The sequence below is a fragment of the Haliotis rubra genome, unplaced genomic scaffold (assembly GCF_003918875.1).
Source record: "Haliotis rubra isolate DU_JTF1 unplaced genomic scaffold, ASM391887v1 Scf1042, whole genome shotgun sequence".
NCBI lineage: Eukaryota > Metazoa > Mollusca > Gastropoda > Lepetellida > Haliotidae > Haliotis > Haliotis rubra.
Genome location: NW_025764940.1, coordinates 33658 through 322015, shown reverse-complemented (window position 1 = coordinate 322015; position 288358 = coordinate 33658). Strand labels below are relative to the sequence as shown.

General features: G+C 40.3%; 14 protein-coding genes and 6 long non-coding RNA genes across 27 annotated transcripts; 7 read left to right on the top strand and 13 right to left on the bottom strand.

Annotated features, from left to right (window-relative positions):
* The first annotated feature begins 1053 nt into the window (after nt 1-1053).
* On the top strand, nt 1054-6352 carry LOC124275012. Its single transcript, XM_046710465.1, has 13 exons — nt 1054-1155; nt 2254-2310; nt 2477-2515; nt 2736-2768; nt 2948-2989; nt 3225-3278; nt 3703-3732; nt 3847-3888; nt 4561-4622; nt 5113-5215; nt 5392-5476; nt 5699-5768; nt 6296-6352. Exons 1-13 carry the CDS (start codon nt 1054-1056, stop codon nt 6306-6308), a joined length of 732 nt encoding a protein of 243 aa, XP_046566421.1. The 3' UTR covers nt 6309-6352.
* Nucleotides 6353-20169: 13817 nt separating this feature from the next.
* LOC124275007 lies at nt 20170-23291 on the top strand. The gene is made up of 5 exons (XM_046710437.1): nt 20170-20322; nt 21960-22107; nt 22220-22311; nt 22854-22970; nt 23121-23291. Exons 1-5 carry the CDS (start codon nt 20176-20178, stop codon nt 23289-23291), a joined length of 675 nt encoding a protein of 224 aa, XP_046566393.1. The 5' UTR covers nt 20170-20175.
* A 2395-nt stretch (nt 23292-25686) lies between these two features.
* Nucleotides 25687-26419, top strand: LOC124274992. The gene is made up of 3 exons (XR_006898114.1): nt 25687-25741; nt 26169-26198; nt 26309-26419. It is a non-coding gene; the product is annotated as an uncharacterized LOC124274992 (long non-coding RNA).
* Nucleotides 26420-43624: 17205 nt separating this feature from the next.
* LOC124274990 lies at nt 43625-47776 on the bottom strand. Its single transcript, XR_006898107.1, has 2 exons — nt 47708-47776; nt 43625-44085 (listed from the first exon to the last, which is right to left on the bottom strand). It is a non-coding gene; the product is annotated as an uncharacterized LOC124274990 (long non-coding RNA).
* A 4211-nt stretch (nt 47777-51987) lies between these two features.
* On the bottom strand, nt 51988-56334 carry LOC124274986. The gene is made up of 2 exons (XM_046710378.1): nt 55157-56334; nt 51988-54803 (listed from the first exon to the last, which is right to left on the bottom strand). Exon 2 carries the CDS (start codon nt 53317-53319, stop codon nt 52003-52005), a length of 1317 nt encoding a protein of 438 aa, XP_046566334.1. The 5' UTR covers nt 53320-54803; nt 55157-56334; the 3' UTR covers nt 51988-52002.
* Nucleotides 56335-57680: 1346 nt separating this feature from the next.
* Nucleotides 57681-82007, bottom strand: LOC124274983 (mucin-5AC-like). The gene is made up of 10 exons (XM_046710362.1): nt 81854-82007; nt 71642-71678; nt 71110-71262; nt 70471-70601; nt 70037-70169; nt 68181-68398; nt 67365-67445; nt 60246-60360; nt 58017-59558; nt 57681-57814 (listed from the first exon to the last, which is right to left on the bottom strand). The coding sequence occupies exons 1-10, from the start codon at nt 81986-81988 to the stop codon at nt 57729-57731; spliced, it is 2631 nt and encodes an 876-aa protein (XP_046566318.1). The 5' UTR covers nt 81989-82007; the 3' UTR covers nt 57681-57728.
* Nucleotides 82008-88981: 6974 nt separating this feature from the next.
* Nucleotides 88982-91749, bottom strand: LOC124274966. 2 transcript variants are annotated; one of them, XM_046710342.1, is made up of 5 exons: nt 91651-91749; nt 91020-91185; nt 90570-90630; nt 90341-90418; nt 88982-89833 (listed from the first exon to the last, which is right to left on the bottom strand). In XM_046710342.1, the coding sequence occupies exons 1-5, from the start codon at nt 91680-91682 to the stop codon at nt 89421-89423; spliced, it is 750 nt and encodes a 249-aa protein (XP_046566298.1). In that variant the 5' UTR covers nt 91683-91749; the 3' UTR covers nt 88982-89420. The 2 variants fall into 2 exon arrangements, with proteins under 2 accessions (XP_046566298.1, XP_046566306.1); XM_046710350.1 differs by lacking the exon at nt 91651-91749 and adding an exon at nt 91404-91596.
* A 1605-nt stretch (nt 91750-93354) lies between these two features.
* On the top strand, nt 93355-96900 carry LOC124275014. Of its 3 annotated transcripts, none has more exons than XM_046710496.1 (2): nt 93355-93583; nt 96267-96900. In XM_046710496.1, exons 1-2 carry the CDS (start codon nt 93558-93560, stop codon nt 96568-96570), a joined length of 330 nt encoding a protein of 109 aa, XP_046566452.1. In that variant the 5' UTR covers nt 93355-93557; the 3' UTR covers nt 96571-96900. The 3 variants fall into 3 exon arrangements, with proteins under 3 accessions (XP_046566452.1, XP_046566445.1, XP_046566435.1); XM_046710489.1 differs by lacking the exon at nt 93355-93583 and adding an exon at nt 95494-95569; XM_046710479.1 differs by lacking the exon at nt 93355-93583 and adding an exon at nt 95865-96021.
* Nucleotides 96901-100729: 3829 nt separating this feature from the next.
* On the bottom strand, nt 100730-109449 carry LOC124274928. 2 transcript variants are annotated; one of them, XM_046710298.1, is made up of 5 exons: nt 109426-109449; nt 103401-103575; nt 102687-102747; nt 102196-102285; nt 100730-101786 (listed from the first exon to the last, which is right to left on the bottom strand). In XM_046710298.1, the coding sequence occupies exons 1-5, from the start codon at nt 109428-109430 to the stop codon at nt 101362-101364; spliced, it is 756 nt and encodes a 251-aa protein (XP_046566254.1). In that variant the 5' UTR covers nt 109431-109449; the 3' UTR covers nt 100730-101361. The 2 variants fall into 2 exon arrangements, with proteins under 2 accessions (XP_046566254.1, XP_046566264.1); XM_046710308.1 differs by lacking the exon at nt 109426-109449 and adding an exon at nt 108527-108611.
* An 8073-nt stretch (nt 109450-117522) lies between these two features.
* Nucleotides 117523-134724, bottom strand: LOC124274939. 3 transcript variants are annotated; one of them, XM_046710329.1, is made up of 5 exons: nt 132318-132493; nt 129228-129416; nt 128686-128728; nt 128391-128480; nt 117523-118389 (listed from the first exon to the last, which is right to left on the bottom strand). In XM_046710329.1, the coding sequence occupies exons 2-5, from the start codon at nt 129381-129383 to the stop codon at nt 118328-118330; spliced, it is 351 nt and encodes a 116-aa protein (XP_046566285.1). In that variant the 5' UTR covers nt 129384-129416; nt 132318-132493; the 3' UTR covers nt 117523-118327. The 3 variants fall into 3 exon arrangements, with proteins under 3 accessions (XP_046566285.1, XP_046566280.1, XP_046566273.1); XM_046710324.1 differs by lacking the exons at nt 117523-118389; nt 132318-132493 and adding exons at nt 118541-127346; nt 134683-134724; XM_046710317.1 differs by lacking the exon at nt 117523-118389 and adding an exon at nt 118541-127346 and having other exon boundaries at nt 132318-132468.
* Nucleotides 128735-129189, top strand: LOC124274960. The gene is made up of 2 exons (XR_006898097.1): nt 128735-128941; nt 129109-129189. It is a non-coding gene; the product is annotated as an uncharacterized LOC124274960 (long non-coding RNA).
* A 1001-nt stretch (nt 134725-135725) lies between the features above and the next one.
* LOC124274908 lies at nt 135726-137071 on the bottom strand. The gene is made up of 3 exons (XM_046710276.1): nt 136849-137071; nt 136558-136650; nt 135726-136223 (listed from the first exon to the last, which is right to left on the bottom strand). Exons 2-3 carry the CDS (start codon nt 136637-136639, stop codon nt 135814-135816), a joined length of 492 nt encoding a protein of 163 aa, XP_046566232.1. The 5' UTR covers nt 136640-136650; nt 136849-137071; the 3' UTR covers nt 135726-135813.
* A 295-nt stretch (nt 137072-137366) lies between these two features.
* On the top strand, nt 137367-182014 carry LOC124274920. The gene is made up of 3 exons (XR_006898084.1): nt 137367-137842; nt 146883-146983; nt 181700-182014. It is a non-coding gene; the product is annotated as an uncharacterized LOC124274920 (long non-coding RNA).
* On the bottom strand, nt 143457-174165 carry LOC124274889 (NXPE family member 3-like). 2 transcript variants are annotated; one of them, XM_046710268.1, is made up of 5 exons: nt 174121-174165; nt 148083-148171; nt 146118-146804; nt 145120-145169; nt 143457-144553 (listed from the first exon to the last, which is right to left on the bottom strand). In XM_046710268.1, the coding sequence occupies exons 2-5, from the start codon at nt 148169-148171 to the stop codon at nt 144396-144398; spliced, it is 984 nt and encodes a 327-aa protein (XP_046566224.1). In that variant the 5' UTR covers nt 174121-174165; the 3' UTR covers nt 143457-144395. The 2 variants fall into 2 exon arrangements, with proteins under 2 accessions (XP_046566224.1, XP_046566217.1); XM_046710261.1 differs by lacking the exon at nt 174121-174165 and adding an exon at nt 160827-161005.
* On the top strand, nt 171359-173757 carry LOC124274912. Its single transcript, XR_006898081.1, has 3 exons — nt 171359-171399; nt 171768-171847; nt 172314-173757. It is a non-coding gene; the product is annotated as an uncharacterized LOC124274912 (long non-coding RNA).
* A 2565-nt stretch (nt 182015-184579) lies between the features above and the next one.
* LOC124275006 (tumor necrosis factor-like) lies at nt 184580-187892 on the bottom strand. Its single transcript, XM_046710422.1, has 4 exons — nt 187749-187892; nt 186282-186336; nt 185707-185799; nt 184580-185277 (listed from the first exon to the last, which is right to left on the bottom strand). The coding sequence occupies exons 1-4, from the start codon at nt 187890-187892 to the stop codon at nt 184853-184855; spliced, it is 717 nt and encodes a 238-aa protein (XP_046566378.1). The 3' UTR covers nt 184580-184852.
* A 380-nt stretch (nt 187893-188272) lies between these two features.
* LOC124274882 lies at nt 188273-204594 on the bottom strand. The gene is made up of 3 exons (XR_006898060.1): nt 204569-204594; nt 192096-192100; nt 188273-189010 (listed from the first exon to the last, which is right to left on the bottom strand). It is a non-coding gene; the product is annotated as an uncharacterized LOC124274882 (long non-coding RNA).
* Nucleotides 204595-209746: 5152 nt separating this feature from the next.
* Nucleotides 209747-214600, bottom strand: LOC124274857 (E3 ubiquitin-protein ligase TRIM33-like). The gene is made up of 4 exons (XM_046710226.1): nt 214578-214600; nt 210280-211321; nt 210005-210063; nt 209747-209801 (listed from the first exon to the last, which is right to left on the bottom strand). The coding sequence occupies exons 2-3, from the start codon at nt 211318-211320 to the stop codon at nt 210031-210033; spliced, it is 1074 nt and encodes a 357-aa protein (XP_046566182.1). The 5' UTR covers nt 211321; nt 214578-214600; the 3' UTR covers nt 209747-209801; nt 210005-210030.
* Nucleotides 214601-224948: 10348 nt separating this feature from the next.
* Nucleotides 224949-244149, bottom strand: LOC124274845. Its single transcript, XM_046710215.1, has 6 exons — nt 244126-244149; nt 238946-239988; nt 238673-238731; nt 238420-238468; nt 237900-237977; nt 224949-225776 (listed from the first exon to the last, which is right to left on the bottom strand). The coding sequence occupies exons 2-6, from the start codon at nt 239985-239987 to the stop codon at nt 225091-225093; spliced, it is 1914 nt and encodes a 637-aa protein (XP_046566171.1). The 5' UTR covers nt 239988; nt 244126-244149; the 3' UTR covers nt 224949-225090.
* A 26097-nt stretch (nt 244150-270246) lies between these two features.
* On the bottom strand, nt 270247-282519 carry LOC124274865. The gene is made up of 3 exons (XM_046710238.1): nt 282390-282519; nt 276155-276393; nt 270247-271042 (listed from the first exon to the last, which is right to left on the bottom strand). Exons 1-3 carry the CDS (start codon nt 282497-282499, stop codon nt 270621-270623), a joined length of 771 nt encoding a protein of 256 aa, XP_046566194.1. The 5' UTR covers nt 282500-282519; the 3' UTR covers nt 270247-270620.
* Between the last annotated feature and the right edge of the window lie 5839 nt (nt 282520-288358).

The following is a 288358-nucleotide window of genomic DNA, read 5'->3' as shown; positions in this document are numbered from 1 at the left end:
CACTACTGACCAAACATACTACCCTGCACTAATGCCCTAGTATGGTGATCTACCTTCAGTTGTTGGCGATCTGCCAGCCCGTGTTTTATATTACTGTCTTTTTTAGTAAAAATGTTTTAGATTTTATACAGTCTAGTTTTATATTCATATCAGATACTCTAGGACTTTAACTATCCATCATCGACAGATTTTTGCTCTTTCAAATGTTGTATAAATTGTTCTCGTCACGATATGGCTGAGATATTACCGATGTGACGTTAAAATGTTAACTCACTTACTCCTGCACTAATAAATGTACAGTGTCTAAAATGTTTCAATATTTATTTCATCAGGCTTTTCGCAACCTTCACCTAAGATCAGGTAAAGTGGGGCAACTTCCTCTTGGCAGTGCAGATAATAAATGGAAAAACAGTGCCAGGCGGCTTTGAAACCTACAGATCCATCACGTGTAAAGTGTTACTTAGATCTTGTCATGAAGCAGTTCACTTATAATTCATTGTTGTCCTTTTTCCCCCAGTTTGCTTCAACCTATTAATATAATGCATCCATTGTTTTTTACTGTGTGCTCTTTCTTTTCAATTTACTTAATTTTTCCCTTCCTTTATCCTTTGGTGGTCGTTTCAAAGTTCACCTTGTAGTGAAGGTAGCTTCTGCTTATCCCTGACGAATCAATTATCGCCTCATGCTTGAGATCATGATGGATTTATTCAGCCAGTAAGCAAGGCAGAAACATACTAAAGTGAACACATGTCTGTTTCTTGGAGACTGTTTCATTCAAAGATGAGGCAACCTCTTTGGCTACAGACTGTTGACAGTGAATTCAGAAACAGTGAAATCTCCAAGAAGAATTCAATCTTCAACTAGAAACAGATTAAACAAGCAAACAAGGTATAAAGAACAGATTCAGATCTAAACTTTGAATAAACAATAATTCCTTCAGTTAACTTCAACACGAGAACCATTTATATGGTTATCTTGGCGTTTGGCATTAGAATATATCAATATGCATATTCTATTTGAAGGAACTGAAATCAGTCAGAGGCAGCTATACCGATGTATTGGATATTAAAGGAACGACTGAAAGAAAAGGACAGACTGATTGAGGAGCTGAGGGACATAGAACCTATTACTGTAGGACAGGAACTGGATAAGATGGTATAGTTCACTCTGTGTAAAATGTACATTCATTTTTTCTGATTCTTTGTGGCAAATCATGCTTTCGGCAAATGTCCCCAGAAACCTCTGCTGGTCAGTTAGGGTATTCATAAACATTTGGGTGGTCAGACTCTCTCGACGTTGTTGGATGTGTGTCATTCTTGATGGTGTATCATTTGCAACACTAGTGGTGGTCCGATTAATTGAATTAATCAAAGATTGGTCATGAGTGACAAAATGATCAAGCAGTTGATCATATTTTCGCATAATCAAACACACAAACAGTTTTGGAACCCTTGTTTACATTAACAATATTTTTCACAAGGTTGGTTTTGTCTCTGTCCATTAAATTTACATTACATAAGCACTACGAGCTCGTTCAAAGTCATGACTGAATTTATCCTAAGACTCCAGAAATTTATTCCTAACATACTAGTCCTCCTTTTTAAGATGTGAAATTTACAAATGCATTTTGTGCAATTAAATAAACAACAACATGTTTTCCATGTTTGGTGTGCAATAACAAACATTACAGGTAATTTTGACAAATGACACTCACCATTTTCGATGATTGATAATGAACCAATCATCAATTATGAAGATTCAACCAATTCCCAACTTTTAAGATAACACCACACTCGGTCATATACAGAAGACACTTGAGTAAGGCATTGAAAGAAAAAAAGAAAAAAATACCTAGTCTGGAAATACCATTGTCTTTTTTCAGAGAAAAGAAGGAAATCACAGCAGCTACAAGAGCATCGGAATAAAGAAACTTTGCAGAGAGGCAGAGATTACCCTGAGCCTGATGTGAGGATAATTTTGTATTTGGACTGATTATTTTTAATAAAGTCAGTAATGAGTTTTCAATAATAATCATTCAAAACTGTCATGTCATGTCTTCCCAAGCATTCACAATATTGCATCTAGTCATGCACTTGTATCAGTTGTTGGTTGTTCAGTATGCACACCTGGCAATATTCAGGCACTTTGAAGAACACCTTGTAATTAATTTTTCTTCTTATTGATATCATATCTGCTTTAAAATTTAACATGCATGATAATGCCCACTGTAAATTATTCATTTCTAATTTATAGGTGTATACATTCAATGATAATGATGATGGCCGTGACTTTCAAATAACCCTAGTTCAGGTGAGTTACAGTAATTCCTTCTCAATGAAAACATGCCAACTAAAAATGAGTTAATGTCAATGAAGATCTGAAAAACGGAAATGGATTGGTAGGTTATTATTACTCATAAAAATAATATCATTTGTTAATAATCAGCATTTTCAACTGCATTTTTGCCATTTTGCAGAATATACTTCATGAGGAATCGGCACAGGAACATCTTGAGGTTGGTTAATAAGCCCACTTTTACAAAATTATTTTTCATATTGTTTACCCCATAATGACAATGTTCATCCTGGTGTTGTGTCTGAAATGATTTTGGAATCAACTCAGCAATTCCATACTACTACATATATTAGCATATATTTGATGTGAAGCTGGTAATTTTATTGTCAACTATGGTAAAATTCACTGATTAGAGAATAACAGTCTGCATCTTCTTTTAGAATATTCCTGGCGTGGAATGTCCAGAGCTTCCAGTAAGTATTTTATTTCAATTTCAGATTCTGTTGTATTTTGCATGTTAAATGTCAGGTATACACATGGTTTGTCAATTGAAACTGAATGTAAATGATACATATTATGATACACTTCATCCAATTTATGTTTCTTTCTGGCTTGAAAAAAGCAGTTCATGTAAGTTTGGCACTATTTTCAGGTGATATCTTACAAAGGAAGAGCATCAAGAAGGGGTAGAAAGGTAATTACACTTTAACATATTTAATATAAATTAAAATCCTTTAATAAAGATATACAAAAGGTAAAATATGAAACTAAACTGTTCTGATTACATGCACCTATGAATTTTTAATAACTAAACAAATCAGTATGAATGATTACCTCTATCACAAAGTTATGGTTTGGTAAATTATAGAGTGGTATTAAAGAACAATGATGTCATTCATATTCATAAGGTATCATACTTTCTTTATCAGACTCTTCAATCAAGTTCAAATATGAGAAGCTTGAAGAAAACAGCACCTGAAAAGGTAAGTTATAGAAACCTTAAACTGCCATCTGTGAATTGGATATATATGAAACGCTGAAGGTTGAATTAATGATGTTTTCAAACATATATTAATTTTAGATATTCCTAGCTTTTTGAGTGGCATTAATTATTTAGGTATTATTTCATATTACTTTAGATATTCCTATTTTAAGATAACAAATGGTTTTATACTGCTTCAGTTTGCTCTTGCCACAATGTTCCACAGTCTATCTGTACATGTCTGTCATTGTAATCATCTTCCCAATGCTAGGTCATGGAAAAGGAATATCAATGAAATGTCGATGTTCATATCACTCAGCCAATTGACTTATTTTCTTTTCTACTGGTCATGATGGCAAATAGAACCCTACTTGTACAAGCTTCTATAAGATGGACAAATAACATGCGGACAAATCTATTTTCAGGCATCAAGGATTGCAGAAAGTGAGGAAATGGTAAGTTAATAAATATCTCTACTGCTAATTAATGGCCTAATTTTTTGGTAATATGTGAATACTGGTATGTTGTAATTGATATAATTTTTATGTAAAAACAACATTTTCTTTCAGGCTGAGTCCTACTTGCAAAAAAGGAGACACATGAATAATGAGGTGAGCAATTATGAAAAGTGCTAGTCTGTACATGTATTAGGATTTTCTGGGGCCATTTCCAATGTTGCTGGGGCGGTGTAGGTAGCCTAGTGGTTAAAGTGTTTGCTCATCACCCTAAAGACCTGGGTTTGTTTCCCCAAATGGGTAAATTGTTTGAAGCCCATTTCTGGTGTTCCCCGCCATGATATTGCTGCAATATTGCTAAAAGCGGCGTAAAACCATACTCACTCAATCCAATGTTGCTGTACTGCAGGTATCAATTTTGTCGAATCTAGACTGCACCAGTGCAGGTAAAATATTGCCAGTGCAGGTAATGTGTTCCACCACAACTGCATGGCATCTAGTGACATTTCATGGAAGGGGTCACTGTGTCAGAGGAGAAATATTATTGTAATGGTGGACAAGTGGATTTTGCTGTGCAGAAATGGAATTAAACTTATGAATGAACATGTTAGTTCAATTACAAACATCTATCAAAACATCTGTCAGTGTTATTAGCTATGACTTATTGTATATATTATGGATCATCAGTATCAGTGTTTCAAGCAACTTGTGTGAAAGATATTACTTGGTAAATTTTTAATTAGAAAACTCTGAAAATAGACTACAAAAATAACAGTGAGCTGACTAGTTCATTTTACTAATCATGCATGTCATGGATTTTGTCCATAGATACCCCCCTGCAAATTCAAGGTTGGAATGATTGTGGAGGCTTTAGAGGATGACGGCTTTTGGTATGTTATTATTGTCATCATTGTTCAAAGAAACTTCACATTTGGAAATCACAAATTCATGAGTTACATCAATTCTTATGATTATTTTCAGATAGATTTGCTAAGGTACTGATCATCATTTGACGCAAAATCAATAGTCGGACCCTCTTTCATTCTGAAACTTCTTGAAGGATAACACTTTTTGTGTCGCTCAAAGAATTGCAGTGTTTATTTTTCATACCTGAAGCGATTCTGCATATTTGGCAAATCTACAACAACAAATTTGATAAGTTTGAATCTAGCAAAGATAATTCCATCTCTGGTTATTACTACAGTTACTTCATTTCTGCCCTAGTAGTTACTTGAGCAATAGTCTGTAGTGAAAGTTGTTGTTCAAGAAGGATATAGACATTTCAGTATTGAAATTAAAAAAACAACAGTGGAGATAAATATTTGTGTGAACCTTCTTGTTTCCATAAATCATAATTCTTTTTATCTTGATTAAAAACAGGTATAAAGCCAAAGTATTGTCACTACAGAAGGAAAGAGTTAAAATACATTGGACTGGTTACAACTTGGATGAGTGGCTTTCAACAAAGAAGGTCAGGTTTGAGGTATGTCTTCTTCTGTGAGTACAATGTACAATGTATATGTAAATGTTTATATCACATTAACCTCCAGAGCTGTGAAGAAGCTACATATTTATATTGTTTGAGATTTTCACTATGATGTTTTCCACTTTGTGAAAGCCTACGAGAATAAATACACATATTGTACATGTTTGATTTAGTTGAAGACTGGTGACAAGGTTGAGGCTCCATGGTTGGTGCACAGAGCAGCTCGATACCCTGGCCATGTTGAGCGTGTTGATGGAGGTATTTCTAACATTATACAAATAGCCTATATATTCAAATTATGATTCATATTTATTTTAAACCTTACATTGTTATTGTGTCTAATATATTTCTAGCTGGAATATTGCTTTGAGTGTGCTGGAACACTAAACTCACTCACTCACTCAATATATTTCTAAAGCATGTTGAATGTGTTTATACCTGAAATGAGAGAAGACTGAAAGTGTTTTTCATGTTTTTCAGAATATGTTCTAATTGAATTTAGCGACATGACAAAGAAAAGAATTCATTTCAAGTATATTGAGAAGAAAACGTAAGTAATCAAATTATTTCAACTCATACAATATGATCCATTCCCTCAACATGTTACATTACAAAGTAGCTTGTGTTTTTATTCAGAGGTTAGTTGGTTTTTTTTTGCGGTATCCAGGAATGCTCTTCTGTGTCAAAGTTTGCTTTATGTACCATGTAGAAGCGCAATCGCGCGCCAACTCAGAGTTGCTAAATCTAACAAACTGCAGGCTACCATAGTGTAAGTACTCAAGGCATTGTTCGTAAACTCATGGTAACATTTAGTCACATGACATGTAATATCTGTGAATTTTGTCATTTCTTTATAACTAAGACCTCACTGTCGCTGTCACATTTAGGTCAACATTTATGCAATTAGTCATGAAGTACATATCTCTGCCTGTTGTTTTCTGGCCGCCATTTACCATGTACAATTAACCTTCCTGGAATAAATGAAGCGTAGATGCCTTATGCTGAAGTTATTTTCATTGGGAGGGGCTCGGGGTAAAATACACTGCTGTCATATGTTTTTTTTGTTTTCTGTGACAGGAACCATCTCTGAAACCAAACTGGACTTTCAAGACAACCGGACACTGAGATAAGCCAAAGTTCATAAGTTTGAATTATCAAGTTGGAAGAAATCTTGTTTAAAGAAATCTCTATCTTTATTTCTATTTCTTCTTGATTTATGTTATGTTAGGTATTTTAATTCTTGAGCAGCATCCTACTTCTGGAAACCCTTTACCCTACAACTTTAAGTTGTTTTCAATGGGAAAACGTTATTTAATGAAATTTATACTAAACTCTCCATAATGTTTGCTGAAGTAAAACAATTCTGCTACATGTAACTAAAAAAATAAATCTGCCAGAGTTTACACAAGTTCAATTAGAAGTAGATCCCAAAGTGCAGATTTACAGATTTCTGTCATTTGTATTTTTTCTCGGTTTCCATGAAAACGATTTGGACTTAGTCTCAAAAAGAAGGGGTGGATTTTGTGTCCGAGTCACAAGTCGAAAACCTTTCAATATATTTCAACAGAACTTCAGCAGAGTATATTTATAGAAAATTATATTTTTCATCTCTGATTTCAATGGAAGGGATTTGGATGTAGTCTAAAAAAAATTAAGTTGGACTTTAAGTAACTGCCAGATTATTTGTTCTGGCCAGATGATTTGTTTAAATATGTGGGGCCGGGGGGATTTGTCATCTTCTGATGACTCTTGTTGGAACTGTTAAGTCTGAAATTGATTATTCTCCTTGTAAATATCCCTGTCTAGGTAACAATAAGTAAAAATCATAATGGTCCCCTGTCATGGTTAGAAAGGACCTTCTTTTCTTGGAATTATCATGTGTTTTGATGTACGTATTGACCCTACTTATTGATCAAATTGTGTTTGAGGTGTAAATTTAATTTGTCATTGATGTGATGGTTTGAATGCCACTCTAAAAAACTAATTATCACAAAAAGTTATTTAGTGTTAAGATATAAATGTCGCATATGTCTCTCTTGTAACACAGTATTGTCAAACTTGTCACATGATACAATTCTACTTTCATACATTTTACTTTCGATGACATTAAACATTTGCTATAATCTTTTCTTTGGATATTCAGATCGAAAATAATGATGAAATAACTGAAAAATTTGCGTTGGTTGAAACATATTTTGAAGATGTCACGATAATACCGACATCTGCACAAGAAATCTTTGTAGAGTTTTTATGTATATATGTCCCTCACCTATGATATATAAGTTTCATTATTATGTACATGTTATTCTTGTTATAGTTTGTCAAAGTTTTAAATTTTGTTCTTTTATTACAACCAACCTGCCATAAAGAAAAGCAAATAACCATAATGTATTTTTGTGTTTTGGAATATATATATATATATTTTTGTATATGTACAGCATGTGTAACTGTAATGTGGTCTATGGCATTTATGAAACAATACATACAGTTATGTTATATGACCTTGTTTGTGTTATTTTCCCACTGTCTGATGTTAACTCTGCTTTCTATGATAGTATATCTCATCTTGATTGAATTGTTGGATTTCACCAAGTACATGTACAATGTATTCTTATATTTGGCTGGCCTCATTAAAAGGCTGTTAATTGTTTTAAAGTCACATTTACTTGCACACTGCAAATTAGATAATTTCAAAGTAAAATCTGACAAAGAGCAATTCATTTAGACAATTTTAATGTGTGCAGGTGTACAATTAATGAAGACTCTGCTTAATATGGTTTCAAGGATTATGCATCTGCCATATACAATTCAGTGTTCCTCTGTCCAGTTAGGGTGATTATAGGAGCAACAGAGGCATATATACCATATTATAAATCTTTTCTGCCAGAAATTTCTGCAGAAAAAAAAAATTCTGCAGGAAAAAAAAATTCCTAAGGCCGGGCGGGACAACTTAGGAATGGTCAGACAGTCCTAACTTGACACCCAGAAGGAAGCATGCTACAAAAACATTTTTTATATCATTGGAAAGATCTCAAGGAGATGAATCCAAAAATATTATGTGCAAGTGTGTTCATGTTTTCATAAGCTCACAAATTGGCTCTGAAAATGCATTTCTGCAGAAATTTCTGGCAGAATTTTTTTTTCTACAGAAATTTCTGGCAGAATTTTTTTTTTTCCTGCAGAAATTTCTGGCAGAATTTTTTTTTCTGAAGAAATTTCTGGCAGAAAAAGATTTATAATATGGTATATATGCCTCTGTTGCTCCTATAATCACCCTAACTGGACAGAGGAACACTGAATTGTATATGGCAGATGCATAATCCTTGAAACCATATTAAGCAGAGTCTTCATTAATTGTACACCTGCACACATTAAAATAGTCTAAATGAATTGCTCTTTGTCAGATTTTACTTTGAAATTATCTAATTTGCAGTGTGCAAGTAAATGTGACTTTAAAACAATTAACAGCCTTTTAATGAGGCCAGCCAAATATAAGAATACATTGTACATGTACTTGGTGAAATCCAACAATTCAATCAAGATGAGATATACTATCATAGAAAGCAGAGTTAACATCAGACAGTGGGAAAATAACACAAACAAGGTCATATAACATAACTGTATGTATTGTTTCATAAATGCCATAGACCACATTACAGTTACACATGCTGTACATATACAAATATATATATATATATATTCCAAACACAAAAAATACATTATGGTTATTTGCTTTTCTTTATGGCAGGCTGGTTGTAACAAAGAACAAAATTTAAAACTTTGACAAACTATAACAAGAATAACATGTACATAATAATGAAACTTATATATCATAGGTGAGGGACATACATAAAACTACAAAGATTTCTTGTGCAGATGTCGGTATTATTGTGACATCTTCAAAATATGTTTCAACCAACGCAAATTTTCAGTTATTTCATCATCTATTTTCGATCTGAATATCCAAAGAATATGAAAGTAGAATTGTATCATGTGACAAGTTTGACAATACTGTGTTACAAGAGACATATGCGATATTTATATCTTAACACTAAATAACTTTTGTGATAATTAGTTTTTAAAGTGGCCTTCAAACCATCACATCAATGACAAATTAAATTTACACCTCAAACACAATTTGATCAATAAGTAGGGTCAATAAGTACATCAAAACACATGATAATTCCAAGAATAGAAGGAACTTTCTAACCATGACAGGGGACCATTGTGTTTTTACTTATTGTTACCTAGACAGGGATATTTACAAGGAGAATAATCAATTTCAGACTTAACAACAGCCCCAACAAGAACCATCAGAAGATGACAAATCCCCCGGGCCCCCACATATTTGAAAAAACAAATCATCTGGCAGTTACTTAAAAGTCCAACTTGAATTTTTTTTAGACTACGTCCAAATATTCCATGGAAATCATGAAAAATATAAGTGCCAAAATTGGCAAATAGCAAAAGGCACCACTTCAAGATCTGTTTGATATGTCTGCCAAGTCTTGTCGAAAGAAAATGAAAGGTTTTGAAGTTGAAACCCACCCCTCCCTTATGAAACTAAGTCTGAATTGTTTCCATGGAAACCAGGAAGATTAAAATGCCAAAAATTTGCAAATAGCTAAAAGGCACCCCTTTGGGATATGTCTCATATATCTGCTAAGTTCTGCAGAAAGATATTGAAAGGTTTTCGACTTGTGTGGAAACAAAACCCAACCCTTTTTGAGACCAAAGTCCAAATCATTTCGAAAATCTACTTCAATTTAACTTGACAGTGAGGCAAAAGCAAATTTAGCTTGTGATTATACAAAGAAAATGTTCAGTGTATATACATCGCATATACATATTTACATCAGTGTTACAATCAGGCCACCATCTCAGAGTTCCGCTGAGGCTTGTCTTCTGTGCTTTTGTAAGTGATACCTGAAAATGAAAATGAAAGGATAATAAGAATTGACATACAAAGACACGCTGCGAAAACAGTAAAAGCTTAAATCGGTATTCATCTTGATGTCTGGATGTTTTATACATTAAATGCTCTCTAACGCTGTATAACAGATGACAATATAATTTTTTATTAACAATTGGAACTCAATGAAAATACCTTTGATTGCTTCTGCATTTTTCATTGCTTCGCTCTATTGCCTCTTGTACATTTCTTGGGAGGGTGTTCTCTTCCTTGGGGCAGGCATGAAGGGCTTGAAGTCGGACAGCTTGATGGCGGTGTGTGAATGTCCCCCCATCTTTCTAATGTAGGACACCCACCACAAGCTCTTCCTCTTCAGACAGCCTGGTAGATGACACCCATTTGCCCAAGTCTCTCCCCTATGGCTTTACAGGTGTCATCTACCTTTTCCTTGTCCAGAGTGACAGGTGTGAGTGTTGACAGGTCAACCTTGAAATCCAATGACACCTTTCTGTAGGTTTCACTTTTCAGTGGCCAATCTTTATAAAAGCATGGAGACTGAGGACCCCTCCATTCTGAACACAAACACATGTGCCTCCTTGTGTCCTTTCGGTGAATCACAGTTGATAAACAACTGCCTCATGTCCCAAACACCATCCAGTATAGTAGCAGTGGGCTTTGGATCGTTACTGCTGGCAAGGACTTGCAGGAGAGCATCACGTGTTGCAGCAGGTTTCTGTCTCAGCTCCCTTGCAAACACGCTGAACAGCTGGTCCACATCTTCATGAGTGTGGCCCACCATGAGAAATGAAAGTTTCACCTGGAAAAGAGTATCACTATTAAATTACACATTCAATTATTGGATTATTTGAATATCCCGAGATTCTAATAAAGAGAATGTTAAAGATCCTCTTAATGACCTCTATTGCATGCATTCCCACACTGTATGTATGTAAATATGTTGCAAAAAGAACACATACCTTTTTGAAGATTTTCAATTTGACTAACAATGCCAAAAAATACAGTACGGTCTTGTTCTTGTTATCTTTTGGCGAATTGTCTGCTTGTAAATACAGCGTTTCTGGTAGATGCCCATGGTTCAGCTGAAATAGTAGTTTAGTAAATGAATTAAATACGATTTCATAGCATTTGTGCAGGAACAAATTTGAAACAAAATGTTTTGTGATTAATTAGGCAATGACTCATATTGAAAATATATAGTAGTGTTACCTGTGCAATTCTACTGAGGACATACAGAAGCACTGTACACGTTACATTTGCATCATACCTGGAATACATGTATTCCAGACAACAGCATGGGTTGCTTGGTTTCCATGATCCACAACACCTGTCACGTGGTGCTTGACATGTGCAAGGCTGCCATCAATCTGAAATGTTCGAAGATTATTGTATTTTAATTAATGCCTGTCAAAATTAGTATCTTTACTATCAACATTCATTACACACGATAAGTACATGAATAAGGACAAATTCATTATATTCAGCTTTTGAAATATGAGTGTCAACTGTTCAATCGTTTAAGGAGCCTGTAATTCAATATGTAATCATCACATGCATGTACCTTTGATTGTTCTGGAAATACAGGAAGGTTTGTCTTGTTTTGGTCCATGTTGTCAATGATGAGGGACACATGCTTAGATGGTGACCTCTTTGCCTTGTCCCCATGTTTGTAATATTTTTCTCGAAGTAGCCTGCAAACACAAAACATTTAAAATATGAAAACTACAGACATACATACAGACAGACAGACAGACAGACAGACTGAACCTGTAAACAACCACAAAGCAGTGAGTGGCCCTTTGTGAGTTACTTATATTATTTCCTTACATTTAATATCTTGTGATACAAAATCCATTTCTCAAACTACATTTTCATTAACTTCATTCATTATTACAGAAATAACGAACCTTTGCAAAGCTAGGTGTCCCTTTTTCTTCTTTCAAGGCCTTGACTTCTTCCTTTGCCAAGTTCTTTCTTTGTAGTGCATCTCTATACAAGATGCACAGAGAGCACTAATGTGAAATCCTTTGACTGGAACAAGAAGTAAACAATTTCAACATCATTATTTATTATTTATTCATAACACATGTCAATGGCATCTTTCAAGCTGTGAGAACACTGTACTTGTTAGGTACTGAAAACTAAGGAGTATCACAGTAGTTTATATAATTGTAGTAACATGAAATAGATACATGTTGACAACTTACCACTTGGTATATCCTGCTTACCTTCAGTATTTTCACAGATGAGAAGAACTCTCTCCAGAGCTCCTTAAAACGGCTATACCCAATCACCGGCTTGCCCTGATCATTGTTGTCTTCAACATAGGCATCAAAGATTTGCCTCTTGTAAGGCAAGATGGCAGCTGGATTTCTGTCTTGTGTGGCATGTGGTCTCCATGTCTGTAAACAAACATACAAAACATATTTGTCTGATTACACTGATCAGTGAGTGAGTTAATATTTAACGTCACACCGGCAATATCTCAGCCATATCGTGACGAACATTGATCAGTGATTGCACACTGTGATTTCAAGGACAGAGATAAGCAGCGGATTACTCAAGACCCTTGGAAATGGATGGGGGAAAGGAAGAACAAGAGCTGTCTTAGACAGTTTGCACTGATATGAAAACAAAGCTATCAACATAAGTATATTCAGACATTAGGTGCTGTATAATACAAAAGAATAACCACAAATAATAACAAAGATGATATTATGATGCTTTAGAAATGTACATGCAAACCAACCTTTTGAAATATTGATCCAGCCACACCTTTGCATCCAGGTACTTCAAGGAATCATACTTCTGATCAGATCTTTGATCAACCTTTTGTGGTAGGCAGTCCTTCACAGCTCTCCCATGATGAAAAATCTAAAAATATATTTCATTATATATCACAACATTGTACTTAACACAATCCTACATACAAAAATTACATGAAAAAGATTCTGTAAACCACTTCTGAAAAATTTACAATTTTCTTCACCTTTACAAGATAACCTCAACAATTATGCCTAACTTTACCTGCTTTACTGATCTTGAATACAGTACACCAACAAACACTGCAAACTTCATGGCCTTCAAGGGTGAAGAGAACATCTGACAGTCTTTGTTCCTGATATCTGAACACTGCTCTCAAATGACTGTTGATGAGGCGGCTCTGTTTGGTTTGGGTCTTCCTCCAAAACGACAATCTCAATTGGTGGATAACTTCAAAAGACAGTTTCTTCATACACTCTTTCACACAGCACTTGGTCTCCAAAGCTTCTTTATGTCTTGTGATATTAATGCCTTCTGTTCTCGTTGTCCACATCTCTTTGACCTCTCCCCTGCAAAACATTTTCAATCATAACTATATCTGAAGCAATATCTAGGTTGATGTCCTTGAACTTCCAGTGCATTATGTTTCCCTTCAAATATCATAAATGACCCTGACTCACCAACATTGCATATGTTACAGGCAATACCTCAAATCCGTGATTATGTGCATCCATTTTCATTGAATTTATACTGTCAAGAAATATACATATTCTTGTATTGCATATACATGATCGCCATATGTCAGACCAGAAACTGCTTCATTTGTGGCTGCTAGAAGAATTAATCTCTCTAGTTTTGACTGAGACAGAAAGAGGTTTTCAAGAAAACATATACATGTTTGTAGCCAGGTTGGTGGAACAGTTAGCAACAATGCAGTGTAAACACTCAAGATTTTTGAGGATTATGCATTCCTCATAACACATTCACAGATGAATTTCTTATTTTATGTGCTTCATCCTAACAATAGAACAATTGAATAACCATTAGAGGGATAAATTGTGCACTCACTTGGACCAGTTCTAATGGGCCGTCTGTCAGAATATGGTTCCTCATTGAAAATAGTGCCACTGAAATACAACATTAAACAGAAAATTATTGTTTGGTTTGTTTCCCCACGTTCCATAATATTCAAGCTATATGACACAGAACCAGAAACCTGAGTGATTGAGCATTATATTTGGCTGTCAAGTAGGTGAGCAAACCTGACTAAACGATCGCCTACTGACATGCATGGGTTTGTGAACACCAATCTTAAACCAGTTCGTCATGGGTCAGTGCATTTTGTAAACATTGCTATCACTTTACAGATTGAGTACAATCAGTGATGAAAATATTCCGTACATGATTTTGAAACTTTAAAATGCCTGTAGAGCAGCAGTGTCACATTGACAACATAAAGTTAATGCTGACATCTCTGTTGAATTTAATGAACACACCTGTCGAAAGTAATCCTGACCCACTTGACAAATCTTCAAATTTGACCAATCTTCTCATCACGGGTGTTTGGCCTCCTGTGTAAAGATTGAAAGAATGATTAGAAAAAAAAGTCAATTTGACTGCTTATTCACAACCTTTGTATAAACCAACACTTTTAAATACATGGATCTAAGGCTGATGCATGCTAACACATCAATATAAATAAAGGCTCAATTAGACACACATTAAAATGGTTGTGATATGGGCCTTAAATGACAGACTGAAACAACTTTACAAACAGGACCCTTATTGTTACAGATTGTTTTGACAACTGTGCAAGTGCTAGTGGCTAATTTGAAGAGAATATACTGTTAGTATTACTGAATGAAACATTTATTCCAATAATTTTGTGTCTCAACTTGTGGATTTACTGAGCCCTAAATATCATTACAATAAAATATAATAAGGCTTTGTTCATTCACTTTATCTGTGACATGTGGCATTATGAGCTTAAATGAAGTGAGTGATTGGGTTTGATATCAGTTTGAACAGCATTCCAGTTATACATGACATGCATTGTAACAGAAATGATGTTGAAACCTGCAAAACAGCAGTTTCACCAGATAATGTCACAGAGTTGAGAAAATAAAATATTAGCATCCATATAAATGTAATAAACAAACAAATTAATACAATCCCACTTGTTCCCTCTGATACCAAACAAAAACATTGTCATAAACCCACAATGCCTCCAAGGATTACCCCAAGGCCAGAAATCAAATTGCTCCACCTGTCTGTTAAAATTGATGAGGGTCAGTGTCACTGACAACATAGATACTGACATCTCTATTGAATTTAATGAACATACCTGTGGAAGGTAATCCCGCCCACTTGTCAAATCTTCAAATTTGACCTTCAGTCTTCTCTTCACAGGTGTTTGGCTTCCTATATGAAAAATAGAAATTATTATTGATTTCATGAATGTTTGTACATAAAGTTAATAGAAAAATCAATAAATGTCAGTATACAATTCTTTTCATTACATTTGTAGTACACATGAGGCAGATTTATTATGATTTGCACAGTAGACGATTATATTTATAATTACGAGATTCAGCTCAATAAACCAGCTTTGACAATCTTCATGTGTAGTGCATTAATCAATTCAACATGTTTACCCTGGATGCTGAATACATATACTTTTCACACTCACGTACTCATCCTATAATATGCAAGAAATAAGTTCTGTGACATCTTAAACTGCTCAAATCATAAAATATTTCATGCCGTTTCATGAAAATAAGCTGATGACTTTTGAAACCTCAAACCTCCCCAAACTCTTCAATCACCAAGGCACAGTATTAATATTTGTATCATGTAAAACATCTGACCATAACTAACATCAAGGGTTTTGATTGCAATATTATAATGATGGCTTTTGCATTGAGCCAGGAATATATTCCATATATATATATATTTCATGTAAAGCCATATTGTATTATGGAATATGTTTATTTCCGCAATACTGAATCAAGCTGTAAACATATTCTAATGCAGGTTGCAAACATGTACATTCAATCCTGTCTAAAGACTTTATTTTATTGATTTGGGCAGGTGTGTATTTCACCATATTTCCACCTGTATCAGCCTTGACACACTGCTTGTGTAGGCCGCTTCCTGTTTACTCCGGTAATAGCAATCACTGTGGTCAACGGATCTGAGTCTGAATTACTGGGCAGGGTACTGTACTTGGAATTACTGGGCTTAACCATAAAATTAATTGATCCATGAACAAGAAACTAAAACATACCTAAAGGCGAGAATTTATGGATGCCAACTTCAAAATGAAGTAGTATGTTCTTTGAAGCTGACATGCAAAATAATTATCTCCATGTATCGGATATGTCAATGTTCAAACACTCTACTCACGTAGTGTCGTAAGCTACATATCACCCAGAGTCAGATAAAGGTTTGCGGAATTTAAACGTCGTTATGACATTAGATATTTTTTGGTTACGTTCTCTAGTGTTATCCTATACTGTATAGTCGCACTTTGTCAGAGATATAGAGGGCTCCTGGGAGATTAGAAATAGCTGAGATGTATTACCACAACTGTACTCATACGACGCAAGCATATCGTAAGTTTACACCTCTACGCCACCGTCGCGTCCACGAGATGACCCTGTCGGCAGCTGAGACAGCGCCATCCTACCACAAGCCACAAATGACACTTACCTGGTACAGCACGTAGCGTAACGCTAATCAGGTGCAATGCCAACTCAGTATCTATGTTCGTATCTCTTGCATGCTCTCTAAACTTATTTTGAAAATGATGAAAAATTGGCGCCGTGCTAAGGTCCGAAACGAAATTTAATTGTTAAGACGAAGCAATGAGAATTGTTTATTCACACCAGGGATTCGTCTAAAATACCGCGTTAAACTGTTTGAAAATATTCCAGTCATAAGCATTCATTGATCCATTTCGTTTGAAACAATTTATTCCTTGAACATTCATCTTACCTCTTTCTGTGCCTTTCCTTTTGGTCAGATGTCTTGAAGAATGGTTTCTGTTATTGGTGATGACGTTAGTATGATCTATAAACGGTTGAAAACAATTCATGAATGACAATGTCAAATGAAACGTATTTTATATTTATAAAAAGAATTCAATACCAGCATAAAGCAAACGTTGTTTGAGACTTACACAGTATTTGGTATCAATGAAAAATGTGAAATCATTCTCACCCATTGCAACGACGTCGAAGCTGAGCTGATAGCTGATGAAGGTATCCAGTACTTCTCCCTGATACTTGTTTCAGTTATTTGCCGACTTGATAATTAGGTCTCTTTACCGTCGACCAAGAACGTTTTTTACCGTCTGACTGAACGCTCTCGAAGAATGAACGAAATGGAACACAACTGATGTGCTCACGCCACTATATACACACCAGTTAAAACAAAAGTACATTGAGAACCTTGTCGGGCGTCGATGATTGGTATTGCAAAACAAACATGAGGGTATATATCCGTGAAATGTCATGCCTGACTTACGTACGGTAAATCTCCAAATCATCTGACTCACATTCATATCGTTCTGCAAATTTGGGGAGAAGCTGTGTTCACGCTGTCTTTGCGAGCTCCAACGATGCGTCCTGTTTGTCGGCAACTTCACAGAACGGACATCTGCCTGCTGCACCAGGTATAATTACCCTCTCCATAATGCACTGTTGTAGCGTTTGTATTGAATGATGGTACCCCATAATCAGATTGGGCGGAGTAAACCTACATTTCTCAAACATCGTAATCTTCAGTGCCTCATTGAGTAGGCCTACAGTGATTGCCATGCCACTGGAATATATTCGGGTAGACTATGAACCGCCCCATCCTAACTCGTCATTCTATTCACCCCCTCCCCTAACCCAAACCCGCCAAACCCGCACGCCCTCCCCCCGCTCGCAAATCCAACCCCCCAAACCCGCCATAAACCCCAACCATCTAAACACCTCTCTTCCCCATCCCAACTGCCCCAAACCGCACCTCTCCATTCAAAACCGTTAACCCCACACCCCTCCCCTAACATAACTTCACTAAAGCATCCGACCCACCCGTTACCCACTCCCTCTCCACCTCCACTCACCCACAGCCATAGACATCACATTCACCCACCCCCCAAACTAACACAAGCTTGTACCTGGGAGGTACACAACGACACCTGGGGCAGCGACCACTGCCCCATCAAAATCACTATAACTTCACACATTCCCACCCCACCAACCGCCACTCCCCCACTCACACCCACAGAAACCAGTTACAACATTAATAAAGCAGACTCGGAAAAATTCACAGCACTATGCAAGCAAGTAAACACCTCATCCATCTACAGCCCTGACATAAACACATTTAACAGTAATCTTACAAACACAATCCTAAATATCACAGACAAATGCATTCCGACTTTTCGGTTTAACCCGCACAAAAACAGTCCGTGGTGGAGCCATGAAATTATAAATGCCAGAAAGGCTAGAAAAAGGCCCTAAATCGATCAAAAGGGACCGTTCAAAATTACATTTAGCTAAACAACTACGTAACAAAACTAAACAAATTATCAAGGCAGCAAAAATCACCCATTGCAGGAAATTCTGTTCTACCCTCAGGCAATCTCATCGAAATCCCAGGACTATGTGGGATAAATTTAAAGCCATAAAGGGCATTTCTAAAAGACCCATTTCACCCAACTTTCCAGACCTAACCACAAACAAAGATAAAGCAAATGCATTTGCTGCCCACTTCTCGGCTACAAGCAGCTCCACCAACTACACCACAATAAACACTGCTGAACTCACTGCTATTCTCACTGCACTACACCTAATACCCTCCCTTCCCCAAACAAACTTCCTCATCCTAACTCATTCACTCAATTCTATCAAACAACTTCACAACATGCACTCTAAATCGCGCCCAGACCTCAAACACAATATAGTAATCCAAACAGACTCACTCACTCGCTCAAACAAAAATATCACATTCACATGGATACCCAGCCACTCAAACATCACAGGAAACGTGTGAAGACCATTTCTGGTGTCCCCCGCCGTGATGTTGCTGGAATATTGCTAAAAGCGGCGTAAAACCAAACTCAGTCAGTCAGTCACAGGAAACGACACCGCTGACAACGCAGCCAAACTCGCCACATCCCATATATCACCAAATCTCAACTTCCACACATCTAAATCAGAATAAAAAAACTCATTAAAACAAACATATCAAATACAAGCTTTCAACACAACATCAACACAAACAAATCAACCTGGGTCACCTCCATTATAAAATCCCCAATAAGAAAAATCCCCACATATTCTAATATCAAAAACATAGACACAGCAATAACCAGACTAATCACAGGCATCACAAACTTAAATTCCACACTCTATAAACAAAACAGACACCAGGATGGACTATGCACACATTGCAACACCCACGAAGACATAAACCACATATTCACACATTGCCAGCTGCAATTCACACATTGCCAGCTGCAACAAACAAACATTAAGCAATTACACAGCAACTTTCCCACGAAATACCACAATAACATACACCTCCTTCTCAACCCACAATATCTTCCATGCCATAGCCACTTTCCTACAAAACTCTAACCTACTCCATAAAATTTAGAACCTCCCAAACAAATCCTCTCATTACCACTCACGTCTAGCTTACACATTTAGATCAGGCGTCAAAATTTCACTTATCCATACTATCATTCTATCACCCATACCCACAGCCTTCTTCGCTCCCTCCTCACCCCCCATCCCGACCCCCCACCAACTTAACCCATTTTTCTTTCTTTATTAAATCCTCTTATACTTATTATGCAGCTTACCTGCATTCACCAACATGCCCTACTATGCTATACTTCCTTATAAACTCCTTTCCCCACCCCGCCCCCTACCCCAACCATAGCCCCACCTTTCCATCATTACTATTTAGTTATAACTCTATCTCTTATAATTAATAAACTCAAGTGTAATGGTTTTTCTTTTCTTTCCCTTCATAATATCGGCTTTTTATTTATTTTCCTCTCATGTTTTTAAAGTTTTTCCTTTAAAATTCCACATGGGTTAATGCCCAAGCATTTACATTTTTTTGGGTATGGTGGTTTATTCCTCATTTTAAACTTATTTATTATTATCTTATCTCCCACCTACCCCGTCGGCGACATTGGCTACAGCTAAAAGCCGACGTTAAACCCTAAATCATCATCATCATCAACCGCCCCATCGCATTCATGATCAGTCAATGCACAATGGCACAGGCAACTTGGTCTCTTTCTGTAACAAATAGTACTTTGTATTTCAGCCACAGCAACAATCCCGAACCACGTGCAGACAGCAATGTTAAACCGTCTGCTCAACGTACTGCAGTCACTATACAGGTGAGGGGTAATGGTATATTATAATGTTTGATTTACAGAAAAGCCGACCAAAGAATGTGGTATTAAACTATTTTGTTCACATTGGCATTTTATGCAGAGCAAACTAAATAACAAGTAATCAAATGTTTTCACAAACACCTGTTCATCGATATGTAATTTGTTGAAAAGCATACATGTATCATGAATCGACCAGCCTTCCTAAATGCATGCATGTGTTGGGCGACCTTTGGTATTTCTGTTATTTCACTAGAGCCGAGGTTTTTTTTTAAAGAAAGATATTACGTAACAATATAAATACTTAAGTACCATATAAATGCTTCCTATTGATATTACTATGCGGGCAGTTTGTAAAAATTATTTGTAAGATATAATTAATTAGATATGAAACATAACTGTGCAGGACCAATGTATATTGCATTAAAAAGTAATCTTAAAATCTTCCTGAAGTCAAGAACAACAACAGCATCTGGTGTTGATCTGAACCAACAAAACATGTAATGGGTGTTACCCAAGACGCGTATTGTCTATGCGGTGCCAAGGCAATTAACGAGACAATTAAAATGCCTCCTCGGGTATTGTCACTTTGAACAGTAATATATTGTTCCCGATGTAGTTGGAGATGGGGGTGATTAGATAATGCATCTTTATGGGGGAGCTTGTACAATGTGAATGCACCCCCTAAGATATACGTTTAAAGTAAGTGACCCCCTTCACGTCATGTACAAAATCAATGAACTCCCTTCCCATAATTTCAAAGGATAGTTTTATTTATTTACAAAAATGATTACCACCTCCAACTCCCCAGAACACCCGCACCCCCGTCACTAACTCTGATAATACTCGGTTATATTTATCTTGTTTAATACTCTCTGTTTTACGCGTGGATCGTCACCTTCTAAATTTATTCAATAAAATCAACCCTCAGATCGACTTACATCGACGAGGTAGAGGCAGCCTGCAATTGTACAGTTAAGAGATCGTACATAATATATGGCCAGGGGGGTGATGATGATATTTATGGTGAACAATGCACAATGTGAATGCCCCACCCCCTATCCCAGACACTTAAATCTATATATAGTGGACTCCAACACCCCGACCCCCTCTCCCATGTCCTGTACGAAATCAATGACGACCCCCCTAAAACATGGGTGCAAAATTGATGAGTAGATATTTTCTTTTCGTCTTTCGATTCCTATTTTGAAACTCAAGGGGAACTACTCTAGATTATGCAGAACGAAAAACGCAGGAAGGTGTATTCATTCATAGTAAATATTCTTTGTCATGGTTTAATTCGGAACTTTTTACATCGGACACCGGATTATGTTGTCGGACTTAAAAGTCATTTCCTTATTTCCCTAGTAGACATGGGCCTCTCGGTAAATCGAATTTAACCAGCAACGCCAAAACATTCTAACATATTTCCTTGGCTGAGGTAGGCGTTTACAAATATTGATAAGTATTCGACATACCTTGATGTACAGACAGAGGGCAACATCGCGTTTTATCGGTCGCAGATTGTAGTGGTAGTGATGTTAACTTCATGTGTAGGTACAAGTATAAAACTTATCTTAAATGTATTAAGTGTTAAGATTTTAATTTCAGCAGAGACCATATAATATGGTCTCTGATTTCAGCTTCATGATGATGTCGACATTGAGTGCCCCATACACAAGTATGCAGTTACTGACAACTTATGGAGTGACCTGTACAAACGAGAGGATTCCGATGACTTTCTGGAGACACTTGACATGCTGATGGGTGTATATAAAGTTACATATCAAGGTAGATATGTATTTAATAAATTTTGAATGATAGATATGTATTTAATATATTTTGAATGATATTATAATTTAGTTCTTGACAGTGTTATCAGTTTTATCTCCTATTTCTTAAGGAGCTGACCTGGTTCAAAACCCCCTGGATACATCTCTGGCAGAAACCCCTCCTACAGATGTACAACCCCTAAATTTCAAAGCTACAATAATGGTAAGTTATTCATGTTTTTTTATTGGACAGGGGTTTTCTTACTGAGTACTCCTTTCTTGGTAAATTATACTAATACAATGTTGATCCATTCCACAGACCAACTGATGCAAAATTAAGCATGGGATCCTTGTCACATCCCCAGTTTATGATGGTTGAGATTAATCTTTTCGAAGTCAAAGTCCCTACCCTTTAATTCTATACACTACTGACCAAACATACTTCCTGCACAAATGCCCTAGTATGGTGATCTACCTTCAGTTGTTGGTGATCTGTAGCCGATGTTTTATATTGTACTGTCTTCTTCAATTAAAATGTTTTAGATTTACAGTCTAGTTTTATATTCATATCTGTGATACTTTAGGATATTTACTATCCATCATCGACAGATTTTACTCTTTCAAATGTTTTCATTTATATTGTATAAATTGTTTTCGTCACGATATGGCTGAGATATTGCCGATGTGACGCTAAATATTAACTCACTCACTCCTGCACTAATGAATGTAGAGTGTGTAAAATGTTTCGATATTTATTTCATCCAGGCTTTTCGCAACCTTCACCCAAGATCAGGTAAAAGTGAGACAACCCCTCCTGGCAGTGCAGATAATAAATGGAGAAAACAGTGCCAGGCGGCTTTGAAGCCTACAGATCCATCACGTGTAAGTGTTACTTAGATCTTGTCATGAAGCATTTTTAATTCATTGTTGTCCTTTTTTTTTTCCCCAGTGTACTTCAACCTATTAATATATGCATCTATTGTTTTTTACGTGTGCTCTTTCTTTTCAATTTACTTAATTTTCCCTTTCCAGCATCAATTTGGTGGTCGTTTCAAAGTTCGCCTTGCAGTAGCTGCAACATCTGACAGATGTTATCGCCTCATCCTTGAGATCATGGATTTATTCAGCCTTGGTAAACTAAAGGAGCAGAAACATACTAAAGTGAACACGTCTGTTCTTGGAGACTGTTTGATTCAAAGATGAGGCAACCCTTTACAGACTGTTGACAGAATTCAGAAACAGTGAAATCTCCAAGGAAGAATTCAATCTTCAACTGAAACAGATTAAACAAGCAAACAAGGTATGAGAACAGAATCAGATCTAAACTTTGAATAAACAATACTAGTAACTACTTCAGTTAACTTCAACACGAGAACCATTTATATGGTTATGTGGCGATTGGCATTAGAATAAATTAATATATATATTGTATTTGAAGGGAACTGAAATCAGTCAGGAGGCAGCTACCGATGTATTGGTATTAAAGGAACGACTGAAAGAAAAGGACAGACTGATTGAGGAGCTGAGGACGCAGAACCTCTTACCTATGCTGGTCAGTTAGGGTGACTGAACATGTGGGTGGTCAGACTCTGTGACTTTGTTGATTGTGTGTCATTCTTGATGGTGTATCATTGCTGATAACACTAGTGGCGGTCCGATTAATTGAATTAATCGAAGATTGGTCGCAGTGACAAAACAATCAAGCAGTTGATCATATTTTCTCATAATCAAACACAAACAATTTGGGAACCCTTGTTTACATTAACAATATTTTTCACAAGGTTGGTTTTGTCTCTGTCATTAAATTTACATTACATAAGCACTACGAGCTCGTTCAAAGTCATGACTGAATTTATCTTAAAGACTCCAGGAAATTTATTCCTAACATACTAGTCCTCCTTTTAAGTTGTGAAATTTGCAAATGCATTTTGTGCAATTTAAAAACCAAAAAACACCAAATGACTACTAGTACGTGTTTTTCCATTTTTTGTGTGCAATAACATTACAGGAAATTTTGGTAAATGACACTCACCAATCATTTTCGATGATTGATAATGAACCAATCATCAATTATGAGATTTCAACCAATTCCCAACACTAGATAACACCACACTCGGTCATATACAGGCACTTGAGTAAGGCATTAAGAAAGAAAATGAAAAAATACCTAGTCTGGAAATACCATTGTCACTTTTTCAGAGAAAAGAGAAATCACAGCAGCTACAAGAGCATCGGAATAAAGAATCTTTGCGAGAGGCAGAGAGATTGCCTGAGCCTGATGTGAGGATAATTTTGTATTTGGACTGATTATTTTTTTACTAAAGTCAATAATGAGTTTTCAATAATATAATCATTCAAAACTGTCATGTCATGTCTTCCCAAGCATTCACAATATTGCATCTAGTCATGCACTTGTATCAGTTGTTGGTTGTTCAATGCACACCTGGCAATACTGCAGGCACTTTGAAGACACCTTGTAACTAATTTTTCTTATTGATATCATATCTGCTTTAAAATATAACATACATGATAATGCCCACTGTAAATTGTTTATTTTTCTTATTTATAGGTGTATGCATTCAATGATAATGATGATGGTCGTGACTTTCAAATAACCCTAGTTCAGGTGAGTTACAGTAATTCCTTCTCAATGAAAATATGTCAACTACAATGAGTTAATGTCAATGAAGATCTGAAAAACGGAAATGGAATGGTGGGATTGTATTACTCATAAGAAATAATATCATTTGTTAATAATCAGCATTTCCAACTGAATTTTGCCATTTTGCAGAATATACTTCATGAGGAATCGGCACAGGAACATCTTGAGGTTAGTTAATAAGCCCACTTGTACAAAATTAAATTTTTCATATTGTTTACCCTTAATGACAATCTTCATCCTGCTGTTGTGTCAGAAATGATTTTGGAATCAACTCAGCAATTCCCTACTTACATATATTAGCATATATTTGATGTGAAGCTGGTAATTTTGTTGGCAACTATGGTAAAATTCACTGATTAGAGAATAACAGTCTGTATCTTCTTTTAAGAATATTCCTGGCATGGAATGTCCAGAGCTTCCAGTAAGTATTTTATTTCAATTTCAGATTCTGTTGTATTTTGCATGTTAAATGTCAGGTATACACATGGTTTGTCAGTTGAAACTGAATGTAAATGATGCATATTATGATATACTTCATCCAATTTATGTTTCTTTCTGGCTTGAAAAAAGCAGTTTATGTAAGTTTGGGCATCATTTTCAGGTGACATCTTACAAAGGAAGAGCATCAAGAATGGGTAGAAAGGTAATTACACTTAATATATTTAATATTAATTTAAATCCTTTAATAAAGATAGACAAAATGTAAAATGAAAACTAAACTAAACGAAAAAACAACAAGCATGGAGTTTCATTTTTTGGGATTTGTTCATTTTTTGCTTTGTTCTGATTAAATGCACCTGTGAATTTTTTAATAACTAAACAAATCAGTATGAATGATTACCGCTATCACAAAGTTTTTGGTTTGGTAAATTATAGAGTGGTATTAAAAGAACAAGGATGTCATTCATATTCATAAGGTATCATACTTTCTTTATCAGACTCTTCAATCAAGTTAGATATGAGAAGCTTGAAGAAGACAGCACCTGAAAAGGTAAGTTATAGAAACCTTAAACTGCCATCTGTGAATTGGATATATATGAAACGCTGAAGGTTGAATTAATGATGTTTTCAAACATATTATTATTTTTACTTTTAACCTAGATATTCCTAGCTTCTTTGAGTGGCATTATTTAGATATTATTTTATATTATTTTAGATATTCCTATTTAAAGATAACAAATGGTTTTCCACTGCTTCAGTTTGCTCTTGCCACAATGTTCCACAGTCTATCTGAACATGTCTCTCATTGTAATCATCTTCCCTATGCTAGGTCATGGAAAAGGAATATCAATGAAATGTCGATGTTCATATCACTCCGCCAACTGACTTCTTCCTACTGGTCATGATGGCAAATAGAACCCTACTTGTACGAGCTTCTATAAGATGGACAAATAACATGCGGACAAATCTATTTTCAGGCATCAAGGATTGCAGAAACTGAGGAAATGGTAAGTTAATAAATATCTCTACTGCTAAATGTCCTAATTTTTTTGTAATATGTGAATACTGGTATGTTGTCATTGATATAATTTTTATGTAAAACAACATTTTCTTTCAGGCTGAGTCCTACTTGCAAAAAAGGAGACACAATAATGAGGTGAGCAATTATGAAAAGTGCTAGTCTGTACATGTATTAGGATTTTCTGGGGCCATTTCCAATGTTGCTGGGGCGGTGTTGGTAGCCTAGTGGTTAAAGTGTTTGCTCGTCCCCCTGAAGACCTGGGTTCGTTTCCCCAAATGGGTAAATTGTGTGAAGCCCACTTCTGGTGTTCCCCGCCATGATATTGCTGGCATATTGCTAAAAGCGGCGTAAAACCATACTCACTCAATCCAATGTTGCTGTACTGCAGGTATCAATTTTGTCATATCTAGACTGCACCAGTGCAGATAAAATATTGCCAGTGCAGGTAACATGTTCCACCACAAATGCATGGCATCTAGTGACATTTCATGGAAGGTCAGGGGTCACTGTGTCAGAGGAGAAATATTCTTGTAATGGTGGACAAGTGGATTTTGCTGTGCAGAAATGGAATTAAACTTATGAATGAACATGTTAGTTCAATTGCAAACATCTATCAAAACATGCGTCAGACATCAAGTAATGTGAACTTTTATGGAGAGAGTGAAATTGCCCAAGAATATCCCTCACACACCTGTTCAAGAATCATCCATGTCAGTGATAACTATAGGATTGTTGATAACATGGTGCAGCCAGATGGCGGAGCCTGATAAATCATCCCCTGCTGTACATAGTTGCCAATATATAGATGACAAATAAACATTAGCAAAAAGAAATAGATGGTTCAATGACAAACAATGCTGTGTTATTGCTGTGTGGTGTATCAGTGTTATTGGCTATGACTTATTGTCACACAGCACCCAGTATATGTAACAGAGGTATTCGTATACACTGTATGTTGGTTCAATGAAGACGAACACTTGTGTGGGGTTTCAGGGATTTATTCGGCGCTGGTGATGTGGGATAAGGAGATCCCCAGTTGACTGAACAGTAACACAAAACGCCCTGAATAATAAAATATCTATCAATGTCTCTTGTAATGAAATACGTATCATGTTATACATTCAATATGGTTACCACTATACTATTAATACATCTGATAACTGTCAATCATCCATATTTAAGCAAAGACATGTACTCTGATTATCACTCACATATATAACAATTATAATTACTAATATTTACAATTACATTCTGAAAACAATACCTCACCTCGTCTCGGGGACGCAGGCAGAATAGTCCAACAGCTAATTAAACATCTGATTCTCAGTGAACCTAAATAAACAAAATATTGCCTAAGTATACTGCTAGTATATACAGATATACATCATAAATGACATTGCGTACACATAAATAGTTATTTACCCTAATACATACATAAATATGCATATAGAAACTAAACCTTATAATAAACATGCATGATACACATTACTGTATCATGCCAATCATGAAATAGCTATTACATTTACTTATACATACTACATATGCATGGTACAAATTACAGCATCATTGTGGTATAAAATACCCTACTGTTCAAATAAACTCACGCCAGTATACTAGTGTACTGGTACACAATACATCATATATTTGTCTAAAATACTAAGCATGCATATATTTATAGACAAACACCTTACATACACTAAATATGATAAAACACTATTCCTTAAAACATGTAATCTAATACACTAAATCCTAATAGCCCTACTATACATGTAATACTAAAAGATCCAACTTAACTTACCCCATAATGTGCTGGTGCTGTGCAGGTATTGTGGTCTCAAGGAGAAAAATGTATAGTGCCACAAATGAAAGGCAGTAGAAGGCTTTAAATATGACGAGAAGGTGAAATCTATGAAACAATAGGAACCTTGACAACAGGCCAATGCAGAGATTGAACCTGACACAGATCACTTACCATTAACAATAGACCCCAAGCTAGCTTACCAGTGAATTGATTAAACAGTGCAAGTGTAAGTGTTAACACATGCTAGTTTAGTAATGATAAAGTTTTATACCTAAGTTTAAAATAATGAAGTTTAACACATTAAAATGACATTTATTTACACACTGTTACATATATATTATGGATCATCAGTATCAGTGTTTCAAGCAACTTGTGTGAAAGATATTTCTTGGTGAATTTTTAATTGAAAAACTCTGAAAATAGACCACAAAAATAACAGTGAGCTAACTATTCCATTGTACTAACCATGCATATCATGGATTTTGTCCATAGATACCCCCTGCAGATTCAAGGTTGGAATGATTGTGGAGGCATTAGAGGATGACGGCTTTTGGTATGTTATTATTGTCATCATTGTTCAAGCTTCACATTTGGAAATCATCACAAATGCATGATTGAGTTACATCAATTCTTATGATTATTTTCAGATAGATTTGCTAAGGTACTGATCATCATTTGACTCAAAATCAATAGTCGGACCCTCTTTCATTCTTGTTGGAGTAAACTGTAGTTATATTGCTTTGTGAATATTGTACATACGCATCAGTCACTTTACTCATTTGTTTTTAGCGGTATGTAACATACAAAAACAATTAACTCCCTTTTATCTTCCGGAAGTACCTGTACATGTGTTCCCATGCTCAGTTCAAATGTAACCGCCGATGTGCGAAGAAGGTATATTAAACTTTTAACCCCAACTTAGATGCCTCTGTCGTTCATGAGTGAGAAGCATGATGTCAACAGGTTATGGGCCCAGCACGCTTCCACTGAAGAGAAATATGAACTATGGGAGGTGAAATTCCTCGGACATATGCGTTTGCAGAAATTATACGGCGTGATATTACCGACCGAAGAGTCGTCAGAGAGCCCCTCTGCTAGCAAAAATGCTGATGCTTTTGCTGAGTTGGTGCAATGCCTGGACGATAGAAGCTTAGCCCTCGTAATGAGGGATGCTAAGGATGATGGAAGAAGAGCACTGAAAATTTTACGAGAACATTATTTAGGGAGCGGAAAACCACGAGTAATCTCGTTATACACAGAACTCACATCGCTGAAGATGGGAACGGAGTGTACAACTGACTATGTAATCAAGGCGAGAGACTGCCGCCGAATTCTTTAAAATGGCAGGTGAGACAATTAGCGATAGCCTCTTGATAGCAACGGTACTTAAAGGTTTACCTTCTTCATAGAAAACCTTTGCTATAGTGGTAACACAAAAAAGATAAGACCATGACTTTTCTGAGTTTAAAACGGCTCTCTTGGTTATGAAGAGACTGACAAAATACAATATACACGTAAAGGTGAAGACAGTATTATGACCTTCAAGTGTTATTCATGGAAAGCCCGGACATAGAGCATCAGAGTGTAGAAGAAGGAATCAGCAACAGACACAAGGACCAAAGAAGTATTATCCAAATGGAAACAAGAAACAAGGCCGATGGTGTGACATATGCAAAAGTCCAACACATGACACAAGATTTTGCCGGAAGAGAGATACTGCCAAAAGTGTGAGTAATGAGAAAGAAAATTGTGAGCCAGAACATTCATATTTAGCATTCAAGGTTAGTGTTCAAAATGAAACTGGGGATCTTCTTAACAATCTTCTTGTGGACTGTGGAGCTACAACACATATCATAACTGACAAAGACAAGTTTGTTAATTTTGACGAGACTTTCCGCACATCTGAACACTACATCGAGTTTGCTGATGGAAGTAGAACTAACGGGATTGTCCAAGCTAAAGGTGAAGCATGTGTTTCTTTGTGTGATGTTGATGGTAAGCAACACAAAGTGATACTGGAGGATGCGTTATATGTTCCATCGTTCAACCAAGACATTTTGTCTGTGCAGGCAGCTACAAACAAGGGAGCAACCATCAATTTTAATCCTGACAGAGCATGTTTGAAGGCTCCAGACGGTACTACCTTCAACATACTAAAACATGGTAAACTTTATTACTTGAACAACACTGTTTCATCTAAATGTGTTACTCATTCAGCCCAAGACTGGCATAAGATTCTTGGACATTGTAACATGAAGGATGTCATGAAACTAGAAGAGGCAGTAAATGGTATGAAGATTGCTGGTAAGGCACAGAATGATGTATCTGACACTTGTGCTAAGGGAAAGATGTTCCAGTGGATAGATAGGAAACCTGACAAACGAGCAACTAAGACATTTGAGATGGTTCATTGTGACTTAGCGGGACCCATTGAGCCAACAGCTCGTGGTGGTTTTAGATATGTTCTATCATTTGTTGATGATTACTCAAGTACTGTTACCTTGTATCTCCTGAAACAGAAAAGTGACACACCAGCAGCTACAGAGAAATTCTTAGCAGATATGGCACCATTTGGAAAAGTGGTCACCTTGAGGACTGACAACGGACAGAATTCACCAGCCAGAAATTTAGGAACATTCTCATCAAGAACAAGATACGCCACCAGAGGTCAGCCCGTACTCACCCCATCAGAACGGAACAGTAGAAAGGGCATGGCGCTCCCTATTCGACATGGCGAGATGCCTCATCATTGAAGCCAAGTTACCCAAGACTCTGTGGTCATATGCTATCATGACTTCAGCGCATATTCGAACCGTGTTGCAACAAGAGACTGAACAAGACACCATTTGAGGTTATGACAGGTCAGAAGCCAAATCTGTCAAATATGCATGTTTTCGGCACAGCTTGTTTTGCTTATGTTCAAGGGACGAAGAAACTGGACAATCGCAGCAAAAAGGTGTTTTCGTTGGATATGATCGTGAAAGCCCAGCCTACCTGGTCTACTTCCCTCAACAGGATGAAGTCAGAAGAATAAGATGTGTGAAATTCACAGAAACATTTACAGAAACTGTTTATGAACCTGACTATGAGGAAGAACAGGAAATCTACAAGAGACCTGAGGCTGAAGAAACTAAAGAACAGGAGAAAGAAGAAACACAACATGAAGAGAATAAAGGTCCAACGACAGAAGGAAACCAAAAGCAACAAGAAGTCGAGCCAACGCGTAGATATCCCAAACGACAAACTACAAAACCCAAACGCATGGAGGACTATGCATGTGAATCAGACATATCTGAATCTGAGGATAGTGCAATGTACACTGTACACTACTGCTACAAAATGGCGAGCATTCCAACTACATATGATGAAGCAATGTCATCGCCTGACAAAGAGAATTGGTATCAAGCAATGGAGGAAGAAATGACAGCATTACGGGACAATGAGACATTCGAAATCACCAACCCACCAGCAGGCAAATCGACAGTGGGGAAGATGGGTATTTGACATAAAATCTGGTCACGGTGGTGAGAGATATAAAGCAAGGTATGTAGCCAAGGGGATATTCATAAGTTCCAGGCATCGACACCATGAGACTTTTGCTCCTACTGCCAACATGACCTCAATTCGACTCTATTACAGCTTGCGGTTCAGCGAGATATGGTAGTTCATGAGATGGACGCCAAGACAGCATACCTGAACGCCGCCATCGACCGACTGTGAGATATATGTTCACCAACCAGAAGGATTTGAGGTTCAAGGTGAAAATGGTGAAAAGCTTGTGTGGAAATTGAAGAAATCATTGTATGGTCTGAAGCAGAGTGGTAGAAATTGGAATTCATTGCTTCATACATTTCTCATAGAAAATCTGAAGTTTGAACAGTCACTTGCAGATCCCTGTGTGTATTGTCAGAGTATGGAGGGTTCTCCTGTGATTATGATAGTGTGGGTGGATGATATCATAGTTGCTGCTGAAAATGATACAAACCTTCAACATGTGAAAAATGTATTGTGTGAAAGATTCAATATGAAGGATCTAGGGAAACTGTCAAGTTTTCTTGGAATTGAATTCAGCTGGGAAGGAAACAGTGTGGAAATGAAGCAGACGAAACATATGGAGAAGATGCTGGAGAAGTTCGGTATGAAGGACTGCAAACCAAAGGCCATTCCTTGTGAACAGGGTGTCGATAAATCAGGTGACGAGCTGACGACACAACTTGATGATCCGAGACTGTACCGGAAATCGTAGGGAAGTTTGATTTATATCATGACTTCGACAAGACCAGACCTATGTTATGTCGTAACTAAACTCTCTCAATATATGGCCAAGCCAACATCAACTCATCTTGGTATGGCTAAACAAGCATTGAAATAGATCAGAGGCACCAGGGACAAAGGTTTGAAATATTTTAAATCATCTCTTCCACTTGAACTTGTGGGATATTCAGATGCAGACTGGGATCATCACCTGATAGGAAAAGCATTACTGGGTATGCATACCGTTGAGTGATAATGGAGCTCTGATTTCATGGAGAAGTAAGAAACAACCAACTGTGGCTGCTGTCAACCTGTGAGGGCTGAATATATGGCCATGGCAGCCTCAGTACAGGAGGGTAAATTCTCCAACAATTGTGGAAAGACATGAGTGGAGACTGTGACTCATTTACTGTAATGGTCGATAATCAGGGAGCAATTGCATTAGCTGAAACCCTGTGACCCAGCAGAGGTCCAAGCATATAGACATTAAATACCATTTCATTAGATCTGAAGTCCAGAGCGGTATGGTAGAACTTGCATACATTAACGTCAGAACTGAATGTGGCTGATGTCTTCACCAAGCCGGTGTCATCAATCAGACTGAGAAGACTTGTCAAACTCAGTAACCAGTAAGACATTGATCATGTGTATATAGTACATAACTACAGTTCAAGTGGGGGTGTTGGAGTAAACTGTAGTTATATTGCTTTGTGAATATTGTACATACGCATCAGTCACTTTACTCATTTGTTTTTAGCGGTATGTAAAATACAAAAACAATTAACTCCCTTTTATCTTCCGGAAGTACCTGTACATGTGTTCCCATGCTCAGTTCAAATGTAACCGCCGATGTGCGAAGAAGGTATATTAAACTTTTAACCCCAACTTGGATGCCTCTGTCGTTCATGAGTGAGAAGCACGATGTCAACAATTCTGAAACTTCATAAAGGATAATACCTTTTGTGTCGCTCAAAGAATTGCAGTAGTTTATTTTTCATACCTGACGCGATTCTGCATATTTGGCAAATCTACAACAACAAATTTGATAGGTTTGAATCTAGCAAAGATAATTCCCATCTCTCTGGTTATTACTACAGTTACTTCATTTCTGCCCTAGTAGTTACTTGAGCTATAATCTGTAGTGAAAGTTATTGTTCAAGGAGGATATAGACATTTCAGTATTGAAATTAAAAAGAGGTGTTAATTTTTCCAGGTAGAAAGTTTTTAATGGTTTAAGTTGATAGGACTTTAAGGTTAACTGTTTATTTTGGAAGAACATGCATACACTTTCTTTTCTGCTGTCATATCGACTAAATATGAAACCAGGAAAATGTCAGTGGAGCATTCGTAAGTTAAAACAAAACAGTGGAGATAAATATTTGTGTGAACCTTCTTGTTTCCATAAATCATAATTCTTTTTATCTTGATTAAAAACAGGTATAAAGCCAAAGTATTGTCACTACAGAAGGAAAGAGTTAAAATACATTGGACTGGTAATAATTTGGACGAGTGGCTTTCACACAAAGAATGTCAGGTTTGAGGTATGTCTTCTTCAGTGAGTACAATGTATTTCCTTTAGATGTATATGTAAATGTTTATATCACATTAACCTCAAGAGCTGTGAAGAAGCTACATATTTATATTGCTTGAGATTTTCACTATGACTTACACTTTGTGAAAGCCTACGAGAATACATACATATTGTACATGTTTGATTTAGTTGAAGACTGGTGACAAGGTTGAGGCTCCATGGTTGGTGCACAGAGCAGCTCGATACCCTGGCCATGTTGAGCGTGTTGATGAAGGTATTTCTAACATTATACAAATAGCCTATATATTCAAATTATGATTCATATTTATTATAAACCTTACATTGTTATTGTGTCTAATATATTTCTAAAGCATGTTGAATGTGTTTATACCTGAAATGAAAAAACTGAAATTGTTTTTCATGTTTTTCAGAATATGTGCTAATTGAATTTAGCGACATGACAAAGAAAAGAATTCATTTCAAGGATATTGAGAAGAAAACGTAAGTAATCAGATTATTTCAACTCATACAATATGAATCCATTTCCTCAACAAGTTACATTACAAAGTAACTTGTGTATTTATTCAGAGGTTAGTTGTTATTTTTTTTCGGTATCCAGGAATGCTCTTCTGTGCCAAAGTTTGCTTTATGTACCATGTAGAAGCGCAATCGCGAGCCACCGGGGTTTCACCCAACTCAGAGTTGCTAAATCTAACAAACTGCAGGCTACCATAGTGTAAGTACTCAAGGCATTGTAAACTCGTGGTAAAGTTTTAGTCACATGACATGTAATATCTGTGAATTTTGTCATTTCTTTATAACTAAGACCTCACTGTTGCTGTCACATTTAGGTCAACATTTATGCAAATAGTCATGAAGTATATATCTCTGCCTGTTGTTTCCTTGCCGCCATTTACCATGTACAATTAACCTTCCTGGAATAAATGAAGCGTGGATGCCTTATGCTGAAGTTATTTTCATTGGGAGGGCTCGAGGTAAAATACACCGCTGTCATATGTTTTTTGTTTTCTGTAACAGGAACCATCTCTGAAACCCAACTGGACTTTCAAGACAACCGGACACTGAGATAAGCCCAAGTTCATAAGTTTGAATTACCAAGTGGGAAGAAATCTTGTATAAAGAAATCTCTATCTTTATTTCTATTTCTTCTTGATTTATGTTATGTTAGGTATTTTAATTCTTGAGCAGCTATCCATAATGTTTGCTGAAGTAAAACAATTCTGCTACATGTAACTAAAAAAAAAAATCTGCCTGAGTTTACACAAGTTAAATTGAAGTAGATCCCAAAGTGCTGCCTTTTGATATTTACAGATTTCCGTCATTTGTATTTTTTCTCGGTTTCCATGAAAACGATTTGGACTTAGTTCTAAAAAGAAGGGGTGGATTTTGTGTCCGAGTCACAAGTCGAAGGCCTTTCAATATATTTCAACAGAACTTCAGCAGAGCATATTTATAGAAAATTATATATTTTTCCTTATCCTGACTCATGATTATTTGCTTTCTCATCCTCTCTTCCGAACAGTCAAGTGGAAACTTGAATCCTTTCAATACCCTTGAAGCGAACGTACAATCACTCACCTTTCATTACCTCCCTTGGTTTCTGCCAAAACCCGGCACGTGACCTCCCATGACTTTGGTCCTCACTCTCTCCTCTATCGCCCTAGCGGACGGTTGGGCGGTCACTTCAGGGTCTTTTCGCGGTGTATAACTTAAAAAGTTTTGGAATTATAACACAAATTCCGCCGTGAATGTGTTTATTAATATATTATTCATCATATTATAATTAAATTTTTATTGTTTTCATTAAAATTCTGGCAATCTGATTGGTTAACTGGGAACATTTCTTTTGATTTCATTTCCCAATGAATCTAAAAAAATAAGCCACGCCCACCGAACAGGACTACTTTCGGACCTGAGGAATGTCGGGGAATACCTTTACACAGCGAGGGAATTCCCTTGCACTCGGGTACCTTAATGAACTTTGGATAAACATTGAAGTGATACATTGTGGTTAACATAAACAAACAACTCAAAATTATCCGTGAACGTTAATAAAGTGTTTATTTAATAAAAAGTGTTTGTCATAATACATTATTTGACTGGTTACTGTGGTTACCACGTGCAGTCAGCTTAACAGTCGCCTGCAACTTGTCTTGTTTACATTCCAACAAGATGGCCGATTCCAAGTACGGAAGTTTTGATCTGGGGAATTTTGAGCCGATTTTCAAGATCAATCTACCGGAAACGTTGTAACTCTTAGCACGGATAACATTGATTTTCCGGATGATTTAGACCTGGAAGAAATTGAAAGTTTGTTGGGAGATAACAGCATCAACCAGATCTACAAAACATCGGCAAATCACTTAGATGACGTAGTGTACGTAAGTCGATGATAAACCATCCCAAACACATCGCTTCAAACGTTTATCAAATAATGATTTACTTGCTCAATGGATCTAACTACAGACAATCAACATCCACAAAAAGAAACACAAAATGGGGTGTTAAACTATTCCAAGGTAAATATACAATTCATATAAATATTATTTTCAAATTCCATCCCACGATATTTTCTCAAAACGAAAGACAGTTCATCAGCACAAAGTTGTATTTTTAAAAATGGAACAATTATCAGAATGAGATTAAATTATGTAGATCTAACCGACAAAAATGATTTGCTATAAAGTTACCTAGTTCAAAGTTTACATAGTTGGGTCTGGTCATAGTCAGGTTTCTAGATATTGTTTTCGCTCTATTTATTTAGATTGGTCGCTCGAGAGCCGAGGGAGGACTGTGGATTTTCAACAATTACACCAGAGGAACTTAACACAAAGTTGAGATTTTTCTACACTGAGGCACAGCCTAAAACCAGGAAACAAGATGTGAAAATATGCCGGCTGCACATGCTGCCGAGTATCACAAGAACACTTTAAAAAATGTTCGTTCTGCCCTGAAAAGACACTTAAATGATATCGGAGAGATATTGACATTGTAAGAGATAAGCAGTTTAAGTCTGCAAATGATATGCTTGATGCTAAATTAAAGTACAATGTACAACATGGCTTCTCTCGTCCCACACAACATAAATCAATCATTGAAACAAGTGATGTGATGAAAATTAGCACTTATCTGCATTCGCATCCAATCCTGTTATCCTCCGGTACAAAGTATGGTACGACTTGGCCATCCATTTTGTAAGTCGTGGTCTTGAATTTCACCAGCAGCTTACGCCCACATCCTTTGAATTTGGCGGTAGATGATAGCAATGTTGAATATGTCACACTGTCCCGCGAAACGAAACAAAAACATCCAGGGTGGTCTCAGCAGCGCATGAAGCCAGCAGCGACAAAACGAATGCACGCCGACGAATGATATAAACCAATGTCCCGTCAGTGCACTTCAGCCAGCTCCTCCCTGACAAAAGTGACCCAAATGCCGGATCACTTTGTTCGCGACTGTAATAAAGATGCACTTAGTTCCTCCAGACGCGCACACAACATTTGGTATACAGCAACCCCAGTCAAAAATACCAGTTCACTCGCTTCATGTTCTGACATATGTCGCAATGCCCAATGTAGTCAGTCATACACTGCTCATTGCCTTAGCAGCACACAGCAATCCAAGCCATGAGTGACGCTGGGCTTTGAACTTCCACATAATGTTTATGAGTGGCCATAGGAATGAAAGTTCCGGTATGTAGTTATAGTCAGCCACAACAACGACTACTCAAAACTAAGAATTAGCGCGACGCTTTTCCCGCCATTGTAACGCCGACAAGAGCATGCGCCGCGCTGGAACATCAGTTCATGGCATCGCAATCCCAGTCACATCACAGCCCCTTTCCACTTTCGCGCGAAATACTGCTGCCACTAACAATCTCAGTTCCACTAACTTCATGTCATCGGGCTTCATTTCCAATTCTCACTTTTCAAACTGTGTCTTTCAGTTCGGGCTGGTAATAATTCAAATGTTTGAACTTGAAACTTTGCCGCTATCGGCATGCCACGTTGTGTTGTTCGGCTTTCTGATTCAAGCAACCCCGATGTTAGCTTTGGTTGATTGACAGCTGTTTGGGGGTGCTCTATGCTGATTGGCTAATGGTTTGGTAGGCGTCATTTTATGTAAATGAGTCACCTGAGTCATGTCACGCCATTACCTATCAATTCTTACACCGAAAATGTTAATCCGTAGAATCGGTGTGTAACAAAGATATCTGTTTCGATGAATTTGATTGTGTTTAAATAAAAATATTGTTGAAAGCCTATAGTATTTGTTGTTGAATTTAATTATAAGGATTGATTGTTGATTAGATTGAGGTATGAACGAAAAACCAATGTGCAAACTTTTGTAAGAATCCGCTACGCGGATTCATACAGTTTGCACATTGGTTTTTAGTTTCATACCTCAATGCAACGAAAGAAATACACAGTCAATCCTTAAATTAAATGTACATTTCATGTCAAATAAATTCACGTTTTACTCTGTTTTCAGACGACTGTTTGCTTACAATTTGCAAGTGTAAACAGTGATCCATCATTGTCGCTACATACGTCTATGCAGCGTCTATCAACAGATATTCATGTGCCTGGCGCTGAAGCAGATGGTTCCAGCTTCGGCAGTCCTCCAGTGTTACAGACGGAGATTTTCCTTTTAGCGTCGCAGAGATCTTCCAGTCCTGAAATACTGTCAGCGCAGATTAGAAGCATGACATCACCGATGTCATCGTTGCAGTCTACCGAGAGCAGTGATGCAGTTAGACTATCGAAAGTTACTCGCTTTCACGCAAGCAGTCTATTGAAGCCGTTGCAGAACCAGAGACAGCAAAAGTCAGGCGGGAACCCGTTAGCGTTTGCGAACGCTAACCCGTCTACGAGGCCAACAGGCGAGACAGTTGCAGTAATCCGGCAGCAGGATCCGATGATCAACGCTGAAGGCTTTGCTGATACAATCACCCGTAGGGTGATGCAGGCGATGGAGATGAGGCTAGACCAGGAGAAGAAGCAGACAGCCCTTGAGAGCAGCGTTGCAGTAGACGAGATGATGGCAGACTGGTCCTTTACTATGTCGTCAGCAGTCAACGTAGACATTTCACATCACGGCCTGGCAGATGAAGTACAGCAAACTGAAGAAGATGATGCCATCTTCACTGAAGCTGAGGTACTGGCGTGGGTGGCTGATAGTCTCCCGTTATCGTTCCCGCTGATCCTGCTGAGACGTACTGTATGAAGGATGATGACTATGAATCAATTACTATCCTGCCAATGAAGCCCATTGCCCAGGTATCAGACAACCTGAAAGCAGCCTTCGAGAAAGCTTCGAAGACACAGGGGCAACATACTCCGCAGTTTAACCCTAGACCATTCCGACATCACAACACGAGTCAGTTCGACAAGGCGCCAGAAGTTGATGAAGATTTATATCTGGTCACTGACTCGAAGTCTCGCAGTTACAAGATAGAAGAGACTGGCGCAACTTGAAACGACAACCCGTAGAGCCTTTTAAGGGTTAGCAAGATCTAGAGCCATCAACGAGGCGTTGATGTACGCCTTCAAGAATCCTAAGACGGAAGAAGAAAAGATGATCAAGTCTACCTTAGTGGTCCAGCGCAAAGATCAGGAGTTTATCTCCGATCATTTGGCTTCTACATCGGCGGGCATCACCCTTTTACGTCGACAAGGGTTGCTGAGTTCCAGTACGTGGCCAGATGTCTACACCAAGCCTTTACTAAGGAAGCCTTGGGCAGTGCCTACCCTGTTTGACAGCGGCATCCGGCAGTTGTCACGTGAAGTATCTCAAGACTCCAAAGACTTGATGTTGATTAAGTCCGTACAGACGATGAACACCATGGTGCGTCAATCAACTCAGCGTAGTCAACTAAGATCCTGTTTCTCTGGTATTCAGAGAGCCAAAGAGAAGAATTTCTCGACTTCACATGGCGGCAACTCGGGGTCTTTTCGACGTCCCAGTAACGTCAGAAGTTACTCAGGCCGAGGAAGATCTCCGCCGCTCGCAGAAGATCCCGTTACTGAAGAGAAGGTTCGGAGCGACTGGTCGCTGCCACCCCCAGCCGTTCCGGTACATCCGTGGGTGGACGTCTGGGCCTATACTGGGAAAATTGGAGAATACTACAGGACGATTACGTCACAGAAGTCTTACGAGAGGGCTACAGCATCCAGTTGCAGTCGACACCACCGTTGACAGATCAACCGTTGGTCTTCAAGTACCCTCAACTACAGCGAGACAAGCTCACCGAAGCTATTGAGATGTTGGTGTTAAAAGATGCTGTAGAGGGAGTCGATCAACGCAGACAGACGCGCGGGTATTACTCTCCAATTTTCCTAGTACCAAAGAAGAACTCCCAAGAGAAGTTCCGTCTAATCTTCAATATGAAGAGCTTCAACAGGATTACCTGTTGAAACCAGAGAAGTTCAAGATGCTACATCTACCTCAGCTGAGACATCTTATCCGACCCAATGACTTCATGGCCAGCATAGATCTGCAAGATGCCTATCTACATATACCAATACATCCAGCATCATGGAAATACCTGAGATTCCTGTTCGAAGGTTATCATTACCAATGGAAGGTACTGCCGTTTGGAATTTCGTCAGCCCCGTGGTTATTTACGCGAATAACCAAACCGATTGTCGCTAATCTCCATCAGAGGGGCTTACGGAAGTGCCTTCTACCTAGACGACTGCATCCAGGCACATCAAGATGCAGATCAACTCAAACTACAACTGCAGTTTACGATCAACCTATTGACACAGTTGGGCTGGCTGGTGAATCATCAGAAGTCGGAGTTGGAACCGACCCAAGATCTACAATTCTTAGGCATCAGATTCCTGACGTCAGAAAATCGCATCCTGGTGCCAGACAACCGATGGCAGAGCATCCAGTCGTGCATACCAGACGCTCTCAACAATCCACTAGACTTGAGAACGTGGCAGCGAATCTTGGGTCTATTGACGTCAGCACAGGCTCTCACCCGCAGAGGAAGATTACAACTTCGTCCGCTACAAAGGGTTCCTGATAACGCGCATGTCCAGAAGTTTGCCATCCCACAACATCTAAAGCAAGCCTTGCTTTGGTGGAAAATAAAGTCGAATGTTTGCGGTGGAACTATTTGAGAGAGCCAAATTACAACAGACATCTCTACGTGGATGCGTCCCTCCAAGGTTGGGGGGCACATCTCAACGACGAAGTTATGGCAGGGCGGTGGTCACAAACAGAAGGGTCTGCACATCAATCAGCTAGAACTGAAAGCAGTAATAGAAGCAGTACTACATTGGGCGGCGCAATTAAAGAATCAGGTACTGATGATACACACAGACAACTCCACGGTGGCCTTTTACATAAATCTGCAAGGGTCCACAAGATCAGCGCCGCTGCTTCAACTGACGTTCCAGCTATTCGACATCGCAGACAAAATCAACCTGAAGATGAGGGCTTGCCACATCCCAGGGGCAAAGAACATCTTAGCAGACACTTTATCCAGACCAGTACGGCCATCTCCCACAGAGTTGAAGTTACATCCGAGTGGATAACAGCCCGACTAGGCTGTCCTCACATAGATCTGTTTAAGCACTCGCTTCAACAATCAGGTGACAACATTTGTCTCGCCAGTGCCAGACCAGCTGGCATGGGCTGTCAATGCCATATCATGGGAAGGGATGAAGGCTTATGCCTTCCCTCCACCGATCCTGTTACCACAAGTACTTCGCAAGATCAGCCGGACGAGGGTCCTACAACTGACTTTGGTAGCGCCTTACTGGCCAGCAAGACTATGGTTCCCAGACCTCATAGATCTTCACGGCGAACCTGTACTACGACTCCCAGACTGGCCGAATCTACTCGTCCATCCTCACACCAAGCAGCGATGACACGGCAACCCAAAAGCGTTCCAGCTACACGTATGGAACATATCACATACTGCTTGAAGAGTCGAGGATACTCCACTAGAGCAGCCAAGGCAGTAACCTTGGCTCTACGTAGATCTACACGTAATCTATATGATGACAAGTGGAGAAGTTTTGAACAGTATGCTGCTCAACATAAGTTCACGGCCAGAAGAGCGACTAATCCACAAGTAGCAGAGTACTTGTGTCATTTGAGGTCCACTAGACATCTGAAGGGTTCCACATTGTCTACTTATCTTGCAGCAATCAGTTCGGTCATCACCATGAAGACAGGGGTGAAATTGACCAAAGTGCCTGAACTTGTAGCCCTGCTGAGATCATTCAAGTTAGAAGATCACAACAGAAATTCAGGGCACCAGCTTGGGACCTCAATATAGTACTACAGCACCTCATACGTGAGGTATATGAGCCGCTGACACAGACGACATTTGAGTTATTAACTCAAAAAGACAATATTCCTCCTCGCCTTGACTACTGAAGCTTGGATGTCTGAGATACACGCCCTTGACTTCCGCCGTACGAGATTCGACACGGGAAGAAGGGAAGCAGTCCATCTAGGCCTTAGATGGGACTTTATTGCCAAGAACCAGCTACCGGGACAACCGGATCGTCAATTCTACATTCCAGCATTATCAACTATCTTGGGTCCACAGGACACTCAAGATCTATCATTATGTCTGGTAAGAGCGCTGAAAATCTACTTGCAGAAATCTGCTACGAGAAGGAGGAAGTTCAAGCGTCTATTTATCCTGCTATCACCCGCTACGACGGTAGAAGTCTCCCGTACTACGGTCTCCTTTTGGATCAGAGCGGTGATCTTAAGGGCCTACAAAGCAGCAGGGTTAGAACCTCCAAGAGCATCTAACCCACATGAAGTAAGAGCATTGGCCTCGACACTCGCCCTACATGGAAATTGCTCAATATCATCTATAATGGAAGGCTGCTTTTGGAAGTCAGACACTGTCTTCGCTAACCACTACCTGAGAGACATCTCCACGGAAGATGTATCTGGTATACATCAATTCGTCCCTCTAGTCGTAGCGCAGCAACTCACTATGCCGGCCAGACGATAAAGAATCTCACCCTTGTCACGCAGATTCGTTGACGCCAGGCAACTGTTCCATTGCCACCGGCTAAGAGTCCATATTCCCCTGTTTTACGAGATAAGACAGCGCATGAGTGATACATAGACTCAGTTATGATAATGTTCTTGCCTTAACAGATGGGTTGCGATACCAGTTTTGGTAATGTTCTTACCGTAAACATATTGGATCGTTGCAGAATATCTAGACAACACAACGTCTAGTATACTAAATCCACAAAACTTAAGAAGTTTACTTCTAATACGAATGTATAAGAAGGTGGTCCCCCAATTAACATCAAGATAATATTGAAGTTAGCCGCAGATGAAGAAAATTCCAAGGGGGTAAATCGAGCGAACGCTGACGTGAATACAATCATGCAGGGAATCCCGTAGGTGGCTGACCTACCGCCTATCCATCGGATTTAGAAAGCAAATAATCATGAGTCACAATAAGGAAAAATATTTAATTTTTATGATAAAATTAATATTTTATACTTATCCTGACTCATGAGATGAAGCCCTCCCAACCGTCCCCTCTCACCACACAGGTTTCCCTGTAGACCTGAGTGGGGCATATTTCGGAGAGAGTGAGGACCAAAGGCATGGGAGGTCACGTGGCGGGTTTTGGCGGGAAACCAAGGGAGGTAATGAAGGGTGAGTGATTGTACGTTTGCTTCAAGGGAATTGAAAGGATTCAAGTTTCCACTTGACCGTTTGGAAGAGAGGATGAGAAAGCAATTAATCCTGAGTCAGGGTAAGTATAAAATATTAATTTTATCATAAAAATTACATTTTTCATCTCTGATTTCCATGGAAGGGATTTGGATGTAGTCTAAAAAAATTCAAGTTGGACTTTAAGTAACTGCCAGATGATTTGTTCTTTCAAATATGTGGGGCCGGCGGGATTTGTCATCTTCTGATGACTCTTGTTGGAACTGTTGTTAAGTCTGGAATTGATTATTCTCCTTGTAAATATCCCTGTCTAGGTAACAATAGGTAAAAAACATAATGGTCCCCTGTCATGGTTAGAAAGTTCCTTCTTTCTTTTCTTGGAATTATCATGTGTTTTGATGTCCTTATTGACCCTACTCATTGATCAAATTGTGTTTGAGGTGTAAATTTAGATTGCAATTGATGTAATGGTTTGAATGCAACTCTAAAAAACTAATTATCACCAAAAGTTATTTAGTGTTAAGATATAAATATCTCATAGGTCTCTCTTGTAACACAGTATTGTCAAACTTGTCACATGATACAATTCTACTTTCATACATTTTACTTTCAACGACATTAAACATTTGCTATAATCTTTTCTTTGGATATTCAGATCTCAAATAATGATGAAATAACTCAGAAATTTGCGTTAGTTGAAACTTATTTGGAAGATGTCACAATGATACCGACATCTGCACAAGAAATCATTGTATTTTGTATGTATGTCCCTCACCTCACCTCACCAATAAGTTTCATTATTAACATGTTATACTTGTTATAGTTTGTCAAAGTTTTAAAATGTTGTTCTTTTGTTACAACCAGACTGCCATAAAGAAAAGCAAATAACCAAAGTGTATGTTTTTGTGTTGGGAATATATATATAGCAGTATGGTGACATTTTTGTTGTTGGCGACTTGAATTCAAGGACTGGAGAAAGACCCGACTACATTGAATATGAAACCCTTTCCGATGTGGAACATTTACCATTACCAGATGACTATATATTGGACGACATACAAGCAGAAAAATCCTTCATGAACTTTCATAATTGTGCTTTTAAACGTGTATCTGAAGATTGTGTTGTAAATGAAAACGGACTTAAATTACTTGAGTATTGCAAAATGTACCAGTTAAGAATTATTAATGGTCGGATTGGTGATGACAAAGGTGTTGGTAATTTTACATTTTGTAACAAAAGAGGAAACAGTGTAATTGATTATGCTTTGTCGACCATAGAATTTTTAACAACAGTATGTGATTTTAGTGTCAGTAACTGCACAGAATTCTCAGACCACAATTATGTCAGTATAACATTCAGAACGAATGTCTGTAAGCATTATGGTAACCAATCTGGGACCACCCGTAAATCATTTAAATGGAGACCGGATAGGAAACAGGATTTCATTGACACTTTGAATTCTCAACCTTTCTCTGACAAACTAGATAGTATTTGTAGTATTCTGGATCTGGTGAATGTAGATGCTATTGACATTGACAGTTGTGTCAGTTCATTCAACAGTCTGTTGGAGGAGGTGGGGAAGTCTCATTTGATTGGCCCTCAGGTCAGCGCCTCTGCAGAAGCGGGAAAGTGTTGGTTTGACACGGATTGTGATGTGCTTAGGTCAGAGTTCAAGGCAGCGGAGCCACACTACAGGAAAACTGGGTCAGATACAGATAGGATAACTATGGTAACTTGTAGAAACATTTATAGAAAGACATGTAAAATTAAAAGTAGAAATTCTGCCAAAGATTCCGCTAGGTTATTATCTACATTGTGTAAGGAAAACCCTACGCAATTTTGGAAAAGTGTTAGGCCGAAGTCGATTGATAGTACACATGGTGTGTGTAATTTTGCTGAGTATTTTAAAAAGTTGTTGAATCCTGATATTGTTCCAAAGTTAACTGATGAGGTGGTCGAGGTAACTAGGAAATCTGACAACGGTATGGTTCAGCACTGGGTTGACGAGTTAGACCGTGACATTACTGCGGTTGAAGTACATGTGGCAATTAGTAAATTGAAGTGTAATAAAGCAGCAGGTTACGATGGCATTATTAATGAATTCCTTAAGGCGGAGAAGATACCTTATCTCCAGTAATTACTATGTTATTTAATGCTATCTTGAAATCTGGTAAATTCCCCTCTGAATGGAGAAAGGGCGTTATTGTCCCCATTCATAAAAAAGGAAGTAAATTAGTTGCAGATAATTATCAAGGGATTACACTTCTCTCTTGTGTCAGCAAGTTGTTTCTCCCTCTTGACAGTGTTCTAAATAACAGAGTCAAACAGTGGTGTGTGTTAACTACTCCCTCTTGGTAGAAGAACAGTTTGGTTTTAGAAAACGGACTGTTATAGCATTATATTGGCTGATTGTATGTTTATTCCCTCCATTCGGACTGATAAATTTATATAGATGTGTCCTCCTGTGTTAAATACAAGTTCTCCACTACTCTCTTCGTTATTACTCACGAAGTGGCAGAGTAGGTATTCAGAGTTCCATCAATGTACAACTGGGCCGATGAGTAAAGGGGTGAAATTATATTGTGCTTTTGTGGATTTTCAGAGGTAAAACTATGTTGATAGGCAAGCCCTTTGGTTTAAACTCTATTCTTTGGGTATTAGATCCAAATTTCCATCATTAATTAAAAATATATATATAGATGTGTCCTCCTGTGTTATATTTGCTGATGATATGGTCTTGTTCAGTGAATCTGTCGAGGGATTTTGCAGCGTGGTCTTGGTTTCCTACAGAGATATTGTGACAAGTGGGCCATCACTGTTAATACAGATAAAACTAAGGTTGTTATTTTCAGAAAAGGGGTAGATTGTCAAGAGAGAAATCTGGTATTATGGTGATCAGGTACTAGAAAATGTTAATAGTTTCAAATATTTGGGTATTGTCTTCTCGGCAACAGGTAGTTTTTCCCAGGCACAAAAGACTCTATCGGAGCAGGCTATGAAATCCTTATTTTCGCTACAATGAATATTGTTGTCCAATCCATATATGTCCCCTGCGGCGCAGCAGTATCAATTATTTAAAAGCTTAGTACTGCCAATTTTATGCTATGGCTGTGAAGTTTGGGGATTTATGGAAGCCCAGCTATCGAAAGAGTCCACTTAAAGTTTATTAAGCAGGTTCTGCGTGTTAAAAGATCAACACCATCAGCTTTTGTCTATGGTGAAATGGGCGCACTGCCATTGATTACTATTAGATTGGTACGCATTGTGAAATATTGGATTAAGATTATCACCTGTGACAAACCGATATATATATATATAGGGCTCTAGCTGCCTCGCAGAATCCAACATATAGTCGACAATGCTCGGCAGAATCCAACATATACGACATGGGTTACTCTCATTAGAGACTTGTTGTTTCATTATGGATATGGTTTTATCTGGTTACAACAGAAATTGACTCTAAATTTTACAGCATTTATCAGTGCTTTTAGACAAAGGGTTATTGATATACATTCTCAAATGTGGAAATATAATCTAAGCTCACTTAGTGAAACAAGAATATATTTGCTTATCAAATCATCACTTACCATGGAAAAGTATTTATCTCATATTGATATTATAAACTATAGGGTAGCCTTGACACGACTACGATTATCTTCTCATTCACTTATGATTGAGAAAGGAAGATGGGCTCGACCAAAACTAGCTTTAGAAAACCGATTATGTCCTTTTGCAAAATGACATAGAGGATGAATATCATGTTATCATGGTTTGTCCTAAGTACTTGACATTTAGACGTCGCTACCTACCTCTGGACGTATACAAATCTCCAAACATGATGAAGTTTATAAGTCTTCTACAAACTAAAGTTGAAGTATTAACCTTCAACTTAGCCAAATTTGTTTATCATATATTTCAGGTAAAGCAAAACTATAATCTGAATTATCCATGAATGTTTATTTCCTTCTTAGTGCTATCTTCTGTCACGAAAGGTCTTTGCAAGTGGGTTGGGTTGGGTGAGGGGGGAGGCAAATGTTGGCAATGCGCTTTTGAAAGTATGTATGATGTATTTGTCATGTTGGCCATTGGCCTATTAAAGAAATAAACATATATTTGTATATCTACAGCATGTGTCACTGTAATGTGGTCTATGGCATTTATGAAACAATACATGCAGTTATGTTATATGACCTTGTTTGTGTATTTTCCCACTGTCTGATGTTAAATCTGCTTTCTATGATAGTATATCTCATCTTGATTGAATTGTTGGATTTCACCAAGTATTCTTATATTTGGCTAGCCTCATTAAAAGGCTGTTTTTAAAGTCACATTTACTTGCACACTGCAAATTAGATAATTTCAAAGTAAAATCTGACAAAGAGCAATTCATTTAGACAATTTTAATGTGTGCAGGTGTACAAATAATGAAGGCTCTGCTTTATATGGTTTCAAGGATTATGCATCTGCCATATACAATTCAGAAATTTCTGCAGGAAAAAAAATTCTGCCAGAAATTTCTGCAGAAATGCATTTTCAGAGCCAATTTGTGAGCTTATGAAAACATGAACACACTTGCACATTATATTTTTGGATTCATCTCCTTGAGATCTTTCCAATGATATCAAAAATGTTTTTGTAGCATGCTTCCTTCTGGGTGTCAAGTTAGGACTGGCTGGCCATTCCTAAGTTGTCCCGCCCGGCCTTTGTGGAAACAGTAGGATTTCCAGACGGTAGTACCATGTTACACTATGTGCAATAACATGATATGTCATGTGGTAACAGTAGGATTTCCAGACGGTAGTACCGTGTTACACTATGTGCAATAACATGATATGACATGTGGTAACAGTAGGATTTCCAGACGGTAGTACCGTGTTACACTATGTGTAATAACATGATATGACGTGTGACAACAGTAGGATTTCCAGACGGTAGTACCGTGTTACACTATGTGTAATGACATGTGGTAACAGTAGGATTTCCAGACGGTAGTACCGTGTTACACTATGTGCAATAACATGATATGTCATGTGGTAACAGTAGGATTTCCAGACGGTAGTACCGTGTTACACTATGTGCAATAACATGATATGTCATGTGGTAACAGTAGGATTTCCAGACGGTAGTACCGTGTTACACTATGTGCAATAACATGATATGTCATGTGGTAACAGTAGGATTTCCAGACGGTAGTACCGTGTTACACTATGTGCAATAACATGATATGTCATGTGGCAACAGTAGGATTTCCAGATGGTAGTACCGTGTTACACTATGTGCAATAACATGATATGGTGATAATATGATATGACATGCAGTAACAACATGATTACCAGAGTATAAAAACATGTTTCACTACACGTTAACATGGTGTCCTCCAAAAGTTAGACGTCCCAAAAGTTAGACGCGTTAAAACAACAAAGGTTATGGTTGTTTGCACTGAGGATCACTACACTGTTACCTTCGTTAATTAATGGACTAGTCCAAATGTACTTTATAGCAGGGTCAACGTGGGCATAGACTACCAACACTCTGCTGGGATGTGAGGTTGTTTATTTCGGTGAATGTGATCAATAAACGACACCCTGTAACAATAAATGTAATAATATTATATACATCTCACACAATTCATACAAGATGCATATAATTCCATACACGGGTTAATACATATGGACAATTACCAATAATACCGTAGTTACTCAAAGCATGAATACCATTATTTACAACACATATGGAATATGGGCATTATGAAATTACAGCATAGAAGATAGATAATAATACACCATTACGCATTAGTCGTAATGATAATGTACCCATGAGTCGTCACCACGCATTACGTGATGGTACTATATACAAATACATGGATATAAAAAGACATATACACATACCCTGTGGGTGGTACAAGGGTGCACAACAATCGGGCACAGCACCGGTCTTATGGACGGGAACTTATCTGCTGCAAATAATATTAGATGATAAATAATATACAATGTAATGTGGAGTAGATTTAGGGCTGCTACATTCATTAACATAAAATTACTTCCACACATTGATAATTACACTTATAGTTATCACAGTTAAAACATAGCAACTTATATAAAAACACATTCTCTCATCTCACACATTCAGTGAAAGGGATAGTAAAGATAGGAAACTATAAGTGATATTTCTTGATGTTATAGCTTAGGATTGGAAAGCTAGCATAAATACATATAGCACACTTACATGCTATACAATATAATACCTATTTAAATGATAGTAAATAGATATGCGTTTATTATATATATACTGCAAGGATTAAATGCAATATTACTTTAATTAATTGAATACTAACCTTAATGTCACACTGTGTGTCTGTCCAAGCTGTCTTTACGTGGCAATGAGTCAGTGCAGAATGAGTGAAATTGTGCATGGAGGGTGTCTTCTTATGAAGTCACTAGTAGGGTGAACACTATTCGCACTAAGTCACTGGCGATTTTGCTTTGAAGTTTCTAATCCAATCAGGATTAACGTATTAGGGATTAACGGATTAGTCAGTTATCCGAGAATGGGAGGGTTAGTAAGTCGTGTCTTGAGTTCCTGGAATGATCTCTCTTGCTCCGTCTCCCATTGCCATTCCTTCGTGCTTGGGGCACGCTTCTTGGATTTCTTATCCTTGGGCATGAGCTGAGATAGAGGCCTGGCAATCTTCGAAAAATCCTTAACAAATTTGCGGTAATAACTGGCAAATCCCAGGAATCGCCTTACTTCTTCCGGATTAGATGGAGGTGGCCAGTTAGCGATCTTCTTAATTTTGTCCGGATCCGCTTCTATGCCATTTTCTGATACAATGTAGCCGACATACTTGACTCGACGTTGGAAAAACTTGCATTTCTTGGGTGCCAATTTCAATCCACAATCCATCAGTGTTTGGAGAACAAGTTCCAAACGCTTGACATGCTCCTCGTGGGTCTTAGAGAAAATGATCACGTCGTCAAGGTATATTAGACAGATGTCGAGACGAAGTCCTTCAAGACACTGTTCCATTAGTCGTTGATATGTGGCTGGTGCGTTGGATAGTCCGAAAGGCATTCTGTTGATTTCATAGAATCCAAGAGGTCCTACAGTGAAGGCAGTCCGTTCCTTGTGGCTTTCCTCAATTTCGACCTGATGGTAACCGGATTTCTTATCCAACACAGAAAAGTACGGATTTCCCTCAAGACATTTTATCAGATCTTCTATCCTTGGAATGGCATATGCATCCTTAATAGTCCTTTGATTCAAGTCACGAAAATCAATGCATACGCGTAGTTTTCCGTCCTTGTTTCGTGCTAGTACAGTGTTGGATGCCCAGGGACTGGGAGTTCCGAATAACTCCAGCTGACAAGAGTTGATGAAGATGAGATCTAACTTCTTCAAACATGCCTGGTGGAATATGTCTGTAGCGCTGCTTGAAGGGTTGCTCATCATTTAGTTCAATCCTGTGTCTGACAGCTGTGGAATGTCCTAAGTCCTCATTATGCTTGGAAAATATGTCCTTGAACTTCATTATGACATCAAGTCCCTACTCCCTCTGTTCTGGCGTTAAGTCCTTGTCCTCAATCTCGATCTGGTCCAACAGTGACTGATCATTCATGGGTCTACCAGTGGGTGGGTCCTGCAGAGTGACTGGCTGAAGCTCACATAAGATGGCTCTTGGTGCAACAACAATGTTCCTCGTAGTGATGTTGAACACATGAACGTCAATGGAATCATGGTTGTCTCGTCATAGGTGATGATAGTCGGAGCTATATCAACCTCTGATGGGATAGTAGCTTGTGGAGTAGGATGGAGGAGTGCAGTATACCTTGGAGCTCTAAGTCCCTTGCTGAGCTGGCCCTTGATGGTGACTTTACTATTTGAAGGGATGATGATATTCTTGCCTTCGGCACTCTTGACAAGTCCTAGCCTGTTCTTATTCAGTTCAAGTTCCTTGGCCTCGATGACAATGGTTCTGAAGGTTAAGTCCCATGGCGTGTGTAGAGGAGCTTTCTGTAGATACTTCATTCCGTGGTTCTGTTTTCATTTATCCAAGAGGCAATTGTTCTGTTTTCATTTATCCAAGAGGCAATTCAAGATGTTGGTACCTAGTAGAACTGGAACGCGACCACTATACCTTGTAATGGGGACGACTAGGAATAGAGATGAGATGGTATCATTGTCGTTTCCTCCACCGACTAAAGAGAGTTCAGCTCTCACGATTCCCTTATATGGTAGTGCTTCACCTCCTGCACACTCAATATCCAGAATGTCTCCTAGTGGTTCCAGAGGAAGATGCTTGAGATGATCCTGATAATATCCTTCCGATATAATTGATACGGTGGCTCCAGTATCCAGAAGAGCTTGCACTGGTTTTCCATCAATGAGAACCTCTGCTTCATTGGCATGTCCTACAAGTCCTGGTATCCTGTTGGGGCCTTGTAAAGAGCCTTGTGGTAACCCCTTCCCATAGGCCCTTGCCAGTTTAACGGGCGTGGCAGGTGATCCACTCATACTTGACATCCTATTGCTATGTGTCCAGTGTAGCCACATCTGTAACACACAACATCATTCTGTCTTCTTTGAGGCGGAGTGGGGTAACTTGCCAGCTGCTCCTGTTCATATCCGTAGCCCTGTGGTCCTGAGTGAGTGAAGGTACCTTGTGACTCTTGAGGCAATGGTGTTTGAACTTGAGGTTGCTGAACCTGTGTCTGAGCTTGGGCATCCTGAGGTCCTTGTGGCACTGGATACGGATAAGCCCCTGAAGAACTGTATTTATGTGGCGGTCCATACCCATGAGGAGGCAGTTGTGGCTGGTTACATCCATAATCTTTTCCTCTTCCTCGACCTCTATGCTTGTGTCTTGGTCCATATCCCTGTGTCTGAGGAAGGAAACTAGCTTGATGCTGGAACACATGCGCTGGCTGTTGTTGCCTTTCCTTGATCTCAGTGACCTCGGTGCGTAGTTGGTGTATGGCTGTAGTGAGCGTGTCCAGGTCTGACTTGGTGATGGTCTCAGATGGAGTGGCCATCTTCGCTGAAGCCGACTGTTTCCGTGATGAGGGTGCTGGTTCTCTTCCTTGCCTCAAGTCATACACAATCTCCCTGAGTGCAATCCGTAGCTCGTCAAAGGAAGAAACAGAATCAAACTTGTGGCCTGATACAGACTTGAGCGATCTCCGTAGTCCACTCCACAACATATTCCTCAACATTTCGTCCTGTTCCAGTGGTGGAATATCATGATGCTCCGTGACCTTTGACAGCAAGTGTTCCAAGCGGCATCCCCATGAAGCAACATCCTCTTCATCTCTCTGAGCAGCACTATAAAACTGAGCCATGAGGGCTTCCTTCCTCTGCACAGTCCCATAAATGCTCTGTAACTTCCTCAGTAGGTCTTGGATAGTTGCCTTTGGTCCAAGGCACATGGCAACACGAGCGGCCTCTCCCTTCAAAGAATGTCTGATGGCTTGTTCCAGTACAGCAGCACTGTAGACAGACAACTGTTGAAGGCAATCCACTTCATAAGTCCACAGATCAAAGGTTGCATCCTTTCCGTGTAAGTCACCACTGAACGTAGGTAGCTTGGGATATGGAGGATTGGCTGAGGCTGTGGCTGAGGCTGTGACATGTGACTTGGCTGTAACTTGTGACTCATCGCCTAGTGGCTCAGGAGGAGCAGACAGTTTGCTAGGTTGGAGTGGTCCCTCTTGCTTTGCCATGTCCTGAATCCACGTCTTTAAGTCCTCCGGTTTTTCTGCCTTGGGTTGTAATCCCAACTTGTGGAATAACTCAACAATACCACTAAGTTCTTCCTGCTTAAACTCCATGGTTTAAGAGAACAAAATGATACCAAATATGACGATGCGATGAGTTTAAAAGTGAATTGATTTAACAAGGGGTACCTAATGTGAGTGGGGACAACCTTCAGTTGCTCTACACTTTCCTGACAATGTTTCGCTAATTGTCTGGTTTATACCACTTCAATCAAAACGAGCATTTCAGGAGACACAAGGGTAGAGCACCTTTGGCGTGTGTAATAAGATAATATAGTTACATGATTTGTGAAATGATATTGCAATAAGTAGAAGGAATGTGGCAGCGCTAGGGAAGTATGCCTTCCATATGTAAACAATTGATGACAGAATAAAACCCAAAAATTTAAGGTGAAATGGAGAATTGGGAATGTAAATTCAACTTACACAATAACACAGAAGTAAAACAATGATAATGTAGACGGGCAATACAAGGAGGTAAGGGTAAAGGGATGGGAAATGGTGCAGGGTGCAAAGTCTAAGTACAGTCTGTTGTCACACAGTCAGTATATTAACACAAGTTTAAGCTTTATTTATACCTACCCGATAGTAAATTACGCTATCATTTTATTTTGTTAGCAAGAGAGGAAGGATATAGAGTATGATATTAACCAAAACACACACTGACACCCAAACTGTAAGTTACATTATGAACTAAAGGGAATGTACACCTACCACTAATGAAAGGAATTTGAAATGCAAATGCAGTAACAAACACTAATGAATATTTACGTAAAACAAAGAGCAAAAGAACAACTAACTGCACTAAACACAAATAAACTTAGATAAACCCAAAACTATACCTATGAAAAAACCCTGAAATGCAACATGCTATTACATTGCACTATGCTAATCAAAATCTAAACCTTAACTAAACTAATCTAAATTGAAACAACTAAGTTAACTACAAATATAAACACACAAAAATAGTTACATGATAAATACTAAGTGTTGGTACCAACGATGAAGATAATACACTAAATATATAAGCCGGCAGTAATTATGTAACTTGAGTTACATAACTGAAAATTACATGAGAATATTAAGTAAAAAGATGAAAAGTTAAATTACACAATGAATTAACACAAACAATGAATATATATAACATGAAAATTACGCCAGGTATATAATACACAAAGGCTATAACTCACGTGAAGTGTCCATGATAATCCTCAATCCAAATACATGTACATGAAAACATGAATGAATGAATGAAAGTCACTATACACATTAAGTGTCACAAAAGAGTCACAGGCTCTCCAAAAAGGTCAAGGTCACAGCGTCATATCACTGGTCATCATCCAATGATGACGTTAACACAGATCACAATAGTCCAGTTGTCCAAGAGTATTTCTAGGTGCTGCCCAGTTCATCCATGCCCGAAACAATTCCTCACTGGGGGCTCCAAATATAGCAGGGTCAACGTGGGCATAGACTACCAACACTCTGCTGGGGTGTGAGGTTGTTTATTTCGGTGAATGTGATCGATAAACGACACCCTGTAACAATAAATATAATAATATTATACATTATATACATCTCACACAATTCATACAAGATGCATATAATTCCATACACGGGTTAATACATATGGACAATTACCAATAATACTGTAGTTACTCAAAGCATGAATACCATTATTTACAACACATATGGAATATGGGCATTATGAAATTACAGCATTACGAATAACGTAATGATAATACATGCATACAATGTAATACACAGAAGATAGATAATAATACACCATTACGCATTAGTCGTAATGATAATGTACCCATGAGTCGTCACCACGCATTACGTGATGGTACTATATACAAATACATGGATATAAAAAGACATATACACATACCCTGTGGGTGGTACAAGGGTGCACAACAATCGGGCACAGCACCGGTCTTATGGACGGGAACTTATCTGCTGCAAATAATATTAGATGATAAATAATATACAATGTAATGTGGAGTAGATTTAGGGCTGCTACATTCATTAACATAAAATTACTTCCACACATTGATAATTACACTTACAGTTATCACAGTTAAAACATAGCAACTTATACAAAAACACATTCTCTCATCTCACACATTCAGTGAAAGGGATAGTAAAGATAGGAAACTATTAGTGATACTTATTGATGTTTATAGCTTAGGATTGGAAAGCTAGCATAAATACATATAGCACACTTACATGCTATACAATATAATACCTATTTAAATGATAGCAAATAGATATGCGTTTATTATATATATACTGCAAGGATTAAATGCAATATTACTTTAATTAAATGAATACTAACCTTAATGTTACACTGTGTGTCTGTCCAAGCTGTCTTTACGTGGCAAAGAGTCAGTGCAGAATGAGTGAAATTGTGCATGGAGTTAGTGAGACCAATCAGCCGAGAAGCGTCATGGCTTGGGCAATTAGTGAGACAGGCCAAGCTCTAAAGCTTAAACCTTAAACTGCCTAGAAATAATATAGCTAAAAGGAGAGAATAATAATATGATTAAAATAATATATTTACACTAAAATACACCTGCCAGATACTAATCCAACCACAAAGAGAAGAGATTATGGATAATGACAATGACTTTATTTTATATTGTTTATGTTGGAAAAACAATGTTAGGAAGAAGGTAACTCCATTAGGTTAATGAAAACTCAAAAACATAAAAAATCTATAATCCTGTTTTCATCAAAGTGAACATCGTAAAAACAAGCAAGCAAAATCTCTGATCCTAGTAAGAATATTTCTGTGTTTCTTATTTGTTAGCATAGTGAAATATTTTTCTGGCTCTAAAAGGCTTTTCTCTACTGTTTATACCTTGAACTTTCTTCAATTGAATTATTCCATGACTGTATATACATGTCAACTGCAACTTGTTTAAACATTTGAAGAAACTGGGATGTATTGACAACACCTTGAAATAGCCAAACATAACCAAATCCATATGAAAACAATAAATTACGCACAGATGAAACATAGTTATCATAACCACAATAATCGAAATACATTAGCATATAATAAGCTATTTTATCCCTCAACGCCGCTTTATCCGTGGACCGTCCGTTCACATTTTGTCGCAGAACTCTAAAACTTTTCAATATTTATTCACCAAACTTGGCACATAGATAGATCTGGTGGTGTACTGGTGCCTTTTGGTAGTTTTGGAATTCTGAATAAAATATTTTTGGCGTTTCCATGGCAACAAGTTCGACTTATTATGAAATTAGTGGTAGTGCTCTTTTCCGGAGCAGAACTCTAAAACCGTTCACTATTTCTTCACCAAACATGGCACATAGATAGATCTGTTGGTGTACTGGTGCCTTTTGGTAGCTTTGGAATTCTGAATAAAATATTTTTGGCATTTCCGTGGCAACAAGTTTGACTTAGCCTAAATTGGTGGTAGTACACTTTTCCGGAGCTGAACTCTAAAACCGTTCACTATTTCTTTACCAAACTTGGCACATAGATTGGTCTTGTGCTGTACTGGTGCCTTTTGGTAGTTTTGGAATTCTGAATAAAATATTTTTGGCGTTTCCATGGCAACAAGTTTGACTTAGAATGAAATTAGTGGTTGTACACTTTTCCGAGCAGAACTCTAAAACCGTTCACTATTTCTTCACCAAACTTGGCACATAGATAGGTCTGGTGGTGTACTGGTGCCTTTTGGTAGTTTTGGAATTCTGAATAAAATATTTTTGGCGTTTCCATGGCAACAAGTTTTGACTTAGCCTGAAATTAGTGGTAGTGCTCTTTTCCGGAGCAGAACTCTAAAACCGTTCACTATTTCTTCACCAAACTTGGCACATAGATAGATCTGATGGTGTACTGGTGCCTTTTGGTAGTTTTGGAATTCTGAATAAAATATTTTGGGCGTTTCCGTGGCAACAAGTTTGACTTAGCCTGAAATTAGTGGTAGTGCTCTTTTCCGGAGCTGAACTCTAAAACCGTTCACTATTTCTTTACCAAACTTGACACATAGATTGGTCTGGTGGTTTACTGGTTCCTTTTTGGTAGTTTTGGAATTCTGAATAAAATATTTTTGGCGTTTCCATGGCAACAAGTTTGACATACACTGAAATTGGTGATAGTGCTCGTTTCTGGAGCATAACTTTAAAAACCTTTCAATACTCTCCTTCCACTTTTCTATATACACACCTAAATATTTCATAACTCGAGACATAATCATAACTCGTATTGATGACTTTGTCTTCTTGTTGGAATATGCATCAAGTTTAAGCCAGTATTTTATGAAACCGTATTTATAAACATTGGAGTAACCATTCACCATAAGCACCAAGTATTTGGATATTGATATACTTTGGTCTAACATCCTAATAATATTGTTAATTTCTCACCCGTCAAAAAAAATCATAAATAAATGCATAGTTTGGTGTTTTGGTTTATACCACCATTTATATCAACTGCATAATGTAAACCAGAGTGGAAAAAGCATGAGATGTATCGATCCTTGCATTTGTGTCCGTTTCCCGGCTGCGCTGGGAACTGGAACAAAATAGATAAGAACATTTGATTAGATCTAAACTAATAGCACTTTTATGTTACAGATTCCGATTCATAGATAGTGAATATGCAATAGGAAAGGAATGACAATGTGATTCATTCAATAAAAACAAACGATTACGCAACTACGATATCAGAACACCATGAAAGAAAGTATTTGCCGCATCCCTTCCTGGTTTCATACCGGGATCTATCGTAGTCGTAGTGGTTGCAGTCATCACGGACGTGGTGGTTGTAGCTAACGTGGGCGTGGTGGTTGTAGTTATCAGTGGAGCGCTGGTTGGATTCGTCACAGGAGTGGTGGTTGTATTTATGATTGGAGTGGTGGTTGTATTTATCGTTGGATGGGTGGTTATATTTATGATTGGAGCGGTGGTTGTATTTATCACTGGAGTGGCAGTTGTATTAGTCACAAAAGAGGTTGTTGTATTTATCACTGGAGTGGTTGTATTGACCACTGGAGAGGGAGTTGTATTGATCACAGAAGAGGTGGTTGTATTTATGATTGGAGTGGTGGTTGTATTTATCACTGAAGAAGTGGTTGTATTTATCACTGGAGAAGTGGTTGTATTTATCACTGGAGAGGTGGTTGTATTTATCACTGGAGTGGTGGTTGTATTGATCACTGGAGACATGGTTGTACTTATCACTGGAGTGCTGGTTGTATTAATCACATAAGAGGTGGTTGTATTTATCACTGGAGCGGTGGTTGTATTTATCACTGGAGTGGCGGTTGTATTAATCACAGAAGACATGGTTGTATTTATGATTGAAGTGGTGGTTGTATTTATCACTGGAGTGGTGGTTGTATTAATCACAGAAGAGGTGGTTGTATTTATGATTGGAGTGGTGGTTGTATTTATCACTGGAGAAGTGGTTGTATTTATCACTGGAGAGGTGGTTGTATTGATCACTGGAGTGGTGGTTGTATTTATGATTGGAGTGGTGGTTGTATTTATCACTGGAGAGGTGGTTGTATTTATCACTGGAGCGGTGGTTGTATTGATCACTGGAGACGTGGTTGTATTTATCACTGGAGCGGTGGTTGTATAGATCACTGGAGACGTGGTTGTACTTATCACTGGAGTGCTGGTTGTATTTATCTCAGGAGAGGTGGTTGCATTTATCACCGGAGAGGTGGTTGTATTTATCACTGGAGAAGTGGTGGTTGTATGTATCACTGGAGAAGTGGTTGTATTGATCACTGGAGAAGTGGTGGTTGTATTGATCACTGGAGAAGTGGTGGTTGTATTTATCACTGGAGATGTGGTTGTATTTATCACTGGAGAGGTGGTTGTATTTATCACTGGAGAGGTGGTTGTATTTATCACTGGAGAGGTGGTTGTATTTATCACTGGAGAGGTGGTTGTATAAGTGGTTGTATTGATCACTGGAGAAGTGGTTGTATTTATCACTGGAGAGGTGGTTGTATTTATCACTGGAGAGGTGGTTGTGTAAGTGGTTGTATTGATCACTGGAGAAGTGGTCGTATTTATCACTGGAGAGGTGGTTGTATTTATCTCAGGAGAGGTGGTTATATTTATCGCTGGAGACGTGGTTGTATTTATCACTGGAGAAGTGGTTGTATTTATCACTGAAGAAGTGGTTGTATTTAACATTGGAGTTGTTGTTGTAACTATCATGGGCGAGGTTGTGCTAGTAGTTGGCGTGATGCCTTTTGTTGTCATTGGCAAGGTTGTTGTAGTTGGCATATCTGAATTGGTAACTGAAATACGAAGAAATGTTTGGCCACTCAAAGCTGTTGGATACATACACTAGGTAAAGTAAGAAATATACAGAGCGACAGTAAACCAGTAAATGAGAATAGTATTCAAATTGCAGCAGTTGTAAAACAATTAGTGAAGTGGTCCTTGTAACCTAAGGCTATGAGCTTCGGTTATAGGGATTTACAACTGGATTAAACTGTGTGATATCCTGCAAATAGTGTTACCTGTGAGTTGGACACGGTCGTATGAACAATACCACCTATATAATCTATATCTCTCTCTCTATATATATATCTATGTGATGAACATACATGAACAGCTTACCACCAGTACGAATCGTTTAAGCATTAAAACAGGCACTTTGACCTGTTTTGGTACGTGGGTGCTAGAAGTGAGGCATTACATGAGTTGCTAATTTTAGAATACAAAAACTATTTTCTATTTCCTCCTATATGCACCTCATGCGCATGAATGTTTATAAAGTTGTGGCGCAAGGTCGTTGTAGGCCAGCAGGAGTAAAGAGGGAATCTATGAGATTAACTTTTCCTGTAACAATGTTCAGCTGGTGCTGATCCACTGCTCTTATATTCCACTACCACGTATTTCAAAACATGTGCATTACTTCTGTATAAAGTGTCATTTGAATATGATGTGTGAATTCTGGAAACAAACATGTAAACACTCACCTACTGTAAACACGGTGGAGGATGTATCAAGACACGGTTGGCATAGCCTCACTCCATGGGTGGAATAACACACGCACCTATCGTCATCCTGTCTGTAGGGGTCCACAGGCTGAATCTGACAAGGGTAAAGAGATGTACGAATGTTGCTGTTGCTGTTGTTGATGATGATGATGATGATGGTGGTGGTGATGATGATGATGATGATGATGATGATGATGATGGTGGTGATGATGATGATGATGATGATGATGATGGTGGTGGTGGTGGTGATGATGATGATGATCATCATCATCATCATCATCATCATCATCATCATCATCATCATCATCATCATCATCATCATGACAGCCCGGACAGCTGTATTAACTTTGACTAACAAAAAACGCAATATGTATTATAGCTTTCTACTTTGTTATTACTGTATAGCGTATACCAGCCGTAGGGCAGCATATGCTCACTTCTTCACCATAACTTGAGATTTTATAGTGACAAAAATACATGTCCCTGGCATAGTGGTATTGTACATTCGGCTCTCCTCTCGCAAGGGATTTCTTGTGGCTGTGGGAAGAGCTTTGTCACTTTTATTTATAAAGTATGTCTGTCGTACCTATTGTTATTACAGTGTGTACTGTGTCTGGGAGAGATATATGGATATATACTGGACAAAATAAGTTAGGGATATTGGTATTATTATGATTGATATTTTATCAATGTGTCAATGAATAAATAGATCATATTTTTAAACTTATCCTATCTCACGACTTGCACCTCTCTCTCTTCATTCGACCATGAGTGGAAACGAATTAAAACTTTGCTCCAGGCCTACCTTGCCCCTCTCCCGTGCTGTGCGTGCCTTCCTGTGTCAGTCATGCTCTCTAGTCCATGACAGCATGAGGCATGCGCAGTCCTCACCGACGTGATCACCTCACATACTCATTCTCTTTCTTATCGCTCCACTGAGTGGACGTGAAAATTTTTTCGTCTGAGATTTGCTCAAAATGGTTAAGCCTGTTCAGGCCAGTAAACGGATGTTTTGCGCCCGTTGTAATACAGTATTTTCAGCATGGGACCCACACACATCGTGTGTTGATTCTGTGGGTGTTTGTGACTGGGACACACGCTGTCCGAAGTGTTCAGGTCTGTCTAATGAGGCGTTTCAAATTTTACAAACGTGCTTGTGCCAGACGTTTGGCAGATAGGGCTAGGACGAATTCTGCGGGGTCTGCTTAGATCGCCCCACCCTCACTGCTCACCGCTCTCAATCGCCCGTCTCTCCTGACGAAGATTTTATGGACGCTTCGTTGGATTCCTATTTATCTGAGAACGTTACAAGGCTTTAGGGGATCTTCCCTCACCCAGTTTAAGTTCTCTTGAGCGTACCAGGGTGGTAATGACCGATATTTCTTCTACGCCAGACCTGCGATCTACATTATCTCGTATGTCTGCTTCTTCGGAACGATAACAGACTTCGAGAACTTCTAAGCATTCATCGTCGAAGCGGGGATCGGCGCGGTTGTAACGTACCGCTCTCCTATTTCCACGGCTGGGAGGAGTCGTTCTAGGTCTCATTCACTTTCCCGAGCCGGCTCACCCCGCCGAGCCGGCTCACCAGGCCGAACCGGCTCACCCTGCCAAACCGGCTCACCAGTACATCTTCGAATGGGTTCACCTGACCGAACTGATTCACGTAATCAATGGGTTCACCTGACCGAACTGATTCACGTGATCGAAGGGGTTCACCAGGACGAACAGGTTCACATTACCGACTCAGTTCACCTCAACATAGGTTTCAGTTCGGCACACCATCAGCGTTTTGATTCCCATAGTCGTTCAGTCTCGCTTGGTCGAGGTGGTTGGCCATTTCGGTCCGGTTTACCTAGACGTACAGTGTGTTTTTGTCAGGGTGATTCTCGTAGTCGAACCTGCCGAACTGGCTCACACGGCCGAGCCGGCTCACACAGCCGAACCGGCTCACACAGCCGAGCCGGCTCACCACAACATCTTCGAATGAGTTCAGTTGATCAAACTGATTCCCGTAGTCGAATGGGTTCCTCTTGCCGTACTGTTTCACGTACTCAAATAGGTTCACCAGGACAAACCGGTTCGCATTCCCGACTCAACTCACCTCAATATGTGTTTCCGTTCGACTCACCACAGCGTTTTTGATTTCCGTAGTCGTTCAGTCTCACCTAGTCGAAGTGGTAATTTTATGGACGCATCATTAGCTGTCTTCGCGTGGTTCCGCCTCATCAAAACGCTCTGTGTTGCCAGTTGACTCACACATCCGATCTACATCGTCAAATAGCCGAACCGATTCACCACACCGAATCGGTTCGCCATACCGAATGGATTCACCAGACCGAACCGTTTCGCCATACCGAATGGATTCACCACACCCAATCGGTTCGCCATACCGAATGGATTCACCACACCCAATCGGCTCGCCATACCGAATGGTTTCACCAGACCGTACCGTCAAATTGCCGAACCGATTCACCACACCGAATCTGTTTGCCATACCAAATGGATTCACCAGACCGAACAGTCCAATCGCCGAACCGATTCACCACACCGGTTGGTTACGCCATACACGAATGGATTCGCCAGACCGAACCGGGCATGCCACGCCATATATGTGAATCGACATTGACTCAGTTCGCCATAATATTAAAACTATTTCTTATCGCGGAAACAGTTCACATCATCGATTCAATTCACAGCACCGAAGCGATTCACCTCGGCGAACATTTCACTTAAGCCTCACTGGTTCATCTGAGCCGTTCTAGATCTCTCCATCAGCTGAGATCATTTAACCGTTTCGGATTACCGAACCGATCCAGATCAGTCACAATTCAGATCACATCGGACTGATTCAGATCACGTCAACTTTCCGGCTCACCACCCTGAACTGATTTACCAGCAGGCTCGTACCGTTTCACCAGGTCGAAGGCTCCCTATCGTCGAACCAGTTCACCTGGCCGTTTAAGATCAATGTACAGAGGTAGTAGCTATGTGCTTCACCATGCCGATTTGATTTACATGTGATGTTAGTAGCGCAGTCATCTAGAGATATCATGCTCGACGCGTGGCGGCCTGACGATCCCAGTTCTCAAGAGTCCTCCGTGACCGGGGCTCATCGCATTCCAGATTTAATCTATCATCCGATCTTCACTTTTGATGAATGATTCGGTTCAACGATTCTACCCTTCGGTGTAGATATCAGTTCTGCAACCACCCCATATGGCATAACTAGATACGCTTGCTAGCCAGGAATACTCTACGACGATCCGATGAGTCTTGTTACTACAGACCATTGGTAACAGCGTGTTTGTGTATCACTGGGTGCAATTGTTGTAGACGGCTCGTCATCTTCAGCTCCCTTTGTTTTACATGATAAGCAAGTTTCTGGACAGATAACAAATGGGTGAAGTTCTTGAGCATGGTACCAGCAATGATTTGTCAAATAGCCACCATAGCTCAGCCCGGAATTTACGGGTTGCGACTCGCCCGATTAACCAAAGACCATGTTGTCCGTATATTTTGTCACTCGTGTGTAACGTTTGCAAATGGCGGACTACTGTTTGTTTACCGGAATTTTGATGATTAGAGTGACTATGAAGTGCCCTTGCAGAATTCTCTTGGTCCCACGAATCGGATACCAAGTCCAGCCTTTAAATGCAAGTAACAACGAACGCTGTCATTCCCGCTAAGAATGACTGTGTCGGGATTTTGATAGCCAGTCGAGAGAGACTGCTTATTGAGGGTGACGGACAGAAACACCTGTGAACGGTTTGACTAGTCAAGCACTGAGTTCAGAGGTCACTGCATTATGCAAGGACTGTCACCAGGCAGCGATCTACTACCTTTATCACTCCACCTGGCGCACCATTATTTTGTTCTGCCCAAAAAAAACAAAAAAAACGTTCCTGAGGTCACCGATCCTACGAATTTCTACAATTTGTTTATAAGGTGAACGTTCCTGTAGATTGACTGACAATCTCCATGCGCCGAACATACTACATTGAGCACTCCGTCCGAACTGACGTAGTTGCTCGACTTATTGAACGTTCTTATATCAGGAGATATCTTTTTGTCAGAGGCAAGAGTGGTTAGACCTCTCATTCCCTCGACCTGCGATGGCCGTGGGGTAGCCTAGTGGTTAAAGCGTTGACTCGTCAAGCCCAAGACCCCGGTTCGATCCCCACATGGGCACAATGTGTTAAGCCCATTCTGGTGATAACAAGCTACCTGCATTGTCGCAGCGTGACAATTGACAACAATATCGACGACTGTGTTCAAGCCCAGCAGGATCCAGTCGTCCTTCCCTTCCACAGACAGTTCATCCTCAAGTTGCTCACGCAATTAGGATGGCTGCTAAATTCGGAGCAATCAGGGGTAACACCGACCCGCTGTTTCTTCTTATTGGGACAATATTCAACACGCCAGGTCATGATGTGTGTGCCCCAGGAGAAGTGGGACAAGATTCAGTGCAACGCACCACTAGTGTTGGTCCAACCCACACCTTTTCGCCAGTGGCAGAAGTTACTAGGGTGGTTGGCGTCAGCACAAGTGCTGACTTACAGGGGCCAGCTGCAGCTTGCCCTCTTCAGATGTTTCTGTGCCCATACATCGGGGGCGACAACCCCAGGGAGTTGATTCGCCTCTTCCCGCAACTTACATTCAGTCTTTTGTTGGTGGATCAATAAGTGGAATGTTTGTGTTGGAGTCTCTAGGGTGCCCTTCATACCGACTCAACACCTATTCGCTGGCACATCTTGCAAGTTGGAAGCTCACTTTCTCCATCAAGTGGCCTAGCAGTGGTCATCAGGAGAAAGGGCCCTTCATCTACAACGGTGGAATTCAGCACTGTCATATCGCCTGTTAGGCACTTTTCGGGACAACTATCAGCTTCAGCAGATGATCACCAGTTGCGATCGTTTCTGCTTTGTGTACAATCTGAATAAAATTCTGAATTTTATTTCTGATTTGTGTCTTCGATTCTTCTGGGACTTGTGAGTTTCGATTCAATTACCCTTTCACCCTCCACGGGGCGGTGTCTGTGGGGGTTGTGTCAAAGCAGGGGATGGCCTCGATACTGGTCGTCAGACCTTGGAAATCGTGGTAATCTCGACTGTTTACACTTTCGCTAAGCTCGTCCTTTCACTTGCATGAAGGTAGTGACTGAACACCCCATTGCTCGGGAATCCCGGTCCCTGGAGCACTTGTGTTTAGTACGTCAATGGGTTCGAACTGACCATCGCAGATCTCACTTTTGAGACGCTGGAGGGTCGCCACCTCACTTACTGTCCCCTGCTCCACGGAGTAATTACATCAGTGAAGTGAATCATTCCCGAAGTGTTACACTTCGTAGCGTTACCTAAAGCATCGCAAGAGCGCCGCCGTCTGCGTAAGAGACTGTTTATACCCTTGTCTACTGCTTCCAAGGCGGAAGTCTCTCGCACAACAATCTCATATTGGCTACGAGCTACAACACTACGAGCCTACACTTTGTCGGTTTTACCACCACCTACGGCAGTCAACCTTCATGAAACCAGGGCATTGACTTCTCATGGCGTTGCATAGCAACTGCTCGTTAACTGCCATAATGGAGGATTGTTTTGGGCGATCTGACACAGTTTTTTCGTCTTATTACCTCAGAGATGTGTCGGTGACGGATATTCAAGGCCTTCATCAGTTTGGACCACTCGTCCTTGCCCAGCAGTTATCAGCGGCACAACATCACAGATAATGAACTTCCTTGTGCTCCGATGCTCTATGGATCCCACTGTGCAGTTGATCCCAAGTCGCGATCGTGTCTGCTTGTGTACAATCTGAATGAATCTGAAAAACTTTTTCAGATTTCCGTCTTTATTTCTTCCGGGATTTAGATTTCTCCTCTCATTTGTTTGAGACTACAGAGAGTCGCCACCTCACTTACTGTCCTCTGCTCCACGGAGTAATTAAGTCAGTGAAGTGAGTCTTTCCCGAAGTGTTACACTTCGTAGCGTTCATGCTCCTAAGTGCCTATACACATCTATGTGATCTTACTGTGGTAAGTAGTGGAAGTCATAAGATGATGTTGTGGTACTGAACGTTAAAATTGTGAGTTTTACCCGATTCAATTTCTCTTTCACCCTCCTCGGACGTTGTCTGTGGGGGTTGTTTGAAGCAGGGCTAGCCCGATACTAGTCGTTGGACTTTTATTACGAGGGTACCTTGGAAATCGTGGGCGATGCGACTGATTACACTTTCGTTAAGCTCACGTCCTTTCACTTTGTGAAGGTAGTGACTGAACACCACATTGCTCGGGAATCTCGGTCCCTGGGAGCAATTGTGCTTAGTAAGTCAATGGGTTCGCCCAGTAACCCTGCATGCGTAGTAACTTGGTAGTTATTGGCCTACCTTGTAGTTGCTTCCCTCGGGTTGTTTGGGCATAACACTTAGCTGTTATCGGCTTGAATTTGGGGTAATCTATGACCCACCTTCCTACCGTGGGATAACTGCAAATTCGTGAGATAGGATAAGTTTAAAAATTTGAAAATTTTAACTATAAATTGTATATTTATATACTTATCCTATCTCACGAGATAAAGTCCCTCCCCACTACATAGATTACCACCGTTCCGGTTTTGTCCTTTTATGGCTCCAAGATCGAGAATGAGTATGTGAGGTGATCACGTGGGTGAGGACTGCGCATGCCTCGTGCTGTCATGGACTAGTGAGCACGACTGACACAGAAGGCACGCACAGCACGGGAGAGGGGCAAGGTAGGCCTGGAGCAAAGTTTTAATTCGTTTCCACTCATGGTCGAATGAAGAGAGAGGTGCAAGTCGTGAGATAGGATAAGTATATAAATATACAATTTATAGTTAAAATTTTCAATAGTCATAATTTCAAAATTTACATACATCCCTAACTATTTTTGTCCAGTATATATACTGAGGTGAACAAATAAGGCAACATCACATCATCGTAATGGTTCCTTTCCATTTTGCACCAATTTTGATTACCCGCAAAACACGGCTTGCGTACGAGCCTGAGCAGGGATATATAAAGTAACACTTGTATTTGTATGCATTCCTTTATTTGCTTCCCCCAGTATAGTTGCTGATAACATACATGGATGACGTATTGTCCAACTGCAATATCACTGAAGGATGCCAAAACTGTGGTATCATTCTGTGAAGGAGGATCGACTTTCTGGAAAGAAAACGTCACCATAATGATTCAGACGCCCACATTACAACAGAGGCAAAACATCTACTCTAATTCCATGTTAACCAGAAAGATGATCACTTAATGCAGTGCGTTAATGTCATCCGGTACCAAAATGTTGAGTATCATAAGGTCATGTCAAAATAATGTGACGGTGGGAAACATCAAGGATAAAGCTGGTATTTTTGAAAATACATGTCCTCCTGTCAGGTTCTAGGTTAAAAACGATCTTCGGCAACCCATGTTTGTCGTGGATCGAGTGGCCATCCTATGACTTGGTTGCTGTCATCGTACCCCAATTACGACGGACGATTATCATGACATCAACCACTGGTTTGTCGTGTCCCGACTCAGTTATTACAGATTATTATAGGCTGCATAGCTAAACTACAGAGCACGCTTGACCGACAAACAACCAAATTAAAGTGACTGAGTGAGTGAGTTAAACTTTAAAGTCACTTTGGCAATATTTCAGCCATATCGTGATTAAAACAAGTTATAGATTAACAATAAGTAAAGATAGATTACATAATCCTGTCATCAAAGGACAGTAAAACAACTAGAACATCACAGATATAAATGTAAACCTAGCAATTAAATCTAAAACATGTTTACTATAGAGGACAACACAATATAAAAATAGGGTATAGATCGCCAACAACTGAAATCAAATTAAATAAATCAAATAAATATAAATACGAGTATATGTATACAACTCACCGTGCCTTGGCAAAAGTAACTAGAATCGATCGACATAATGCATGTCTCTACAGCATTTAGACTGTCATTCTTCGATACCAGCATCACAGTGTATTGTCTGAAGCCATATGTCGGAAGTGCTAGGCTGAATCTGGCCTCGATAGTTGCAGGTGCAGTGAAGTTCACCTCGTCATAGGATAAAAACGGGATCCAGTTGCTTGCAGGTATTACCATTCCCTCTGAAACAAATCAGTGCATGTGCCACATTGTGTCTAATTCATCCCTCATTGGATATAAGGATACACAATTAGGGGGGGGGGGGATTTCTATTCCGCTGAAAGTCAGTCAAGTAAGATTAAATGTGTGGCTTAAATGAAAAGCTGAAGTAAGATAGTGATGAACTTTACTTGAATATACACCATAAGCAATTTTCAGTTGACGATTGTATCTCTCATATAATCCATCCCACCACGATGGTGTTGCATTTCGAGACCAATCTCATCGGTGCAACGTTAGCCTTACCTGCATACACGTGTTCGGTTACTCGACCATGAAAGACAATGTGTATAGTTAACGATTGGTTGATTGGTTTGTTGTTTAACACCGCACTTAGCAATATTCCAGCTATATGGCGACGGTGTGTAAAGAATCGAGTCTAGACCAAACAATCCAGTGTTGGTATAGTTATCGACACAGGCTATTTATAATAATAATAATAAATGCATATTTATAATGCGCCCCTTCCACCCCCTAAGGCATGCTCAAAGCGCTACAGAATATTTACACTGGAGTATTTACAGATGAAGTTATACATAATATACTGAGAAAAGGTGGGTTTTAAGTCTGGACTTAAAAATGTCAATTGTGGCAGAGCTTTTAAGGGCACATGGGAGAGAGTTCCAGAGCACAGGCGCGGAGTAAGAGAATGATCGGTGTCCGAAGGATTTCAGTTTGTAGGATGGGATGACCAGTCGGTTTTGTGTGTTTGAGCGCAAGTTGCGTGCGGGGACATACGGATGTAGGAGTTCAGACAAGTAGGAGGGGAGCCAAACCATGGAGGCACTTGTACGTCAGACAGAGGATCTTAAAGTCAATTCTGGCCCTAACTGGTAGCCAATGCAGTTCTTTCAACACTGGTGTTATATGGGAACGTTTAGAAGTCTTGCTGATGATGCGGGCGGAAGTATTTTGTATCTTCTGAAGCTTATCAAGGAGTTTAGAACTGAGGCCCGAAAGGATGCTGTTACAGTAATCAAGCCTAGATGTAACAAGAGCTCGAACAAGGGCTTGAGTTGCAGTAGTTGTCAGGTATTGCCGAATGTTACCAATGGATCTTAGGTGAAAGTAGCAGGTCCTGCTCAGACGGTTAACATGAGCATCCAGAGTCAAGGAAGAAATATTCTCAGATCATGCGTCTATGACATACTGTGTTGGGAATAGATATTTCTGTTAACGTGAAAACACGTTCAACGTGACCTTGAGCATAACACTAAACAGTGATAATAGCAATTCAATATTCTTACTGATAATCAGTTCAGAGACTCACTATGATGCTGTATGTTTCTACCAGACCAATAAGACACTCAAGAATGTAATTTGTTTCTTTCAGGAACTCTCTATACAGCACTGCTGTTATCATTTTCTATAAAGGCATGCTGTATGCAACACAGACAGTGACAGTACTTTAAGATCATTCGCCCATGACATCCTGCATGCTGTGCTACTCAATTCATTGTAACTTATACCGAAGGTTTTTTTCTGTTCAATTCTGACTCTCGCACTTTGGATAGGCTGCTCTCAAACACTGATAAAATTGTGTCACCATTTCTGTGTTAGTTCTAGCTTGATGATATGACCCAGGCAGGGTGATTACATACTTTGAAATGGCTGCAGCGTGAAGAACTTGGTCAGTCTGGCATCTGGTGGGTGACGTGGAAGGGATGTCAGATCCAACTGATACAGCAGGTGTGACCCGCCAGAGAATCCAACCAGTTTCTTCTGGAACTTCAGCTGTAAGACACGGCTCAGAGGAACTTGTTTCTGGGTGAAGTTTATATTTTTATACACAAATAAGACCTACAATGTCGGATAGCAATTAAGAACTTCTTAATCATGTTCTTCGTGTATATAAACTCACATAGAATATACCTAACATAATCTGGTCAGAGGTGGTGTGAGCTGCCAGAGAAGTTAACCAGCCTCTTCTGAAAAACCAGCTGAGACATTACGCACACATTTCATATGATTTGCGCCACTTTTGTTTTTGCATGAGCAATTTGCGACAAAAGGTTTAAAAAAACCCGGGCATTACCTTTGTACCGCTTACGTCGAACAGAGAATCAGAAAAGTCAAAAATCCTGCAAACTAGTTTAGAGCTGTTATTTGTGGAGTCATAGGTCCGTATTTCAAGAAGAAATGCCCGAATGTGCCCACGTCCAGACCCTGCAAAAGAACACACACATGCATATGTATAAGCATTGAATATATAGATAAATAGTTGTGCTGGGCACAAATATCTGGAGTCCATTATGTATTAATATACACACACACGCCCGCGAAGGCGCGCACACACATACCTGTAGTGCACTAAACAAATATCTGGATTTCATATATATGCATTTACCTACACACACAGACACAGGTATGTATGTATTGCGTGTGTGTGTGTACACATATGCCCATATAGATCATTATATTTCCACGAGCCCACTTCAGATCACAGACGGAAGTTACCTCACACTCAACGAGGAGACTAAAGACATTTGAATGCTACAACAGAATAGCAATGTCAACTCAAAAAAACCCATTTCTAACAATTGTGTCTTTGACACTTTTCTCAGGTTCTGTTGGTATGTTTGGGAGGTAGATCTTATCACATCCACACAAATACCAGTATCCCTACTCATTGGACAGCAAACGTTTAATAACTAACTTTGTAACGTATTACTACCTTCTGTAGTTTCTGATATTTCCCATTCTATGATCATCTGGGGGCTGCTATTGCTTTTTGGGTCTTTAATAAGCCCTCCATGTACCGACAAGGAAGCAGGAGCTGTAGCTGGTATGTCACCCTCTAGATGTGGTGGAAGGCTGCCATTACATCCTATGTGTATGTAAGCAAACAATGGTAAACTCGTAGAACGAGTAGGATAAGCATTGTGTCACAATGGTATCTCTACGTATGTAATAAATCGGGCAATCAGCAATCTCTGAATACAATTTCTAATTTAAAAGAAAGTGGACAGTTAGGGCTTGTAAAGAACATAATTAAGAATTTTTAGAGGCAATAAATTTGTTGAGTTTCCTAATGCAACTATGAAACTTTATCCTTACAAGTTAAATATTACATTCCATTCATATTTTAAAACATGCTGCATTATGTAAGCCCGTTACGAAGCAACAATATCGTTATGTATAAATGTTGAGTAAACTCGGTGGTTTTAATGTTCTAGAGGAAAGAATAATCCAAGCATATGACGCACGGTCTGTCCCATATAGTGCGCAGGTCAAAGGCTGACTCTGAAATTTAAGAAGACACAAATGAATACCCAATCACACATTGTCAACTGGACCAAGACGTGTAAGAATCTTGGCTGCGACACTTCCAGCTTATGCTGTGGAGTGTAAGGTGTGGATTCTACAATGTCTGTTATATGTGACACATGTTTATTACCATATGAAGTAAACTTAAAACAACTACATTGAATTTTGCTATGTCCGTTATGTCTGATACATGTTTACCGTCAAAAGAAGTAACCTTATATGACATGCATTCGGCTTCGTTATGTCTAAAAATGGGGTACATGTTAACCGCAAATGAAGTAAACTTTAGTAACTACAGCCAACATCGTTATGGTACATGATTATTATCAAATGAAGTAAACTTTAGTAACTACAGCCAACATCGTTATGGTACATGACTATTATCAATGAAGTAAACTTTAGTAACTACAGCCAACATCGTTATGGTACATGATTATTATCAATGAAGTAAACTTTAGTAACTACAGCCAACATCGTTATGGTACACGACTATTATCAATGAAGTAAACTTTAGTAACTACAGCCAACATCGTTATGGTACATGACTATTATCAATGAAGTAAACTTTAGTAACTACAGCCAACATCGTTATGGTACATGACTATTATCAATGAAGTAAACTTTAGTAACTACAGCCAACATCGTTATGGTACATGACTATTATCAATGAAGTAAACTTTAGTAACTACAGCCAACATCGTTATGGTACATGACTATTATCAATGAAGTAAACTTTAGTAACTACAGTCAACATCGTTATGGTACACGACTATTATCAATGAAGTAAACTTTAGTAACTACAGCCAACATCGTTATGGTACACGACTATTATCAATGAAGTAAACTTTAGTAACTACAGCCAACATCGTTATGGTACATGACTATTATCAATGAAGTAAACTTTAGTAACTACAGCCAACATCGTTATGGTACACGACTATTATCAATGAAGTAAACTTTAGTAACTACAGCCAACATCGTTATGGTACATGACTATTATCAATGAAGTAAACTTTAGTAACTACAGCCAACATCGTTATGGTTATGGTACATGACTATTATCAATGAAGTAAACTTTAGTAACTACAGTCAACATCGTTATGGTACACGACTATTATCAAATGAAGTAAACTTTAGTAACTACAGCCAACATCGTTATGGTACATGACTATTATCAATGAAGTAAACTTTAGTAACTACAGCCAACATCGTTATGGTACATGACTATTATCAATGAAGTAAACTTTAGTAACTACAGCCAACATCGTTATGGTACACGACTATTATCAATGAAGTAAACTTTAGTAACTACAGCCAACATCGTTATGGTACATGATTATTATCAATGAAGTGAAACTTTAGTAACTACAGCCAACATCGTTATGGTACATGACTATTATCAATGAAGTAAACTTTAGTAACTACAGCCAACATCGTTATGGTACATGACTATTATCAATGAAGTAAACTTTAGTAACTACAGCCAACATCGTTATGGTACATGACTATTATCAATGAAGTAAACTTTAGTAACTACAGCCAACATCGTTATGGTACACGACTATTATCAATGAAGTAAACTTTAGTAACTACAGTCAACATCGTTATGGTACATGACTATTATCAATGAAGTAAACTTTAGTAACTACAGCCAACATCGTTATGGTACATGACTATTATCAATGAAGTAAACTTTAGTAACTACAGCCAACATCGTTATGGTACGACTATTATCAATGAAGTAAACTTTAGTAACTACAGCCAACATCGTTATGGTACATGATTATTATCAATGAAGTAAACTTTAGTAACTACAGTCAACATCGTTATGGTACATGACTATTATCAATGAAGTAAACTTTAGTAACTACAGCCAACATCGTTATGGTACATGACTATTATCAATGAAGTAAACTTTAGTAACTACAGCCAACATCGTTATGGTACACGACTATTATCAATGAAGTAAACTTTAGTAACTACAGTCAACATCGTTATGGTACATGACTATTATCAATGAAGTAAACTTTAGTAACTACAGCCAACATCGTTATGGTACACGACTATTATCAATGAAGTAAACTTTAGTAACTACAGCCAACATCGTTATGGTACATGATTATTATCAATGAAGTAAACTTTAGTAACTACAGTCAACATCGTTATGGTACATGACTATTATCAATGAAGTAAACTTTAGTAACTACAGCCAACATCGTTATGGTACATGACTATTATCAATGAAGTAAACTTTAGTAACTACAGTCAACATCGTTATGGTACATGACTATTATCAATGAAGTAAACTTTAGTAACTACAGCCAACATCGTTATGGTACACGACTATTATCAATGAAGTAAACTTTAGTAACTACAGCCAACATCGTTATGGTACATGACTATTATCAATGAAGTAAACTTTAGTAACTACAGTCAACATCGTTATGGTACATGACTATTATCAATGAAGTAAACTTTAGTAACTACAGCCAACATCGTTATGGTACATGATTATTATCAATGAAGTAAACTTTAGTAACTACAGTCAACATCGTTATGGTACACGACTATTATCAATGAAGTAAACTTTAGTAACTACAGTCAACATCGTTATGGTACACGACTATTATCAATGAAGTAAACTTTAGTAACTACAGCCAACATCGTTATGGTACATGACTATTATCAATGAAGTAAACTTTAGTAACTACAGCCAACATCGTTATGGTACATGATTATTATCAATGAAGTAAACTTTAGTAACTACAGCCAACATCGTTATGGTACACGACTATTATCAATGAAGTAAACTTTAGTAACTACAGCCAACATCGTTATGGTACATGATTATTATCAATGAAGTAAACTTTAGTAACTACAGCCAACATCGTTATGGTACATGACTATTATCAATGAAGTAAACTTTAGTAACTACAGCCAACATCGTTATGGTACACGACTATTATCAATGAAGTAAACTTTAGTAACTACAGTCAACATCGTTATGTACAACTATTATCAATGAAGTAAACTTTAGTAACTACAGCCAACATCGTTATGGTACACGACTATTATCAATGAAGTAAACTTTAGTAACTACAGCCAACATCGTTATGGTACACGACTATTATCAATGAAGTAAACTTTAGTAACTACAGCCAACATCGTTATGGTACATGACTATTATCAATGAAGTAAACTTTAGTAACTACAGCCAACATCGTTATGGTACACGACTATTATCAATGAAGTAAACTTTAGTAACTACAGCCAACATCGTTATGGTACATGACTATTATCAATGAAGTAAACTTTAGTAACTACAGCCAACATCGTTATGGTACGACTATTATCAATGAAGTAAACTTTAGTAACTACAGCCAACATCGTTATGGTACATGACTATTATCAATGAAGTAAACTTTAGTAACTACAGTCAACATCGTTATGGTACATGACTATTATCAAATGAAGTAAACTTTAGTAACTACAGCCAACATCGTTATGGTACATGATTATTATCAATGAAGTAAACTTTAGTAACTACAGCCAACATCGTTATGGTACATGACTATTATCAATGAAGTAAACTTTAGTAACTACAGCCAACATCGTTATGGTACACGACTATTATCAATGAAGTAAACTTTAGTAACTACAGCCAACATCGTTATGGTACACGACTATTATCAATGAAGTAAACTTTAGTAACTACAGCCAACATCGTTATGGTACACGACTATTATCAATGAAGTAAACTTTAGTAACTACAGCCAACATCGTTATGGTACATGACTATTATCAATGAAGTAAACTTTAGTAACTACAGCCAACATCGTTATGGTACACGACTATTATCAATGAAGTAAACTTTAGTAACTACAGCCAACATCGTTATGGTACACGACTATTATCAATGAAGTAAACTTTAGTAACTACAGCCAACATCGTTATGGTACATGACTATTATCAATGAAGTAAACTTTAGTAACTACAGCCAACATCGTTATGGTACATGACTATTATCAATGAAGTAAACTTTAGTAACTACAGCCAACATCGTTATGGTACACGACTATTATCAAATGAAGTAAACTTTAGTAACTACAGCCAACATCGTTATGGTACATGACTATTATCAATGAAGTAAACTTTAGTAACTACAGCCAACATCGTTATGGTACACGACTATTATCAAATGAAGTAAACTTTAGTAACTACAGCCAACATCGTTATGGTACATGACTATTATCAATGAAGTAAACTTTAGTAACTACAGCCAACATCGTTATGGTACATGACTATTATCAATGAAGTAAACTTTAGTAACTACAGCCAACATCGTTATGGTACACGACTATTATCAATGAAGTAAACTTTAGTAACTACAGCCAACATCGTTATGGTACATTACTATTATCAATGACTATTATCAATGAAGTAAACTTTAGTAACTACAGCCAACATCGTTATGGTACACGACTATTATCAATGAAGTAAACTTTAGTAACTACAGCCAACATCGTTATGGTACACGACTATTATCAATGAAGTAAACTTTAGTAACTACAGCCAACATCGTTATGGTACATGATTATTATCAATGAAGTAAACTTTAGTAACTACAGCCAACATCGTTATGGTACATGACTATTATCAAATGAAGTAAACTTTAGTAACTACAGCCAACATCGTTATGGTACATGACTATTATCAAATGAAGTAAACTTTAGTAACTACAGCCAACATCGTTATGGTACACGACTATTATCAAATGAAGTAAACTTTAGTAACTACAGTCAACATCGTTATGGTACATGACTATTATCAATGAAGTAAACTTTAGTAACTACAGCCAACATCGTTATGGTACACGACTATTATCAATGAAGTAAACTTTAGTAACTACAGCCAACATCGTTATGGTACATGATTATTATCAATGAAGTAAACTTTAGTAACTACAGCCAACATCGTTATGGTACATGACTATTATCAATGAAGTAAACTTTAGTAACTACAGCCAACATCGTTATGGTACATGATTATTATCAATGAAGTAAACTTTAGTAACTACAGCCAACATCGTTATGGTACATGACTATTATCAATGAAGTAAACTTTAGTAACTACAGCCAACATCGTTATGGTACACGACTATTATCAATGAAGTAAACTTTAGTAACTACAGCCAACATCGTTATGGTACACGACTATTATCAATGAAGTAAACTTTAGTAACTACAGCCAACATCGTTATGGTACATGATTATTATCAAATGAAGTAAACTTTAGTAACTACAGCCAACATCGTTATGGTACACGACTATTATCAATGAAGTAAACTTTAGTAACTACAGTCAACATCGTTATGGTACACGACTATTATCAATGAAGTAAACTTTAGTAACTACAGCCAACATCGTTATGGTACATGATTATTATCAAATGAAGTAAACTTTAGTAACTACAGCCAACATCGTTATGGTACACGACTATTATCAATGAAGTAAACTTTAGTAACTACAGCCAACATCGTTATGGTACATGATTATTATCAAATGAAGTAAACTTTAGTAACTACAGCCAACATCGTTATGGTACACGACTATTATCAATGAAGTAAACTTTAGTAACTACAGCCAACATCGTTATGGTACATGATTATTATCAATGAAGTAAACTTTAGTAACTACAGCCAACATCGTTATGGTACATGACTATTATCAATGAAGTAAACTTTAGTAACTACAGCCAACATCGTTATGGTACATGACTATTATCAATGAAGTAAACTTTAGTAACTACAGCCAACATCGTTATGGTACATGACTATTATCAATGAAGTAAACTTTAGTAACTACAGTCAACATCGTTATGGTACACGACTATTATCAATGAAGTAAACTTTAGTAACTACAGCCAACATCGTTATGGTACATGACTATTATCAATGAAGTAAACTTTAGTAACTACAGCCAACATCGTTATGGTACATGACTATTATCAATGAAGTAAACTTTAGTAACTACAGCCAACATCGTTATGGTACATGACTATTATCAATGAAGTAAACTTTAGTAACTACAGCCAACATCGTTATGGTACACGACTATTATCAATGAAGTAAACTTTAGTAACTACAGTAAACTTTAGTAACATCGTTATGGTACACGACTATTATCAATGAAGTAAACTTTAGTAACTACAGTCAACATCGTTATGGTACACGACTATTATCAATGAAGTAAACTTTAGTAACTACAGCCAACATCGTTATGGTACACGACTATTATCAATGAAGTAAACTTTAGTAACTACAGCCAACATCGTTATGGTACACGACTATTATCAATGAAGTAAACTTTAGTAACTACAGCCAACATCGTTATGGTACATGATTATTATCAATGAAGTAAACTTTAGTAACTACAGCCAACATCGTTATGGTACACGACTATTATCAATGAAGTAAACTTTAGTAACTACAGCCAACATCGTTATGGTACATGATTATTATCAAATGAAGTAAACTTTAGTAACTACAGCCAACATCGTTATGGTACATCGTTATGGTACACGATTATTATCAATGAAGTAAACTTTAGTAACTACAGCCAACATCGTTATGGTACATGATTATTATCAATGAAGTAAACTTTAGTAACTACAGCCAACATCGTTATGGTACACGACTATTATCAATGAAGTAAACTTTAGTAACTACAGCCAACATCGTTATGGTACACGACTATTATCAATGAAGTAAACTTTAGTAACTACAGCCAACATCGTTATGGTACATGACTATTATCAATGAAGTAAACTTTAGTAACTACAGTCAACATCGTTATGGTACATGATTATCAATGAAGTAAACTTTAGTAACTACAGCCAACATCGTTATGGTACATGACTATTATCAATGAAGTAAACTTTAGTAACTACAGCCAACATCGTTATGGTACATGACTATTATCAATGAAGTAAACTTTAGTAACTACAGCCAACATCGTTATGGTACACGACTATTATCAATGAAGTAAACTTTAGTAACTACAGCCAACATCGTTATGGTACACGACTATTATCAAATGAAGTAAACTTTAGTAACTACAGCCAACATCGTTATGGTACATGACTATTATCAATGAAGTAAACTTTAGTAACTACAGCCAACATCGTTATGGTACACGACTATTATCAATGAAGTAAACTTTAGTAACTACAGCCAACATCGTTATGGTACACGACTATTATCAATGAAGTAAACTTTAGTAACTACAGCCAACATCGTTATGGTACATGATTATTATCAAATGAAGTAAACTTACATTAACTACATTTAACTTCGCTATGTATATAATCAGGGAGACTATATAACGGGGAGTGGTCACTCCTGGAAAAGCCCCTTAGCGTATGCCTCGGCTCGTCACGTGACCAGTGTAGCCAATATGGCGACAGCGTAGTTTTCAAGATTAAGCTTGTTTTATTTTCAACAGCTGATTACATTCGCTAAGTGTTGTGACAACTGAAAACTTACATGTAGAAGATAAGTTACCTATTCTGTCACTTCATTTTAAGTCAAATAATTGTTATTAGTGTCAGTATTAGTAGAGCAGATTTGTATTAAAGTTTCAAGTCGGCATGGTGTAGCCAGAGACCATATGGTCTCTGGTGTAGCTGACTGGCTTCAGTTCTCGGTACACAGCGAAGAAAGACTAAATTCTATCGCTAAAAACTTCTTTCACATATTCGTTTATGAGGGGGATATACCACCAGGTGAAAGGTGTTTGCAAGTAATAATGATAGTTTAATAATTTAAAAACAATTGTTAGGGTGTATTTGAGGTGTGTGAAAAATATGACATATCGCCGATCTGTTCTGATCCGCCATTGATGCTTGTGATGCTTGAGTGTTATAGTTCTACAACTTCTTTCTTTCTTGTTGATCTTAGTATTTGACAAAACTGGAATGGTGTTTACAACGCTTTGTGATAGTTCTAAACTTTCTGTTTTTGAGGGGTGTGTGACAGTGTCACTTAACATTCTATCAATGTCCATGCCATTCCACACATGCAATACGATATCTGAATTAATTACTAATGTAAAAAAAATGTTTTAAAGTAGATTTTTAAAAAAAGGACAGCTGATGTTAACACATGTGCTCTACCGATAGTTTTGCGTTCTTTCACATGTTTGGGGAGGGATGGCCGTGGTGTATCATTTATTTTTTCATTCATTCACATATGTGTTTCTTTGTTTTGTTCTTTTTCTTTATTTCTTTCGTTCATTCATTCACATATAACTCTTGATCTTCATTCATTCATTCATTAATCTAAAATTCCGACTGATACAATACACTGGCCAAAGTACTGTTAAACGCAACCGAAGTTGCACTGGGAACGAATCAAGTCAATGTGTGCTTTGGAGCATGACGAGGCACACGCTAGTCAGTACAAATGGGAAAGAATGCAAGCGAGTGACCTATCCCTGTTGTAGATTATCCCTGATATAATATATGGTACATGTTTGCTATGAAATGAAGTAAACCTACATTAACTACATTTACGTGCATTATATATATGATATGATGCCTGTTTATTCTCAAATGTAGTTACTGTAAACTTACATTATCCTAGACAGGAATACTTTGAGTTACCGTTCCCTGAATTGCATTATTGTACAGGGTGATACAAGAACATCATCGAAAGGAATTCAGCACGCCATCTGAAATTCCACGTCGGGACTGGCAGAATCCTGACTGCCTCAGGGCCAGAATCTACCGTTGTTTCGGTTATATATCGATTGATTTTATTTCAATTAATCATGCATGCGAACTTCTTTGAGAGGCATTTTAGAAGTTGAATAGGTGAAGGAAAACCAAGTTCTATGGGTCGTGAAGTTCTTTCTCTGTCTTCTTCTCTCATACTTATTAATTACCATCTCAGTATAACTCAACTATTGTATAAACTCATTCTTTCTGCATATTGTTTTAATCACTATCGCTCTGTACATCAACCTACTCTGCTCAAATCACTAATATAGCAATCCAAATTATACTATCCCCAAAAGAGAAACGCATAGGCTTTTTGTATTTTGAAAAATCTATTAATTACCAATTGTGTTCAAACAATCTTCAAAATATGTAACAAAGTGTCGATAACATGATTTTACACGATTGCACAAGAGAAAAATCGACTTTACCTAAAAAATGTTCATTTGATGAGATTTTATACAAGAATTAAAAAGGCATCGCCACAATGCCACAGAAATCACATTCCAGTTGAAATTGTGCAGCAAAGAGCACGCACTGTCTGGCTATAGAAATCCAGATTATTTCGGAAATTTGAATTCGTTTTGAAGGAGTTTCAAGGTCAAATCACTACGCCACGTCTTGACGCTGCGACACGGATCACCGCCGTTGACAGAATGCACGATGGAGATTACCAACGTTCAGTTGCCAGGCGTCAGAATGTTAGTCTGAGCACGATATCATTGCTTGCACCTCGTTACAACCAAACAGGTATAACAATTGACCGTCCCCGTACAGGCAGACCTCAGCCCAAGATCGGTAATCCGAGTACTACATTTGCGTGATCGTACTGCCATGGGTGAGAGCACAGCAGCCAGGGTGCCTAGACTTCGGAAGATATCCGTCAAACTGTACGGAACAGGTTGAGAGAGATTGGACTGTGTGCCAGGAGACCCGAAGTCGGGACCATGCTACGTGGTCACCATCGCTCTCAACGTCCCCTTTATCTAGAATCGTCAACTAGGCTGTATAGACATTACCTTCTTCTAAACTGAAAATCCATGTACTAAAGTCTATTTGTGGACGAGTTATACATGTTTGAAAATACAACATTTTCGCAGCAGATTTCTGGGTTGTGCGTTTCTTTTTTTGGAATAGTATACATCAACCTTGTCAATTGTATATATCCATTGAACCTGGTTTTCCTTCATGTATACGAACATTGAATTAAAGTAATCAAGAAAGTAAGTCACTGACTATTGTTATCCTGGATTTCGCATTTCCCTTTAAAAAAATGTCTTTGCGGAATGTTTCCAAAACATTTGCGTTTGACTATGACAACTCTATGTCGATACATACCTTTAAGAATAAATGATCCAAGACATATTTCTACTTACCGGCGTTCCCCATACAGCAAACCTCTCTTGCAGGAGAGTCCCTGAGCAGTTGCCATGCACAGTAAAATTCTCATATGAGAATGTAACAGGTACAAAGTAACCCACAATCAGTAACCAAGCAGAACAAACCAACATGATGTCTTCAGGAAGGACTGGCATGAAGTGACCAATGACATGACGTCATATTTATTTATGTCGACAGCTAATGTAAGACACAGTGTTCTCCCCGTGTTATTCATTGTCACCGTTCAAAGAATTCAATCAGGTGACTGAATTCCTGTGCAAACCTGCAATGCTAGGTCTCCAGTTGTCAAGCACCACAGTGTAAAGCACAATAGGGGAGTATGTAATACCTCTATCTGACGTCTCAGTATATACTGCCGTGTTTGCTATTTGTTGGAATGAACAGATCGTGCCAATGTCCACTGACAAAAGGCATAAACATGCGTGGCCACAGTGTTGCGTAACATTTGTACTTATTTTACCGACTTATCTTACCAACGATGATGTTATTTAAAGCATGCGTACAATGCGATCTTACTATGTTTTTGTTTTCAGCGTTGCTAATGGGTGGAAGAACCTCGAAACGACATTGATGAACGACCTGTTCAACAAGTGATTACCATTATTGAACTGTAGATGTCGCTTGTCACGACATATGAGCAGTAATAACTTAGTAACGTAAAATTACATGCATTACAGGCTTGTATATGCTAGTATGTATAAGTAATATAGTAACTGTAAGTTTTTTATTGCTATTGATTTTCGCATGCTGCGAACACTGCATAAATAGTTGTGTCTGGTTCATGTAAACCTGTGGTCAATAGTATGGCCAACGCTTCCCGCCATTTGTGTCCAGTAATCGCAGCATTATGGCCTTTCAGTCACCTGTGTCCTCGTCTATTAGGACACGGATGCTACCCTGGTAACCATTTGTTGTCAACGCACACAGTAATGTTTCAGGTTCATGACGGTAGTTTGTAAATATTCGAGTAAGGATCAGAAAGCTATCTCCGCAAGTGGGTCACAAAAACATGCATCCGTCAAGTCGAGCCTGGAAGCCCTCTCCCGTTCATCGCTTTTACGACATGCGTGGGTTCAAAACAGTATCTTTACAGTTTCAACCCTGGAAGTATGTGTTTGTTGTTAAAAGTCGCACTCAGCAATATTCGAGCTACATGACGGTAGTCTGTAAATATTCGATCAGAAAATTCAGTGACTGATATCATGAGCATCGAGTCTGACCATCATCTCCCATTCGTCGCTTTCCCGACGAGGATGGGTTGCTAGAGACCAATTGGAAACAGTATAGGTACAGGTTCAACTCTTGAAGTTAGGTTAATGACTGACTCAGTGAGTTTGGTTTTACGACGCTTTTAGCAATATTCCAGCAACATCATGGCGGGGGACACCAGAAGTGTGCTTCACACATTGTACCCATGATGGAATTCGAACCTGGGTCTTCGGCATGACGAGCCAACGCTTTAACCACTAGGCTACCCCGCCGCCCCTGAAGTTAGGCGAACACATTATAGCAATAATATACCATTCCAGGGGACCCCAAGTAACAAATATAAACGATATAGCAATATGATATTTTCAACGTTTTTCTCTGTAAATCGTCTTGAAAACAAGCTCTTAATAATTAACATTTTGCTCCATAAGCACGAACAAATTGCTTCTCGCGAAACACCTGATGTAAGGGAGATAACCCGTCTGTTCTATCTCACGTCGAACCAAGCGCATGTGTGTATTTGCTCGTTCCATGCCTTTTTAACACAATGACTAACAGTTGAGATGAGACAAGGGAGACAACTCCGTTCACCTTCCTGTCCATGTGTCATGTTCTAATGAATGTCGGTAGACTTGTTTAGCTCCGGATGGTGATGGTCATCACTATATGGGTTATTTTCTATGATTATGTTGTGTAGTGCTGATTTGAGTGTGAAAATTGTACAAAAATTTAACTACATAAACCTAGTATTGTGTACGAGTGAGAAACTTTGTCGATTTCTCCTCTGCTAATGTCACTTATGCATAGAATTGAAATATATACAAACACTGTTGTGTCGAACTTTGATAGGTGGAATGTACGGTTGTCTCGAAGAAAAGCTTATTCCCTGCATATTCTTAATTTTCTCATCATTTTGCGGTTGAGTCGAACTTCCGCTAACTCGAAGTATTTACGCAGATTCCCTCAGCTTCAAAACAACGTTTTTTCATTTCTTAATACAATCCTCTTAATCTGGGCATAATCCTTACAGGACAATATTGTCCGTGTTACGAAGTTTCCAGACAAACTGTAAATACGAGGTACTATATCTAAACAATGATAAAGAGTAAACTGCGTTCATGACCAAAAAAAACCACATAACGAATATATGTACTTGCTCTGATCTTGATAATATTGGATATTTCGAGGAATGAGCAAAGAGATGCAATCATAGTGCAGCTAGAATTTTATGAACTACAAAATTGAGTTGACATTCCAGTTCTACAAATATATCACCAGACAATCCAGTGATCAACAGCATGAGCATCGATCTGCGGAATTGGGAACCGATGACGTGTCAAACAAGTCAGCGAGTCTGACTACCCGATCCCGTTAGTCGCCTCTTACGACAAGCATGGGTTACTGAAGATCAACATTCTAACCCGGACCTTCATGGGTAATTATACAAATGAAAACACAGGTAGTGTATCATATCTTAGTTGCATTTATTAGACAATGTTTGACATCTATATCAACCACTCACTGAAGTTATTGCATACACCAAGAAACTAAAGAAGCGAAAACATACCCAGAATCGGAATTTTGTTTTTATTTCTTATCAGAATTTAAGTGCAACCATATCTTCTATAATAAGAAAGCAATTCATTCATAAGGCTGAATAAATATGATATAGCCCATGAAGGTCTGATCTTCAGCGACCCACGTTTGTTTTAAGTGGCAAATAACAAGATCGGGTAGTCATAACCGCTGACCTGGTTGACGCTGACCTCTGTGTATATCGATGCTAAGCGTCAATCACTGGATTGTCTGAACCTGACAAGGCTGTCATCTAGATGGAATATTGGTGAGTGCAACGAGCAGACAAACAAAACAACACATCTGAGTGAGCAAGTATGGTTTTAGGCCGCTTTTAGCAGTATTCCAGCAATATCACGACGGGGACACCAGACAATGGGCTTCACACAGAGTACCCAAGTGGGGAGTCGAACCCGGTCCTTCGGCATGACGAGTGAACGCTTTAACCTCTAGGTTACCCCACCGCCCCCATAACACATGTATCATCCAAAACTGTGTTCCACAGTAGATATCGCTTGTGTGAGATCAGACGATATCTCCTAGGAGATATTGTTTTGACAGTTGATTTTGTACAATGCCCTGACAATGCTATGACTTCATGAACGTGTTGACGTCACAATGTTAAGACATCGCTGCACTGCAAATCAAATGGCAGTACTGTGTTCAGAGATGTACATTTTTCATTGAAAACTAATGACGAGTGATTTTTGATGATAAATAGAATCTCACCCTCGTGTCTTCTCATATCAAATATATCAACACTCTTTGATAAAAGTAAAAATATCAACTCGTGGTGATATATTTGATATCAAAAGGCACTCGGGTGAGATTCTCTATGTATCATCCTACCCTGAATGCAACGCTGTGATACTGTAAACAAATATTGTGTTATACTGCAATTAGGACTAATACACATATTTACTCTTTGTTTCCTGTCACGACTTGTCAGTTTGAGGTGCAACAGTATCGCACAGCTGACAACATCGGGTATTGCACATGTAGACTCAATTACTGTAGGATGTAGGAGTCGCCAGTGACCTGAACAGTAGAAGAAAATGTCACAGTGCCCGTGTCACACTATGATATAAATAGCCACACGTCACAGATCATGAGTGACACACAGTATATAAATACATACAACTCAGATCACCGTGCGTGCGTGGCGAGGCATTGTTCAGGTTAGCCTGTCACCTAGACTAACAACTAGTCTCTGAAATGAACATATTTTACTGAAAAAAAGATCATTGTAAAAAAATATATAAGAAGCTGAGGAAATCTAGACTTGCCACATTTTCTAGACTTGTGTGGGCTTTCTTGGCTATATTTGCTTCAGGGTCTGTACGACAGACTACCTGTCAGTATTTTCCTCTATTTAACATCTCAATCAGGCCCTAACTTGTCAGTCCCACACTGCAGACAACTGTTATTTCAGTGTCCCATGCCGTTTTGACAATTTATGTCCTGACATAATACAAATATACTGGCAGACTCACAAAATGAAGCGAGGTGAAACTTTTTTTCTAAACTTGTTTCTAGAGCAAGGCAACTCGATCTACCGTTCATAATTTGTGGCTTGAGGTGTGTGTGTGTGTGTGTGTGTGTGTGTGTGTGTTTTGATGATGATGGTGATTTTCATGGTGAAGCATGTGAAATGTGAATGACACCCCCCCCCCAACATTTATGTACAAAGTAAGTGACCCCGCCCTGCATGTCATGTACAAAACCAATGCCCCCCCCCTTCCCATAATATTTAAGCATAATTTAAAAAATATTTCTGTGTACAAAATTGCCCCCAGTACTTGTGTACAAAACTGATGACCCCTGCCTCCCAAACAAATTGGGGAACCCCCCATTAAAATCATCATCCCCCCACACCCATAAATTATTAACGGTCCCTAATACATTAATAAATTGAATGTTCAGCAACAACGTTATAAAAGTAATATAAATAACAATGTGCTGATATGTGACAAATGTCATTGTAATGTTAAACTAGATGAATTTCATGTTTTACTTGTCTGTCCATTCTATTCTGTAGATAGAAAACTGTCTCTCCATCAAGATTCGGAAATTTAAACAACTTATAACAACAACGAATGGACATCTAATGAAGTTTATTGCAATATTTCTACAGCGTAACTTGCCTGTATATCTCTGCAAGTGGGTCACAAAAACATGCATCCGTCAAGTCGAGCCTGAAAGCCCTCTCCCGTTCACTGCTTTTAGGACATGCATGGGTTCTAAACAGTATCTTTACAGTTTCAACCCTGGAAGTATGTGTTTGTTGTTAAAAGTCGCACTCAGCAATATTCGAGCTACATGACGGTAGTCTGTAAATATTCGAGTCAGGATCAGAAAATTTAGGGACTGATATCATGAGCATCGAGCCTGACCACCCTCTCCCATTCGTCGCTTTCCCGACGAGGATGGGTTGCTAAAGACCAATTGGAAACAGTATCGGTACAGGTTCAACTCTTGAAGTTAGGTGAACACATTATAGCAATAATCTAACTATACCATTCCAGGGGATTACGGAATTCCCGGATAAACCATGAATGCGAGGTACTGTCTCAAAAACGATCAAGAGTAAAGTACGTTTATACAGAATACGTACTGTGAGTAGAGTGCATATCTCGATTAATGAACAGATCATGCTGAAAACTACTCCTTCACTCCCCAAGATACCCTATAGTGCAGCTGGAATACTACTACAATATAAAGTTGACATACATGATCAAGCTTTTTGTTCACCAATATATCTGTGAAAACACAGGCAATGTATCTTATCTGTTTTAATCTGTTACTAGACAATGTTTTGCATCTCTATGAGCCACACCCTCGCGCTATTGCATACACCAAGAGGAGTAACCAAACGAGCGAAAGCAAACACAGAATCAGAATTTTGTGTTTCTTTTCCATCACAATTTAAGGGCAGCCACATTTGCTATTATGATAAGCAATTAAGTTAGAACAACCTGTGAAGATCCGGGTTCTTCCAAAGAACCCACGCTTACCTTAAAAGGCAACTCATGGGATGGGGTGGTCAGACCCATTGACCTGGTTCATGCATATCATTGCATCCCACTTGCTTAGATATTCATGATGTCAATCATTGGCTTGTGTGGTATTCATGATGTCAATCATTAGCTTGTGTGGTATTCATGATGTCAATCATTAGCTTGTGTGGTATTCACGATGTCAATCATTAGCTTGTGTGGTATTCATGATGTCAATCATTAGCTTGTGTGGTATTTATGATGTCAATGATTAGCTTGTGTGGTATTCATGATGGCAATCATTAGCTTGTGTGGTATTCACGATGTCAATCATTAGCTTGTGTGGTATTCACGATGTCAATCATTAGCTTGTGTGGTATTCATGATGTCAATCACTAGCTTGTGTGGTATTCACGATGTCAATCACTAGCTTGTGTGGTATTCACGATGTCAATCACTAGCTTGTGTGGTATTCATGATGTCAATCATTAGCTTGTGTGGTATTCATGATGTCAATCACTAGCTTGTGTGGTATTCACGATGTCAATCATTAGCTTGTGTGGTATTCATGATGTCAATCATTAGCTTGTGTGGTGTTCATGATGTCAATCACTAGCTTGTGTGGTATTCATGATGTCAATCACTAGCTCGTGTGGACCTGAACATTGCTCACTAAGACGTTAAACAACAAACATACATACGAAGGTCAGCTTCTTTGTTGAGAGGATGTATATTCTTACGCGTAGATCAAGTAAATAGATACATCTCGATCAATATAATGTGCGATCCCGAATGTAATGAAGTGTCCTCTATACACATATTGTGCTATACTGTTATTAGACTAACAGGTTTATGAACTTATCCAATACTCTTGTCAGTTGGACATGTAACGGTATCTCAAATTACACACGCGGGATTTGTGGGGAATTAATCACAAACCCGCCCGTGATCTGAACAGTAGAAACTATAAATGTCACAGTGCTCATGTCACGCTAGGATATAAATAGCCACACGTCACAGATCATGAGTGACACAGAGTATATAAATACATACAACTCAGATCACAGTGCGTGAAGCGTCCTTGTTCAGGTTAGCGCCTGTCAGTATTTTCCTCTATTTACCATCTTCCGATCCCACAAGCCCTAACCTTTCGTTCCGAAACTATAGGCAGTCGTTATCTCAATTTTCCTGGCCGTTTTGACAATCTATGTCCTGATATAATACAATTACAATTGCACACGTTAGGTCACAAGCAGGTCCGTTAGTTGTACCGTTTTTGCAATTTCCGAATTTCCGAAAACAATGTACATAACAGGTGAAGAGTATTTTTAGAATATAAATTTATTTGTACTTATGTTTTCGGACAACACGCTTTCTTACTGGTTGCGGTTGGAGATTGGGAACACATAAAAAAGATACGGTTTTTACATTGTGCCCCTCAGTCTGGTCTAACTTGAGAAACCCTTTCCATAAACATATACATACAAACAGAATAGAGTGAAAAATAAACATTAAAACAAACAATGTGCATACAAAGTGCGACATAGCAACATAACTAATCAATACAAGCAATAAAACTAATGCTGTGATAGTTGATTTAATTAAATCGAATACTATCACTGATTTTCAGATGCCATACCATAAAAGCAGTATAAACTAATATTAAGTTTGTGTGACATGCCTATCACCTGCTTTCGGGTTATGGAAATCAATGCAACTTTTGACAGCCGACTAGACTGCCAGGTATTGATTCTTCATCTTTTTAAGTTAAACAAACTTGAAAGTAATGGTCGTCTCTGTGTGTCTTTAGAAGTGACAGATCTGATACAACGACAAATATCTGATCTCCAGGATTTAACTCTACAAGACCGACGAAATGACTGTGGTAGTCAGAAGCCCCGTCCTTGGTTTCAGGACACATCTCTTCATTCTCACGATATATGACTTCTTCTTTCTTTGTGTTTGCGTTATATCGGATGACGTCAAGTGAGAAGGTTTTACAATGTCCCCTTGTACCCTCATAGTGCATCATTGCACTAACAGTTACCCGGTAACAGCCGCTCTCAGGGACTATGACTCTGCCACGGGCGTACTTCATCCCATTAAGAAGCTCGGCCTTCTTCAGACCATCTGTTGTTATCCAATTTCGAACTGTAGTTCTTCCACCTTGAATGTCTGAAGTGATATTGACAGGTTTATAGAACTATATACCGGAGTGGGTAAGACATTTATAAGTTATAGTTTATCTATTTTGACTATACATACAACTGTCCATGAACAGATGTTGTTATAATTGCTGGATTGATTGATTGGTTGTTGTTTAACGCCACACACAGCAATATTCCAGCTATATTACCCCGGTCTGTAAATAATGGACCAGACAATCCGGTGGTCAACAGCATGAGCATCGATATACCACATTGGGGTGCGATGACATGTGTCAACCAACCTGACCACCCGATCCCGTTAGTCATCTCTTATGACAAGCATGGGTTGCTAAAGATCAACTCTAACCCAGATCTTCACGGATGATTACGCTGGACACATGGCAATTTGAATATCCCTAATCGTATTTTACAAATTATCACTAACTTTGAAATATGACAAACCAGCTGTCTATGCATCTACATGTACACATAGGTTATACATGTTTTAGCAGCTACACATGCCTCACATACATACCTGACTCGTCAAAGGGACCCACTCCATGAAGGAAAGCCATGGGTTTCAAGAGGTTCAGAAAAGTCAAATCCAGTGCATCTACAAAGCAAATTGAAATTGTCATCTGTGGAATCGAGTATATGCAGCTACCTATTTCTTTCAAATACCTGATTTTTCATTTTAAATCCCATGTATACCTGCGTCTCACGTGACATTTTCTTTGTGATTGTGTTGATAATGTTCATCATACCTTTAATTTCAGAACTGTTGTCCTTGAATGATTTCTCTGCCAGTTTCACTGCATCGGCTATCTGCAGATATAATTATCTCAAGTCATGAAAATGTTAACAGAATTACGGTTTATCATTTAGGTTGACTTTAATGAAAGCAGCATATCTTGTAGCAGAAAAGGGTAAATCTGATCATTGGGTCAAATATGAACTACATTCCTACACTCAAGCAAAGAGTTAAAGGGTCCCGATCCTCAAAGCGTTCGTAACATTAGGACCCGTCGTTACTCTATAGTTCATCATAAGCTTACGAATGTTCAGTTCAATAACATTGACGATGCAATAATAACGAACTCCTAGTTACACGTAAGGGTATAACCTCTATTTCAGTGGTCGGTACGAACACATATATGCCAGATTAAACCTATAAATGTTTCAAGTACACTATTAAGTAAACACGATCCACACACCTTGCTGTCTATGTAATCTTTGAATCTCTGGGCTTCAGCAGCGGGCTGTCGATCCGTCTGGCTCGTTGACGCCAAATACACAGCCACGCCGAAGACGACAATGTTCGCAATAACCATGGAAACAGTTACTGTAATCAATACCGTCCGTCCTCGTACACAACCCATGCTGAAAAATTAAAATATGTTTGGATCCCTCTCAAACATTTAAACACTAGCATACAAACCTTTGCCAAATTATGCATTTACTGCCTCTTAGTGATGTATGTTTCAGAGTAACATGGGCATCTCAAACATGCTGCTGTCGATATACATAGGATATAACATAGGATCACATATTCAAATTACTTGGCAATAACATGTTCCTAATCTAAAGCACATGCTAACCCGTCTATCCCAGTAACGGATCACTACAGGTTATAGTTGCATGGCCATCATGTACTGCGCAGTTGGAATTAGGCAAGGTGACCTTCACTGAGATACCCTCTTCTGGTGACTTTCGGACATATTTTCCCATGTAATCTGCTGACAGAATAGGTACAATTGTCATGTACACGACTGGTAAATGGTGAATACAAGAGTGTGGTCATACCACCCAGAATCAGTTATCGATGCAGAACGTACCCATGCATACCTTATGTCAGCCACCATGCAACAATATCCCATTCGCGAAGCTCTCTGCAGTGAATCGGTCGCTAGTCAAATGCTCCCAACAATGCTTGGCGGCCAACAACTATGCGTGGAGTTGAGCATTGACTCACCAAGCACCCCTTCATATCCGGTAACCTGCAAAGACCCACCCCTAATCGATAAAGGTGGATGATGCATGAATGTCGACATTTGACAATTGTATCAACTGCGTCGATTCTCCGTTCGACTTGTCATGTAATATGACGATTTGCTCACGAATGCGACTGCTATGCTTACAAAGAACTTGTGGTGATTTTCTTGATCCAGAATACCCGTTCTCCTGATGAAACCGAAAATTGAACAAAACATCTGATTAAGCAAACGTTGATTCAACTTTGAACTTTACCTTTTGAAATACCCATTGCACAACAGTGACACATCCACTAATCTCTCTCTGTCTCTCTCTCTCTGTCTCTCTCTCTCTCTCTCTAACGGACATTGACATACGGTGGGTAACGGAGACGATACGCGGTGGGTAACGGAGACGATACAGGATGGGTAATGGGGATGATGCACTGTGGATAACGGAGACGATACATGGTGGGTAACGGACATGATATACGGTGGGTAACGGAGACAATACAGGGTGGGTAACGGAGACGATACAGGATGGGTAACGGAGATGATACAGGATGGGTAACGGAGACGATACGCGGTGGGTAACAGAGATGATACAGGGTGGGTAACGGAGACGATAAAGGATGGGTAACGGAGACGATACAGGATGGGTAATGGGGATGATGCACTGTGGATAACGGAGACGATACATGGTGGGTAACGGACATGATATACGGTGGGTAACGGAGACAATACAGGGTGGGTAACGGAGACGATACAGGGTGGATAACGGAGACGATACGCGGTGGGTAACGGACATGATATACGGTGGGTAACGGAGACAATACAGGGTGGGTAACGGAGACGATACAGGGTGGATAACGGAGACGATACGCGGTGGGTAACGGAGGTGATAAGGGGTGGGTAACGGAGATGATACACTGTGGGTAACGGAGACGATGACAAAGTGGGTAACGGACATGATATACGGTGGGTAACGGAGACGATACAGGGTCGGTAACGGAGACGATACGCGGTGGGTAACGGAGACGATACAGGATGGGTAACGGAGACGATACAGGATGGGTAATGGGGATGATGCACTGTGGATAACGGAGACGATACATGGTGGGTAACGGACATGATATACGGTGGGTAACGGAGACAATACAGGGTGGGTAACGGAGACGATACAGGGTGGATAACGGAGACGATACGCGGTGGGTAACGGAGGTGATAAGGGGTGGGTAACGGGGATGATCCACTGTGGGTAACGGAGATGATACAGGGCTGGTAACGGAGATGATACACTGTGGGTAACGGAGACGATGACAAAGTGGGTAACGGACATGATATACGGTGGGTAACGGAGACGATACAGGGTCGGTAACGGAGATGATACGCGGTGGGTAACGGAGACGATACAGGATGGGTAACGGAGACGACACAGGGTGGGTAACGGGGATGATGCACTGTGGATAACGGAGACGATAACAAAGTGGGTAACGGACATGATATACGGTGGGTTACGGAGACAATACAGGGTGGGTAACGGAGACGATACAGGATGGGTAACGGAGATGATACAGGATGGGTAACGGAGATGATACAGGATGGGTAACGGAGATGATACAGGGTGGGTAACGGAGATGATACAGGGTGGGTAAGGGAGATGATACAGGGTGGGTAACGGAGACGATACAGGGTGGGTAACGGAGATGATACAGGGTGGGTAACGGAGATGATACAGGATGGGTAACAGAGATGATACAGGGTGGGTAACAGAGATGATACATGGTGGGTAACGGAGACGATACAGGGTGGGTAGCGGAGATGATACGCGGTGGGTAACAGAGATGATACAGGGTGGGTAGCGGAGATGATACAGGGTGGGTAACAGAGATGATACAGGTTGGGTAACGGAGATGATACAGGGTGGGTAACGGAGATGATACGCGGTGGGTAACAGAGATGATACAGGGTGGGTAGCGGAGATGATACGCGGTGGGTAACGGAGATGATACAGGATGGGTAACAGAGATGATACAGGGTGGGTAACAGAGATGATACATGGTGGGTAGCGGAGATGATACGCGGTGGGTAACAGAGACAATACAGGGTGGGTAGCGGAGATGATACGCGGTGGGTAACGGTGATGATACAGGGTGGGTAACAGAGGTGATACATGGTGGGTAACGGAGATGATACAGGGTGGGTAACGGAGATGATACAGGGTGGGTAACAGAGATGATACAGGGTGGGTAACAGAGATGATACATGGTGGGTAACGGAGATGATTCGCGGTGGGTAACGGAGATGATACAGGGTGGGTAGCGGAGATGATACGCGGTGGGTAACGGTGACGATACGGGGTGGGTAACGGAGACGATACAGAGTGGGTAACGGAGATGAAACAGGGTGGGTAACGGAGACGATACGCGGTGGGTAACGGAGGTGATATAGGGTGGGTAACGGGGATGATGCACTGTGGGTAACGGAGACGATAACAAGGTGGGTAACAGAGAAGATACGGGTGGGTAACGGAGACAATACGGGGTGGGTAACGGAGATGATACAGGATGGGTAACGGAGATGATACAGGGTGGGTAACGGAGACGATACGCGGTGGGTAACGGAGGTGATAAAGGGTGGGTAACGGGATGATGCACTGTGGGTAACGGAGACGATAACAAGGTAGGTAACGGGTATTGACATACGGTGAGTGAGTGAGTGAGTGAGTTACTTAGTTACTTAGTTTAGTTTAAAGCCGTTTTAGCAACATTCCAGCAGTATTACGGCGAGGGATACCAGAAATGGGCTTCACACAATGTACCCATGTGGGGTATCGAACCCGGATCTTGCGGATCCGAGCGAACGCTTAACCACTATGTGTGTTATGAATATCACCTCAGCATTGTGTTTCAGGGATATCTCAAGTAATTCAACCGTAAATAACGACGAATGGAATACAGATATTTTATTTGTTGGTGTGTATCTGATTTTAATAAAAGTAGTGCTTCATATTCTTGTTCTGTCATGACACTTAACCAACCTATAAGGTGTAGCATGAACGTATCTAGTGAATGAGTGAGTATAGGTTTACACCGCTTTTAGCAATATTCCAGCAATATCACGGCGGAGGACAGCAGAATGTTCTTCATACTTTGTACCCAAAAAAATATGCCCCATGCAGTTCGCCGTTTAGAATTGTGCCATATCCTCCCGATTCAGTTGTACAAGTGACTAATCTTTGCATGTATTTTTTGACAGAATGCTAGAGGTTAGGACAGAATTAATTCACCTTTTCTCGAACACCTGGTATCAACTCTTTTATATAAACACATTGTACTCGCAATTGTACAATCGTCTCAGCACATGACAGAGGTTACCCGTGGCTGTGGAACGGGGTTTGCAGGTATTGTTATGTATAATAGATGTTTTATAGCATTGTCGTGCTGGCTTCAAACGTTAGCTGCATTGCGTTGCTGCTCTTACAACACAATTGTTATATGAGGGACAGTTAATAATTTATGGCTGGGAGGAGGTGGGTGATATTTAAGGAGAAGCATGTAAACTGCGAATGACACCCCCTGAAAATTATGTACAAAGTTAGTGAACTCCCGCCTGTCATGTACGAATTGATGACCCCCTACCTCCCCAGAACAAAACTGACGACCCCCTTAACGGTGACCCAACCCCACCAGCACCCCCAGCCCCCAGCCATAAGAAGGCGCTTGAGAGGAACATTCCGTTATTCGTCAACCTATTCTTTGAACAGACATGATCGAGACTTTATTCGCAAAGGGGTGAGGTCAAAAGTGTTCATGTATTATATTGCATAATGCCAGGACTATTTGTTTATCATTTCATTTGTACGGTAAAGTGTGTGTATTCATGATCGTCCAACTTCTAAATGCCTTTCAAGAATGTTATCTACAGCTCATACGTCCAAATGCGGATGAGTGTTGTGGACTGACTGACTGACTGAGTTTGGTTTTACGCCGCTTTTAGCAATATTCCAGCAACATCACGGCTGGGGACACCAGAAATGGGCTTCACACGAGTGTTGTGGAGATTCATACCATTATCATATCTGATTAAAAATGATTACGATCAACATTTGCCGCATCTTAGCGGTAATGTGCATGGAATACAAGTCAGGGTGATGTGAGGCATCTGCTTGTTCTGTTAACATACAATTTGGTTAACAGTACTGCACCACAACCTGTATGACATGGGGTAAAGCGTCTACATATTGGTAATAAATATATAGCCTGTTGTTCATATAATATAAGTCGATCGCAGTACCACCTTTACAAAACTGTAAATGTCTTGCAAACCTCATCTGTTCAAGACATCTACAAGCTAATGTCTTTACGAGGTGCAGTTTGTAAAAAGACCGGATCCTGCTCGTTCATCAGCATACGACTCAAGTGATATTAATAAATGGCGAGCAAAAATACGTCCTTTTGCAATAGTGTGATGAAATATTTTCTGTTTCAGTGACAGTAGGGAAATGACCTTCCATGAACTGTTCAAGCACATCCCGATTGTAGGCCCATGCTATGACCTGCGCTCTGCTACTGTTTACCTTCAAGATGAAAATGAAGACATGGCGAAGGATCGGGCGAAGAGTGCTGGTATTGGATTTGCCGCTGATTTTATCGTTATCGCAATTGCAGTCACTACAGGCGGAGGTTCCATTGGAAAGAATATGATCCTGGGAACTTTAGCAGCAGCTTTCGGGACAAGATTAATCTTCTTGTATGGTGTGTACCCAAAGCTGTCGGGAGACCCCGACGAGTAGGTGCATATCCTTAAGGAAACATATCCTTAATCATGTGAACAAATTCTCCTCATGTCCAGAGACCGACAAAGTGATTATGGACTTAAATGTTAGGTGATTTGCGATAATGAAAACTGTACATCAACAGAACAGATGTTCAATTGATATGATGACATAAAGTATGAGACAAATATTAAATCTTCTCAACATTGATGTCATGGAGTTTCATTTGATCCTAAATCTTAAATTCTTGCTAATCGTCCTTTCTAATGCAATGATCTGTCAGGAATCGTATTGAAGTTTTCCTTAACATGTGGTCAGTAATACACAAATAAACATATACGTTCTCTTCGCCGATTTAATTGTTTTTAATATTACATGTTTCTATAGGGTTTTAGCATTAGATGCAATGTCACACATGACGAACTGAACATACCCATAGTAAATAGTAGTACATAGTAGCACAAGCACATCGAAACATACACGCATTCGTGTAAACATACAAAACTAGTGCTATTCACTGTTAAAACACATATAACATAGTAAGTTGAGTTGAGTTGGGTTTTGCGTCACATCGGAAATTTCCAGCCGTATAGTGACGAGAACAAGTTTGCATTAATAACCATTGTAAGTACATACTCGGAATGAGTTTTATTTCAAAAACACATCAAATTTAAAGGCAGGCAATTTGTTAGTCACATTTCACAGTTACAATTTATGATAGTAAGATTTCACAGTAACAATTTATGGTACAGATCAACTTCCCTCAGGTAATTCACTATCAGATGAGCGCTCACGCGGGAGAACAGATCTTTTAGGTTTGTTGCATCATAAGTCCACGCATTCAAGCAGAATATGCTTGATGGTGACAACCTCATCGCAAGAGACACACATGGGGGGTCCATCCCCATCCGTTTTCAGCAGATAATCATGAGTAAATCGACTGTGGCCAATACGACATCGCCGTAAAATTACCTCATCACGTCTTGACTGACAACCCAAGTAGGTATAACGAATTGTTCCTTTCAGTTCATACAGTTTATTTCTTCCTACTTGAGTGTCCCATCATAGTTATAACATATATAACTTGAGTGATAATGTTGTTTATGAATATGGAAAGTAATTACCTTTTATTCTTTATTGCTCCTTTATCAGGGAAATAGAGCTAGAGTTAGCTCGGAAACGTCGTATAAAGAATACAATTGGTTTATTATCCATAATACGTGGCATGCATTCATGTTCGTCCAACTTCTAAATGCCTTTCAAGACGTTTATCCACAACTCCTACGCCGTGAATGTCAAGACTCTGGTGAGTTAATATTTTATATTTGTGACCCAATATTATAGATTTGTGACTCAATTGCATTGTACTAGATATCTGTATTGTCATTCATTGTAGTTTGCTCATTGTTTGTTCAATATGTTATTGAATATTTTAGACTAGTCTGTGTTCTATTTTGTTGGTTCAAAGGGACACTTAAACCTTTTGTCACGGCAAATTTATTAACCGTAACAATACAATTTGGTTATCAGCGTTGCACCGCAAACTGCATGGGTAAAAAGCCTCCCGGTGACCAAATAGTAATCGGAAGAATTATAAGACCACAGTTTCATATTGTATAAGTTGATCACAGTATGAAACTTGAAGATTAAACTGTTTGACACAAAGCACAAAGTTACAGCTGGTGGAGATTTATCTGTTATGGAATTAAAGAAACTGCTTGTATTTTTTTCATTTGCCAGCGGATTTAAATTGCAATTAATTACTTAATAGTTGTGGCGTAATCCTATTTGATCCAGTTCGGAACAGACTTTGTCTACTCAAATATAATATATAATATAATATGTATATAATACTCATCCATTAATATCACAGCCACTGTTTACGCCGCATAGTAAACTGACTGATTGCTTTGTCCATTCAATGCCGACACTACGAGTAGCCTTTTGTACGTATTTACTCAAGCAATGATTACGACAACCTGTTTGTGCTCGTCAAAATAAACAACCCTGGTGTAAATGATTGCTCAAAAATGAGGACAAGAGACCTGCGTTTCTGTAATATCACCACCATGTTGTGTTCTAAGAGGAACACGTCCTGGTGCGCCTATTCACTGCATACATGTGTTTTTCTTAAACCATTTACTGATATCAATAACGAAATCTGATAGGCACAGTATTCCCCAAGAAATACGTGCAGGGACTCATATCCTGGCTATACACAACCACGTCGTGCTCTTATCACATGTGCAGATAACTTCCTGGTAGGGGAAAACCACTTGCCCAGAATTACAGTAGTTTTCAGTGTTGGATAAGAAATTATTGAAATATCCGATAATATTGATCATCATTTAATTATAACGATGTTTGTATTATGATGTATATTATAATGTATGTTTCTCACTTACCGCTACAAGAATGTATGCATGTAGGGTATTGTAAAATATTTGACTTAAGCAGCTGCCTTGGCAATAACGCAATGATGGTGTGCTGGTAAATCTCGCGACACATATCTATGATAGGTCTGGAGATGAAACGATAATGTTTCGTTATGTAAAACTGTTTATCTGGCCACTGTGGGCAACATTAGTACTTCTCGAACATTAAGTTACAAAACACAGTGTCCTAGGGGTTTCAAGAGAAATACTATCACGTTTCGGCTTATACGGATATATCATTGAAAACGTCACATAGTTTCGTGTGGCGTAGAAACCCATTAAATACCGTATACCTCGCTGTTGCTGATGACTGAATGCCTTGTATAGCCGTGACTATAATGACAAATGCCCCCCTGGTTGCGTATTGTGTTTTTCATTTGGCTATCATGTCAAACCTACCTATACACAAAGAACTTAGTTATGCCCACCCTGAAATATCTCACGAGTGAATAAGCTCCGATCTGAACCCTTTGGCGCTTCTCTGGGACATGATTGGCTATGAGTGCAACAAAAGGATCCTCCTGTACAGAACCTGGCCCAGTTGGAAGCTGCTTTACACCAGAAATGGCGTAGACTGGGCCGTCGGAGGATCAGGAGGCTGACATGGGGTATGAGGAGGACAGTGATGGCTGTCATACAGTCACATGGAGGTTACGGTCGGTATTGACCTTGAATCGTGTAAGACACTCAAAATGACATATTGAATGTTTACATTCACCAATAAAAATCAACATTACACATTCCGGGGCCTGTACCGACATGGTTTTGTATCAGTGTTTGTTTTTGTTTAAATGAGCAATTATCATCATAAAATTAGCTGGGATTCCAATCATTTTGTTGGCTTGTTGGTTGGTCAAAGGATCACACGGGTCAGAAAAACTCATGTTTTTCTATCGTGGCCACCACGAAAGGTTCTATGTAGGTGTTGAAAACCTATCAGTGCAAAAATACAGGGGGTGCTTGATTAAGTTCTTTGTATGTGGTTGACATTGATAAATGATCATTGTTCATTTTGTCTTTTTTATGAATCAAAGGATCAGAAGAAACTCATGTTTTTCCATTGTGGTCACCACACGTTTTATGGGATTACCGCAAGTTTTATGTATGTCTTGAAAACCTATCATTGCAAAAATACATGTGGTGCGTAATGAAGTTCTTTATGTATATTACTCAATTTAAAACCAGGTCTCAACTACCTGGTCCCCGATTTCTCGAACCAAACTTAAGTCAGTGTTTTACTCAAAATTTGAGAAAACGCAGGAAAATGCATTTCCCAGAATAAACTGAAATCAGTATTAAACCCAAACTTAGTAGACAATTTGAGTTTCGTGGATAGATTACTAAAGTTGATGGGCTTTTCTTTATTTAAAAAATGCAGTTGAGTTAACAATTCAGCTGTTTCAAATTGTCAAACTCAGTTTGAAATTTGAGTAAAACCTTAAGTTGGTTCCACCCCGTCCATAGAACCTGGCTTGCAATACGTCCAGGATTGTTTGGTTTACTTTAAAGTCATGAAAACATCCGTTACTAGATGTTCATCCAGTAGAAATGTGTCATCTTCAAAGTTAAGATAAACCTATTCTCCACAGTGAAACTACCCGATGCCCAGAAATAGTTCTTCTTTTGTGTGGCCAAACACACTGGGTTATCGCAAAACGATTACATGTGCCCGCCGATTTCTGAACCAAATAGCACTGTTCAAGCAGTAAGTTATTATTGGTGAAATCATTGAACATACTGGATTTCTTACGAAAGAAATAACATTTATTGCAAAAATATATAGAAAGAATCTATGCATGTAAAATTATGTACAACTGATATAAAGCATAAATGTCTGAAAACGAATATATCATTGCCATTGAAGGTGTTATTGCATTGTAATTGAATTACTTTCCAAGCATTTACAACCTAAATACATCCGTTTATGTAACCTTCGTATATTTCAAAACACAAGATTGCAAAAACGCACACACACACACACACACACACACACAAGCATACACACACCTCTAGTAACGGCAGTAGGAGCTGTCCGATCTCAATACAAACCACGGTGGCTGAGTGGGTGAGATGGTTGACTTTGTGTGCTGGCGAATAGATGCTTACTCTGACATGGTTGTTTAGAATCCTGGATGGGACTCATCTAACCAAAGTATTAGACTCTTCACTAAAAGGCATTCTGTCTTCATCAAAGTAGAGTTTGAATACATCGTTAACGCCCTCTAAAGGATGAAGTCTATGGACACCGTCACCATCTCTTCATATACAATGTACAGCAGCTACACTGCTAAAATTAGAATTTCAAGCATTCACCATAAGGAAAAACACATGATATTTTTTACATATCGACAACCGCCCAGATTGCCGAGATGTTTTAAATCATGTATGCTCCAAAGTAATGCCAGTCCCGGTCGTGCTGTAGAGGTTTCAGATGTGATACTTTAACAAGCAGCTGATCCCCAGCATTGAGCTGCAGGAGTCCATGGATGTTACTGGAGTATTCCAGAGAGCCTCCGTCAATGACGTCGTTCTTATTCTCAGACATTGTGTCAGCAAGTGCAGGTTTACTCGTCTGTTTTAATGCATTGTACCTCATTATGGAATGGTGAAACTCAATTTCGGTGTCTCCCCGACGATTTTTTTCTGTGTAAAATTTAACATGGCTGTACACAGCATACACACCCGTGGCGGGAACTATGATGCTGCCATGCTCATACTGCATTCCATTGTACTTCAGTTGTCGCCCTCCAGGTCCGACGAAGGGTACCCAGTTTCTTATGGCTGTGTCATGTTGATTCTCTGGAATGATAAATTGTTCATAGAATTGGTGGAGTTATTGCTTGTAATTCCTTAATTGCAGTGAGATAAACACACACCCTGAAAACTTACCGTTCGCTATATTTGAGTTTTTGTTTGTTGTTGAAGCCGCACTCAGCAATATTGCAGCTACACGGCGGCGGTCTGAAAGTAATCGAGTCTGGACCAGACAGTCAAGTGAGCATTGATCTAAGCAGCTGGGATGCCCAGGTGCCTCAACCAGGTCAGCGAGCGTGGCCACCCGATCCCGTTAATCGCCTCTTGAGATAAGCGTGGACTTCTGAAGACCAATTCTGATCCGGATCTTCACGCCACTTATGTCATTATAAATGTCATATAAGTACTGCAGATCGAACGTATGTGGATAGGTAGGATGAAATGAATGTCTTACCAATGTATCGATCGAAGTCCAGTCCAGTAAAGTATGCTATAGGTTTCAGGAGGTTCAAGAAGGCTGGCGACATGGTCGGTTTCCTTCCACCTGTAATATGTATAAACATAGCTGTCAATACACAGGCAGAGGCAATTGTAGGACAGTCATCATAACATATCAGTCAACAACACAGCTCCGTCTTTGAACGGGGCGGTGGGGTAGCCCAGTGGTTAAAGAGCTCGCTCGTCACGCCGAAGGTCAGGGACCGATTCACATGGATACAACGTGTGAAGCCCTTTTCTGGTGTCCCCCGCCTTGATATTGATGGAACATTTCTAAAAGCGGCATAAAACCAGACTCACTCACTCGTCTTTGAACTCATTATTTCTATCAGCTTTTGCGACGGTAGAAAACCTTTAACATGTTTATTTCCAATACAAACTGGGCAGGTGAATGTGTTGGATATATCCGATTAGAAAATAAGAATTGTTATGATTTAATCTGCTCACCTTTACGTTTGGAATCACCATTATCATCATCATTCATTTTCTCCAGTTGCTCATCGTATATCTGTAAAATGATCAAACTGGTGCCTTAGTTTAGCTGTAGGGTCTGACATGCTTAACCTATTCTTGAATACCTGTAGTAAGTAATTCATTCATGGACGTTTTACACCTAGTTATCTCTTTACACCAAACAGAAATCTTTATGTGAGGATATTTAAGACTAGGTATTCTTTGGCACAAGCGTTTTATATTTACAAACTGAATGAATCATGGCATGCAAACATAAATCTGCAACACTGAATGAACATTAAATCATTGATGCTTGCAGCAAAACTATGTATAGAAATCCTATGGATTATCTACAGACCGCCGCCATATAGCTGGAATATTGATGAGTGCGGCGTAAAACTAAACTCACTCACTTATACTTTACCGGTAGGGCTGGTCACGACACCCGGTGTTATTACCGATATTCATTGATCCATTGATGGAATTTTCACATCTATTTATCGCCTTACACCAAAATAAATTTGTTTCTGAGGGCTGTCAAGACAGGGTATTCTTTAAATATTTAAAAAATGAGTGGATCACGGTATGGTGTCGAAAATATCCAACAATTAAATGAATGCTAAAAACAGGTTTACAGAAAAAAATACGCCTAACATTCTTGGTAACATATTCTGGAGTTTCCAAATCATGCTGAAGGTTTCTTCTTACCCTGTTTATTTCTTGCATCAATCTGTTGTTCGTAACCTGTGTGTCTTGGTTGTTGGACACCACCCGGCATATAACCGTAATACCCACTGCTATGTTCAACAGCAGAAGTGAAGCACAGCCAGCCAGCTGAAGCTGTTTCGTTCTTAACGCTTTATGTCCTTCGATGCAATCCATTCTGCAACAAACAAAACGTTCATTTAAACAGCCATGAACACGTCCTGACTTGTCTTTTAAGGCGTTGTAACCCTCTGTGCAATTATTTCGGGATTATGCTGAAGAGAAACATGTTTGATGTCAGTCCCCTTAATCGTAAATATATAATAAAGTTTAAATGGTATTTATATTGGATCTGTAATATGAGGAACGATAATCAAGACCGCAAGTTGCCAAGTTCATGTGTTGAAATAGAACCTCCCAATTTACCTCAGTTATTTTATCTATGCACCGGTACGCAAGCAAAAATTCAAGTGTACTTGTAGGCAACTGACTTAATAAGAACTGAGTTTTCACATAAATATTTGCGTAATTTACGGAGGTACACAGCTTATCTGTACCTCTGCATAGTGGCATGTGTTCTTTCCAGAGATCTCAAGAGGCAATGTTTTTTGTGGCCAGTCGTCTTGGTAACGAACACACACCGTAATGTATTTGTGATAAAACATTACCTCCCGGAGGAAAAAAATTCACTTTAGATCTATGAGTTTGATCTCAAAGTTGCATAAAAACAGTTGTGAAAATATAATATTCATAATAATCTTATCCTACCGTGTGCCATTTGCTACATCAAAAGCCAATTCGAGAAGTAGCATTGAAAGATAATGTGTCAATATTTGATGTTCTTTTGTGTGACTATTGTCAAAAATATTTGTTATGACAAGCACCTTAAACAGTGCGACATGTACAGCTGTTGCATAAACATATTGTGTGTCATATTGTGTGTCAATCTGTCTCCAACAGGGACTATGAATGAAAACCAGTCTTTCTGAACCAGCCGGTGAGATATTGAAGACATCCTTACTACATAAAATCACATGGAGATTCGCCGTGCAAAGTTACGTTCCTGAGGTCAACCGGGATGCAATGTTCACGCAACACATTCACTCTGATATTTTTCTTTCATCAGCCGTCAAGATTTTTTCGTGGGTAAACCTCTAATAGTGTAAAACCCATGTATAAATACAGATTAATGACTAAGCAAAAGGTTTGCAACAAAATGCACAAAGCGCAAAAGGACTTGCACCGTTAGCATGACGAAATGCACAACGTTGGCATGTCACAATGGAACTTCAGTTAACATACACAATCTTATAAACAATCTTGACAAGTGATCCATAAACCAGAAAACCCAGTAGTTAGTTTTGTAAACCAGGTAATCATGATTATGTAGTTAAAACACCTTATCAAGATCATTATTATTGTAAGTCGGGTAAACATGACTATGTTGTAAACCAGGTTATCAGGATTAAATTGCAATCATGCCATCATAAACTGGAGGTACATCAGATTATTCTGCCCATTTAGTAAATTAGGTAACCATGAACCATGTAGTCCATACTGGAGAGAGAAATGCAAAAACAAACGGAGAAAGAAAATGTGCTGATTAACATTCCACCTGTTGTAAACATTAAGTACAATGATTTTTAAGAGACCGATACGGTTGTACAAAAGTTACCCAGTAGGCCTTTTGAGATAGTTGACCATGATATAGATCACGAAATATATGTTTTATGCACATAGCATTCCACAATTACATCATTGCTTTAAAGATTGTTTTGATATTATTACAAACATGTTTTAACCAACTTGATATTCGTCTCACGATCACAATGATATTCGAAATGAAGTTGCTGCACAGAAGAGACATAATATTACCACACATAATAATTAGCATTTAAGGAGCAAAATTATATGTACCACGATTGGACCACGTCAGTGTTACTGAAAGAGAAAATAATTCATGCCGGTGCTAAAAACTATACTTAATTAAATCAACACACCAGGGACACACTGGCACCGAAACAAAAGTAGAATCACCACGATAATACATAATCTTTGTAATCCTGAATTGATCCAACTGAAGCCATTTACACTTCCAGTATTGTTTAGCAGCAAACAGCTGCAAAACTGTGATAAACAATATTCACTCACTCACTCAAGAGTTGTTTTACAGTCAGCTAAACATCATAATGAAAGAGACAGTCCAGCAGGAAATTCATGCCATCCTCTATATCGTTGCTACACCTGCTTCCGGGTAATCAACACTTTATCTTGTAACTCGCCTTCCTTTTCACATTAACGCGTACTTCACGTGTAATTCTTCGATCCTATTTCGTATGTTATTGTTGTACACTGTCAGCTTGGTAATACTTATTTATTGGCTGTACCCAGTCAGCCCTATATATATATATGCCATATATATATATATATATAGGGCTGACTGGGTTCATTAAAATGTGTCTATACAAACCGGTAATAATATATGGGAAAGCCATCTGCTTATCAAATGTGTTTTTACATGATAAAGTATACCGTTATCTTGAAAGCCACTATGTTCAGAAACAGAAATCTAAATGGAAATTTGTTTAACAGTTATATTGAATTTGAAAATTATTGCGTATTATCTAGATAGTTTTTATGTCTGTTAAACTTAAGATCCTGTCACCGACTTCCTGTAGAAACCGGACGATGGATAAATGTAACTTGGACGGAACTGTACACTCTGTAATAGTGCTGATATGGTTTACTAATTTCATTATCTTTTGCAATGTAGTAGTTGTAGAAAATACATAAATCAATGCCTATCATTATACTTTGTATTTCGTTCTTCCATTTGTAAGCTGAAACACTAAAAATATATCCTTAGTGAGTGAGCGAGTTGAGTTTTACGCCGCACTCACCAATATTCCAGCAATATGACGGCGGTCTGTAAATAATCGAGTCTCGACCAGACAATCAAGTGGTCGACAGCATGAGCATCGGTCTACGCAATTGGGAACCGATGACATGTATCGAGCCAGTCAGCGAGTCTGAGCACCCGATCCCGTTAATCGTCTCTTACTAAAAACATGGGTTACTGAAAATCAATTCTAACCCGGATCTTCACGGGCCCTAGCATTAGTAGTAAAAATGATACATTGGTAGTAAAAAGTTAATGTAACAATGCTAAAGAAACTGGCCAAATTCTATTATCATCCTGTGTTCTATTATGTGCCTCTGTTCACTCAGCTGATAGGATGAAACGGTTAAGTGACTATTAATCCTCTTTGGTGGTGCATTCCCAGGGGAGTTCGACCTGATACTGGGACAGGGGTAAGAATGTTTTTAGCAGGCTTCCAATGTAGCCTCTTCATTACCAATATTCTATTATTATGCGGTTTTATTAACATGATCCATTATTATCTACATTGATCATCACAGATTTCGTATTTACGTACTTTGTGAAAGCAACATACATTCGGCTCACGTTCTACAAGTATAAATTACGGTTATGGAACAGCCCAACGAGTGAGTGAGTTTAGTTTTACGCCGCTGTTAGAAATATTCCAACACTATCACGGCGGGGGACACCAGAAATGGCCTTCACACATTGTACCTATGTGGGGAATCAAACCCGGGTCTTCGGCGAGACGTACGAAGGCTTTACATAACCACTACGCAACCCCACCGCCCCTACAGCCCAACGAGAGTATGTATGACATGGATTGACAAATTTTATCACGGTTTATCCATAACCTATAAGCCTGGGGGTGAAGTGGGCTATAATAACTGATTTCATGGGAAATTCGATGCTGTAGCAAATCATTGGAATTGTTACGTGTTCTGTACTGTATTAGTTTAATGAATGAATGAATGAAGTAATGAATGAATGAATGTAACATCTGGGGGTGTCTGGCGCCATGTGTCCGCACAACACAAGCATATTACAGTACTAGCTCCTCTCAAGATAATATAAATGTGAACTAGTTGTACCCAGTCAGCCCTATATATATATATATATATATATATATATATACAGGATCTTCAGTTTAACAGACATAAAAACTATCAAGATAATACGCAATAATTTTCAAATTCAATGTAACTGTTAACTACTTTATAAAAATTGGTTTAGATGAAACAAATTTCCTTTTAGATTTCTGTTTCTGAATATAGTGGCTTTCAAGATAACGGTATACTTTATCATGTAAATACACATTTGATAAGCAGATGGCTTTCCCATATATTATTACCGGTTTGTATAAACACATTTTAATGTATACGAACCATCCACATGGTGCATTGTAAACAGTATTATTTATGTATGATAAAGTATATACAAGAAAACAAATCATAGTATATGATTTACCAGTTAATAAGTTTGACCAGTACTTAGTCACTTTACACATTAGTATGATATATAAAGACTTCCTTCCTCCTCCCTATAGCATAAATAATGGAGTGGATTTTCTTTACCTGGAATCAGTTTTCTAATACAATATAAGTGCACATTTTAGACATAAGATAACCTTTCATAGTCCCGTATTGTATCCCCATAGATTCATATTGGTACTACTAGAGTATCAAATGTATTTCTTTGTCAGTTTGACATTTAATAAATCAAAACGTCTGTCACTAAGGCAAATTAGTACTGTCATAAATTTCAATCAACAGTGTAGCATTACCATCGTGTATGTTTCATGCATTTAACATGTTGTTATGAAATAAATTGGTACCACCAGCAAAGCGTAGAGACTATATATGTAAATAGCCTGTTCAACTTGACCTGATCAAGTGAATACTAATGCATTGCGTGATCGTGTCACAACAGGTTTGGTCTATTATTGTGACGGGGTGCACCTTTGTCAGTTGATTGTCAACATGTCAGAACAGCCGACACAAGGTCGCCGTGTAACATTCTCTAATCCCCCTATTTAATGAAGATACCTCGACCTGCCGTTTGTGCCATTTGACCTCCCGCGCCATTCATATGTAGAGTAGCTCAGGTCAACCTGAACAACCTGTACACGAAAACTATGCATTACCATGTCAGTTTGACACACTATTGGACATGTCAGGGTAAGTGTCCACCTTTATATCTACCTCAAAAAGCCAAGCAAATCAAACTCAAACATACAATCATTACTCACTGTGACTAGACGCACCGTATCTACAAATGTTTCCGTGAAATATGGACAGGATTTAGAATTCTCAAGGAGAAAAGCCTGCGACTTCCCAAGTCGCTATTTATAGATAACACATTAAGAGATATCAATGTAACACAATTCGCATGGGTACAGGATCTTACACACGACACATTGTGAAAAACCCAATCATTTCTAAAGCATATTAATTCGAGTAGCGTGAAAAAAATACCATAATGCAATATCTGGAACAACCTACTCGTATTCCGGAAAATACCGAGAATTAATGAGCATGATATCACGCGACTCCCTAGCGGTGGCAACTATAGTTTGGCATGAAATGCATGTGGACCCGTTTTTTTTGTAAATATCGCTTCATCCAATGACCCAATCTATCTCAAACTGTGCAAGTGGATGTTTTGTCAGACAACCTAATCACATTGTAAATCACCGATTTTATGCATTTGTATTAAAGAATCTGTCTATGTAACTGTCAACAAAATAAACAGCAGAACGCAGACAGCTTGCAGAGGGAGGGAGCCAATGACCTGTAACAGCGATCGATACGAGGAGAACGTTGTCACCACATTTGCCTCAAGACAAAAAACAGGAGTGTCTGAAACAAGCACATCCTATGCTAATTCAGTCAGTACGTGACCTGAGCGAAAGCTGTCACGTATGGATGTGAAACTTATCAGCATTACTTTATGTGTAACACAACGGTACGCGGTTAGCGATTGGTTAAGAAATGTGGTGACAATATCATACATAGCTGTTCACCCAAAACAGGAGAGTCTGAACAGATGTGTTCACAATAGCTAAAACCCCTTTAAAATCTTATAAATGTAGCATTGTACAGATACATAAATCGAGTCAGAAGAGAGCGAATTTATTTATCAGCTTACCTCATATGGAAACGTCTGTTTACAGTTGCCATTGACGCAATCAAAATATTAACCCTAAGTAGTACACGTTGGGTCCATGCGGACACCAGCGGTATGCATTCCCTATTCTTTTCGAAACGACTGATCATATTTGGTTGATATATTAGGTAGTTGTCACTCATCGTATTGCCATTAAATACACAAAGTATCATTCTGTTGACCTCTCTTGCAAAAATATTAATTTGAAAAGTTATTTGGGGACCCCAGCAGATATTGTCAAACGTGTGGAAGGTTTTCTGGTACTGTCACATGCTTAACTGCAATTTTCATCCAGCATATTGCATCCTACCAGTACATTCATAGACAACAACAGCTTTGATTTCAATATTAATCGGTTTTATATTTGTAATAGTTTGAAACCAAGACGGCAAGACATCAAGCGCGATACACAACTGCTCAGGCTTTAGGTATGATTGTTGAAAGTGACACCGACTCTTCGGATTTGGACAATTCTGATTTTGATGATGATGATGATTATATGGTTGGGTCTATTGATAATTCTGAAAGTGAGGATCATATTGACAATAATAATATTTACACGGAATATACACTAAATGTAAATAAAACCTGGGTTGTCTGGATCCCGTTTATCCGGAAACCTGTAGTTCTGGGGGATAAACCATTATGATTAAACCATTATGACTTATTGCTACATTTACCTACCCTTGTTATTTAATCCGAATATGTATTAATCTGGACAATTCCATTCCGGGTTAGTGATATTTCTAATTGCACAGTGTGACAACTAAGATAATTTTTGTCAGCTTCATTTCAACCATAGCGGATTCATGGATATGCATTATCAATGACAGTTTTGAAATTCTCCATATAATGTATATACACTGTTGAATTAAACACAAATGTTTCGACAGACAGTTTAGGGAATGGTTATTGGTCCATCCCGAGAGAAAAAAAAGTTGGTGAATAATGCAGTATTGGGATATCAAGAGGAAAATATAAAAACCGTGCCGTTTGTTTATAAAGGAAAGCTATTACAAGTTGTTCGGTCAGTCTGGGGCGGATGTTCCATCTCACGTGCTGTGATCGAAATAATGGTCGACACCTATTATTCTGAATTTCTCCTTTTTAGGTGTTACTAGGTGTTATTACCACCACGCCTATCAACAAACGCTAGATCTATCTTTTCTTATCTGTATGAGATATTTCTACAAAATACGTTAATTTGTACCTTGTCAGCTGACATCCTACAGCAAGATGAGTCTGTCTCCACTAATGAGAGCGAGTGTGTATCAAATCAAATGATTACCATGCAGCAATGTATCTCACTCACTCACACACACACACACACACACACACACACACACACACACACACAGAGGACCGCGCGCGCGCACACACGCACGCACACACACACACACACACACACACACACACACACACACACGTACTCAAACATGTGTTGCTTTCTTAAATCGGAATTTACCTTTTTCAAAACTGACATGGATATATCTTGGTGGTGGTGATATAGCTTTATGGCGACTTTGGACCGTAACTAAGATCTATTTGCGCCCAAGACATTAACTATTATAAATATAAGTAGGCCTACTGCTAGCCAAAAGGCGGGATGCGGTCCTATACAGTCAAGACATGACCCTGCATCGCGGCCGAGAACACCACCTTCATAAATCCTATTCAGATTCTAGTGGCCGATTACCCCTCGTATTTTTTTAGATTTTTTAAATATATTTCCTGTGGGTTTTTGACTGAAAAGTCGATATCGATGAACTCACAGATAATTTCCCTATACATACACCTAACTGTCATATTTTTGTGATCATACATTTAGATATTAATGGGCCTGAAACCCGTTGAGGTCTTGTTTTAACGATAGCAAGCTGACATGTTGACATGTTGTGCGCATGCGCCAAATTTCTATAGTCCGTATCGGAGGACATTCTTCATTAGCGGTACGCAATACTCACTCTCGCCTCCCGTTTCGCGCGCTCGTACTTTGGGTGAATCACACTTAATGTATATTAAATTTATCTGCTTTTATGTCATAATTTACAGATTTTCCTTGCAGAGAGGATTCCATTCATATCTCTACAAAAAGATGTGTCCATGGGATCTAGCAGATTTATTTTAAAATGAAATATACAACGCAGTGCACAGAAGACTTAACCCCATGGATGCCGAGGTTTATTTTCTCTGAAGTTGTGAAAAATGAACGTTGAGCAACAATTGCGTTAGTGATGCCCTGCTTCTAGATACGGCTATAACACAGATATGTAGAGTATTTAATTTCCTATCCGATGATGTAAATTTGAAGCACCAATACACAGACTGTTTGGAAAGTAGACTTTGTTAAAGGTTGTCCGCAATCTACTGCATTGAAAAGCAGTAAATGTCTCCGTTTACAGCGCGACGATTTCTTTATTTGGCATCTTTAATGAAACTTTGTGCGAATGAAATACTGCGTGATATCTGAACGACATAACAATATATGAAATGGATTTGTATGCTTATGTATAACTTTCTACGTTCAATGTTAAAAATGGCTTGACGTAAGCCCCCCCCCCACACATATACACACGATGATCCAATCTGTTTCAATACAAAAATCCACATTGTAACCGGATGCGTTTAGGTATTATCACAAATTATAATGAATTAGGAAATCGCACATGAGAAAGGAGGTAATAGCTAAATGGTGTTCCTATCTACCTAGAAATTAGTTGTTAGATTCCCAAACTCTCTTGATTATGTAGATGTATTTTGACTAACGTTGCATCCTTATTAACAGAGATCGAGCCGTATTTTCAAATGTAATGACATTTCTGAAAATACGACACCACATTAGTTGTATGTTGTAAATATTTGACAACGCCGGAGAAAGATGACATCTGTATGTTGTTTAGTATATATCTCACCTAATTTCCGTTCAAAGTATAAAAATCTCGGTTTATCATAGTATCAAATGTCTGTTTTTTAGCTATCATTAGATCTTATATTCGTAATCTGATGGAGAAGAAGTGAGTGAGTATTGTTTTACGCCACTTTTAGCAATATTCCAGCAATATCACGGCGGGGGGACACCAGAAATGGGCTTCCCACATTGTGGCAGAATAAGTTGGACATGTGCACTGACGTAGGTATCAATAAATTACATTCAATAAAACCAAGTATCGGTTGACGAGGTTATTATGCGAAGAGGTCGTATTGGCCACACAAGATATACGCATGAATATTTACGAAAAGGTGAGGATCCTCCACTTTGTGCCCCTCGTGATGAAAGAATCGCAGTCAAACATGTCCTGCTTGACTGTTATTTTTCCATCACAAAGGATAAATATTTCCGTGCCAAAACGGTTAAAGATCTTTTTAATAATGTTAACTGTCATTTAATTATTGATTTTATAAAAGAAATTGATCTGATCGATAAAGTTTGATTGATCTGTTTTGTAGATACATGTATATGCATTTTTATCCCACCGGCATGTAATGCGGTGGGATATCGTCGTCGCCTCGTCCGTCCGTCCGTTTGTAATCATTTTGTTTCCAGAGCATAACTCAAACACCGTTCGATATTTTTCAGCAAAAATTGGTAGATATGTCAAACATAACCTAAGGCGGTGCCTTTTGATGTTTACAGATTATTGTCATTTTTATTTTTCTCGGTTTCCATGGAAATGATTCGGACATTGTCTCAAAAGGAGGGGTGTTCAACAGAACTTATTAGATATATGAGAAAGTAGTTCCATTTACTATTTGCGGATTTTCGACATTCATATTTTTCCCGGTTTCCATGTTAACGATTCTGACTTAGTCTAAAAAATCAAGTTGGACTTTAAGTAGCTGTCAAATCATCTTCTTCTTGTTGAAAAATATTGAACGGTTTTTGAGTTAAGACTCTGGAAACAAATTTACATGCCGGGGTGTGGGGTTGGGTGGGGTGGAGGGAGTGATAAATGAATTGTTTTAGTCACGATATAGCTAAAATATTGACTATAATCTTAACTCACTCACTCACCATTTGAATAATGTCCTGGATAGATAAACAGTTGGATAGTTTACCATGTATCTTACTGTGTACAACGCGCGCAGCTGATTCGCCATAAACACCATTGTCTAAAAAAAGATACAATACAAATTTCATAACCATGATAATTTCTAATAAATATGTCTTCATATACATTTAAACATATATTAATAACTTTCCTAAAGTAAAACATTCTGTTCTACTAATATATCCTTTAAATTATATTTCTTTGAGAACATACAGATCTTATCAAATCTATAAAAAAAATATATGGAAATAATCTGTATCATTTGATAGCATATTGGAAGAACCATTCGATCCATGTAACCTCAGAACTTTATACATGGAGGGAAAAGTATGCAGATTAATCTATGATGCTGTTTAAAGGATGTTGCCTTAAAGGAAAAAAATAGTCAATAACAATGGCAAACTAATATTTATACAGAAATATCGAAATATAATTGGATGGAAAACTATTTACCGTCAAGAACAACGAATAAGACAAAGTTCAGATAATTAATTCCAACACCATATTATTCATAGAACGCTGACAACAGATAAAAACATGTTCAAATATAAAATTGTAGCATATGCTTTATATTCTTTGTGCAAAGCTGAAACTGAAAATATCATTCGTTTGTTATTTGAATGTACACAGGTAAAACTATTGAGCCACAACCTTATAAAATAGACAGAAAATAAATCCGGAACTAAACTAAAATTAGAATAGAATCACATCATTTTTTGGCTTTAAAGAAAAATGTAATCACCTGTGAATTTAATATACCTTGCAACAAAACTTACGTCTGCACAAAAAATTATCTCCATAATACTACCGAACTAAAACATACCTCCTGAAACCTACATCATTCAGAAAAATATATCTCATACACAGTCTGTAAATACGTCAAATTTGTGACCTTTTTACATAACCATACTATATTGTACGTGTCCTTTGCTCTACGTTGTATATTAATAAATCTGCTAGATCCCATGGACACATCCTTTTGTAGAGATATGAATGGAATCCTCTCTGCAAGGAAAATCTGTAAATTATGACATAAAAGCAGATAAATTTAATATACATTAAGTGTGATTCACCCAAAGTACGAGCGCGCGAAAGGGGAGGCGAGAGTAAGTATTGCGTACCGCTAATGAAGAATGTCTTCCGATACGGACTATAGAAATTTGGCGCATGCGCACAACATGTCAACATGTCAACATGCTATCGTTAAAACAAGACCTCAACGGGTTTCAGGCCCATTAATATCTAAATGTATGATCACAAAAACATGACAGTTAGGTGTATGTATAGGGCAATTATATGGGAGTACATCGATATCGACTTTTCAGTCAAAAACCCACAGGAAATATATTTAAAAAATCTCAAGAAAATACGAGGGGTAATCGGCCACTAGAACCTGAATAGGATTTATGAAGGTGGTGTTCTCGGCCGCGATGCAGGGTCATGTCTTGACTGTATAGGACCGCATCGCGGCTCTAGGCTAGCCTACTGCAAATGTTTATATTTAGCATGCAAAAAATGAATTCACTATCTATAGATATTTTGATGAAATTATAGGATCTTCGGCTTAATGATATGTATTAAAACATCAAGCAACTACCTTTCGTTTTGAAAAAAAAACCAACACAAAAATATAATGCTCGTTCAATAAAAAAAAGCAGTAATCAAACTGAAAAGAAATGTTAAAACGATTTTAAAAAATACATATTGTAACGCCAAACAGGGGAGGGTATGCTATTCGATGCTCAGTCACTAAAATATGTGTCTTAGTGCATGCGAAAGTACAAGTGTAGAATCTACATAGTCCCATTGATAACCTGGTAGCGCGAGTTTGTTTACAAAACATGTCTAAAATTCCGCCCCCTAATTTGCATTACACTAATGAGTTTGCTTGTTCCTCCAAGAATATATATTGCTGAATAGTGATAAATGTAGGGAATCCGCTTTAAGATAATTAACTTGTGATATGTAAACTATTGTGTTCCGTGTAATTCGTTTGAAATGAAGACTTCAATGCTTCGCGTCTAGCTCATAGCAAACGTCAGCCATATTGTCATAATAAAGTACTGGCTCCCGATTGGTCAGTTCCTGGGGAGGACCGCCCTTTAACCTCTGACCCGATATCCCTTGCATATTAATTAGCTAGCTGACGTTTGCTAATGGCTAGACTTAGCATTGGTTTCTGAACCCGCGAAACTTATACTTTCCATAACTCCAAAACTTTTGGAACAACAACTAGAAACTTTGTATAAAAACGTATAAGATGTATTTCAGCAACAATAATAATTTATTAATATTATAACATATTTACATATATACACTTTTAAAAGACACTTAAAACAAATACTCAAAGTCGGTGCATCCCGATCGTGACATAGTACCAACTGACTGAATCCTAATCAGAAATTCCCCAATATAATTCTTATAAGTCCTGGTTGACATTTACAAATTACTTGTATAAAGTATTAAGTCCTGGTGACTGTTCTACCATCCTCACCTCTTTACTTGTTTTGGTGTCCTGCTTAAATAGTTGTAAAGCTGCTTAGGCTTCCTGGAAAAGTGCAGGCAGTTTTACGGTAGCGTCTCCCTTTTATACTTAATTACAATGACGTCACAATCGAAATGCACCCGCTGCAGTGACCACGTGACCATGCCAGAGATTCGTAAACAAAGATGGCGGCACCCATAAAACAACCTGTCATCCCTACGCTGTTTGACGATTCTAACAACTATAGGGCTTACGCACATATCGTATTCTGACAGTAAGGTAATGAAAGTAATCTCTATATACTTGAGAAATAGTTTAAAGATGTACAATCGCTTCCTAAAGTCATAATCTAACCTAGGACTCTACCGGAAGTATGATGGACATTCGATTCGACAGTTACGTGCAGAATGACGTAATGATCGGTACGTTTTAGAATAATATAATGATACCCTATTGCGCTTCAATATATTTGGATTAATGTTTCTAATTGGACGACATATGCTTAGATAGTCTCATATTTGCCTGATGCAGCAGCGTACTCTAATATAACCCTTTGGACTGAACCGGATGTTTGGGCCCAATGTTGCAGCGAGGGAGAATGAATCGCTTTTCTCGAGCAGGGGATATATTTCTTGTAAAAGCACAAGAGTTGTTTCCCTTGGATCGTCTCTGACTTCTGATCGCGTTTGACGGGAAGTAGGCGCGAAACTGGTTTGGCTGGATGAGGATGAGATCTGTGTACCGGCATCTGAATGTTGAACTGGACAGTAGCTCTTGCGCATATTTACTCCAATGTAAACATGATTCGGCATCCATCAGTACCCAAAGCCCACATTCCTTGGTAACATATGGACGTGCAAATATTACGATTAGAGGACAATTATTGTTTTATTTTAAATGAAATGGTGGACGTATTCATGCCTTTTATTATTCCTTGCGTTTCTAATGTGTAAAAATCACCCATTGTTCCTTGCCTAACGTATGTGTTACTTCACGGAATACTTCACACAGCTCCTACCCATGATGATCCAGGTTACAATTGATCTTCAGTGGCCCATACTTGTCACAAGAGGCGACTAAAGGGATCGGGCGGTCAAGCTCGCGGAGTGGGTTGACACATGTTCGAGTCTCAATTGGGTAGATTGATGTTGATGATGTAGTTCACTGGATTGTCTGGTCCGGACTCGATACATCGCCCCCATATAGGTGGAATATTGCTGAGTGCGGCGTTAAATTTTAACCAAAACCACACAGCCAGCTCTAGGTTACTCTCAATCTTCCATATACCTGTTTGCCTCTAACTCTCATATTGTGTTATGTTATTTTGCCTACACGACTCACACTATGATGCAACAAATCTGAAAGATCTGTTCTCCCGCGTGAGCGCTCATCTGATAGTGAACTACCTGAGGGAAGTTGATCTGTATCATAAATTGTAACTGTGTAATGTGACTAACAAATTGCCTGCTTTTCAATTTAGTGATATGCCTTTTTCTGTCATTAAAAGACAATGTAATGAATATAAGTTTTTTCAAATAAAACTCATTTTGACTCTGTACTTACAATGTTTATTAACGCAGACTTATTCTCGTCACTATAATGCTGGAATAATGCATATGTGACGTAAAGCCCAACTCAACTCAACTCAACTCCAATGAGAAAGTACGGTTTTGCACAGTAACTGTTGTTGGCAAAAGGTTCAGCAGCCAGGGTTTTTCGTTAAAGGTTTATCATATCCCTGAAAACATAGAGATGCTGCAGTTTTTATAAGTGTCAATTTCAAATACGCGTTCATCATTCCTTCATCCTGTATAGCAGTCGGTTGGGTAGCCAAGTGGCTAAAGTCCTTGCTCGTCACGACGAAGACTTGGTTCGAATCCCAACATGGGGAGAATGTGTGAAAACTATTTCTTTTGCTACATGCCGTGAGTGTAAAACACTACTCACTCACTTATCCTGTATCCAAATCTAAAATCTCTTTAACTCAGATATTCCTAAGCCATTTTCTTTCATATCAAGGGGCTCTATGCGCACATTGTAGAACCGGTTAAAAGGATTAGTAGGTCTGTGTTTTACGTATATGAGACGACCCGTTAAGATCCGGGTTGCAAATTGATCTTCAGCAACCCATGCTTGTCATGAGAGGCGACTATTAGGATCGGATAGTCAGGCACGCTGACATGGTTGACACATGTCATCATTTCCCTTTGCGTAGATGGGTGCTCTTGCTGTTAATCACTGGATTGTCTGGGCCAGACTCGATTATTTACAGACAGCCGCAATATAGCTGACATATTGCTGAGTGCGGCGTTTAACAACAACCAACTATTTTCAAGTGATTCCTCGATGCTTATAGTTGCTGAATGGTATCATGTTGGAAAAGTATCTGCCCGGTGACGTAAGGATGTTGTCCTGAAAACATGAGAGAGAAGGAGAGCACATGAGAGAACAAATCAACCAATGAGGCGGAATTGCATAGCTGTAACGACGAAGCATTGCGTGGAAGTGTACACATTACATGTACATACAGCTGATACAAATTGAAGGAGAACGGACAAGACAATACATTGTCATTTTTTATCGTCATATTTCATATATTCACAATTTACAATTGTGTATGTCGAGTTTGATCTGTATACGACAACACACAGGTAAACATTTACATACAATTTGGCACATAAAGAATAATTCTTTTCCCTTCTATATTGACTGAAGTTTACAATGTGTCTTATAATGCCTGCTTTTTCCCGAAAATTAGTTTTGCAATCATACTCCAAACAAACACTTTTAAAGGATGGGGACAAACTCAAATTTGATAAACGTGGTGAGGTCATTTATACTCTAAGGTAAATGCGACTTTTTGTGTGCTTAATGGGTACTTTGAACAACATGTTGGACCATGCAGTGAAGCAACTGACTCAGTATTCGTTGAGTTTGATTGAAATGTAACATTGTTAAAAACAATGTCACCAGCACCATGTTTGATTCAAACGCCCAAATGAAACACTGAACCAACAAGGATGCTGAAACACACCAGCACCATGTTTGATTCAAACGACCAAAGACAACTGCCTAGTGCATGTGGAAGACAGACTTCCCATGCAGCTTGTGGCAACGTTTCCTTTAAAAGAAGCTACTGACAGTATCGAAGCCCCTAACAACTTCTTCACCATGCCACGGAACAGACCGTTAAGCGCCCACAACAGAAGCAGGGTCATTGCATGGGTACAGGATGGTGAATCCATAAGAAGTGTGGCTCTCCATCTACAGGTGTCTCAGACTGTCATTCACAGACTGGGGGACAGGTTTCAGGCCACTGGCAGAGTACAGAACAGCCGTCGCTCTGGAAGACCAAAACATACAAAAAGGTCAGCATCAAGGAGGCCCAAGCCCTTCGGAACCGATTCACAACTGCCAGTGTCCAGTTGCCATAGGCTGCATGGGAAGTTTTCCACATGCACTAAGCTGTTGTGTTTGAATCAAACATGGTGCTGGTGTGTTTCAGCACCCTTGTCGTTTCAGTGTTTCATTTCACTCAAACTCAACGAATGTTGAATCAGTTGCTTCACTGCATGTTCCAACATGTCGTTTAAAGTGTCCATTAAGCACACAAAAAGTTGCATTTACCTTAGAGCATAAGTGACCTCACCACGTTTAAGTGTATATATGACTATCAAATTTGAGGGTGTTCCCATACTTGTTGTTTATAGTACATATTGCTTAAGTTTCCATCAGTATCAACAAAATCGTTCATTACTGTATTCCATTTCTTTCAAAGCATGGAAAGAACTTTTGGTTTATTTCCAATCGATAGCAAAATGTTCACTTTTCTCTATAAACTGACCCCAGCACGTGATGTACGAGTAAGTAACACATCAATTCAAGCATTGTTGGTTCTTGTTTCTTATATATGTTCTGGGATAAAGCATTCACTATTTGTTATAAAATTCATGTCTTCGGAATAATATATATTTTTCTAAAGTCGTTTATGATTTTTAGCTAATACATATTAGTCTTTGAATAACATATTTCTTGAGATCTTACAAGATTACACAATGTGATACTAGGGGGTCCTTAGTCCAATGTTTTTAGGATGGGTTTAGTTAACATGTTTCTGCGTGTGTCAACTCAGCTCTTGCTGTCATCGTTATTAGTACCTCTTTTTAATCTATCTTTAATCTTATCTTTAGCACACTACTGAACCAATAGTGCAGATCTAAATACCAAATAAAACACGTGATGAAAAGATATGTACAATATCCTATAATGGCTTAAATGGCTAGAAATACATTAGAAATGTCTACATAGTGTTTGATAAAAGCAGTTACAAAAAACTAAAGTAGATGAGTTTGTCTGTCCACACTGATACCAAAGCATAACATGTATACGACTAAACATTTAGAGAGAAAAATATATGGACAACAAAACCCAAAATGACGTGCTAATGAACACCGTTATGATAAGCAGTGCGTTCAAGATGGAAGGGGTATGTAGGCTTTTAGAACGTTAGTGCTATTTTGGGTGTAATTATGTCCGGTGGAGAAGGACAGTTTCAAATTATAAGATGCCTTATGGATTTAAAAGTATTGTTTAAAAGCATCAGGGGTGATTGCAAATATAGTGAAGTGTTTCTTGAGAGTGATCTCCGAGGTAATATTATTTTGGTGTATGTAGTACTGCAATGTAATACATGAGTGGGTATTGCAGATCAGGATTAGAATTTTAGTAATTATTTTAGGGTGCATTTACGTTTATTTGTCATAGGTTGAGGGTCACTTTGGCTATTAGGTCGGCGTGATTTTTACCAAACACTTTGGCGTGGGGAAAAATCCAAAGGAACTGGATGTGTTTGTCTAAAAAAATAGATTATGTGTGATTTATTAACTTTGTTCGTTTATTCAGTTTTGCTTTGAAAGGGTAAGGTGGTATTTAGTAAGGTAGTATCATAATTTTATTTTGTTGTTTGGTGATTAGGTTGTGCTATGTTTCTGTTGAAGCCAGTGCGTTATGAACCCCGGCTAGAGGACCCGTTGTGTCGCACTAATTAGGTCAATACTCGTATCCTAGAGTTATTGCTTTAGTGGTGTTTGGGTTATTTGTTCTTATTTGGTTGTTTTTTGTTTGTTTTTGGGTTGTTGTTTTTGTTTTTTGTTTGGTTGTTTGTTGTTGTTTTTTGTTGTTGTAGTTTAGGTTTGAAGATGTTTCATGGCTGGTAGTTTTGTTTTAGGTTATTAGTATTTTGTTAGGTAGTCAAGTATGCAGTGGTTTATTGGGGGACGGAATGGATGAACTGCTTGTTTCGGGTTTGTTTTAGTGTATAAAATGACTCGTTTATGATTCATGGGTTATATGGGAGTATGCCCAGAATATTATTGTCAGCTGTTCATGGAGTATGCAGTTGGAGTCTCGCCGGCTAATGCCTGTAGGGATATGAGTGCGGTGCCTTGCTGTGTGCGTGTGGCTGATCTAGTTGGTGATATAGATGACAATTTTTATTGAGAAGCATGTACAATGTGAAAGAAAACCCTTAGTGTTATATACAAAGTGACCCTCTGCAAGTCATGCACAAAAAAACATTGCTCACCTCCACCCCTTGTGCATGTGTGCAAAATTGATGACACCCCTACCTCCCCAGGACATATCAATTGGGTGACAACAACACATCCCTTAAATGTCACACAGAATGTACGTGCCTTATATAAATTGTAGGTATACGCATATAGTTTTATGCAAGGTTATTATATTCCGACGATACACTGTTCACTAAAACATGCATTAGAATATTATATATATTTACATAATTGTGAAATGAATAGTAAATGTAAAAGAATATGTACAAAGTTGGTAAAAATTGCGTAGTTAAACGTTTGAAACGTGCGTTTGTCGTCTACATATTTGAAAATTTATTATACCTTAATAAAGGGTAGCTGACGCATGCATTAATTGATTACGTGTTCCATCTGGTGTATTATTAACAAAAGCTCGATTATTAATTAAAAACCTGTTATTCATTGAGAGGAATATCACTATAACATCGACGCACTTCATCAATACAAATTTTACATTAACTTTCTGGTGGAGGAATAGGGGGACTACTGTATCTGCCCATTTCTATTTCCAACGAAGAGTGAGGTGGTGGGTAGCCAAGTGGTTAAAGCGTTCGCTCGTTACGCCGAAGACCCGGGTTCGATTCCAAACATGACACAATGGGTGACGCCCATTTCTGGTGTCGCCCGCCGTCTTGCTATCATATTGCTACAAGCAGTGTAAAATTAATCTCACTTACTCCAATGAAGAGAAATTAGATATAACTACGCCATTTTAGGGTTTTTCTATGAGTCCGTTAAGCTAATTCATATCGAAAGCGTTTGAAACTTCCAGGAACATGCTTATCATATATAGGCGTTCCATTTGGTCAGCATTATTTACCTGCTGTCGGTTGTTATGGTTACATGAAGTCGCCTTGGTTAATTAAATCATCAAACCGAAACAAGAGTCTCATTAACCAATTCAGACAATGACCTTTTCAGCCCATCCGATTTTTCTCGAGTGAAAGTGAAAAGAGACACTGCAAGCAACTATGGTTACACTGAATTCCAATTCCTTGTTCCATACGAAAATGGCATTTACAAATTAATCTTAAAGTTTAATGAAATCGTATGTCTATTTCTTATGTCGAGGTTTAGTCAGTATGTCGTTCGTTAACTAACACCCCCATTCCACAGAGATTTCTGGCTCATCAGTCATTCATCGGAAGCAAAGATTTTTCCATCCGGTAACCCACGGAAGAGTATCGTACCACAGTCCGATGAATCCGATTTGTGTTTGTCGACTATCAGGTGAGTGTCCGACGTGTCGGGCGTGATCCGACGAGGCAAAATCGTCCAATGAAGGAACTCAGCTCAGAGCTTAGTTCGCCATCGGACGCTATTTCCGGTTGCAAAAAATCGAGTCAATGTCGGATGAATGTCGAGTCAGTCCGATATGTGTCAGATTCGTGTTGTGCAACTATCGGACGTGTCAAGCCGACGTCTGACGGCAATCGGATAAGTGTCCGATGATTAACAGTCATCTGACGCTCATCTGATTGCCATCTGCAGTCTGCCGAACGCGAATGATAGCCGCCCATCACCAATTCAACTCATCGGAGGGTGATTTAGCACCGACTGATTGCAACCCGTTGTGACGTCGGAGGATAAGCGCTCATTAACTCAACTGCCATCCGACATAGCATAGCAAGCGGTGACATCTGACGGTCAACGGACTACAAAGGAGGGTCAGCCGACACTCACTCAGCAGATTTTCATCGAACACCAAGATCCTGAAGATGGATCCAAGAAAGAACTGAAATGTTCGGGGAGAGAAGGCAAAGAAGCGACTGCAAGGTGCCTTAGGGTGCAGGTTAACTTCAGACCAGATTCAAGAGCTCTCAAGAGTATTGGTATCAGCCTTCGCGAGTCTTGGTGCGAGGCTCTGGAGTAGTACATCAAACAATACTGGCCTAACTCTCAAGAAATTGAAGAATGTCGTTGTATCCTCCATTCTCAGTTCATTCATTAGTCTGATGTAGTGCCCGTATATTATCCTTCTATCAGCTTGCAGTCATGGTCGAACCCAACAGCGACGTGGTCTTCTATTCCTTCTCAAGACCTCAAGGGTCATTGCATCTTGTTGCATAGTTTGTTGCTGCAGCATAAAACAAAGCCCAGGGCTGCAGCGTTGCGAGGGAGTTGATCCATGACTAGTACCGTCAGGAGGTGCAGCCCGTGTTTACGCTCGACTGCCGATTGTGGCGACAAATCCGACCAGCATTTGGTCAGTGTCGGATTACCTAACGAATAGTAACCGATTTGTCGGATTGGTGTGGGGAGAGTATTTGAAGTGTCAGATTAGTGTCAGGTCACCCTCGGTTTACAATCCGACCGCAATTGGATCAGTCGGACGCCGCCAATGAATATGTCGGACAGACATCGGGCCTCTACCAGTCTTTCATCCGATTAATCCGATCAATGTTGGATCTGTATCTGATTTTGCGGAAAAGGGGTCCACCCAAAAAGGATATCGAGTCAATTTTCATCTGAACTCATCGGAATGCCAAAATTGTAACATAATTGGGATCAGATCGGCTTCAGATGAGGTTCCGATGGTCAGTGGAATGGGGGTGTAAGACGTAACAGATTGCCCCTGTTACAAGAGGTAGCACAATGATTCACTATTCATCTGGCTTACTCGTTACAACTGTTATAGTGTTTTTTTTGCCTTTATTAAGTGTATTTTTGTAACGTACAATGTGACTGATATAATATCAAGACCGCACCAGACCGCCAAACTTGTCTAACGGCCGAGCCTCGATCTGAGATTCTCTCGATTTCCAGTTTTCCGTTTGTCAGAGCACGCTGTACGACAGAGAACGCTGCACGACCACGACGTGTTTGCAAGGGTTAGAAGGAGCGTAGTGTTGCAATATACAAGTGATTACACTTATCAAATAATACTGATTAATATCTATATATCAAGTTGAATGAATTCTGAACTGGTTTTTGTACTAAGTTGCGCAATAGGACGGAACCCAGTCAGCAAGAAACGAGACTGATGTGTACTCAATGTTTTTCGTAATGTTACAAAAATGCATTTAATAAGCGCAAAATAGCACAAACAGGTGTAACCAGTGTGACAGATGAATTGTGAATTATATACGACCTCTTCAAACATGGGCAGTCTGCGACGTCTTAGTTAATGACATGCTAACTAAACCTCGACATAAAATGTAGAAATACGATTTTATTAAACTCTAACATTAAGATTAACTTGTAAATCCCATTTTCTTATGAAGCAAATAATTCGAATTCATAGTTGATTGTAGAGTTTCTTTTCAATTGCACACGAGAAAATTAGGATCGGCTGAAAAGTAGGTCATTGTCTGTATTGGTTAATGAGACTCATGTTTCGGTTTGTAGAACCTAGGATCTGTTTAAGTGAGATTTACACACTGAACCATACCCGCTCCTACTTCCTTGAGATCTGGATCCCACAAGATGGAGATTGAAACGGCCTGATATTGTAACCCACCGGTTCCCGCAAACAAACGTTTAAGTCATATTTGTTCAAAACCATTAATTTTCATTGTCATTCTTCAACGTGCCGGCGCCACAGTGAACTTCCGATTCCACAGCCCACAACTGACCTATTTTCTTTAACGACAATACTTTAGTCAATTCATTAGGTGCAATTGTATATCTCTATAAAACAGTTTTTTTGCTTGAAAAACCCTAGACAAGGATCCGCCAAGGATCTTTGACTGATGATAAACATATATCCAGATAAACAATGTTTATAAAAACAACAACTGACAAACAGCATTTTCCCTTTGTCATTTATCTATAAAGCGTAGCTCCCGAAGCAAAAACTTTTAATTGTTTTTATTAGCGATGTCTAACGCATCATTATTTATGATTTCTGCTGACTTTACTATCGAAAAGGTGTATCAAATGTACGCGGTTGAGTATTTACCGTTTATACCATTTTTGCCGTATCTGAAATTTCCTCTTCGCTGAATGGATCCTTTATACCCTTGAAATTCTGAAGGTGCCCTTCTTTGGATGGACTGGGCCACCCCCACGAACACAAAAAAACCGGAGGCAACTCATTATCTTACGTCACGGTACGAGCTTTGCCGAATCTGCGATTACAATGTACATGTATATGCGCAGGTTGTGAGATTAGTGCAGTTGTTTGGTGAGTTTTAGATAACAGTAAAATAACTTAAGATCTTTTTGAGTGTAAATAAGTATACTTTGTTTTGTCTATTTAGCGCCATCTTTTAACCTGCTTTTACCTTAATATGTAATTTCATAAAATTCATGTATTTATTGTATATTTTATATGTGCATACATTTTCTTTCTCTATATGTATCTTATGCAAGGTATGCTTATATACCCATGTACTTTATAGGCATGGAGGGGCGGGAGTATGTATTTATTTACCTGCGTACATATACGTATACGTAACAACACGATTATGTATTTTTTACACACAAATGTTTACACGATTCTACAGTTTCTCCTAACCCGTTTGTGTAGTGTCTGTACATATGTTTTACTATATCATGCTCCATTAACTTTTACCTTCTTTTTGTACAAATACTGACACAAAGATGTTCCATTCTCGACTTAAGAATCTAATTTCTTTCAAGGTAATGATTACTAGTTTATGTATACGCGTTATACTTACGATTTCCTGTTGTGGAAAATGGCCGCGGATTGCTTGTCCTTCGTGGAAAATAGAAGGAGTTCGTCGAAGCAATCACAGGGTAGACGCGGATTACACGAGACGTCGTCAAAATGACTGCTGTAGAGGCATTAAATGCCTCCTGGGGTTGACGATTATCTGGAAAGATTTATTTGGAGATTGGATATTGATATAGCGAACAAAAAACTCTCCTTGTTGGCTGAATAGGACGGTTAAGGTTAAGTACCGTTAAGGGCACGGTCGGGAGGAAGACTACCAGGGGTGGATGCAGCTTTTTGCGAAGGGGGGTGGGGGGTGGTGCGGGGGGTGCACACTATTGAGAAAAGGGTGGTGGTGGACACCTCATTTTCACCCGAGTTTCAGTGGTCACTGAACAAACTCTCAGGACAAAAGTGGGGTGCGCACGAGTGCACCCCCCCTTCCCCCCTTCTTGATCCGCATATGACTGCTATTAGGTTAAAGTCTTTGAACAGCACAGCATTAGTGAGTCGCATTAAAGGCTATATAGTATTTAAATATGTCAACTTATTTATTTTGAGAAAAACGACATTTCGGAATATATTCTCCTTACTCCATTACCTAACCTCCGAAATGTCGGGTTCCTCAGAATTAAGAAGTTGACATCCATAAACTCTCGCCTTGTAAAACTTATGTTACCGGGGTTTGCAGTGCGCACTGTGGTGTTGAGATTGACCTTAAATAATATAAGCTCCGAAATAATGCCAATCCCTGTCAGGCTTTAACTGTTCCGAATGCGACACATTTACAATTAACTGATCACCAGCGTTCAGTTGCACCAACACGTGGATATCACTGGAGTATTCCAGACTTGATCCATCAATGATATCGTTCTTGTTCTCGGTCACTATGTTCCTCGATACTGTTTCCAGCTGTTGATTTGCGGCATTGTATCTTATTATGCTGTGATGGAAATCTAACTCGGGATCTGAGCGATGATTGTATTCTGTGTAGAATTTCATATGGGCATATATAGCATATATTCCAGCGGCCGGGACCACAATACTCCCGTTTTCATACTTCATACCATTGTACAAGTACTGCCGGCCTCCTGGTGCAACGAAAGGCACCCAGTTCCTGACTGCAGTGGATGAAGGCATATCTGTTAAGAAGGCACAAGTGTGTCAGTATTACAGATTAAGTGCGGTGACCAAGGATGTATAATATCATGTGAGGTGAAATGGGGTTTAGCGTCGTACTTTAGATTGTTTCGCTCATATGACGACGTGCATGCGTCTGTGTGGCTGCTTGTACTAGCCCAGAATTAAGCTGGTTTTATAGTGCTAGTTCACTGAGATACCATACTGCAGTAATACCCCACTCAGACACATTATACTGACTCCTAGCCTACCAGTCCTTGTTGTACCCATTAATGCCGAGCGCCAGACAGAGACCAACAAGTACCATATTCTAACGTCATTTGGTATGACGCGGCCGGATCGAACCCGAGAACTTCCGCTCTCCGGGGGGACGCTCTGACCAGTACACCACGGAGTCGGTCGTATAATATCAATACATGTGAGACAGGATTTGAATTGTGTGTGTGGTACGAGCACATAAAAAAACAAACAAAACCTCTGTTTATAGTTATGGTAACTCTATTTAGAAGAAATAACTTAATCAGACTGTTGACCCATGGAAAAGCATGGATGAAGCACTTGTCCTTTGACGTCAACAATCCGATTCCTTCGGTCCCCGATACCTTGGTTAAAAGTTTGCTTTACTGCATAAGAAGTGACAAGAACATTGTACACAATCCCAAGCAATTTAAACTACAAACAGATCAAATAGTGATCGCATCAGGTGTTGCCAATACGCGAGCGCGTTCTTCCAAACCGATGACACAAGGCGAAATACAGGCAATTATTAACACGTGTAAATACTAAATGTCGAAAAGGGGAAACTGAATTGGACACAGTTTTTGTGACTGTTAAGTCAAGTTTGGAAATAATATTTCAACCATAACATGTCACCAGTATGTTTTGAAAGCTCTAGTTAGGCATATAAATAGAGCATATTTACAAGATTACAAATGATTTCTCGATGCTCATAGTTGCTGAATGGTAGCATGCTGGACAGACATCTCCCCGGCAACGTAACGATGTTAACCTGAAAACAATATGTCGACAACATGAGAGATACATACCTTCCTTGTTAATATCAAATTCAAGTCCCGTAAAGAATGCGATAGGTTTCAGGATATTCCAGTGTTCTTGTGTCGCGATCGGTTGTGGACCTGTATCAATAGAAACATTCATAATATCACATTCCTTTACACTTGTCTACAAAAAACTATACCATGTACCTTGTATGAAAAGTTTATATTGATAAACTCTGTTGATAAATGAGAAAATAAGATTTGATAATGCATGTTTCATTTTTGTAAGCGATGGCTTTAACATTCACAGGAACCGAGCTTAGGGCAAAATAGACCCACTTACTGGGAGGTTGTTGAAGCAGGGTCTGTCGAAGATCTGCATAAGTCTGAAATAATCATTATGTTATCATTGACATGCTGTTCCATTTGTAGATTAAACGACATTTGTTTTCATACATTTTCAGCCTCATAGATACATCAGTTCTCAGTGATAACACACGATCACTTTTATTATATTTACTTTCGTTTTGAACAAACAACAACGAAAAATAGAAACTTAGAGTTAATATATTAATATTGAACCAAATCATTAATGTAATGTCTTCTGATAGTCTGTCATACAGACCCTGAAACAAGTTTTACTATATCCAAGAAAGCCCATGCAAGTCTAGAGTATGGTCTCAGGGCTCCCTGTCATTATATTTTTCATTATGAAGTGTTTTTGTCTGTAAAATATGTTCATTTCAGAGACTAGTTTTTAGTCCAGGTCTTCTGTTTGCAGCAAACTTTCAATGCAGCCGACAATATTTCATTTACGACTGAATAAAAAGGTTATAATTCTCTCTAATAGAATTTTAATCAATATATATTTTTTTTAATTCGTACTTCTTCGAGGTGTTTCTTCAAATTATCTGCAGTGCTCCGAAGAGTGGCAGAGGGATAACCTTCCTGCTGGATTGTCACCACAACACCAATAACTGCGATTCCCACAGCTATGTTGAGGATGAGCACAACGCCCACAACGACTTTCTTCCATCGCATGATGTTTCATTTGGCCAGTGCGGACATTTGTCTCTAAAACGATATTGGACATAAAATAGTGAGTGAGTGAGTTAAATTTAAAGTGACATCGGCAGTATTTCAGCCATATCGTGACTATGAAAATGTATGAATTTATGAATGAATAAAAACTAATGTTAGTATACTTACCTGTTTGCAAAGAACAGGGGCGATGGGGTAGCCTAGTGGTTAAAGCGTTGGCTCGTCTCGCCGAAGACCCGGGTTCGATTTCCCACATAGTCACAATGTGTTAAGCCCATTTCTGGTGTCCCCCGCCGTGATATTGCTGGAATATTGCTAAAAACGGCGTAAAACTAAAGTCAGTCAGTCAGTCAGTTTGCAAAGAAGAGTAAAACAACTAATCACATAAAACTAGCATATAACCATAAAACGACAAATTTAGCTATTAGTGAGAGAGTGAGTTAAAATTTAAAGTCACTTTGGCAATATTTCATCCATATCGTGACAAAAGCAGGCCATAATTAAATAATTTAGGATGATATACATGTAACAAATTTTTAGAATACAGTTTGTATTTACACATAATTTATGCTTTTAAATATGTAGCGTGTGTATGATGATTATGACGATTACTGTGAAAAGAATGAAACTAGAGATTTGTTTTTTTCTACGTTGTCGTATACAAGTTCAATGTATGTGGTACTATGTACACAATGTGCATATATACAATGTATTTCAATCTCGAATCACACGATTTCTCGAACCTGTCTTGATGGTCCCTTGGAGTTCGAGATCCAGGGAGTTTACTGTATTGTAAGACAGAAAACGACAAGTATATCACAGTTAGGGACTTGCATGTAAGTTAATATATGCTATTGTGCTATTTATATATGCACATGCTATTTAGGACATTACAGCATAAAGACGGGCTACAGATCGCCGGCAACTGAAGTGGTATCACCATAATTGGAACCACGGGGACTCTTTTAGAAATATGTCATGTACAATTGCTGGTTATTGTTGATTATATATCTGCGTAGCGGTCACAAGAATCACCACTTTAAGTAACAGCATACAAATGTCTTTGTCTTTCAAGAGAACTCATGATCCTGTTTTAACAAAGGAAAATAACTCGACTACCGGTCAGGTCAGTGTCTAAATAGATTTGATTGATGCAAATGTATCTTCAAAAACACCAAATGAACATGTGAACATGTAAGGATGTCTTTTACGGGGAATATCGATTTTACACGACACCAAGTCTATTTCCAAAATTAGCATTATTCATCACTGGGTCACCTAAACAGTTACATATGACAAGAAATTAGGAAGTCTCCCGGCACCCCGTTCCTCAAAGCGATCGTAGCTCTACGACAGTCGTAAATCTATTTTAAAGGCCGTGAGTTACGACTGTCTTAGTACTACGATTGCTTTGAGGAACGGGACCCTGATTTAATAATAACTGTGATGATACAGCCCTAATTGCGTCATTTGGAGTCGAACGTCACGTTATAGTGAGTGAGTTCAGATTGAAAGTCACATCGGCAAAATTTCAGCCATATCGTGACCAAATCTGGTTCTAAATTCATAATACATACATATGATATATAAAACCCTGTCAACGAAGGACAATAACACCACTAGATTATCACAGATTGAGTTAAAACTAGCTAGTGTATATCTGTAAAAGTAGAAAATTATTTTTGGACAATATAATGTAAAAATGGGCTATAGATCGCCAACAACTGAAGGTAGATCACCATACTAGGATCCATGGGGCTTACAGTGCCGTTGCTACCTGCATGGACCCTAGTTTGATTTACACCATCCCTTCAGCCGCTGGCGATTGTAGGAAAAGTTTAGCCGAATGGGAACAAATATACTACGTTTAAAAAAATCGGGTAAGGAAACATTTAACTTTGAAAGTTTTGGGACTTCTCTCAAGAGGACAATAATTTCACGATACTTTAACCCCCTACGAGGATACAGCAACTAACAATCGCAGTTGCAAATTTATACTACCAAGTTTAAAATACCATTTATCTATTTACAAATCATTTAACAAATCTAATTCTTTTAAAAATGCAATAATTAAATGAGAACTGACATTATTAAAAATATCCTTCATAGTTCGTTATTTGAAAGAGATATCCCTTGTGATGGAATACTCAACACAGTCAAGCAGGACATGCTTGAACGTCACGTTATAAATTCAAATATTTCATCATTCGTTCACTCAAATACTTTTATCAATCAGAGAACACGATCTACGTTCAGGAATGACTTGACGATAACAAGCCCGAATCCACAGCAATGCAAACATGTGGTCCCTGCTACCACGCGAGACCTAAACATAGGAGAGCGAATTCAAATCTAAAAGGCATTCCGAAATTGCGCTATGTTTAGTACAACATTATCCGTCTTAGGTAGCAGCTGTCACAATGTCGCAATGTTCACACGATCGATACACATCTATTAATACAACTGAAATAGTTTTCATGGAGTCATATCACCACAATAGGTTCGCCTCCTATTTTTAGACATTTCTGGTTTTTCCCAAGTCCATACATATTTAATGCCAGCCTGCCTCTTTATTTAGCCTATGACAAGTTCCGCTTTATTTAGCCTGTGACAAGTTTTGCAACTGCGCAGCATATAACCTAGATAGCGCGACAAGAAATAGTGCCGCTTTATAACTGATATGGTGAAATCAAATTACTTCCTGTGCCATTGTTATAAAATTTATCACATTTCTTACTTGCCGGGGAATATGTGATTACATACTTGACAGTCAATGCAACACGACTGTTTATAACTGATTGTTCATACAGCACAGCCTTTGTTGGATCCATGAACAGAGAAATCTTATTGTTCTGTACACCGTGTATCTGGATTAGAAGAATTTATTGATTATTCTGAATGTTTCAAAATGAATTTAGAAAGACAAATCCTTACCTGTTTCACATATTGCTTGCGACCAGCAGTAATTTTATGTAACCATAAAAAGGATGCAATAGATAAAAATAGATATATAGTTCGCTTCATTTGTGCTTATAATTTCCTTTGGACATAATACTGACGATGTTGATGCAATGATTTAGTACATGCTTGTGTTTAACGTCAATGACGTGAGATGTTGATCTTTTCTGTAAAAAATAAAGCGAGTAAACGTTGCATCGCCTTGTTTCTCTCTGACCCACTTAAAGGTCAAACAACGCCTAGTGCGCGCTTGTATCAGCTTGTATAATGTTATTGACAATGAGGGCACACATACCGCGGTGCAATCCCGCCGCTGGAACATGCTCTAAGCGCATACAGCATAAGGGACATTATTATCCCGGATAGGCTAACCTGCCTGTGGGGCGCTAGAAGGTTACTAGTCATATGACTTATCTCACCGGGTACATAGTTTCTGCTGGGTGAACAGAGGTCACGTGTAAGGTATATATGAGACATATCATGAATCATATAATCCTTAAATTATGGGTTTAGGTTTTCTGTAGATGTAAAACAGTTTAGGGTTTCTGTAAATATATAAAGTACCTGAACCAATATGTGCAGTAATTATTGGTTTTATATTCACTTGAAGCATTCAACATAACCTTTATGGTTATTAAGAATCATACATAGATCGTAGATTAAATGATTTATTAAATCAATATGCATATTTGTAAACAACGAAATGCCTACTTCGCTTAAGAAATAATGCATTCACTTTACAGTGAATTGTGGTGATTTATATTAATAATAGAAATATATGGTTATTTATTATCTACTATTTAAAGTTCCGGCATGGTACCTCATTGGATCCCCGCTGTAAAACTGGATTTTCCCTGACTTATCCAAACAGCCCACATGGACCAACTCGCACGCACAGGCAGACAAACACGCACTGTATGCACCCATGCTTTAGAAAACGCAAAATCCACTAACTAGTGCATTTTTTCTGTTTGAAAACACATATGTGTGGTCATGCTATTTTTTAAACGCTCAGATGCTTGTCAGCAATGGTCACTTGTTAATCATACCAGTCTTTAACACATGGGCGCGGAACTATTTCTTTGACATTTTGACAAGGAAATGCCATCAAATCATATGTTTTGTACATTCTAAACAGCCACAATCAATGACTGATACATAACATCCAAACTATTCGGTGTTGATGTCAAACTTTCCATAAATGAATACAGTTTAATTTCAGCAGAAGACCAGTGATTGGTCTTCAGAGTGAGTGAGTGAGTAAGTTAAGCTTTAAAGTCACATCGGCAATATTTCAGCCATATCGTGACTAGTTCGAAATTCATAATACATACATATAATATATAACCCTGTCAACGAAGGACAGTAAACCACTAGATTATCACAGATTGAGCTAAAACTAGCTAGCATATATCTTTATCTGGGCTACTGATCGCCAACAACTGAAGGTAGATCACCATACTAGGGCCCATGGGGACTTACATTACTTTTGCTGCCTGCATGGATGGTCTTCAGAAACCCATGCTTGTGGTAAAAGACGATTAACGGGATCGGATGGCCAGACTGATGCTCGGGCTGTTGATCACTGGATTGTCTGGTTCAGATTCGATAATTTACAGACTGCCTCCATATTGCTGGAATATTGCTGAGTGCGGCATTCAGCAACACACAAACAAAGGTAACGTATAGATTACGTCTCCCGTAGACGCCGAGGTTTAGTTCCCGCTTCGGGTGCAGAATACGGAAATCATGTTCAATGACCCATTCAGATGTCGTCATATATCTTGTTAGAAATTCAATATCAAAGCTTTGTTTCATACATGTAGCATAAATGTAGTACTACTTTTGAGATATTGTATGGTTACTGTAAAACACAAAATGGTCGAAACCTTCATATATTTGGCATATCAACCTGTTTAGCTCTAGGATAAAAAGTTGATTTGATTGAGGAAACGTATTGCATCAAGGAAACACGCTATAAAAATAAATACATGAATATGTATGAATGCGTTATATTGGACACATATGGAAAGCATATATAGATTTCATTTTCTGCACCCGGTGCGTTAGTTTGACGTCATGAGTATGCACACACTACAACTAACTACAACTAACAACAATGCAGGCCAGTCGCGCACGACTCTGCTTATGCCCTAGCTCTGGATATCAGGAAAAAGGCGGTCAAAATAGTTACTTCATCTCCGCGTTCCCTCGAGAAATAATCACTCATTATCTACCCTCCCAAAATTAGGAACGTTCTTGGAGACAACTACTATTTCTTTCTGTTCTCAACTGACGTTCATTCCTTGCTGACGTTAGGAACACATTTGAATTTACTAACCTTCATATGTCGTCGTCCAAAGCTGCGCAAGAATACATTTGTGCCGAAGCACTATTGAGTTTAAGGCATTTTTAATTAAATAATAAAACGTAACAATTAAATACCCGATCTATTTAACAAGTAATGTTCATATTAGACAAGTTGCAATTTCAAACATGTTTCATAACAAAAATGAGGTATCGATTAAGTGGCTTTCTAAGCATAGTCTATGATGCGACCTGCAGTTACTGCCTTCGCTTTGTGTAGAGTTACAGTGACGTCACAGTGAGCTGTTAAGTGTGTTGTCAACGCAGGAGCGGTGAATGGCTTATTTGCACACCGGGTTCGCTTGTCAAGCGGAAACAGTTTTGATTCCCCTAGACTATCAAATGTGTGTACTGTCCGTTTCTAGTTTCCAAAGCCGTTGTATTACTTGATTATTATAACATTCATTCAATTATGACCCCACCCATGTCCGCTTATGTACCAACACACCCAACCCAGAACGAAATAACGTGGGATTAGAGAGGTATAATGAGAGAGGAGTAAAGACTCTGTTAGTGGTAGAGCAGAGATGGATATAAATGTATCTATGTAAGAATAACCACTCATCCCCACCCACCACCCAACCCAAACTTCTGCCCCTTTCCTCGCACCCCTTCCACAGGAACTAATATCATAGGTAATCTTTTAAGTGGACTATACCAAGGATATTATGTTTTAAGAATATATCTCTAAGAGTAATCGCATGAGTACTGTTTCCAGGAAGAAGTCATCGTTTTCATTCTGGAAAAATGCGTAAAACATTCACCACACAAGAGTAAAACGAAACATCAAACACAGTTTGGACTACATGCTTTTTTTCTGGAAATCGCTATGCCATGCGGGACTTCCAAGGTGATCAAGGTTTTTGCTATCCATATCCATACTAGTATTTACATGTGATGGACACAAAAACTGATCATAACATGCAGTGTTGAACCTAACGTTCAAGGTAGCTTTAACATGATCTATAAACATTATATACTCTAAGCCTGTCTTTATTTGTTTTGTTTTGTATAACAGATGTACCTCAATGAGAAAATTCAGCCATGTAAAATCTGTTCCCTTCATAACAAACGACCTATTAAATCGCCAACAAGAAGAAGTAGTTCAGATCCTGTATAGTCCAAAGTAATACCAATCCTTCTCGTAGCCAGACTGAGTTACTCTTGATATGTCAACACGAAGCTGATCCCCAGCATTGAGCTCCAGTATCCCATGGATGTCACTTGCCAACACCAGACCTCGGGCGGTCAAGTTGTGCCTATTTCTACTGACTATGTCCTGAAAAGGTGTGTCTTCCTCCTGTTTCTCTGCATTGTATCTGGTTATGTGGTGAAGGAAATCAGACTCGTCATCAGTGTGAAATGTAACATGGCTATATACCATATACACACCGGCAGCAGGGACACTGATGCTCCCATGATCATTCTGCATCCCGTTAAACAGAACCTGTCTTTCCGGCTCAACCATAGTTTGGGCAGCCCATCCTCTTGCAGGTGTGACTCTGCGGACGTCTTCTGTAGAATGAACCAAGCCTAGGAATTAAATTAATATCTTCTCTGCTTTTAAGCCATTTTCTTGCGAAAAATCCCAATCTTGATGCAAATCAACATTGAAAATATAAAACTGTAAGCCATATGTCGTGTTAGCGTGTCATATTTTGGAACACACAAGTTGCTGAAATTTGTGTATGAAATCAACGCCCACTCTACTAATGTATGATGGAGGCAACACGAAGGTTATAACAGGAAAATGTATTACAATATCACTATGTTTTTAAAATGTAGGTAATATGTACATATGTGATCTAATTATCATGTGGTTCATAGGGGTAAAACGACAAGTCCATACCTTTCTCAAGTCCAGTGTTGTTAAGCCCTGTGTAGAATGCTTTAGGTTTCAGTAGGTTTGCCATCTGCGAGGATGTGTTCATTGGTCCCACATCTGTAACACATTAACACTGTAACCCAAAGGTAACTTCGAGCGAATACTTGGGATACGTACCTAACAGGTCCATTACATATGCCAAAAATAAACCTACAATATATACTTTACATTCTAGTCATTTTGCACTTAGGAATACACATTGATCCTACCGTTAATGTATTAAAACACATATCAGAGGTTCAAACATCAACTCACCGTTAGTTTTATCCTCGGGCTTCCCATGAACGTTTTCTAGCAGTTCCGTGTAAATCTCCAATAACACATATATCAATGTGTTTGGTTAGGATGTATATTCCGAGCCATATTTTTTATTTCAGTTTTACGCAGAAACAATTCTTCGACAATTTCATAATGCCCATTTGAGAACAACTACACTAATTTAAACAGCATTATATTTCAAAGAATACATGATATACTGCAAAACATCCTAAATAGAATATTATTTTTAGTCATCATTCCCTCTATTTCGATTATTAATATCATTTCCAATCAAATCTGGTACATATTTTATATATCAATACAATATTAAGAATGAAAGACATATTTGTACTGATCTGGTCAAATCTGAGATGAGACAGAACCTTCATGTACTTGTTGTTCATTATTTAGTCTTGTTACCAGTAGGCAAGCAACAACAATTCCGACAGTTACGTTCAAAATCAATGTGGACACAAGGACAGCTTTCACCCACTCGTTCATAATGCAGCCTGAAATAAAGAAATAGAACCGATAAGACATCGTCCAAATTACATTTGTAGCTGGTGATTAGTTGGAGTGTGAGAGTCAGTTTACGCCGCTTTTACTCCAATACTCCAGCAAAATCACGGCGGGGGAATCCAGAAATGGGCTACATACTTTGGGGAATCGACATGACGTGACCAGCGAAAGCTCTAAACCACGAGGCTACCCTACCGTCCCGGGGGTGACTTATCCCACACTTCAACCCGGTGAAATACAGGTGCGAGAAAGATGTTAAAGTACAAACTATGACAACCTGTGCCACCGCAATACCACCCCTCCCTCCTTCGGATGCCCCTCCCACAAGAACAATATTTAAACAAGTCTTTTCATATTTCCAGGCCGTTCAGATATGCACTACTTGCAAGTGCACTCAACAAGAACAAATACTATACAAGCACTGTTCGGGCCAAGTGGAAACGCATAACAAACTCAGCTTGCAACTGGACAGGTTATATTTGAGTTATTTTTAGTTTTGTTACGCGATATCTTATACAGTGCATGCGTTGCTTGTAGTATCGCCAGTGCGGGGACGTTGAGTCGTCAAATATACACATAGGGCCGCGCTATCAGTTGAAATATGCTTCTTTGTTTATGCTTATGTAGAGGAAACCGGTCGTGGCAATTGCCATGTGTGAAATCGAGATGTTTCTCTTTAAGCTTGCAATCGTCAAGAATGGACATGTGACATGACAACCGCAGAAATGGAATGTTTATAAGACAGAAAATTCTAAATCTATAAAATCCGAATTCCTTATAACTGTACATAAGAAGAAAGACTCCTATAACTGAAGAGATCGCTATGGTGTGTCCTTGTTGGACAACTGTGTAAAGTATATACTACTGGTTCGAAAGGTATCTAAATATGGCATAACAGTATCGTTGTGTCAGGTCACAATGACAGCGACTGAATGATATTGTTTCTGGCTGGTTTCCTGGTTAACTTACTCATTTACACAAACACGGCTTTCTGGTGAATTGTATGGACAGAGAAAATAGATAAAACTTACACAGTCGAGCGTTTCCACAATCCCTCAAATCCCTCGAGAGTTGACAAAACACATGGCCATCCCCTGTCAGTGCTCAGTGTATGAATGCCTTGCCTGTTCACTGAATGACCTCGTGTGAGCAGTAACCACTCCCACATACCGGTATAAATGTGCACAGGTATTGCCTTAAACGGTATTGTAACCAATCGCGTGATCCGTCAAATCGCAGGCGAGCCAGTTCATGCATGCTGATTCGATGACTATGAGTTAACACAATTATATGAAATCGATATAACTCGCAAACAAATGCGTGGAAAGCAAAACAGGACTGAGAACACAATTGAGTGGATAGTGTTTCCCTCTCTTTCATTCACCTGTGAAGTTATATCAGGTATTGAACGAGGAGGAGCAATATGTGATTGTTGTTTGACAAGCAGGGCATCGATGTTTGAGCATTGTTAAGGTGATTACACTCACGTAGTCTATTTTTATGACACAAGCCTTATACTTCTGAATAAAAATATTATCAACACATCATCGTGAAACTGAACCAATTTCACACGTTTTTAATTAATTAATGTACGACATATGCATAGTCAGCGAGACCATGGAATTGTTTGTATTACAATGTATTGTAAGCTGTTGCATATACATTGTATTACATGTATTGTATGTATTTCAGAGTACTTTGCACCAACAATGTGACAATATATAACATAGTTGACGGGGTCAGACATGTATTTACACATAAGTCACACCTTGACAGCCTCCAGATTCCACCTGTTGTCACAGTGACACACCGTTTGTACTTCCGCATTCGAATATCCTTGCTTTACCGTTTTTCCTTTTCTTCAGTTGTTAGTCAAGGTCCAGGTAGAGATAGTTTGAAGTATTCCAAGCATTCAGCCGAGACATACAGACAGACAAATATTTTATTTACGTCTCACCGCTGTACATCTTACAAAAAACGTATATAGAGAAAAAAGAATTGGTACAGTAAGAATAATGGTACAGCGCCCATCACTAGTTACGCGAGACGGTAAAAACATATATTAATGCAGACATTTATGCATATATATAAGCGATAGTTTATCCATATAAAATACGTTTACAACTTTTATCTCAGGCTGTTTGAAATGTCTGTTCAACCACCTGAGTCCATCAGGTGGCCACGGTTTTTATGTCTAATGTAAAGTTAAGCAATGGCCAAGCAGCACATCGGAGGTGATTGTCAGTGGTCCAGCGGTCCCACATCAAGCATACTATGCTCATATTCACTGTCATCCCGTGTCGCATTTCTGTATGTTAATGCCTATATTTGTATGTCAAATGGTTTCAACGCAAACCTAAAATCAGCCTCCTCTCTTAAATCAGAATAAAAAGAAATAAGTCGACAGCGTGGGTACAAATTTTAAGACAAAATATACAGGGTTTTTAAGATGACAAATGTAGAATATTTTGATATTACACCTTCAGGTTTTTTAATAAGGACATATGATAAACGTTGATTGTTTGATCCGTATTGTAAAAGTTGGTGAGTCAATAATAAAACGTGCAACTTTATCGATAACAACGTCTTTTTTATTGCACAGAGCGACGTTTCAGTGTAGATTCTTACATCGTTTACAAGCTAAAAGTGATTAGAACTAAGTGTGGAGAAGTATATATACATAGTGTGTTTCGAATTAACACTAACAACAGCTTGTAATTGAATAGCAAGAGGTACATAATTGGATGAGGCCAGTTGGGGATTAGAACAACAATTAGCACAGGTGATGAAGCAGATAAGCCGGGGAAATATAAAATGTGTATAATATTTTCAGGACGTTCTTAGATAACATGCTTAGCATTGCTCTATAACACACGTAAACATGTATGATATTACATATGCAGGATCTTGTTAAACGACATGTATGGTATGACACATTCAATATTATGTGATACAATAAATGTAAAACATGCGTGATATCATATTATTATATTGGGATATTGTTATATGACATATGTAAAATATAACACATTCAGATCTGGATTTTGTGAAATGACATAAGTAACATGTATAATATTGCACATTCATGGTTTTGTTATACTACATATGTAAGATATGTATAATATTACACATCCATGATGTTGTTACATGGCATATTTAACTTATGTAAAATAGTACATTTATTTACATGATTTTGTTATATGACAAGTATGATATTACACATTCATGATCTTTTGTAACACAACAAATGTAACACAGATGTACTATTACACATTCAAGAAATTTCTACATGAAATATATGTATAATATTACGCTTTCATGATTTTCTTATGTCACATGAAAACTATGTAAAATATTCCACATTCCTGATTTTGTTATCTGTCATGTGCACAGTCAATATTTTGTAGCTTAACAAATGTAAATGTGTACACTATGACACATTCATGATTTTGTTCATGAATTATGTAAGATATGTATAATATTACGCATTTATGATTTTGTTATGTGTTATGTATAATATTACACATTATTTTGTAATATAACAAATTTAAAATATGTATGCTATCACACAATCAGGTTTTGTCATATGACAAAATAATGTAAAATGTCTAAAATATTTCACATCTATGATTTTTTTTGCATTATATATGTAAAATAGGTATAGTACTACATATTCTTGATTTTGTTATGCGACATGTATAGTAAAAAACACTCAATATTTTGTTATACATGTATAACAAATGTAAAATATGTATGATATTGCACATTTATGACATTGTTACATGACATATTTAACATATGCATAATATTACACATTCTTGATTTTGTTACTTGATATATGTAAAATATGCAAAATATGCAAAATATTACACATTCAGGACATATATAACCTCTGGAATGACAATAGATAGGAATTGGTGGGCAAAATATACGCTGGGAGAATAACCTGGCACTATTAAAATACTAGCATGGAGATATTGTCAAGTAATATTGGACTCTGTCTTATAGAAGGTCAACCTTTGTTACTGTACACACAGTGCGACAGTAGAATTATTTCTACATTCATGACAATGGATGCATAATTCCATTTAGACTTTGTCTGATAGTTATAGCATTTCAGGCAACCGGACAGATATCAATGGAAGGAAAAATGTAATGAGTGAGTGAACTTAATCTTACGCCACCTTTAGCAATATTCCAGCAATGTCACGACAGGGGACACCAAAAATGGGGAATTGAACCCTGAGGTTTCTATTGAATACTGTAAGGGATATTCTCGCGATCTCGACCTTTGGAAACAAGATAAAAATGCTAAAAGTGTTTTTGGTACATAGCACTTTTTGTCAAAAGTTGACAACGTGAGAATGCGACATTTGTACATGCTGTCAAATCTCGCAATCTCGACTTGTCAAATAAGGCCACAAAAACACGAAATCGCGAGAAAGCGACATTTCATTTTCTCGCGTTCTCGCGAGAACGCGTTTTAGACGCTGTCGTTGCGCATGCGTAATATCATACGGTCAAGGCGAATGCGCATCTTAGTAGTGCTGTAGTCATGCTTCTTTCATGGTTTTCATTTCCAAAGTAGCATTTAGCAAAATTATGATAGCTTGAAAATGCTATGTAATTTACATACACGAAGTGTAGAGTATATAAGTCCGCTGCCGTTGTTACGATTTCCTATGTGCTTAAAAATCCCTAACATATTAAATATAACGAAATTGTGAATATGAATGTCCAATAAAAGTGAAAATAAAAGTGTCGGGAAGCTGGAAAATATATTAACGTCAGTGAGTGATAAAATAGTGCTCAAAGCCGCATCAATTCGCAGCTACACCGTCAGTTATAGAAATAATCACAGACCAGTGAGTTTCTACATGATACGATATCATATACGGCTAGCATATTCATTCAAACAAAATTCTAACCGACCACTTCGGCTAAAATGAGCATGTCTGAAGTTTTACTCGACACCATATTCGCTAGTTTAGGCCATAAAATATTAATTAATATATATTATTCCGCTCCCGCCTGACTACAAAACACGTACCCTGTCTTACATTATTCTTTCGTTTCCAAGTTCCAAGAAACAGAAATGCATTTGTACCAATAATATTTGTGTTCCTGTGGCAGCCATGATAAAGTGGAGACTACGGGTTATGAGTGAGATATCAGGAATAATGTAAGTGGTTAAAGGGAGATAATTGCAATGCTACTGCCGTGAAAGCACTGTCGGGATCGTGATTTGTCTACCTTTTCTTTTCAGATTTTATCGATGCGTAGTTTGTTCAATGCATATGTGTATGGTTCATAGCGACACGTAAACCTATATCAAATTACTTGATGACAAAGGTCGTTACTGTTTTGTACAAACACATCCTTTCTAATTCTAAATGTTTTCTGCTTGTGCGAGATTTAGAGGTTAGGTATGTGGTAATAACATACCACATATCAACCAGAGATCATGTAACATTCTGCAGAGGACATCCTCACATCAGATATCTGTCAGAAAATGAATATCAGTAAACGGTTATAAAATGAAATACGATCATTGGCAGTTATGTCAGCAGTATATGTTCTTTATTCGATACTAAGATATCAAAGAAATAGTTGACATGGATAGACCGTTATGTCTGTGGTATGAGTTCTTTATTCGACACAGAGTCACCCAAGGAAAAGATGACATGGATAATTGACCGTATTTTCGGTGGTATAAGTTCTTTATTCGACACAGAGCTTTCCAAGAAATAGATAATATGGATAATTGACCGTTTTGTCTGTGGTATAAATTCTTTGTTCGGCACAGAGCTATCCAGGAAATAGATGACATGAATAGACTGTTCTGTCTGTGGTATATGTTTTTTATTCGACACAGAGCTATCAAAGAAATAGTTGACATGGTTAGACCGTTATGTCTGTGGTATGAGTTCTATGTTCGACACGGAGATAACCAATAAATTGATGACATGGACGACTGACCGCCCTGTCTGTAGTATTGTTTTTTTTATTGTGGTTTATTGTCTGTGGTATGAGTTCTTTATTCGACACAGAGCTATCCACAAATAGATGACATGGATAGACTGTTCTGTCTGTGGTATATGTTCTTTATTCGACACAGAGATATCAAAGAAATAGTTGACATGGGTAGACTGTTCTGTCTGTGGTATATGTTCTTTATGCGACACATAACTATCAAAGAAATAGTTGACATGGGTAGACTGTTCTGTCTGTGGTATATGTTCTTTATTCGACACAGAACTATCCAAGAAATAGATGACATGGATGATTGACCGTTCTGTCTGTGGTATATGTTCTTTATTCGACACAGAGATATCCAAGAAATAGATAACATGGGTAGACTGTTCTGTCTGTGGTATCAGTTCTTTATTCAACACAGAGATATCCAAGAAATGTGCGAATCATCGTATTCACAACATGTTCATTCGGATGAACATTAGAACTCTCAACAGCAATTGTCATGTCCCAGACATCGAGATAAAACACCCGGTCATACAAAGTAACAAACTCCTGTTTGATGATGTTTTGGTATATAGGTCCCCACAACCCACCAAGAGTATGATTGCTTACGGGATGTATGTAATTGTGGGGTCCTTTAATAGCTATTTTAATATCAGGAGATCGTATCAATAGTTTCTGTATTGAAATCCGCGTGCGTTTCATTTGATCCCTAAACATGTGCACAGGAAACAGGTTGAAATGAGCGTATAGATTGATGACGATGATGTCTCTTGACCCTGAAGGTATTTCATCTAAACGGACAAATACCGGTCTACTCGCAGTCCTATTGGCATTGAAATAGGACATCGGGAGACCATGGGGAATCCAAGCAACAGTATAGTTGTGCCTTTCTTCATGGGCCTCCATGTAGTAGTACTGTTTGTGTGAGGTTAATTTCTGTCCAAGAAACCAGGGTCCTGTTCTCATTTTAAGATTCAGAGTTTTGCACAAGACTGTAAAAAACTGTCTGACAGTCGAGTCGCCAAACATTCTCAGTGACCTGTTGGTCAAGCATTGGTTATAGTCATTTTTGATATAATGTTGAAACACCCACGTTGTCTCCATGTTGAGTTGTAGTAGAAGCCAACGGGGGAAGGTGTCACCCAGCTGTCACGAAACTGTGTCTTTCCACATGGAGTTGATGAAGACACTGCCCTAGCTTTCACTGAAATATTGAAAGAATGTATTGATAATCCATCGTAATTGCAAATAAAATAAGAAGGACAATGTCCCGACCACTCCATGTTCAGGGAGGGTGGTGGGGCATAGATGGGAAGTTGATTTGCAAAGCATTCTCACATATTATCAACAAAATCTCATGGATATGACAAAATAACTGGAGTGTTTGAGGTTATTTAAGGTCAATTAAGGTTCAGGTGAGGGTTGAGAATGGTTGAGGTCAACTGATGTTTGGGTTGGTGAGTTAAAAGATGGTGGGGTTTATGGTTGGAAGGCCAGTGTAGCTTCTCCGTGAGCCTTGACACAAGTGTTTAAACATGTTTACGAAAGCCGGCCACGTGTCTTGAGGTCCATAGTAGTATTTCTTTGATTGTGTTAATTTGAAAGCTCTAATATTTCATAACTCTTTTGACTTACATGAGCCATATACTGCTTGCTCCTTCCACATCATGTAGCATGTTGTGTGTGTCTTGTATATAGTTTTTATATACTTGTTTTGTGTTAGTTCATGTGTGTGAGTGTGTGTTTCTGTAAAAAGGAAAAAATACTTACCAGACGAAATACGTATATAGGTCCAATCCTGCAATTTCTCAAAGGCACATCTGAAATGATAAAGTAATGTATATTATGAATTAATCTACAAACAAGACATTAAATGGTTTAAAACTCAAATACAAAATGACTGACTGAGTTAAGTTTTACGCCGCTTTTAGTCATATTCCAGCAACATCACGGCGGGGGACACCAGAAATGGGCTTCACACATTGTGCCCATGTGGGGATTCGAACCCGGATCTTCGGCGTGACGAGCCCACCCTTTAACCATTAGGCTACCCCACCGCCCCCAAATACAATATGTCATTTAGGTCAAAAGCCTGAGTGAGTGAGTGTGTTTAGCCTAAATGATCAATTAAGCACACATCACTGAACACTCCAAAACCCCTTTCGATCATTTTGCTCATTTGTTAAATTGAATTCTGGCTTTTAGCATGAGGCTTACATATAGTTTCTCCAATGTGATCTCAGATTATTAGTCACCCGTGATGTTCGTAAAGCTAACGGATCTGTCTAAGTGTCTTCACATATGGTAAGTGGTTTAAGAAAATCACATCAATCAAAACAATTTATAAAGATAACATGTTTCCGAGTCAAAGTAAGTCTGACAGTTTTGCAAAAAGAAACTGGACTAATTGTCATACAGGGGCCACAGTTGGACCAGTTGATTGTGGCGCCAATGTGCTGTGTCTTTTGAATGATGATGGATTCAAATCAAGGATCCAATTAAATGCGTTCCTTTGTCTGTCACTATGCCGTGCTCGATGTTGCAACCAAACGCCTATCTCCACGAGTGCTCATACTCGTAACAGCTCAAGCAGAATAAGCATCCCGAATATTGAATTCGAACCAAATCTCAACAGGTTTTGGGAATTGCACAGTTCCGAAAAAGGCATTACGGTCCCTGGAACACAAGTGCAACCACGTACGAACGAAAAATGGATTCTCTCCTTCTCACAAAAACACGTTCAAAGCATGGATCACATAACTACTTACGATCTATACCAACTTGTATCAACCTCCGTAGGTACTGGCACAAAATGAACTGTGTTAACTCTAGTCCAATGGTGACACTCAAATCCAAGTTTTTCAGGTTTGCTACAATAAAACGGAACACCCCAATTTTCAGCAGTCAAATTACAAATGGGCGCCTTTTTGTGAAACCGTTCATCCAAATACCCCTCAGTAGTCTCTGTTTGGTTTCCTGCATCAAACAAGCAATAAATATGCTTTCCAAAAAATCCGGTTCTAAATGTGTTATATATAAAAGCCATCCTTTCTCTGGATGACAATATTGCCACATATATCACAGCTCGCCCAGTCCACATGGTGCGCAGAACACCCGTATATGTCCCATTGTCGTGGTCAATAACATATCCAGCGGAAGAAGCGCTTCTGCTTCTGTCTTTCATCCACACAGCCAGCATATCTCCTCCTCGAGCTTTTGGTCTATTTTTGCGATCCTTTAACACTATCTTGACATTGACTGCTTCATTAAGTCCATAGACATGCTGTTTGTCAATCAGGAATAACTTTGAGAACTTTCCTGAAGCATGACGATTTGAATCTTTAAAGTTGGCATTATTCAGGATTTCGCTTTCTGTCTTCACATGTTTTAGGTTGAGTTGTAATTGGTCCTTATGTCCTTTTCCTGGTTGCACGTGTTCTGGAGCGATCTGAAACCTATCGAATAGAAAACATAAATAGGTATCTCCCAGCTTAATGTTAAGTGTAATCTGTCCTTTGTCTCACATATTTTAGGACTAAGATAGACTCGACTACATAGAGACCACAGCTGCAGAGTACCTTAATACCATCGTCTGCACTGTGCCTTGCTCAGTTGGATTCCAATGCAATTAAAGGTGAGGTGAGGTGAAATTGTGTTTTACTTCGTGCTTGAGAATGTTTCGCTCATATGACGACTTGCATAAGGTGTGTATGTGTATATGCGGCTGCTTGTACTAGCCCAGACTTAAGCTGGTTTTATAGTGCTAGCCCACTGAGATACCATGCCGCAGTGAAGCATGAATACCCCACTCACAGTATACTGACTCCGAGCCGACCAGTCCTTGTTGTACCCAATAATGCCGAGCGCCAGGCAGGGACCAAAAAGTACCATATTTTAACGTCTTTTAGTATGACGCGATCGGGGATCCAATGCAATTAAAGACCTACAAAGGGTTATTCCTGTTCATTTGTCTGTTTTCGTTGTCTTTCTTCTTAAAAACGTCATATTTATGTATGTATATGTCGGACATTTAACATTCTGAAAATGAACAGTTTGTTTGTGTTTGTGAGAGTTTTTGTGACTGCTTATGTTTCAACGCTAGTGATAATAGTCAATAATTAGTATTCCGCAACATTGAAATGATGATTTCCGTTTCGTGGGGTCGCCTGTCTGGTTAAAATATCCGGGCGTCAATGCAAGTTCGCCTTCATACCTGGCCGTGCATTCAACCCACCTCTGATGAAATACACCGTGCATTCAGTTTACCGACCAAAGAGGCCAAAGTGGGACCAAGTTTCAGAACCCAGTTTTAGGTTTCGACATAATCGAGTGCAAGGTTTTCCAGAAACCAAAACCGGTTTAGCATAATGGAATAGGCCCTAAGATTAGCTGCCCTTGAGTTATTGAAAAGGTCTAGGTCATTGCTAATCGCATGCAGCCACCTTTCGTTACTATCCTTTCCTTGATTTTCAAATGGGTATGTTGTCTCACACCTCTTCCAGCACTGAACCGGGTGGGAGTAGTACTTTATGATATCGACTCGATAGTTATCTGATTCACTATCGCAAATAACGATGTTTCTTTCGTTTAATTGGTGGCGCATTCTCCGTGTTGATGAAATGTCGAGGCGAATTATACAGATTTATGCAATATAAAAGCAATCTCCAAACGCAAAGCTGATTATTTGTGTGAAACAAACACTAACTTGAACTTAGAGGAAATACGGTACTTACTTCTCAACGCCATTCCACGATAAATACAGCAACCCTGCCGCTAGAACGAAAACTGCCAGAGCCGTTAATTTTTTAAACTTGAAACTCATCTGAAACAAAGTGAAAATATTATTTCAACTATTCCTGTTACTGAAATATTGGATCTGTTTGTCTTGGTACATGTACATTGGTATCGTAACGTTTACCTTTGAAACGAGTTGTTTGTGTTATTCGATTCACGGGAATAGGTTCCACGTGATCAATCATGTTGTACCAATACGTGGGACAAGCTCAGTGAAGAGTTAAAACGAACGGACTGACTGGTGACTGAGTTTGGTTTCACGCCGCTATTAGCAATATTCCAGCAACATCACGGCGGGGGACACCAGAAATGGGCTTCACACATTGTGCCCATGTGGGGATTCGAACCCGGGTCTTCGGCGTGACGAGCCAATGCTGTAACCACTAGGCTACCCCACCGCCCAAAACAAACGGAGCACAGCACAACTAGCGAAAAACCCATACTTTTATCCGGGTTGTTACAGGACAGCAAGTTTTAATCCCCAAAATAGAATGGAATATTCCTTTGGTCAGTGATCAGTCAAGGAGATGTTTCAATAATTTTGTGAGCTCAAGTTTGTTGTACATTAAAACATGTACACAAAAGATCTCAAACTAATAATCTTATATAGATGTTTTGATGGGGAATTAGTTTGTCATTGGTAGAGCTTGTATGTATAAGATACAATATTTTTTCTTTCAACCTAGCATTATACAATAATCATTCGGGAATCATTCATATAAATTATATTTAACACATATCTCAGTTATACCTCAGCTGTCCTTATGTAAATCATATTAAATAAATGATATTTGCCATTGAACCAGTTATTCATATTAATTCACAATCAGCATATTAGTGATGCAACAATCCATCTAATGGGTCGATGCATGAGTGCAATATAGGCACAACTAATCATGACAATACATGTTTTTCACTTACATATTCAATAACGACTGAGATAGTATGCATGACAAAGTTCATGCAAATACACTGTATACATCATATTGCCACTTTCTATTAAAAAATAGTCAGTCATGACATTATCTGATTTAATTAATAGAGTTGTACAAAAGAGCTTACCTTAAAAATACATTGGAGAATTATTTAAGTCAATGATCAGTCGTCAATGAGATGTTTCAATATTTATTGTGAGGTCAAGAGTGTTGATGGGAAATCACTGACCTCTTTTTATAGTGGAAACTTCATTGATCAATACTGGAATTCTTTTGCGATTTTCGAAAACATATAATAGATCTTTAATTACGATTTTGGTTGGTGGCATAGATCAGGTATTTTTACTAATAGTAACTGAATTGACAAGCCGAAATGATTTTTTGAAGGGTAGTCACGTGACCGTGACAGGATGGTAATAGGCGTTAATTAGATCGTATTTATTACAGTTTATTTGTTGCGGCTGTGGTCTGGATGGGTTATATCCCAAAACTTCCACATCCCAATACTACCACACACTGTTAAAACTACAACTCCTCATAACCCCTTTTCGGGTAATAGGATAGCCCGGGAAGTGCGCTGAACTGAAACAACAGATAATGATACATCACCTGACTAAGGATGAAAGATATTGTACACTTTGTAACTTAAATGTAATCGGTGATGAATTACTCTGTATTCTTAAATGTCCAGCACTAAATTCATATCCTGAACAATATATACCCACCACAAAATGTCTCAACAACACATCTAAATTAGTCTTTGTTCTTTCGCCGACTCCTACTAGATATAAGAAATTTTGTCAAATTTTATCATACAGTTGCAAAAAATGTTAGCCAGTCTTTAATAGCGTTTGTATTTATCTACCTGTTAATATATGCACTTATTTATGTATAGGGAACTGTACATACGTATAAAGAATCATCTATTGCATTCAGTTGTCTATCTAAGACGCATGCATATGAACTGTACATGAATATATGCTCTTGTACCACCGAAGGTGGTTTTTTTAGTAATAAAATAGTTAATAGTCACTTAGCAGAGTAGAGATTTTAGTAGAGAAAAGAGTAGCCAGTTAATAAATCTGAAATATATAATATCAATTCGTGCATATTTCATGTAGGCAAAAACATGTAAACTTTGTTTTCTTGTTTCACCTTGAAATATTGTTAATTGCGTTCATATTATTCTGAATATACAAAACATAAATTATGCAAGCTTAACGTATATTTAATGTACATGAATATTCAAAAGTGTAGTTTTACAATATAACATGGCTAATGAGTTTTGAAATTTTATATTTATTGCTTAAAATGGGCCAACAAGCAAAAAAATGCCTTTTAATTCTGATTTGCAAATATAAAGTGATATGCAGTAAAAAAATTCAAAATGAGAATGTGAATTGTATTATGCTTACTTCAAGCTCTACTACCAAACATGCTTGCACTGCCAAATTCAGGCATAAACAGATAAATGAAGTTTAATTAAATAAGGAAATTGATAATGTCATGGTACCGACATTTGCACTAATTGTTATGGTAGTGACTCAATAACAGTAGTGACATTTTGTACAACCATCAGTTTAAACTGTTATTCATGAAGCAGACAACAAATATACTACCCATCAAAAGTTTAGACTCACTTAAAGCACTCATTACATGTTATGTATATATATGTGGTTACATCGAAGCTGAATTCCTCCACCAACTTAGGGGAACCTACTGCAAACCTTATGCAGATAAACTGCACGAGGATTATGCGTCAAATTGCTGAAAAGCATGTGCAAATATCGAGCATGTGAACAGCTGCGTTTTGGTGTAAAGTTTTGTTAAGAATTGACCAATTTTCACTAAGTTTCATCATTTATTGAACTCAGTACACTAATCTTTTCAACGTTACAAATTTGTTTTACAATACATCAGTTCATGTGTAAAAAGTATCTTTAAACTGTATAGAATATTTTGCAAAATCTAGTTTAGGTCAGTTGACTGAAATAAGTGGCTACATTTACACTAGTGAGTCTAAACTTTTGATGGGTAGTATATATTATCTCAGAACTTTCTCTCAGCTTTAGCACGGTATCATCTTACTTATGAAAACTGTCCGAGCAGGTTATGGTATCTTACGTTAGAATAAAGATTTTTTTTATATTGCAATACTATTACATATCAGCACTTACGCAATTCAATCTCATGAATGTCTTTGTGGTACGTTTGCCTATGACATTGTTAAACATGTATTTCTTTATTGTAATGAAACGCAGTATGGAAGAGACAGACTGATTGAAGACTTAATTGACATTCTTGATGTAGAAACTTTTAGTAACCCCTGGAAAAATGATAACGATATGTACTCAGCAGCAAAAACAACCGTCAGTACGAATTCAAAATTAGATGGGCACTGTAATCAAATCATTACAGAAATGGACATAATAAGCGGATCAAAAACATTTTTGTGTACAATATCTTGATACATCAATGAATAACTCAGCACAATTCCAAGACATTACGTGAACGTTTACTGTCAATTCAGAGTCTTGACTCCAGTATCTACCTAGTGTGACTACCACGAGCGGCAATAGCTACAGCACAGCGTCTATGCATGGAGTGCACCAATCGATTGATGAGTGAGTGAGTTAATATTTAACGTCACATCGGCAATATTTCAGCCATATCGTGACGAGAACATTTTACATTGTAATGGAATATGTATATATTATAAAAACCTGTCATCGAAGGACAGTAAAGCAACTAGAGTATCACAGATATATATATGTAAAACTAGTAATTGAATCTAAAACATTTTAACCATAGGGGACAACACAATCTAAAAATGGGCTATAGATCGCTAACAACTGAAGGTAGATCACCATACTAGGGACCATGGGGACTTACAGTACATTTGCTTCCTGCATGGGCCCTAGCTGGATTTATATCATCCCCTCAGCCGTTAGCAATTAAGGCATATCTAGCCATACATTAAAATTACAAATATTCTACAATTAAAAAACGGAAAGTTGAAATTGACTTTGAATGTTTTGGGACTTACGTACCCTCTCAGGAGGACAATACGTTTACAGTACTTTAACCCCCCTCGAGGATACAGCCACTAACAATCTATGTTACTAATTCAAACTACCAATAATAAAATATATATCTATTTACAAATCACTTAACAAATCTAATTCTTTTAAAAAGGCAATAACTAAATGAGAACTAACATTATTAAAAAGATCCTTCAATGTTTTGACATTAAAATACTTATCCCTTGTGATGGAATATTCAATGCAGTCAAGCAAGACATGCTTGACTGTGATTCTTTCATCACAAGGGATACAGAACGGAGGATCCTCACCTTTTAATAGGTACTCATGAGAATATCTTGTGTGGCCAATACGACATCGTCGTATGATGACCTCTTCAAATCTGGACTGACAACCCAAGTAGGTGTAACCAATATAGGGTTTTATTGCATGTAATTTATTAATACCTACTTGGGTGTCCCACTTCTTCTGCATTAGATCGCGGATGTAAGTTCTAATGCTGGCTTTACAATCAGAGTATGGGATAAGAAGTGATGTCACAGATTTGTTGAGGGCTGCCTTAGCAGCAATATCAGCCATCGTGTTCCCAGAAATGCCAACGTGGCTGGGTAACCAACAAAAGACGATGTCGCATTGGCCAGTAGCAAGATCATTATATAATTCAATTATTTCAATTAAAAGTGGATGTTTGCAAGATAGATTTTTAATCGCCTGAAGGCAAGATAGAGAGTCAGAAAAGATTATATATTGTTTATATTTACGGTGTTTATTAATATATTTAAGAGCTGTTAAGATGGCGTTTGCTTCTGCTGTGAAAATTGAACTGTCATTGGGTAGTCTGGAAGATATTGTTTTGGACCCAATGACAGTGGCACAAGCAACCGCGCCACCATCCTTGGATCCATCTGTATATAAGGATTTATAGGTATTATATTTATTTCTTAATTGACTAAATTCTTGTTTATATTGTAAATCATTAGTTTCGGATTTTTTTAAATGTGGTTAATGTTAAGTCAACTTCTGGCCTCACCAATTGCCAAGGAGGAGAAGAAAGAAGATGAGAAGGAGATATATTCTCCAGCTCAATGCCAGCAGCAGAAAGGAATGGTTTAATTCTGTGCCCAAGAGGCGGAACAACAGAAGGCTTTTTGTTGTACAACTGCTCATAAAGAGGATTAAAGACACAGTGAAATGCAGGATTAGACTCGTTTGAATATAATTTTGTAATATATTGTAAAGATAATTTTATACGGCGCTGGTTAAGAGAAGGTTCATCTGCCTCGACGTAAAGACTGTCAACAGGAGAGGTTCTAAAAGACCCAAGACAAAGCCTCAGGCCTTGGTGATGGACTGAATCCAGTAGTTTTAGGTTGCTTTTGCAGGCTCCACCATATACGATGGAGCCATAATCAAGCTTCGAGCGGACCAGTGATCTGTAAAGGTGTAGGAGCGTAGATTGATCCCCTCCCCACTTAGAATTGGAAACAACTTTCAACAAGTCAAGTGCCTTCAGGCATTTAGTTTTAAGTGCTTTAATATGTGGTAGAAACGTTAAGTGTGAGTCAAAAATAATACCCAAGAACTTGGCCTCCTTCACAACTTTGATAGGAGTGCCATTTAGAGATAGTTCCGGGGTCTTTATGAGGCTTATATTTTCTACAAAAGTGTAGACAATTAGTTTTTGATTTGGAAAATTTAAAACCGTTTTCAAGACACCATTTATGTATTTTATTTAAACACAACTGCAATTGCCGTTCAATAGTATGCATATTCTTACCACGACAAGAAATATTAAAATCATCCACAAAAAGTGAGCCATCAATTGAATCGTTTAAAACCTTGGATAAACTGTTGATCTTGATGCTAAAAAGTGTGACAGACAAAATACTGCCTTGTGGGACACCCTGATCCTGATTATAATGGTCAGACAGGGTAGAACCCACGCGGACTTGAAATTGCCTGACAGCTAAAAACTTGGATATAAATTGAGGCAAACGGCCTCTCAATCCAAAATCGTGTAAATCTCTTAAAATACCATGTTTCCATGTAGTGTCATATGCTTTTTCTAAATCAAAAAAAATCGACACTGCATGTTGTTTATTAATTATGGCATTTTTTACAAAAGATTCTAAACGCACTAAATGATCGATGGTACTACGGTTTTTACGGAAACCACATTGTATATTAGTTATAAGGTTATTGGTTTCCAAGTACCAAACAAGTCGATTGTTGATCATGCGTTCCATGGTTTTGCAAACGCAGCTAGTGAGTGAGATTGGTCTATAATTTGAGGGATCTGTATGATCCCGTCCAGGTTTAGGTATGGGAACAATAATAGCATCACGCCACGAGGAAGGAAAATTTCCAGATGTCCAAATGTCATCAAAAATGTGTAAGAGCGTCTCTAAACATGGTTCAGGTAAGTGCTTCAGGAGTTGATAATGTATGTTATCAACCCCTGAAGCAGTATCATGAGCCTGACTAAGAGCAGTATGTAGCTCATGTATCGAAAAGGTTTCATTGTAGTCTTCCCCATTATCTGAATTGAAATTAAGAGATTTCTTTTCTTGCTGTATTTGATATTTTTGGAATTCAGGTACATAATTAGATGAGGAAGAATGCTTAGCCAACGTCTCACCAAGTTTATTAGCAATATCAGATTTAATAGTAAGTAATTCGTTTCCATCTTTGAGATGGTGAATGCTAGACTTAGAGCCCTTACCCTTGATCTTCTGGATCATATTCCACACCTTGGATATAGGTGTGCGAGAATTAATTTTTGATATATAATTTCGCCAAGATAGGCGTTTACTTTGCTTGAAAGTACGTCGTGCTTTGGCGTTTAAAATTTTATATTTGTCCAAATTGTGGACCATAGGATGGCGACGGAAATAGTGCTCGGCTTTCTTCCGTGCCTTCCTAGCCTGTTTGCAGTCATTGGTGAACCATGGTTTTCGTACATGAGGAATTGCAGAGGACTTTGGGATACACTCGTCAGCTATATTATTTAGTTCATCTGAAAAACATTTTATGGCATCAGGAATATCATTAAAAAGTTCAGGTTTCAGTTTGTCAGCACAGAGAGTTGCATATAAAGGCCAGTTAGCCTTTTTTAAAATTCCATCTTGATGATGGAGTAACATCAGATGGATTCACGGGTGTTAGTAGTGTTGGGAAATGGTCACTTCCACAGAGGTCGTCATGGACTGACCATTCGAATTCACTCAGTAAGTTGGAATCAGTAATAGACAAATCAAGAGCTGAATAAGTTCCTGTGCCCGGATGTAAATAAGTGCATGTACCATCATTATAAATGCATAAGTCATTATTTGAAATGAAATCCTCCAGTATTTTACCTTTGGTGTTTGTATTAGTACCACCCGATAGTGGATTGTGGCCATTTAAATCGCCCATGATTAAACAAGGTTTAGGGGAGTTGATCATAGAGAGCTTGGAGATCTGTAAGTTGAACGGCTGATGAAGGTGGGATGTACAAAGAGCACAAAGTAAAAGCGACCTGTAATGTAAGCCGAACGGCAATGACTTGGAGATTGGTGTTAAGTCGAACTGGGCTATGGATAACATTGTTCCTCACCAGGATAGATGATCCACCAGTGGCTCTATCGCCCGGAGGAGAAAAATAATGATATGCATTAAACTGACGTAGTTCAAAATTATCTGCCTGTTTCAGATAAGTCTCTTGCAGGCAAAATGCTGACGGTTTAAGATCTTGGACTAATAAATGTAAATCGTTCAAATTAGTCCTAATTCCTCTACAATTCCACTGTATTATAGGCGAAGATATCATTCCTTCGGAGGGTGAACGGGAGATCTACCCCTCACCTTCCGTGAGGGCGACAAGTTATGTGTCCTACCATGGCTATGGTCGGACACATCCATGTCTTCAAGAGACCCAAAGTTGTTAAACATCTGGATCTGGTTGTTTGTCCCTTTTGGGGTTCTATTACTCTGATTCTTTTTAAACGTTTCACTGCTCGTTTTGGTTTTGTTCTTTGCTGGTTGTTTCACATTTTTTTCTGATTGAGATAATTGAGATGATGGTTTCTGTGATTTAGATGGATCCTTCTCACACGATACTTTGGGTTGAACGACTGTATTTGAGTGAGATGTGGTTTGTGCACTGGCGGTCTTTTGAAGTGGCTTTGCCTGGATTTCGACAGATAGCAATGTAGGTGCAGACGTCTTTGCCCACGTGTAATCGGTCTGACATCCTACTGAATTGCATGAAACAGTGTGAAGTTTGGAAACCGGAAGAGAAGCTGAAACAGCAGCAGAGTATGACGGGCCTGATTGTTCTTGTGCAAGAACAATCTGTTTTGCTTCAGCGAAGGTAATGTTGCGTTCATGCTTCATCTGTGATATCTTGGATTGAAGCTTCCAGGTAGGGCATTCCTTAGAGGAGGAGGGATGACAACCAGAACAATTGACACATACGGGAGGTTTGTCACAAACGTTAGAATTGTCGCAGGATCCTGCACACCGATGACAAGTTGCTTGATTATGGCACGATTTAGAACCGTGGCCATATTTTTGACATCTGTAGCATCTCAAGGGATTAGGGATAAATGTATCAACCCTCAAGTTGCAGTACCCAGCTTTTAGTGATTTTGGATGTATGGGGAGGCAAAAGTAAACAGATATGTATTGGTGTTTGTGATTTGATCATTCTTTTTGAAAGTGAAACGTTTTACACTTGTCACACCTTGAGAACCCAATTCTGTAACAATGTCAGTTTCAGTCATATCAGAAAGGCAACGTCCAATGTCACGGACGATGCCTTTAGAACTATTTAATGATCGGTGAGGAGAAACCTCAACGGGAATATTGGCTAGAGATTTGGCTGAGAGCAGGATTTGTGATTGGATCTGTTTCCTACACTCAATGAGCAGAGAACCAGATCGCAGTTTCTTGATGTCTTTTACCTCACCGGCCAAACCTTCAATACCCTTAGCTACAGCAAAGGGGTTTAGCCTTAGAGGACCACCATCAGGTGTTGTCATGACAACAAAACGTGGCCAATTTTCACTGTTGATGAGAGCTACGGGAGTCTCATCTTCCGACGAGAACGAATCATCAGACTCGTGGGAACGTTTTTTGAGTGGGGGTGCCATGATAGAAATATATATGATTCACCCTCCTAGCTCCCCACCCACCATGGAGTGTCAACAAGGACGATGCCTCATGTCTGTGGATCTCCAGCAGACGGCACCAAGGATACTAGGAGGGTATACTCAAGCAGTAAATATCTAGAACAGATAAATCCCACGAGCCACCGCCTTCTGGGCATTAAGACTCTAGGCAAAGTTCATGATAAACATAATACAAAGTCGATTAGTGTAAATAAACGAAGGGTGCCAAGACCAAAATTTCAAAAAAGTCCAAATCAGATTTTGTGCAATTACATATAATTAATGCACAGGGCTTGGCGTGACCAGCCGATTGATAGAACCGGGCCAGTTCTACCACCCGTCTAGGTGAAGTAAGGGGCAAAGTGGTGTGTTGGGCAAAGGGCCACTGTTCCTGGAACCAGTGCCCTCAACCACCAGCCTCCCGTCCTCCACCGACACAGGGGTGCAACCCACGGCAAACGGGTTGGTGGACCAAAATATCCCCCCCGGGTCCACAACGGGGGGGTTGAAAGGCGCTTAGCGTGACCCAGCACCCACCACGAGGAGGTGGCCCTTCATGGGTGGCAATCGATTGATGAAGGCTATTGAACCACACTCTGAGAAAGGCCTGGCGCAATAACTCGGCTGTGTTCGCCGATCGGCCTTGGTATGACATTATTCAGTCTTCTCTGAATTTCATCCCAAAGATGTTCAACTGGGTTTAAATCGGGACTAAGGGCTGGCCACTGCATAATGTTGACACCGTTCTGCTGTAGGAAGTCCCGTGTAGCTCTGGCAGTATGGGCCCGGGCGTAATCATGCTGGAAAATGTTGTTCCGGTAACGTGCGAAATGTGGTATGACGTGGGGTCTGAGAGCTTGGTCGATGTAGCGCACCGCTGTCAGGCCGCCTCCTCTCCCTGGACCAAGGTTCTGGGACACCACAGGACCCATTCTCTGGTTCATGCCTATTCCACCCCATACCATGATGCTTGCACCTCCCCATGAGTCTCCTTCCATAACACATTGGTCTGAGTAACGCAGGCCACATCGTCGCCATATTCTTGTTCTGTCATCTGCAGTTGATATGCAGTACCGACTCTCATCTGTAAACAGAACAGTTCTCCAATGCCTGTATCGCCTGTTTTGGTGTTGTAGGGCCAACTGTAGACGTTCACGCCGATGACAAGGGGTGAGGATAGGTTTACGGTATGGTCTACGGCAATGGAGGTTCCCGCTGTTAAGACGTCGGCGTAATGTTTCAGTACTGATTGGTCTTCCGTGTGTTCCCACTGTCTGCCGTACTGTTTCGGATGCTTGCATGAAGGGATTCTGTACATGCTGTCGCACAACATGGCGGTCTTGTCGTCTTGTGGTCACCCTTCGTCTGCCAGTACGGGGGCGATCATTTGTGGTGTTAGTGGCCCGGAAACGTTGCTGCAGTCTGTAGATGGTCCGAACGTTGACCTAGAAGTGATTGGCAACGGCTTGTGCAGTGTGGCCAGCTTCAAGACTTCCCAGCCCCTGGTTCCTCTGAGCTGTCGTGAGTCGCGGCATCCTGCTGACCTTGTAATGTGAATGTTTCAACCAGGTTTGGGGGTGCATTTTATAGGGCTGGTCCTTGGGAACAGCACGTGCAGCAAGGGTTGCATGAAAAACATGGAGAACACCGTACCATCTCCGAGATCAGGTTGCGTTTTTGAGACCATTTCCTGGGTTCCATTCTGAGTTTGGGAAGGAAAGGCTTTGCTCAAGTAAAGTTGGATATATACAATCAAAACATTAAATGAGTTTACAGTTTTGTGTTTCTGCAAAGAAAAATTCCAAACTGACGTTTATTTTGCTGCTTAGTATATTACTCTGTTTTATACTCGGGGGTCTTCCTACTCAGTGCCCGAAAACCCTCGAGTATGAAACATGGGCAATTGGCATAAGTCGAATATGCAGAACTATTAGGTTGGAAACGATATTTCTATGGATGTGTATAATTTCTGACATGTGCAAATACCATACCTATTTGTTTGAGTGGCATTTTAGAAGTTGAGACGTACAATATGGAACAAGTTTTTATGGATAACAACTTCTTTATTTCGTGAGTGCGACGTTTCGATACAGATTCTTGTACCGTTGTCAAGCAAGAGTGATACATGAAGTGGAGGAGCTCACACCAAAGCCGTCACCGAGTATTCACCGGACAACCCGTTTCCAAACTGCGCGAACCTATTTCACTGCGCACGTGCTATGAGAGCAGCCCAGCTGTTGAAACCAGTTTTCCCCCGAAAAGTCTGGGGAAAATTAGTGAAACGTTTGAACTCCGATTTCGCGCGGTTTTTTTACATTGCGTTGTTTTTCAACTTTATAAGTTGAATTTGCATTTTTGACGATTTGTTTCGGTAAGTCCATACCGAAAGGTATCAGAATCTGCAAAGTTGTGTTTTACGTTGCATGTGACCTTTAAACCATGCAAAATATTGTTTTCCAGCCCATTTTGTTTTCTTAAACGCGTACTCGAAACACCAGACATCAAAACTGAGAGCTTTTCAAGGTATCTGATCATGCTGAATCTTATTCACAGGTTTTTGTGATAATGGAAAGCCTAAAAGTGATTAGACTGATATCCATTAAGGTTTGTGTAAGAACATATTTCATTTTATGAAGATCTAGGACACGTTCATTTTTAAACATGGTTCCTTATAAAATCATACCTTCAAAAATCTGTCTGATTTTAAAGTCAGGAAAACTACAAGTGTTATTAGCAAGTACATTTTATCAAATGTATAAAAGTAAACTGTTATATACTTTATGAACATTATTTCAACTATATATGATTAGTTTTTATTTTATTATTATTGTTATAGGACATTTATATAGCGCACATATCCAGGCAAATAGTGCGAGCTCAAGGCACTGGTATTTGTTCCCTCGATCTTTGGATGTCAATCTCAACGTCACTTCGTATTATCAATCTCAACTCCCTGTGGAGTATACAACTCTTGCAGCCACCAGGCGCACCGAGTTATTGTGTCTTTCTCATCCAAACGAGGTACTCATTCACAGCATAATGCATAATACTCGTTGTACAGGATACTAACAAAATCATTGTTTTATGTATATTTATATTCATTGTCGCATTGTGTGTCATAAGTCTTATGCTGAGAATACGTTTAATTCACATATCCTTACGGTTTGTTCTAAATTGAATGTCTAGTTTATAAAAAGAGTTCCCCTATTTAAGTCGAACAAGGAATGTTATAATGCTGGCATGACAAATACTTCCATGTACTGCAGACATTTTATTTAGAAACATCTTATTACTGTAGTGCCCTAGGTCGCGAAAGAATTATTTTCGATTAAGAGCTGTGTCCTTACCTTAAATATATACAAATATATAAACAAACAAATAAAAAACACACCCGACAAAAATCCTACCAAAATGGTGATTAAGCCCCAGGTGTGGGCCTGAATAGACTGACTACGTACAAAATAGCCTCTGCGCGGTCAAGGTCGATTGCGCCAGGACCAGAAGAACAATAAAATAATGTGTGACCAGAAGAACTTTAAAATGAAGTGTGAACAAACCGTTCTGTGCCTCTGTCAGTGGATTGTACACTGGTCAAGTCTGGAGTTTTTCACAGAAAGTTTCCACAAGTCATTTGAGAAGGGGAAAGCTGCAGCTCTCTCCCGGCTGTGCGACAACGTTCACTTGAGTGCAACAACTACACTGATTCAAAATGATGTTAAACACAAGCAACCGAGCGTGACAACAGATTGGTCTGCCGTTTGTTACCTCCTAGCTGTTACCCGTGAACCATGCAGACAGAGGAAATATGTTGTAGTCAATTACCCACCACCCTGGAGTTATTACAAAGGATTGTGGATGATTTGTGTTCACGGGTAAGTGATTTAATACGGCTCACTGTGCAATGTGGTCCTGGTGGGTGACAACATATAATTAACCCTGTATACATTCAACCCAGTCCATTCACATCGGAACGTCTTCATCATCCAGTCACACCCTAACCTGTGGAGTTCCCCAGGGATCAGTTCTTGGACCAACTCTTTTCTCCCTGTATACTCAACCGCTCGGAAAACTGATGTCTGCTTATCATGTGCCTCATCATTTCTATGCGGACGACAGCCAATTGTTTGACAGTTTTAAGTCGTCAGAACAAAGTCAGTTAGAGTGCAAGTCCAACCTTGAAGCATGCCTCTCGAGCACAAGATCCTGGATGTCTGCTAACAAGCTGAAACTTAACGACTATAAAACAGAAACAATGGTCATCTCCACAATCTCAAGACAACGAAACCTTATCATCAAAGATATCTCCATTGGGCAATCTTCGATTCCTTTTTCTCCTCTTGTGAAAAACCTTGGCGTTCTTTTGGACTCAAACCTCAGCATGGACAAGCAAATAAATCATCTAGTAAAGATCTGCCACTACCATCTGAAGAACATCGGCAGCATCCGCAAAGTCCTAACAAAGAAGCCACTGCCACCCTTGTGCGGACACTGATTTTATCCCGCCTGGATTACTGCAACAGTTTACTGTTTGGCATCTCTTCCTCTCAACTCCATCGTCTTCAGAAAATCCAGAACAAAGCTGCACGCATCATCACTCTCACCAGTCCTCGCTGTCACATCTCTCCCATCCTAAACTCTCTACACTGGCTCCGTATTCGTGAAAGGATTGATTTCAAGATTCTCTGCCTCACCTACCAGTCTTTCTACAACTCAGGACCTTCCTACCTTCAAGACCTTCTGACACATTACTCTCCAGAAAGAACCCTGCGCTCATCACAACAACTGTTACTTGCTGTCCCGAGCTACAGTCTCAAATCATTTGGCTCAAGGACCTTTTCATATGCAGCAGCTTCTCTGTGGAACTCTCTCCCTATCGAGTTAAAATCATCTCCTTCCCTAAGTACATTCAAAACACGACTAAAGACTCATCTATTTCTTCGCTACAAGTGACTTCCAATCATCCGTACCTGCCAACTGTATATAGTTTTAACTTGAGCTCAGGAAGCGCTTTGAGCATATCCCTGTGACGTGGAAAGGCGCTATATAAATGGCCTATTATTATTATTATTATTATTATACATGGTTCGGGCATAACCGGGTTGGTCTACATAGGGGGGTATCAACCTTGACGTGACTTGACTTGACATAACCTCTACAGCTTATAACAACAAGGGTCATAGTCCAGTGCACAGCTAATCTCCTGCCTGTTACCTATTTCACACAATGGACCAGCCCAAACACTTTGCAATTGAGAGAATGATTTTGAGCAATAACCAAACTAAGAGATTGAGAGAATTATTTTTAATGAATGATAACAAAAAATATGTGAGCAAAAGTTCAATAATATTCAATAAAACATATTATCTGTGAACCTCAAGGAAACTGCCGGTGAAGGTTCGGGCTAGAATGAACCTTCGGTAATCCATGCTTGTCGTAAGTTCAAGTTCAGTTTATTCTCAAATAACCACGAATGGTTGTACAAGAGAAAATCAAACATAATTCATTTAAATTCATATAAACAAACATGCCAGATGACAGGTAGAACAGTTTAAAATGAAACATAATAATGCCATAAATTAGGAACTATTAAGTGATTTGTTGTCTATAGAATGAGAAAATTGAGATTTAAACATTTTCGCCTATGAGTTTATCGAATACAAGCAGATATTTGGATAGATTTCTTATTTATTTTCAATTTCTACTATTAAATATTTTCTTCAATGTTGATAAATTGTGGAAGTACATATGTCTATATGTCTAGATGGTAAATATTTCAATCTAATATCTGAAAGGGCTTCGCATTTAAATACCTACTGAAATTCATCGCCTATTGCTGGTAAATTGCAAAGTTTACTTGTTCTGTTTTTTCTAGCGATACCATGCCAACGACCAGTTTCTACCGGGAGATTGTGCTTACAGGTTCTGTATTTCAAAATAGGATAGTAAATATAAGCTGGGAAGAGAAGAAAGTTTTCAAATATGGGAGTGTCTTTAATATGTTTATAATAAAATCCCTTAGAGCTATTTTCAATATCAGCTTTCCAACTTTGTTGGCATTGGTCTTTTAAGGCCCGTGAAGATGCCGGGGTAGAAGAGATCTTCAGAAACCCATGTGCTTGCCATAAAAGGCGACTATGCTTGTCGTAAGAGGCGACTAACGGGATCGGGTGGTCAGGCTCGCTGACTTGGTTGACACATGTCATCGGTTCCCAATTGCGCAGATCGATGCTCATGCTGTTGATCACTGGATTGTCTGGTCCAGACTCGATTATTTACAGACCGCCGCCATATAGCTGAAATATTGCTGAGTGCGGCGTAAAACTAAACTCACTCACTCACTCATTGGTCTTTTAATACAGTCTCCCCTTGTGAAACTAGCCATTGGCATGGTACGCTTACAGGATTATAGAATACAAAAGATAAGCCATATTTATCTAATAAAGATTCAACATGATGCATCCAGGGGTCAAAATCAGTCTTAAAGATACCTTGTACATATGCATAATTATTGATCAGTTTTGATAATTTCTGCTGCATTCCAGGATTAATAAGTTTATGCCAGTAACAAATAATACGCTTAGCTGCTGTGATATTTAAAGGAAATCTTCCGAGTTCTCCATATACCATAAAAGTAGGGGTAGAATTTCGTAAACCGCTGGTCAATTTTAGAAATTTCAAATGGATTTTTTCAATTATATTTAAATTTTCATATGCCCAAGTTTCACAGCCATGCAGAAGCATTAGGGCTATCATAACATCAAATGCCTTAAGTAAACAATCCAACGGGATATTATGATTTCTAGGGTTTTTTAAAAGACAAAACATTGCTTCGGATGCGCTTGCTGCAAGGTTTTTGATTGATATATTAATTTTCTACATTCTACTAAATGTCACTCCAAGATAAGTATAGTTATCTACAATTTCAATAGGAGATTGTCCTAAGACAAATTTGAGTTTACTATTATTTGCAGGGCCACTTCCAAAAATTAAGTCTTTCGTTTTGTCAGGATTCACTTCTGTTTTCCATATATTACAATATTTGCTAAAGGAATCTAAAGTACTCTATAGCCCCGATGCGGAATCAGCAAAATGAACAGTGTCGTCGGCATAAAGGAGTATAATAAATGATAAACATATTAACTAGATGTTTACATTCTCGAGCATAACACTTTTACAACTGTCATCAATGAGAAATTGTTCTTAATCATTTATGAATAAACCAAATAAAAGAGGTGAAAGATTTTCCCCTTGGCGGACGCCCGAATAGCACGGAAAATAATCTGAGAACTTATCATTTGAATATACACAAGATTTGATATTTGCATACATATTTTGTATAAGCGTACAATATTTACCTGTAATTCCATTGTTAACTATGTTTTGCCAAAGTCCAATCCTCCATACATTATCGAAAGCTTGAGAAAAATCAATGAACGCACAATATAATTTTCGTTTACAGGTCTTTAAAATCCGAGTAAGCATGTTCAAAACAATATGTTGTCGATTGTAAAATGTTCTTTCCTAAAACCTGTCTGCCTTGTTTCCAAGAAAATATTCAGTCTATTGTTCAATATACTTGTGAAAAGCTTTCCAAAGCAGCTTAAAATAGTGATTGGTCTATAGCCATTGGGGTCTGATTTCTGGCCTTTACCTTTGTATAAAGGTCCAACAGAGCCAGTCAACCATGCTTCAGGCATTATTCCTGTGGAGAATATCAAATTGAAATAATCAACAAAGGACCAAGTAGGTTAGAGGAATCAATAAGATAGGCATTTCAATGTCATCAATATCATCAGATTTATTTCGTTTTAGCTTTTTGATAGCATGTGTCACTTCTGTCAAAGTAACATCATCTAATTTAATATGTGATCATCATAATCTTTAATTTCTTTATCTATTTCAAAATCAGGAGTAGTCTGTTTACTGTTGATATGCTTGAAATGTTCAAAACATTCTTTTAGGTCAGGTATTTCAGAATTATTATATTGGTTACTTTTTGTTAGTATTTTCCAGAATTCTTTAGGGGAATGCTTTTGTTTTTTTCTGATCAAGTGGGATAATTTATTTTTATACTTGTTTATATGTTTATTCAGACATGTCTTATATTCTTTTGAACATCGGCGATATTCAGCCTTATTTGAATTCGTCTTACTTTTAAAATACCAACGTTTTGATTTTTGAAAGCATTTACGTTTTTCTCGACATTCTTTTCCAAACCAAGGCTTATCATTGCAATCTCGTTTCGACACTGGTGGAGGCGAGCGTCTCACACCCAATGGTTCTCCTGCTGCGTCAGGCAGAAGGTGCGCTACACCAGAGTCAATTGCAAAGTCATTGACTGCCCGTGCTGGGTCGTCGTGACTTGTTGTTGATTTCAATAAATGGGTCAATGCCAGGACACAGTTTCTGTTAATATTATTTACAAATGTTTTTGCTTCATTTATGTCATACCGCTTTGGTTTTGTAGAAATTTCTTTATTACATTTTCCCGCCTATTCTCAGGTGGTTTTGAGTTAGAGTTTAGACCTATATTTAATGAGAAAGTGATGGGAGAGTGAACATCTGAATACAAAGGTGAGAAATCAATAACATCAAAATCAACAAAACATGGAAGACATTGTGGCGAGGATAAAACATAGTCGATTAATCTTGAGTCATTACATGTCACTTTGCCTTTATCCTTATCTTTGTATAGTCTCCCATTGCATATAAACATATTAGTGGTTTTACAAAGCTCTATGAGCTTAAGGCCTGGAGCATTAACTTTTCCTAAATCTTGGTTAGCTCTTGTTATAGGGAGAGAAGAGGCATAAAGAATATTTTTAGGTTCAAAAATATCTGTCATAATTTCAATATCAATATCAAGTTCTTCAATTATATGCTTGTCAATTGTGCAATACTCTTTCAATAGTCTAGTCCTTGCATTGAAATCACCCATAAGTAAAATGTAATCACTCTTAGCAAGCATTTGTAAAATGGATTGTTCAACAAGGGGAAAGATATCATCTTTTGCATATTTCTAGAACTATCCGGTGGTAAGTACACACTACCTAGATAAAGATCATTATCAATATTGAGCAATTCTTTAGATATTCTATACCAGATAATATACACATTCATTGTTATATAATGAAATATGGTCAGAGAAGGTATTTCTTACTGCTAAACCAATACCACCAGACTTTGGTCTATGGTAAAGATATAATTTTTAGCCTTCAATTTCTAGTTCATCGAGCGAATCTGTTTTTGTTTCTTGTAAGCCAATTATATCAGCTTTATTTAATAGAGATGTAAATTCAGAATACTGCAGTTTTCTTCTTAGCCCACATACATTTAGATTGATAAATTTTTGTTTACTGGCAGAACCTGATCAATCATCATTAGTTGTAGTTTCATGACTACACTGGGTGATGATGCAGGTTATGTCTGTGATGTTGTACACTCCAACTTCAGCGGTATGAACTGACTTAAGGGAAGTTGTGCTGGTTTGGAGTTCATCAGTGTGGCCAGTTGAATTATCATCATAATCATGTATCATAGTTTCTGTTGATAATTCTGATATATCAACAGTGTTTATGTTCATTACAAATTCATCATTTACACCATTTGTCAAAGTGTTGTGATCATAGCTTGTATCTTCATTGTTATATGTAGCATCAACGTTACTGGCATCATTCATATGGGTTGAGGATTCATATACACTCATGTTTTTATCTGAGAGACATTGATATCAATGTTACTGGCATCATTCATATGGGTTGAGGATTCATATACACACATGTTTTTATCTGAGAGACATTGATATCAATGTTACTGGCATCATTCATATGGGTTGAGGATTCATATACACTCATGTTTTTATCTGAGAGACATTGATATCAATGTTATCATGAGAGTTTTTATCATTGATATCAATGTTACTGGCATCATTCATATGGGTTGAGGATTCATATACACACATGTTTTTATCTGAGAGACATTGATATCAATGTTACTGGCATCATTCATATGGGTTGAGGATTCATATACACACATGTTTTTATCTGAGAGACATTGATATCAATGTTACTGGCATCATTCATATGGGTTGAGGATTCATATACACTCATGTTTTATCTGAGAGATATCATTTACTGATATCAATGTTACTGGCATCATTCATATGGGTTGAGGATTCATATCTGACACACATGTTTACACACATGTTTTTATCTGAGAGACATTGATATCAATGTTACTGGCATCATTCATAGGGGTTGAGGATTCATATACACACATGTTTTTATCTGAGAGACATTGATATCAATGTTACTGGCATCATTCATATGGGTTGAGGATTCATATACACAAATGTTTTTATCTGAGAGACATTGATATCAATGTTACTGGCATCATTCATATGGGTTGAGGATTCATATACACAAATGTTTTTATCTGAGAGACATTGATATCAATGTTACTGGCATCATTCATATTGGTTGAGGATTCATATACACACATGTTTTTATCTGAGAGACATGGATTATTACTATGATTTTCAGGGGTAATAGATGTTTTGCTAACAGTGTTAGAATCAACATTATTAGGCATTGTATGTTCAACACTTGTATCATTCACATAAGAAGCTGATCTATAAATGTTCTTAGGTGGAGGGATAGCATGATTATCATCACTATTATGATATTGTGAATGGTACTTGAATGGAGATCATTATACATACAGTGTATGTTAAAATGTGTATCAACATAAGACGTACTTTTACACTCACTAGTGTTCACATTGGGAGATATAGCACAATTAGTGACAGTCAAAGGAGTAACACAGTGAACAGTGCATGTATTTACATTGAGGTGCATATTATTTACATAGCTGGAAGTATTCACATGAGAAGATGCTTCATGTACACAAGTGTTCACATGTGAGTGGGTAGCACTATATGAGTTTTCCAGACAGATGGGACTCAAGTTCTCAAGACCACCAGGCGAGGCGACTAACGGGTTCGGGTGGTCAGGCTCGCTGGCTTGGTTGACACATGCCATCGGTTCCCAGTTGCGCAGATCGTTCTCATGCTGTTGATTACTAGATTGTTTCGTCCAGATTCGATTATTTACAGACCGCCGCCATATAGCTGGAATATTGCTGAGTGTGGCGTAAAAGTAAACTCATTCATTCACTCACTCACTCAAGGAAATTGGTTTTGCTATGTTCCAGCCTCACAATCCCCATTTTGTTTGACTTTATGTCTTGCCGCAGAAGTTATAGGGGTATTGGGCTGTAGGGGTTATGGGATGGTTTACCCTCAGCTAGCTCAAAAATGGTTAACTGGATCTCAAAATCAGTCGTGTGTAACGATGCGGTAAATTGCCATTTCTATAGCCAATTAAGCTACAGTGCGTATAAGACTTAGGGTCTCCGGTAGGTTCACTCCCAAAAGACAGACCACCCATAAGACAAACTCAGGGAGTACACTAATTAGCTGAGCCATGCTGTCCACCCCTATTTAATCAATGAGTTGACCCATAGTCACTACAGGGTATAGTAACATATTATTAATCCTTTTACTGAACAGAACAGAATAGAACAGAAATTCTATTCTAAAAAATCACATATAGTGACACAGAGAACATACAGCATATTGATACGTATTAAAACATTGAACAAAGTCCAGTTTTGATAAATTTGGCAACTTTAGAGTTAAGTGGTGAATAATCACATGCTGAATTAGTCTTTGCAAATAACTGGAAAACAGGATGTTTTTATTACTTAAGATTATTTGAAGATGAAAGTGAAATAGTATTTATAAAGTTCAGTATAAACAAAGTATATAAGTGGAGAACAGGGCCCCTATTCTCGAAAGGATCCTAGCCCTAGGATATCCTAACTTTCATCCTAGAGTCTAGGATAGGTGTCCTGCCATATTCTCGAAAAGTATCCTAGCGCTAGGATATCCAAACTTAGGACAAATACTAGGATAGGTTCTGACTTGTCCTAAGTCAATCTTATTGGAAGTCAACATAGTGTGGTTCTTGTTTGTTCACCAACTTTGATGTTGTCAAGCAAAATAACTCGCCTAAATTACACTTGAATTTACAACAGCACACAGTTACGAAGAGTTTTTTGAGTTTATATTATCAATTTATCGATAATGAATAGTACGGAAGCGCTGAAGGGACCTCATGAAATAAAAGTTATCTTGAGCGCACAAGTTAATATCTTGAGCGCTCAAGTTAGTTATCTTGAGCGCACAAGTTAGTATATTGAGCGCACAAGTTAATATCTTGAGCGCTCAAGTTAATATCTTGAGCACACAAGTTACTTATCTTGAGCGCTCAAGTTAATATCTTGAGCACACACGTTACTTATCTTGAGCGCACAAGTTAGTTATCTTGAGCGCACAAGTTAGTATCTTGAGCGCACAAGTTAATATCTTGAGCGCTCAAGTTAATATCTTGAGCGCTCAAGTTAATATCTTGAGCGCACAAGTTAGTATCTTGAGCGCACAAGTTAGTATCTTGAGCGCACAAGTTAGTATCTTGTGCGCACAAGTTAATATCTTGAGCGCTCAACTTCGTGTTTAGCATCTAATGGCATTAATGGAACGCACATTTGCTTGACTGCTGGCTAAAATGTACAAACTTATATCCTTTTGGGAGGATTTCAAACGATGCAAAGTCGGAGTTAACTATATATAGGTGTTTATGATGAGACTATGTAAAAGTATGCAATTGTATTGTGAACATTGATAATGTTTATCATGTAAACGTTCATCGTCTTTATGCTTGTCAATAATATTCTTTGTATCTGATTTTACCACTTGTTGCTTTATTACGTAAAGCAGGCCTAGGTTTGTGTAATGTCCTAATAAGAATTAAAACATAAACATGAGTAGGAGTTTATTGCAGGGATGAATAGTGGTTTTACTTACTTCTTATATTGGTACATAGTATTATGAACACTAGCGTAAAGCTTGGATAACTTGTTTTTTGCTATGGCTTTATTATGTATATATAGTATTACATGACCATGAAAAATGTAAACATGGAGTGTTATACTTAATTATGTTAATTATAAAACTAATGTCTGATGTATTGGAAGTAAAGTCGACCACTTTCAGGGAACTATAGTCTGTAGTCTTGGTTTGCATGTATCAGTAATGTTTCCTAACGTGAGTACAATGGCAGTTTAACTCTGTACAATATCATATAAAACCCGCCTGATTTATTGGATCCATTAGTATGTGCACGTATAGAATATATACCGACTTTATTTCTTACTAAAATACCGTGTTCCCCGTTTCACTTCTTCCGTATCAATCCCTTATGTATACGTATGTGTGTTGTAGTTTATTTAACATGTTTTAACTACACAGGAAGTTGAAGAATAAATACGTCGATGAAGACAGTGTCCTGGGCGAAGTTGAACACCATTCAGGTCCAACAACGACCGTACAGTATCCTGTTTCACGATTAAACCGCATAGGGTACATTTTTGATGCATCAACGATAACCTTGTCTTTGTTCAGATCGCCGAAGTTGTCCGCAATAAAGTATGTAACATAAGCGGGGCGGTGGGGTAGCGTCGTGGTTAAAGCGTCCGATCGTCACGCCTGGGTTCGATTTCCCATATGGGTACAATGTGTGCAGTCCATTTCTCGTGTTCCCCACCGTGATATTGCTGGAATATTGCCAAAAGCGGTGTAAACCGTACTCACTCACTCACTCACTGTAACATCAGCAAATCTGGTATCTGGTGCGAAAGAGGGACATACACCTCAGAATACGCTTCGTATGGCGTACTATACTATACCATGATTTTTGACAAGAAGATGTGTTATGTGTTTGTATTGGAACCCAAGACCGAAATAAGCATGAATCAGCTCGCCTTTCCACTCCTCCTTGCTTGCACATGAACTGCTTATAAAGCAGTGTATCTCAATATACTAAGTTGAGCGCTCAACATACTAACGTGTGCACTCAAGATACTAACTTGTGTGCTCAAGATAACTAACTTGTGAGCTCAATATATTAACTTGTGCACTCAAGATAACTAACTTGTGCGCTCAAGATATTAACTTGTGCGCTCAAGATTAGGGATATCCAGCCAGGGGAGATAACCGAAACAGCTCCTCTCGTAAGCACAAAAACATGGTCAGAAAAATGTGTCAAAACAGGGGGGTGCTTTTACGCGCATTTGTAACGTTACCTCTGATTGCACAAAGAATACAAATACACCAATGAAAAGACGGATAACAAAACTAGAGACACTTTTTTTCATAGTTTGACAAATGTGACGTCAAATGTTGACTTTGTGAAGGTGAAAACTTCCGAAGTGTAAAAAACATATTTATCCAAAGCGCACATGTCTATAAAAAAACTCATAGGTAGACGAATTATCAAGCTTCAATCTGCACTATGAATTGTATTTTTTTAACAACGTGTTCATGTCGAAATAAAAATGAAAAGGGCCCCACCGTCTATACCGGAAGTACTTTTCCCTAGCGATCAAGTGACAGACAGAGCCTGCCAGCTGAGATCGTGTTTGTCAGCAAGCGTGGAAATACCGCCTTTCTACGAAATAGGTGAGTGACAACATTTTTCATGCTTGCAATATTATGTATCCTGAACTAATGAACAAATATACACCATTTATTACCGCCAATCAATCCAATTATGATATATACTTGGCCTAAATAACGTGCACACTGGGTTGACATATTTTTTCGTGAAATTGACATGGTTATCAAAAATGAAATACTACTGACAGTGAATGACAGTAAATGTGATTGTGTGTTACTGCTAGTATATACAAGTTAGCAACATGTGGCAGTTGACCATTTTTGTATTATCTCTGTTTTCAGTTGCATTCCATTTACAAAATCCCTCCACATTTTTTTAAGTTATATAAAAATTGCCATTGTTGATGAAATAACAATAATATGTAATCAATTATTTACTGTTTAAGCCTTGGGCCATTAAATTGTCACGATCTAATTAGTGCGATACTGTGAAGAAAATATGTTAATTTTTATTTTCCTTAATTTTCAGGACCAGGGCTGACCAGCTGAAGAGAAGAAGCCAGACTACTTATGTTTTGCAAAGTGACAGAGATTGGTCGCTATTGTTTCTTCAGATTTTATTATTATCATGCAACTAGACCTGTATGCTGTTTTTGTGATATATTTTAAACAGTTATACCTGCCATATATTGACAGTTTGTGATAGAGTTGAAAGCGCAGGACTGGATAGCACTCTTTCAAAGAAAATGTTTCTTCATCATATGTTGTGCATTGAATTGCATTGATCTTTGCCAAAATAGATTCATATGACCCAGGATCATGAAATAACTTGCAACTGAAACTGTATTTGTTGGAAACTATTTGCTTAAGTATTTATGATCATATTCAAAAGACACCTAGACCACGGCCTCTAACATAAATATCAGATATGTTATATAATGTTATCAATCCATCATGTATGAGATATTGGCTATGATATAAAAAGGCTTAGCTAAGATTGTACATGCTCCTTGGGCCAGGTTTTTGTTTTCAACCCTGTGATATATATTTTATGTATTATGTAGGAGTTTCTAGAACCTTATTTATTCATTTCGTTGTGGTAGATACGCTGTCTGTAAAAAGGAGCAAGAGGTCCCTATTTTACTTGATTTTATTTATTTTGACTCCAGAGACTTTAGTTAACATGAAACTTGCCTTGTATGCATGTATTGTCATTTTCTAGTCATTTCTGGTCATTAATACATGTCACTAGTGGCCAGTTTGTAATATGTTTGAAACAGCAGAATTGGGTACCAATCTGTCAGTGACAGATTTTGTCATTGAATATATTATATATGTCACTTTTATTGCAGACATAGATACACATGATGCCATTTAACAATCTACAATGCATGCAAATATTTTTCAAAAGGATAGAAATATTTTTAAAAATACCCTCGCAAATATATGGTTGGAAAGAAATGTGATAACGTTTTTATGGAGTGATTGTGTTTGAATGCTGATAACTTGTTTATTATATATTATATATGGTGTACAAAACAATATGTATGGGGTAACTTGTCCTTTCCTCTAGCTCCACATAATATTTCAGGTTAATTGTACACGTAGAACTGTAGATATTCTTCGGAATGCATTTAGATCTCATGACCTTCAAATTTCAAGGTCAAGCACATTTTTATAAATAGCTGTAAAATATTCTTATTCAACTTTATTGTCACTTTTTTGGGGTAGAAAGACCTGTCTTACCATGACAATGACTATGTATACTTATTTTGCTTATGTTTTACTCGTTTTCAGACATTATTCATGAAAGCTGTGTTAAAGTTTTAAAAATGATCGATACGGTGCTACGCTTACAGGGTCTCATTTTCATATTGTATAATGTAAATATATGACTATTACCACCAAAATGGATAGACAAGATACCAATACAGAGATAGAATACTTACACATACTTTTTTGAAGTGCAGAAATATTTTGAAATGTTCCTAACCAAAATGGCTGAAAAAAAAAAAAGTCATTTTTTTTTCTGTGGGTAGGTGTCTTGTAACTCTAATAACTTTGTAATAAAAATTTTTGGTATCAAAATCAAAGTGTTTTGTTGTTATTGAAACTTCATTCTATCAACACACCAAATTTGGTTTAAAAATTCCTATAAATAAAAAATGACTGGTAATGCCTATCAAGATACTAACTTGAGCGCTCAATATACTAACTTGTGCGCTCAAGATAAATTATATTTCATGAGGTCCCTTCAGCGCTTCCGTAGAATAGACACTCTTGTTGCAGTGCACACATTCTTTTAGTTCAACAAAAGAGATTTGTTCAATTCTTACCTATTCTCGGCCTTGCTCTTTTCACAACATTGCTCACATTGCCATGATATGTCAATGTCAAGGCCAACTTGTTAGGGGAAGTAACTCCTGTTTATTTCCTATGTGAATTTTTCAGTTTGTGAGATGACGCATAAAGAGAGTTCAAGTCATGATTTTCATTAAAAAACCAAATACAATGAAAATATTTGTTGCACATATCTTTAATATCCTTATTGTTTTTTGGCAGACTTTCTGAAGTAAAATTGTTATGGCCTTGTCAAAAAATGAATTTTCAAAAACTTCAAAAAGAGGATGAAAATATCGAATAATTTCTTAAAGATCTACTAAGTCCATCAAAAGCTGAATTCCTTCTATTATGTGTTTTTTTGTGGAATGAATCATGGGGAATATTTAGAGGAATCCCCAACTTAATGAATGTTTTTCGATCTCACCTACTGAAGAGCTCACTATCCTAGCTAGGATACGGTAGTTACCACAAGTTAGGACAGGGTTAGGATCGTTTCGAGAATGGGTCTTATCATAACGGTAGGATGTCCTAATTTCTTTCTTAACTAGCTAGGATCTGTCTTAGCTGGGACACTTTCGAGAATAGGGGCCCAGGATGTTTTATAATAGTTATTTTTTCACATCATTACATGAATTTATAAAATTATAGTTAATACTTAATGTTGTCTTTTTTATCTGGGCACATACCATTATTATCAAGGGTACAGCTTAATTAAGCTTATGCAACCAACCATAAAATGTGTTTTTTTAAGCGGTCTGTCTTTTGGGAGGTCTATCTTATGGGAAGATACTCTCCGGTCAGGCAGAATTGTGACCCTCGCATAAGGATAGAAAGTTAATTAACACTAAAAGTGAGACATATGCACTCTATTTCATGTTTAAAAAAAATAAAAGTTGTATACTCCTCAGGAAGTTGAGATTGATAATACGATGTGCCGTTGAGATTGACATCCAGTGATCAGGGGAAAAAATACTAGCACCTTGAGCATGCTCTAATTGCCTGGAAAGGGATGGTGTAAATCCAACTAGGGTCCATGCAGGTAGCAAAAGTAAAGTAAGTCCCCATGGTCCCTGGTATGGTGATCTCCCTTCAGTTATTGGCGATTTATAGTCCATTTTTATACTGTATTGTTTTCCTTATAGTTAAAACGTTTTAGATTTAATTACTAGTTTTACATACATATCTGTGATATTCTAGTTGTTTTACTGTCCTTCGTCGGCAGGTTTTTTATAATATACATATACTTCACTTCAATATCAAATGTTCTCGTCACGATATGGCTGAAATATTGCCGATGTGACGATAAATATAAACTCACTCACTCACTCTAGTTGCCTGGATATGTGCGCTATATAAATATCCTATGATGATGATGATGATGATGATGATAAATGTATTACAAAAAATAATAGAAATAGATGTACTGTAATAATAACGAATCTTTTGATGGTGGTCTGACTGGTGGTTGTGTGGTCTTGCAAACTTGACAGGGATGTCATTCTTGGTGTTCGAAGTAGCAGGATAGCCGCTTGTATGTTCCTTATATCTCCAGTATATCGTCTCCTCCACGAATTAGAAGGTTTAACGTCGGCTTTTGGTGGGGGGCACCCATTTCGCCGACGGGTCAGGTGGGGTTTAACATTAATTTATGAATAACTGGTTATAGGAAATAAACCACCATGCCCCAAAAATGTAAATGTAGGGGTTTTAACCTAGATGAATTTGGAATGGAAACGTTTAAAACATGAGATGAACAGAAAAGTAAGAAGCCGAAGTTATAAAGGGAAAGGGATGAAAAAACAGTAGTATTTGTTAATAAATGAGAGATGGATTTAAAACTAAAAATAGATGTAAATGGGGGCCATGCATGGGGTGGGGGTTACTAAGGGGGGAAGAGCCTAGAGGGACATATGAATGAGTGCAGGTAAGCTGCATAGTTTAAATAAGGACCTTATAAAAGTGTAATATACAGCCCTAATTATCTTTTCTCACATTTGTCTTCGGGTTAATTCTGGTGGTGTTTACATTCGACGAGTTTTCCCCGTCGGTATATAGGCAGTGAGTTTCATTGAACTTGGGCAACTGCAGAGAAATTCCATTAATGGAAGTATCTCCCCTTGAGGTACCGCTATCGATTGAATCTATTCTCTGAGACAAACTGAGAACACAGGTGGACAACTGTGACACCAGACCCACAAGATTTGGATCTGAACTCACCACTGGGCGTGGCGGATTGTACGAAGGTGTAGCGTGGATAGAATTGTCCTGAGATTTGAGCTCAGGATACAAACCATTATTCACTGGGGAATGAATGGATGTGTTTGAACTAAGTACATCAACTGGTGAAAGCTGAGGTGGTATAGTACCAGCAACATTCTCAGACTCAGCCCTATAGGCATTATCTGGAGAAGTATTTGTCACAGAGTGTACCTCTGGAAAGCTGTGCATTTGGCGAAAACTCAAATTACCTGCCGGACCATCCACAGAGTTTACTCTCCTTAGATCAGGGTTATTTTGACTGTGAAACTCAATTTTTATGTAATGGGAAACTTTATCTTGAAGTTATAATAAAAGTTACCAACTTACTTTTGTTTTATTCAAGTTATTTACTAAATATTTCTTTGATCCACAAGAAAGGATCCCACCGCTGCCACCAAAAAACTGTAACGGTTCAATGGGGGTAAAATGAGAAAAATAAATTTCATTTAAGTAGCATGTCGGTTCTGTGGACAACTCTCACTTTTACCCTGTTAATTACAGTTTTTACCAATTAAAAAATAACTTGACAACATGAAGTTGAATCAATGAACAAGAATTTATTACATATAAATTTATCAAAGTTAGTAATGTCAAATATTATACTAACTAGAACAAATTTCTGGTTAAGTAAGTTCTGTCTGAAGCAAAGCTTGGATATAGTATTAGAAAAGATAATTAGGGCTGTATATTACAAAAGAAAGAAAAAAGGGGTTAAATTGGTGGGGGTGGGGAGTAGGGGGAGAGCGAGGAAGGCAGTGAGGCAGGGGCCGTGGCTGTTGGTAGAAGGCTGCGAGTGAGCTGGCTGGGGTGTATATGGCCTCGACCTTGTACTGGAGAGGTTGGACTGGTTTGTTTACTATTTAGTGGAGGCTGATTGGCTGAGGGAGGGCGCGGACCTCGTAGCTGATATAAGGCGCTATGGATAAATGGAATTGAGTCCCAGGTCTAAATGAGTGGGCTTATATTGGTGATAGAGATATAGTATGGATAAGTGAAATTTTGAAGCCTGGTCTAAATATATGAGCTGGTGAGCAGTGGTGTTGTTGAAATTTGTTCGGGAGGTTCTAAATTTTATAAGGTAGCTTAGAGTTTTGTAGGAAGGTGGCTATGGCTTGGAAGATAATGGGTGGATTGTGGGGGTTGTAAATTATTATGGTATTTGGGTGGTATATTGCTGTGAAGTTGCCTAATGTTTGTTTGTTGTAGGTGACATTGTGTAAATATGTGTTTAATGTCCTCTGGTGTGTTGGAGTGGGTGCATAGTCCATCTGGGTGTCTATTTTGCTTGTGTAGTGTATAATTGAGATTTGTGATGCCTGTGATAAGCCGGTTTATGCTGGTGTCAATGTTTTTGATATTGGAGAATGTAGAAAGTTTCTTAATAGGTGCTTTGATGATATTTTTTACCCATGTTGATTTGTTATTGTTTATGTTGTGCTGGAAGTTTGTTTCGGTTATGTTTGTTTTAATGAGTTGTTTGGTTTCTGTTTTGGATGTGTGGAAGTTGATACTTGGTCAGTTATGTGTGGTGGCAAGCTTCGCGGCTGTGTCTGCAGTGTTATTTCCTGGCATGTTAGTGTGGCTGGGTATCCATATGAATGTTATGTTTTTATGTAAGCGTTTAAGTGAATCGGTTTGAATAGTGATATTGTGAATTAGATCCGGGCGTGATTTTGAGTACATATTACGTAGTTGTCTCATGGAGCTGAGCGAGTCGGAGAATATAAGGAAGTTTGTTTGCTGTAGAGTGGGTATTAAGTGCAGTGCAGTGAGGATTGCAGTTAGTTCTGCAGTATTGATGGTGGTATGGGTAGTATAGTGCAGGTTTGTTGTTAGAAGGGGGAGTTGCTGTACATGGATGCATCTGTGTAGATGTGGGTGGAATGGGTAGTATGTGTTGTTTATTATGTTGAGTTTAGTGTGAGTGTCAGTGTTGTTTCGCAAGTTTTGTAGAGTGGAGGCTAGGGTGGTGTCTGTATTTAGTGGTGGTTTGTCGTGGATGTAGCTTGTAATGGGAGGTGTGTGTTGTATAGTGTTTAGCTGTTGTACATGTAGCAGACTGGTGAGGTAGGTGAGGCATGGAGCTTTGGATGGGTTGCATTTAAACCATTTAGGTGTAGATTTTTAGTGTTGTTGTATTTGTCTGTGTTTAGTTTGAAGATAGGGTTGTGTTTGGCCCCAGCCCAGTAAGTGGGTGTAGTTTGGTTGATTCTGTGGGTGACTTAAGATGTGCCTGTGATGAGAAGAAGTGTATTGAGGGATGTACCACTCCTCGTGCCGGTGGCAAGTTTGAGGGCCTTGAACTGTACTCGAATTTAATTTTTGAAGGTTATTAGGGAGAGGGTTATGGAGGACCGGAGCAGCATAATCCAGTATCGACTGTATGAACGTTTTATATATATTGGCAAGTGTGTGTTTGTCGGCACCCAAGTTTGTGTGCTGATGGCTCGCATTAAGTTTAAATATTTTTGACATGAGTTGACCAGGTTATGAATGTGGGGTGTCCATATCACATGGTGGTCAAAGGTTACTCCTGGGAATTTAGCTTCTTTTTTTAACAGAATTGCTTGGTTATTTAGGTGTAGTTTGGGGGGTGTAATTTCGCATAAGTTGAGTTTTGAATAATATGCCCACGGGTTTTTTAACATTTATGTGGAACCCCAATTTTTGGGCCCAATTTTGTATATAATTTAGCATTGTTTGAATTTTTGTTGATGCCTGTTTTACTGAAGTGGAGGAAGTTCAAAATGAGACATCATCAGCAAATTTAGCAGTTGAGATTTCAGGCCATTTATCTGGGAAAATGTCATTTATCATGAAATTGAATAAAGTTGGGGATAATATGATCCCCTGGGGGGTTCCATTCTCTAGAGGATATGGATCTGAGATTGTGTTGTGAGATTTGATTGTTATTTGTTTGTTATTTAAGAAAGAGTGAATTCGGTCGTGTATGGCATGTTTTGGAGTTTTTGTAGCAGGCCGTTGTGCCAAACCATGTCGAATGCTTTGCTAAAATCAATGAAAATGGCTATAGTGTATTGTTTCTGTGCCTGTGCTACTTTGATACCTTGTTCGAAATGTAAAACGTGGTCTAAAGTTTATCGATTGGGAGTAAAGCTGCTCTGGTCCTCCTTAATTATATTAACTTTTTGGTACGAATGAGATGTTTGAGCCTGTTATTTATAATGGTTTCTAGGGTTTGCATAGGTGGGAGGTGAGTGATATGGGGCGGTATGAACTGGCCTGTTCTTTGGTTTGCCTGGTTTGAGGATTGGTACCACCCTGGCTGTTTTCCATGTGTTGGGGAAAGTCCAGATATGATTGAAGAGAGTGAGAGTAAGGTTTTGCATGTTGGGTGGGAGTTTATGAAGTATTGTGAATGTAATGATGGCATCTGGACCTGGGGCTGAGGCTGTTTGTTTGTTTTTAAATGCAGATTTGAATCCATGTATGTTGTGTGTGTGTGAGGAGTGTGTGCGCGCGCGTGCGTGTGTGTGTGTGTGTGTGTGTGTGGGTCTGTGGAGAGTAGGGGTGGTGGTTTTAATGGTGTTTTGGAAGGAGGGTGGGTAGTTGGTGGAGCTGCTTCAGGCCGAGAAGTGGGCAGAAAATGTGTTAGCTTTATCTTTGTTTGTGGCTAGGTCCTGGAAGTTGGGTGAAATGGGTTTTTTGGAAATGCTCTTTATGGCTTTTAAATTTATTCCACAGGGTCCTAGTGTTACGATGAGTTTGCCTTAGGGTAGAGCAGAAATTTCTCCAATGAATGATTTTGCCTGCCTTGATAATTGTTTTAGTTTTATTTCTAAGTTGTTTAGTCAAAAGTAATTTTGAACGGTCCCTTTTGATTGGTTAAGGGCCTTTTACTTGACTTTCTGGCATTAATTATTTCTGGCTCCACCAAGGGACGTTTTTGTGCAGGGTTAAACTGAAAGGTGGGGATGCATTGATCTGTGATGTCTAAGATAGCATTAGTGAGGTTGGTGTTGAATGTGTCTATGTCTGAGTTGTAAAATGATTGCGGTGTCTATTTGTTTGCATAGTGTGTTAAATTTATGCAAGTCTGCTTTTTATGTTGTATCTGGTTTTGTGGGTGTTGGTGGGGGTAGGTGGTGGGTGAAGTGGGGTTGGCATGTGTGAGCTGATGGTGATTTTGATGGCGCAGTGGTCGCTGCCCCAGGTGTCGTTGTGAACCTCCCAGTTACAAGCTTGTGCAAGATTGGGTGTGGTAAGTGTAATGTCAATGGCTGTAGGGGGATTGTAGGTGGGAGAGTGGATATCGTGTATGCTGGTTGTCGTTTAGTGAAGTTAGATGGTGTATGTCTAGCCAGTAAATGGAAAAACTGTATGGGAACCACCTATAGTGAGGCAGTGGGTACGGTGACCAGATACTGGGCTAGACTGGTCAACTTGACACCGAGAAGGCTTGACATGAGAATCTTTGAGTGGACTGAAAAGTTCAAGAAAAAGACGTGGAATTCCAGAGTAACCTCACATTTACGGAAGCTTGAATTGGACAATTTGTGTGACACAGACTCACACATAAAAGGGAAAATGCTTGATCGGCTTGTACCTGAAGCAGTCTCCATACAGTATAAAATCTCATGGACAACCCAACTTATGCGAGACAACTGTAAACGAGGAAACGGCCGAAATAAGTCAAGGACCTATAAACTTTATAAGCTAAAGTACTCTGAAGATACATATCTAGGGCTTCCGCTGAGATGTGACCACCTAAGTGCCTATGCCAAATTCCGATGTAGGATAGCACCGCTACATGTAGAGACTGGCCGCTACAGTAACACCCCATTCAGAATCAGGATGTTCTCCCCTTAGCCATAGATCTTGTAATTGTGATAACTTCCATTTTATGTATATGTATGAACTGTGATATTCTCCATTTGTATTTACATGTATGTGGCTCCCTGTGTGTCTCATAAGCCATATCGGCCGGACACTATACATACTATTGGGTGTATTTTTATCGTCATTGTTTTACAGTGTTTGACACGAAAATAAAATATTTTTCTTCTTCTTCTTTTTCTTCTTCTTGCTTCTTCTTCTTCCTTCAGTTGTAAAAGGACATATTGCCCGTGTCCTATATTGCATTGTTTTCTTTGATTTAAATGCTTTACTTTTACATATTAGTTTTATGTTCATATCTTTGATACTCTAGTGTTTCCACTGTCCATCGTCGACAGGTTTTACTCTCCAAAATGTTTTTATCTTTATTGTATAAATTGTTTTCGTCACGATGTGGCTGAGATGTTGCCGATGTCACGTTAAATATGAACTGACTGATTGATTATTGCGTTTCAGTAATGAGGCAGACAAAGGACAGTCACATCTGTGACAGACTGGGCCCCATGCAGAATGTGGACAGTGCAGCACATCTCCTTGGTGACTAGGAATACATCTTGAAATGTGAAAAAAGATGAATGTTTCACTCATGTCACACAGTATGTTATATGCATCTAAAAAATTATTAATGAGGTAAAAGTTTACGTCACATCGGCAATTGTTCGGACATATAGTGGCGAGAAACGTTTGGTTTTGTAAAACAATGAATTATGTAACTTCTTTGAGTGGCGGGGCGGTGGGGTAGCCTAATGGTTAAAGCGTTGGCTCGCCACGCCGAAGACCTGGGTTCGAATCCCCACATGGGTACAATGTGTGAAGCCCATTTCTGGTGTATCCCGCCGTGATGTTGCTGGAATATTGCTAAAGCGGCGTAAAACCAAACTCAGTCAGTCAGTCTTTGAGTGGCATTTTAGAAGTTGGGAAGTACAATATAGAACAAACATTATGCCTGACAACGGTACAAGAATCTATGCTTGACAACGGTACAAGAATCTGTATCGAAACGTCGCACTCACGAATAAAAAGAAGTTGTTATCCATAAAGTTTGTTTTATAATGAATTATGTATTAAATTTTGTATCTTGTATATCTTTGACATGCATCCAGCCAACAATATTTGTTCATCTATCCGTATATACATTCAAACATATTTTAAATCTATTTATCCTAAAGATGAAATGGGAACATTTATTAATACATCTCGGAACAAATGTATGGACTCTACCATACCCAGATGACCGAGTAATCATCCAGGCATATAGTTCCTGAAGGAATATTTGTTGATACTATCACGATATACCGGTGAGTAAAGATTTACGAAACTTTATTCAATAGCCAACAGTATTGCGCAAACCTCCGCTACATTGACTCTGTTGTTATAAGGACATCGGACCCGTATACGCAGAGGCCAATTTTATTAACTTAAAGAGAGATGTTGTACTATACAAGCAAGGTTATTACGAACATCTCAACTAGCTTTTAATTTCCATAGAACATGTTCAAAAACTGCATGTCGACAACCGAAGCTTCTGACTCTCTTAGCATTTAGACATTGCAAAATGAATACATGCGCTCCAAACGACTAATGATAAGGCCAGGGGGATAAGCCATGGTTTAGAAGCGACATTAGGCGAACAATCCGTATGAGAGAAAGATTAAGGCAAATGGGCAAGATAATCCCAAAATACAAGCGACTCTATGAGGTACAGTAGGTACTTGTTGAGGCAAAAGTGATTTATTTCCACTAACGTTAAAGTGAAAAAGTATCTAAAAGAGATTTTCCAACTCAAATTCACATCAAACCCTGCCTAACCCTAACCCTAACCAAAAGCGAAACACGGTCCAAACAAAACCAAAATCCCAAAACGTATTAATAAGATTGTCTCTTTGATTCTTGATAGCTTCTCTTTTGCTTGACAATGTTGCTACAAATGTTCAAATGTTAATGTTTTCTCCTTTCTGAGTTGTCCGTTGTTGGTGATGCTATAATACATGTACTACGATGTCCAAATATTCATGGACAAAGAATACATTTGAATAATGCATTCAATAGCCCTTCAATTTAGTCAAGTCACATTAAAATCCAGTCTGCAATTATATAGAAAGGGAATCTATACGTTAATGACAATGACTTCATTTCAATAATCCATTCACATAGTTCCATAGAAGGCTACTCCTGTTTTGTCACAATATTGCTTGAAAATTCAAGACATTATTTCAGTTTTTCAGTGAACGCTACGATGGTGTCGTCTTCAATTCCTTGTGGAAAGGGGACAGTTTGGTAGCCTGTTGGTAAAAGTGTTTGATCGTCACACCAAAGATGTGATTTGATTCCCAACATGGACACAGTGTGATACAGACGTTTACAGAGATATGGATTGAATATTCCTAAAAGCAGTGTAAAAACTATACTCAATCACTCCTCGTGGACAGAAACACTTCCGTGCTGTCAACGTGCTGTATCTTCTAACAATGGGCGACGACATGGGTTATTTACCAATGACAGCCATTGACTACAATCAGTATTTGGTCATCAGATCGCTGAGAATATTGTTCACACCTACATTGCCATTTCTGGAAAAAGGAAGTTGTTCCTGGGGCTGGACAAGATTGGTTATTCTTCACACTGATGTTCGGTATTTGATAAGCAAAGCCGCATTTTACGAAGAGAGTTGGGCGATCGCGAGCCCCACCTCCTCACATTTATTATTACTTTGAGAGTTTTCGATCAGAAAAAGCAAGACTGCACAGTACGGTCGACTGCCCACACTACAAGGACGGTGATTAACCTGTGTTTGTCCATTAAGTGGCCCGCAGGTTCAAGGACATTGTCCTCAGTAATCTTTTCCCCTGAGTACACCCTATTTCTTGCATGCATTTTTAGGTCCTAATTTACGCGTATGAGGCTTTACATACAAAAGCTGTTAAGTAGATCAAAAGCTATTGAGTAGACATTAAACTCCGCACTGAAGGCCCCCGGCAGTTTCAGTTTCTCTGTAGCCAAGTATATTAATTGTGTGATGTGTGTCTTAAGTATGTGTATGAAAACATCATCAAGCAAGAGCTTCCATAATCGGTTGCTTTATCTTGATGTTTGGGACACAGATGTTCAATCGAAATTGATCAATATTAAACCCCCTATTATTATTTCTCAAATTGAATTTCATTAACGTCGTGATAATGTCGCAAGGAAAACGCAATTATACTAATAAACCTGTATACATGTAGTTGTTGCCACATGATGCTATCATAAACAAACTATACATGATTAGTATTGCGATGTCAAATTATTTGATTTCTGTTCTAAAACAAGACACGAGTGACTCTTCAACAAATAGTGTAGATCTATTGTATTTCAGTCCATGATTTTATTTTTGCTTGAAAAGGGTTTGCCAAATTCTAAAAGCTTCCAAATTTACAGCTAAGATGATTGTTCTCCTAATATGAAACAAAGCTCTCTTCTCGTGTTTTGTTGCATATGTATGGGGTATTCAGATAAGGCAAACATGTTGGTTCACCAATCGGTCTTTTCTTGGTGAATAAAATATACGTTAACAACATCAAGAGCATGTGTGACAAGTTTGAACTATGTTCACGACACACGGGTCCTATGTCAAGTCAAATACACTCCAACGTAATGCCAGTCTCGGTCATGTGTCAGTGGCTTCATCCCCGAGACTTTCAGCATCAGCTGATCACCAGCATCCAGCTGTACCAAGCCATGGATATCACTGGAGTACTCAAGACTTGCTCCATCAATGATGTTGTTCTTGTTCTCGCTGATGACATCCCTCAATACTGTTTCTTCCTCTTGCTTCAGTGCACTGTACCGTGCTATATTGTGATGAAAGTCAGACTCAGAATCACCTTGACGATTCTTTTCTGTGTAAAACTTGACATGGCTATATACGACGTACACTCCAGTGGCGGGTACTACGATGCTTCCATTCTCATATTTCATTCCATTGTACAGCAGTTGTCTTCCTGGTCCGATGAATGGTACCCAGTTCCTAATCGGAGTGTCTTCAGATGTGTCTGCTGAAATGTTTCATCAAAATGAAAGTGGCAGTGAACCCTCAAGGTGAACTTGGACTTGAAGTAGTAAGTGCTGCTTTGTCAACTTAACCTTTGTCTTAGTTTTTTAGATTTAAAGCGAATCATCAAACAGCAGATACATAAATTAAGTGGAGTATTTTTGTGGTTTTACAAATAAGAATATATGATTGAGGAACAGTCATATTCTTACAGGATGTATAACTTTCTGACAAGTTTCTTTCCTAAATATATTTTAAACAACTTATACTACGAAACATTCAATATCGTAATCGAGTTGTATAAGCTTTTCCTAGAGTACCACTTTGAACCTGACGGCGATTCACTCATGAATATTATACAATGCATAACCGTTTATTTAGCTCAAATAGGAAACAACAAGTTCATACTGTTAGCAAATATATTCATGCATACCTTCTTTGTAGCCAGTCAAGTCAAGTCCAGGGAAATATGCTATGGGTTTCAATAGATTCAGAAGATCTGCCGGTGTTCTGGGTTTCGCCTTGTCTGCAACAAGTTGAAATAGCTATGCATACCTTATAAAGAATTAATCAAAGCGGACAAGGATTCGAACCCAGAATAACAGGTTCCTAGCCCGACGAATGGCCGGAACGGCCCTAAACTAACAAGTTAGATTTCCTATATCTACGAATGTTCCATACTGCACCATGTATAGATTGAGGAGAGAAAATATTGTATCTCCAACAGTGAATGATAATAGTCTAGCACAATCCACTATCTTACAAAGTTCTTTTAACCATTAAAGTTGATTAATTTGGAGATACACAACAATTACACACATATGTTTCTACATCTCGTTGGTGAAATTATCAATCTGGCTTTTTATTTCATTTTTATCATTTCCGATCTCTTTCGAGCGTGTTCCAATCCGTACACGAAGAAATAGAAAATTGTGGCTACATTGAAATGATGTATGCAATTTTCTTTCTTTGGCAGTCGTTTATGGGCGCCTATGAAATTATACTCACTTGTTCCTGCATTGGTGAACGTGGCCTGGGTTTTCTCCAAGTGTTCAGTGTAGATCTACAGAAGAGAATACACAGACATAATATGTCTGACCAGGCATTTTATTGATACATGCTCAAACAAAGTATAACGTTTAAATAATCGTTACTTCAAGTCTAGACCGAACAATTGTTTGTTTGGGTGTTTCCGATCAGCTATTTATTGATACATGCTCAAACAAAGTATAACGTTTAAATAATCGTTACTTCAAGTCTTGACCGAACAATTGTTTGTTTGGGTGTTTCCGATCAGCTATTTATTAATACATGCTCAAACAAAGTTTAACGTTTAAATAATCGTTACTTCAACTCTTGCACGAACAATTGTTTGTTTGGGTGTTTCCGATCAGCTATTTATTAATACATGCTCAAACAAAGTATAACGTTTAAATAATCGTTACTTCAACTCTTGCACGAACAATTGTTTGTTTGGGTGTTTCCGATCAGCTATTTATTAATACATGCTCAAACGAAGTATAACGTTTAAATAATCGTTACTTCAACTCTTGCACGAACAATTGTTTGTTTGGGTGTTTCCGATCAGCTATTTATTAATACATGCTCAAACAAAGTATAACGTTTAAATAATCGTTACTTCAACTCTTGCACGAACAATTGTTTGTTTGGGTGTTTCCGATCAGCTATTTATTAATACATGCTCAAACAAAGTATAACGTTTAAATAATCGTTACTTCAACTCTTGCATGAACAATTGTTTGTTTGGGTGTTTCCGATCAGCTATTTATTAATACATGCTCAAACAAAGTATAACGTTTAAATAATCGTTACTTCAACTCTTGCACGAACAATTGTTTGTTTGGGTGTTTCCGATCAGCTATTTATTAATACATGCTCAAACAAAGTATAACGTTTAAATAATCGTTACTTCAAGTCGTGAACGAACAATTGTTTGCTTGGGTGTTTCCGACCAGCTATTCATTAATACATGCTCAAACAAAGTTTAACGTTTAAATAATTGTTACTTCAAGTCTTGACCGAACAATTGTTTGTTTGGGTGTTTCCGACCAACTATTTATTGATGCATTGTCAAATGAAGTTTAACAAATTTATATTTGCTTCTCAAGATTGAGTTAGTGATAACGTTTGAGGTAAGGAGGAGTATACTTGGTATTGGCGTAATGCTTAGTACAATGACCTATGAACGGGAAACACTTTCTCAGTCGAAACAGACACATCGTGGCACTTGATGAACATATAAACCAAACGTTTCTGTTATATCGCGTCCCATCTTAATATTGGAAGAAAACACAATGTAAAGCAGTGAATGGTTATTGGTGAATGGTCATGCTCTCGAAGACATTTCTCAACGTTGAAGAGAAAATCTAAATCAGAGGAAACCTGCATTATAAAGACACGTGACCATACTCCGCAAATATAGCAGCAGTTTATAATCCATAATTCAATTCTTACCCGAATGAGTTGTTGCTTGAGTATTTCTGAAGTTTTCCAGTGTTCATGGTGCTGTCTTGACACGACAAGGCAGATAACCCCGATCCCAACAGCTATGTTTAGCAGGAGCACAGTTGCAGCTACACGTTTGGCTGGTGTTTCCATATGATGGATGATGTTGGACAAGGATGAAGCAAACACGGAGAAACTGATGGAAGCAGTGACCTTGTGCGAAAGTTTGAGACAGAGATAGTAGTATCCCTCTGTGTACAGTTTATATAATTATATTGTTTTATCACCGAATGTACAGTTTGTGTATATTTCATTTTTTACAAGCACCTCTTCGACAAATACTGCACTTTTTTTTCAATAGCTGACTGAGTTTGGTTTTACGCCGCTTTTAGCAATATTCCAGCAACATCACGGTGGGGGATACCAGAAATGGGCTTCACACATTGTACCCATGTGGGGATTCGTACCCGGGTCTTCGGCGTGACGAGCCAACGCTTCAACCACTAGGCTACCCCCACCGCCCCTTTTTTCAATGGGTTAGAGACCGAATCAATATCATTTTAAGCGTACAAGTGTACAATTTATATAATCGTATTTTTTACTAGCCCCTCTTCAATCAAATTCCGTACTTTTATTGCGATGTGTGAGATATTGAGTTATTTTTTTATTCGTCATCGCATAGTTATATTATTAACAAATGGTATTATTTACAATCACCTCATCAAATAATTCTTTTCTATGATTTCGATGTGTGAGAGATAGAGGTAATATTGTTTTATGCCTCATTTTACATTTTTTGATAAATATTATTTACTAGCACCTCTTCAACATATAGCGTAGTTTTATTACAATGTGTTTAAGAACGACGGACTCTAGTAAAGAACAGTGTTAGAGTTAATATGACTTTATGCCTCAGCCAGCAAATCCCTTATATCCCCATCGTATTGGACCATATACCTGTGAAATAAATATAACTTCCATTCCTTCATATCACTCTACATGTTTTAAATGCTTCAAATAAAGGATACTTTTTGTGGAGGAAGAACACGAGGAAAATCACACATTCAGCTAGACTAATAAACCATGGATCTTTATGTACAAATATATTCGTTGACTCAGAAACCACCGATAACCATTATGAACATGGCTGGTGCATTCCCACTGAAAAACTGTGTATTATTTCCCGGGGAAGTTCTAAGTATCTGCGAAGTTTGTATGTGTATTGCGATCACAAATCTCGGGATTTTAATGTAGGTGATAACGAAAGTACTCTTTATCAAGTCAATGATCTTCCTAAGAATACTTTTGAATACATGTACATATATGTCCTTAGAAATAAATAAACACACGTAATAGCCGTTTGTTTAGATACTGCACACACAAAGATATTTTTACGATTGTGTAATTCAAGTTTCTCGGTAAGTGAAAACAGGTTGATGAGGGGAAATCCCTTGTTCACTCATGGCCTCAAGTCCTCACAGAGTTACCTCCCTTACACCACTTCAACCGACCGCGCAATGTTTCTTCTTGTGGGATGAAATGTGTTGATGTTGTTGTAAGTGATACACTTGAAACGCTATGATGTTTAACATTCAAACCTTTTAATTTTATAGTTAATAAGACTAATTTTATAAATGAAGATTATATCCACATAGCCAGTCTAAAGCCAGAAAGTCAAACACGAAATGGGGGTTTAAGTATACTCACGTGAGACACACAGTAGTGGGTAATATGTGACTTTTGTTACAACAGTAAGATGTTCAGAGTGAACACACAGTCAGGAATGGTCACACACCAGGAAGGATACTGGGCAGTACCAGAGAGAATGTGAAAGTAGGAAAACAGCGGTTGGCTTAACGGGGATTATGCTGAAGTGAAACAGAAATTGTGATTGAAAAGGGAATTTTGACTTTCCTAAAATAAATGTGACATCACAATAAGTAATATGATGTGAATACTGCCACACATTTGCAGGAAGTAACCATCATTGTTTGAACCGGCTGCAGCTGTAAGTCAGTTTGGGATAGGTGGTGCTTTGGATATGTTGCGCCTTATTCGCTGTATATCACTATACGGAAATGTGTTGCTTAAATGCAACACTGTCTATTGCATTGTTTCGATTGATAGACAATTTAATACGTGTGGGACGGTTCATTTCTGAAAATGTTTATATGATAAGGACCAATATAACATCGATGGCTTTGCACATTTACAAAAGATGACATTTTATTAGGTTGACTGTTTTCTGCACAAATTGTATGTTCAGTGCTGACAATAGTTCGTACGGATTTCTGAAAACGAATGCATATGTCCTAGTAGAAATATTTGCATTCGTTCATATAGGTAATTCACAGTGGCTAATTTGGTGAAACGTTGTCTCATCAATATATAGCCTGGGTTTGCTTCCCCACAAACGTACAACTTGTGATGTTTGTTTCCCCTCTATTGGAATATTGGTAAAAGCTTCCACTTAAAGCCTCTCAAACTCTATCCCACACCCGACTCACACCTCCACTATCAATCCACTTACCCGGTCACCCATCCAATTTAACCTTATTTTTAGCACACTTTTGATAAATTTGGCAGTGTATTTGCAATATGTTTTAAGATTGAGTGAGTGAGTTTATTTTACGCTGCAGCAATATTCAAGCCATATGGCGGCGGTCTGTAAATAAATGGATCTGGACCACACAATCCAGTTATCAATAGCCCGAGCATCGATCTACGCAATTGGGATACGATGTCATGTGTCAATGAGCCTGACCACCAGATCGATCCCGTTCGTCGCCTCTTACGCCAAGCATTGGTTACTGAAGATCAATTCTAACCCGGACCTTCACGGGTATACGTTTTAAGAACGGCTGAATGTTTTGAGATGGTGTGATTAGCGGGGCTACGCTTGGCGAGACACAGAAGGTATGTTCACATTTTTTCGAGTCGATTTGGTATGTGTGTTGGAAATGCTATATTAACATGATATTAATAATATAACTGCTCTTTTATCAAAATTTGTACCCACTCAAAAGTTTTAGCATGGATGCAAATCAAAACCAAAATGCTTATGAATTAACTACTTTAATTTTTCTTTTGGTGTTGAGCTGTATTCAAAAATTCTCTTTTTAAGTTATGATGTGCACCAGCAATATGTTGTTCTTATTACAATATAAATATGGAAGACACGTGATACAAAAATAATTATCCAGATCATTGATATATATTTTTATTAATTTGTAAAAGCATATGAACCTAAAATTGTTTAAAAGATTTGCAGAGCAACCTTCTCTTCAGAAGTTTAATACTATTATATCAACAACAAACATGAAACACTCAGACATATGTCTTCCATGCAAACTCTTTGAGAGATGATTCATAGTTATTGTTCTAACTCCCAATAGATGATGTACTTTGGAGCAAAGTGAAACCATATTTGTACCTATACTACCCATCAAAACTTTAGACTCACTAGTGTAAATGTAACCACTTACTTCAGGCAACTGTTCTAAACTAGATTTTGAAAAATATTCCATACTGTTTAACGGTGCTGTTTACACATGAATTGATGTATTGGAAAACAAATTCATAACGGTGAAAAGATAACTGTCATGAGTTCCATAAATGATGAACCTCAGTAGAAATTGGCGAATTCTTAACAAAACTTTATACCAAAACGCAGCAGTTCACATGCACGATATTTGCACATATTTGCACAGTTCATCTGCATAAGGTTTGCAGTTCGTTCCCCAAGTTAGTGGAGAAATTCATCTTCGATATATATATATATATATACATAACATAAAGTGAGTGCTGTAAGTGAGTCTAAACTTTTGATGGGTAGTATATTCAAAGGTGGAAACCACGTTGGTTGAGCGGGTTATAGGCAGCTGACTTTGTTTGCTGGCGATTATGTGGCTGATTCTGATGGTTTGTGTTCGAATCCCGGATGGGATTCAACCTAACAAAAGTACTAGAATCTGTACTCTACTAAGAAGGTGTAATCCTAAATATAACGTGTGTTACATCTTAAAATATACACTAATATTGTGAATATGGGCCAATGGCATCTTGTATAAAGGTTACTATTTACTAGTGGGTGTACCTGCATGGGATACCTGTGACGATCCGGGTCAGAATTGGTCTTCAGCAACCCATGCTTGTCGTGGAAGGTTACTACCGGGATCGGGTGGTCAGACTCGCTGACTGGGTTGACTTGCCATCGAATCCCATTTGTGTCGATCGATGCTCATGATGCTGACCACTGGATTGTCTAGTCCCAACTCGAGAACTCCCAGCACTTTCTTATGTTTAATAAAACCATGTTCCAAGGCGGTATTTGTTACCTGGTCAGAGTATCGGGACCTGTACTGCACATTAGGCATATATTTGTATGTTCAGACGTACAATACACTATGGTGGCTCATTCGGGCCATCGCTTTATCGCCCTGAAAAATCTAGGCGATATTGCGACAAAGCGATAGCACGACACGATATTGCGATATGGCGACACGATATAGCGATATTGCGATACAACCCAAAAACGAAATAGCGATAACACGACACGATATGGCGATAGCAAGACACGATATGGCAATAGCAAAACACGACATTGCGATAACTCGACACGACAGTGCGATAACTCGACACGAAATGGCGATAACACGACACGAAATGGCGAAACAGCGATATTGCGATATAGCGATACGGCGATAATGCGATATAAACAGGCGACACAGTGATAGTGCGACATGACGATATAGCGATACTGCGATATGGCGATAAAGCGATATATTCATCTTTACATGACTTTGTGTGTATGTGGTATGTACTTATGTGTATTTGTGTGATGCGTCCATGTTGTATTTGAATTAGTATCGTATTAGTTTAAGTGAGAAAGCAAAAACGGTGTATGCAAATGGATTTTATGCAATAGTAATCTTCTATGCATGCCCATCATAAATATGGTGTTATTGTGTAACTCATCGTCTGAATCATCAAAATGCAGCAACAACCGAATAATACAATCAGAAAGAAACAAACATGATCGACGAAGCACTAAAAGGTGGAGTGGTTATTAGTATTTAACATTAGATCTCTTATAGCAACTTCGGCGTCATATCACCACTAAATAAAGCACAATGGAACAACGTCGGCGAATGGAATCACTGTTCCGTCCAAAAGTGTTGAAAATTACACTAAATGTAAAAATGTTTGACTTATTTACTGGTTTTCTTTAAATTGTCATTACTAGCATGTCATTTGGCTGATAATATTCAATCTTAATACATACAACACAAAGTAAAAGTTCGTTATTGTACAAATTTATCATTGTCTTATCTTTAAAACCATCGTATGAGCTACAGCCAAATCAAGAAAGTGTTACTCTTACTTTGTAAAAGATAAGTTCTACTTTTTTAAAATAAGGTGTACTATTCAGTTTTTTCTAGAATTGGGTAAACTGCCATGCCGTTTTGAGATGTACATGTCTTTTAAGGCCTATGTTAAACGCCTTATCAACATCTGTAGCGCGTATACGTGTTGTAACTAAATATACACATGAGCGTTAATTAAGCACAACCTGAAACTAAGGGCAATTTTAATTTTTTAGCTCAAAGAAGCGATCAGACTAGAATGCACATGTAAAGCACGTGCTTCACCCAGTCTATAAAATGCAGTGGGTCGCAGGTTCATGAGCTGCGAACGCGCCTAATACATTGGGGTATATATTTCAAAATTGCAGTATGTGCAGTCTGAACTGATATAAAAGATGACAGTACATGTATCTTTCCAGTAAAATCCTAATGCTCTTGCCTCCTCAAATCTGATAAAGATAAATGAATTGGACCTACTTTTGAAATCAAATACTTTAATCCAATCATGTGTAATATTGTATCCCGGGCTGTTTAGTTGGGCTATCTGTCTCCTTAAACAAAGAAGTTCCTCAGCGGGTCCACAACACTTTATTCGGCGTCAAATATACAATAACATGATGGTACAGCAACGCACAGATAGCATCTCAGAGGGGATCATCAGTCCCCCTGCCTTGCCGTTTTATGAGGGCCCAGGCCCGTTGAAAACCAGAATTCTACATATATTCTCACTTTCAGGCATCTTTGTATCGTATGTACAGTAAATGTATGGTCAGTCTGCAGTACCCAGTACCTAATCCACAATATTAAGCTTCATTTGCTGCTGGCCTACACATGGCTTTGCTTTTGACTGCACTGTAAAGATTTAGATATACTACTTTTACTTAACTTAGTGAGTGAGTTTTGTTTTACGCCGCACTCAGCACTATTCCAGCTATATGGTGGCGGTCTGTAAATAATCGAGTCTGGACTAGACAATCCAGTGATCAACAGCATGAGCATCGATCTGCGCAATTCGGAACCGATAACATGTGTCACCCAAGCCAGCGAGCCTGACCACCCGATCCCGTTAGTCGCCTCTTAAGACAAGATTGGTTACTGAAGATCAATTCTATCCCGGACCTTCACGGGTGACTTAACTCAGGAATACACGAACATATCTATACTCCCCTTTAAAACCTACATCCCGCCAAACTGCCAACGATAATCGTCAAAAACTTTGAGATTAATTTATTATACTGTGGACTCTGAATTATCCGACAATCTGTGTATTCCGACATATATTTTTGGGCCCCGGCAGCGTTCTTCTATATTGTCATCATATTAATATTGAATTATCTGACATCTGTACATTCAGAATTCCGATACCATTTTCTGGTAACAATGACACTATCACGCTGTACAATCCGACATCCTCTCCCCATATTAGACTAAAATAGCCAATCAACCTGTCAACGGCTACAATGGAGGACTTTTTGATGAAAGTGTGAATATGATTGTGATTGGATAGTCCGAATCTTATGTACATTGTACTGAAGAGAATAAATACCAATGATACATGTGTATGTAAATACTGACTTTGTTTTTCTCCCTTTATTCACCAAGTAAATAGCTATCAAACAATTTCATGAAGCCAGTTACAATGTATGGTATTGTTTGAAAAAGTATTCAAGCAACGAGACAGTGAATTATCCGATACGCTGTATAATCCGACATGTTCCCCGGTCCCAGTGAGTGTCGGATTATACAGCTTCCTAATACCTACTGAAATTATTTTGGTGTGTAATGTATTGTTTACTTGTTTATAGAGAAGAAGAAGAGTATTCTAGAACTTTTCGTTTACAATGATACTTTCCTTTCTTGATAAGCAACCAATATTCTTAAAGTAGACGTTTCAGAGATCGACTTCCCATAAGATTAGGCAGATCGATCAGGCACCGTAAGAGCCCAAATCTATTCTGATGAACTCTTATAGCCTACAGAATTCTCAGGATCTTGACATGGACAAGCATCACAGTTTGGAATATGTCATCTCTCATTGTGCTCTTGGATGAGCTATTTCAGTAGAATGGACGGTTTTACGAATGCGTTTATCTCACATACTATTTTTTCACATTTTTGTATGCACTTCACTTGGATACACTTTGTATGAAACAATCCGTGGACATAGTTTTGCAATGATATATTATGAGAAATGGCATGTCACTTTGTGTCAATAAATTAATATGTAAAACTGGAACAAACGCAGATACACTTGAGTAGAACTATTTCATTGTCATAAACACAGAACATTTTGGAGCCTAATCGAACATATGGTTTGTTTTTGCCAACAATCTTGACTTCTAGCGCCGTTGGCGATCCTCTTTTGATTTGCTCCCCTGCTTTGATTGACTCTTGTCTGGCATACCTGTCCCAAACAACATCAACTCTAACGCAGTCTGTTCGATTCAGAATTGAAGTGAAGTTGTCCCAATGCATATCAACCAAGTGTCCAAATGTGGTAGCAGCTCCTTTCTGAACATTTGCAAATTTGCCATTCCATCAACTATATGAACTGGCAACATTCTCTCTCTTCTGCTATTATAAGCAGCGAAGGACCAAAAGCTTCCTTTTAAAGTTCATTTAACAAACTGCTTTTGATGTTCTTTTCTAATTTTCCATTTGAATGAGCCATTGTAAAATGAACACTAGGAATGTCCATGTTCACATCAAGGTTGATGACAAATCCATTCAATCTTCCAAATGAATGATGTCTGCATCTTGTGAACATTGGAAGTTGAGTTGTTGTCCCAAAGGATATGTTTCACAGCCTCTTGCATGTTGAACAGATTGGGGCAGAGCAAAGGATAACTTCATAAGTAGTCGATTGAACCCTTCCAGGACAAACTTGTGGTCACCTTTACATCGACTAAACCTGAAAACCTTTTCTACATTGATTCCCAAAAAGGCTGTAAAGCCCAGGGATGAGAAGCTTCACACAACAAATGGATGACAATTTGGATGTTCAAGAAACACTCATTTCATCTTGTGGCCAGTTTGTGAGTTCTATGTAAGTACCAAATAATCCAGTGATGTCTGTAGATGACACAAGATATTGAATGAAAACCTCCCACCAACATCCAACAGTCTAAAACATCACATTGAACGAGTAAACTACCAAGTCCATGTTTGGAAACAGTCTCTGCAACCAATCATGAACATTCCTTCACCAGTTGACCATGGTTGGAGCATTTGTGATGGTCAGCTTATCCCTATTCTGATGTCGAGAGATCTTGCTCCCCATGGATTGGTTGAACTGACATCGTGTAATGCAAAAAGTCAGCATGCCAGCAGAAAGAATGATATAGTGTGCACAGAGGCATGTCTTTTTGTATGGCAGATGATTGTTGCCTGAACACCTTTGACTTGTTGCCAGTAGATGACTCCGATTCTGACATGAGTGAGTTAGTGAGTTTAGTTTTACACCGCACTCAGCAATATTCCAGCTATATGGCGGTCTTCTGTAAATAATCGAGTCTGGACCAGACCACCCAGGGATCAACAGCATGAACATCAATCTGCGCCATTGGGATACGATGACATGTGTCAACCCAGTCAGCGAGCCTGACAACCACATCCCGTTAGTCGCCTCTTACGACAAGCATGGGTTATCGAAGATCAATTCTAACCCGATCTCTACAGATCCGATTCTGACATGAAGTAACATATGAAATGAAAGAAAGTGAAAAGGAGGGTTAATTGCAAGCTTATGGATGTATCAAAAGTGATTAAGAGTTATCTGATAGAACAATTTGAATACCTACAACCAAAGCTTATACGTAGTTATCTGCCATGAAGAATACTTTTCAAACACTTTTTGGATAATGTTAATTCATCAAATATTTTAGGAGTGTGAAGCTTTGATTGACCTTATCATTGAAATTTAGCTCTATTCCTGTACTGTATAAAACATTAGACACCAAATGATTTCTTTTGGATTTCATATCGGTACAAATTTAGTCCTCCACTAAGTATACGTAGTTAAACTACAATGGCGGCAATTTTGGAGGCCATTTTGAATTCTGGGTAATATATAACAATCCCTAATAACATGCCGTCACTCTAGAAGTAAAGAGAAAACAAAAACAACTCGTTTTAGTAACAAAAATAATGTCAACTGCCATTAAATAAATCACTCACACTCATTTCCATGAAAAGTTGGATAATTGCAAAAATACCCCTGTCTCAAAGAATAAGCTGTAAAACATTAAATTACCACGATATGACCATACAAAATGACTTGTTTTGTGCCCAAGCCATCACTCTAGGAGAAACAAGTGTCAAAACACATAAAAATTATCAACTTTGGATGTAAATGGAAACATTCGGTGTTCATTTTTATGTAGATTTAAGTGCTGAGAAGGCAAAACACGACAAAACCAAATGGCGGCCATTTTGATTTTTTTCCCAAACAAAATTATGTCAAATAATTTCTACATCCTTGAGCAGTACACAGAAGTCAAAATGAAAGTCATCAGATTGATAGTAGTTAAACTATTAATGATTAACTTTGAAGTGTTGTCGGGCAGCAAACCAAATGTGACGAAAATGCTCGCAGACCCCCACCACATATAATGGCCTGTAAAAAAACCCTGATACCACAATCTGAGAGTATTACAGGCCTTTTCATGAACCCAAGACATCATACTAACTGAAAATAGTGTCAAACAAAATCAGTACTGGGGAGGCTACGAAATCCTATTTCTAGGCCCCTTTTGAGATTCTCCTCCTGGACTAACAGCTGCCATGATGCTTTTACAAGGGGTACATAGATACCTTAGTTTTATGCCAGTGCAGAGCAGCTTGATCATTTTTCATTTATTTATTGTACATCGCCTTAAAGAGAGAAAGAGTGAGATTCAACAGATTCAGATTCACCCCATCCCAATCCTCTCACACACACTCACACCACAAAACACCCAACATTCCGTCTCGGGAAAAAGATGACTTGGCCCTACTGGGTAACAGTAACAGTGGCTGTGAAAATATATCTCTGATAGAAAATAGGACATGAGCGCAAATTATGACGCACTTTTCCGTCAACTCTTTCTTTATACAGCCAGCTAGTACTGGAGTGTTTATGTTGCTCCAAACCAACTACATCTTAAAACTCACCTGCAATCAACGTCGCGTCCGGAATGCAACTCTCTCGGTCTCCGTCCCAAGTTGACATTTCGGCCTCTGTGTTTGTTTGGAATGTCGAAAAGAATGCCCGATATATAGCATCCTTATAAAGTTCAAGCTTTGCCTATTCGTATCCTGAGGTTAGGACTCTTTCATAGCACTTCTTTGAAAAGTGTAACGAAAACAGATGACCGTGCGTGGAGGGGTTCACAAAATCCGCACGCCGACAGTAAAAGGTCACATGCAACGTAAAACACAACTTGGCAGATTCTGATACCTTTCGGTATGGTCATACCGAAACAAATCGTCAAAAATGCAAATTCAACTTATAAAGTTGAAAAATAACGCGATGAAAAAACCGCGCGAAATCGGAGTTCAAACGTTTCACTAATTTTCCCCAGACTTTTCTGGGGAAAACGGGTTTCAACAGCTGGGCTGCGCTCATAGCACGTGCGCAAGTAAAACAGGTTCAGCGCAGCTTGGAAGCGGGTTGTCGGGTGAATACTCGGTGAAGGCTTTGGTGTGTGAGCTATTTTTCTAATGTTTTGTTGATATCTCACAGGCGCGAGCTTTTTATATGTTATGACAGTAAATTAACTGTTTATATAATTTCTTTTGTCTATTTCACCACACGTTCTTCTTACCGAGACACTTTCTCAGTTCGACACTTAGAAGCAATGTCATTATTTAGCGTTGACAGAATTTCTAACTGTGATATAGATATGTCGTTGTCACAGACAAAACTCAATGTCTTGTTTTATTGACACCTGTGTGTCTGCCTGCCTGTCTGCTAATGACAATATTCAATACACAGCTGCTATCACTGACCACATGCAATTTGAACTTAACACCAATCAGGCTATACACCATAAACAAAATGCATTGATTTATGGCCCGAGTTCGGTCTCTGTCACATTATGTAATTACACAGACAGGCAGGTGTGATACTTGAACACATGACATGTTATGATGTCTGTTGATTGCAAAATGTTATACACAAAAAATGAGCATGTATTTACAAAACCCAACATCTCTCTCTCTCTATACACACAATTAGCCGTGAAGGCATCTGCAAATGAACCAGCCGTTACACTTGAGTGCACACCCGCTCTGACTGGGTTCGGTATACCAGAATACCAGAAATGGGTTCCACACATTTTATCCATGAGGGGAGTCGAACCCGTGTCTTCAGAGTGATGAGCAGACGCTTTAACAACCGAACCGCCCCGCAATCAAATCGGAGAGATATATATAGTGAATGTTAAGCTCTGATGTCGTTTACATTACAGAGTAGAAACTAAACATGTTAATAAATTCATGATTCGAAATAACTTTGATGAATTTGTGGATTCAGTTATTTGTTGTGACATTTCCCAGACATGTATGAAATGTATGATAAACTGGTCAACTACTGCAGAATAATAATCATAACAATAGCCATGTGTGGATGTAAAATGTTTGTAGCATCCCCCTGAATCCAGTCAAGTAGAAAAACATCACATTTAGCTGACCTCGTTACATTCTTGTACTGATCAAAAGTATATAAACAGAGAACTGTTACGTCCGCCTCAATCACTACAATTACATTTGACAGTTTAAATAAATATGTCACACTTACTAGTTTACACAATGTCATGTTTATTTCATTGTCTAATTCAAGGCGTCATAAATAAGTGACTTCTTGGTGTCAGTCATGGTGATATCTGCCCCACTTATCACCTTCATGTTGACTGTGTAGAGACCTGGCGGCCCAACACCAAACATGGGAAGAAGAGACTCGCTCCACTCACCATTCACCTTGGCTAAAACAACCTCTCTGTCGAGGTCAATGAAGGCGATTCTCCCCCTTCCCCACATCCAGCACAACGCCATAGTGGAGGGTGGCCTGTGTGCCGGGTGTGGCAGACATTGTGTTACTGTAACACTTCCCCCGCTTCCCTTGCTGCCACACCTTGGTACAGAGACTCGCCTGGTGTGTGCCACAGCTCCGTACACTGACACACCAGGAGCGGCGCTGGTGACAAACACACCACCCACTGTCTACCCGGCTCTCCTCTCTCACACCCATCTCCATGACAAGCCACCAGAACCCTCTACCCACCACACCCACCCTAGAGTGGGTCTCCCAGTATCGTGGTGTGTGTGGGACAGGGGTGACAGTAGAGGGGGATGGAGGAAGGGGGATGGGGGTGGAGGCACATGTACCTCATATTTCCGTAACCTGCCGCTGTGTCTGTGTTGTGTGGCGGGCGGCGAGTTCACCAGCTCACCGTCTGTAGTTACGTGGCACCAGCCTGTGTTGGCTCGAGCAGCGGACAGTTGTAGTTTAGGACCTGGAAATATACATTTTGTTTACAATTTAAGAAATTTTCCCATACTTCAGACAACAAATTAGACATTTTATTGTCAACCTCGTTTCAATGTTTACAAAACAGCGCACTAAATATCGCCTGCCATTTTCGTCTGTGTGTGAATTGTGTGATAATTGTGCTTTAAATAGAAATTATAACTCTGTGAAAATATTTGTATGGGTATTCTTAATGTTTTTCATACATTTTCATATTGATTGACAATGAAATAAACACTCCATCAAACATTTCGTCAGAAATTGTTAGTTGAGCTGGTTAGCTGTCAGTAGTCAGAAATAGACACTTACCGCCTGAAAACACATATGTATAGTTTATATCACGATAACACTATCATTGTTAGTATTTTAAACTCTTCTTATACGATTTACTAAACAATGAGACCGACAAAGCAGTTGTTGGACGATATTTTTACATCTGAGTGTTCAACAGACATATTGTCGACAGGTAACTTCTATGTCCGCTTCAATCACTGACCACAGTTTGAGCACACTCGCTGAGCGGGGAGGTTGTCGTGTTTTGTGTATCGTCTGTGACATGTACTCTCACATTTTAATAATTTTATTACACAGTTCTCAAACTTGCCATTTTCAGATATCATTACCCTTTTCGTTACAGATTCACCAAGAAATATAACAAGACAGAGAACCCGGAAGACAGCCTACCTTATCGTTCATTCACAAGTTTTGACTTACATGCATGGTAATGGGTAAACATTAATCTTTAAAGATGTCCTATTAATCCTATTTCCTAGCACTCCTTATATTTTGTCCTCGTACAAAAATGGGGTAAAACACGTTAACTCATTCTAGTAAATATTCAATTAACAGTGAACTGTATTATCAGCCTCCTTGCTGAGCGGAGCAATATAACTCCGTGGATGTAATATACTGCTTCAATATAATACTCATTGCAGCACATCATTTTTGCATTTTATTGTTATAATTCTAGGCTTTCATCTTACACATTTCATCGGCATTGACAAACTGACACTAGCAATTGGAAGTTAATTTTATGATGAACAATAAACATTATAAGATAAGCTGTTTTTTAATTTCTTAAAGGTAATGAAAGGAATTTTCTGTGCCTAGCCGTTAGTTTAGACAACGGTGGAACAGTTTTAAACTAAACAGAGCCAATTCAGAATTTCATTATTCACCGTGCCGAGATTAGACAGTGAGCTCGAGTATCGAGGGACAGATAGACCCTGCGGGTGCTTGTAACATGAATCTTCAGTCGTCGGTGAGCAAAAATCACGGCTGGTGTTCCTGTTTCATGTAGTTCTCGTTTACTACAAAGTGGACTGTTGTTATTGTTTTCGATAAAACTCAATAAGAGGAGGATGAGTTTTAACTGAATATATAGTTGGCTGGTTGATTGTTGTTTAACGCCGCACTCAGCAATACTCCAGCTATATCGCGGCAGTCTGTAGATAATTGAGTCTGGACCAGGCAATCCAGTGATCAATATTAGGAACATCGATCTACGCTTGATTGGGATACGATGACATGTATCAGCCATGTCATCCGATCCAGCTAGTCGCCTCTCAGGACAGCGAGCCTGACCACCTCGATCCCGTTAGTCGTCTTTTACACGACAAGTATGGGTTGCTGAAGACCAATTCTAACCAGGATCTTCAAGGGTACGCTGAATATATGACATGTTTATGCTTTTCTAGCCCACAAACGATTATAAGTCCTCCATCGTGCTGGGACGTGCAGTGAGGGCGCCATGTGAGCAGATTCTTATCAACCTGTAGACAGGACATTACTCCAAATGTTGGCATCGGCCGCAACGTTCACGTCCACTTAATAATTATAATGGATATTTTTAGCGCGCCATTTTCCACCCACTGATACATGCTCAAGGCGCTACATAAAAGCATACATACAATGCATACAGAGGATAAAATAGCAAAATAAGTATGCATTGAAATTGTTGACAGAAAGATTGATTTTAGGGATAGGGTTTGGAAAAAAAGAAAGTCTTCAACTTAGTTTTGAAAGTTTCCAATGTGCATGACTGCTTTATGTGGAGAGGGAGAGAATTCCACAGAGTAGGACCAGCGTACTGGAAAGATCTCTTGCCAAAAGAAAAAAGGAGAACTTTGGGAACGGAGAGAAGACATTGGTCTTGAGATCTGAGAGTTCTGGTAGGGGAGTACACAGTGAGAAGTTCAGAGAGATATGAAGGAGCTTGATTATGTAAACATTTTTACACAATGCAAAGAAGTTTGAAGTCAATCCGAAACTTGATTGGAAGCCAGTGTAATGATGAGAGTACAGGGGTGATATGGTCTCGTTTAGTGACATGTTAACAAACTTTTCAAATCTTGAAAATGAAATTCAAGTGGGCATTAAATATGTTACATCACTGACAGAGAGTATTTGTATACAGCATGTGTGTATGTGATTAACAGAAGAGCTGCTATCTCCTGACCCAAAGATTATTTTATCGAAACCAACCATGGGGGAGGGTTGTACTCAAGTGTACAAAAATATGTCACACACCTGTGATATGCTATGAATTCATTTGCAATCGACATGCGAAAAGAAGAACAGTTTAAGTTAATCCTGGTTTATAAGATATGTGAATAAAATAACATAAAACACTTTGAATTATTTGATGGCCAGTGATCGATGTTATTAGTTACTCTAAGCTAGGTCGGTGACTCCTTACACATTTTTCGTATGACATTTGACCACAGTCAAGGTTAGATATTGCGACTTAGATTTCTATTATTTTTTTGTGTATTGTTAAAATAAAACTACCGACAACAAACGAAGTATGTGAAAAAAGGACTTTTCATAAGTATCACGAAGATGGTGTAGCTTTTATCTCACGTGGAAAAGGCTCCACCTTTGAAAATATCTCCTTTTTTCCACGTCATTAATCTGAGATACATATTAATTCACGAAACACTCAATATAATCTCTCTAAATAGTGGGCGATGAGGTAAAAGCAGTAGTTAAAGCGTTCGCTCGTCACGTCGAAGACCTGGGTTCTATTCCTCACATGGGTACAATGTGCGAAGCCCATTTGTGATGTCCCCCGCCGTCATGTACCTGGAATATTGCTAAAAGCGGCGTAAAAACATTCTCACTCGCTAAATCTGTAAATAGCAAATAAAAGTCGAAAAAGATTGGCAGTTCCGAATGTAAACATTCGTCCGTGTTTCTGTCCCCTGAATGACTAATTCATTGACGATATATACTGGATTGTGAGGGGCGGCCACTGTTTCAGTATGCGTATAAACAAAGAGATCCGGCTCAGCTTCTCACGTGCATCAACTCACATGTATTAATGATCATCCAACAGTGAATGCTCATTTCTGTGTCCTTCACGCATGAGTGAGTTAGTGAGTTTAGTTTTACGACGCACTCAGCAACATCAGCTATATGGCGGGGTATGTAAACAATCGAGTCTGGACCCCTTCACATGACATCAAGAAATATGCGCTCAATGATCTAATGGAAACAAATGCCAAAAGAAGTGTAAAGGGTCATCTATCAATAGCATTCCTGTACTTGATGTCTAAGAATAAGTCATAATAGAGTATACCTAGAACCACGTCCAAGAAGTGAGGATACTTCTATAAACCCAGTGAAAACGTCATATTTTTATATATAAGTGTAAAATTTCTACAAACCCAGTACCACGTTCAGTGTTTATAGCTTTGAGAACACCGATATACACCGTGTCTTGTGTTCAAAGGGAGGTGGGGTGGTCCAGTGGTTCGCTCGTCACGCCGATGGCCCAGTTTCGATTCCCCACATGGGTACTATATGTGAAATCCATTCCTGATGTCTGCCGCCATGATATAACTCAATCTTGTGTTCAAGGGACAGACCATTATACCACAGCAGTGGGGTGAGGAGGTTCCGCGTTTCAACTACGTATAACATAACCACATATATTACAATGTCAGACTTCAGACTGACTGACTGACTGAGTTTGGTTTTAGACTTCAGAGAAACACAAAGCTCAAATATAGTGAGGAAGAGGTTCAACAGCAGCGGGTACATCATCCGTTGTACAGCACGCCCAGTGCATCATCCCGTGTACAGCAGGCCCAGTACATCATCCTGGTGGTACGAAGCACGCCCGGTACATCATCGTGTGTACATCATCCCGTACAGCACGCATGGGACCTCATCCGGTGCACAGCACACCCAGTACAGCATCCGTGTGCATTGCGCATAGAGTGCATCATCCGGTGTACAGCGCATGGTCACATACATCATCCCGTAAAACAGTACGCCCGGTGCATCATCGCGTGCGCGGCGCAATTCTGTACTGACGTTCGGGTGTTTGGCGCGCGATTTTGGCAAATCGTGTGCGGCATCCGCGGTGTACGGTGCGCCCAGTTCGGCATCCACGTGCGTGCAGCTTGCCCAGTGCATCATCCGGTGTGCAGCGCATGGTGGTGCATCATCCGTTGTACGGCATCATCCGTTAGTACGGGCATCGTGTCAATGCGGCATCCTGTGTGCAACAGCGCCCGGTACAGCATCCGTTAATTGCAGCCGCACTGGGGAATTACAGCATCGTTATTGCGTCATCCCGTGCCTGGTGCGTGCAGTGCAGCGTCCGTTATTGCAACGTGCCCAGTGCAGCATCATCCGTTGGCCGGCGCATGCCCAGTGCCATAATCCCTGTACATCAATCCGTGTACATCAGCCCGTTTACGGCACGCCCAGTTCGGCATCGTGTGTACGGCGTACCGTGTTGCGGCGTCCGGTGCATCATCCAGTGCGAAAGCGCGCCCAGTGCATCATCCAGTGTACGCAGCGCATGAGATACATCATCCCGTGTGTACAGCGCACCCAGGACAGCATCCAGTATACAGCATGCCCAGTGCATCGATTTCCGTGTGGCGGTCGTGTAGTAAGATTATCCCGTGTACAGCACGCCCAGTGCAACATCCGTGTACAGCGCGCCCAGTAGAGCATACCGTGCTGCAGCACGCCCAGTACATCATCCCGTGTATAGTAGCGCGTAGTACATCATCCCTGTACAGCACATGGTACATCATCCATCCCGTGTACAGCACGCCCAGTACATCATCCAGTGTACAGCATGCCCAATACAGCATCCCTGTACAGCACGCCGAGTAACAGCATCGTGTACGGCATCTCTTTGTAACAGAACGCCCATAGTACAGCATCCGTGTTACAGCGTACGTACAGTACAGCATCATGTGTATTGGAACCCGGTGTACAGCACGCCCAGTACACCATCCCGTGTACAGTACGCAGTACATCATCCCATGTACAGCACGCCCGGTGCAGCAACCTGTGTACAGCACGCCCAGTACAGCATCCGTGTACAGCACGCCAAGTACACCATCCTGTGTAACAGAAAGCGCCCAATTACATCATCCAGTGTACAGCACACCTAATACATCATCCGTGTACATCATCCCGTGTACATCATCCAGTTTACAGCACGCCAAGGTACAGCATCGTGTGTACGGCATACCATATACATAGCATGCCCAGTAATATCATCCGTGTACAGCACGCCCAGTACACATCATCCTGTGTAGAGAGCATGCTCCAGTACATCATCGTGTACAGCACGCCCAGTACATCATCCGGTGTACAGCACGCCCAGTACACCATCCCGTGTACAGCACGCCCAGTACAGCATCCTGTGTAGAGCATGCCCAGTACATCATCCCGTGTACAGCACGCCCAGTACATCATCCCGTGTACAGCACGCCCAGTACATCATCCCGTGTACAGCACGCCCAGTACATCATCCTGTGTACATCACGCGCAGGACAGCATCGTGTGTACGGCATCCCGTGTACAGTACGCCCAGTACAGCATCCTGTGTAGAGCATGCACAGTACATCATCCCGTGTACAGCACGCCCAGTACGGCATCCCGTGTACAGCACGCCCAGTACATCACGCACAGTACAGCATCGTGTGTACAGCACGCCCAGTACATCATCCCGTGTACAGCACGCCCAGTACATCATCCCGTGTACATCATCCCGTGTACAGCATCGTGTGTACGGCATCCCGTGTACAGCACGCCCAGTACAGCATCCCGTGTACAGTACGCCCAGTACAGCATCCCGTGTACAGCATGCCCAGTACATCATCCCGTGTACAGTACGCCCAGTACAGCATCCCGTGTACAGCATGCCCAGTACATCATCCCGTGTACAGCACGCCCAGTACATCATCCCCTGTACATCATCCCGTGTACATCATCCCGTTTACGGCACGCCCAGTTCAGCATCGTGTGTACGGCATCCCGTGTACAGCACGCCCAGTACAGCATCCCGTGTACAGTACGCCCAGTACAGCATCCCGTGTACAGCATGCCCAGTACATCATCCCGTGTACAGCACGCCCAGTACATCATCCCCTGTACATCATCCCGTGTACATCATCCCGTTTACGGCACGCCCAGTTCAGCATCGTGTGTATGGCATACCGTGTGCAGCACGTCCAGTACATCATCCCGTGTACAGCACGCCCAGTACATCATCCAGTGTACAGCACGCCCAGTACATCATCCCGTGTACAGTACGCCCAGTACAGCATCCCGTATACAGCGCGCCAAGTACATCATCATCCTGTGTAGCACGTGCAGTACATTATCCATGTACAGCACGCCCAGTACAGCATCCGTTGTACAGCACGCCCAGCAGAGCATCCACGTGTACAGCACGCCCAGTACATCACCCCGTGTATAGCACGCGCAGTACATCATCCCGTGTACAGCACGCCCAGTTCAGCATCCCGTGTACAGCACGCCCAGCACATCATCCCGTGTATAGCGCGCGCAGTACGTCATCCCATGTACAGTACATCATCGCCCAGTACATCATCCCATGTACAGCACGCCCAGTACATCATCCCGTGTACAGCATGCCCAGTACCATCCCGTGTACAGCACGCCCGGTACAGCATACGTGTACATCGGCATCTCTTGTGTACAGCACGCCCAGTACCCAGGATCCCGTGTACGGGCACGCACAGTACATCATCCATGTACGGTACGTAAATCCCGTACAGCACGCCCAGTACAGCATCCCGTGTACAGCACACCCCAGTACATCATCCCACGTACAGCACGCCAGGTACAGCATCCTGTGTACAGCACGCCCAGTAATAGCATCCGTCCTGTACAGCACGCCCAGTACACCATCCCGTGTACAGCACGCCCAGTACATCATCCGTTTACAGCACACGCAATACATCATCCCGTACATCATCGTACATCATCCCGTTTACGGCACGCCAAGTGCATCGTGTGTATACCATATACGCCGTACATCATCCCGTGTACAGCACGCCCAGTACATCATCCGTGTACAACACGCCCAGTACATCATCCCGTGTACAGCACGCCAAGTACATCATCCTGTGTACATCACGCACAGTACCAGCATCGTGTGTACGGCATCCCGTGTTACAGTACGCCAGAAATGCCACAGCATCCTGTATAGAGCATGCCCATTACATCATCCTGTGTGTACAGCACGCCCAGTACATCATCCCATGTACAATAACACGCCCAGTACATCATCCCAGGTACAGCATCGCTGAGTACATCATCCTGTGTACATCACGCACGAACAGCATCGTGTGTACGGCATCCCGTGTACAGTAAGCCCAGTACAGCATCCTGTGTAGAGCATGCACAGTACATCATCCCGTGTACAGCACGCCCAGTACGTCATCCCGTGTACAGCACGCCCAGTACAGCATCCAGTCTACAGCACAGTAAAGTACAGCATCGTGTGTACAGTATCCCGTGTACAGCACGCCCAGTGCAGCAATCCTGTGTACGGCATCCCGTGTACAGCATCCCGTGTTGTTTAGGAGGAGCTGGCGCATACCCGTGTTGTTTATTATGTATAAGATAACCACATCTAGTACAATATCAGACTTCAGAGAAACACAAAGCTCTAAACACAGTGTGGAAGGGGGTACATCAGCGGGTACATCATCCCGTGTACAGCACGCCCAGTACATCATCCCGTGTACAGCACGCCCAGTTCATCATCTCGTGTACAGCACGCCCAGTACATCATCCCGTGTACAGCGTAGCACAGCAACCTGTGTACAGCACGCCCAGTACAGCATCCTGTGTACAGCACGCCCAGTATGGCAGCCTGTGTACACATCACGCCCAGTACAGCATCCTGTGTACAGCACGTTCACAGTACATCATCCCGAGTACGGCATCCCGTGTACAGAACCCTTTGTACAGCATCCTGTGTACGGCATCCCGTGTACAGCACCCTTTGTATCCAGCATCCTGTGTACAGCATCCGTGTACAGCATCCTGTGTACGGCATCCGTGTACGGCATCCCATGTTTAAACAGCAGTCAGTGACCTATCCTGTTTATGATTGATTGGTTGGTTGGTTGTTTTAAAGCTGCCCTAAGCAATATTCCAGGTATATAGCGGCGGTGTGTAAAATAATAGAGCCTGGACCAGACAATCCAGTGATCAACAGCATGAGGTTCAATCTACGCAACTGGAATATAATGACGTAGTGTCAAGCAAGAGAGAGGGTCTGACCACCCGATCCTTTTCGTCGCCTCTTACGACATGCATCTGATTGTACTCACACTGCAGTGCCACCGGCGTCATCGTCCCTGTTTCACGTCTGTTGGTTTCACGCCCAGCTTCTGCAACATATATCCTGGCTGCATGTCGAAGAATCACGGAAAAAGCACATGCTAATATATATTTGAAAGTATAAACTGAATTTGGTTTTAAGAATTATAGTAGGTTTAAAGATCGGGGTACTGCTATTTTGAACACACCATCACATCTACCAACTCAAATTCTCAGTCCATTTAATTCCCGAAGTGGTTTTAATGGTCAACTTCAGTTCAACTTGCTGTTCATTTCAGCTGCTGTCCATTTCTAAATGGTTACTGATGATGTATAAAATTACAATGTAGCCTTATCAAAACATCGTGTCAAAGTGACAGCTAAAGCCTAACACTGAAACAATTTTAAGTCCACACATCTCCTTCTATTCAAATGATGATGTGACTGCGAGGTTATGTCCCCTTTTCAAATATTCATGAACACTTATCATAACATTACTTCCTATTTAAGTGTTATCAAAATATTCTTACCAAACCGATGTAGTGGTGTTGGATCATTAGGAACCTCCAGGAACTCCACCTTTTAACAAAAACACACATAAATGTCACAATTCAAGATTAAAAACAACAGTAGCTTTGTTTAAAATCTAACATACAAACATCAGTTTAATGTACATACAACAATATCATTAAATGTCTTCGGTTGATCGTAAATTGTTTATGTAAAATACTTATGAAAGAACAAAACATATATACTCATGTTCACTAATTAGAAGTACTTACATGCTCGTGTGTTCTCTCAGCATCAGTTAGATGACTGTCATCTGTCTGTGTACCTTTGTCTGTAAAATGAGCAACAATCTTTACAAATCAAACAGTTAACGTTTAACTGAGAAATGTATAGATCGAACATTATCATCCATACCATCAAAAGTGACATTAAGGTAAATAATCCGCAGAAAGCTCATCAAATGTTTACTCCTGATATATTCCTAACAAAGATTCCATCAGAAGAGACTTGATATATACATCGATTTATTGTCAGAGCAAGTAAGTACCTGTTTGTTCTGAGCCATATGCAGTGACACACCCGAATTTGGAAATTTCAGTTTCAACTTGTCCAGTCCTCTCGTGTTGAAAGCGGTTGCAGATGTCCTATGCGTGTCTGGAGGTAGTGATGTGAGGTGTGTCTTCGTTGTGTCTTGTATTGAACTCTCCAGTGTCAGAAAGTCCGAGTTTGAAGCATATCTTAGCACTGTCTTGACGTAGTCTGAGGTCCACTTGCATCTTTGACTCTCGCCTTCAGAGGTAACTTGCTCGGTGTGTAGATTTGAGAGTTCCTGCTTCGTCTGATTCTCTAGATCGATGATCAGCTCCTTCTCTCTTTGGTCGAGTTGTGTCCTCAGAGAATGGAATGTGTGATGGATGGCCTCCTTCAGATCACTGCTTGTCTTCTTGGTGTCATTCACGGCTTTGTTGATACTCTTCAGATATGCTTGGTGAGACGTATGATGTGCAGTCACGTTCTTCCCATGTTGTTCTATCCGTCCTTTAGCAGCATCAGCAGCCACATCTACATCTCCAACATCGTGCTCAGTATGCTCGCCAAGTCTGCATTTGGCACAGATCAAAATGCTGCAGTTTTTGTCAAAATATTCAAGAGGATAAGGATTGTGCAGTTTACAAACTGATTCAGCATACATACTTCCCGATGTTGTATCCGTAAAGGTTTCAACAACATGTCCTCTGGAAGCTTTAACACGGCTGTGCATGTTCTGGCAGTACTCACAGAGGAACTCTTCACACTCTGGACACCAACACACAGCCTGGTTGCCATCATCTTCATTTGTACAGAGGAGCTCTGTGGGGCGATGTTTTACTGTCAGGTGGAATATTTCCTTCTGTCTCACTGCATCCTTCTGGAGGCTTGTGTCTGTGAGGTTGACCTCCCTCTGACAAGTAGAGCATGATATCACACCACCAGCTGCTGATGTCACACACATCTCACACACGGCGTGTAGACAGGGCAGTAGGTAGGGGGCGGGGTCTTTCAGGGTAAACTGCTGCTGACAGACAGAACACTTGGGAAAGGTGTCCATTCTGAAAGAGATAATATAGGTGTCTCTCTTCCATCGTTTGAACCTAAAAAATGGCATATTGATTCCAGAACACAAACATGCGGTGAACAGAAGTACTTGATCAAAATTGCATTTGAATCAAACGCACGCGCACCTAGCCCAAACTCTGTATCTGCTGGTAGATAACATGCAGTTCGCTTCACCAGTATCCCCACCTCCTAATCGCCCATCTTGTGTTATCTACCAACAGACACTAATCATTCCACCTGTAGTCAACCCCTCTTCCCCAACTTGTGTTACCTACCAGCAGACACTATTCACTTTACCCGTATCTCCCACAACTTGTGTTACCTACCAGCACACACTATTCACTTTACCCGTATCTCCCACAACTTGTGTTACCTACCAGCAGACACTATTCACTTCACCCGTATCTCCCCAACTTGTGTTACCTACCAGCAGACACTATTCACTTGATCCATATCTCCCCAAGTTGTGTTACCTACCAGCAGACACTATTCACTTCACCCATATCTCTCCAACTTGTGTTACCTACCAGCAGACACTATTCACTTCACCCGTATCTCCCCAACTTGTGTTACCTACCAGCAGACACTATTCACTTCACTCTATCTCCCCAACTTGTGTTACCTACCAGCAGACACTATTCACTTTACACGTATCTCCCAACTTGTGTTACCTACCAGCAGACACTATTAACTTCACCCGTAACTCCCCAACTTGTGTTACCTACCAGCAGACACTATTCACTTCACCCGTATCTCCCCAACTTGTGTTACCTACCAGCAGACACTATTCACTTCACCCGTATCTCCCCCAACTTGTGTTTACCTGCCAGCAGACACTATTCACTTCACCCGTATCTCCCCAACTTGTGTTACCTACCTGCCCGGACACTATTCACTTCACCCATCTCCCCAACTTTGTTTACCTACCAGCCAGACGCACTATTCACTTTAGCCGTATCTCCCCAGCCACGTGTCCCACAAGTGCCTACCAGCAGACACTATTCACTTCACCCGTATCTCCCCAACTTGTGTTACCTACCAGCAGACACTATTCACTTCACCCGTATCTCCCCAACTTGTGTTACCTACCAGCAGACACTATTAACTTCACCCGTATCTCCCCAACTTGTGTTACCTACCAGCAGACACTATTCACTTCACCCGTATCTCCCCAACTTGTGTTACCTACCAGCAGACACTATTCACTTCACCCGTATCTCCCCAACTTGTGTTACCTACCAGCAGACACTATTCACTTTACCCGTATCTCTCCAACTTGTGTTACCTACCAGCAGACACTATTCACTTTACCCGTATCTCCCCAACTTGTGTTTACCTACCAGCAGACACTATTCACTTTTACCCGTATCTCCCCAACTTGTGTTACCTACCAGCAGACACTATTCACTTCACCGTGTATCTCTCCAACTTGTGTTACCTACCAGCAGACACTATTCACTTTACCCGTATCTCCCCAACGTGTATTTACCTACCAGCAGACACTATTCACTTCACCCGTATCTCCCCAACTTGTGTTACCTACCAGCAGACACTATTCACTTCACCCGTATCTCTCCAACTTGTGTTACCTACCAGCAGACACTATTCACTTTACCCGTATCTCCCCAACTTGTGTTACCTACCAGCAGACACTATTCACTTTACCCGTATCTCCCCAACTTGTGTTACCTACCAGCAGACACTATCCACTTTACCCGCATCCCTACACATATAAAGTAAACAGTATCTCCTACAGCTGCTGCTATCTTCTATTAAGCACTATTTACTTCATCAGTTTCTCCAACACCTAGTGATGTCTGCCAGCATACCCCGTTTACTGTTTCTCTATCTACCACGACTGATATTCCCCTTACTTGTGTTATACAACCACTGGTGTCTTCTCGTTACCATATGACTCATCATATCTCCCAACACTTGAACTATCTATAATCACACCTATCTCCCACACGGTGTCATATCTACTGGCATACCCTATCCACCCCTACACACAATCATATCTCCCAACACTTGAACTATATATAATCACACCTATCTCCCACACAGTGTCATATCTACTGGCATACACTATCCACCCCCACACGCCATCGTATATACCCAACACTTGAACTATCTATAATCACCCCTATCTCCCACACGGTGTCACATCTACTGGCATACACTATCCACCCCCACACACCATCGTATATACCCAACACTTGAACTATCTATAATCACCCCTATCTCCCACACGGTGTCACATCTACTGGCATACACTATCCACCCCCACACACCATCGTATATACCCAACACTTGAACTATCTATAATCACCCTATCTCCCACACGGTGTCACATCTACCCCACACACCATGGCATACAACTTGATCCACCCCAATCACACCATCGTATATACCCAACACTTGAATACTATCTATAATCACCCCTATCTCCCATACGGTGTCATATCTACTGGCATACACTATCCCCCCCCCACACACACCATCGTATATACCCAACCCTACACTATCCACCAGTACACACAATTCATTACATCTTTACACCCATTTAATTCACCCCAACCATTTCTCATAATCCATCTGATATCAATCATTTAAAATAATCAAATCCACCCGTATATCCCCCGCGTGGCATCTGCCACTAAACACTTGTCTCATCACCCGAATCTTGCAATATACACTACCTCTCCACCCTTATATCACATACCTTGTGCTGTCACCCAACTCGCAACCCGACCTACATACCCTACTGCACAATCGCTGGGTGTTTAGGTCATCGTGACATGTCTCCAGCATTGTTAATCATCTATAAATAACCTGTCCTACCTGTCGCGTTGCTACGTTTACGCCCCTTGAAAGCATTCATAGCGACGATATTGAATACTTGAAAGTCATGTCACAACTACAGGATTCAGGTTATTCCTTGTAAATACGTCCAAATTAACACCGTTCGTAACTGCCACAAAGTCAGACAGATATGTTTTTGCTTTTTAAGAGTTAAATTACACGGATCGTGCACACCACTCTAAGAGAAATGGCGTCTGAAGTAGGACTGACATCGATAGGATTAACTGTTTGATTTGACGCTAGACAATATAAGCTTAAATCATGACCTAAGTAGATAATTTATGATCTACCATCTTTGTGTACATATTTCTCTGATTTCCACCACAACTCTATCCACATCAAGACAGATTTACTGAGAGGTGTTGAGACAGAACAGGACACACTTACCTGGAGGTTCGGCTTCCTTGTTGTTCATGTCACTTCCGGGTCAGATCTTTATGCGCGAGTGTTATCGTAATCGAATTGTTACCTGTTCCCTAATGCATTTACATGGACGTGGACTAAACTGGATTATTTGATGACACTGCAGGGTATACTGAGATAAATGTCTACCAGTTTTACTATGGTCTCATGGCGGGTCCATGTCATGTGGTACGAAATTCCTGTACAATATTTATTTTAACCAAAAATCTCCACCGATGTATGCACTCTGTAACTATAGCGCAATACAATGTATTATTTTGATTACTAAATAAATTCAAAGCTGTGAGATGAATCGTTGTCTTTTTTGCAAATATCTACATATGATGCAGGCAAATATAACTTCAAAAGCTTTTTAACATTTGCAATAACTTTTGTCTTGAATAACTTTTTATCCGCTTAAAGTGAACATTATTGTTGTTTGATGATGCATGGCAAGATACATGAGTATAGATCCCTGTGTGGATATTCCCAGTAAAAGTACTGAACGCATTTTCTCCCTTACTCCATGAACGATTAGCAAAGTTTTAATGTGTCAGTTCGTTACGAATACGGTTCGATTCCTTAAAAAAGATACAACATGTGCAGTGTTTGCAATACTTTAATTTGCCAGTTGGCCATCGGGGCTAGCTGCCGCTTGAAGGCTATAAAATCTACAGGCCCTGAATGAAATCTGCAGGTCCATTTTGTGAAGGTCAAACCAATAGAAACAAAATAGACTACACTGTACACAGTTTCACACTGTTTCTACAAAATCAATTAGCGAAGCCTATGGCGCAGAGAAAAGTTTCTATTTGTGTCTGTGTTGACATTCCTATTCGCAAACGGCTGAAATACCTGGAAGTGAAACTGTACGTTATCGTGACGTGGTGGATCAGGGACGATTCCCGAATTATAATAAAGAAAACAAGGGAAAGATTCCAGTTGAAAATGACAGATAATTTACTGAAGGCCGTAAGGGCCTGCAAATATTTGAAACTGCTGGCCCGATACAATAACAACCGGCGCTGGGCCTCCGGGCCGGCGATTATTTCTAACGCTGAACACGTGAAGTACATATCATCTCTCCCTCGTCGTGTTGGGGTTGGAATATATGTACAGTGGATCACCCAGCCAGCTCTCTCTCACTCACCAGCTAAGTATACAGCTTTTGTTCGTACATAAATTGTAAATAAACATTAGCACGTTTCTGTACTTTGATTGAATTATATTTTAACAGGAAGTGCATTTTTGTCTCAGATAGTGTGTCTGTGTACTTTTATGTCTGACTGAGAAAATTGCGACGGTCGAGGTAACCTTCACAGAGTTACCTCCCTTTTACTGCACGCTTTCTCGACAACTGCGAATTGAATGAGTGGTGTGTGAGTTTAGTTTTACGCCGCTTGTAGCAACATTCAAGCAATATCACAACTGGGGACACCAGAAATGGGTTTCACACATTGTATCCACATGAGGAATCGAACCCTGATCCTCGGCTTGACGAGCGAACGCCCTAACCACTAGGACAGCCCGCAGCCCCACTGTGATGTGAATCCTGAGTGAGTTGCCGACAGGGCAGATATCTCGTCTGTTAGAGCATGTTCCATGTACGCACTTACACGCGTACATACATACACATGTAGAAGACAATTTAACCTTGCGTGTACCACTGTCGTCACGATCACAGAAGTTCTATTATACTGTCGTGTGTCGTGACATGTTTTGTGCAAACTGTCTTAGGCTATTCGCGAACATCTGATGCCATCAAAGATGTTTGGCGATCCATTTACACAATCCCTTTCACTCGAAGTGAGGCGGTGGGGCAGCCAAAAGCGTTAAAACATTCTCTCGTCATTCTGGAGACACGGGCTCGAATTCCCACAAGGGTATGATGTGTGATATTGCTGGTATATTTGCAAAAAGGGGTGTAAAACTACAGTCACTCTCTCGATACTACATACACTGTGATTCTATGGGCAAAAATGGAAACTGAATATTTTCTTATGTTGACGATTTCTTTGAATATTATATACAACACTTCAGTAGCCTTAGCCTCATTATGACCATCATAGTACCTTATACTTGTATGTCCGTTCTTGGATGCACCGTGTGTCGTTGCTGTCGTTCTCTGTGTAACTACAACATCTGGGTTCAATCGTGTCTGAAAAAGATGTGAGCACGGCTTCCCGGTACAACCAGCTGTGTGTGAGTGTGTTTTGTTTGCTTGTTGTTAAACGTCGCTCTCAACAATACTTTAGTCATATGGCAGCTGTCTGTAAATAACCGAGTCTCGACCAGACAGTTAAGTGATTAACAGCATGAGCATCGATCTACACAATTGGATACGATGGCATGTGTAGGCCATTGAGATTTTCACACTTTGCCTTTTGGTGTCCTGACAGTGTTTACTCAATCAATGAGCAGGCGTTACGAAGCTAAGATGAATGGTAGACATATTTTTTTCACTGAAGGGTTATCCAGCAAAATAGGAAACTTGTTTGATCGTGAAGATGTCCTTCTTCTTAGAAGCTATTTTGTAATTTTCTGCAAACGTATATTGCCATATGCTTCTATGCACTCGTCTAACTGGGCATGCTTTTGAATGATAATTTTATCTGCCGCCACACACTGTACAACTGGCTATACAGAGGCGCACAGACGGCGTGCAAGAAATGTATCCGCCACACACTGTGCAACTGGCTATACAGAGGCGCACAGACGGCGCGCAAGAAACGTATCATCATGGGTTTGAATCCATATTATCCTTGATTAATGATCCAGGTTTTACGACAAGGATGGTGACGATATCTCAGACATGCAACCTCACCTGCAAGCCGTAACTCTGATGATAGCAACTTTGTATCACTCAAAAACACTGCACTTCAGCATAACAAATCGACAAAAAACATGGGGAAAGAAATTTGCTACGTCATTAATTACTACAGCTGTATGCACGTTGTCTTGTATTTATGGTGAAGTGGCATCTGATATGCATCGATAATGGACTATAAAGGCAGTGACACATGGCATGAAAGCAAACTCAAAATACCCCTTGTCATAGCTCCTCTTGACGTTTATGACACTCAGACATACAGACACACAGATACACAAACATACTCGGGCGCACGCATGCAGGCACAAACGTACGCGCGCGCGAACGCACGCACGCACACACAAACACACACACATACATACATACATACATACATGTTTATTACATACATACATACATACATACATACATACATACATACATACATACATACATACATACATACATACATACACACATATACACATACATACATACATACATACATACGCACATACGCACATACACACATACATACGCTTTTCTTCGCTCGTCACGCCGAAGACCCGGGTTCGATTCCCCACATGGGTACAATATGTGAATCACATTTGTGGTGCCCCCGCCGCATTATTGCTGGAACATTGCTAAAAGCGACGTATTCCCATTTTCACTCACTAACTCACTCACGCTTGTCTGGCACTGTTAAAATCATAAAGCATGTTGTCAAGTAGAATTATGTCTACAGTCATGATAATGCATGCGGAAGGACTTAGAGTATTACTATTTCATTGAAACATAAGAAGTCTGAGACATACATTTATCGAAATTACTCAAGACACTTCTGAATATAAAAGCATCCATAAAAGCATCTGGTCTACAGATAGATAAGCTTTTTTGCCCTATTCAAAATGGACACGGTTTATTTTGGATGTAGCATTGCGTCTTTCCCCTTGGTTCACTGGGAACGCAGAACAGACTAATAAACACACAATCAATAAATTTTAAGGGAATGGGGTGTCAGGCTCGCTGACTTGGTTGACACATGTCATCGGTTCCCAATTGCGTAGATCGACGCTCATGCTGTTGATCACTGGATTGTCTGGTCCAGACTCGATTATTTACAGACCGCCGCCATATTGCTGGAATATTGCTGAGTGCGGCGTAAAACTAAACTCACTCACATAAGAAATATTATTTTTCAAATGCGTCAACCTAAAGAGATTGTTATTGTGTGTTACATATCGCCTGCCCGACACCCCTATATCATACTGGAGTTATCTTGACCACGCATTAAAAACAGCCGTTGACATTTCATTGAATGTGATTACCGTCGGAGACCTGTAGTGAGATTTGTAGACTATCACGATACTTTCACAATATACTGGTGAGTAAAGATTTACGAAATTTCATTCAAGAGTCAACAGCTTTATGCAAACCTCGGTCCACCTTAATTATATGAATATGTTATATTGTTATAAGGACAGAAGCACGGGATATGTAAAATGTTCATGGGTCGATATCAGTGATCACAAGGGAGCTTTTGCTACTCCTCTCCACTTTTATTAACTTAACAATCAATCAACCAATCAATCAATCAAATAATCAATCAATCAATCTTTATTCCCTTTTTAACCACCCACGGTGGTACAAAAGCACTGGCTATATATTGCACATAGATTTGATTACATTGTTGGAAGGTCGTTGCATCATTTACAGTTCCAAATAATGAGATCTACTTTGAGTGAAGGCAGAACATCTAAATAGATAATGGAATTCATCAGCTGTTGAAGGTGATTTACAGAGATGGCAGGTTCTATCATTTTTCGAGATGTGTTAATGCACAAGCGAGCTGCTTCTGAACGAGTAAACCAGTTGATTATTCCACAGACTGAGAACTAACTTGTAACAACTGGATGTCGATCAGCCAAGTTTGACAGACATTAGCACAAACTTACAAAATGAATGGGAAATAATAAGGGATAAGCTCTGGTTTAACAGCGACATTTGGTGAGTGAGTGAGATTGTTTTTATGCCGCTTTTAACAATATTCCAACTATATCATGGCGGGGACACAGGAAATTTGGCTTCATACATTTTGCCCTTGTGGGGAATCGAACCCGGGTCATCGGCGTGACGAGTGAACGCTATAACCACTAGGCTACCCCAACCACCCGACATGTGGTGAACAATCCGCTTGAGAGATAAAAAAGCAAGAATATCACAAAATACAAACGAATTTATGAGGTACAATAAGCACTTGTGGAGGGAATATAACTTCCACTAAAGTTAGCATGAAAAAGGTAACGTGAATAAATACCTAAAGAAATTGTTCAACTCTAATTGATACCAAACATCCCCTTAACCTAACCACAAAACGAAACACTTAGTTAAACTTTCACATTGATGTTGAAATTCTTCTTTGCTTGACAATAATGCTTCTCCGTTCTCATTTTCCCTTTGCTGGTGAAGTGATACTACATGTAATACAATGTCCAAATATCCATGGACCTAGAAATAATTCATTTGAATAAATCATGTTTAAAACCCTTCAACTTAGTGAAGTCAAATTCTAATCCAGTTTGAATAATACATGTTTAAAACCCTTCAACTTAGTGAAGTCAAATTCTAATCCAGTTTGAATAATACATGTTTAAAACCCTTCAACTTAGTGAAGTCAAAATATAATCCAGTTTGAAATAAACGAAGATACGGGCTTCCCATCCCATGCTTAAGTGATATGGAATAAACTCCTCAGACTCAAATTCCAATATTCGCGCAGCTGATTGAGTCCGAGGGAATAAACCGTTAGCGCCGAGGGCCGTTACCGAGGACCCAACCAGCCGCGCGAAAATTGTGCTTAAACCTAAAATCATACGTATTGGCGCCCTAGTTTCGTAACTCTTACACCCGAACACAGCAATATTAATATTGGCGTCCTACATCTTGGTAGCACGGTATGCACGATACACACCTTATGAACACGCCCAACTGTGCACGAGACAGCATATTGGAGGGGTACAAAACAAACGAAAATATTTTGCTGCATCTATTTTACCAGATGTTTTCAACCATGTCAGGCAAATGGGATCCTTTAGGCGATGTCTTTGTCACTCAAAATACATTTTCCGAAGCTACAACTTTGAATGTGAGTGACATTAATTCAGATTTTGAGGAACTTTTGAATGGAAGTATTTCGAGTGTCAGTTTTGATATCACTCTGCAAGGGGACAAAAATCATGTAGATACAGTTAGGAATAGTTCTTCGGATGAGGAATTGCTGCGTGATTCGCAAAACCTAGAACAGGAATTTGACCAAATGATTAGTTCAGCAGATGATGAACTGATGCTTGCTTCTCAGCAGATAGAAAAAGAAAATGATCAAACAACTACCAAACGTTTTGGCAAACCCCTCTCAGTTTCTGAATATCAAAACTTGGAAAATCTTGCAAAAAATATACATACAGAAAAGAAAAGCCAGTGGGCAGTGCGGATTTTCGATACATGGCAACGTGAAAGGGATGGGTTTGAATCCGAGTTAGGCAGCAAATTATTAAGTCTTTCTGATGAGGATCTGAATAGAACGCTGAGTCTATTTGTCACAGAAGTAAGGAACCAAAGGGGAGGTCAATACAACGCTAACACAATTCATGAGATTCTTATTTCGATGCAGAGATTCATGCGCCAAAGTGGTCGAGATGTTAACCTAACCACCGTTTTTGCTTTTATTGGTTTGAGAACCATTCTTGATGCTAAAATGAAATCACTGGCCCAGGCTGGTATTGGCATGCACAGAAGGCGAGCTAACGTCATCACACCACAGGAGGAGGATGCGTTGTGGGAGAGGGGTTTGCTTGGGGATGACACTCCGGAGAAATTGCTTGAAACCGTTTTTTATTTGAATGGGATAAACTTTTGTTTACGAGGTGGGGAGGAACATCGTCCTCTAAAAGTAGGTGAATTTTCAAACTTCTATGTTGTTACAAGAAACAACAAAAACAATTGGTATACTCTGAAGGGGTTTCCAAAACGAATTCAGGCGGGCTGAAACATAAAAGATTGTCTGCTAAGGTCATTTCAGTGGATATTAATGAAGAGAACCCTGCCGTTGTCCAGTTAGACTTCACCAAAAGTACATGTCACTGAGGTGAGTGAATAATTTAGTGATTACTGAAAATCTTAAAATTGAAAAAAATGTGAAATTCATATCGTTTTTTAAAAAAATAGCTTTTTATACAAAAAAACCCCATGGCGACGGCTACAGTGAAGCTTGTATGCAATGTATGTACCACTTGATTGCAGGCCAGTGGGTTGTGATGACTTTTACCTTCGTCCACTCAAGTATCCTAAGCCTAACCAGTGGTACTCTGCCGCTCCTATAGGGAGACACGTTCTGTCTGGGGTGGTCAAGAGGCTCTGCGCCAGGGCCGGGTTTGAAGGATTATATACAAACCACGCCCTAAGGGCTACAACGGCCACACGCCTGTATGAGAGCGGTTTGGATGAGCAGCTGATTGCCGAAAGGACAGGTCACAGATCGACAGCTATTCGTGCGTAAGTATAGGTGTAATTGCATTTGAAATAATCACATACTGAACAACAGGTTGATTTGATGACAAATGGGCACTGGTACAATGGGACATATGTGCACTGTATTTAAGGATTATTAATCACGTCTAAGGGCGGTGAGGTAGCCTAGTGGTTATAGTGCCTGCGGTGCGGGTTCGATTCCACACACAGGCACAATGTGTAAAGCCCATGCTTTGTGTCCCCTGCCGTCATAGTGCTGGAATATTTGCTGAAGGATGAGTAAAGCCAAACTCACTCGCTATCAATCACTCGTAAAATGTATATCAAAATATTAGTGAGGGAGTAACATGTACTGAATAATTATGTGCTATATGCAATACAGGTACAAGAGAACAAGCGAGGGCATGTTAAAGATTGTTGATGATGTTGTCCAGAGGAAAACACCAGCAACTGCCACATCGGCAACTAGCTCGCCAACACCTCACGTCTCCGACACCACTGACCCCAAGAGACGTCAAGACGCCAACGGTTCAAATGCTAAAACTGTACACTTCGTTGTTGAACGCGACGGTGCAAGAGTGACATTTGACATGTAATAAAGGGATGAAAACATTGTGATATTTCGTTTCTATATTTTGGTAATGGCTGACTGACTGAGTTTAGTTTTACGCCGCTTTCAGCAATATCCCAGCAATATCACGGCGGGGGACATCAGAAGTGGGCTTCACACAATGTACCCATGTGGGGAATCGAACCCGGGTCTTCGGTATGACGAGCCAAACGCTTTAACCACTAGGCTACCCCACCGCCCTATTTCTGTAATGTGGGTATTACTGTTTGAATTCAGCGTTTGGACCGGGTCGGTAATAGGGCGCCAATATTTGAAAGTAGGGCGCCAATACACCAGATAAAGTCGCCAATATACGAAGCTAAGTTGCCAATAAACGAAAGATACAGGCTTCCAATCCCATGCTTATTGGAGTGATATGTTGTGTATTTTAATACATGTTTAAAACCCTTCAACTTAGTGAAGTCAACTTATAATCCAGTTTGAATAATACATGTTTAAAACCCTTCAACTTAGTTGAAGTCAACTTATAATCCAGTTTGAATAATACATGTTTAAAACCCTTCAACTTAGTGAAGTCAAATTATAATCCAGTTTGCGATATTGAAAAGGAATCTGATAACAAACTCAACAACTAGTCTATCATTTCATCTTGAAATAATATATTTGACATAGTTCCATAGTAGGCTATTCTTGCTTTGTGACAGAGTTGCTTGAAAGTTCAAGCCATTACTTCAGTGTTTCAGTGAACGCTACGACAGTTTCATCAATTCCTTGAGGATGGGTGAGGTGAGGTGAAATTGGGTTTAACGTCTTTTGGTATGACGCGGTCGGGGATCGAACCCGCGACCTTCCGCTCTCCGGGCGGACGCTCTAACCACTACACCACGGAGGCGGTCCTTGAGGATGGGGGGTTGGTTGGTAGCCTATTGGTTAAAGCGTTAAGTCGTCACACCAAAGACCCGGGTACTATTCCCCAAATGGGTAAAATGTGCTAAACCTCTTTTCGGTCACCGCAGTAGTGATATGCCTGGAATATTGATAACTAAACACATTCACTCACTCCTCAGGGTGTATTATTACTTTGAGAGCTTTCGTTAAAAACCCCATGTAAGAACAACACTGTACACCACGGTTTACTTCCCACACTACCAGGACGGTGAGTAGCCTGTGTTTAGATGAGATACCCTCGGGCTCAAGGAAATTGTTCTGTGAAATAGATATAACTTCACTCTTCAGGTCTTAAATGTTTCAATTTTAGGATACTTTTTAAGGTAATTCTAGGGGAAAACATGACGGATCACGGATCTTTATGTGCAAATACATTGATTCAGAAACGACCTGTCACCATTTGCGGAAGTTTGTATGTGTAATGAGATGACAAATCTCGGGATTGAGTTTAGTTTTACGCCACACTCATCAATATTTCAGCTATATGGCGGCGGTCTGTAAATAATCGAGTCTGGACCAGACAATCCAGTGATAACAGCATGAGGATCGGGAGAGAAGTGTACAAACAGGTTGTCACAGCTTTCCGCACAGAGTTACTTCCCTTTGACCACAGTGCTTCGAAACAATCTAAAGGTTCTCACAATCAAGTGAGTCAGTATGGGTTTACCCGTTTTTAGCAATATTCCAGCAATATCACGGCGGGGACACAGGCAATGGGCTTCACACATTGTATCCATGTGGGGATCGAGCCCGGGTCTTCAGCGTGACGAGCGAACGCTGAATCCACCCAAACGCCCCACAATCAAGTCGGAGACATATATAGTGTATGTTGCGCTCTGATGTCGTTGATATAACTCTTTATACTTGCTCTTGCAATTGTTAGTGCATTTTTTGCGCTGCAGAATAAATAAGTTGTCATTAAACACATGCAGAAACTACGGTCAATGCTTTTCTTTCTTCAATACCGTTTCTGTAGTGTTAGAACAGATATTTGAAATCTGCCATTTCTGCTTCACTAAATCCAATAGTTGTTCAAGTGTAGATTTGAAACACTTCTTACAGACAACAAAACCCAGCTATAATTATAAAAACAAAATATTCTGCGAACTTGATCGTATTTCGGAAAATGCGCCTCGCCATGTACACGGCGACATTCTATGTCCGCTTCAATCACTTTCACCACGTCTCTTCACTGACATCAAATGTGACGAATGTGGATTCACAACTACAATAATTGATCACAACTGTTCATGTTGGGATTTAAAACATTTACATTACAGAGTAGAAACTAAACATGTCAATAAAATCATGATTTGAAACAACTTTAGATGAATTTGTAGATTCAGTTATTTGTAGTGACATTTCCCAGACGTGTATGAAATGTATGATAAACTGGTCAACTACTGCAAAATAATAATCATAACAATAGTCATGTGTGGATGTAAAATGTTTGTAACATCCTCCTGAATCCAGTCAAGTAGAAAAACAACACATTCAGCTGACCTCGTTACATTCTTGTACACAACAAACAGCACATAGACAGACAACTTATACGTCCGCCTCAATCACTACAATTACATTTGACAGTTTAAATAAATAAATCACACTTACAAGTTTACACAATGTCATGTGTATTTTATTGTCTAATTCAAGGCGTCATAAATAAGTGACTTCTTGGTGTCAGTCATGGTGATATCTGCCCCACTTATCACCTTCATGTTGACTGTGTAGCGATCTGACCGCCCAACACTAAATATGGGAAGAAGAGACTCGCTCCACTCACCATCCACCTTGGCTAAAACAACCTCTCTGTCGAGGTCTATGAAGGCGAGTCTCCCCCTCCCCACATCCAGCACAACGCCATAGTGGAGGGTGGCCTGTGTGCCGGGTGTGGCAGACATTGTGTTACTGTAACACTTCCCCTCCTTCCCCTGCTGCCACACCCTGGTACAGAGACTCCCCTGGTGTGTGTTACATCTCCCTACACCGACACACCAGGAGCGGCGCTGGTCACAAACAAACTCCTCACTGTCTACCTGGCTCTCCTCTATCACACCCATCTCCAGGACAAGATACCGCCACAACCCTCCATACACCACACCCACCCTAGAGTGTGTCTCCCAGTATCGTGGTGTGTGTGGGACAGGGGTGACAGTAGAGGGGGATGGAGGAAGGGGGATGGGGGTGAAGGCACATGTACCCCGATATCCCCGTAACCTGCGGCTGTGTCTGTGTTGTGTGGCGGGTGGCGAGTTCACCAGCTCACCGCCTGTAGTTACGTGGCACATGTCTGTGTTGGCTCGAGCAGCGTCCATTTGTAGTTTAGGACCTGGAAAAATACATGTTGTTTACAGATTAACAAATTTCCCGACTTCAGACAACAAATAAGACATTTTATTGTCAACCTCGTTTCAATGTTTACAAAACAGCGCACTTAATATCGGCTGCCATTTTCGTCTGTGTGTGAAATGTGTCATAATTGTGCTTTAAATAGAAATTATAAAGCTGTAAAAACATTTGTATGGGTATTCTAAATGTTTTTTATACATTTTTACATTGATTGACAATGAAATAAACACTCCATAAAACATTTCGTCAGAAATTGTTAGTTGAGCTGGTTAGCTGTCAGTAGTCAGAAATAGACACTTGCCGCCTGAAAACACATATATATAAACTTCATATCATGATAAAACTATCATTGTTAGTATTCTAAACTCATCTTATACGATTTACTAAATAATAAGACCGAAAAGTTAGTTGTTTGACGACATTTTTACATCTGAGTGTTCAACAGACACATTGTCGACAGGTAACTTCTACGTCCGCTTCATTCACTGACTACAGTTTGAGCACACTCGCTGGGCGGGGAGGTTGTCGTGTTTTGTGTATCAACTGTGATATGTACTCTCACATATTCTGTATCGACTGTGATATGTACTCTCACATTTTATTATTTTATTACACAGTTCTCAGACTTGCAATTTTCAGATAGCATTACCCTTTTCGTTACAGATTCACCAAGAAATATAACAGGACAGAGAACCTGGAAGACAGCCTACCTTATCGTTCATTCATACATGTTTTGACTAATATGGTAATGGGTAAAAATTAATCTTTAACGATGTCATATGAATCCTATTTCCTAACACTCCTTATATTTTGTCCTCATACATAAATGGGGTAAAACACGTTAACTCAATCTAGTAAATATTCAATTAACATAAAATCTTCAATTTTCATCTTTGAATAATGATCAAGCACTTTCAGTACTGTTACTCCTCAGTAAACTGTATTATCAGCCTCCTTGCTGAGCGGAGCAATATAACTCCGTGGATGTAATATGCTGCTTCAATATAATATTCATTGCAGCACATCATTTTTGCATTTTATTGTTATAATTCTAGGCTTTCATCTTACACAATTCATCGGCATTAAACAAACTGACACTAGCAATTGGTAGTTAATTTTATGATGTACAATAGACATTATAAGATAAGCTGTTTGTTTAATTTGTTAAAGGTAATGAAAGGAATTTTCTGGGCCTAGCCGTTAGTTTAGACAACGGTGGAACAGTTTTAAACTAAACAGAGCCAATTCAGAATGTCATTATTCACCGTGCCGAGAATAGACAGTGAGCTCGAGTATCGCGGGCCAGATAGACCGTCCGGGTGCTTGTAACATGAATCTTCAGTCGTCGTTGAGCAAAATCACGGCTGGTGTTCCTGTTTCATGTTGTTCTCGTTTACTACCAAGTGACGTGAACTGTTGTTATTGTTTTCGATAAAACTCAAATAGAGGAGGATGAGTTTAACTGAATATATAGTTGGCTGGTTGATTGTTGTTTAACGCCGCACTCAGCAATATTCCAGCTATATCGCGGCAGTCTGTAGATAATTGAGTCTGGACCAGGCAATCCAGTGATCAACATTAGGAGCATCGATCTAAGCAATTGGGATACGATGACATGTGTCAACCATGTCATCCGATCCGGCTAGTCGCCTCTCACGACGGCGAGCCCGACCACCCGATCACGTTAGCCGTCTTTTACTACAAGCATGGGTACCTGGAGACCAATTCTAACCAGGATCTTCAAGGGTACGCTGAATATATGACATGTTTATGCTTTTCTAGCCCACAAACGTTTATACGTCCTCCATCGTGCTGGGACGTGCAGTCAGGGCCCCATGTGAGCAGATTCTTATCAACCTGTAGACGGAGACATTATCTATCATTACTCCAAATGTTGGCATCGGCCGCAACGTTCACGCCCACTTCGAAACATGTAAACAAACTTTTCAAATCTTGAAAATGAAATTCAAGTGGGTATTAAATATGGTACATCACTGACAGAGAATATTTGTATACAGCATGTGTGTATGTGATTAACAGAAGAGCTGCTATCTCCTGACCCAAAGATTATTTTATCGAAAGCCACCATGGGGGAGGGTTGTACTCAAGTCAACAAAACTATGTCACACATCTGTGATATGCTATGACCTCATTAGCAATCAACATGCGAAAAGAACAACAGTCTAAGTTAATCCTGGTTAGTAAGATATGTGAATAAAATAAAATAAAATACTTTGAATTATTTGATGACCAGTGATCGATGTTATGAGTTACTCTAAGCTAGGTCGGTGACTCCTTACACATTTTTCATATGACATTTGACCACAATCAAGGTTAGATATTGCGACTTAGATATATATTATTTCTGGTAATTTGTTAAAATAAAACTGCCGACAACTAACGACGTATGTATCACGAAATATGGTGCAGCTTTTATCTCAAGTGGAAAAAGCTCAACCTTTGAAAATATCTCCTTTTTTCCACGTCATTTAATCTGAGATACATCTTAATTCACGAAACACTCAATATAATCTCTACATAGTGGGGCGATGAGGTAGCTTAGTAGTTAAAGCGTTCGCTCGTCACGCCGAGGACCCGGGTTCTATTCCTCACATGGGTACAATGTGTGAAGCCCATTTGTGGTGTCCCCTGCCGTCAAGTTCCTGGAATATTGCTAAAAGCGGCGTACAAACTTACTCACTCGCTCAATCTCTAAATAGCAAATAAAACTCGAAATAGATCGGCAGTTCCGAATGTAAACATTCGTCCGTGTTTCTGTCACCTGAATGACTAATTGATTGACGATATATACTGGATTGTGAGGGGCGGCCATTGTTTCGTAAGAGTATAAACAAGAGATCCGGCTCACCTTCTCACGTGCATCAACTCACATGTATTAATGATCATCCAACAGTGAATGCTCATTTCTGTGTCCTTCACATGAGTGAGTGAGTGAGTTTAGTTTTACGCCGCACTCAGCAACATTTCAGCTATAGGGCGGGGATCTGTAAATAATCGAGTCTGGACCCCTTCACATGACTTCAAGAAATATGAACTCAATCATCTAATGGAAACATTAGTGAAAAATTCGAAAGCAAATGCCAAAAGTGATAATGGTCATCTATCATTCCTGTACCTGATGTCTAAGAATAAGTCATAATAGAGTATACCTAGAACCACGTCCAAGAAGTGAGGATACTTCTATAAACCCAGTGAAACGTCATATTTTTAAATAACTGTGAGTATTTCTACAAACCCAGTACCACGTCCGTTTATAAATCTGAGAACACCGATATACACCGTGTCTTGTGTTCAAAGGGCGGTGGTGTGGTCCAGTGGTTCGCCCGTCACGCCGACGGCCCAGGTTCGATTCCCCACATGGGTACAATATGTGTAGTTCATTCCTCCCGGCTGCCGCCATGGTACCACTGAATCTTGTGTTCAAGGAACAGACAATTATACCACAGCAGTGGGGTGAGGAGGTTCTGCGTTTCAACTACGTATAACATAACCACATCTATTACAATATCAGACATCCCGTGTACAGCATCCCGTGTTGTTTAGGAGGAGCTATGTATAAGATAACCACATCTATTACAATATCAGACTTAAGAGAAACAAAAAAGCCCTAAATACAGTGTGGAAGGGATTCAGCAGCAGCGGGTACATCATCTTGTGTACAGCACGCCCAGTACATCATCCCGTGTACAGCACGCCTAGTACATTATCCCGTGGACAGCACGCCCAGTATATCATCCTGTGTACAGCACACCCAGTACATCATCCCGTGTACAGCACGCCAAGTACATCATCCCGTGTACAGCACGCTCAGTACATCATCCCGTTTACAGCACGCCCAGTACATCATCCCGTGTACAGCATCCCGTGTACAGCATCCCGTGTACATCACGCCCAGTACAGCATCGTGTGTACGGCATCCCGTGTACAGCACGCCCAGTACATCATCCCGTGTACAGCACACCCAGTACATCATCCCGTGTACAGCACGCCCAGTACATCATCCCGTGAATAGCACGCCCAGTACATCATCTCTTGTACATCATCCCATTTGCAGCACGCCCAGTACAGCATCGTGTGTACGGCATAACGTGTACAGCACGCCCAGTACATCATCCCCTGTAAAGCACGCCAAGGACAGCATCCCGTATACAGCACGCCCAGTACAGCATCCCGTGTACAGCACGCCCAGTACATCATCCCCTGTACTTCATCCCGTGTACAGCACGCCAAGTACATCATCCCCTGTACTTCATCTCGTGTAGAGCACGCCCAGTACATCATCCCGTGTACAGTACGCCCAGTACATCATCCCGTGTATAGCACGCGCAGTACATTACCCCGTGTACAGCAAGCCCAGTACAGCATCCGGTGTTCAGCACGCCCAGTACAGCATCCCGTGTACTGCACGCACAGTACAGTATCCCGTGTATAGCACGCGTAGTACATCATTCCGTGTACAGCACGCCCAGTACAGCATCCAGTGTATAGCACGCCCAGTACAGCATCCCGTGTACAGCACGCCCAGTACATCATCGTGTGTATAGCACGCCCAGTACAGCATTCCGTGTACATTATCCCGTGTACATCATCCCGTTTACAGCACGCTCGCAGTACAGCATCGTGTGTACGGCATACCTGTGTACAGCACGCCCAGTACAGCATCCCGTGTACAGCACGCCCAGTACATCATCCCGTGTACAGCACGCCCAGTACATCATCCCGTGAATAGCACGCCCAGTACAGCATCCCGTGTAGAACACGCCCAGTACATCATCCCGTGAAATGCACGCACAGTACAGCATCCCGTGTACAGCACGCCCAGTACAGCATCGTGTGTACGGCATCCCGTGTACAGCACACCCAGTACAGCATCCCGTCTACAGCGTGCACAGTACAGCATCGTGTGTACGGCATCCCGTGTACAGTACAACCAGTAGAGCATCCAGAGTACAGCATGCCCAGTACATCATCCCGTGTACAGCATGCCCGTGTACATCATCCCGTTTAGGCACGCCCCGTTCAGCATCGTGTGTACAGCATACCGTGTACAGCACGCCAAGTACATCATCCCGTTTACAGCACGCCCAGTACATCTTCCCATGTACAGTACGCCCAGTACATCATCCCGTGTACAGCACGCCCAGTACAGCATCCCGTACACATCACGCCCAGTACATCATCCCGTGTATAGCACGCGCAGTACATTATCCCGTGTACAGCACGCCAAATACAGCATCCCTTGTACAGGACGCCCAGCACAGCATCCCGTGTAGAGCACGACCAGTACATCATCCCGTGTACAGCCCGCCTACAGCACACCCAGTACATTATCCCGTGTATAGCCCGCACAGTACATCATCCCGTATACAGCACTCCCAGTACAGCATCCCGTGTACAGCACGCCCAGTACATCATCCCGTGTACAGCATGACCAAAGCAGCATCCCGTCTACAGCACGCCCAGTACAGCATCGTATGTACAGCATCCCGTGTACAGTACACCCAGTACATCATCCCGTGTACAGCACGCCAAGTACATCATCCCGTGTACAGAACGCCCAGTACACCATCCCGTGTACAGCACGCCCAGTACATCATCCCGTGTACAGGACGCCCAGTACTTCATCCCGTGTACATCATCGCGTGTACATCATCCCGTTTACAGCACGCCCAGTACATCATCCCGTGTATAGCACGCGCAGTAAAGCATCCCGTGTGCAGCACACCAAATACAGCATCCCATGTACAGGACGCCCAGCACAGCATCCCGTGTACAGCACGCCCAGTACATCATCCCGTGTACAGGACGCCCAGTAAAGCATCCCGTGTACAGCACACACAGTACAGCATCGTGTGTACAGCACGCCCAGTACATCATCCCGTGTACAGCACGCCCAGTAAAGCATCCCGTGTACAGCACGCAAAGTACAACAGCGTGTGTACATTACGCCCAGTACCTCATCCCGTGTACAGCATGCCCAATGCAGCATCCCGTCTACAGCACGCACAGTACAGCATCGTGTGTACAGCAACCCATGTACAGCACGCCCAGTACAGCATCCCATGTACAGCATGCCCAGTACATCATCCCGTGTACAGCATGCCCAGTACATCATCTCCTCTACATCATCCCGTGTAGATGATCCCGCTTACAGCACGCCCAGTACGGCATCGTGTGTACATCATCCCGTGTACAGCACGCCCAGTACATCATCCCGTGCATAGCAAGCGCAGTACATTATCCGTGTACAGCACGCTCAGTAACAGCATCCAGTGTACAGCACGCTCAGTACAGCATCCCGTGTACAGCAGCGCACAGGTATTACAGTATCCACGTGTATAGCACGCGCAGTACATCATCGTGCGTGTACAGCACGCAAAGTAAAGCATCCCGAGTACAGCACGCCCAGTACATCATCCCGTGTACAGCACGCCCAGTACATGATCCCGTGTATAGCACGCGCAGTACATCATCCCGTGTACAGCACGCCCAGTACAACATCCGCATACAGCATGCCCAATACAGCATCTCGTGTACACGCTCAGTACATCATCACATTACAGCATCAACACAGCGCCCAGTACAACATCCCGCATACAGCATGCCCAATACAGCATCCGGTGTACAGCACGAGCAGTAAAGCATCCCGTGTACAGCACGCACAGTACAGCATCGTGTGTACATCACCCCGTGTACAGCACGCCCAGTAAAGCATCCCGTGTACAGCACGCACAGTACAGCATCATGTGTACGGAATCCCGTGTACAGTACGCCCAGTACAGCATCCGTGTACAGCACGCCCAGTGCATCATCCCGTGTACAGCACGATCAGTACATCATCCCGTGTACAGCACACCCAGTACAACATCCCGTGTACAGCATGCCAAGTACATCATCCCGTGTACAGCACGCCCAGTACACCACCCCGTGTAGAGCACACCCAGTACATCATCCCGTGTACAGCACGCCCAGTACATCATCCCGTGTACAGCATGCCCAGTACATCATCTTGTCTACATCATCCCGTGTAGATGATCCCGCTTACAGCGCATCAGTACAGCATCGTGTTACATCGGTATATTCATACAGCACACCCAGTACAGCATCCCGTGCACAGCACGCCCAGTACATCACCCCGTGTATAGCACGCGCAGTACATTATCCCGTGTACAGCACGCCAAATACAGCATCCCTTGTACAGGACGCCCAGCACTGCATCCCGTGTAGAGCACGACCAGTACATCATCCCGTGTACAGCCCGCCTACAGCACACCCAGTACATTATCCCGTGTATAGCCCGCGCAGTACATCATCCCGTATACAGCACTCCCAGTACAGCATCCCGTGTACAACACGCCCAGTACAACATCCCGCATACAGCATGCCCAATACAGCATCCGGTGTACAGCACGACCAGTAAAGCATCCCGTGTACAGCACGCACAGTACAGCATCGTGTGTACAGCAACCCATGTACAGCACGCCCAGTAAAGCATCCCGTGTACAGCACGCACAGTACAGCATCATGTGTACGGAATCCCGTGTACAGTACGCCCAGTACAGCATCCCGTGTACAGCACGCCCAGTGCATCATCCCGTGTACAGCACGATCAGTACAACATCCCGTGTACAGCATGCCAAGTACATCATCCCGTGTACAGCACGCCCAGTACACCACCCCGTGTACGGCACACCCAGTAGCATCATCCCGTGTACAGCACGCCCAGTACATCATCCCGTGTACAGCATGCCCAGTACATCATCTTGTCTACATCATCCCGTGTAGATGATCCCGCTTACAGCACGCTCAGTACAGCATCGTAGTGTACATCATCCCGTGTACAAGCACGCCCAGTCTGGCATCGTGCACGCCGGTACGTCACCGGTGTGGCATTCGGTGCATTGTCCGTGTGCGGCATGGAATCTGGCGGCGTCCACATGTACGGGACCTTGGCACTGCGTCCGTGGGCGATGATTACGTATCGATGTGCAATGCCTGCAGCACGCGGTGTCCGATGGCCGCGGTGCATCGTCGATCCTTTTATTTGGCATCCATTCTTCCATCCATCCATTGTCCCTTTATCCATTCACTGTCCCCATGCCACCATCCATCCATTATCATCCATTATCCATCCATTCCTTCCATATCCATGTCCATGCCACCTCCATCCATTAAATAATCCCTTCTTTTCTTTATCATCCATCTTCACCTGGCCATCCATTCCTGTCCATTCTTTATCCATTCTTCCATCCATTCTTCACTATCTAATATCCATCTTTTCCTGTCCCTTTATTCATATCCACTATCCATTCACCTGTCCATCCATATTATCCATGTCTATCATCCATTCTTTATCTCATTCACTCCATTCTATCCATTCTTCTTTCCTGTCCCTTTATCCACTTTTTATCCAGTGTCCTCCATCTTTCATTATTTTCCCTGTCCTTTTATCCATTATTTTCCATTATTTATCCATTCTTCTTCTTTATCCATTCTTTATCCATTATTTCTTTATATTATCCATTCTTCTTTTTATCCATTTTCTGTCCCTCCTTCCATCTCTATTATCCATTCGTTTCTCTTGTCTCCTTGTCCATTATCCTCCATATTTTGTCTTTTTTTTATCCATTCTTTCTTATCCATTCCTGTCCTTTATCCATGTGTGTCCATTATTTTCTGTGTCATTCCATTCTTCCTGTCCATTATCCATCCATTCTTCTTTGTGTCCCATCCATCCATATTCCATCCTCCTCCATCCGTGTCCATATTTCTTTATGTGTGTCGTGTGTCATCCGTGTGCCATCATCCGTGCCACTGTGTGTCCATTATTCCATTGTCTGTTTGTCCGTTATTTTGTGTCCGTGTGTGGTCGTGTGTGTCAGTCTCCATCCGGTGTCCATCCGTTGTGTGATCCATCCGTGTTGTCCACTGTGTGTCTCGATTCTGTCTGTGCATGATTCCATCCACATGTGCCCAGCCTGTCCGTTGTGGTCGTCCATTATTTTGGTCTGTGTCGTTATTTTGGCTTGGTCCGTGTGTGTCCATGTGTGCCGGATCCATGTGTGGTCCTTGGTCTGTGTCCTTGATTCCGTCCGTGTGATCGTCCGTTGTGCTTGGTCGTCCGTTGTGTGTCGTCCATTCCTTGGTCCCGTGTGTGTCATCCCGTGTGTGCATGTCCATCCATGTGTCATCTTTCTACATCATCCGTGTGGTCCACCTTTGTGTCCGTGTGTCCGTGTGTCCATGTCCACGTGTGTCCGTGTCCATGTGGGACCATGTGTGTCAGTGTGTTCTGATCGTCAGTGTGTGTCCGTGTGTCCATCCATCCATGCCTCCGTGTGTCCGTGTGTCCGTGTGTGTGTCCATCCATTGTTCTGTCCATCCATCCGTGTGTCCATCCATTCTTCCTTGTGTCCGTGTGTCCATCCCGTGTGTCCGTGTGTGTCTGTGTCTTCCGTGTGTGCTGTGTGTCCGTGTGCCTGTGCCTCCGTGTGTGCTGTGTCCGTGTGTGTCCGTGTGTGTCCTCCGTGTGCCTGTGTGTCCTCCGTGTCCTCCACCTTGTCCGGTCTTCTGTCCGTGTGCTGTCTTCCTGTCCATCCGTGTGTTTGTGTGTGTGTGCTGTCCGTGTGGTCCCGTGTCAGTGTCCGTGTGTCCGTGTGTCATCGTGTGTGTCCATCCGTGTCCGTGTGTCCATCTTGTCTCCGTGTGGTCCACTCGTGTGTGTCCACGTGTGCTTGGTCCTCCATGGTCCTCCGTGTGTCTGTATCCGTGTACAGCACGCTCAGAACAGCATCCCGTGTACAGCACGCTCAGTACAGCATCCCGTGTACAGCACGCACAGTACAGTATCCCGTGTATAGCACGCGTAGTACAGCATCGTGTGTACTGCACGCCCAGTACAGCATCCCGAGTACAGCACGCCCAGTACATCATCCCGTGTACAGCACGCCCAGTACATCATCCCGTGTATAGCACGCGCAGTACATCATCCCGTGTACAGCACGCCCAGTACAACACCCCGCATGCAGCATGCCCAATACAGCATCTCGTGTACAGCACGCTCAGTACATCATCACGTGTACAACACGCCCAGTACAACATCCCGCATACAACATGCCCAATACAGCATCCGGTGTACAGCACGACCAGTAAAGCATCCCGTGTACAGCACGCACAGTACAGCATCGTGTGTACAGCAACCCATGTACAGCACGCCCAGTAAAGCATCCCGTGTATAACACAACAAGCCCGGTACACCACCCATTATTACCCAGCACGCCCAGTACATACAGCACGCACAGTACAGCATCATGTGTACGGAATCCCGTGTACAGTACGCCCAGTACAGCATCCCGTGTACAGCACGCCCAGTGCATCATCCCGTGTACAGCACGATCAGTACATCATCCCGTGTACAGCACACCCAGTACAACATCCCGTGTACAGCATGCCAAGTACATCATCCCGTGTACAGCACGCCCAGTACACCACCCCGTGTACAGCACACCCAGTACATCATCCCGTGTACAGCACGCCCAGTACATCATCCCGTGTACAGCATGCCCAGTACATCATCTTGTCTACATCATCCCGTGTAGATGATCCCGCTTACAGCACGCTCAGTACAGCATCGTGTGTACATCATCCCGTGTACAGCACGCCCAGTACATCATCCCGTGCATAGCACGCGCAGTACATTATCCCGTGTACAGCACGCTCAGTACATTATCCCGTGTACAGCACGCTCAGTTCAGCATCCCGTGTACTGCACGCACAGTACAGTATCCCGTGTATAGCACCCGCAGTACAGCATCGTGTGTACAGCACGCCCAGTACAGCATCCCGTGTACAGCACGCCCAGTACATCATCCCGTGTACAGCACGCCCAGTACATCATCCCGTGTACAGCACGCGCAGTACATCATCCCGTGTACAGCACGCCCAGTACATCATTCCGTGTACAGCACGCCCAGTACAACATCATGTGTACGGCATCCCGTGTACAGCACGTCCAGTACAGCATCCCGTCTACAGCGTGCACAGTACAGCATCATGTGTACGGCATCCCGTGTACAGTACGCCCAGTACAGCATCCCGTGTACAGCATGCCCAATACATCATCCCGTGTACAGCACGCCGAGTACATCATCCCGTGTACAGCACGCCCAGTACAGCATCCCGTGTACAGCACGCACAGTACAGTATCCCGTGTACAGCACGCCCAGTACAGCATCGTGTGTATGGCATCCCGTGTACAGTACGCCCAGTACAGCATCCAGTGTACAGCACGCCCAGTACAGCATCTTGTGTACGGCATCCGTGTACAGCACGCCCAGTTACAGCATTATTACGGCACACCATCCGTGTACAGCACGCCCAGTACAGCGACTTGTGTACGGCATCCCGTATACGGCATCCAGTGTACAGCATCCCGTGTTGTTTAGGAGGAGCTATGTATAAGATAACCACATCTATTACAATATAAGACTTCAGAGAAACACAAAGCTCTAAATACAGTGTGGAAGGGATTCAGCAGCAGCGGGTACATCATCTTGTGTACAGCACGCCCAGTACATCATCCTGTGTAGAGCACGGCCAGTACATCATCCCGTGTACAGCACCTTTTGTACAGCATCCTGTGTACGGCATCCCGTGTACAGCACCCTTTGTACAGCATCCTGTGTACGGCATCCCGTGTAAAGCACCCTTTGTACAGCATCCTGTGTACGGCATCCCGTGTACGGCATCCCGTGTTTAAACAGCAGTCAGTGACCTATCCTGTTTATGATTGATTGGTTGGTTGGCTGGTTGGTTGGTTATTTAACGCTGCCCTAAGTAATATTCCAGGTATATGGCGGCGGTATGTAAATAATAGAGCCTGGACCAGACAATCCAGTGATCAACAGCATGAGCATCTATCTACGCAACTGGAATATAATGACATGTGTCAAGCAAGTCAGAGGGTCTGACCACCCGATCCTGTTCGTCGCCTCTTACGACATGCATGGGTATCCTGTTTATGAAGTGCGGACAATGTCGCTTCATCAAGTGTTGAAGACAGTTAGCATCTGATTGTACTCACACTGCAGAGCCACCGGCGTCATCGTCCCTGTTTCACGCCTGTTGGTTTCACGCCCAGCTTCTGCAACATATATCCTGGCTGTATGTCGAAGAATCACGGAAAGAGCACATGCTAATATATATTTGAAAGTATAAACTGAATTTGGTTTTAAGAATTATAGCAGGTTTAAAGATCGGGGTACTGCTCTTTTGAACACACCATAACATCTATCAACACAAATTCTCAGTCCATTTGATTCCCGAAGTGGTTTTTAATGGTCAACTGCAGTTCAACTTGCTGTTCATTTCAGCTGCTGTCCATTTCTGAATGGTACTGATGATGTATAAGATTACAATGTAGCCTTATCAAAACATCGTGTCAAAGTGACAGCTAAAGTCTAACACTGAAACAATTTTAAGTCCACTCACACCTCCTTCTATTTAAATGATGTGACTGCGTGAGTTATGTCCCCTTTTCAAATATTCATGAACAGTTATCATAACATTATTTCCTATTTAAGTGTTATCAAAAATATTCTTACCAAACCGATGTAGTGGTGTTGAATCATTAGAAACCTCCAGGAACTCCAGCTTTTTAACAAAAAAACACATAAATGTCACAATTCAAGATTAAAACAACAGTAGTTTTGTTTAAAATCTATCATACAAATATCAGTTTAATGTACATACAACAATATCATTAAATGTCTTCGGTTGATCGTAAATTGTTTATGATAAATACTTATGAAAGAACAAGACATATATACTCATGTTCACTAATTAAGAAGTACTTACATGCTCGTTTGGGCTCTCAGCATCAGTTAGATGACTATCATCTATCTGTGTACCTTTGTCTGTAAAATGACCAACAATGATTACAAATCAAACAGTTAACGTTTAACTGAGAAATGTACAGATCGAACATTATCATCATACCATCAAAAGTGACATTAAGGTAAATAATCCGCAGAAAGCTCATCAAATATTTACTGCTGATATATTCCTGACAAAGATTCCATCAGAAAGACTTGATATATATATCGATTTATTGTCAGAGCAAGTAAGTACCTGTTTGTTCTGAGCCATATGCAGTGACACACCCGAATTTGGAAATTTCGGATTTCAACTTGTCCAGTCCTCTCGTGTTGAAAACGGCTGCAGATGTCCTATGCGTGTCTGGAGGTAGTGATGTGAGGTGTGTCTTCGTTGTTTCTTGTATTGAACTCTCCAGTGTCAGAAAGTCCGAGTTTGAAGCATATCTTAGCACTGTCTTGATGTAGTCTGAGGTCCACTTGCATCGTTCACTCTCGCCTTCAGAGGTAACTTGCTCGGTGTGTAGATTTGACAGTTCCTGCTTCGTCTGATTGTCAAGATTGATGATTAGCTCCTTCTCTCTTTGATCGAGTTGTGTCCTCAGAGAATGGAAAGTGAGATGGATTGCCTCCTTCAGATCACTGCTTGTCTTCTTGGTGTCATTCACGGCTTTGCTGATGCTGTTCAAATATGCTTGATGAGAAGTATGATGTGCAGTCACGTTCTTCCCATGTTGTTCTATCCGTTCTTTAGCAGCATCAGCAGCCACATCTGCATCTCCAACATCGTGCTCAGCATGGTCGCCAAGTCTGCATTTGTAACAGATCAAAATGCTGCAGTTTTTGTCAAAATATTCAAGGGGATAAGGATTGTGCAGTTTACAAACTGATTCAGCATACATACTTCCCGGTGTTATATCCGTAAAGGTTTCAACAACATGTCCTCTGGAAGCTTTAACACGGCTGTGCATGTTCTGGCAGTATTCACAGAGGAACTCTTCACACTCTGGACACCAGCACACAGCCTGGTTGCCGTCATCTTCATTGGTACAGAGGAGCTCTGTGGGGCGATGTTTTACTGTCAGGTGGAATATTTCCTTCTGTCTCACTGCATCCTTCTGGAGGCTTATGTCTGTGAGGTTGACCTCCCTCTGACAAGTAGAGCATGATATCACACCACCAGCTGCTGATGTCACACACGTCTCACACACAGCGTGTAAACAGGGCAGTAGGTAGGGGGCGGGGCCTTTCAGGGTAAACTGCTGCTGACAGACAGAACACTTGGGAAAGGCGTCCATTCTGAAACAGATAATATGGTTGTCTCTCTTCCATCGTTTGCACATAAGAAATGGCATATTGATTCCAGAAAACAAACATGCGGTGAACAGAAGTACTTGATCACAATTGCATTTGAATCAAAGGCACGCGCACCTAGCCCAAACTCTGTATCTGCTGGTAGATAACATGCGGTTCGCTTCACCAGTATCCCCACCTCCCCATCGCCCATCTTGTGTACAAACAGACACTAATCATTCCAACTGTAGTCACCCCATCTTCCCCAACTTGCGTTACCTACCAGCAGACACTATTCACTTTACCTGTATCTTCCCAACTTGTGTTACCTCACAGCAGACACTATTCACTTAACCCATATCTCCCCAACTTGTGTTACCTACCAGCAGACACTATTCACTTTACCCGTATCTTCCCAACTTGTGTTACCTCACAGCAGACACTATTCACTTCACCCGTATCTCTCCAACTTGTGTTACCTACCAGCAGACACTATTCACTTCACCCATATCTCCCCAACTTGTGTTACCTACCAGCAGAAACTATTCACTTTACCCGTATCTCCCCAACTTGTGTTACCTACCAGCAGACACTATTCACTTTGCCCGTATCTTCTCAAACTTGTGTTACCTACCAGCAGACTCTATTCACTTTACCCGTATCCCTACACATATAAAGTAAACAGTATCTCCTACAGCTGCTGCTATCTTCAATTAAGCACTATTTACTTCATCAGTTTTTCCAACACCTAGTGATGTATGCCAGCATACCCTGTTTCCTGTTTCTCTATCTACCACGACGTATACTCCCCTTACTTGTGTTATACTACCACTGGTGTCTTCTTGTTACCATATGACTCATCATATCTCCCAACACTTGAACTATCTATAATCACCCCTATCTCCCACACGGTGTCATATCTACTGGCAAACCCTATCCACCCCCACGCACCATCGTATATACCCAACACTTGAACTATCTATAATCACCCCTATCTCCCACACGGTGTCATATCTACTGGCAAACCCTATCCACCCCCACGCACCATCGTATATACCCAACACTTGAACTATCTATAATCACCCCTATCTCCCACACGGTGTCATATCTACTGGCATACACTATCCACCCCTACACACCATCGTATATACCCAACACTTGAACTATCTATAATCACCCCTATCTCCTACGCGGTGTCATATCTACTGGCATAGACTATCCACCCCTACACACCATCGTATATACCCAACACTTGAACTATCTATAATCACCCCTATCTCCCCACACGGTGTCATATCTACTGGCATACACTATCCACCCCTACACACCATCATATATACCCAACACTTGAACTATCTATAATCACCCCTATCTTCCACACGGTGTCATATCTACTGGCAAACACTATCCACCCCTACACACCATCGTATATACCCAACACTTGAACTATCTATAATCACCCCTATCTCCTACACGGTGTCATATCTACTGGCATAGACTATCCACCCCTACACACCATCGTATATACCCAACACTTGAACTATCTATAATCACCTCTATCTCCCACACGGTGTCATATCTACTGGCAAACACTATCCACCCCTACACACCATCGTATATACCCAACACTTGAACTATCTATGATCACCCCTATCTCCCACACGGTGTCATATCTACTGGCATACACTATCCACCCCTACACACCATCATATATACCCAACACTTGAACTATCTATAATCACCCTATCTCCCCACACGGTGTCATATCTACTGGCAAACACTATCCACCCCACGCACCATCGTATATACCCAACACTTGAACTATCTATAATCACCCTATCTCCCACACGGTTGTCATATCTACTGGCATACACTATCCACCCTACACACCATCATATATACCCAACACTTGAACTATCTATAATCACCCTATCTCCCACACGGTGTCATATCTACTGGCAAACCCTATCCACCCTACACACCATCATATATACCCAACACTTGAACTATCTATAATCACCCCTATCTCCCACACGGTGTCATATCTACTGGCAAATCCTATCCACCCCTACACACCATCATATATACCCAACACTTGAACTATCTATAATCACCCCTATCTCCCACACGGTGTCATATCTACTGGCAAACCCTATCCACCCCTACACACCATCATATATACCCAACACTTGAACTATCTATAATCACCCCTATCTCCCACACGGTGTCATATCTACTGGCAAACCCTATCCACCCCTACACACCATCATATATACCCAACACTTGAACTATCTATAATCACCCCTATCTTCCACACGGTGTCATATCTACTGGCAAACACTATCCACCCCTACACACCATCGTATATACCCAACACTTGAACTATCTATAATCACCCCTATCTCCTACACGGTGTCATATCTACTGGCATAGACTATCCACCCCTACACACCATCGTATATACCCAACACTTGAACTATCTATAATCACCTCTATCTCCCACACGGTGTCATATCTACTGGCAAACACTATCCACCCCCACACACCATCGTATATACCCAACACTTGAACTATCTATGATCACCCCTATCTCCCACACGGTGTCATATCTACTGGCATACACTATCCACCCCTACACACCATCATATATACCCAACACTTGAACTATCTATAATCACCCCTATCTCCCACACGGTGTCATATCTACTGGCAAACACTATCCACCCCCACACACCATCTTATATACCCAACACTTGAACTATCTATAATCACCCCCTATCTCCCCACACGGTGTCATATCTACTGGCAAATCCTATCCACCCCTACACACCATCATATATACCCAACACTTGAACTATCTATAATCACCCTATCTCCCACACGGTGTCATATCTACTGGCAAACCCTATCCACCCCTACACACCATCATATATACCCAACACTTGAATTATCTATAATCACCCCTATCTCCGCACGGTGTCATATCTACTGGCAAATCCTATCCACCCTACACACCATCATATATACCAACACTTGGACTATCTATAATCACCCCTATCTCCCCACACGGTGTCATATCTACTGGCAAACCCTATCCACCCTACACACCATCATATATACCCAACACTTGAACTATCTATAATCACCCTATCTCCCCACACGGGAGTCATATCTACTGGCAAACCCTATCCACCCCTACACACCATCATATATACCCAACACTTGAACTATCTATAATCACCCCTATCTCCCACACGGTGTCATATCTACTGGCATACACTATCCACCCCTACACACCATCATATATACCCAACACTTGAACTATCTATAATCACACCTATCTCCCACACGGTGTCATATCTACTGGCAAACACTATCCACCCCTACACACCATCGTATATACCTAACCCTGCACTATCCACCAGTACACACAATTCACTACATCTTTACACCCATTTAATTCACCCCAACCATTTCTCATATTCCATCTGATATCAATCATTTAAAGTAATCAAATCCACTCGTATATCCCCCGCGTGGCATCTGCCACTAAACACTTGTCTCACACCCGAATTTTGCATTATACACTACCTCTCCACCATTATATCACACACCTTGTGCTGTCACCCCACTCGCAACCCGACTTACAAACCCTACTGCACAATCACTGGGTGTTTAGGTCATCGTGACATGTCTCCAGCATTGTTAATCATCTATAAATAACCTGTCCTACCTGTAGCGTTGCTACGTTTACGCCCCTTTGAATGCATTCAAAGCGACGATATTGAATACTTCAATGTCCTGTTAAAAAATACAGGATTCAGGTTATTCCTTGTAAATACGTCCAAATAAACACCGTTTGTAACTGCCACAAAGTCAGACAGATCTGTTCATGCTTTTTAAGAGTTAAATTACACGGATCGTGCACAACACATTAGGAGGAATGGCGTCTGAAGTAGGACTGACAATGATAGGATTACCTGTTTGATTTGACGCTAGACAATATAAGCTTAAATCATGACCTAAGTAGATAATTTATGATCTAGCATCTTCGCGTACATATTTCTCTGATGTCCACTGCAACTATATCTATATCAAGACAGATATACTGAGAGGTGTTGAGACAGAACAGGACACACCTACCTGGAGGTTCGGCTTCCTGGTTGTACATGTCACTTCCGTGTCAGATCTTTATGCGCAAGTGTTATCGTAATCGAATTGTCACTGTTCCCTAATGCATTAACATGGACGAGGACTAAACTGGATTATTTGATGACACTGCTCGGTATACTGAGATAAATGTCTACCAGTTTTACTATGGTCTCGTTGTGGGTCCATGTCATGTGGTACGGAATTCATGTACAATATCTATTTGAACCAAAAATCTCCACCGAGGTATGCATTATGTAACTATAACGCAATATAGTGCATTACTTTGATTACTAAATAAATTCAAAGCTGTGAGATTAATCGTTGTCTTATTTGCAAATATCTACAGACGATGCAGCCAAATATAACTGCAAAAGCTTTTTAACATTTGCAATAACTTTTGACTTGAATAACTTTTTATCTGCTTAAAGTGAACATTATTGTTGTTTGATGATACATGGCAAGATATATGAGTATATTTCCCTGAGTTGATATTCCCAGTAAAACTACTGAACGCATTTTCTCCCATACTCCAAGAACGATTAGCTGAGTTTTAATGCGTCAGCTCGCCACGAATACGGTTTTTTGATTCCTTTGAAAAAGGATACAACCTGTGAAGTACATGTCCTCTCTCCCTCGCCGTGATGAGGTTGGAAAATATTTAAAACAGATCACCCAGCCAGCTCTCTCACTCACTCACTCACCAGCTAAATATTCCACTTTTCGTATATGAATTGTAAATACACACGGGGACATTTCTGTAATTCAATGGTATTATGTTTTAACAAGGAGTGTATTTTTGTCTCAGACAGTGTCTGTGTAATTTTATCTCAGACTGAGAGAATTGTGACTGTCGAGGTTACCCTCACAGAGTAACCTCCCTTCGACTGCAAGCTTCCTCTACAACTGTGAGTGAGAGAGTGAGAGGGTTTAGTTTTACGTCCCTCGTAGCAATATTCCAGCAATATCACGGCTGGGACACCAGAAATGGGCTTCACACATTGTATCCACGTGGGGAATCGGACCTGGACAATCGGCGTGACGAGCGAAGGCTTAAACCACTAGGATAGCCCACCGCAACAGTGTGATGTGAATCCTGAGTGAACAGTTACAACATGTTTGGAGAATTAAACCAACTGACAGGAGACATATAGCTTGGGTGAGATCAGCGATATTTCACCAGAGACATCCCAACAATGAAACTGCATCACAAAGCTTTGAAGAGGATGAGGTCACAGTTATGACTGATTTTAATCGCTAACTTTGTGTGCTGGCGATTATGCGTTTCACTCTGAGGCAGAACTTAGCCCAAAGTATTTTCTAGAATATCTACTTTACTGAGAAAGTGTATTCAAAACCAAAACATATGTTTCATTGTAATCCTTACCATTTCACTGCAAACTGACATCACTATTGTCATATGCTGTGAACACGTGAATATCTGGGTTAGAATGCTTGTCGTAAGAGGCGACCAACTCGATTAGGTGGTCAGGCTCGCTCACATGGTTGACAATTGTCATCGTATCCCAATTGCGTACATCTTAGCTTATGATGTTGATCACCGAATTATCTGGTCCAGACTCAATTATTTACAGACTGCCGTCTTAACGCTTGAACATGGCTAAGTGTTGCCTTAAACACACACACACAAACAAACAAGCAACACATATACTGTGAGATCTGAAACTTGACGTGGCCGTACACGACATACACTCCAGTGACGGGTACCATGAATTTCCTATTTTCATACCTATTCATTTGTACAAAAGTTGGCATGCCAATGTTTTGTAGGCGTTCCATGTAAATCCGAAAGAAAAGTCAAAAAATAGAATTTGCAATCTTTTCTCATGTATGCAAAGGGATAATCGCATCAATCCCTCCCTCTCTCCACCCCTCCATCCCTCCCTTCATCCATCCCTCCATGATACATACGTACATACACTCAAGGCCAAAAGAAAGTGGCCCATTTTATTTTTGATATATGAAATTTATTCCACATTGAAGAAATTTATTTTCTTTTGTTTAACAATCGCAAAAACACACCAATAATGTTGTCATTAGGAAAAAATGCCTTCGAGATAAAAAATCGTGAAATTTTTGCAAATGGTGAAATACACGTTTTTTAAGGATAAAAGCCACACTACGTAAGAAAAAGAGGCATTTAACGACCGTTGGTATGACACGGACGTTGTGAAACAGGAAAACACTTTAGATATGCCTAGACTTTATTCAGAACAGCGTGAAAGAGTCATAGGAATGATAAACATGGGAGCTTCTCATGGCCATGTCGCAAGAACTTTTGGTTGTCACAGACATACCATCTATAGGCATCTAACAGGACTGTTGACGGACCAAGGGCAGGTAGACCAAAGGTCACTACCCCCAGGAAGATCGATATCTACGAATTCTACATTTGAGGAATTGGTTCCTGACAGTTTTGGAATCGGCATCAACGGCACTCGATCGAGTTGTCAATTCGAGATCACAGACCATTCCTTGGAGCAATGCTGACACGTCAACATCGCCTGAACAGGTTGATCTGGGCACGTCGCGTTCGACGATGGCAGCTTCGTTATTGACGTCGGGTTCTATTCAGTGATGAGAGCAGATTTTCTGTATACCATAACGACGGTAGAACATGTGTGTATCGCCGTCGTGGCGAACGTCATGCCCCGTCATGCGTTGTGGGGGGTACAGGCTCATGGCGTTGGAAGTGTTATGGCTTTGGGAGGTATCTGTGGCGAAATGAAGACGCAATTGGTTACAGTTGAAGGCAACCTGACAGCACACCAATACACTGACCAGGTGATTCGTCCAATTGTGTTTCCTTTCGTTAATCAACACCAAGGGACATTATTTCAACAAGACAAGGCTCCACACACAGCTAGGATTGTGACAGACTTCATGGGAACCAATAACGTCAACGTTTTACATTGGCCGTCTCGTTCCCCTGACCTCTCACCAATAGAGCATCTCTGGGACTTTCTGGGCAGGAAAATCAGAATGAGACTGAATCCTCCAGCAAACCTGAAACAACTGGAACAGGCCATTCATGAGGAATGGAGGAATATCCCAAATGCCTTCATTAGACGTCTCACAACGTCAATGAGACGGCGAGTAGTCGCATGTATCAATGCAGGAGGACACACACCATATTAAGTAATACACACCTAAACGTTGACAAAGGTGTTTTAATCTGGAGTTCACAGATAGTGTTCAACACAACTGAAAATATGTAACTTTGCCATTTGATACCAGTGTGATTTAATTCAACTTTGCTTGAACATTACTTCGTGTTTGAAGTTGTATTAGCCTTTAAAGGTTTAGCAAGTGGCCTTACTATCAACATAAACATATATGAAATCAATTTTTTGTCTGTGTTGCTTTTATTGAGATTTTTAGCACAGGCCACTTTTTTTTGCCTTGAGTGTACATGCATAGATGCACACATACACGCTTACATGCGCACTTACATACGCCCATAGAAGACAAATTAACCTTACCTGTACAGCTTACATCAAGCTCACAGACGTTCTGTTGTACTGCCGTGTGTCGTGACCTGTTTTATGCAAATTAACTTATTCTTTTTTCGAACACCTGGTGTCATCAATGCTTTTTATCCATATACATGATCGCTTTTGACTCCCACATGGGCAGTTGGATAGCGTAAAGCGTTAAAGCATTCATTCGCCACTCTGAAGACACTGGCTCGATTTCCTACATGGGTACGATGCATGAAGCTCACTTTCTGATGTCCCCCGCCGTGATATTGCCGAAATATTTAAACAAAACAAAACAGCGTCAAACTAAACACACTAATTCGTTCGGCAGATTATGGAAACTGAATATTCTCTTGTGTTGACGATTTCCTTTGATGTTATATTCAAGGCTTCAGGAGCCATTCCCTCATTATGATCGTCGTTGTACCTTGTACTTGGGTGCCCTTGTTCTTGGCTGTACCGTGTGTCGTTGTTGTCGTTGTAACTAAAACATATGGGTTTAGTCGTGTCTGGAACAGCTGTGGGCACGGGGCGTTCCCGGTACAATCAGCTGTGTCTGATTGTATTTTGTGTGTTTGTTGTCAAAGGCCGCTCTCAGCAATACTCCAGCCACAATATTTTTGGTAGCGGTATGTAAATGACCGAGTCTCGACCAAACAATTAAGCGATCAACATCACGAGCACCGATCTACGCAACTGTGATACAATGGCATGTTAGTCGTCGCTCACGCTCGCGAATTGCTAAAGATCAAGTCCAACCCGGATGTTCACAGGTTGTCATATGGTGACCTGACAGTGTTTACCCAGTCAATGAGCAGGCGTTCAGAGGCTAAAATGAATGCTGGTTATATTTTTGTTCCAACAACAAAGAAAATCTGTTTGATTATGACAAGTTATTTCTTAATAGAAGTGTCATAGAGTAAACCATTTGAATAAGTTTCTGTAACACTTCATATATTCAAACGACATGTTTGTTTCAATATATGTCTAAAGTACAGCGAAATTCTATCCCCTTTGTCTGTTTAATGTATTCAGCAATCATTCGATGTAGCCTTCTTATCATTAACCCCCTTCCGGGCAGGACCCTTAATTCTCAATGCTATCAGTAAATGTCAATTAACACCTCCCCACGTCGGCGGGTCTTGCGTATGTATATGTGTATAGGTCAGTGACCTTGCATAACGTGACGTAATGTCCCTATGTATAAAACCTGACTGACATGCTCACTCAAGGAGACCAGTCCGGGAGGCGAGACCAGTCAAGGGGTCGAGACAGGCCCAGATCATTGACAGAAGCGCACGGATTGTGCAGCTAGTCGGGGCGTCGGCCAAGGCCGTCGCCTCACCAACGACTGCGTCGACCATGAAGGATCGCCGTCCGACTTCTGTATGTGTGAAAGTGACAGGGCGGGTCTCAACAGTTGGAACATTGGCCACTCAGTCCCGATGTACATTCTGTCTTGTGATTTCCATCTTATGTACCATTTCTACCATTATTCCCCAACCATAACAAACATGGCTACTGTCTCCAAATCTACTGCTAACTTTTGTGTTCCGTCTCAGGTCCACCACCATGAACTACCATCAGAGAGTGTCCCCAACTGACGCTCATGGACAGATGGTGGAGAATCCGGGTAGCGTGATTTTGCTGTGACTCACGCACGATTCCCCTACCCTAATTTGCAGCAAAGCAACCGGTAGTTCAGAGATGGTGGTAGACAAGAGCAGCATCAACGCCGGCCGCCATCTTGGCGGAAGAACGGAGAAGACAACATGCAGACAGACCAGCCGATCCGACGATCATCAGCGAGACAGCAGCCCACAGCCAGCAAACTACACAAAGTCATCCGCAACAACAACCAGACCGAGCAAAGTCCATGTAATTGTGAATACAACAATTTTCAGAGCCACCCTTCAATATCAAGTCATCAAGCGTCAAGTTTCGTCACAAGTGCTTCCCGTCATGTGTGCCAGACAATATATGTTAACTTTTGTTCGAACTCTTGCAAATATTTGTGTTTATTCGTTTTCTCTCGGACATTCTTGTACATCTCAGGTATGTCAATCTTCTCCAATGATTGTTTCATGTGTGTCTATATCTGGCATATTTTTTATCTACTGAGTTTGTATTGCAATCTGTATGGGATGTTATGAGATGTACATCCTAATTGGATTAAGTTTTTGAAATCGGTTAGGCTCTTACTCTACTACATATACTACGACTTACGCATATACGTATTTAATGCAGATCAGTGCTATCTGCGGGTTCCGAGTCGTCTCATTCAAATCAGACTCCCGGTTTCAAGGATTTTCTAACAATTTGTTCCTCTATAACTATTACAGTAGAGAATAGCTTGTAACGAGTTATGCAATACCATATTTACTTTTTGTGAAAAACGATGACATCTTTTCATGTGGTAATAGCAGTCGCAGAAGTATAATAAGTTATGGCTTACCAAACTTATTTAGTGGAGACTGTTTATCCATTCTACACTGGAAAAAAAGTCAATGTTTACAAGACATTTCCAATTTTGGAAAGATGACGTTTCCAAAGATTTACAATGTTGGAAATGTCCACAAGGGGAGATAACTGGTGAGTGATGGTAAATCATTGTTATTTGCACTCCCCGGGACCTAATCCCTTGTTGCTTGATGAGTGAGTGAAGGCAGTTAATAGTCACCAATTAACAAGGCCTACTGCCTACTGCCTTGTTAATTAACAAGTTTTTATGCCTCTTAAAGAAGCCTCTGGAAGTAAGTTAAATCTTTGATGGGCATTAAGAAGTGGAATGCATTACTGTGACCTGATTTTCACCTGATGAAGGAACAAGCATATGCTCCGAAACTTCGTGTTAGTCACAATAAAGAAGTTGACATCCATAAATCTTGCTTTTATTATTAAAAAGGTAAGTTATTAAAATCTGCTGAGCTGTAGGCTTGTTAATCATGTTGCGGTGTGATTATCGCTCAAACACACATGAGAGATTCGTCAACAGTGTGGTATGCACAGGCGGTAAAACTTGCATTGTATTACATTGGGTTGGTTGCATATTGTTTTGTGTTATGCTGTCAGTTTGTATGTATGTGCGAATGAGGAACCTCACATATTATGACATTGAAAACAGACTAAACTTAACATTTATTCCATGGTCAATATCACAATGTTAGTGATATGGTAGTATACGAAAGGTTGTTTCACAGTTTTGATAATACCTTCTTTTATGCAGATAAAATTATTTAAAAATGAACGAATAATGCCATGCTTCTCTCAGAGTAAGGGAAGATAATTCATGTACTGATTCTGATCAAATTATATATTTCTTTATCGTCCGAACAGAATTCACAAATTACGGATGTTTTGTGTGGGTGTGGGTGTGGGTGTGGGTGTGTGTGCATACACGAGTGTATAACATCTGACTTGATTGGTATTAAAATCAGGTCATTTGTAACCATAATGACTATATTGGTTGGAACACTTGAGGAACAAAAATAATTTCACTCTTCAAAAGGAACTGGAACGGTAAAATTTTTCATGTTTTCATATGAGCTTCAAAACATTGAATGAAATAAATGCTGTATGATGAAATGGATCAGAGAACATTATCATGGCATAAATGACTTGTGAATGACACATGTAATGGTCAAAAATATATAATCACTATGTTAGTTAACTCATACTACTCAAAGACTGAGCATTATGAGTTAAGGTCTGATGTGACAAATGTATACCAATCAAGTTAGATGTTATACACGCGTGTATGCACACACACCCACACCCACACAAAACATTCTGTGAATTCTGTTCGGACGATAAAGAAATATATAATTTGATCAGGATCAGTATATAAATTTTCTTCCCTTACTCTGAGAGAAGCATGGCATAATTCGTTCATTTTTTAATAATTTTATCTGCATAAAAGAAGGTATTATCAAAACTGTGAAACAACCTTTCGTATACTACCATATCACTAACATTGTGATATTGACCATGGTATAAATGTTAAGTTTAGTCTGTTTTCAATGTCATAATATGTGAGGTCCCATGTTTTTATACTGTATACTTGTACATCCAATATCGTCACTATTTTTAATAAACAGTTACCAGAGTTCAAGCTGCTATGACACACCTCAACCTCCCTGCTTCCAATGTCGTGGTGACAGCTGTAAATGGTCTTCGTTCGGAAATATGGCAGAATGTCTACAATAAAGACCCGACCACCTTACAGGATGTAAGACATCAGGCAACATCGGCTGAAAAATCCTTGACAGCTAACCCAGCTGATGTCAATATTGCAGCGAAGGTGGACCAGCTCACCAACTTGGTTGCCGACTTGATAACCAAGGCAACGCCCTCAACACTGCAGGCTGATGCAGTCGCATCAGCTACTGGACAGCAGGATTTCCACAGCAACAGACCTCTAGTGCAGAGACGAAGACAGCCTACACATCAACAGCTGCAGCAGCTGTCACCTCCGAACTAGCCACCATCGCTGATACCTGCTCATCCGATTAACATGTCCACACAGCTGCCCCGAGCTGCATTCAAGCACCAACAGTACCCACACCCCCGGACACAGTATCCACGATGACCATGACTACCAGTGCCACCTCACCTCCAACAGAAATGTCTTGGCTGTGGTATGCATTGCTCAAATCGTTATGCATGCCCACACTTCAACACAGTCTGTACTTATTGCAATAAGTTAGGACACCATTTTAGCATTTTTCTCAGTGCTTATTATTCACAGAATAAGACATCTACATAATAGGGACTCACGCCTGATTCTCAGATTTCTGAGGTCAGGCATGAGCAATCTATGGTCTCACCTGTGGCTCCCTTGGTCAAATACACTGTTCTGGTAAAGGTGAAGCAAGTGAAGACACCAGCTCTTGTTGACAAGGGTGCATCCATCAGCTGTGTCAGCATACGCTTCTTACACAAGGCAGGATACACTAGGGAACAGTTATCCAAGTCCCATCTTAGTCAAATAACAGGTGTAGGCGGTGTACTTCATTCAGTATTAGGCTCCATTTCCCTTGAAACTAATGTTGGCAATGTTCTTCTGTCTCAAACGTTTCATGTTCTCTCTTCTCTTCATCACTCTTTTTAGAAGCTAACAAGGCAGTAGTCTGCCTCTCCACTAAATGTCTTTACATTCATGAAGGTCCAATAACTGTTGCTTTGGTTGAATCAAGTGCAGGTTTTGCTAGGTGTAAGCATCAAGTGGTTGTTCCCGCCCAACACAAAGCAGATGTTCCTGTTCTTATCCCTGGGAACAAAAAAGATGTTATCCTTTTACTTGAACCTGTCGCCGAACTGTCCAAAACAAAACTTCAAGGTGCTAGGTGTCTTGTAAGGAACACCAAAAAGGGTGTGTACACGAGACTGCTGAATCCAACAGATAACGATGTCCAATTAAACACTTAAAGAGTCCATGCAACCACTTCAGAAATTGACAGTTCCTCTGTATCAGTTCTGTCAGACACACCTGACACAGACACTAGGTCCTCTACATCCACCATGTCAAAACAATTCAATGCATGCTCCAGTCAGTCATCCACTCAGGTCATTCATCCAACTCCCGCCAAGGTCACTTAGGCACACAAAACTCAGGTTGTACATCCAACATGTTGCCACAGGTCAATGTATTCTCTAGTAATTCATCCCACATACCCTCAGGTCATATATTCAACTCACACTCAGGTTGCTCATTCAATCACAAATCAAGTAGTGTATCCAACATGTCACATCAGTTCAGTGCTTCTTCATCATATCACCCTCAAGTCACCTCATCACATACCTCACAGTTAGATCATTTCAGTCACATATCTTCTCAACCCCAGACCTCATGTTACTCAAAACAACTTGGAACCATCTCAAGTCTCTGCTCATTCATCACAAAACCAAAGTTCGCAATCCTCAGCTGATATATATTTTGATCTAAGTGAATCTGCTCTTTCTTCGGAACAAAAACCAACTCTCTTTTTTACATTCCCAACTATCTGCCTTTGCCCAAAACTGGTCTGAAATAGGTACAACTCATTTGCATCAACACAAAACAGAAACAGGTGATGCCAGACCAGAAAGACTTCCCTTCTATCGTCAAAGTGCTGAAATCAGGAAAGAATGTTCAAAAAAAATAGATGAAACTTATAGAAGCAAACATTATCTCCCCAAGTTCTTCTGAATAGCATTTTGGTACGGAAAAGTGACAACACCTATCGTTTTGCCGTCGACTACCGACGTTTGAATTCCACCACGAAGCCCATTTTCTTCCCTCTCATTCGTTTTGAAGATTTCATAGTCACTGATGGTGTATTTGAGTGGCCTCGCCTCCCTTTCGGCCTTAAAAATGCTCCAATGGCTTTCCAAAGCACAACATCAGAAGCATTAAAAGAAATGAATTGGAAATACATTTTGATTTATGTGGATGATGTGATTGTATTTTCCAAAACCTTCTCTGAACATTTGACCCATTTGAAATGTGTGTTCCAAAAGATCAAACAAGCTGGACTTACACTCAAAGCTAATGAGTGTAAGTTTGCTGCCAAAGAAATTCAGTATTTAGGTCACATTTTTTGACAAAGATGGAATAAAAGTAGATCAATCCAAAATTGAAGCAGTCAATAAAATTCCGCAACCAAAGAATGTTTATGCTGTTAGACACTTTTTAGGCTTAGCCAGTTATTACAGAAGATTTGTCCCAAACTTTTCAGAAATTGCTTCACCACTTTATGATCTTCTCAAAAAAGACACACCCTTCATTTGGTCGGACAAAGCTGAACTAGCATTCACTACACTTAAGCAAAGATTCAGGACGACTCGTTTGATGGTCACTGGTGCTACAAGGCTATGATTTTGAAGTTATACACCGCTCAGGAAAGTCAAATGCGAATGATGATGCTATTTCTCGTACTCAGTATCCTGAACCCCAAACTCTTCCAGTTACCGATGGCATACCATCCCCCTCCCATGCCCTCTCATGTTAATGCAAATGTTGCAGAAGTTACACACCCTCCTTCTTGTATTGCTCAGCTGAAAGTGCATCAGACCACCCACTCACAAACAGCCAAACAACTCTCTACTGATGAGTGTCAACATAGGCTTTCAGCCTCCTCTGCACCATTTACCGCTGTCACAAACATCACAGCTCACTCTGCTTCTGCTATGCCCAAAGTTGATGGTTCTGTCTCCCTAGCTGTTGATTTTGTGTATGTCAATGAACCACAAATTTCTTATCCATCTGTCTCTGTAGTGTCATCTGAGTTAGATGTTGAGCAACTAGATATCAAACAATACAATTCTCCAGATCTGTGGCCTTTTATTGATTTTCTTCAAAAAGGTGAAATTCCAGAATCCTACAGTGAATCTCAAATCAAGGGTCTTAGAGGTCGTGCTCAAGAATTTGATATCTGTGATGGTGTCCTTTACCATTTTCATCAATCAAAGTTTTAAAGTTCCAAAAGCAATCGCCCCTCTGTCATCTCAAGTGGTTGTGCCTCTTTCTCTCTGCAAAGATCTTCTGCATTCCTATCATGATTCAAACGTAGGTGGTCGTCATTTTGGTAGGGACTCAACTCGGCAAACTCTCTTAGCCAAATATTACTGGCCTAGCATGTATCAAGATTTTGAAAACTATCAAATGTTGTGACATCTGCCAGTGATCCAAGCGTAAGGTCAATGCCGAGCCAGCTTCAATGGTCCCAATGCCAATTGAAGACACTTTCTCCCGCCTTCACTTTGACATTTTAGGTCCCCTTCCTGAAACCAAGGCGGACTACAAGTATGTTCTCTTGGTTGTTGATTCTCTCACATGCTGGGCAGAAGGATATCACGTGCGTACACAAGAAGCTTGTGAGGTTGCTACACTTCTTTTCAATGAAGTAGTAGTAGATATAATGATAGTCCTGGAGCAAGTCCAACAAAAGCCTCTGCAAAGCTTTATTTCACAAATAAAGCTTTTGTCAGGCCCTTAGATCTCACACCAATATATCTACTACTTTTGAGTCCCCAGTTAACTTCCCGCCCACATGTGGCACTACTGTGCCGCATGTGGCACTATGTCACGTTGATCTCAGCAAAACAGTTTAATGTGAATCGCCTATGATCTCTTTACGATGCAGTCTGCGGGATACAAACTTACCCACCAACCCTGCCAACCCTGCCACCCCAGCTGTTATTTCGATGCACAGCACTACGGGTGCAGCTATGATGGTGGTCAACAACCCAACACCTACTGCTCCTAACCCCATGCTGGTTGCCATAAGGGCAGTATCAGCCCCGTTCATGACATTGAAAGCCCTATAGTACTTCTTGTACAATGCTGCCCATCTATCGCAGTCTTGTTCTAGTTGGTGTTTTATGTCACATAACTGTCTCAAGTGGAACTCGTCTACAGTTTCCAGTGTCTTCACTACTTCCTCTACAACTGGGTACAGCCCCATTCTGTGCGCCTATAATATGTCTTACATGATACTTTTTAATTGTGTGTTATTTAATTCTTGCACAGTGTATTTGAGGCTTGTAAGGTTTAGATGACTGGTTATGTAAATAGGTGAGAGGCCAATAACCCGACGATGTGTCCACACTAACCAACTCGGGGTTTACAAGGATATGTGCAGAACCCACTGGGTTTATATATATGACGATACGGCAACGTCGGTTATATAGGGGGTCCTTCCAACCTATTTGCACCCCCTCTAAAACGGATACCATAAGCCCCCCAGTATCTAGCCCGAGATAGCCTTCTATGGCGAGTAGGGAGCCTATTTTCATATTCATCAAACCCGATTGGTACGCCAAAGTATAACTCCCCAGACCCACTTTTCATGTTACCTGTGTTACCCGATATTAGCTCGAAACCTATATTAAACGTCGTAGTGAATGCCCCGAGCAAGATACCGTTGTTCCTAATTTCGGAGATAAACCCATCTTTGTTTATCAAGATATAAGGTGCAGTGAGGGTCATGTTGGTCAGCCATTCGGGTTCTTTATAGTCTGATAGGGGCACCGGACTATACATGCCGTTTTTCCAGTGTAGAATGTGGAAGGTGTCGTCCTGACCAGGAGAATCGAACCCCCTTGTGTCTCCTAGGACCCCGAGTGTGATTTTGGGTAGATGATCGGTCATTGCCGCCCGCCTATACACACCATTTTTAAAGTGTAGGACATACGAAGTGTTTTCCCAGCCATACTGATCAAATCCCTCCATGCCTCCTAGACCCCCGAGTGTGGGTTTGGATAGATGATTGGCCATTGCCGCCCGCCTATACACGTTGTCTTTCAAGTGTAGGACGTATGAGCCACCTTCCTCACCAGGCTGATCAAATCCCTCCATGTCCTCTAGGTCATGTCCTTGGGGTGATGACTGGTCATTGTTATAATACTATTCTGATATAGTTTCCAACTGGTTTTCTGATAATAGTTCAGGGGTGCACTTCACTCCCATGAAGTGTATGTTGTTGGGTAGGAAGATCTAGGCTAGTGATATCGTGTCTTCCACGATCACGGTGACTCCCTGCAAACTGGTTTTGGAGTCGACACCCATTCGCACGTAAACGGTGCAAAAGTGATACTTGGGTCGTTTCCCCCACCCGAGTTTGATCCCCTTCACGATTTTGACTTCACGCTGCGATGGTTCCCCTAGGTATACTTTGATGATCAGAGTGGCGTTCTCCAGTAGGCTCGCCAGGATGTTGCCCACGCCAGCGAATTCAGACACCAACTGCAATGTCACGTCTTGCACTCGCGGTTTACACGATAGCATGTGGGCTGCCATACTGGCGACTGGGCTGATGACTATGCTATGCCTCTGAGCCGGGACGTAAGCCACGAGCAGGGTTCTATTGTTCACGACTTTGTTTAGGTAGTTGTCTTTGTTATCTGTGAACACGTAGGGGGAGCCGAGCCTAATATTGAGAAACCAGTTGCCTTTATCCGGTAACAACACCCACTTGTCACCTTCAGTGAAGACGAGCATATACAGCTTGTTTCGGGCGACGGTAGTGCTCTCAACATCTTCTAAGTCGAACAGTTTGCCCTCGAACGATGGGTGTATTATCCATTTATCATCACCGGTGTTGACTAGGGTGTACCGAGTGTTGACGGTCGCTCTTGAGGTATCTAATATATCACATAGGGCTCCACCGGAGGGGACTTCAACGCATTTGTAAATGTTGTTTTTCAGTTGCAAGGCGTACAATTTACCATCTATTCCAGGGTCGTCGAATCCGCGTATGTCCCCGAGGTCGGAGATCCCCACATTGATGCATTTTTTCACCTTCAACCCGGGGCCTTGTGCGCTGGTCATTTTATGTGAAGCGTTATGCTGAGGTATCCTATATTCACGGGATTATGATTCATATCTAACACCGATATTATCAGCTCAGGGATGTTGCCCTGGGTTAACCTCTTATACTGCCACGGTGAAAACGGCTCGGTTCCGCCGTCATTGTATTTCTCCGTTTTCACCGGTACAGCTCTCAGTATCGTGGAAGGGTGACACCCTTGAATGTTGTCCATTGTGCTCACCTGACCGAGATGAATGCACAGCTCTCGGTACGGTACTAGGTCGGGTAACTTCGTGCCTGTGACGGTAGTCGTTGGTATTATCTCATCAGGCGACATACCGAGTGTCCTCGCCAATGGTCAGCTGATCCTCAAGGGGTTTCTTCCATTGTTGATTAACACCACTCTGCCGTTTGAGTCGTTCATCTTGAGTTCGGCCCCCAATGGTTTGAACACACGCTGTAGTAGCCGTCAGTTATCTGGCTGCGAGCGCCACCGACGATCAGCCTGTTGTTGTTGACACTGATGTTAGTCCATCGCGGTAGGTAGGTGATATCGCACAGTGCGACTTCGAGTTGACCCGACGTATTATCGATCGCATGCATCAGCTGAACGGCCCTGCCGCTCGTTATTCCTGGCAGCGTTATGTACATGTTAGAGAATATGCTCATTATATAATAGTTTTAAAATGTACTCCCCTGGAGTGTTTTACCCTAAACTGGACATAGATTTCTCATCCATGAAGATCGCGGTCGCTGATGGGATGCATTTCTACACCCAGTTCATAGATGTATTGGACCGGTATAAGTTTTCGGTGACTAACGCTAAGGTAGTTCATGCTTGGTTCAACAAACCGATGCAGTTCTGGCAGAATCAACTCAACTTCGCCGTATGGTGCGCTACAACTGGGTGTGGTGTGACATTGACCGACACTCGGCGTGGGCCGCAGAGTCAGTCTGTGTTCACGTTCCACGTGTACTACCAGACCAGATGTATCCTCAATCAGATCAGCGGCCTGCTGCCACAGGACAAAGCGTGGAACGCAGTAAACAGCCAGTACAATAGACGGGCCTACGAACATATTTGCAACGAATTCGAACTACGCCCAAAGACGGATTGGCGTTTGCCGGGATGACTGGAAAAAGTTCATGTTGGGTTCACTTGTGCAGGTGTAATCAAGTTGAACCACTCGATTCGAATGTACATATCGGCGCTGTTGGGTGCGCAGACGCAAACACGTTCCTACATCCTCGGTAAGGGGACTGCTTATGACGCTCAGAAACAGTTCGTTGTTAACGTTGAGGATGCTATCAATTCTCCAGTTGATCTCCCGAGTGCCATCAAACGCTACCAAGACATGTTGGAATACGCTCGGTCAAAAGTCGACTACGTCTTCGAGGTGGGACTGTACATGGCTCCGAGCAATATGCAACTGAGAGTAAAAAAAGTGGTGGGCTACAACAACGAAATAGTCATAGCCATGGCAGACCAAAAGGTGTGCGTCAACCCCGATGTTAACACCCCCCACGTCCCACCACCCACGACCGGTGAAACAGGTATAGTGTCACCACCCCCGGAACCCAGGGCTCAACCAACACAGATTTTGGCTAAGCCACGTGGCAGTTTTAGCCAGAGTGCTCAGCAACCACGAGACGATGCTACCCAGGATGCCGGGCAGGGCTTCGGCGGCCTTAGCAGCCAGTTTAGCTAGGGCCTCCCTGAGTTTTTTTATCCACTCTTTGACGCCCCAGCACTTGGCGGTGTGCCACTGCCACCGGCAGGCATGGGGGGTACCCCCTGTCAATGACACAACCAGGGATGATATGATGAATGCTGGCGATGGTGATGTCTTGCTCTCGGAAGAGGATTCGGATCCTGTCAGCTAGCGTGGTGTCCTCATTTAGGACTCGATCGATGGTTTCCTGTACTCGACTGATCTGGGATCGGAGGGCTTCCCGGTTAGAGGAAGCAGATTCCAACCGAGTCCGTCTCTCATCTTCCAAGTTTTTTATTCTCTCCTCGATATGCCAATTCATTTAATCATCCTCAGTTTCAGTGAGTTTTATTTTCTCGTTCAGTTTCCCCATGTTGTTCACGAGTTCTCCGCGTACATGTTTCAAGGCTTTGTCTAAACCGTACAGTTCCCTCAGTGGAAATTTGAGACCCGGCAAAGGCCTGTTCCAGTACGCACTCAACAGTTTTTCGATGCTGTCCGATGTTTCTTTAGCACGTTGGGGTATGTCCCCGGTATTACTGAGTTCATCCCTGGCTGCTCGCAGATCTTGGACAACCTTCGGGGGAAGCCTTACGCCACGTGCCACTGTAATCTATGAAGCCTAGTTCATCACGGCTCAGTTGACCCCCACCAGGGCGACTGGTGAGTGTTGACAAAGCATACGGCTTCTCGTCTTTTTTCATGATATCGACCCCCGGGTGAGCCATCAATCACAGCGTGCCTTTCTTATCGATGGTAAACTTGGTATAGTCCCGCCCCAATGGCTTGATGTTGTCTCTATTTTCAGCTGCGTCGTAATAATCGTCGATGGCCGGCTGTACAAGTTCAGTACTTTAGGGGTTGTTAGTGAAAAAGGTTTCATCCTCCTGGGCACTATCATCCCACATATCATTCATAGGTATGTCCTCGTGACTGCCTTCAGCCATTATTTACCATTAAAACTTATATATTTCATTTATATAACAATGTATGGTAGAAAACTAGATCCTTTCCGAAGATCAAGAGAGCCTCTAGGCGTCAGAGCCGTGCACCAGTCGGTGACCATCACCAACAATCCCAGCAAGATAGACCAGAACCAAACACTGCTGGTTAGATTTCCACACCGGGGCGAGAATGACCTCATTGTACCAGGCATGGTTCGACTGGCGTTCAACCTCACGTTGACCTCCGACAATGACAAACGCGAGCTAGTGCCGAACATAGGTCGAGCCATGATCAAGAAAACCACCATCAAGATCAGTGGTAACGAGGTGTTGAGCATCGACGACAGCGACGTGTTTCACTGCTACGGGGACCTCTGGAAAAGCAAGGGAGAACGTGTCAGTGACGTGTATCAAGGTATCAGCAAATGGACCCGGTTACGCATGGGATATGGCTTCACGCAAGACCAGCTAGACAAGATATCAGACGGTGAAAAGACCATCGTCCAAGCATACGGGAACAGGTTCTGCGTGCCGCTCAACTTCGAGTTGCTCACGGGACACACGCCGTTCTACCAGGCCGCGCTGGGTGATAGGCTTGAATATGAGCTCACGTTTAACGACTACAGCAAAGTTGTGCGTACGCCGAACGGTGATGAGGCCAGTTACACCATAGACAAAATCTCTCTGGAGTTCGACATGGTCACTAGCCCGGAGCTGGCCAGGCAGGTTCGAAGCCAGTACTCGGGGAAGGTGGCCATCCTGTATGATAGGGTCCTGCGGCATAGATCGGTCGTGCGCGATAATAGCGACACTGTGTGGAATATCAACCTGAACGTGCCAGCGTGATTGATGAAAGGCAGCCTGGTCGTCCCCGTGGAGGATTACCAGCCATTCTGAAGGGACACCGAGAAGTTTTTCAACCCCGAGATTGAAAAGGTGGAAGTGACCATCGAGGGCGTGCCCAAGCAGCTGTTCAGTCATAGTATGAGGCCATACCAGCAGTGGGATGAGATAAAAAAAGCTACCGACCAAACAACATTACATAACCAAGAACCTGAACCTATCCTCCGTGCATATCGGTGAATACTTGACCACCAAGTATGCGCTGTGGTTGGACATGCGATCCACGGATGATAATAAACTGCACGTTAGCGGTTGCTGAATCGACAACGGCAGCAAGGGGATAACAATCCAGATCACCAAGAAGGCTCAACCCGCGGGCAAGTTGAAATTATATCTGTAAGTGATTATGGACGCGCAACTTAATATAGACAATGGGAGATTCGTGCAAGCCATCTATTGATTTGCCCCGCGACCCACACTGCGCCATAGTGTGCGGGCAGACTGGTTGTGGGAAGACCGTTTTCATGTTGTATATGTTTGAGGGGTACTACAGGGATGTGTTCGACAACATCGTTATCATCTGCCCTACTCTGCAAATGAATAGAATGTACACGGAAAGACGTTGGGTGATGACGGACGCGGACGTACACAGAGTCGACCCGTGGACACGTCTGCAGGACTGGTTAAAAGCTTATCACAGGAAATTTAAAGGGGAGTCGACGCTGTTCATACTGGACGACTGCAGCGCTAAAGAGAGACATGCTATCGTACCTGGCCTTCTCCGGCCGACACGCAAATCACAGGGTCTGGATGCTAACGCAGAAGTTCAACTCTGTTGAAAGACATCAGGGAGCAGACGTGATGGGTGGCCTTATTCCACTGCAAGGATAGGGAGTCGTTCGAGGATTGTTTGAGAGAGAACGATGTGATTAGATGCAAATTAGAACGGGACCGTGTGAAGAAACAGCTCGCTGAAACTAAACACTCTAAGCTTGTGCTCAAGACTGACAAACCCGTGGCCTATAGGGTCTTTTAGCTTAGCAATGCTTAGTAAAAGCTAAGCAAAGCTAAGCAAAGCTAAGCAAAGCTAAGCAAAAACTTAGCTCTTATAGTATTTGAAGTGTTCGTCGTGTGCAACTTAACCTTCATTTCTCTGTGTTTCGCCTACACCGTGTATTATATTGTTAAAACTAAAACTTGATTGTTACATTTTAAGATGGAGTGTGATGAACTGCTCGAACAACTATTGGTGTCAGTGGCCGATGATAAGAGTGATGACAAGCGAGAGAGACTGGTAGCGTTGGCTGTTGGTGGCAAAGCCAAACATTATTTTGGAGACTACACTCCCGATAAAATTCACAAAATGTCAGCCGAAGAAATCGATAAGCTGTACGCAAAATACAAGGCTAGACTCGGGGCCGAGATGACAAAGACTATAGGATCGGCTATGACCCAGATAAACACTAGTATTGCGTCATACTTCCTTCCCATCCTCCCAGAGCGCGCCGACTTTACCTGTGGGAGGCCCTTGAGAAAGACCCTTTTATTGAACACGCCTTGAGCTCTCTCAGCTGCATGCTGTACCACAAATACGGTATGTTTTTAGCCCAGGTGACGGTGGCAATTATCATGGCACAGCATTGCCAATTGAAGGAGGTAAAAAATAATAATAATAATATACATGGATGCTGTGCAGGAGACCCCACAAATGGAGGAGACCCCAAAGTTGGGGGAACCCAAACTGGGGGAAAGCCCAAAGTTGAGGGAACCCAAACTGGAGGTGAACCCTCCTACGGTCACCAGGCAGAAGTACCTTTAGAGAGTAGCTGCCGGTAAAAAGAGGTGGTGTAACCAACATAAAAGTATCACGTTGAACCCGACGCGACTCTTGTTGGTTGCATGCGTAACTGCTGCCGTGGCTATCTCATGGTTATATACACGACACAGGGAGGGAAACCCTCCCCGGGAGGAACCCCCGCAATTAGAGGTCAACCCACATATCATGTTATAAAATATATATTTTTATATCATATACATAATGTCTGAGGGGAAAACGTTCATCAACGACGCATACCACGCCACCGTGGTCACCAGTCTAGCTGTAGGGTACGCTCGGTTGACCAAAATGGTGCTTAAGTAACCAACTATCAAGCTAGATTTCAACCTGCAGGATTAGGGTATGCTCATAATGAACCTTGGTATGGCGATGGCCACCAAGGACATCCTAGTAAAACAAGGGATCTTACCGGAAAATATTATGAAGTAAATGTACTAATATATAGGATGGCTACGATCGCCATGATTGTCGGCGGGGCGTTAGTAAATGCCCTAGGATTTTCCGGGAGTAATTTCCTCTTCTCAAAACTACGAGAGTTTCCCGCGGCTGAGATATAGGCAGAGTGTAAGAGGCATGACCTTGCTTTGGAACGATAACAAGCTGCGCAATCCGAGTACGCGAAAAATCGTGTTCAGAGGATCGATTACATTAACGAACAACTCAGGCGTGAGAGCCATGCCGTTAAAACATTCCACGATGTCGATGACGCAGTGAGAGAATACTACCTACTAACAGGCAAACAGCTGGAACCACTACATAAACCCACACTCGCTCAGTACTACACACCATCCAAGGGGCAAATGGACCGGGAACTGGTCTTTATCGCACTGGGGATAGCAGCGACTGCGTTGGTTGCAAAACAATTAGACTAAGTACTCATATGGGTATACCAAAGATGAGGCCTGCTCCGTACCGATGCGAACACATACTTATGGGGAAGAAAGAAGCCTGTGGTAGAAGATGTAGGACTGAGGGGTACTGTTGTTTCCACATGGGAAGCCCTAACTACACGTGTTCTGTGTGTGGTATAGGAGTGAAAGGGCACTACTGCCTATGTAAAGCTCACGGGGTGAACGTAGTCAGGCATCATCTCATCTACGAGAATAAAACGACCTACATAAAAGAACGTAGGCACCTCCTCAGGATAAGTCCCCAATTAGAGCCTGTGCACACCTAGGTATAACTATGTTTGTGGAAATTGAGCCCAGGGAAAGTTGCCTGAGAAGCTGGCAGATGGATGTGGGGAAAAGAATAGATATCAGTGTCCTCAAACCCATGATTGTTAGCGAATTATATAAGGGGTGCTCGTTTACAATCATGGTGAAAGTAGAGTTTGATGTACCGTGGGCTGGACACACTTGGAATTACTTTGATGGGGGGCGAGTAAATGTGTATGGGGAGATAGATATACTTGGTGATGACTCGTTGCAAGTAATACAAAACACCCTACTATGCTGCGCATGTTCCGGGTGGGCCGAGGGAATGATCGATAAGGTCTATCTAGATATTTTCTAAAGGATTTTAGGGGCGCCTCACTATTTTTTATCAAGGTTGGAGGAGTTACCTCCCTTGCCGGCGGCCCAGTTGTGCACGCAACTATGACTACTACTTGGGAGCTCAAGCAGATCGCGAGGCAGCGGGGTGTAATTGGTTACTCTAAAATGCGTAAACGAGCCTTGTTGCGGTTACTAGGCCTGCAAGCCCCTCCCAAGGTAAAACAATTAAAACTCCGAGCAAAAGAGCTTGGGTTCACGGGTTATTCCCGCCTGGGGAGAGCCGGGCTAGTCGCATTGTTATCACATGACCCTGTAGCAAAACCTCCCACTGTAAGACAACTAAAAGCCGAGGTACGCGATTTGGGGTTAGGTGGTTATTCCCGTATGAGGAAGCCACAGCTTGTAGAACTATAACGGCAGAATAGAGCTATTGACCTACAGTTCATACCCACTGAACGCGCTGTAGGCAACTATTTGAGAGGCTGGCGCATGCATGTTGATAGGAACATAAACATCAGAGATATCAAGCCTCTGATCGGTGATAAAGTCAATCAGGAACTAAACAATCTGGGAAGTATAAAGTTTCAGATCACAGTGAAAATGTCACTCGATAAGCAAGTGAATGGGGCTGGGGTCACTGAGTACGTTCAGCCTTACTTCCAAGGAGGTAAACAGGAGGTCGTGACTCATACAGAGACCATAGACGCATCAATCGATTCCAGTTTTCAGCAGATAGGAGAATACGTAGAACGCTACACACACATGGGGTCCGGGTGGGCTGTAGATAAAATCGATAATGTCTATCTAGACATAGCTAACTACGTGCCGTTCAGAGGTGGGTCATACCTGGACTTGCCCCTCTACTATAGGAAAAAACATGCCATGGTCAACGTCAAGAAAAGAGGAGACGATTGCCTGAGGGTAGCTATCAGGTCAGCCTTGTTTCCAGCTGACACTAATTCAGACAGGCTTTCTAGCTATCCCCAAGACGATGGGCTCAACTGGGATGGTATAGATGAATCAACCCCCATATCCCAGATCACTAAAGTAGAAAAACAGAATAATCTAACTTATAATATGTTAGGGCACGAAGGCAACAAAACGATCGTGCTCAGGATCATCCCAGTGTTGGGTGAGGAGAGTCGCCGCGTTATCAATATATTCGTGATCCAATGAGGTGAAAATTATCACTACACGTGGATAAAACATCTCAGTCGGTTGTTGCATGACCAGTCGAAACACGTTGGGAAAAAACACTTTTGTGTGCGATGCCTGTGCGGTTTCAGCCGAGCTGATTTATGAGAATCCCACCGTGAGGACTGCCAAGGTGTGCGGCAGACGGCCATACGAGTCGACATGCCTAAGGAAGGTGACAATATCCTAAAATTCGACAACCACAAGAACCAAATGTCTGTGTCTTATGTCATCTACGCCGACTTTGAAGCCTTGGTCAAACCTATTGAGGCTGTTGAGGGTACCCCAACCACACAGAAAACACAAGAGCATGAGGCCTGTGGGTTTGGATACGTGGTCGTCCTATGTGATGGGGAAATGAAAGCTCCCGTAGTGTATAGGGGTCCCGACACGGCTGAAAAGTTTCTAAAGTGTTTGCAGGAGGAAGAAAAAATTATTAGGAATGCACTGTATACAGTCGCTCCAATGCGTATGACCCAAGCCGACCGGCTAGCTCACGCATGTAGCAGTAACGGTCACGTGTGTGACTCACCACTTAACGCGGTGATTCGGTGAGAGATCACCGCCACGTCACCGGTAAGTATAGAGGCGCCGCTAACAGCGAGTGTAACCTCAAGCTAAGAATCAGGCCTAAGACAATAAACATCTCCGTGGTCTTCCACAACTTGAGAGGGTACAACTCTCACTTATTCATGCAGGCCATCGCGAAAGTCAATGGCAACCTGACGTGCATCACCAACAGCATGGAGAGATACATCTCCTTCAGCTTAAACGTCCTGAGGTTCATTGACTCGGTTCAGTTCCTCCTGTCGTCCCTCAACAGTCTGGTCAAGGCCAACGACACCTTCCCCATCACCGATTGATATACCGACGCCGAGACTCGACCCCTGCTGATGAGGAAGGGTGTGTACCCCTATGAGTACATGGATGGCTGGGCCAAGTTCACCGAGACCCAACTACCCCCAATCAGAGAATTTTACAGCAATCTGACCGACTCGACAATATCCCAAGACGATTACTTGCATGCGATTAACGTATGGAATATACTGGGCTGTAAGAATCTGGGTGACTATCACGACCTGTACTTGAGGACAGATGTACTGCTGTTAGCCGACGTTTAGGCGGACATGTTTCAAGCAGTATAAACTCAACCCGGCATGGTATTACACCAGTCCAGGTCTGTCGTGGGATGCCTTGCTGAAACAGACCGGAGTTAAGTTTGAATTGCTAACCGATTACGACATGCACCTATTCATTGATAAAGGCTTGCCAGGCGGGATTTCCATGGCAACCAAATGATACACGAAAGCAAATAATCAATACGTGAAGGGCTACGACCCGAGCAAGCCTACCAATCATATTCTCTACCTAGACGCAAAGAACCTGTACGGCTGGGCCATGAGCCAATATCTACCCACAGGGGGATTCGAATTGGCATCGCATGAGGTTGATGTTATGAGCATCGCACCAGATTCGGACAAAAGTTATATCCTCGAGGTGGACTTGGAATACCCCAAGGCATTACACACATCACACGCTGCCCCCTGGACCCCGAACGTATGAGGGTTAACCCAGACTGGATGTTTGAGTACCAACATAACTTATTAGGTGGGCGGGTGGCAGACGTTGAAAAACTCGTTCCCAACATCAATAAGACCAAGTCCATCGTTCACTATCGCAACCTACAGCTGTTCCTGTCGTTCGGTATGAGGCTGACCAAAATACACAGGGTGCTCGTGTTCACCCAGAGCCCCTGGATGGACCCTTACATCAGAATGAACACATACCTCCGAAAGCTTGCCACCAGTGACTTTGAGAAAAACCTCTACAAGCTCATGAACAACTCGGTGTTTGGAAAGACTATGGAGAACCTGAGGAAACGTGTGACCGTGAAGCTGGTTCGGTCGAATGAGGAAGACAAGCTCAGGAGACTGATAGCCAGCCCAGCATTCAACCGTAGCAAAATATTCACCGACGACCTGGTTGCCCTACACATGAAGAAAAGCCACATCAAATTCAACCGACTTTTACTACAACGAGCTGAAGAAACAGTACGACGACAGGTGTGAAGTGCTGTACACTGACACGGATTCCCTGTTGATGGAGATTCAAACCGAGGACGTGTACGAGGACATGAAGAAACGCCTCGATTTGTATGACACCAGTGACTACCCCAAGGACCATGCCATACACAGCACGGTAAATAAAAAGGTCCTAGGTAAGATGAAGGACGAGTGTGCTGGCACGCCCATAGCCGAGTACATAGGTTTGAGGCCTAAGATGTACTCCATCCTGAAGGCCGACAATGGTGAGATCCGGAAGGCGAAGGGTGTTAAGAAGTACGTGGTGAAACAACACATCAAACACGCCAGATTCAAGGAAGCCCTGTTCAAGACCCGTACCTTCAGGCATAAAATGAACACGCTTAGAAGTGATGGGCATAGGATATACGGACTGACTATAAACAAGACGTCCCTGTCGCCGATGGACACTAAACGTTGGATAGCTGTTGATGGGATCAACACGTACGCGTACGGGCATGAGAAAATTGAACCAAGAACATAGGTGTATATATCAGGGTGACATGTCACGGAACCAGAGAAAGTTTGAGGCTATTTACTACAGCCCGCGTGGGTACTGGAAAGGAGCTAGCGCTGTACATAAGCTGGCTAAAATGGCGCGAGTACCCCCGGAGGAGGCCAAAGCGTGGCTTGAAAAACAAGCCCTGTGGCAGATCTATTTACCGGCACCACGCTACGTGCCTAGAAGGAAGTTCGGTATTAACATACCCAATAGCGTTCACCAGGCCGACCTCCTATTCCTACCCCACGATAAGAGGTACAAGTATGCCTTAACCGTCGTGGATGTGGCCAGTCGCTACAAGGAAGCCGAACCCTTGACCACGAAAGACTCGGCCCAGGTAGCCCGCGGATTCGAACGCATATACAAACGCAGTCCGCTGACGTGGCCAACAGAGCTGCAAGTTGACCCCGGGCGGGAGTTCATGGGTGCCGTGTCACACCTGCTGGATAAACACGATACCAAGGTCAGGCGTGGCATGGCCGGAGCCCATCGCAGCCAAGCCATAGTTGAGAGATTCAATAGGACTTTGGCTGAGCGCTTATTCGGGCATCAGTATGCGAGAGAGATGGCCAACCCGGGAAACGATCGACTGAATGGGTAGCGCGGCTACCTCAGGTGGTGTCTGCCATCAACCATGAAATCACCCGGCTCACCGGCAAGAAACCGGCCGACGCTATCAAACTAAAATCAATAGTGGCAGAGTCGGCTGCACCATTGCGTGGGAAGGAGAAACAGATACCAGATAGGGCCCTAGTGAGGTATCTATACCAGCCGGGGAACACGAGGGTGATAGCCGTAAGCGAGCCACCGATCCAATATGGTCAGTCAAAACTTACAACATAGATAAAGTGGACATCAAAGCCGACGAGCCGAACTTGTACTACTTGAGAGATGGGCCAGGGAGAGGGTTTGTTAGAGAGGAATTATTGATCGTACCGTACGGCACAATGTTACCTCCTGCCAACGTGGCATAGCACAGCTGGCACAGTAGTGCCACGTGTTAACACGTAGCGGCACAGTACTGGTGCGGGAAGTTAACTGGGGGCTCAAAAGTAGTAGATATACTGGTGCGCAGATCTAAGGGCCTGACAAAAGCTTTATTTGTGAAATAAGGCTTTGCAGAGGCTTTTGTTGGACTTGATCCGTCAAAGGTCACTATCATTAATGTCAGAGCATACATTCAAAGTCTGAAATGTCTGCTTCACTAAATCCGGAAGTTGTTCAAGTGTAGATTTGAAACACTTCTTACTGACAATAAAACCCAGATAATTAGGAAAACCAAAGATTCTTCGAACTTTATTGTATTTCGGAATATTCGACTCACCATATGCACAGGTACACGGATACATTCTATGTCCGCTTCAAACACTTTCACCACATCTCTTCACTGACATCAAATGTGGCGTATGTGGATTTACAACTACAATAATTTCATCACAACTGTTCATGTGGGGATTTAAAACACTTACATTAGAGTGTAGAAACATGGCAATAAATTCATGATTTGAAACAACTTTTGATGAATTTGTGGATTCAGATATTTGTTGTGACATTTCCCAGATATGTATGAAATGTGTGACAAACTGGTCAACTACTGCAGAATAATAATCATAACAATAGTCATGTGTGAATGCAAAATGTTTGTAACATCCAGTCAAGTAGAAAAGCAACACATTTAGCTGACCTCGTTACATTCTTGTACACAACAAACAGCACATAGACAGAGAACTTATATTTCCACCACAATCACTACAATTACATTTGACAGTTGAAATGATTATGTCACACTTACAAGTTTACACAATGTCATGTTTATTTTATTGTCTAATTCAAGGCGTCATAAATAAGTGACTTCTTGGCGTCAGTCATGGTGATATCTGCCCCACTTATCACCCTCATGTTGACTGTGTAGAAATCTGGCGACCCAACACTAAACATGGGAAGAAGAGACTCGCGCGCCACTTAACATCCAATTTGGCTAAAACAACCTCTCTGTTGAGGTCAATGAAGGCGAGTCTTCCCATCGCCAAGTCCAGCACAACACCATAGTGGAAGGTTGCCCGTGTGCCGGGTGTGTTAGACATTTTTTTGTTATAACACTCCCCATGCTCCCCCTGGTGATACATAATGGTACAGAGACTCCCCCGGTGTGTGGGGCAACTCCCTACACTGACACACCAGGAGCGGCGCTGCAGATAAACATACGCCCCACTGTCCACCTGGCTCTCCTCCCCTACACCCATTGAAAGGATAGGCCACCCCAAGCACCCTTCGCGCAACACAAGCACCCGGGAGACCGTCTCCCAGTATTGGTGTGTCTGGGGTCCAAGGGGAACAGTAGAGGGGGGATGGAGGAAGGAGGATGGGCCTGGAGGCACATGTACCCCGATATATCTGTAACCTGCCGGTGAAGCTGCCTTGTGTGGTGGGCTTCGAGTTGATGAGCTCACCGCCTGTAGTTACGTGGCACACGTCTCTGTTCGCTCGAGCAGCGTCCAGTTGTAGATTAGGACCTGGAAATTATAATTTTGTTTACTGTTAAAAACAATTCCAGACTTAAGACAACAAATTAGACATTTTATTGTCAACCCCGTTTTAATGTTTACAAAACAGCGCATTGAATATCGGCTGCCATTTTCGTCTGTGTAAATTTTGTCTCATATAGAAATCATAACGCTGTGAAAATATTTGTATGGGTATTCTAAATGTTTTCATACTTTCTTTATATTGATTGACAAAAAAAATATACACTCCATAAAACATTTTGTTAGAAATTATTTGTTGAGCTGGTTAGCTGTCAGAAATAGACACTTGCCGCCTGAAAACACATATGTATAAACTTCATATCATGATAAACCTATCATTGTTAGCATTCTAAACGTTTCATTCTCATTCGATTTACTAAACAATAAGACCGACAGAGCAGTTGTCTGACGATATTTTTACATCTGAGTATTCAACAGACACAGTGTCAACAGGTAACTTCTACGTCCGCTTCAGTCACTGACCACAGTTTGAGCACACTCGCTGTCGCGTTTTGTGTATCGACTCTGACATGTATTCTCACTTTTTTGGTTTTTATTACACAGTTCTCAAATTTGTTATTTTCACATATCATTATATTTTTCGTTACAGATTCACCAAAAGATAAAACATGAAACCATGCTTATGTGTTATCATTCATCTTTGACAATGTCATATGAATCCTCTTTCCTTCAAAGAAAGTGTCGGAAATGCGGTCAAATAAATCTTAATACACGTTTACTCATTTTAGTAAATATTCAATTAAACACAAAAAACCCCAATTTTTTCGACCCTTGAATAATGATCAAGCACTGTTACTCTGCAGTAAACTATATTATGAGCGGAATAATACATCTCAGTTGATGTAATATGAGGACATATTTTGTTAAATATGTTTACTATGTATATATAACATTCATCAGTTTGAGTCATCATTTTTTCAACTTACACATTTCAATTGAAATTAAGCAAACTGATATTCGCAATTGATAATTATATGATGAACAATAAACAATTATAAGATGAGGTGCGAATTTGTTTAATTTGTTAAAGATGATTAAAAGAAATTTCTGTGTCAGGCCATTGGTTTAGACGTTGTACAAGCGAAACCTTTTTAAAGTAAATAGAGCCAGTTAAGTTATAAATCGTGCGGAGAACACCGTGGGCGAGATATACCCTCCGGGTGCTTGTAACATGAACCTCCAGAGATGTCGGTGATCAAAATCACGACTTGTGTCTGTTTCACGTAGTTCTCGTTTACTACCAACTGACGCGATACCTCCGTTTATTGTTTTTAATAAAACTCAATAAGAAGAGGATGGAATGTCACTGAATGTATGGTTGATTGGTTGTTTCTTGGTTCACTCAGCAATATTCCGGCTATATTGTGGAGGTCTGTAAATAATTGAATCTGGACCAGGCAATCCGGTGATCTACACCATGAGCATCGATCTACACGATTGGGATGCGATGACATGCGCCAACCAATCAGGGAGCATGATCACCCGATCCCTTTAATCTACAGATGTTTTCTAGTGCGATAAAATCGCCCTTAAAAGTGAAGTTTATGGGAAGGAATGGCCTCTGACTTATCAACGTTGATGATCCAACCTTGTTGATGAAGCAGTCTTTAAACGAAGTGAAGTTGTCTCTTGAGGATTGCTGGGTCTGTTTGAGGCCTGGATATGTTCGCATCCAAGTAAAACTAGCCGATGGGTCTGATAGCAAGGGTGAATAACCACATAGCTGTGGAAATACCGAACAAGAGCACTGAAAATTGTTGAATTTATAGTGGTGACACATGGTGGACCTCCACTTCTTTGACGTATTCTTTCTCAGAAATTGGGAGTTCGAGTGCGAATGTTCTACAATCTCCAAGAGACTTTGTGAAAGAAGTTCTTGAAGATTAAATTGAAGAAGAAAACTTGAAGATTACCGGCTGACAGTTCTAGTTTTTGATGAGGTCATACCTGTGATACAGCCGTTCAGAAGAACTCCTTATCATCTGGAGAATGGAGATTAAACTTGAAGAATAGTAGATTCTTGATATTATCGAGAAAGTGCCAGGACCAAGTGAATGTGTTTCTTCGATCTTGATAGTCCCAAAGCCATGATGTAAGGACATTCATTCGTGTTTGTGTTGACATGAGAAGTGCAAATGAAGCTGTACAATGTGTTAGAAACCAAATGCCAATGATTGAGGATGTACTTCAAGATCTTAACAATAATTCTGTATTCAGTGAGCCAGATGTGAAATGTTCTTACCACCAGATTGCACTCTCTCCAGAATCGAGGCATATAACTACGTTCAGTACGCACAAAGGTCTTTACAGACACAAACGTCCGATGTTCGGGATTTGCTGCATTCAAGATGCTCCAGGTGTTGTACATGGGGCTACTTTCAAGAACACGACGTGGGGATGGCAGAAGTTCTCAAAGTATTGATGAAGAAAGGATTGACCTTGAATGCGGGGAAATGTCAATTCCAGATAGGAAAGCTGCAATTTCTAGGACACATGGCGTCTGAGGAGGGAGTCAGTCCTGCTGAAGCTGAAGTGAAAGCGGTTCTTGAGACGCCAAACACGCCAAAGAAGTACGCAGCTTCCGTTTCCTTGGACTTGAACGGAAGATTCTTCGAAAATCTAGCAACGATTTCAGAACCCTTGCGTGGATTAACAAAACAAACAGTGAAGTATCAGTGGGGGCAAGAGCAAAAAATAATCGGTCGACAAGCTGAAACAGTATTCAGCCAGTGCCGATGTCTTGGGGTATTTCGACAAAGATTCAATACCTCAAGTGATAGCGGATGCCAATACATTCGGAATTGGAGAGTTCCCGTACAAGTACAGAATGGGGTACATCGAGTAATCTCATATGCAAGCAAACGTCTGTCCAATGTTGAGAAACCATATTATCAGACGGAAAAAGAAACACTAGCTCTTTGACATATGAACATTTCCACAAGTATCTCTGCGGTAGTCCCTTTGAACTCATCACATATCATCGACCTCTACAGTTCATAAATGCTCCCAGATCGAAACCATGTGCACGCATTGAGTTATGGGTAGTCAAGATGCAAGGCTATGACTATTGATTATGACAACATTGCAGATTGTTTGTCCAGACTGTTTGAAAGTACAGACATGAGTTCACCTGCATCACAGGAAGCAGAACAGTATATACGATTTGTTGCAACAGGGTCTTTACCTGTAGCACTGACGACATGAGGCATCATACATGTAATGTTTCCAAGATCGAAGAACAACACAAGAGACTAGATCCCAGTCAATTTTTATTTCGTATTCACATATATTCAGGGTAACATCGAAGTCTAAATTTCGGTCCCCTCAAGGGCAAACGATCGCAATTCTCACAGTAGTAACAAAACAGACTTCCACGTTTGACCTGTACGCGCTGGCACTGTTAGTGCTACTGACTATAGAGCACGTGCAACATTATGCAGCATCAGAGTACACCATGACTTGGAAAATTCGCAAGACCACGCACCCACATTTCCCGCACACTGCAAGCATCCTTTCACAAGGGAGCTAACTCCCATGAATCAAACTGTCGACCGCTAAGAAACTTGCCGTTACAGTACAGGCATCTGACCGTGATGAAGAATTGATTGATTTGAGAAGTTGTTTGTTGTTAGAAAGGTGGTTTATGGTTGGACATAGCAAATATTTACCTGTGAGACATGACCTATCTGCATCTGGAAAAAGTTGTACTGATAGGTATCAGAATTGTGATTCCATGTGATCTCGGGGATAAAGTGTTACATTTAGCACACGAGAGGCACCCTGGGATAATCAAGATGAAACAACGATCCAAGCTATGGTGACCTGAAGTCGATGTGGGATGTAGAGAAGTACTGCAAATAGGGGCTTAGATGCCAGGTAGTCTCCTCAGAAAACTCGCCTGCACATGTGTATAGGATGCCGTTAGCATCATCACCATGGTAACATATTGCTGCAGATTTGATGGGCCCACTACCAACTGGTGAACATGTTTTAGTTGTAGTAGATTACTACAGTCAACGACTTGACGTCATCCGAAGTACAATGTCAGAAACCATCATAGACTGATTATCAGGCATGTTTTTGACTCCACTTACTCTGCAGACTGATGTGTGAGTGAGAAGTGTAAGGACTATCTTGAACAAAACAGAATTAAGCACAAGCCAGTGGAGAAGTGGAATGACAGAACAGAACAATTAAATTTGTTCAAGTAGAAAAGGAGAGGTTTTTTTTAATTTGTGAATAAGTAAACACTTGATTCATGTCGTGTTTGGGTTTAATTTATTTTCTCACACTGAAGATGAAAAGGTAATAATATTAAAGTGGAAAGGTATTTCTCTTTGTAATAAAAAGCAAGGTTTCATTATTATAAAAATGTAATTCTATATTCCATTCCTTTTAATTTGAAGGGTTAAAGGGATGTAGTGTTTGTACTATTATTACATAGCGAACCGATCCGCATTCCGCATTTGAATTCGCATTTAGATAAACCTGCGTCAATGAGTGAAATACCTGTATCCGGTCACTCAATATACTGACAGAAGTGGGGCAACTATGGAAGTGCCATGTTGTCTCTTGGTCGTCTTTGAAGGTGTGCCTGCTTAAATGCAGTCGAGAATAAAACTTAAATGTGCATTCTTCAGAACTGATCCGCGGTGCATTGAACTCTCCAGTTCATAAGGTCCAAGACTGAAGCATATCTTAGCACTTTCTGGATGTAGTCTGAGGTTCACTTGCATCTTTGAATCTCGCCCACAGAGGTAACTTGCTTAATGTGTACATTTGAAAAGGGTGGTGGATGGTCTCCTTCAGAGCACTGCTTGTCTTCTTATTGTCATTTATGGCTCTGCTGATGCTCTTCAGGTATGCTTGGTGAGTATGATGTATGATGTGCAGCCACGCTCTTCCCATGTTGCTCTATCCGTCCTTTAGCAGCATCAGCCGCCACAACTACATCTCCAACGTCGTGCTCAGCATGATCGCCAAGTCTGCATTTGGCACAGATCAAAATGATGCAGTTTTTGTCAAAATATGCAAGAGGAAAACTAATGTTCAGTTTACAAACTGATTCGGCATACTTACTTCCCGGTATTGTATCCGTGAAGGTTTCAACAAGATGTATTCTGGTAGCTTTATCCTCGGGAACACTTCCGTCTGCGAGGCTGAACTTCCTCTGACATGTAGTGCATAATCTGACACCACGAGCTGCAGATGTCACACACGTCTTACACACAGTGTGTTCACATGGCAGTAGATAGGGGGCGGGGCCTCTCAGGGTAAACTGCTGTTGACAGACAGAACACGTGGGGAAGGCGTCCATTCTGAAACAGATAATATCGGGGTCTCTATTCCTTCAGTTGGACTTCACAAGAATGGCATATTGATTCCAGGAAAGTACATGCGTTGAACTGAAATACTTGATCAAAATGCGTATGAATTACACGTACAGAGTCATGTTATATCCGGTTGATGACACATGTAAGAAACCAATGAAATATTTCCTAATCACAGCCAACAACAAGATACAGTTTAGTTCAGAAATGACGCATGTTCTAACATTTTAGTTTTTGAATACTTCCGATAGTTGTCAAACGATTACTTTGATTGCCCTTCTTAGACGAGAATACCAATATACAGTAAATATTTTTTTTGATATATGGAAAAAAGCATCCTAAAAGTCACCTTCCGTTATTAAAATTTCACAAAAGTTTGTAAAATCGCAATCAAAACGTGAAAAACGCCCTCACCTTCCGAATTTCCGCCTATTACAGAAACACCCGACAGTTAATGAGCAGAGGCGGGTATCACGTGACATGACGTCAAATGTGCCTATCGCCGATGGCTTCCTCTTATACTATATTTGACAACTTGACAGTGACCATGGATTCTGAAGCAATAAAAGATGTTCCCCATGTCATTTTTGAACTGGATGTTAGACCGTACCAATACGAGTCGATTTTACATCATGCAAGAGAAACTTCTAGTGAAGCTGAAGAAGAAGAATCCATCGAAATGGAGGCACCACTCGATTCAAATCCATTCAATTCAATTCATTTATTCGGTATTTTGGCCATGTGGCCCAATGTACAATTAATTGTGACGACATAGCCGTAACACTTGACAGGAAGAACATATGTACATCTTCATGATAAGCAAAGCACATGAATCATGAAAATTGCAACAGAAGTTATGGTTTGGATATATTTTGCATTTGAGAACAGATAGACTTTTGTAATTGATACGATGTAACTATTTTGTTCGGAGATCCGCATACCTTTCATATACAAGTAATACATGGTACTCATCTTCGAGAACTCCTAGAGTACAACTTGTTCATACAGGAATGTTTTCATTAGTACATTTTTTGTCTCAATAGATTTACTTTAAACGAATGCAATGCAATACGCTATTTACAGAATGCACGAATCAAGGGCTTATCACTTGGTGCTGTTCAGGCTGTAATAATGATTTGGAAGTCGAGTAATTCTTTAAAAATGTGGATGTACAAAGTGAGTCATGCCAAACCTGGGAATATATATCACGGACTCTTTGTGTAAAAGTATTGATAAACATTTGTATGTTTCCTGCATCTTGCACTATCCAAACATATGATCATGAAAAAACAGTTGTGAAAAGTAAGTGACGGACATCTGAAACCCATGTATGTTTACAAGTTTCATCAAATTTTTTTGAGGAATAATTAACACTAGTGAGGATGGGTGTGTGATTCCATTCTTAATAGTTTTAACCAAAACTTTATAACACGTATTTAGTAGACACGTGCACCGCGTATCTACCACACTTACCCAATGTTGCCTGTTTGATGCTTACTTGCCAACATTTCGAAATAATTTGAAGCATGTAGTTTGTACCTTTTCTATGCATTCATAATACCTAGGCCCCACATTTGTGAACCATATAGTAATACAGGCATGATTTTACTATCAAAAAGTTCACAAGCAACTTACGAAATAATCTATACATGGAGCAAATTACTTTAGGGAGATAGTTTGACATGCTTTTGACCACTTCAATGATGATGAGAACAGAACACCAAGGTAGCTATAATAGGTTACAGTTTGAACATCTTGACCACTTGATGTCAACATCGGAAGACTCGGGAAACACAGACTGGTACGTTCGTCATATAAACAACTGTCAAATAATCGGTTTTCCTTTAACTTCAACCGTAAATTATGAATTAGACATCTGCTGTCTACCAACAGGCACTATTCCATTCACCTGTACCCCCCCACACCTGCTATCTACCAGCAGACACTATTCACTTGCCTGTATCACCCACACCTGCTGTCTACCAGCAGACACCACTTCACATCCCATTCAATGATATGGAACCTATCATAAGGTGCTAAATCAGAGATATCATGCAAAAGAAGTGGGACACCCAAGTAGACATTAATAAATTATATGCAATAAAACCAAATATTGGTTACACCAACTTGGGCTGTCAGTCCAGATTTGAGGTCATATTACGAGGATGTCGTATTGGCCACAGCAGATATACAAATGAATATTTATAAAAAGGTGAGGATCCTCCATTTTGTATCCCTTGTGGTGAGACAATCACAGTCAAGCACGTTTTGTTGCATTGTGTAGAATTTTCTCTCACAAGGGATATGTATTACAAACTTTTACATTTAAAGGATATTTTTAACACAATCAATTCTCATTTAATTGCAGAGTTTTTAAAAGAGATAGAATTGTTCAGTAGTTTTTGAATGGATGTGTTTTAGCTGAGGTTGAAAAATTAATATTATTATATTGTTATTAAATTGGGTTGAAGTATCGTAAAAAGATTGTCCCTTGATGATTGCATACTAGTATTATAGAACATTGCAGACAACCGGAATTTTATTGCTTCAATTGTATTGTTTTAATTTATGGCTAGCATTGTTTATAACTACCAGTGGCTGAAGTGATGGTTTAAATCCTGCTGGTGATTCATGCAGGAAGCCGAAGTACTGACAGTCCCCATGATCCCTAGTAAGGTGGCCTAGCTTTGGTTGTTGGTGGTCCATAGCCCGTGTTTTAATGTTAATATAATGCCATATGGGGTTGCATTTTTAGAATTGGAAATGATTAGTTTTTAGACTTAAATTCTGTGATACGTTGCTAATGCTTTACTGTCCTTCGTGACTGATATTTATCATATATACTAACTTTGTTCTCGTGACTATATACGTCTGAAATATTGCCGGTGTGACGTTAACTTTTAACTTACTCACTCAGTCACTCTACCAGCAGACGATATCCCATTCACCTGTATCCTCAACACCTGCTATCTACAACAGACACTATTCACTTATCCAGTATCACCAAAGCCTACTATCTGCCAGCAGACACTATTCACTTCACCTGTATTCCCATACCAGCTATCTACCAGCCAACGCTATTCCATTCACCTTTATCCCCCACACCTGCTATCTACCAACGAACACTATTCACCTAACACGTATCTCCCACATCTGTTATCTTCCAGTAAACACTATTCACTTCTTCCGTATCTCCCGTACCTGCTGTCTGCCAACAGGCACTTTTCACTTCACGTGTATCACCCAAACCTGCTACTTTCCAGGAGACACTATTCCCTTAACGTGTATCAGCCCCACCTGCTTTCTACCAACAGACTCACGTCTGTTATCTTCCAGAAGGCAAAATTCACTTAACCAGTAACTCCAGCAACTTGGGGTATCTAGCTGCAGAGTAAACTACTCAAACTTCCCTTTCTCATACACGTCGTCACACCTGCCAATACATTCTTTTTCCATCAATGGAATCTAAGACTTATATCTATAGACTTACCACAACCACTATACACTATTTACTCCACCCGTATCTCCCACCACCTATGCTGTTGACCAGTGTGCAGTATTCACTCCACCCTTATCCATCACACATTATGTTATCAACCAGCAGGGACTATTTAGTCCAACCGTATCTCTCACCCCAAGTGCTGTCGAACAGTAGAGACTATTTACTCCACCCGTATGTTCAACCCCTTGTGCTGTCGAACAGGAGATACTATTTACTCTACCCGTATCTCTCATCCCTCGTGCTGTCGAACAGAAGATACTATTTACTCTACCCGTATCTCTCACCCCTTATGCTGTCCACCAGTAGAGACTATTTACTCCACCTGTATCTCCAACCCCTTGTGTTGCCGACCAGTAGAGACTATTTACCCCACCTGTATCTCTCACCCCTTATGCTGTCCACCAGTAGAGACTATTTACTCCAGCTGCATATCCAACCCCCTGTGTTGCCGAACAGTAGAGACCATTTACTCCACCCGTATCTCTCACCCCTTGTGCTGTTCACCAGCAGAGACTATTTACTCCACCCGCATCTCCAACCGCTTGTTCTGTCGAACAGTAGAGACTATTTACCACACCTGTATCTCTCACCCCTTATGCTGTCCAACAGTAGAGACTATTTACTCCAGCTGCATATCCAACCCCCTGTGTTGCCGAACAGTAGAGACCATTTACTCCACCCGTATCTCTCACCTCTTGTGCTGTTCCCCAGTAGAGACTATTTACTCCACCTGTATCTCTCACCCCTTGTGCTGTCGACCAGTAGAGACTATTTACTCCGCCCGCATCTCCAACCCCTTGTTCTGTAGAACAGTAGAGATTATTTACTCCACCTGTATCTCCAACCCCTTGTGCTGTCCACCAGTAGAGACTATTTGCTCCACCCGTATCTCTCACCCCTTGTGCTGTCCGCCAGGAGAGACTATTTACTCAACCTGTATCTCTCACCCCTTGTGCTGTCCGCCAGGAGAGACTATTTGCTCCACCCGTATCTCTCACCCCTTGTGCTGTCCGCCAGGAGAGACTATTTACTCAACCTGTATCTCCAACCCCTTGTACTGTCGAGCAGTAGAGACTATTTCCTCCACCCGTATCTCCAACCCCCTGTGTTGTCCACCAGTAGAGACTATTTACTCAACCTGTATCTCCCACCCCTTGTGCTGTCGACCAGTAGAGACTATTTACTCCACCCGTATCTCTCACCCCTTGTGCTGTCGACAAGTAGAGACGTATTACTACACATTTTCTCTCTCCCGTAGTGCTGTCGACCAGTATACACTGTTTACTCCACCCGCATCTCACATATATTATGTTATCTACCCGTATTTACCAGATACCATAAACGCTGTTTCCTTGACCTAAATACCCTGTTGCGCAATCGCCTATTGTTAAGGTCATCGTGACATATCTCTTGCATTGTTAACCCTCTAAAAATAGTCTGTCCTACCTATCGCGTTGCTGCGTTCACGCCCCCTTGAAAGCATTCATAGCCACGATATTGAATATGGCAATGTCGTTTCAAAGGTTTCAGATTATTCCATGTAAAGTACGTCCTAGTCAACACCCTGTTTAACAGACACAAAGTCAGACAGATCTGTTTTTGCTTTTTAAAGGTTAAATAACACGGATCGTGCACAGCGCACTACGAGGGTGGTAGGTTTATTACCGGGAAGTAGACATTTGTGTGGTTGTAACAACAAATAAGGGCGGCACACATGGATTTTGAGGCAGACCGCGTTTGCAGAACAATGACCATAATCTTTTATGATCAGCATGTGGGTAACACTGAATTGAAAGTATGGCCTGCATATTATATACCCAATATTTTTAGTTGGCGTTCTCTTATATTAATCAGTGTCAATCAATGTCCGTAAATGATGGTCAAAACAAACTAAGTGAGTTCAACTTGATTCATTTCAATCATGTAGTGAATCAGTATGGTTTTACGCCCCTTTTAGCAATATTCCAGCAACATCACGGCGGGGGACACCGGAAATTCAATCATGTAAGTGAAAACGGGGTGAATTCATGTCACCTATTTCGTTAGGTAGTTCAGAATTTAGTATAACCCAGAAAGTTAATCCCTTAAAACAACATACACAGTCAACCCCCAACATCAAAGGCTTTTTACTGTAATAACAAATGTCTACTTCCCGGTAAGATACCACTACGAGGAATGGCGTCTGGAGTAGGACTGATAATGATAGGATTACCTGCTTGATTTGACGCTCGACTGTGTAAGCTTAAATTGTGGCCTTAGTAGATAATTTATGAGCATCATTTTCACGTACATATTTCGCTGATTCCAATTGCAACAACATGTATATCATTATCAAGACATACTTACTGAGAGTTGTTGAGACAGCACAGGGCACACCTATCTCGAGGTTCGGCTTCCTGGTTGTACATGTCACTTCCGGGTCAGATCTTTATGCGCGAGTTTTATCGGAATGGAATTGCAACATGTTGCATAAGGCACTGACATGGCCGCCGTACAAACTGGATTACTTGATGACACTGCACGTCTCATTGTGTGGTACGAAAATCCTGTACAATTTTTATTGTAACCAAAACTCTCTACCGAGGTATGCATTCTGTAACTATGACGCAGACTGAGAGAATTGCAGCGGTCGAGACCAACCTCACAGAATTACCTCCCTTCGATCGAAATCTTTCGGTCAGTGATTTGCCGACAGAGCATACTTATTCGACTTTTAGGGCATGAGTAGTAATCCAACTGACAGGAGACACATAACTTGGGTGAGATCAACGGTATTTCATGATACATCCCAACAATGAACACTGAAAGAGGATGAGGACGTGTCATGTCACCAGTAGTCATTACTGACTAAATCTTTAACTTTTTGTACTGGCGATTATTCACTTCATTCTGAAACAGGACTCAGCCTAAAGTATGTTATAGAACTTCGACTTTACTGGGAAGTATATTCCAAAACAAAGCATATGTTTCATTATAAACCTTACCAATTCACCACAAACTGACATCACTATTTTCATATGATGTGAACCCGTTGTCTTCAGCAGCCCTTGCTTGTCGTATGAAGCGACCAACTCGATCAGGTGGTCGGATTCGCTGACTTGGTTGGCGCTAGTTAAGGTATCCTAGTGGCGTACATCGATGATCATGATCTCAAGATACTGATAGCCTGGTCCAACCTCGAGTATTGGTCATAAACTAAACTCACTCACTCTCTTTCTCTCTCTCTCTCTCTCTCTCTCCCTCAACACAGACACACACACACACACACAACAAGCAAACCATATACTGTGAGATGTCCTGACATGACCATCAGTTTGTCCACCCGTGGTCTTTAGGAACCCATTCTTCTCATTTTCATATGGTTGATTAATATCGGCTTTCAACCAAAAAGAGCGAAAGAAACCCAAATCACGAGTTTCGCCTTTGAAATGACATGTGAATAAAGTTTAACATCGTTTTAAGCAATGTAGCTTAAAACGATGTTAAGGCTTTATTCGCACATGTCATGTTTTTCTCATCCCAAATATCCCAATGAGAAATAATACTGAAAATAATTGCATCGATATTCAGAACCCTGTAGACTAAAACACCAAGCTGCATCAGTGGATTATTTGGCAGAAATATCAATCAAGCTTTTTTAAGCGTGTGTGTGACTAGAACCTAAACGCGAGCTACATAAGGAAAAGCAAAGCAAAGTTAAGCAGTAGAGACTTGTATGTTTTCTGTCTTACTAATTGTTCTTCCCTCTCGCTCCCCATCCCCCCCCCCACACACACACACACACACACACGCACACACACACACACACACACGCACACACACACATACAACACATACACACACACACTTTGCGCGCACCTTGCGCACACGAAATTTAACACCGTCGTGAAATATAGAAAGGTGTTCATGTTTCAGTTTCCTCGCTGCTGTGGACATTTATGCAAAAATTAAAAAACTCAGCTTCAAAAGCTTGAGAAGATGGAATAAAGGCCACTTTATTTAAGGTGTTTAATAGCAACTTTGGTGGCCGTCAGGGTCGCTAACTCTCTTAACTTCCATCCGATTTCTCCCTGAAGAACCCTGTGGAGTGTTTAACACAAGATAATCTATGATCTATGAGAAGGACAATTCAAAATTGTAGATAGTATTCTTAGCAAATGATATTGTCTGTACATTACAGGATAATAAGTTAGTAGAGTGTTCACAAATGGATGAAATAAGTTATCCGCTGTGAGAGTAATATGTGACAAACTGTCTCTAAAAGGGGCAAATTTAGGTTGTTCATGCAGCTGGTATGTCATCCAAAGGACACATAGTAAATCATATATAGTTCTTACTTTTAATGAATACTCGAGTCTGCGTTTCCAGTAACATGGTTAAGTTTGCTGATGGTAATGAACCCATGAAGATCCGAGTTAGAATTTATCCTCAGTAACCCATGCTTGTCGTAAGAGGCGGCTAACGGGATCGGGTGGTCAGGCTCGCTGACTGGGTTGACACATGTCATCGGTTCCCAATTGCGTAGATCGATGTTCATGTTATTGATCCCTGGATTGTCCGTTTCAGACTCGATTATTTACAGACCGCCGGCATATAGCTGGAATATTGCTGAGTGCGGCGTAAAAACTAAACTCACTCACTCACTGATGTTAATGAATAGACGCAGATACTATCTGGCGCTGTTGACACTCGGATACACAGCTAACAATTGCATGATAGGCCAGGGGACCCCTTCCTGAATGTAATACAAGCGATGACCTAATATACACTCGGATACATGGACCCTTAAGCTTATGTCAGGTAAAGTCAACAATAATGATTCCATTCATGATGTAATATTGTGAGGGTGCCATACTGTAATGATGTGTTATGAGATCCATTACTCATATTGTGATGATTCACAACGTTATTGGAGTTCTAATCGACATGGTATAACCATGACTACACGAAGCCTTACATGTATATCGTTTTAAGTCAAGTGTGCTCAAAAGTCTCGGTCATGTCTCAGTGGGTTGATCCGTGAGACCTCCGATTCTCATAGTCATTCATTTGTACATCAGTACAACCAGAAATTATTGCGAAATTAAAGATTGTAATTGTTGTTTTTTTCACTCATTACTCATGTATTAAATGTGAATATTAGCAGAACATAACTCCAGATTCAAAGATAGGTGAACAGTTAGTATTTTGTCAAGCCACCTTCGGCAGCAATGCAGGCTTCAATGCGGCAGGGCATGCTACTGATCAAAGAAGTTAGAAAGTCGTGGTCCATGCTGTCCCAATATCGGACCACCTCTTCTTTCATTTCAGCAATATTTGTCAGATTTTTCTTATTGACACTTTCCTTCATAAGTACCCAAACATTTTCTATTGGATTTAGGTCAGGTCTATAGCTTGGCCAATCTAATAATGTCATATTTTGGGTCCGAAAACAGGCCTGTGATTGTTTTGAACGATGTTTTGGGTCGTTGTCCTGCTGGAAAATCAAAAAATGTCCATAGAACACGTGAGCAGATGGAAGTAAATGTCCATCGAGAATATCTGTGTATCGCTCACTGTTAATATTCCCTTCAAATACACAGAGGGGCGTTGCCCCTAACACAGATATGCCATCCCACACGTGAAATTTCGGACTGTACTTTGGGCGCTGATACAAAGGTTTTCAGTTTGTTTGGTCCAGAATTTCAGTGTATTAGGAAACAGCCACACAGAACTTTTATCTGAGAAAATCACATTGTCCCAGTTAAAATTTCTATGTTGTAAGCACCAGTTCAACCTTCGCTCCTTTTGTTCAGGTTTCATGATCGGTGATGGAATTCCTCGACTTTTCTGCCAACCCATTGCATGCAGCTCAGTTCTAATTGTCTCCTTACAGAGAGCTACAGTTCCTCTATCAATCATATCCAGCCGTGAGTTTTCTCAACTCCTTCGCTTGTTTTTAGAAACAAGAATACCAAGCCGCCTCCTGTTACCGACAGTCAATTTTCTGTGCCTACCAGCGCCTCCCTGGTGCTCAATGCCATATCCATTTGCAATATTTTTCAAAACACGATAAACAGTGGACAAAGGGATGCCTGTTCTACTTGAAATCACTTTAGCTGATCCGGTGTCCTTGTTATAATACTCCAAAATCATCTTCCTCTTCTCTAAATCACCCATACTGAGGATCACTCTCTTGAAAATGTCGTCTGCTAGCAAGTAAACAAAGGGGCTTTCTCTCCAACACCCGCTGCTAACTCTTCCCACACCTGGTGCTAAACTAATGAAATGTAGTACTAGGATTAACGGAGTTGTCTCTCTGGTGAATGAAACCAAGAACTTGCTGGCTGGTCAAGGTTGTTTATACTAGAAATGCCATCTGCGATTAAACATATGCTCTTACACGTACTACACACCAGCTTGTCCAACACCTGCTGCTATCTGCGATGTACTACACCTGCTTGTCCTACACCTGGTGCTATCTGCTACGTACTACACCAGCTTGTCCTACACCTGGTGCTATCTGCGATGTACTACACCAGCTTGTCCCACACCTGGTGCTATCTGCGTATGTACTACACACCTGCTTGTCCCACACCTGGTGCTATTCTGCGATGTACTACACCAGCTTGTCCCTACACCTGGTGCTATCTGGTGCTATCTGCGATGTACTACACCAGCTTGTCCTACACCTGGTGCTATCTGCGATGTACTACACCGCACCCTGCTTGTCCCACACCCAGCTTGTCCTACACCTGATGCTATCTGCGATGTACTACACCGACTTCTCCAACACCTGCTGCTCTCTGCTACGTACTACACCAGCTTGTCCTACACCTGGTGCTATCTGCGATGTACTACACCTGCTTGTCCTACACCTGGTGCTATCTGCGATGTACTACACCAGCTTGTCCCCTACACCTGCTCACGTACGTACACCAGCTTGTCCTACACCTGGTGCTATCTGCGATGTACTACACCTGCTTGTCCTACACCTGGTGTTATCTGCGATGTACTACACCTGCTTGTCCTACACCTGGTGCTATCTGCGATGTACTACACCAGCTTGTCCTACACCTGGTGCTATCTGCTATGTACTACACCAGCTTGTCCTACACCTGGTGCTATCTGCGATGTACTACACCAGCTTGTCCTACACCTGGTGTTATCTGCGATGTACTACACCAGCTTGTCCTACACCTGGTGCTATCTGCTATGTACCACATCAGCTTGTCCTACACCTGCTTGTCCTACACCTGGTGTTATCTGCGATGTACTACACCTGCTTGTCCTACACCTGCTGCTATCTGCGATGTACTACACCTGCTTGTCCTACACCTGGTGTTATCTGCGATGTACTACACCTGCTTGTCCTACACCTGCTGCTCTCTGCTACGTACTACACCTGCTTGTCCTACACCTGCTGCTATCTGCGATGTACTACACCTGCTTGTCCTACACCTGGTGTTATCTGCGATGTACTACACCGACTTCTCCAACACCTGCTGCCATCTGCTTTGTTTACTATATATCTAACACAATTTATACACCGATTGCTTGTGCTGTACTACCAATGGTGTCTTCTCGTGCATACCGTGCACTCATCCCGTGTCTCCCAAAACTTGAACTATCTACAATCACTTTTATTTACCCAGCCCCTCTCTCCGACATTTTGTGATATCCACCCAACCCCCCAACCCTGCACTGTTCACCAGTACACGCCATTTACTACACCTTTACATCCATTTAATTCACCCCAACCATTTCTCATAATCCTTCTGATATCAATCATTTAAGATAATCAAATCCACCCGTATCTCCCACGCTTGCTATCTGGCACTAAACACTTGTCTTATCACCCGAAACTTCCAATATACACTAGTACTCCACCCGCATATCCCAGACACTTTGTGCTGTCACCCAACTCGCAGCTCCGACCTACATACCTTACTGCACAGTCGCCGGGTGTTTAGGTCACCGTGACATGTCTCCAGCATTGTGAACACGGGACTTCCCGGTACAACCAGTTGAGTCTGATTGTGTTTTGTTTGTTGGTTGGTTGTTTAACTCCGCTCTTAGCAATACTTTAGCCATATGGCGACGGTCTGTAAATAACCCAATCTCCACCAGACAAATTAGTGATCAACATCATGAGCATCGCAATTGAGATACAATCTACGCAATTGGGATACGATGGTATGTGTCAACGAAGTCGTCCGATCCGATTAGTCGCCTCTGACAAGATGCTGAATATTTTCACAAGTTGTCTTATGGTGACCGGAAAGCGTTTTCTTATTCAATGAGCAGGCGTCACAAAGCTAAAATGAATTTTTTAAATATTTTTCTTATATTTTATTTTCCAGCAACAAGGAAAAGCTGTTTGGTTATGACAAGTTCTTTTTTTAGAAGCTAATTTGTAATTTTCTGGAAACAAAAATATGCTACTTTGCACTCGTGTAACTGGGCATGTTT

Excerpts from the sequence above, each read along its gene's own strand:
- LOC124275012 (XM_046710465.1), top strand. The coding sequence starts at position 1,054 with ATGTATTGGATATTAAAGGAACGACTGAAAGAAAAGGACAGACTGATT. Across the intron at positions 2,311-2,476 it reads TTCAAATAACCCTAGTTCAG|AATATACTTCATGAGGAATC; the intron begins GTGAGTTACAGT and ends GCCATTTTGCAG. Across the intron at positions 4,623-5,112 it reads TTAGAGGATGACGGCTTTTG|GTATAAAGCCAAAGTATTGT; the intron begins GTATGTTATTAT and ends GATTAAAAACAG.
- LOC124275007 (XM_046710437.1), top strand. The coding sequence starts at position 20,176 with ATGATCAGTCAATGCACAATGGCACAGGCAACTTGGTCTCTTTCTGTA. Across the intron at positions 22,108-22,219 it reads ATATAAAGTTACATATCAAG|GAGCTGACCTGGTTCAAAAC; the intron begins GTAGATATGTAT and ends CTATTTCTTAAG. Across the intron at positions 22,971-23,120 it reads AGCCTACAGATCCATCACGT|CATCAATTTGGTGGTCGTTT; the intron begins GTAAGTGTTACT and ends TTCCCTTTCCAG.
- LOC124274986 (XM_046710378.1), bottom strand. The coding sequence starts at position 53,319 with ATGGAGTTTAAGCAGGAAGAACTTAGTGGTATTGTTGAGTTATTCCAC.
- LOC124274983 (XM_046710362.1), bottom strand. The coding sequence starts at position 81,988 with ATGTTGGTTTGTTCTGCTTGGTTACTGATTGTGGGTTACTTTGTACCT. Across the intron at positions 71,679-81,853 it reads TTGCTGTATGGGGAACGCCG|AGTCAGCCTTTGACCTGCGC; the intron begins GTAAGTAGAAAT and ends CTTAAATTTCAG. Across the intron at positions 68,399-70,036 it reads CACGCTGCAGCCATTTCAAA|AGGGAATGGTAATACCTGCA; the intron begins GTATGTAATCAC and ends GATTTGTTTCAG.
- LOC124274966 (XM_046710342.1), bottom strand. The coding sequence starts at position 91,682 with ATGGGATATTGTTGCATGGTGGCTGACATAAG. Across the intron at positions 90,631-91,019 it reads AAGATTACATAGACAGCAAG|ATAGCCGATGCAGTGAAACT; the intron begins GTGTGTGGATCG and ends TTATATCTGCAG. Across the intron at positions 89,834-90,340 it reads GGGTCCCTTTGACGAGTCAG|ACATTCAAGGTGGAAGAACT; the intron begins GTATGTATGTGA and ends ATATCACTTCAG.
- LOC124275014 (XM_046710479.1), top strand. The coding sequence starts at position 95,993 with ATGACATGGGGTAAAGCGTCTACATATTG. Across the intron at positions 96,022-96,266 it reads GGTAAAGCGTCTACATATTG|TGACAGTAGGGAAATGACCT; the intron begins GTAATAAATATA and ends TTTCTGTTTCAG.
- LOC124274928 (XM_046710298.1), bottom strand. Across the intron at positions 102,748-103,400 it reads TGATGCAAGAAATAAACAGG|ATATACGATGAGCAACTGGA; the intron begins GTAAGAAGAAAC and ends ATCATTTTACAG. Across the intron at positions 101,787-102,195 it reads GGACTTCGATCGATACATTG|AGAATCAACATGACACAGCC; the intron begins GTAAGACATTCA and ends TTATCATTCCAG.
- LOC124274939 (XM_046710324.1), bottom strand. The coding sequence starts at position 129,383 with ATGCGATGGAAGAAAGTCGTTGTGGGCGTTGTGCTCATCCTCAACATA. Across the intron at positions 128,729-129,227 it reads TGAAGAAACACCTCGAAGAA|ACTTATGCAGATCTTCGACA; the intron begins GTACGAATTAAA and ends TGATTATTTCAG. Across the intron at positions 127,347-128,390 it reads ATTTGATATTAACAAGGAAG|ATATGCCTTCATCCACTGCA; the intron begins GTATGTATCTCT and ends CCTTCTTAACAG.
- LOC124274908 (XM_046710276.1), bottom strand. The coding sequence starts at position 136,639 with ATGAACACATCCTCGCAGATGGCAAACCTACTGAAACCTAAAGCATTC. Across the intron at positions 136,224-136,557 it reads CAACACTGGACTTGAGAAAG|AAGACGTCCGCAGAGTCACA; the intron begins GTATGGACTTGT and ends TTCATTCTACAG.
- LOC124274889 (XM_046710268.1), bottom strand. The coding sequence starts at position 148,171 with ATGAGTTTCAAGTTTAAAAAATTAACGGCTCTGGCAGTTTTCGTTCTA. Across the intron at positions 145,170-146,117 it reads GATACAAGTTGGTATAGATC|ATGTGCCTTTGAGAAATTGC; the intron begins GTAAGTAGTTAT and ends TTATCATTTCAG. Across the intron at positions 144,554-145,119 it reads CTATATACGTATTTCGTCTG|TGAAAGCTAGGGCAGTGTCT; the intron begins GTAAGTATTTTT and ends TCAATATTTCAG.
- LOC124275006 (XM_046710422.1), bottom strand. The coding sequence starts at position 187,892 with ATGGAAACACCAGCCAAACGTGTAGCTGCAACTGTGCTCCTGCTAAAC. Across the intron at positions 186,337-187,748 it reads TCAAGCAACAACTCATTCGG|ATCTACACTGAACACTTGGA; the intron begins GTAAGAATTGAA and ends TCTCTTCTGTAG. Across the intron at positions 185,800-186,281 it reads GTTCACCAATGCAGGAACAA|ACAAGGCGAAACCCAGAACA; the intron begins GTGAGTATAATT and ends AACTTGTTGCAG.
- LOC124274857 (XM_046710226.1), bottom strand. The coding sequence starts at position 211,320 with ATGGACACCTTTCCCAAGTGTTCTGTCTGTCAGCAGCAGTTTACCCTG. Across the intron at positions 210,064-210,279 it reads ATATGGCTCAGAACAAACAG|ACAAAGGTACACAGACAGAT; the intron begins GTACTTACTTGC and ends CTCATTTTACAG.
- LOC124274845 (XM_046710215.1), bottom strand. The coding sequence starts at position 239,987 with ATGGACGCCTTTCCCAAGTGTTCTGTCTGTCAGCAGCAGTTTACCCTG. Across the intron at positions 238,469-238,672 it reads CTGAGAGCCCAAACGAGCAT|CTGGAGTTCCTGGAGGTTTC; the intron begins GTAAGTACTTCT and ends TTTGTTAAAAAG. Across the intron at positions 237,978-238,419 it reads AACACCACTACATCGGTTTG|CCAGGATATATGTTGCAGAA; the intron begins GTAAGAATATTT and ends TTCGACATACAG.
- LOC124274865 (XM_046710238.1), bottom strand. The coding sequence starts at position 282,499 with ATGCATACCTCGGTAGAGAGTTTTGGTTACAATAAAAATTGTACAGGA. Across the intron at positions 276,394-282,389 it reads CCAGTTTGTACGGCGGCCAT|AATGGACGCCTTCCCCACGT; the intron begins GTCAGTGCCTTA and ends TATCTGTTTCAG. Across the intron at positions 271,043-276,154 it reads CACGGATACAATACCGGGAA|GTCCTAATCTACAACTGGAC; the intron begins GTAAGTATGCCG and ends TATAATTTCCAG.